Source organism: Agelaius tricolor, unplaced genomic scaffold (assembly GCF_023055355.1).
Source record: "Agelaius tricolor isolate 1412-34295 unplaced genomic scaffold, bAgeTri1.0.p SCAF_6, whole genome shotgun sequence".
Lineage (NCBI taxonomy): Eukaryota > Metazoa > Chordata > Aves > Passeriformes > Icteridae > Agelaius > Agelaius tricolor.
The window spans coordinates 36,649,260-36,937,617 of NW_027269266.1; the positions used below are offsets into that span (position 1 = coordinate 36,649,260).

A 288,358-nucleotide genomic window follows, 5' to 3' on the forward strand; every position below is an offset into this window, starting at 1 on the left:
GTAATAAGGAAAAAAAGAAATAGAAAACTTCAGGAGCTGTTGTGGCATGAAAACATGCTGCTCCTTGGCACTGTTCAAGTAAACAATCTTTTTCTCTTAGCAAAGTTTATGTTTTGGGATCAAACTAGTATTATTGTATATGTGCCAGGCACTGACGAAATCCAACTCATCCGAAAGCAGAAATGCCTGCTGATGGAAACTCACACGTTCCTGGCTGATGTGTGGATGTTTACCAGGATTAGGAGGGCCTCTCCACAGGGACAGAAAGGTGCAGGCATTCGGATCCAACCTGAGGAACCACCAGCATTTCAGGCCTGAGGAAAAAGAGTCATCAGCCTCTACATACCTTTGCTGAGGTGGCCAAAGTGCATCCTGTCCCACCATCCAGCTATCAGCTGCACTTAACATTTAAGTCAGCATTAGTTGGTTGCAACAACATTGTGCCATCTCCCCCCCAGAGGTAGCAGAGATGGGAATCACTCTGCAGCCTCTGGAATTTAAATATGCTGCTTGAGCTGCTCCATGTGTGTGGGCTGGGAGGAAAGAGGGATAAATGTTTGTGCTCCTTCCCAGGGGTGGGAAGGGGTTTGAAGAAGCTGTCTGTCCCACCTTCTGTGCTTTTTCCCTTCTTCTGCCCCTTCATGTTTCAATGCCTCACTTCAGTCTGTTCCCAGAACCACAAGTCTTCTGCAGACAGCAGCAGTAAACAGACGCTGAAGGATTCTAAGGACTGACCAAACACACAAATTCCCAATCACTCCTCCACTGATCATTCAAGTGCCTTCCCAGCCTTCAGGTTGGAGAGATGCCATGCCACTGTGAATGCCAGCAGAACACTGCTTCTCTATAAAGCCAGGATTTGTTTTGCCCTTCATGGAAAGCTGAATCACAGCCCCTTGTGGGGACAGGGAACATCCACTGAGCATCACATCTTTAAGGAAATGTTATTTGCAGCTCAGCAAGTAACACTAAAGCTTTAGCAGCCAAGCTAGAGTCAAAGAGAAGCCCCTCAAGAAGAAGCCCAGGCACCACAACTTGGCCAGCACCCAGAGCCACAAGTTGTTAGCCAGGTGTTTGCTTGTGTGGGTTTGGAAGAGGTAGACAGAAAGAGGCTCTAAGAAAAATTTGACCCTCTTACTACATTGGCAGAGTGGAGTCTTTTTCCAGGTTAGAGGGCAGAATAAAAACCTTGATGCTCTCTAAGACAGTTCTCCAAACATTGAAGTGCCTCTCATGGTCTGCTGTGGCAGTCCACAGCTTTGTGCTGAATAGCAGAATTAGAGCACAGGAGTGGATGGGCCATTCCTGAGACCTCCTGTGGAAATTCCAGGACAGAAATCACACTGTTTGCATCCTGTGGCCACCCACAGCCAGCTCTACCTGCTGGATCTTCTCAGGATACACACCTTTTGGTGCCCTTGATGAGGACAAGGATGTTGTGTGAGGCTGGGTGGTGGGCCCATTATTTGCTTTTTGCCATACTACATCCCTAAGGGAAGTGCTTGGCTCTTGCAAACTGTGGGTGTGTGTAGCCAGCTCAAGGAAGGAACCAGAAAGTATGGAGTATGGGAACACAGAGAGCACTCCTAGGTCTGGATGGGATGTTCTGAGATAGGAGAGGGAAGCAAAATAAATATATTCTTTTATAGAAGATAGATGGGGATTGGCTTCAAGACTGCTAAGTGTGGCACCAGAAGCAAGAGCAGGCTGAAACTGCTATAATGATCCCTGAGAGTCTCAAAAGTAGATAGTAAAAGATACTAGAGGCTGGAATCTCTCTGGGAGTGACAAAATCATGTCCTGGCAGTAAATAGGATGGACTGAGATTGGGAGCAATAATGTGATGGCCTCTCCCTACGAACCTGCGTACATTGCCTTTCCCATTTGTCCCGCCAGGCAGGAGCAGCAGCATTTATCCTTGCCCACAAAGGAAGTGAACAAGCAGTCCTTCCCTTATTGGCCACTCTCAGGAATGGAGTCCATGCACCCATGCACCAAGGAGCCTCCCTTGAGCACCACAAACGGCCTGCAGGCCAGGTGGACCTTTGGTCTGAGTGCCAGAGCCTCCATACTCATCTCTGGGTGCTTCCACCACCACCTGCAAATTGAAACCTTATCCAAAAGCAAGAGTTCTGTAGGGTTTTTTTAGCACACCCTGGGGCTGATGACCCGCCAGTTAATAAACATTACCCAAACATCTCTTTTGTTTGGGTATCCAAAAAATCCAAATACAGCATTAGAAACCCCAGAGACACAGAATACACAGACAGAGAGGACTTGCTCTGCTGTTGTTCCTGATGTCCAAGCTGGTTTTCTAATAGCATTTGATGTATTCACTACCTTCTCCTTTGAGTCCATAGGCCAATTTAATCTGTTGAGAGGTTTGAGATGCCATGGTAGGCTGATATCAAATATATTTTATTTGTGCTCTGCCCACAAGGACCAGCAGCCAGGCAGAGGAGCGAGCCAGAGCCCTGAGCACAGGGAGGGAGGGTGGGCCATCGTGCCCTGCATCTGACCGTGCCCAGGGCAGGCAGCACTGCTTGGCTGCCAGTCATGCAGGCAGGGACTGTACAAGAGCCCAGCATGGCAAGGCTTAGGAAATGTAGTTTAAAATCGGTATGAGGAGGAGAACTGGGAATATGAGGAGCTTTTTCTATAGGAAATTGGGGCTGGGGGATGAAGGGTCTGGAGATAGTGATGGATATTGAGTGTGGACCAAGACGAAAGCTGTATGCCTCCCAACTGCTGACCATGCACAGGAAAATGGGAAAACTCACCCTCTTACCTTATTCGAGAAGCGATGAAGCTCACACAAACTGACCTGTTTACCTCATTTGAGAGGAGAGGAAACTCACCCAAATTAGGAGGCAGTAAACTACATTTAGCTGCATTTAACCTCCACTGGTTAACCTCATTTAACTCCACTGCCTCGCTCTCAGTCTGGAGATCAATATAGTCCATGAAGCCACGCATCTGCCTCTGAACCCCGGGGTCAGGGAAGGCCAGAGCTTCACTTTGGGCTCTGTATTAGTTTAATGGAGAGTCTTCCTCAAGTTTCTGATCCCTTTTTTGTTGTGGTGCATTTTCTTCGTGGGTTTCCTCCGGGAGCGGGAGTATGGGGACCCCGGTGGGGACACCCTCTGCTTTAGGTCCTCTTGGGGCGCATCCCTCCCCCGTTGCGGGGGGTCTGTTCCCAGGGACATCACTGCATGGTATAAGGTATTAGAGGCTGGAATCGCTCTGGGAGTTACTAAATCACATCCTGGCAGAAAACAGGAGAGCCGGAGATTGGGATCAACTCAGTGTGATGGCCTCTCCCTATGGCTGCAGAGGGACAGACTATGGCTGCAGCGGTGTGTGTGCGCTGCCGAGAAGGGTCTTTCCCGGATATTCCCTTTTCCCGGCAGTGAGAAAACACGCGGTTAAAAGGGCACGGAGCGCTGACAGTTGGAATTGGGAGCTGTCAGATGCCCGTGTCGGGATAGGAGAGAGCTCGTCAGCTGCGGCAGTCACAGCGGTGGCATTTCCTGCCGGTGCTCAGCGCCGGAGCAGCTGACACACGCCGCCGCCCCTCACCTTGCCCCGCGGCCGCGGTGGGCGAGCGCCACTCCGGCTGCGGCAGCGGCGGTGACCGCGGCGGGGCTGCCCCGCCGCACCGCCCGGCGAGGGGCGGGGGGAGCCCGCTCCGTGCTGCCCCCGCGGCCGCCGCCGCAGTGCCCCGCGCTGCCGCACGCTCCCGCCGCACGTGAGCGGTGCCGCCGGCGCGGAAAGTGTGTCACTGGGTGAGGGGGGCGGCCGGGGGCGGGGCGGGGCGGCCGCCGGGGCGGGGCGGGGCAGAGGCGGGGCGGGGCGGGCGGCGGTGCCGCACTCGCTCTGCGCGGCTCCCCGAGAGCGCTTTTGTTGTAAAGGGGAGGGCGCCGCGGCGGGGACGCGCACCCGCTGCTCTGACAGGAGACAGCGCGGTCGCCTCCCTCCCTCTCTGCCAGCCAGCCTCCCGCCGGCTGCATGTAGGGCTGCGGCGGGAATACGGAGCTGGGAAGACAACGACCGAGCGGAGCCGCGCCGCGCCGACCGGAGCCGAGCCGGGCCCGGCGGAACCCAGCGCGGCGCCGCCCGTGCCCCTGCGGGAGGAGGTCGCCATGGAAGTCAGCGCGGGTAAGCGAGGCCGGCCCCTGCGGGGGGCGGCTGTGCGGGATGGTCCCGCGGGGCCGGGCGGGCGCGGGGATGCGGGCGGGGGTCGGCCGGGGCGCGGCGGGGCGGGGGGAGCGCGGCGGGCGGCGGCGCTGCCCGGCCCCGGCCCCGCTGGTGGCCGGGACGGCCCCGCGCCGCCTCACATGGACCCGCCGGGCGAGCCATGTGCGCGCTGTGTTTACGTTCCGCGCGGCGCGCCCGCTCATTGGCCGCGCGGGGCGGTGACGCGCGCATTGCATAATAGCGGCGGGGCGGCGGCGCGGGGCGGCGAGCGGCGCGGACACGTGAGGCGCGCGGGCGGCCGCTGTTTTGGTGACCTACATTCGGGGCGGCGGCGGCGGCGGCGGGGGCGCGCCGGGGACACGTGGGGCCGCGCCGCAGCTGCAGCGCCGGGCGGCCCCGCCCCCGCGGCTCCCGCGGCTCCGCCCCCGCCGCGGTGGGGAGCGCGGGGGGGTCCGGGCGGGCCGGCGGCGCGGTGCGGGGGAGTGCGCGGGGTCGCGGGGGGACACGCGGTGCGGCCGTGTGCGGCGGCGGCGGCACGCGGCCCGTCCCGAGGCGCGGGGGTGGTGTTGTGTAACGGGGAGGGGGCGGCCCGGGGGCAGCGCAGGGCGGGCCCGGCTCTTCCAGCCCCGGCGCCGCGTGACCGCGGCAGGGAAAAGCCGCAGCCCCGGTGCGGTGGAATGGGGTGAGGCGGGAGGGCGGCTGCGGGCACGGCGACCGTGCTCCCTTCCCGCTTTGTTAGCCAGGGAGATCGGGGGTGCCCGCCGGGGAGCCCCTGCAGCCGCAGCGTCCCGGGGGCCGGTTGGATCGCCCGGGCAGTTCGCCGCCTGCTTGGCGCCCCTGCGGCGTTACCGCTTGCCAGATCTGTGTTAATGGAACACCAGCAGGTTGCGGTGTCCCCCGCCCCATCCCTAAAGTAAATCCCGCCAGGTAGAGCCCAAAGGGTCCTTGTCACCGAGCCGGCGGTGCCGCCGCAGCAGTAGCGCGGCTCCGCGTAGCCCAAAGGATTCATTTCACCACCCTCCGGCAGGTGGGTTCCCTAGGAAAATCCCGGGCAGTTCACAGCACCGGGGCTGCCTCCCCCACCGAGCAGCCCGGTACCCCTTTCTGCGGAGTGCCGGCATCCCTGTGCACGTGTACGTGCTCCGTGTCTGTGCTCTTTGTTCTGACATGTCACCCTGTGCTCTGCGTGAGAGTCAACTTTTGACTGCTGACCAAACAAAAGCAGGGTTCACAGGGAAGTGTAATTTCTAAAATAACAGAAAGTACGAGGAATTGCGAGAGCTTGCCAAGCTCTCTAGGGTGCCAGAGCAGCCCAGCTCTCTGGAGCTCCTCCATCTCTAAGGAGAAGAGGGGTGAAACTGCCCCACAGGCACGCACTTTCTGTGCTCCTCTGTGACATTGGCCCTACCCTTGAGGGAAAAGAGCATCTCTTTTACGAGCAGGGTTTAAAGATAATGGGGCGCGGTGGCAGCGTGGAGAAACGTGGAGCTCCCTGCAGGGGCTGGCTGTGCTTGCGTGTCCCGATCTGCCCCTGCCGATAAGGATGGCGCCTGCTGGGAAGCCCGGTGCCTCCCTTGGGCCTGGTGAACAGTGAGCTTTGCCCTGGCACCTGGCAGAGACGCGTGCGCCGCTGGGGGATGGCACAGACCTTTGTCAAACAGGTGGTGCCTTAGCCCAGCACGGGTGCCTGATGATGCCTTGCTTCTCATGCCCTGGCTGAACTCATGACCCCCCCCCCCCCCCCCCCCGCCTTGCCAATCCTCCTTTCTCCGAAAACCTGATCCGGAATGCGTGCTATGCTGTGTGCAGGGTTTCTTAAAAAAAAAAAAAAAAAAAAAAAATCTGCGCGGGACCAGCCCGTGTGGCAGGGTGCAGGGACACTGCTGTCTGGGAACGTGAGCAGAGTCTGTCTGTCCTGCACGTGTCACATGGCCCCTTAGTCTGACTTCTGCTCCCAGGCAGCTCTGCCAGGAGCTCCTGGGCTGCGTGCTCTTTAGGGAACCCTCCTGCCAAGGGTTTCCTTGGTAGAAAAAAATGAAATGTTGAAGAGGAAGTGGGCCAGTTTTGCTGCTGCAGAGGCGCTAAGAGGACCGTTATGTCTAATAAAAGTACTGAAAATTTATTTGTAAGTCAGAATTGGTCCCTGCAAGCAGTGGTGTTTCCAGGGTTGTATAATACCACTGCTTTTATCTGTGAGGAGAGTATGGCTGATGTAAGATGCTACAGGCTCTGCCTGCCTTGCCAGTTCAGTTGATCAAGGATTCTACAGACACCAGTGCTTTTCTTGTCCAAAGGAAAGCAGTGCATGGCCCTTTTAAAGTTTTGAATTCTTACTGGTGTGTGGGGTTCCTTGCTGCAGTGTCCTGAGTCATCAGTGAAGAGAGTCTACTGAGCAATAGAGGCATAAAATGTAGAACATACTGAGTGTAATTTATTTAAACAGTTTCATGGCTATGGCTTTTGAAATTCTTGAGTGAAATATCAAATGTTTTTATGTTGACTTTTGAAATGCTGAGTCTTGGAGACAAACTCATATGAAGTGCAAACAATTTCTCTTGCTTACGAGCAAGAAGAAGGAGCCTGTGAAAAGCCAGAACTGCTCCCAGGTCTGCCTGAGGACAAAAAGCTGTTTCATAGGAGGGATTCTCAAGTGTGTCAGATTGCAAGACGCGGCAGGACAGAGGCTGTTTGCAAATAGCAGCCTGGCAGTCGGAGTTCAGCTGCTGCTAGAAAGGCTAGAGGCTTGCAGTTGGACAAATGGCGTTCAGTAGGCTAACCAGACTGCAGTGCTATTTCCTTCCCTTGCCCCCTTCCCTTCTGCATCATGAGCACCTCCCAGCCCTTCCTTTCTGTGCCTCTGGCGTGTAGCCTGCATGAAGTCTCTCTCTGCCCTATTTCTGTCCCTAACCTAGCTTGTTTGCATTCTGGCTCCACAGCGCTGTAAGATCCTGTCTTGGCTCTGGCTCCAGATGAGCTCTGCTCAGAGGGTGGCCAGGGAAACCCTCTCTGGGTCACTCCATGCCCTCTCCCTGCTGCCCCATCCTTCCAGCACCATGGCTTGTTGCTCCATCTTTTGGTTATGCCATTTCATCCTGGCCTGGACCAGAGGAGGCTGATAGGATGGGAGAAGGGGATGAGGCAGACTGGGAGGTCAGCGGTAGAAAACGAATGGAGACAAACAAGCTTGAGGGAGAGAGGGAGGGCAAGGAGTGCTCCCAGGAGCACGTAATGGCTGATCTGGTGGTGCTGGGTCACGGCGTGGCTCACATGGCAGCGGTGCATGTCTGCTGGTTATGTCACTACATGCTGCCTTTTTTTTCTTGCCTTAGGGGGTGTGATAGCTTACATCAGCTCTTCGAGCTCGGCATCTAGCCCAGCCTCATGTCACAGCGAGAGCTCAGACAGCGGTTTCCAGTCGTCCTCTTCGCCTGTTCCATCTCCTCCAAACAGCTCCTCCTCGGAAAGCGGATGCAATGGCCGGAGCAGTGAAGGCTCTGACGGGGCACCCAAGAGCGATCGGCTGGAGGAGACTATTAAAACAAACCAGTCGAGTGTTGCTGGTTTGACAAAAGGCCATAATGGAGTCACAAGTATGTTTGGTGCCAGTTCCTGAAAACACCATTTTCCCCTTCTGTGTTACAGCCCCGTGTGTTACAACCAGGTCTCCCTTTGGCTTGTGGTGTAGGTGCATAGCAAAGCCTCCATGTTTGTCTTTTGGCATTATGTGTGTGGTAATGCATAAGGTATTGCCATACAAATGCTCATACGATGGGGGTCCCATTGCTGCCAACCTCAAACAGCCCATAAATACAGTCCAGCTTTACTTCAAATTGTCACAAGTGAAAACTGATCTTAGGAAAATCAAACAGTCGGTTAAAAAGAAGTGATGAAGTAAAGGTGATCTAATCAGAAATTGCCTTCAGGAGTATTTATGGAGCTGTCTTGGAAATCTAGTTTTTCTGTTCTCTCATACCCTGTCCCCTGCCCCTTCACCTTCCCTCCCCCCACCAGCTGTGAGGAACAAAATAAATTACCCAAGCGTAATACTTTTATAGCTGTGGGTGGAACAGTTATCTTTTTGATTCCAAGTCATAATTCTGTGGATGTGAAAAACAAAATACTCATAAACTGGAGCTAAAGAATGGCCTTTTAAAATGCATACAACAATCCTATCTCTACATATTTACTTCACACTTCTTTTGGTAATCAGAAAAGATCAGTGATAGAGAAGTATATTTGAACAGTTTTGGAAGGGCAGGATTCAAAATAAATATTGGAATGAGTGATTCAGCAAACAGCTATAATTTAGTCTTTTGGAGGCTGAATTCTTTTACTGGCAGAACTGTTTTATTGTTTTGGATTGTTATGAAGCTAGAATAACTGTCTAATAGTTCTACCTCAAATAGGGGTTTTTTTGTTCCATTGTTGTTTGGGGTATTTTTTTAAGTATTCCTACCTTAAGTTCTTAGTAAGAACCTTTACTTAAAAATTCTTAAGTAACTAGATTTTTGGTGTCAGGGCAGAGGTTCCTGGAATGAAACCTGTTGTAAATTGTTCAGATAGATAGATAACTTTTTTAGCTCAGTACTAACTGTGTTAAAAATAAAAAAAAAAGAAAAAGTTGCCGTTTGGCTCTTTTTCTTTTTGAAAACCTTAAAAAAAGGGTTTTAGTTCCACTTTACAAATGAAATCCAAATGTCAAATAAGTTACTCTGCTGGTAGAGTATGTTTCTGTGGGAGTATTTCCAGCTGTCTCTGTTGGATTAAGGTAACTTTGTGGTTACTGAAATCACTGGTAAAATTCCCATTGGCTTCAGTGAAACCCATGTTAGACCAGCACTTAGGACTTGCAAAAAATTTTATTGACAAGCTGAAATAAAATAGCCGGGGAGAAACTTAAAAAACCCAAACCATGAGCATTTTTATGGGATTGAGAAGGTATTTTCAAGTTCAAGTGTGCAAGCCATTCTGGATATGCACTCAAATGAGTGGTCTCTACACATGTAGATATGGCTGTGTTATCCTAAATTGTTACCAGATAGGTACAGTGTATATCCAGTGTTGAATATATTCTAAAGTGTCCTTTAGTATTTCTGGTTTTTAAGAAAAAGTGTTTAATCTCTGTTGGGGAAACTGTAGCCTTTCATAGGCTTTCTTGTCCTGATGGAAAAAACAGATTGAGCCTGAACTTTGGTGGCCTAGTTAACTGAATGGTCCTTTTAAAAGTGCTTAAATGTAAGCAGACTTTCTTTTTCTGCTGCTGAGTGCAGTGCTACTCTGACAGCCCAGTGAATGTGTGCTTTCTCCCTATTTGTTTGAGTGCTTCGTGTTTGTCCTCTTTTCCCCCCTCCCTTGCACTGGTACCTTCTGAACTGTTCAGGGGGTTTGTACATTCATGTTGTCTGTTCTTCTGCTGTATTTTTTCATGCGTTGAACTGACCTGACATATTTCAATTTAAGTCCAGGTTTTAAAAGCTGGAAATGTGTTCCTGCAGTTGTCACTGGTTTCTATATCCTTGACTTTTTTGTTTGATTCTAGAATTTAATGGCATGGTTCTTCTTTGCAAAGTCTGTGGAGATGTCGCTTCAGGATTTCATTATGGTGTTCATGCCTGTGAGGGCTGCAAGGTGAGCTATATTTCTGCTCACCTTTCTGCTGGTGAAATGCTCAAGTTCTCCCCATAGGGGAAAAAGGGGTGATACTGCCAAAACAGATTTTGGTATAGTTCTCCGTTAAATATGAGAAGTTGCAGAAGCTGTAGGGAACAGGCAAACCACTTAGGAGTATACAGCATTTTCCAGACTCTGCAGTACTTTCTGTTCCCACCCCTTGTCCAATCGTGCCTGACTTGGAGCGCACAGCAGAGAGCAAGAACTGGAAGCAGAGGTGGTAAGGACCATGTCACGCAAGACATGTGCATGTTAATGGCATTAAGAGATAGTGGGTGTGAGTTGTCACCTGGGCTGGGACACAGAACAAAACAGCTTTGGAAAAGCAATTCTTTACCACAAGGAAAGCCAGAACTACATATGTATTTTTGTAATCTGTAACATTGCAAACTGCAGAGATGGAAGTCAAAATAAGTTATTTTGACTCCCACCTTTGCACTTGATGTCAAAGTTGTTTGAGAGCATGTCTTAGGAACTGTTGGTACAGCAATAGGGGTAATATTGGAGATACTCTGCTCTTAGGTGCTGACTCTGCAGGGAACAACTTAGCATCTTCTGTAATTAGAAATCATAACTAGTTCACATTACATACAGATCACACACAAAGGGGAAGTAAGTCATGAGGAGTACCAAGTTCTTTAAAATCTCTTGGGGCTGATGGCTCTGAAGCTGCTGATGTGATGCAGTGAGGTTTACCGTGCTCGCAGAGACATGAATCTTGATGGAAGGGTTTGACATGTGCTGTAATGATAGTTGTGGGGTTTTTTGCTTGTTTACAGGGTTTTTTCAGAAGAAGCATTCAGCAAAACATCCAGTATAAGAAGTGCTTGAAGAATAACAACTGTTCTATAATGAGAATGAATAGGAACAGATGCCAGCAGTGTCGTTTCAAAAAATGCCTGTCTGTTGGGATGTCGAGAGATGGTACGTTCCTGTACTGAGCAGGGATCCTCTGAGAGGGAATCTGCTGCCCACCTCAAAAACAATTGCTGAGGGTCTTAATGGCAGATAATGCAGCCAAGCACTAGTGTTAAGGAGAAGTTCCCTGTCTGAGAGCATGTAGTTCAGCTTGCCTTCTTGCTCCATGAGTGTCCTGGGCTGGTGAGGTGGTACTGCAGGCAGCTGCAGAGCTGACCTCTGCCTGTGGAGCTGATGCAGTGGGATGTGCTGCAGTGGCCTGCTAGGGGGGATGGTTGTAACAAGTGTCTCAATTTTGGTTTAATGTTAAGACTTACAGCTGTATCCTACCTGAATCTGAACAAGACTCATATTTTTCTTTTTTTTTGTCTTTGTTTTTTTTTTCTATTTTCTTTTGTTACTATTGCTTTTTCAATGAAAGGGAATTCTGCCCAACCTGATAGCTTTAGAGCAGTCACCATAGAGCCTAAAGAGTTAGCTTTGGGTGCACAGGATGAGCATGTATCTGCTCTTTTTTTTTCTTTCTTTCTTTTCTTAGAGGGAGAGGAAGGGCAAGGAGGAAATGTTGATATTGGTCTGTGTCTCTGACCACCTTGCTTGCTGTCCACTCCTTAAGCCATTTTAATAAATAATGCTGCAAGTGTAGTTCATTTGTCTGCTACAACTTACTGCCACAACCAGAACTCTTCCTTCTGTTTCACTTTTAAATTTTCTCTGGGTGTTTGTTTCACAAGAACTAGGAATCTCGGGCTGTTAATAATTTAGTGGGTGGAGTGCCAGAACTTATTTTAAATAATTGTTCTGAGTTCTTGTCGTGCATAGGAGTTATTTCATCCCCTAGGCGCTTGTTTGCGCACAAGGTTGCACCTGCTTTAATGAAAGAGACTTAGTTACATTAATGATGGACTACTGCATAATTACATCAGTCGAAACTGGTTATAAGCCCATGTGCAGCTGCGGTTGGACAGGGTGGTAGAGGCAGTTGTAGATTCCCTAGGACAGGGTCAAAAGTGCTGCAGCCACAATGATGCCCATCCCTTTGCCAGCAGAAAGTGTCCTTGTCAAGGCAAAGTTACCAAGAAAATTTCCCAAGGTAAGCTTCAAGCATTGATTCTCTTGTTTTGGTAAGTTACGTAATTGGTCTGTGAGGACCTCTCTTGTAGGACTTCTATGCAAAGATGATATGAACTGTGTTTACATTCAGCTAATTATCAGCTCATGAAGGTGTGCTGATTTAATAAAGACACTTCTGCAGTTAACACAACTATGTGTATAATGCATAACTATTGTTTGAGGCAAAGGGGGAAAAGGCATTGCAGACTGTGTTCCTTAGAGCTGCCTTCTCCCTAAACAATGGCATACATTTGTATTCATGCCAGTCCTGTGCCCCAAAAGCTCTTTGATTCACTGGTAATACCCAAGCTGTAGTATTGGTAAGAGCAGTTAAAATCTTGCCTTAAAAGGCAGGATTTTTTGTTGGGGTGTGTTATTTTGCATGTGCATGCTAACACTTTCAGGACTGACTTTTTTCTTTTTGTCTTTCTTTTTTTCCCCCCCTTTCCACCACTATCCGTTTCTCCACCTCGGTAGCTGTTCGATTTGGCCGTATTCCCAAACGTGAAAAACAGAGGATGTTGATTGAAATGCAGAGTGCCATGAAAACCATGATGAACAGTCAGTTCAGTGGTCACTTGCCCAGCGAAGCATTGGCAGAACATCAAGACCAAGCACCTCAAGAAGATCTTTCCTCCAAGCCCAAACAAGAGCGAGAAACCATCAAAAGCCCTTCTCCCCCTCCTAGTGCTGACATGGCAAAGGAGGAGGTGATCGGCATGGTCACCAGGGCTCACAAAGACACTTTCATGTACAACCAAGAACAGTCCCAAAACCCAGCAGAGATGATGCAGCCCCAGAGTGGGGAGAGGGTGTCAAAAAGCACCGAGCAGTACATCCTGAGCAGCGAGCACTGTGTTGGTGGCCTCGGCGGCCCTCAGTACCCTGACAGGGAGCAGCACCTTGGTGGACAGTACAAAGGGAGAAGCACAATGCATTATCCAAGTGCGCACCCTGTGTGCTTCACAAACAGCCACTGCATGAACTTCACCAGTGGTTACACTCAGCGAATGTGTGAGAGGATCCCAGAAGATGGCTTTTCTCCAAACAAGAACGCCACTTACTCTTGCAGCACTGGAGGAAGAATGCATCTGGTATATTGATATCAATTGTTTGATTTGACTTAGCTGTTGGTGGGTGTGATCCAGCTGTGACTCAATAGTCAGTGAAGCGGCACGCAGTTGGCACAACTGCTGAAACTTTAAAGGGTGACACAAGTTTAATAGTGCAAATTGCGATGAAGGACAAAAATGGCTCAAGGTGTGAAGGATTGGAAATCGTACTACTAATGGGGTTTCTTGGCTTGGTTTTTAGCTAACTGAAAGTAAAATAACATCGAAGATTATTGGCTGAAAAAAAGTCATGGGGTTTTTATGTGACTTGTCTTTAAAATGAAAACAGGAGTTTATAAATTCCCCTTTTCACTTGATCCTTTTGGAGACATTACTTTCAAATAATCTATACAGTCAGAGGTATTGTATTTTCTTTAAGGGTTTTAAGAGCAAATTTCTGGGGTCAAACCCCAGGGCGAGGATTTTAAGCCAGTCTACAGGCCTTACTATGGGCTCTAAAATCTCTGTTGCAGGGTAGACTGCTTTTTTGGTGATTTTTTGATTTGTTTTGTTTTAATGAGGCCCACAGGCTGTGCATCCTTTTCACTGTAGAACATGTTCAGATCTGAACAGAGGCAGGAGGAAGATGCACAGTTAAACTCTTAGGGAGTTAGGGTCTTCTCTGTAGTACTTATGCCAGTGAGGCTCTGGACATGCTTCTGGGTACCTTAGATGACTTTGCTAGAGCATTTTCTCACTTAATTCCTTACAAGGATGCTTCCTGGTTTTATGCATATGGGTGTTGGTTTGGTTTGGTTGGGATTTTTTTTTGCCTTTGCTTAACAGGTCCCTCTCATTTGCCTTGCACCTGCTGTTTCTCTGCCATTCAGGCAACCAGTTCTGTAAGCCCCTTAAAATAGATTGTCCTTCTCTTTATCGCTGGAGCCTGGGATGAGAGAACATAACATCCTCGTTCTCATCCTGCGCTCCTGGTGTGAAGCGCGAGCCCCTGACCTTTCTGATGTACTTGAGCTGCCAGTGTTTCTCTGCCTCCTACTTTGTGAAGATCCTTCACGTGTTCTTGAAGACCCCCTAAAGGTCTCCACAGTAAAGGTGTTTATTTTGATGCTGCATTTCTATGGGGGCTTTTTTGGTTTTTTGGTTTTTTCTTAAAAAAAAAAAAAAAAGATCTTTTTGTCTACTGCATATATAGACCATGCCATCCCTAGCAGGGTCTGACCTTAATTGCAGACTCCAGGCACTGCAACATAGCAAATAATAATTCCCAGCCTTTTCTTCCTTGCAGGGAAAGTATGTGGTGTCACTACAGCGGCATTCTTGGCACTCCTGAGAAGCAGAGGTTAAGCCTGTCAGTATGGGCGGGCAGGGAGTGGTGCTGCCTTGCAGAGACTCAACCAGTCAGTTTGACCTGTGCATGGCAGCTGCAGGCAGGAGTTAATCAGTGATGAAGAGACAAAACCATATCCAGCAGAGCACTGCAGCTCCCCCTCCCCGCCCCACATCCCTGATATGAATGAGGGTTCTGCCCAAGAACTCAGTGAGTTCAGAATCTGACCAAAATGAGTCATCAGCAATAAGGGCAAGTAATTAGGCTCTGAACCTGTATGGAGACAGATGTTCAGGGGTTTGGTCATTTTTACTCAATATCCCTGTAACCAGAAAAGCAGAACAGGTCATTCCTGAAGAGGTTCCTCTGAAGAGAACCGGTGACTGTACAAGCTGACCACTGCTTCCATAGAAAGCCTGTCAGAGTTCAGGGAGTGCCTGAATGGCACTCTTAGGCATATGATTTAGTTTTAGGTGGTTCTAAAAGGAGCACGGAGTTGGACTCAATCCTTTTGGGTCTCCTCTAATTTGAAATATTCTGGTTCTTGGGCTGAGGTCTATCAGGAGACCACAGACACAATGCACTGGGTATGGAAGTGGTAGTTTCCCCTTGGGACTGAGTGCCTGTGGGTAAGGGTATGCTGTTGTAGAATGAGAAATTAAGGTGATTTTTGTGTCCATTACAGATCAGGGTACTGAACCAGAGATTCCTTATTTTTGGAAAGTGCTGTATTTATAACAGTACCTATGTGTGAACCATTGCAATATCACAGGCAGAGCAGTGGTTGGCATCTGCTGTCCTTCTGGTTGTGTGCCTAGACTTTTTCTTTTGCCAAAATATTATAGTCTTGTAATCTTAGGACCTCCCACGCAAAGAATTGCTCGGCAATTACCGTATTCAAGATGCCCTGAAAAAACAGCACAGCTCTGAGGAATTGCTAATCTATTTCACTGTTTTCTCTTTGTTTTGCTGACATTATGTAGGATTACATACACCATTTAGTATACTTGTGAGGAATACTTAAAAGGAATTTTTGTCCTTGATGGTGACAGGTGAAATGAATATTAAAAGGTTTAAGCTTCATTAAAAGATGTAAATTTTAGAAGCTAGAACTGAAAATATCGCAGAGCTTCTGGTTGGCTCTTGCAGAGGGAATTTATTGGCAGTCAGCCCTGACTGATATGTCTGATCTCAGTGTAATGGATTCAGACTTTCCTACAAAAAATTGCTGTATATTTGTATAAAAGAAAGAGCATTTTGTCATCTTGTGACTGAGAAATACTGGAATACCAGTTCCTTGGTGTTCTCCTTTCTGCAAGTAAAAGCAAACTTGCAGAAGAGGGTTATCCTTGTAATGAGGGTGTAAACCTGTGACTCAGGAAACCAAGGCTCGCTTTCTTGCTCTGGTGTTGAGCAACCAAGGCATCTTTGTCGCCCTGACTGAAGCACTTCAGTTGCCTGCAGAACAAGAAAGATAGGAGAATGAATGTCGTAGTGACTGTGAGATTGCAACTGATTGATTGTGAAATTGCAATTTACTGTGAAATTACAGGGATAATACAAGTAAAAGGAAATTCAGATGTCAGAGCAGATCAGTTGAGATCAGGGAAGAATAGCTTAACCTTGGTTGTGTCAGGTCTTTTGCAGTACACAATGTTGTAGTTTCCAGAGTTAACAAATTTATAAACAGATTGCTAAAAATTCCATGGATTTTTTTGTTTGTTTTAAAGCAAGGGGAAGAAATACAGTTTCTTTGGGAACTGATTGATGAATACTGATCTCTTTTTTTCCTCCATGTCATTATTGCAGACTTTTGTTGAATAGTCAACATGTTTCTCTTGAGTATTTGTCAGTATTTGGAATGATGATACCTTTAAAAGTTGTTTTCTGTTTGTGTTTTGCAAACATCAGGTCTGCCCAATGAGTAAGACTCCTCATGTGGACCCAAACAAGTCTGGCCATGAAATCTGGGAAGAGTTTTCCATGAGTTTTACTCCTGCAGTAAAGGAAGTGGTGGAATTTGCCAAGCGCATCCCAGGTTTCCGAGACCTCTCCCAGCATGACCAGGTCAATCTTCTGAAGGCTGGGACCTTTGAGGTGAGACCACTGTGTGTGTATTGCAAACCTGACAAGCTGTGCATCAATCTGACCCTGTACAAACAGAACCAAATAGACCTGGGGTGCATCAGGTGAAACCACCTTGTTCATGGATGCTTTGAGGTGATGGTGTCTGAGGGATCTGTTTGGTCAGACTTTGGTGGCCTGTCCTTCTTCCACTGAGCTCAAAACTGCTCAGCCCTTCTACTCTTCCCTCCTTCCTGGACATTAATAAATGCATAATTATGGGTTTCTAGCTACCTTTGCTTACTCTGGGGAGCTGTACTGCATCTGGAAGGGTGGATAGGTTAGAAAGCTGTCTACTGACTTACAAGTTTTGTCAAGGAATGTGTTTACTGCTCTGCATGTCCTTCCTTGTGCCACTCTGCTTCCTGCAAAAGCCAGAGTATCCAATCCTGACCAGTCACCACTTAGGTGGCAACTTGGGAGTGTCTGAAGCACCCATGTCCAATGCAGTAACAATGGTAAATAGGTGTACTGCTGCAGCTATGTAGGTGCTGTGTGCCAGCTGCAGCCTGACTTACTCTAGACTAATCCCACTAGGTCCTCGTGGTTAATTGCATCCACTTGTGGTCATGACGTATATGTGAATTAGTGGTATTAATTTGGAAATGATACCACAGAGCTTGGTGCTGTTTTATAATTAGTGACCTTCACTAGATGACCTTCACATCATGTTTTAGTTGCCCTTCCAGACCCTTGTGTCTGCTGGAGACCGTACACATTTCATAAATATTCAAGTGTGAAATTTGAGTAGAGAGAACACATTTCATAAATATTCAAATGTGAAATTGAATAGAGAGGGTCAGAGGAGCCGAAGTCCCAAGTATTTGGTGTTACTGTGCTTTTCTGGGGAGTGTAACATTGGTGATGCCTTTGCTCTTGTTCACATGATTTACTCTTTCAAAGAGAGATGCTGGATTTTATATTTACCTGAAATGAAGTAATTTCTTGTGTGATGTGTTGGGTCTTCTGTCTGCATTTATACAGCTCAGTTCTAAAATGGATAATTGTTGGGTTGGAAGATACAAGTTATACAGGAAGACTTGTTGCCTGGAGTCTATTAGTTTTCTTGTTTCCTTCATTTTGCTGTCATGTATTTTTTTCTGTTATACTTATTCTTTTAATATTCATCTACAACTCCTGTAGTGAAAGGACTGTATTTTTACTTCTTCGCTACTTTCACCTTTCACAAAAATGTTGGTTCCTTCCTCTGCAAAGGAGGAGGAGAGTGAAAAATTTGGCTTGAACTGTCCCTATAATGTAAAGCCAAACCTTCATGTTTTGCAAGTAAAACATTTTGTCTTGGCCTTGCTTCACCTGAAGCTTTTCTCAGGCCTCACTCCTATGCTTTTTTTGCCGGTTTACAAGCACTGCTGATAAGGAGGTTTCTGTATCCAGGGGAATTAGTAATAATGTATGGCTGCATGCTTGTCACTTTTCACTTATTTATAAGAAACATTAATGATTCCTGTTAGTGAGCTACAACTTGCAGTTAAAGGCCTATGTGGCATCTTAGCAACAGGAAAAAAAAAAGGTAGGGCTGCAGAACAGTGGAAAAAAATCCACCACAGGATTAACTAAACCATTGCGATAGAGGCAGAAGCATCTTGAAAGCCTGGTGCGTCCAAGGTCATTTCTGTCTTCTGGGTAACTGAGCCAGGATATTCCAATGTCTGCATGTTAATAGAAGAACCTGAGTGAAAGTGCTGCCTCCAGGTCTGGTGTGGCTGGCTTGGCACTGTGCTTCTTAGCAGGTCATATTCGAGGAGTGCCTGTTCCTGTGAGGGTAAGAGGACACATGGAGGCAATGTTGGTGCAGAAGCTGCACAGCTATATTTATATTCACACACACGCAAGCTGTAAAGGTCTCTCAGAACTGGGAGTACTGGGGAGCTCAGTGTATCGTGGTGGCATTTGCATGGCTTCCTTTGAGAGCCAGCTCAGAAACAGCACTGAGCCTAAAATAAGGAACTCGACTGGTTTTGAGTGGGCCCTTCTCCACCTCCCCTCCACATGTAGTTGATGGTAGAGCTAACAAGGCCCTAGGATCCCTTTGAGTAGTGACTCAGATTTGACTATAGCTGCTAGGGACATGATCAAGCAACCTCCCAGAGTGGAGATTTTTATGTGCCTGTGTTCCTGTGGTCAGGTGATAGGATTGATCAGGTGTGTCCTCAGCGTGCACCCTGGTTTGAAGTGAAATGGGATGAATCAATCCTGCGCTATGCCATAGTCCAAACTGTTCTTCTTTGTTTAGAATGGTGGCATTGAAGTAGGTGAGGTCTTTACCTTAGAATAAGTCAGCACAACTTTATGGGCTTCAGTTTTGAATATCAGCACTAATCCTGGTTGCTCCTGTTATTTAAAGATGTTTCTAAAGCCCAGTTCTATAGGGAGAATACCGTTTTGAACTGAAAGGTTGCTGGATACCTGGTGGGTCTGTGCTAATGCACAAGTTCAGCTTTGTCTGCCTGCCCTTTGCCTGTTTCTGTTGTATTCTGATGGCTTCTGCATCTGGGTTTCTGCACTCTGTAGTTAATGTCATCAAAGGACAGATAGCTTAGCTGACAAAAGTGAATAGTACGTAGTGCTCCTGTGTCCATCAAGGTTGCTGCATGTTGTTTGGCTCATTAAATTCAGGAGCAGGTCGTGTAATGTGCATGAACAGTGTTTGAATTTTCAAATATTTTTGTTTGTTCTGAACACTCCTTTCTTTAAGCTTGTCAAAGGTACTAGTCTTGGAAAACCTGGTTCTCCTCTCACCTGTAGTAAACATTTGAATTCATGCAGTTAATAGGGCAAATGAGAAGAGACAACTGTCACACCAAGAGATTACAGTGAGTCTGAAGTTTTAACCAGTGCCAGTTAGTTCATTTTCTTCAAATAAGAAAGTTGTTCTGTGCAACTTAAACCTTGAAAATATAAATAAGGTTATTGAACATGAGCAAATGAAACTTTACAAGCCATTCCAGAGGGAAACATTTCACAGTACAACTGAGAAACCACAAGAGAAATTTCAGCCCAAAGGGGTAAGTTTAGCACACTTCAACTGCTCCAGCCCAGGTGCTTGTACTAAAGGGGTATTCCCAGTTGCAGCAGACCAGGTGCCATCTCAAGCTGTGCTTCCCCTGTCTCTTAAAAGCTCTACATGTGGCTCCTTTCTAGCAGAGCTCATTAACTAACATTCCTGTGGGTACAGTGATGTGGCATGGTACTTTTCCAAAGAATGCCTAGAGGGCCCGATCATCAGGTGGTGTAAATCAGCATTGTTTCCATAGAGCTGCTCCACTTTATGCCAAGTGAGAATCTGGTTCAGTACCTTTATTTTGCTCCTCATGAGTGTTGGCAAGAAAACATTTCTTTTAATGCTCTGTGTGCCTTTGGCTGTTGTGTGGCTTAAGCAAGTTGTCCTACTGGCATATTTATGAATGACATGGTCTGTGTGGCTCAGGCTGTCTGAGGCTTAAATTTTAATTTTCCTGCCTTTCATATGCTGTAGCCCCTCCCCTGCATCCACTCCCTAATTTTGTCACTTGTTTGTTTCTCTCCGATTACGGGGCCAGAGCTTGCACTGTGTTTTGCAGCTCAATAGCATGCTGACAGTTTCTGTACAGAATGCTTTTAGAATGGTTAATGAGACACTTTGAATGATGTTAAAAGGTTTAATTTTTTCTTTGGCTTTTCTACAAATGCACCTCCATTTATCTGGTTTTGTTGTTCTTTTTTTTCTTCCTTTTTCTTTCTCCAGGTTTTAATGGTACGATTTGCATCTTTGTTTGATGCAAAGGAACGTACTGTCACCTTCCTGAGTGGCAAGAAGTACAGTGTGGATGACTTGCATTCAATGGGAGCTGGTGATCTGCTCAACTCAATGTTTGAATTTAGTGAGAAACTAAATGCCCTGCAACTTAGTGATGAGGAGATGAGTTTGTTTACAGCGGTTGTCCTGGTATCTGCTGGTAAGGAGAGAAAGTTACCTTGCACCTTTGCCAAAAATTGAGTGTGACTATTAAAAGTTTTCTGTAAAATGTATACCTTGTTATTTCATGTATAAGTGCAGTTGAGTAGGTTTTAAGGTACTAGCAGCCTGTAATGTACTTTCTAAGATACCTAGTGTTTCTAATATTACCTTAAAAAAAAAAAAGGTGACAATGGGCTTATGTTTTCTACTGCTTTCTATATAATGCAAAAAGAAATAGCTGCTCCATGGCCATTTAGATGCTATTTGTCTGGCTTCTCTAAGTTTCACAGGACGGCATCACTGAAATTACTCCTGACTTGCACAGCATAAGTCTTTGGATAAGGTGGTATTTTTGCTTCCAAGTGCTGTCATTTAAGTCTATTGCGTATTTTACTTAAGTCTAAATCCACCAGTTTGATCTCTGCCTATGTCAGCAAGAAAGCCCCATCATCTGCATCGTGACTTCTTTCCACTAAAGGCCTGCCAATCCACTGACATCTTCACCGGCCTCCTATCTTGTTTCAGTCCCTGGATAGACAGAACACCCTGGCCCAGATTCAAAGAAGGATTAAGCACCTACTTCTGTAGTATTATCTCAAGCCTCAAATTAGGCACATTAGCTCTGCATATAATGCCTGGAATGCAAGATGCAGAATCCCTGCTTGCTGGGGAGGAAGCTCTCCTAGGGGTAGGTAGCAGGAATGCTCGCAGTGCCCGCTTAGACAGCGAGGCAGCAGCTGGGGAGCACTGAACTCCTTGAACAAGGGCACCCCTTTCACATGAGCCATTTAGACCCACGTGTTACCAAGGAGGGGCACCCAGGCATGGTGCTGTAGGCACATGAGGCCTCTGTAACAAGGTAGGACAGTTCAGGCTAATAGCTTTGCCCATAGCTGAGCTGAAATGTCACAGCACAGGACAGGGCAGCTGTCGCTTCTTCAGGTTGTGAGCCATGATGATGAACAGAGGGTAGCACAGAATTAGCAAGCTTCAAGAGCCAGAACAAATGGCAGTGTGAAGGAAGCATGGCTCTGTGATCTGAAGGAAGCATGGAATCTGTTAACGAAAATGTTCAGATAACAGAGAGAAACCTGAGGTCTTAGTTGCCTTTCCAGACTCTGGAAATTCTTGACAAGAACTGCAGGCAGCCTTTAAAATAAGGACTGACAACCAGGTCTCTTTTCTTCTTGAGCACTCTAACTAGGCTTACACCAGTTCTTCTTGCTTGCTCAGCTCCTGGGTCCTAGAATATCTCAATCTCTGTGCCACCTGTTTTCAGTCTAAGTGGCTGTATCTGTTCTGTTAAATGTGCTTCCAGCACAGTGCCATCTCCCCAGCCTTTAATGCACTGTGCTGATTGCCAGCTCCCAGCAGGGGTTAGCTGAGGGATGGCATGTAACATGTGCAGCATGTGGTGTCAGCCATGCAGCAGGACAAAGAGAAGGTGTTTGGTATTCAGGCCTCTTGCAGTTGCTGAGGGTTTTTCAGATCATCATCTATCTTAGCTGCCTCATGATCTGATCTGCAGTCTGATCACAGCCTTCCTGGACATCTTCACAAAATTTTGTAGAGTTTTATAAAGTACAGCTTTATTAGCCAATGTTGGGGCTGTATTCCAGACACAAGGCTAACCCTGATAATAAATGTGAGTTCAAAAATTTTCAGAGCAACTTTTCTGTTACATGAGACTGGATTGAAATGCTGCAGTTGTTACTTTGCACAAGTGAGTAAATGAGCAGGCTTTGTGCTCAAGCAGGTAGTGAAGAACAGAAGTGGCCTCAGCAGAGTTCCTGGGGAAGATGCTTACAGTGAGAGGGATTGCCAGGAAGAGAACTTGCCTGTAGAGCTGAAGGATTGTGGGCATGTGTTGATTAAACAGATCTTGAAAGACAGATCCCTGCATCCCACTCTTTGAGGAGTAGTGTAACCAAAAAAGTAATTTCCTATAAGGGGAGGTGGTGCTTCATTGGAGATGAAGAGTTGAAGAACAGGATCAGAGAGAATGACATTGGGATGCAGACAAAGGGAAAAGTGCCATGTAAGAAATGTAAGAAGGACTGGAAGTGGAAGAAAAAGGCCATTATGACTTCTTCATCAGAATGAAGGTTATTCAAGAGAAGACTGAAAGGGAGCTAGGAGTCGGGATTTACATCAGTTCCAAAAGCAGAAGGGAGTGTGACTGTTGAATGCTTAGGTGATCCACAATATAAAGTACCATGCTGCACTAATTAAAGATCTTGTTGATTAAAACTAAGAAAAAACCAAAACCCACCAATGGAAAAAGAAATTAAGTCTCTAAATACTGCTAGTTAGAAGATTGCTTGTGAGAGACATCTCCACTTAACACTGGATGAATAACCACTCTTAGGAGTAGTATTTAGCATGTACAGAAGAAGCAGGGGTAGTAGCAAGGACTTTGTAACTCTGTACATCCTCTCCTTCCCATGTCATATGGCAAAGGAAGAAAAAGCAGGCTCACACTTGGGTGGTGCTGAGGAATTATCTTGGTACTGCTCCAAAATTAAAAGAATGGTTCACCTCTGGCTTCAGTTGGCTGGATGTGTTGTAGATGGAGGAGAGGTAGCAAGGTGGATCATGGCCACTGGAGGAGGAAAAAGCAGGGTGGAAGCAAAGCTGAAGGAATGTGGTTTGTGCAGGTCTAGAGAGCAGATAATCCCTTAACTAAGGGTCTTGCTTTGTGGTAGAAGAATATGAAGTACACACCCTCTATTATTCTCCCTTGCTGGCATAATACTAAAATCTTCTGCTGGCCACTGGGAGCGACTGGAAGTGACTGAGAGGGGGTAGAAAGACTTGGAGTAATTGAAGTGAGGAGGCCACAGTAACTCACCCGGGCCAGCCAGGAAAGGCTGGGCTGCATTCTTCCACCTTCAGAGGCAAGGCAGTGCTATTCTCACTGTCCAGAGCTCTTGTGGAACTCTGTTGGCATGTTCTGTGCAAATGTCACTGTACCTGCTCAGAATAGAGCAAAGCTTTTGCAGAGCAGGGGACAAGCAGGAGAGATCATTTAATAAATGAAGGCAGAGAGATTTCTCCTCACTGATGTTCTCTTGGACAGCAGCTGTCAAACCTATTAGACAGTGTTCACAGAAAAGTGGAATGTGTGCTAATAAAAATTGTTTAATAGTAACCAGAGCTCCTAATTGTTGAAGATTCTGGAACAATCTTCCTAAAGGAACAAAACGCATGTAACTGCTTCAAGATGCATCCTTAATTGGATTATGTAATCATTTTCCCTATAGCAGTAGGGAACTGCACTGAGTAGTCCAGGAGGACTTCCTAGCCTGTTCACCTGAGCAATCTGATGGGATTGGCACTGACAGCAGAAGGAAGGGATTCCCACTCTGTAGGATCTGACTCAGTGTTACTCCAGAAAGCTGTTGTCATTCCACGTCCCAGTTCTGCAAAGTGCTTAAGTACATGTACACATCAAAGCACATTTCTGTTTGTGCCAGTCACTCGGCTGTCTGTGTGCCCTGCTGAATTTACATAGTGTTTAAGAAAAGAAGCTACAGCTTGGGAAAAAAACCAGCTACTGTGCATGATTATGTGGTGAGATGTTTTACTTAAAAATTCATCCTTTCAAGCCGCTTACTGAGGTTCCACCTAATGATACCAGGTGTGTTCAGCTTAAATACAGCTCTCTTGAAAGGAGTGCTTCAGGTGTGGTGGGAGTGCAGTATGTGAGAACATAATATTTGTCTTGATGTTGACATTCTTCTTTTCCTCAGCTGGGAATATTTGGGTGCATCATGTTTCATTTTTTTAAGTGCTTCAGAACACACTTGGAAATAGTGCCCAGTCATATGAAGGGTTGTACTCCCTTTGCCCCTGAGAATTCCATTGTGCAGATAACAACTGTGGCTTGTCCAGAGTGGGATTTCCTCCTCAAACCTTCAGTTTAAGTTTAGGATTCTATCTATATCTAGCTTTAAGAAACGTTTGAAATTTTTACTTTCACGCACCCTGTCTTTTTCCTAGGGTTGAAAGTTGTGATTCAGCAACATATTTAAACATTTGCTTCAATCTGTCATCCTCTGGAAACATGGGTTAGGGATCACAGAAATAGTGATTGAATGCTGCCAGTTTGGCATGAACTTAGTACTTTGAAAAGTTAATGCTAAATAACCTTTGAAAGACCTTTGGGGTGTGATTTAAAACTTCTGGCATAAGTATCTGATTTTTCTTGTGCTTGTTAATTTAGTAAGGGATTCTTGCCCTGGTTTTATGTTGCAGGCTACATCTGTTCAATCAAGTTTTTTTTCCCCCTACCCTCCTGTTTTTTAAATTTCTCTCTCTCCCTCTCACCCTGCCCTTTTGTTTAGATCGCTCTGGAATAGAAAATGTCAATTCTGTGGAGGCACTTCAGGAAACACTAATCCGTGCATTAAGGACCTTAATTATGAAAAATCACCCAAACGAAGCCTCTATTTTCACAAAACTTCTTTTGAAATTACCTGACTTGCGTTCCTTAAACAACATGCACTCTGAAGAACTGCTGGCCTTTAAAGTTCACCCATAGGCCTTTAGGTCTCATTTGTACTTGGACTTGCTTCGTGTTAAACTGTTTTGTGCTAAAGTATGTATTTATACAGTTGTACCACTTGTTGGAGAGAGTTCACAGACTGTGAACAGTTGATAGCTGTCCCATAACCATGCAATAAAGCTTTGGCAGGTGCTTTCAGCTGGCGGCGGCGCAGCCTTTGGAATCCTGCACGGCATCCAGGCCCAGCTGTGCCCACTCCTGCAGGAGAGGCTGCGGTGAGCCCGAGTGAATATGGACTCTTCTTTCATCTAGGAAAAAGAACCACCACTGCCCTCTCACCTAAACTGAATGCAGAGTAGTTGTGTATGTGCTTATGGAGCGTGGAATGGGGTGGGAACAATCCTGTGCTAATAGGAAAATGGAAGAGCTGATTTAATTGGTCTTTCACTTATCTAATAGATGTATGTCTGTGTCTCTTGATAACTCACTCATGGTTTCACTGTTGTTATTCCATTAAACCTGATGGAATGGTTTCAGCCTGCACCAACTCTTCACTGAGCGTGTGTTCATGCCATGTGTATATAATATAAATAGTTAAGTAGTGAGTGTTTATGGCTATATAAAGTACAGAGTTGTGTGTATATATGTGTATGTATATAAATAGTTCTATACATAAAGTATACATATAATTTCTTCACAATATTTTAAACTGTGAAGGAATTTAAACTTAAAACAGAAGGTGATCTATGGAAAGAACCAAATAGATGCACTTTGCATATTGCTGAACTAATTATCTGAGCATTTTTTAGAAAACATCGAATTTGCATTAATATGCTGTGTTTGTTAATTTAAAAAAAAAATAAAAGCAACAACCAAGAGTGGCACTAAAGAGGCAGAGTCAGATTCAACTTCCAGAAGGGTTTTGTAGAGAATCTCAAGCAGAGATGGTTGTTTGTGGCACTAATGAGATGGATTGTCCATTGCCACTGAGGTTCTTGTGTTTTGATAAAGGTTAAATAAGCACCAGATGCTCTTCAAAAACTTCAGCACAGCCAGAAAGAAACTGTCAGATTAATAGCAATGTCTGTCAGAAAAAGAAAAAATGGGAAAAATGTATCCATGGTTGCATTCGGGTGTATGTGTGTTCTGTGACTGTTTATTTCTTGCAATACATCATTTTGCTGCTTCATTGCTAAATGAGAATTGAAAACAGAAATGTGAGATTCCCCATGTCTTTTCCCCGTCTGGGCTTTGTGGTTCCCATGCCTGTTCTTCTGGAGCTCTCCATTGGTGTGTGTGCATGTGAGCGTGTGTGATGTGCAGAGAAGGTGCATTAGATGGTCTGGATTGGTTTTTTTTTTTTTTTTTCCTTAAAAAAACACCACAAAAACCAACCAAATAAATGGGACTTTTTTTTTTGTTGTTTATGCCAGTAGCAAATTACAGGGCCGATCCACAAGGCATAAGATTCTGCTGCTTTTCCATCTAGGAAAGCAGCTCTCTATGGGTTTTTTTCCATTTGTAGCAGGACCTGGCACCAGAAAAGAGAGACTAAAAGAAGTCAAAGCAGTTGTGTTAGTTGCGTTTATGTTTTGCTAATGTGGGAAGAAGATGCTCCATCACCCTAGTTCAGTTAACTTGCCTTAGAGGTAGCCCTCAGGGGTCTGTAGTGTTTGGCTGCTCTTGGGAGAGCGGCTGCTCCTGGCAGTCAGGGCCAGGATGGAGGGAGCCTCCAGCCTGCAGAGCTCCTGCCTGCACCACGGTGGGTTGAGAGGAGCCTTCCTGCCTGTGGTGGAGCTGCAGCAGAAGCAGACCCGTGCCTGCTGCTCAGCATCAGGATCTGGGATGGGAAGAGGGAGGGCTCACACCCTGCCGTGCTCCCCTGGCCCTTGGGCTGGGGATTCCACCTCAGACAGGAGGAAGGGGCTGAGAGTGGCAGGGCAAGTGCTTGGTAAGAGGTGGGGAGAATTCAGCTGTAGCCTTGGCTGAGGAGCAGAAGCGCCCACCCTTTCCCCTGGCAGGGCTGTCCTGCTTCAAGCTGCTTTAACCACTGGGTAATGGCCCTTTCATACATAACAGTTTTGCTACCCAAATGTTCTATCAGGGCATATTGTCCTAATTTCTGTTAACAGTCTGCATCCTACCAGTATTATTTGTTTGAGAGCTTCACTGAATTACGCATCGAACCATTCAGACTTTAGAGAGGACACAGTCACATGGTTTTTGTTGTTTATTTGCTGAAATGACTTCTTTGTAGACCCCATTTCAAACATGGAAAGTACAGTTAGCCCTTGGTTGTTTCGGGAGGGAAGAAGGCTTCTTACAGAGATTGCCACCCTACAGCTGTGTTTTGTTGTGTTTTGTTTTATTTCTTTTTCTTCTTAAAACTGTATTATTAAGCCTTTAGGAATGTATAACCAGGACTGAGTAATTACTGCTTATTAAATTTTTTTAGTTAGATTGACCATGTATGCCTATAGATAGATACTCTAACTTGTGCAATTTCATTTGAAATAATCTTCCTGTACATAATGGAAAAACTCACATAACAGAAAAAAAAAAAAAGCCCCAAACAGATTGACTGAACAAAAAGCTGATTAAAGTATGGTTCAAAAATGACCCATGTATTACAAACCCTAGCTGGACTCTTAGAAGAAAATCTAAACTCATTGTGTTAGCTGTGTATTGTGAGCTCTTCTTTTACTGTGTCACTGGTTATACACTTGTTAAATGCTGAGATAATAGGCTTCATGCCAGGCATTTGAGTACTGTAGATTGGGTCATTGCTGAAAGATTAATGTACTGTATGACTTAAATGAAATTTTTATTCTTGATTTTATTCTTGATTTTGTTCTTGTTTTAAAAGATTAAATATGGGCATTATGTCAGCAAGCTAAACTTGTGTGTCTGTGTTCTTTGTATTTTTCTGTACGAAGTCTGGGGGGAAGGACAGCAAGCTGGGATGAACAAAGCAGAAGAGATTCTCTTCTGGATGAGAACATCAGCTGCTCTAAGGTCACGGGGCTGTGCTGGGGCACAGCAGCAGGGAGAGAGAGCCAGCACCTCCCTCTGTGAGCTACTGCTCTGCCTTCCCAGGTGTTTGGATGGGGTTTTCTGGTGCACTCCATTTGCCACAGTTACAGGATTTTTGGGGGTGTGTCATTAAAATAGTTATTTTAAACACTGCAGTAATGTGAGAAGAAGAAGACTGAGAAGAACTGAGAAGAAGATAAGACGCTAAAGAATGAAGCTGAAAAAAATACTGTTTAGTTAAGACAAGTCTTGCGTTTATAAAGTGTACAAAAAAGCAGAATAGGAGGAGCAAAGATCTGTTATTTTTCCAGCTTCATTTCCTAGTTTACAGTGTGGACTCTTCTAGGAAATAAGCTTCTCCAGAAGATGTATCTACTGGTATTTTTATAAAAAGGTGCACACCAAAAAAAGTTGAACAAAATTATTACTGCCAGCATTGGAAAAAAAATAACAGCACAAAAAAGCCTTTTTTTTTTTTTTGTGATATGTTTTCTTTGGTGCCACGTTTGCACATGGCTTTTCTTGTTGCCGTGAAGTCTGAGCCCCTGTGAATAGTGTGACAAAGCACAGAGGTTCCAGAGCCTGGGAGGTCCTTGGGAAGAGCCCTTCTCAACTCTTCCTGAATTTCTGTGGTTGGGCCCCAAGTAATGCTTCCCTGTTTGGCTGCAAGAGCCTTACCACAGCAAATGGTGGGGGCAGGACAGACATTTCCCAGCAAAAACGTGACTCAGTTCCCCTCACTCTCCCAGCCTCCCAGTGTGGCAAGATGCTCTGGGGCTGGGAGCAGGAAGCATCTGTGCTTGTTCTGGGCAGTTTGCTGGGCTCTGGGTCTGCAGTGCTGCCCACAGCAGCAGCCTGGCCTGTCCTCACTCCACCAGGAAACGGTGACTGTCACAAGGAAAACAGAGGTATGAGCGTTCCTGTGCGAAAGTGTCAAGTGATGAGGGTGTGCCTGCTGTTGTGGCTCATGACCCAGGGGCTGTGCTGGGCGGGAGGGAATCGGCATTTGCAGCTCCACCGCAGAGCGCTGTGATTACAGAAACAGTTCCTACAAGGAAGTAATTGGCACTTCCTCCCCTTTGATGAGTTCAGCCAGCAGCTGCAAGAGCCTTCATCAGTGAATGCCGCCTTTCCCCCCCCCTTTTAATTTACTTTTTTTTATTTAAAGTTGAAGTTTGGAGTGGGGAGGGAGGAAGGTCCAGGTATGAGGAGAGCCTGGAGGCAGCCGCCCCTGGCGGCTGACTGAGCTGCAATGGGCAGCCTGCTGAAAGCACTGCAGAGGCTGTGCTTGCTGGCCAGGAAAGTTGGCCAAGGACACAGATGCATCACCAGCAAGAGAGGAGCTGAGCAGGTGTGTGTGTAAGCTGACAAGCAGCACACTCTGGGTTGTTTGGAAAAAAAATGCCCATTCACACTAAAAAAACCTTCCTCTGTGCAGACACTGCTCTGCCACACCAGGTTCCTTCACAGAGCAGTTTGTACCTGCTGTAAATGCACACCTGCATTGTTGGTGAACGCACAGCTTGCGCTGATACGGGGCTGAGCTGTTCTGTCTCCTGCCTGGCCTGAATTCCCACAGCAGGGTTTGCTCCCCTGCATTGTGCCTCAGGACTGCCTTTGCCTCTGGCTGGAGAGAGGGGATTACTTGTAAAATTACATGCTTAAAACTTGATGGGGGAGTTATCTTCCCAAAGGGCCCTTCTATCTGCCCCCCCCCCCCCCGCCCACTCAGTTTAAGAAGACTGTAACTCAAATTATTCCATGCAGCAGCATCGAGCACTACTTGTAAGATGGTACAAGGCAGAGGAAAGCAGCCAAAAGCCCATCTGAGTCAGAAACTGTAACTCAAAATGAAGCATGGCTAGAGAGGCCTGCTGCTGGATTGCTGCTGTACAACAGCTCTTCTCCATTGTGGGTGATGCTCCATGGGCCTCATGCAGGCAGCCCTGGATTAGATGCAGTGGTAATGCTGTGTAAAATGAGGCTGACACCAATGCCCTCTTGTATTGCCACCTTGGCAGGTTCAGTTGCCAGCACACAGCTGAAGATTGTCTCTGACCTAGGCTGGAGGCTGACTTGGTTCTTGCATAGTCCCAGAATATGGGAGGATCTCGAGGAGAACCTCAAATATCCTTTGGTCCCCTTCCCTCTGCTCATGGAGAAGCCAAGGAAGCAATCCAAACCTGTGGCTTCAGTCACAGGTGACATGTGAATCCAGTCCTGATAGCTGATTTCTCTTCTGCACAACACTTTGGGGTAGAGAAAGCACATGGGTAAATGGTCAGCCTGACGTGCACCTGGCTTCCCAGAGGCCGATGGCAAAAATTATTTAACAATTTAAAAACGTTGCATTTCCACGGTGTCTAAACTAGCACCCCTCAGGGTGGCTTGTGGTGCAGAGCTCAGCCAACGCTGCATGAAGGATTTTTTCTTTTCACCTTCTTATCCTTGCCCAGTAGGAGCCTCTCCAGCCTTGTCTCATGCTGCCTAACACGTGTGTGGCTTGGCAGCCCTGCTTGCTGCTGTGCAGTGTGCCTTTGCCCCCTGTGTGCCCATGCACAGGCTCCCCCTTGTTGGGAGTTTGACACGGGGCCAGACTGAGCCCCTGCACACACACCTGCAGGGGCACATCTGTCCTGGTACTGCCTTTATGAGAGCATGAGCAAAACTGCCAGGTTAATGCATCACAAAATGAATGCTGGTTCTTACACTTCACAAAGAGAATTCAGTCATGTTTTCCATAGTTTGTGGAATTCGTGGAAAGCTGCCAGGTGGAAAATGTTCTGGGAGGGGGGCAGGGGGTGGTTGACAGCCATATGACATGAGCCAGTCTGTGCCCAGCTGGCCAAGAAGACCAATGGCATCCTGGCCTGTATCAGCAGTGGTGTGGCCAGCAGGAGCAGGGCAGGGATTGTCCCCCTGTGCTCAGCACTGGTGTGGGCACACCTCAAATCATGAGTTAAGTTTTGGGCCCCTCACTGCAAGAAAGACACTGAGGGGCTGGAGTGGGTCCAGAGAAGGGCAATAAAGCTGGTGAAGGATGTGGAGCACAAATCTGATGAGGAGCAGCTGAGGGAGCTGGGTTTGTTCAGTCCAGAGAAAAGGAGGCTCCAAAGGGGGACCTTTTGCTCTCTGTAGCTACCTGACAGGAGGGTGTAGCCAGGTGGGGGTTGGTCTCTTCTCCCAAATAACAAACAACAGGACAAGAGGAAATGTTGTGCCTCAAGCTGTGCCAGGGCAGGTTTAGATTGGATATTAGGAAAAATGTCTTCACTGAAAGGGTGTTCAGGCTGCTCAGGGAAGTGGTGGAATCACCATTCCTGGAAGTGTTCAAAAACCACATAGATGTGGCTCCTGGGGACATGATTTAGTGGTGGGCTTGGTGATCTTAGAAATCTTTTCCAACACAAATGATTGTTTGATTCTATGATTCTATCATTATTTACAGTCATCTGCCCTGTGCCTCATAGAAGCTCTGTGCTACAATACCGACATATGAGGAAGCCCAGTACCATCACTAAGTGGCTGCTTGCTTTTAAAACATCTGCATGCAGCAAATGCTGTGATAATCAGGCCCAAAGTGCCATTTTTCATACAAGTGCTTCACCAATGGAGAGGTCTTTCCATTGTTTTCTGGGAAAAGATGGGGTGTCACTTATAACTCCACACATCACTTTTTAACTTCACCTTAAAAAAGCCTTTCTTGGTATCTAAATTCATGTAAGCTCTGCACAGGGTTGTTCTTGCACAGGATCCTCTCTTGAGCATAGGTGGGCTGAATTAAAGCACTGCTTTGAATAGCTAGGGGGATCTCCTGCCAGCAATACCAGGAATTAACTTACACCTGCAGCCAAAATTCCTTGGCATGAACGAACAGGCTGAGCGCTCAGCCTTTGCTCCTTTGTAGATGTCAGCCTCCCCTGGCTGCCCCAGGCTCCACAGCTTCTGATCCACGCTCAGACTGAAAAGGTGGCTCTGAAAAACCTCCTAATGCACTGCAGCCAAGACAAGAGTGTGTCACGTTTGGGGGGTTGGAGGAGATGAGGAGATGACAAACATGGGATGGGCCAGGATAATAAGTCTTGGTGACTACATTCACAGCTAATAATTATTTTCAGATCATGGAGAAGGTCCCTGTGTTTGCTCCTTCCCACCCAACAGGTGTCTGCAGGTCTGTAACCAGGTCAGGATCTTTAAAAATAGTTCTGGGCCTGAAGGGTGAAGTGCTTGCAGACTCTGATGTCCACACTGTGCTCGTCTGTGGTGAGCATTTCCAGTTGTGGCTTGGCCTTCAAACACACTCAGCACAAACCCTGGATAGCTGCTTTGCCTCTTCACCCATCTGAGCCCCTAAAATGGCCAGAAACAGACAGAGCTAAGTTTGCCTTAGTGACACAAGTTTACAATGGCACCACCGTTGTTTAACCCTATCATTTCATTAGAACTAAGAGAAATAAAACTGTAAGACCATCAGAACCAGGGCACAGCTTTGTGTGCCTATTCACAAATGTCTGCAGATGTGCACGTGTACCCTCGCTGTTGTGCAGTTACTGATTACAGAACCATAGAATGGTTTGGGTTGGAAGGGACCCTAAAGGTCAGCTCAATGCATGGGCAGAGACACCTTCCACTAGAACAGGCTACTCAAAGCCCCATCCAATTTGCCCTTGAACACTTCTAGAGATGGAGCATTCACCACTTCCAGGGGTGGAGCATCCTGTTCCAGTGCCTCGCCACCCTCACAGTAAAGAATTTCTTCCTAACATCCAATCCAAACCAGCCTTCTTTCAGTTCAAAACCATTAACCCTTGTCCTATCACAACATACCCTTGTGAAAAATCCCTCTCCAGCTCTTTTGTAGGCCTCCTCTAGGCAGTGGAAGGCTGCTATAAAGTCTCCCCAGAGTCTTCTCTTCCCATCCTCAACCATCTCAGCCTGTATTTATGGGAGATGTACTCCAGCTGCTTTAGCATGTTTGTGGCCTTCCTCTGGACTCACTTCAAGAGGTCCATGTCCTTCTGATGGTGGGGGACCCAGACCTGGGTGCAGTACTCCAGATGGGGTCTCATGAGTGCAGAGTAGAGGGAGAGAACCTTCCCTTGAGCTGTTGGCCACGCTGCTTTTGATGCAGCCCTGAACAGTGACTGCCTCTTGGCTTCAACAGGCCCAGTTTAGGCTCAGTGGCTGGTTCAGCCCAGTGACCCAGCCATAGCACTTTGCTCTGTACAAATCCCCTGATGTCCAGCACCTGCTGAGGTTTCCCCAGAGGAGAGATCAGCTTCAGCCTCATCCTGCTGGGCTGCAGCCGCATTTCTGTGCTCCTGCTCTCCCAGCACAGCACCTGGGCATTCCTGTGTGCTCAGCGGGGCACTCCTGAGGCTGGATCAGGGATGGGAAGGGGCCCTCAGCCAGGAGTGTGCATCCCCCAGCAGTGTGCATCCCCCAGCAGTGTGCATCCCCCAGGAGTGTGCATCCCCCAGCAGTGTGCATCCCTCAGCAGTGTGCATCCCCCAGCAGTGTGCATCCCCCAGCAGTGTGCATCCCTCAGGTGTGTGCATCCCCCAGGAGTGTGCATCCCCCAGCAGTGTGCATCCCTCAGGAGTGTGCATCCCCCAGCAGTGTGCATCCCCCAGCAGTGTGCATCCCCCAGCAGTGTGCATCCCCCAGCAGTGTGCATCCCTCAGGAGTGTGCATCCCTCAGCAGTGTGCATCCCTCAGGAGTGTGCATCCCTCAGGAGTATGCATCCCCCAGCAGTGTGCATCCCTCAGCAGTGTGCATCCCCCAGCAGTGTGCATCCCCCAGCAGTGTGCATCCCTCAGGAGTGTGCATCCCTCAGCAGTGTGCATCCCCCAGCAGTGTGCATCCCCCAGCAGTGTGCATCCCTCAGGAGTGTGCATCCCCCAGCAGTGTGCATCCCTCAGCAGTGTGCATCCCTCAGCAGTGTGCATCCCCAGCTGAGAGAGCAGTGCCAGAGCCTCAGAGCCTGAGGTGCTGCTCTGTCTGTCCAGCCTGGCAGTGGAAGAACCTGAATGAGTGTGAGTGCATGGCTGTGGGTCACGTTCCTGCTGCTGCTGCAGCCATGGCTTGGAAGGACAAAGTGGTGTAGTGAAGGCAAGGCCTAGAGAGGGGCAGCTGGGGTTCAGTGCCTGCTCTGTCCTTACTCACTGCGTGCTCTCGGACACGTTGTGTTCCCTCGTTCTGCCCAAACTTCCCCGGCTGCACAGCACAGAGCTCACCACGTGAGAACAACACAGCTCCCATTCCATGATTGATGTTACTTGGCTGCTGGGACAGCCCTGACAGGAGCCTGTGTCTTTCCCAAAGTGCTGAGGAGCTGCCATGGGCCCTTCCTGCCCTGGAACTTAAACACGCAGCCACCAGGGTAGGTTTTGTCTTTGGAGTGTCTTAAAAGATACAAGAAAGAGCAAGACTCCAGTGGCTTGTTAATACAAGAGGACTTTATTGAAGTCTAAAAGGAGTGCCTTGAAGCACTTGTATTCTTATATTAATAAAGTTTAATAGCAATAAGAAGAGTATTTGAAGAGGATTGCATAATGTTGTTACAGTTACCTTAAACCTGGTGTTAGAGTTTCAAACGAACCATCTGTGCTCATGACTCCTGGAATGAGGTGTGGACACTGTTTCCTTCACATTTCCTCTTGATGCAGGTGTGACTGCAGCCTCGTCTGTGCTGAGAATAGTTTTTACATGAAGGTCTGTCTCAGTCTCTGTGTTCTAGCTTCAAATGGACAAATGTTTTCAACACAAGCACTTCAGAGAGCCCTGTACACACAGAGCTGCTGGGGTGAACTCACAGCTCAAACCACAGTTCAAGCTCTTAGTCATTTTGTTGCTACAGAAAACAAACCATTTGGGAGGACCTTTCTTTAGAGAGTGGTGACAAGGTAAGCATTATTCAGCCCCCAAAAAGGCAGGTCAATAAAGTATCATATTCCTCTGTTCCACTCACCTCTCCACCCAGCAGTATCCACCCCAGCAGTATTCTGTGTCTCCCACAGGAACACTGGGATGCAGTGGCTGGCTGCGCCATCCCACAAAGGCCAACAGCTCCCTCAAAACCCATCTTCATCAGCCTCTTTAAACTGAGCTGCCAGATTTTGCTCCATGGCAGCCAAAGACCAGAGACAAGGCTCCTGAACCCTTCCATTCATGCCACCTTGCTGATCAAAAAAGTGTAAGAATCACAGAATCATAGAAGCATTAAAAGACCTTTAAGGTTATTAGGTTCAGCCATTGACCTAACTCTGCCAGGTCCACCATCAAACCATGCCCCCACGTGCCATATCTACACTTTTGTGAACACACCTGTGTCGGGTCCGGCTGTCTGTCTCTGCCCCGACACGGGTAGAGTGGTTCTTTGGTGGGCGCGATGCAAAGGACGAGTCTGGACTCTTCAGTTTTTCGGTCTTCAGGTTGTTTATTATTTCTTATCTACAAAATTTTCTGTCTGCCCAACAGAGGTCTGATCTGCAGGCAGTCACAGGCACTCTCTGACCACCCACGGGGCGGTCATGTCTTTTTATACTAAAACCTACGTATACAATATTTACCTTTATTTCCCAATGCTTTTCACCCATGTTGGCAAGTGCACCTTCACCATAAACCAATCCCCAAGTGCCAACATCATCACAGGAGATGGAGGACAAGAAGAAGAAAGAAGAAGGACAAGACACGCCCCGATCTCTCCATCTTGTCTCCATAACCCCCCTGTACCAAAAACCTTAAAGTCTATATCTCACCTTCTAAATGTGTCTCTTTTACACCTTGTATTCTAAAGTGATTCTCTTGTCCTCAGACTCTTGTTACTTCTGTGGATGGATCAAAATCAAGCCACCAAGCACTCTTGGCAACATTCCAGGGTTTTCGAGACCCCCAAGGGTTCTCCTGGCATCTCTGGACATCGGGAACGATGTGCTGAGATCCCACACACCTGGGATGCTGATTCCACCACTTCCCTGGGCTTCCTGTTCCAATGCCAGGTCACACTTTCAGTAAAGGAACTTTTCCTAATATCCAATCTAAACCTCCTCATGCACAGACTGAGCATGCAGGAGAAGAACTCTGTCCCCAGCCCACCACCACTGTAGACCCTTCTGTGACAGTGGTCACAGGGGTCTTTGGATGACGGAAGAGACGAGGATTTCACTCCATATTTCAGAAGGCCTGATTTATTATTTTATGATATATATTACATTATAACTATAATAAAAAGAATAGAAGGAAAAGTTTCATCTCAGAAGGCTGGCTAAGCTAAGAATAGAGAGGAATGAAAAGCAAAGCTCTGTGGCTCAGACAGAGAGAGAGAGCCGGCTCTGCTGTGACTGGTCACTAAATCCAAACATCCACACGAGACCAATCACAGATCCACCTGTTGCATTCCACAGCAGCAGGTAACCATTGTTTACATTTTGTTTCTGAGGCCTCAGCTTCTCAGAAGGGAAAAAATCCTAAGAAAGGATTTTCACAAAAAGATGTCTACGACACCCTTCCTCTGAGCTCTTAGCTGGAAGGATCAAAATGCAAGTTTGAAAGAGATAAAAGAAGCACCTAAAGGAGAGAGGGAAGTTTTAGAAATCCAGTAGACAAAGGCCATTCCCTCAGTCTAGGAATGTACTCCATAAACTTCACTTCTTTACACATCATTTGCAGCATCATCCTTTTAGTTAGTCTCATTTAAGTACCTGGATATTAACCTATGGCTAGACCCTGAGCTGCAGAGTCCTGCCTGGCTGTGCTTCTTGCCCTAAAGGGAACTGTGTTATTCCTTAGAATTTCTGGAAGGGGGCACTCTGGCTCCAGGATTGCAGCCCAGCACGCTGCTCTCTGCTGCTGGTTGCTGCTCAGCCCAAAAGGGAAACTCAGGAAAAAATAAACAGTTCATATCCAGCTTTGAGACAGAGACATTAGAAAGAGAGGGATAAACTGCTGCTCTAGGGACAAAGATAATGTAGGAGTGAATTTATTGAAATGTCAGGGCAAATGGGAATGACATAACCAAATAATCAAAAGGGAGAAAGAAAAGAAAGTATCTGAGATGATAAAAAATTAAAATGGCAAACACAGCACGACAAGGAGCAATTACCCTGGGCTGGAAGCAAAGAAAATGCACAGCACAGAGCTGTACAGAGAGTGGTGGTGGAGCACAGCGCGAAATGAAAACAATAAAGCAAAAATATAATTAAGAACAATTCAAGCCACCCAGATGCATTTGTAGTTCAGCTTGGATGCCAAATTCAGTTAATAACTGCTTCCAGCTGCTCAGCAATGCACAGTCATTCCTCACTCACTGCAGCCTCTGCACCGGGGCTGGGCAGAGCATCAGCCCCACAAACAGGCACAGGCCCTGGAACACAGCAAGGCAGCAGGAGAAATTAGGGGATTAGGGGAGGGGAAGAGCCCCAAAACAATGCTGAGCATAACTGGGATGCAATGTGGTCTACTGAGCTTCTCCTGGTCGTGGGCATTTGGTGAGGAAGGGGGGAGGCGTTGCAGCATTAGAGCTGCAGCATCACAGTGACGCCTCTGTGGGGTCCCTGCCTTTGCCCTGGTCCTGCCACTCCTCTCCCCTCTCAGCTGCTGTTTCTTCTGCTGAAAGAAACAGGAGAGAATGAGCCTTAAGAGCAAGCAGCCCTTCACAGAATAGGGCTCAACCCCAGCCTCTGTGCTTCCTCTGGGGCCTGGAAATAGTAATACCAGATACCTTTAACTTTCCTCCTTTTTAGTTATTGCTTGTTTGGGGTTTTTTGCTGGTTTTTTGTTTGTTTGTTTTGTTGTTTTGTGTTGTCGTTTTTGTTTTGTTTTTGTTTTGTATCTGTGTATTAGGATTCACCTTTTCCTGATTTTCTTTTTTTTTTCTTCCCAAACTCAGGAGGGCTCACAAGTTAACTTTCTCCTGTTTAAACAGAGATTCCACCTGGACAGCCACTGAGTGCTCATGCCCACACACAGACACACACAGACACACAAATACAAACACTCATGAGTGCACATGCACACACAAACACGGTTCCAGCACCTGGGGCTTGATGGGGACCACCAGCTGCAGAATGCAGCCAAGGACCTGCAGCATGAGCATCTCCTAACTTTCCCAGGGGATGATGCTTTGTCCTGTAAGACTGTATAAAACAGTCCTCATATAATCAAATAACCTTTAAATCACTTCTGGGAGGCAGGACATGGAGACTGCCAGTAAAACTGAGAACAAAACAAAGACAGAGAAGAGGCACAAGGGGGAGCTGGAAAACATTTTCTTCCTCTCTCCATTCCCTTTTTTAATTACCATCAAGCCTAGTCTGTGATGCTTGAAATGGCCTGTGTTTGTTAATCACAGCTCATTTGGTTGTGTAGGAAGGTATAAATAGAGTTTCATGTGTGACTGATGGGAGCTGTGAGCCAGCCCCCTGGGTTGTTTGCACTGGTCCTATGAATAGCAGCTCTTAATGTGTTTCTATGCCAGGCCCCAACTCCAGAGGATCCTGCTGGAGTTGCACTTCAGTTGAGAGGAAGGAATTCAGCTCTGCTGTGCCTCTCCTCAAGTCCCATCTCCAGCAATACCTCCTGTGCTTGCCAGATGAGGTAACATCGAGGTTTACATCTTGTCTTGTGCAGCTCCCTTTGCTCCTGCTCTGCCCACTTGCTGGTCAAAGAGCAGAGACCCCTGCTCTGACCTTCTGGCACCTCCAGCCATGCAGATCCTCTCTTTTCCTGAGACCTCTCCTCACCTCTGAGTGCAGCCAGCCTCAGACTCGCTCCCACATCCTGCTGTGTCCTGCCTGCCTTTTCTGGCTGCCTTCTTCAGCTCAGATTGTCTGACTCAGGGCTGTTGGAGCTTCCTTGTTCCCACTGACACTTCCCTGCTTGTTGTTGGTCCTCTCCCCCTTCCCTTCCTTGATGAAAATGTTCCCTTGCAGCCTCTCCCATCCCACCACCCTACGACACGGGCAAGAATTGGCCACAAAGGCAACCTGAATTTGCACTGAGAGCCTGATCTGTGCCTGGGAAGCCCAGTAGCAAGCAATAGAATTCTATTAGAGACTGAGTGATTTAGGAGGGGAAAAGAACCAAGGATGATCTGCTGTAAGAGCAGAAGAATGGTTCCCAAGCACTGAGCAGCACATGACTGACACCTCAGTGATGCCACAGATGCAGCTGTGTCAGCCACGGCTTTCAAGCTCTTTAAGCTGTCAACCATTTGAGGTATTTTGGTTTCTCTGCCTATTGACTCAACACCAGGCTACTGTACCAGAGATCTCAAAGATTATCTCTTCAGGTGGGAGGGCAAGAACCCAGCTCTGCTCATTAAACTCCTGCCAAGGCAGCAGCTCTGAACGATGGCAGGCTCTTAGAGCAAGGTTGTGAGTGCATTTTCAGGACCAGTCTTGCACTTAAAATCTTCAGACAACATTGATCTTTAGCTGTGGGGAAACCCAGTTCATTTTCTTCCTTGTTTACATATAACCCTGATTCAGCTTTGAGATGAACAGTAGTGCAGGGGAAAGTCTGTCCTTCAGACACTCTGTGTGTCCCTGCTAAGCCACTTGCACCACTTTGATGCTGGTGGTGAGTGAGCCATGATGATGACATTTTCATCATCTCTCATCTAAAGATGAGGAAGGAACTGAATAAACCCTCATTGTAAATTTCTATTTCTCTTTCACTGTCATATCTGAGCCCACAGGAAAAACATTTGGCTGCTGTGGGAGAGCTGGGGAGCAACCACTGAATGACAGATAGGTTATGAATTGAATGGCACACAAGGCAGCCTTTGCTGAGAACTTTACTAGTTGCACCCTTCCCTTCTGGCATGGGATCTATGGGCTGCACTGCTGTGTCTTGTGACTGAAGAAGCCTTTGTGGTCTCTCTCTCTCACCTTTCTGCTGCTGCGTGGCCTGGGGACAGCATCCCACAGTAAGCAGTGAGAGCTAAAGGTACCTAAGGTAAAGAAGGGGGTTATTAAATTCAGCCTCACTGAACGACTGTAGATGAGTACAAGAAAGCTACCAAGGGTTTGGAGTTTGCAGGTTCTCCATCTGGGCTGTTCTGATTCACAACATCATACCCCAACCCTGTGCCTGACAGAGATTTTACATCAACAGGAAGGATTTTTTCTCCATCATGCCAAAACTATTGTGGACTACCTCAGACATTTCAACGCCCTCAGTGATGAATGTTCAAGTCAAGGAGATGCTCAGATATTTAGCAATATGTGCATGTGGCAATAAAGTTGTACAAGGCTAGGAATTCCTGCCATGTGCTTTTCATCAGTGTAATAGAAAGAATTATGTAGTCAATCAAGCCTAATAGTGATTATGCATCTAATTTTTGTTCAGCCAAAACAACATCAAGGACAAGTTTTTCAAGAGCTCTTGACTATGGCAAAGAAGTGCTAGCTCTTTTTTTTTGGCTGCTACTCTCATTAATTAACAAGATTTGTTCTTCCATTGTGATGAGAAGCACTTCAGAAAGATGCCAAATATAAATATAAAAATTAATAGCAAAGTGAGATCAAACTAGAAGACACAGCTAAGTTTTCCCATACCATCACTTTCTTGTATTTCTTTATTTAGTTGACCCTTCTGTAAGAAATCCTAAATCCCTCAGAGAAGAGTAAGCCTTACTGCAGAGGCTGCTATTGTGCATGAAGATTGCTGAATTATCCCTCAGCCTCCTTCCTTATCTGCAGAATATGTGGAACACTTTGAGGGCCGGGATAAATTATGAAAAAAAGAGAATACACCTGACAGTTTGGTTTTAAGCCTCTTCAAAGGTAATCTGTTTCTCTGAACTTTCTGAAACAACAAAATTGTGCAGGAATAATATTAAGACATGGTTCAAAAGCATCCAAATCCTTCTTCAGACTCCAAAGGCCTCTTCGGACTGCCTCTTGCATGCCACACATCCCTGAAAACCACTACATAGCTGCACAAGATCACATGCCCCTTGGCACACCCTGCAGCTCAGAGTTTGAACCTTTGGAGCTGTAGTTCATCCACAAAGCCTTTTTTTTTCTAAGCCTTCCTGGCAGCCCTTCTGTGTGGCACCCCTGAGTAATGTAAACAACCCTCATTATCCTTATCAAGAAAGAATAAATATTAAGAAATTTAATATGTGGCATAAAGTATTTAAATAGCTTGTTAATCTCCCTCTCCTATTCTCATTCTCTTCCCCCTCAGAAGCTCATATCTTCATCTTTTCAGTCCAGCAGCCTTAGAATAGTTGTATACATTTTTTCAGACTTTATTCATTGCTGCTGAAGAGCAAATTTTGTGTTTGATAATAAGAATATAACATGGGGTGCAAAAAGTGTTGAGCATGTTGATAATAATTAGCTGTGACTCCACGTGATCTTGAAATGATGCACTTCCACAATGTGGGCACTCATCCACTTTCCCCCTTTTTTCTCTCATGGAACCCACATGGAACCCTTTCTGTTGAATAAGCACTGAGCTTGTCTTTTGCCATAGGAAGGGGAACAGAACCTCTCCTTTAACCTGAGGCCCCTTAACCAGCACTCCTGAGATTCATATTTTTGCCTTCCCCCAACTCCATGTGTTATGTGTCACATCAGGCATGAAGATGCCAGTCTCTTAGGGAGACTAATCTTTTCCTGAGGTAAAACCTGTGGCCACAATTTATCCAGGCTCCTGAATGGTTGAATAATAAACTCATTCTTGGACTGAACTGTGGAGTTTAGCCAGCCAGCACTCTCAGACATCGATTACTGCAATGAGAGGTACATCCTGAACCTACAACTCATAAGCATTTCTTCCTCAGTGTTAATCCATATCCATTAATGCAACAGCCAAAGAAATCACAGAGAAGATAGCAGTGGAATTTATGTTACTTGACCTGTGGAAGAAAACATCAAGTGTAGCAGAGCAGGAGCAAGCCTTCTGCTCCACATGGCTCAATTCCATGTCCTACATGCCAGGAGGATACTGAGAAGGCAGAATTGGAGGGGTTCAAGACACTTCTGTCTGCTGCAGACATAAAAAAGTGAATGGAGAATGAGGACCAGGCTATTCTTTGTCTGGAAACCAGCAGGTTTTTTATTCCATTGCTTCTGTTCCTCTGTCAGAACAGCACACCCACTTGCAAAATACCTGTGCTTGCCAGAAGGAAAGGTCTTGCCCTCCCTGGGATTCTTTTCACTCTGTTCAATTAATTTTATTAACACCCTGCAGACTCAGTCCTCAAGACTTCAGGTGAAAATGTTTCATCATTACAAGTGTTTCACAATAAGAGACACGCAAAACCTACCAATGCTCTGTGTGTGTTACTGTTAATTACCCTGTCAGGAAGCCTAGGAAGGCTTGATAAAATAAACTGCATTAAATCCACCATCCAGAGGAATTCTTTCAAACAAGCAAATCTGACTCAGGCAATTGCCAACAGTGTTGTATACAAAGGGTGACACTCCATGTGACACATATGGAAGAGATGAGGCTGTCCTACACTGCTCTAAAAGGTGTAAGTATGACTCTTGTTATTGTGCTATTTCTATATCATCAGTGCTCTAGGAAGGCAGAGTTATGTTATTTCCTTTTTGCAGACATTTCAGCTTGAGACCCATGCCTGAGATCACACAGAGGATCTGGGGCTAAGGTGGGAATGTACTCTGGACCTCCTGAGTTTCAGTTCCATCTTCATCAACCCCTTTCTTGTCTCATTCTCAATGGTGAACAGGGTCTATACCCAAATGGCAGCCACAGTGCACTGCATAACCCAAACCAGAAGTCAAAACAAGAAGAAGGACGAGTGGATAAGAGGTGACACAGGCTTTAGCCTTGAGTGTGCCTCCAGAACTGCAGGCAGAGAAGCTGGAGCTCTGGGAACAGAATTCACTTGGGATCTTGAGTTCCGGGAACTGAATGAGAAGCACATGAAGAAACCCCTATTCAAGGAACCTCCCACTGAACTCCACTCCTGGATTCCCATTTACAAACCATACATCTGAGACAGACCAAATATCCCCATCCTCCCCCTTCAGTGCTCATTCTGTGACGAGCAGGTAAGCAGGGCAATGATCAAGATCAGCTCTGGAAATGCAGTGCTGTGAGAATACCTGATACAGGATGCAGGAATGAACATGCACTAAGCACACGATGTGTTGTAAGACCCAACTGCTCACCTGGTGTTCAATATCTTTGTGGTGTAGGACTCTGAATTTTCGTAACTCTCCACTACTAAAAAGTACTACAGAGACACAAAAAATGGCATGGGAAAATTTTTCTCTACTTAATGTAGCAAATCTTGTGAAATCAGAGGGATAAATATGAAGAAGTAATTTCTGAAACCTGTTCACCATATAGTCTGGCAAGTTCCTTAGCCTGGGGTTTGGAGTAATTCAGATTAGCTTGAGCCTTGAAGATCCAAAAGAAACAACATAAAAACTGTATAAGCTTCTCAGAGCATTTCTGGAGTCCTCAAAGGGACAACTGCAGGCTTCATCCTACAGCCCCTCCCTGGAGACTGTAACTTTTCTCCCTATTACATCTTGGTTGAGGAACAAGAAATTTTCCAAGATGAGTCAGTAAAACACACACAGCATTTTGAAGCAGGGCAATCAATCCGTGTCACGAATGCTGATGTTAGGCTGATAGTATCAGTCCTGGAACAGATACCAGCATGGTGATGATGGGATGCTCAGTTTGTCCATCCTGGGTGTTCTCCTTCTGGCAACTGAATGCCCACTGGGCCTCCTGGCTCTGGGAACAAGTTAGACATGCATGGTATGATCCCAGCACCAGGCTGGGCTAATTGTCCTGCTTCAGGCTGTAGTGACAAAGGGCAGGTATCCATGGACAGCTCTGCTTACGTCATTAGCATCCATTAGGCCTTTTCCCACGTTTCAACCCTCCTTTCTCCACCCTAGTCTCCTCCCAAATAAACAAGAAAACCCTAATTACTTTTTTTCTTTTCAATCATAATCTGGCTGGACCCATATCCAAATTATGTACTTCTGATAATGATATGTTAACCTTGCATGTCTCATCTTGAGTTGTGTGTGCAGTTTTGGGCACTACAACATAAAAAAGATATTAAGCTATTAGAGAACATACGATGTAGGGACACAAAGATGGGGAAGGGCCTGGGGAGGAGGTCTTAGGAGTGGCTGAGGCCACTTGGTTTGTTCAGTCTGGAGAAGAGGAGACTGAGGGGAGACCTCTTTGTGGTTTTCAGCATCCTCAGGAGGGGAAGTGAAGGGGCAGGTACAGATCCCTTCACTCCCTGGTAACCTGGCATGTCTGGCCATTGCTCATGACATGCCAGTGGTTTCTGATGACCTGCTCAGTCCTTCAAAGGCAGGTAAGGGCACTGTCATTTGCCTGCAGATTTAAAAAATACTACATGAATTTCAGTCAGGCCACGATGTCCACACCAGCTGTGAGCTGCAAGAAACATGGACCAGAGTATGAAAAAATCTGGACAGAATTGGACTGATATCAGCCTGGACTTACAAAATTTCTGTCAGGAGACCAGATGTGTTAGGGCTTGTAGCCAGGCTGTTTTTCAAAGCAGGGAGACTTTGGCTGATAAATGGTTCCCTGCATCAAAGTATTGGTATGTCTGTCACAATCTGATTGTTTGTGCTGCATAGGTGCACAAAAACACAGCACAAAGAACCAACCATTTCATGGAGAAGAACATTGTGAATGATGGAGGTGCAAACATTCAGCTGCCATGCTCTGATCAAGCACCCAGCCTTCCAGTCACAAATCACAGCTTTGTGTCGAGGGCAAAGCCGGGCTTCCCGAACATCCACACTTCCATTTCCTTCGCCTTCTTTGTAAAAGCCACAGATAAACTTTACCTAAAAAAGAACACATATTTTTGCAAGTGCAGTACTTTTGTAGTGAGGATGGATCCAGGGAAGTCATCAACCTGTTGGAACAAGTCCAGAGGCAGGCTACCAAGATGATTGTGGGGGTGGAGCACCTCTGCTGTGAGCATCATCTCATTTTCCTTTGAAGCTCACAAAAAGAAAACAAAAAATAAGTATTTTTTACATTATCAGTAAAATCAGGGGAATTGCAGAACTAGTCCTGTAATAGCTCTTTAGCAGTGTAGCACCACAGTTGCTGGCTCATGAAAACAATTCTGAAACCTGGCTTATTAGTCCAGCCTCTACTCCTGGCCTAGACACATACCTTGTCTTGACATTTCCTGTTTAAAGTCCTTATTACTGACTTCTTTCCCATGAGAAAGTAAACATGGGGAATATTGTTAGTATGTTCTAAAGCTGAAAACACTGTCATCATGACCAGTTCAAGAAGAGGCACACTCATGGCAATAATGGAGTGTAGGTGCATTCAACTGTCTGAAGCCAAGGCTAGAGGCAAATCTGATCAGATCAGCACAGCTAGAAATGTGACAAGCTCTCCTTAATATTAGCTGATTGCCCAGTTTCACTGCTGATTTCTTTAACAGAACTTGAAATAAAAATGAAATGAAGAAGAATCCCACACCCCAAGTGGACTCTATGTGTCCTTTCTGCCCTGGGTTCAGACCAGCAGCCAAGGCCAGGTGCTAGAGCTGGAGCTGGAGTGCAGCTCCAACAGCTCCAGGCTCACAGGGCTGTGTGCCTGTCAGCTGCCCAGGGCACGTGGTGATTGCACCATGGATATTCCCAGCCCAGTGTGCTCCCTTGCTTTCAGCACAGGGACTTGAAGCCATCCCTGGCTCCCAAAATGATCTGCCCAGAGGACCTTTGATTTAAAGGGAAATGAGGAAGGCCTGGGGGATGCTAACTACTGCTGGTCAAACCACCAGTGGGTCATTAGCTGCCCACTGTGTCCTTCTTCTGTCTGCCCTTCAAAATGTCCCAAGTCTCACAACACTTGCTGATGTCCCAGTTTGCTCTCAAACCTGATACACACAACCCAAGTGCAGGCTGTAGTTCTTTCCCCACACTGTTGCCATCCCTTTCAAGGACCTTTTTGCTGCACAGTGGCCTGGCAGACTTGCTCTGACACATTCTGGAAGCCCCTGCAGACATCTTATGCTATTTTTAAAAAACACAGACTTCACTCCTACAAATGAAAGAAGCTGAAAATGTCCCAGCCAGAGCTCTGGCATTGTGGGAGCAGAAATATTTTTTCACATCGAGTAAACAAGTTTTTACACACCAGATTAATTCCTTGTCCCAGAGCTGCTCGCTCGGTGCAAACCCAGCAGAGGCTTTGGCAAGGCTTCCCCACGTGGTGCCTGAACTGCAGTGCTTGGAGGGATTCCATTTAAGGCACAGCAGGGATTTCATGCTTGCCCTCTGGCTCCTCACACACAGCTCCTGCCTTTGAAGGCAGCCCCTCTTCCCCAGGCCACAGTGGGAGTAAACCCTCCAGCTGCTGCCACAGCACTGCCCAGGGACACTAAGCCAGGTGTCAGGAATGTGCTCCCAGGGGAGCTCAGCATCCCTTGGAAGGCTCCTGGCACCTCCTGTGGAAGGGGACCAGGAGCAGGAGGTGGCAGGCAGCCAGGGAATGCCTGTGGAAATCACCATGAAACAAGAGCCCAGAAGGGCTTTGCCATGTGGGACAGGCCAAGACACCACTCTGGATCCAGGCAATAGGCCTGGCTTCTTCCTGATGGGAATGAAAGGACTGGAGAATAATTTAAAATTGCAAAGGAGTATGGGAACAGAGATAACATCTGAATGAGGAAACCTTTTCCAATAGGTAGTACACCATGAAACATTTGGCAGTGCAGGAAGTCTTTTTCTACTTGAACTCTTTTGTATTGCCGTTACCCAATCCTTCTGGAAAGGTTCTAATTAAGAATATATTTTTCATATATAAATACCTCTTCTTCCAAGACTGCATTTAAAGATAGCCTGATGCACTTAATTTTCAGCTTAATTTCACTAAGTATCTTTCCTTCAATACTTGCCTCTTGAGAGATGGCAATGCACAATTCACATGCCTTTTGGAGCTGCTGGGACAATTTCTGGGGCAATTATGTGCATTCACCGTGCTGTGACGATGAAGTACTTTTGACAGCACCAGAAAGTGGCTCAGAAGTTTCTGCTATTTAAAAATGTAAGGTATGGATCATTATGCACTGAGGATGATTCAGGCCAACAAGGATGTTAAAAGGCCATGTCTGTGAAGGTGCCAGACAGGAACTCCCAGCTGTATGTCACAGACACAACTTTCAATTCAGAATAAATAAACATTTACACTGACACTCTTGAAATCAGTCAATCTGTCCTTCCAGTTGCTTCATCCTGGATATATCTTGGGAAAATACTGGAATTATATTTCCTACAGTGCACTCCTCTAGCTTTTCAAGTCCAATTGCCCCCCATTTACACAACTCTCCTATTGAATCTGCTGGCTCTTAAAGGCCCAAGCCACCACACACACCAAGTGCATCCTGAGTTCAGTGATCCTTTGAGCAGTGATGCCCAGTGGACATGGTTTTTGGTAATATACTGCAAAATGGCCTCTCTTCACTCAAAAAAAAGTATCTCCCAGCTCTGACACTATTTTGTCCAGACAAGAACCTGCTGCATACCTTTATAAATGAAAACAAGCCAGAAAAAAAAGTTTTGATAATATTTGTTACCTGTAAACAACTAGGGTGTAAGGAGCTTTTTAGAAAGACTTGCATGACCCAGCATATAGTTACCAATTAATCTCTGTTTAAGCCATCCTCCAGAAAGGAACTCATAAATGTACTACTGATTGAGAATTCCTCTAAACTACTGCAGTTTGGGAATTTTAGCTGCAGGCCACATCTGTTTTTCTAAATAGGTTTTCTAAATCTTTTACTTTGTAACAGCTGTTGATTACATAAATACTAATTGCACCACTGAACAATAGTTGTCTCTATCGAACTGCTCAGCAGATAATGAAAATAGACTTCAGACATAAGAAAGCCCATCCTCAAATTCTTCTGTTCTGCTAGGCATCTCCATCCAAAAGCTCTATCCTTTACTGACATTAATGTACCCTTTTTATGATAATTAGCTAAAATTGCTTCACAAATACTTCAAAAGCAGTAATTATGTTGTAGAAACAATGCCTAATTTCTACTTAGATTTGTTTACTTCTGTCTGGAGCCATTTTTGTTATGGAAACAGCATTGTCAGACTGCTGGCAGTCTGAAATAAAATGAGAAGGCTCATTTCTGTTACTATCAACCTTGGATTTCACATCCAAATGTTTCACCATCTTCAGCAGCACACTGTGGAAATTGTCTGAGGAAAAAAGATAGAATTTAATGAAAAACAACATTTTTAGGGCAGCAAACAAATTCTGTTGTAATCAGAAGGATAAGTGTATTCTGTAGAATTTTCAAATATAAATACAGGTTAATGAAAGCTACTTACACAGAACATAGGAACAAAGAATCATAGAATGGATTGGGTTTCAAGGGGCCTTTAAAGATCACTTAGTCCCAGTCTCTGCCATGAGCAGGGACATATTTCAAACTAGAGAAGCCTCTCATGTATTGAGAATGGAAACAGAAATCATTTATATGTACCCAGTCCTTGGAAGGTTCTGTATTTTTTTTTTTTCTTCAGCTCAAAATCACTGGCTTTGTCTGCATAGCTTTTACAATGATGTAAATTCATTTATTTTGTTTAACTTATTCTTCATTTACACCAAAAAGCTGGAATTCACTTTCCTTCTGTCAAGTAAGTTTCTGCGGGAACACATTTCATTAATCCAGTGTAAAGATCCCGCTTTGAAATACATGATAATATCACAAAGAGTGACAATCTCTTAGTCTTCAATATGGAAAATGATGAGCAAATTAGTTAATTAAAGCTTTAGTTCCTAATGTCACAGAAAGCCAAACCAGCATTTCAGTTTCTCTTCTTCTTTCCCCCACTCTCCTTTCTCTCCCCCTGCTCACTCTTCCTACCTCCTCCAAACATCCACCAGCCTCCTCCTAAACATAAAAAGCTCCACAAGCTGGGGGAAAAGAGGGGTTCCACTGGATGTTATGGAACAGGTGCCCAACACAGCAATGGTTTTATGATACTGCACATTACCTTCATCCTAACACCTCCCAAACCCTCCACTGTTTTTTATCCCAAGATTTGGGCATATCCCCCCAAATAGTCAATACTTCTAGCTCAAGCAGCTCTCTACTGTAAGATGATGTTTTTCTCTATGAAGATCATGCTATATTATATCTGTCAATAATATTAGTTTAATATTGGAGGTAAGCGTATTCATATGGCAAAACAGTTGTTACATTGACTCAAGTCCATGGAGGATTCAAAGACAAAACCTCAAGTCAAGTTTGCTCTCACTCTACTAAATCATGTGGATAGAGCTACACCACACAGTTACATTAAACCACAGGAATCAGAGCTGTGCTTCTGGCAGCATTCCAGACACTTCTCCCTGGAGTTTGGAACTTGAGCTACACGCTGCTGTGTGACACGTGGTGTGGAGGCCAACACAGAGCACCTCCGTGACTGTGCGTGGTGCTTTTAAGTCAGAAAGTTTCTTTTCCCAGCTGAGCAACAAGCTGGATCTGAAATGTCCTGCCCAATGTTAATTAGTTGGTTTTTCTGGTTCCATGATCAAATTCTTCAGATTATAACTGGAATGATAACATTTCCGTTGGTCTCTGTAACAGAAATTGGTAGTACAGTCCTTTGTAGAAAAAGATTTTTACTTCTTTCGGTCATTGACCAGTTCACCAGTGTAAATAGGTAAGTAAAAGATGAAGAAACCTTCTCATCTATTTATGGAGGAAATTCAAAATTAGAAAATATATGCAGGGGTTATTACATAGATCAGAAACTGTTGTTTTTTCTACTACAGGCAAAATTTATTATGAATACTTTAGCTACACTGGTCTAAGTTCAGAAAAAAAGCTAGAATGCCACAAATATATCCTCATCACATGGCCCAGTTAATATAAAATATAAAACTAAAAACTAAAAAATAAAAAAATAAAAAACCCCAAAAATATAAAAAATAGAAAATAGAAAATAGAAAATATATGATATATAATATAAAATAGATAATGTTTGATATATGATTAATATATTTTATATTTTATATATATAAACACCATTTAACAACATTGATACTACTAGAAATACAGTAGTAACATGTGTAATGTTATTTTATATATATATATATATATATATTTATATATATATGTGTTTGTGTGTGTATGTTAGTGAAGAGAGAAACACAGACGATGAAATGCATATTTGCACTTCACTTTTTCTGAGCTCCTCCATGGAATGTATATCTTTAAATTATCCATTATGGATGCACACAGAAACCTGGGTGCTGGTGGCACAGTGCGGTGCAAGAAGGCCCAAAAATATCAGTGACAATGCTCTGTGTTCCACACTGGCATCATATGAGTTAAGGAAACCCTGCAGTCCAAAACTGCTGGAGTTAAAGCTCTCCAATGACAATCTGATGCATGGCCAGTTGTGGGACCTAGTGGGAGATTTGGGTTATTTTAGCTGCAGGTGCAGAGCAGCAATCACAACAATTGTCACTTGGTGGAGCCAGATTTCTCTGCAAATGGGAAACGCCTTACGGGTGGAAAAGCTCTCCAAGTCACGATTTTTAAACAACAGATTCTAGAAAGAAAGATGCGAATCAGAGGACTTAAATGTTTTGAGAAATCAAAATTTTTACAGCTTTGCTCTTAGTTACTCTGTCATAGCCTTGCCAGCTGAGGAAACAGTCACTACCATGCATTGAAATGGGACAGAAATGAAGCTGAGATACAGTTGGGAATTTATCTGCAAACATGTAAGATGCAACCAAAAGCTGTCAGTTTTTGGTTTTGCACAGTTTAAACAAGTTCAGAATGTTGATGCTAAACTGTTTCTAAACTGATGAGATCCTGCTACTGATGATAGGTTTTTAAAATATATCTGCCATTTTTTCCCCATTTCTCTCTTAATTTCTCTTAATACAAGTAAGAAAGGACAGAAGTTATTTATAGTATAACAGACAGAACATCCCAAGAGGAAAAAATGAGAGGATGCTAAACTATAAACAGCTTCTCTACACTGCGCTCACATTAGAATGTTTCTTCTCCTGACCACATGCATGGGACATTTTAATTAAAGAAGTGTGATTAAGTAAAAGCTTCTCTGGCTTCTGCTTTTGTGTTACATTTATTATAATTTCTGTAACAGCTCAGGGAACTTGCATTACTCTCTGCCATCTTGCTTTTCAATCATCAGGAGTTATTGCCAAGATCATAAAATCACAGAATGGCCTGGGTTGAATTGGTCCTCAAAACCCAACCCCCTTGCTGCAGGCAGGGACACATTTCACTAGACCAGGTTGCTCAGAGCCCCATCCAGCCTGGCCTTGAACACTTCCAAGGGTGGGGCAGCCACAATTTCACTGGGCAAACTGTTCCAGAGTATATGTCCTCTCTAGCATGTTTTTATGTTCTCATTACATAACTTTTCTCTGCACTGAATTGCTCTGAACCAGTGAGATAAGGATAGATGACAGGTCTACTTTTGTGGACTTGTCCTGACTAGCATACAAACAGTCTTACCTGTTTTTCCATGCCTTTTTCAGACCTGCCAGATCCCACACATTGGGAACAGACTATCAACTGGCTCCAGCTTGCTGTTTTTCTTCAATATACATTGAAAGAATAAGAGAGCTCTTGGTAAGTGACCTTACCTGCCAGAAAAGGCTGGCTCAGTCTGCACTCTGTCCGTGGTGTATCTTACAAGCAGCACAGAGGAGAGAAATGGGAGTCCCCCATCAGAGCACTGGGGACTGAGGTTTAGTGCTGACTTGGGAGGCCATCTGCTTCTGTGACATACTGGAGAAGATGATGGCCATGATTTTCAGATTCTTGAGACATTGGCAAACCTGGCACACGGTCTGGTTGTCGCAGGTGCTATTTTGTCCTACAAAAAGGTGAGAAAGAACAAGAACTGTTTGTGTTACACATTATAAGGTTCAAGTACACAAGCATATTGGACATTATTAAGCCCTACCTTTTGCTTTCCTATGTTAATTTACTCAATTATTTCTGCATAAGTTTCACTCTTTCAAGCTGAACTAGCACATGATCATAAAAGTGAATTATATGCGATAAACTATTTAATTTATTACTATGTGCAGCAATGGGACTTTTGTGAAGAATTAAAAATTAATGTGTTATCTTTGTCCAGGAAAGCAAATAGAACAAGAAAAAGTTAAGCAACCACATTTTATAGAAAAGCAGAATTAAGGCAGAGATGAAAATCAGCAAAGATCAAACAGGAAAAATGGGATTATGTGAAATAAAGGAGTGACTTTTCCATGTACAGAAGGACAGCATTGTCTCTCTGAATGCTGGAAGTCAGAGTAGAGGGAAGATGAAAATGGATCATTGGTTCTGCATACCTGGAATGGCTGGAAAGGTGCCCTGTGATGGTACAAGCTAGGTAGGAATTAGTATTTTCAACCAGCAAGGTGATGGTTTTACTCTCCCATCATGTGTGCCTGGAGCTGACAACAGGGCTGGGATCTGTGGATATGAGGAACAGTCCCAGAGATGGCTGTGAGGCCAGGGAGGCTCACAGAGCTGCTGTTCTGGCTGGTGAGGTCTCCTATCTGAGCAAGGCCTCTTTGGACTCCCCCACAATTTGGGGAATGCATTTGTGCCTCGGTGGCAGTTTCAGAATTAAGTTTGTTGAAGGGGGAATCAAGGAGCAATATTCCTGTGTGGTCCCATGGAGCTGAAGACAGCAGGGTCTGGTGCAGGAACTCCAGACTGTGTCTGTTAGGTGCAGTGATGGTCAGGGCATGCAGCATATTGAGTTTGGGCTTTGGGTGGGCTCATCTGTTGGGCTTGATGATCTTTTCCAACCTCAGGATTCTGTGATTCTATGTCACTCTCTTCTCCCTGCTAACAATCAACAGGACAATAGGAGATGGCTTTGAGTTGCACCAGGGGAGGTTTGGATTGGACATTTGGTAAAATTTCCTCACTGAAGGAGTGGTCAGGCACTGGAATAAGGTTCCCAGGAAAGCAGTACAAACATTATTCTTGTGACCAAAAGACATGTAGAAATGGCATTTTGGGATGTGGTTTAATGGTGGTCTTGGCAGTGCAGAGCTAACAGCTGGACTTGATGGTCTCAGAGGTCTTTTGCAGCCTTAATGATTCTAAGATCAAAGAGCTCAGGACCTAGAAAGGGTTGTGTGTCCCAGCCTTCAACCTGACTTTGGAAGGTTTCTAAAACCCAGGGAACAATGAAGTGTGGCAGTCACTCCTTTCCCACATCTCCTGCTGCTCCTGCTGCTCCTGCCCATTTGGGTTCTCTTGACCAAGCTGGCCAAGTGCAAATGCTCTTGGCCACAGGGAGGGGACGAAGGTGCTGCTCCTAGTCAGAGCAATGCCAGATCCTTGCCTCCAGGCTGTGAAAGAACTTAGTAGGAGCCTTTGTTCCTGGAAACAGAGCCCACATCCAGAACCCACATCCAGCCTCCTGCTCAGCAGCCAGATGGGCACTGCATGGGGCTGGGTGAAGAGCTCAGGGCTGCCCACCACAAACTCCAGCCCTCAGCTTGGCCAGAGGCTGTGACAGGTACTTGAGGTCTGTTCCCATGTCTGGGAGGTCTGTTTAATATTCAGAAGAAAGTAAATGGACATTTTCTGGCCTTTTGGGAACTACTTTACCATTCCTTTTCAAGCTTTAGAGGCCATATTAAACTCAGTATTCAGTGGAGTTTCTTAGCTTGTGAAGCCTTAAACACTTTTCTTTTTGCATAGTTATGTAATTCTAGATTTCCCCTCCCAAAGTGCAAAATAAGATTTTTAGCTGGACTACTTCCCCTCTTTAATTTTCTTTTTCTTTCTTTCTTTCTTTAAATGGATCTCACATCCTCCTTTCTGAACATTCATCATTCTTATTGCCCTCAAGTCAATATTTAGCATTTCCCAATCAGTGAATCCTCTTTAAACTGAACATTCAGGATTCCTGTGGTGTAGAAGCTTCCTGTTTTTCACTTCAGGCTCTCCGGTACTTTTTGCTACTGGTTTGGGCAAAGCTCATCTATTTAATCTACCATCTCCCTAGCAAAACTTGTGAAATCAAATGACTGAGGGGAGGAGGCAGAAGGGTAAATGTAAGTCAGTAATTTCTGTAACCTGTTCATCAGCCTGGCAAGCTCCTTGACTGGAGGTTTGCTGCAGTTTAGATTAGCTGGATTTTTCTTTCTCTGATTTTTGCAGTTTTGGCAAAGTACTTTGGGAAAGAAAATAGTTGAAGGAGAAGCTTTCATTTGCTCTCCTGAAGTTAATCAGAGATGGCAGAGAGGCTTTCTAACAGCACATGGTGTGGATTCTATGCATCCCCATTCTGCAGCAGGGAAGGGGTCTTCAGACTTTGGAGCTCATTACACAGTTTCTGGCACTGTGCACAGAGGCCAGGTGATAAGGAATGAGAGAGGCAGCCTGGCTAGGGAGATAAGCTTCAGAAGACCCTGTGGTTTTATTTCCAAAGCCAGTTTCAGTTTGTTCCAGCTGAAGGTGTTTCTGGGCATTCATGCCCATGCTGCAGACCCAGGATAAACTGCAGTGCTATATCTGAAAAAGAATACCTGAACTGCAGAATCAAGGAAGTTGATGGAAAGAAGAATGTTTTCACCAAACATCTAATTTATTTGGAAAACCATCTTTCTCTCTAAACCAGTTTGAAGTGCAGTCTTCCAAAGAGCCCAGTGTGCATTCCCAAGTGATGATCCAAAGGAAACAGCTACCTGTGCTTTCAATGCACTTCTCTGCCCAGACTCCTCAAAGGGACAAGCTCAGCCTGTCTTCATGGCCCACTTACAAAGAGTGTAACTGATGCTTGTGCTGTGAACAGGACATGATTTGCAGGCAGCAAAAATTCCTCCCTCCCTGACGTGTGTCCTCACCAGCTGTGTGCTGTAAGAACCATGGAGCACTTCAAAGAAGACTGTGCAGAATCACACCAAAACCACCCTGGTGCTTACAAAGGCTCTGACAGCAACCCTGGTCACTCCAGACTGACAGCCAAGGGATATTTCTCAGCAGAGACATTTTAGATGATAAACAGCTCCCTAAATCTATTCATCAGTGTGTCTGTCACACAAGTTATCACTTATTGTCTAGCTGCAAAATCAACATTGACAGCATAATGCACCATCTTTCCATGTGGGAAGAGTCCTGACATCTTAAACAACAGAGGAGCCAACACTCTGCCCTGCTTTACAGCTGACCAGGCACTCAGTGTGCTAGGCTGCTGTCACAAAGTCAGGGCTCAGTAAAAACCACTTTATTTTGTAGCTTCATTTGTGTATGTGCATTGAACCTATGGCTGGAACATGGTGTTTCCAGCTGGGTTAGCTAGAAAGTTGGCTTTCCAACCAAATGAGATATTTTGCAAAGACCAGCTCCTCTGGGGCTTTTCCCCCTTACACAGGCTCTGTGCAGAGTAAAACTGGTGAAAAAGGCCAAAGTTCTCTCACTTTTTGTTAGACAAGTATACCACTTATCTATGCCACTATTTCCACTTAAGGAAAAAAAATAGATGTTTTATTCAGAAAGATTCCTACTCAAATATATTTTGGGGATCACTGACGTACACGCAAGTAAGATTTTTTTCTATATCCACTTGATTTCTGAACAGCTTTAACAGGTTTTAGGCCTGAACCCAAGCACATCATCATAAGTTGGATCAGCTCTTCAAATAAAACAAACCTCAAGCGATCCCTTCTCTCTGCTTACCTTTTGTAGGTCATAGTTGTCATCTGTTTGTTAACCAATTGGCACTTAAAAATCATTAAAATGCTGATGCTCCAATGCAGAAGAAGTAGGGAATATTTCTGTATTAGATAAGGCATTTTACACTGAGATTTGTACAGAGAAGAGAAATGGAGACTTTTTTCAATGTCTGTTTTAAAGAAGTGGAATTTCAAAAGCTGCTTCAAGTCTTGGGTCTTATTATTAGTCATCAGTTACTTTGCACTGGGCAAAAATTATTCCATCCAGTGGGCCTGAAATGACACACTTAAAAAATAAAGGGAACATTCAGTACAGACTAATCGGCACCTGTTTCAGGAGCATGATGGCTGCTTAGAGGGAAGGCAACAGATTTCCTAATACAATGGTATTAGGTCAACTTCTAAAATAAGTGCTGAGTGAATTAAAGCTCAGAATATGTTCTTATGGTCAGTGCTAGACCACTCCAAATCTGGTCCAAGAATAATGCAGCCCTGAGCCATCTCACAACTTTGCAAAAGGAAAGAACAGCTAGGTCCTCACAACTGACCCTTAACTCACACAACAGGAAAAAGCTGCACCCTCTCACAAAGAATATAAGCTTTTGCAGTACTTTTAGAGTGATGTGTTTCCAGTTTGTAGAGAGCACTGGCAGCCACCCAGAACAATTCTCCTTCTTACAAGCCCTTGGCACCTGACCTCTGATCCAAAGGCAGCAGCTGCTTTGACATGCTGGAAAGGAAAATGCCCAGGAGTCAGCGTGTGCATACGGGTGACATGTAGGAACAAAGGTCAAATGGCCAGAGCTACACGTGCTCCCTCTTCTTGATCAACCTCTCTACTTAAAATACACCTTGAATAGGAAGAGAACTTCATCTGCAGCACAGACAAATTTCAACAGCTGAGAGGGGCTCACTTGACTTTGAAGGAGTCAAGTATCTTAGCTCTGAGAAAGGCAAACATCTCCTAAGTTTCTTATGAATCCCAGAAGAAGGGAAAAAAGTTTTACTTCCTTGATGAAAATAAAAATATGACTGGGGTCAATCTCCTGGAGCTATGGATTGATAAAAATGGAGAATTACAATTTATAAAAATGATTTTAAAACCTGGCTTATTAGTCCAGCCTCTTCTCTTGGCCTAGACACCGGTCTTGTCTCCTGGTTAAAATCCTTATAAACACCTTCTTTTCCACCATAAAAAAGGAATGGATATTGAGAGGTTTATTTTGAAATTGAAATACTGTCATCATGCCCATTTCAGGAAAAAAACAGGTGTGGTAATAATGGAGTGTAGGTGCATTCAACTGTCTGAAGCCAAGGCTAGAGGCAAATCTGATCAGATCAGCACAGCTAGAAATGTGACAAGCTCTCCTTAATATTAGCTGATTGCCCAGTTTCACTGCTGATTTCTTTAACAGAACTTGAAATAAAAATGAAATGAAGAAGAATCCCACACCCCAAGTGGACTCTATGTGTCCTTTCTGCCCTGGGTTCAGACCAGCAGCCAAGGCCAGGTGCTAGAGCTGGAGCTGGAGTGCAGCTCCAACAGCTCCAGGCTCACAGGGCTGTGTGCCTGTCAGCTGCCCAGGGCACGTGGTGATTGCACCATGGATATTCCCAGCCCAGTGTGTTCCCTTGCTTTCAGCACAGGGCAGCCTGGGACTTGGAGCCATCCCCAAAATGATCTGCCCAGAGGACCTTTGATTTAAAGGGCAATCAGCACCTCCTTTTCAACATAGGGCTTTAGGGACATAGCCTGGAAATGGCTTGGCCCAGTTTGGTTTTTTAGCCCTGTCTTGAGTGCAAAGCTGTGCACATGCACAGTCTGCAGGGAGCTCAACCCTTTCTCTTTCTGGATGGAGCAGCTTCCTTCCCCCTTAATCTCTCAGCTCTCCCTTGGGCCTTGGCTGCAATACCAGCTTACAAACTCCAGTGACAGGATACTTCTGAGGAGAGCAAACAAGTGAATGTTGGGATTTTAGAACCAAAGATGCCCATTTTATCACTACAGAGTTCTGACAAAGAATACTCTGCTCCTGAGCTTTGTAACAGGTTTTGGAGGCCACAAACCTGTCCCTGTTGTCACCACCCATTTCCCCCAGGCAGACCTTTGTGACCATCACTCCATCTCTGTAGTTCTTGACCTGGTGAGAAGTCTGTTCTGGTGTCCCTCATCCCATCTCTGGTGCCAGCAGGACTTCCAGGGAGGCTCATGCCTCTGGGGTACATTCCTTCTCCACACGAGCTGCTCTGGAATGCTAGATGGATGTCAGGCCCTGCCTTCACAGGCCATTAGTGGGAGATCTGGAAGAGCTCTCTGATCTCCCTGGAACAGTGTCTAGGACTGAGGTGACCAAGGCAGGATAGACAAAGCAGGCAGTGACTGAATGGAAAGGTGCCTTGTTCACTGCCCAGGCAGTCACAAAGATGGGCTTCACCTCCCAGGGACCCAGCTGAGCCAGCACAGAGCATGCTCAGCTGTTCCATTCCAGGGCTGGAGCCAGGACTGCGGGCACAGAGAGCAAGGAGCTCACTTTGGCAGGAGGGAGAAGTCAGCAGCTTTGGTGTGTGCTCTGGCATACAGGAGAAAACTTACCCTGCTTGCCCCACCATTTTTTTGGAAGTCTCTGAAAAGTTTCCCACCATGGTCACAGAGCAGCCAGACAAAGCCACCACACTTGTATCCTAGGTGGAGTGGTGGGGAGCATAGCAGTGGGAGGCCAAGAGGACATCCAGGTTGTCCCACTTGGCCATGGAGGCTTAAAGGCACTGGCAGCTAATGTCTATCAGATCCCTCTGAGTCTTTGAAAAGCCCTGCTTCTGGATTTCCTGCCCAAAAGAAGTAAAGGAACTACTGGCAGCACAATCACATTGGGTTAGGTGTTTCCTACCCTCTCTGGCTCAGTCCTCTGGGATGTTCATGGTTTTGCATCTTGCAGGCTCTCTGCTCCTCACTGGCATGGATCCTGACCCACTGCAAAAAGATGTACTGGTTTTAAAGTGTGGGTTACATTTCTGTGTCTCAGTTGCCAAACACTTTCTTGTGCCTTTTGTGAAAGCAGCTGACAATACCTGTGACCTCTCCTACACTTCATTGGAACAAAGAGCAACTTCACCAAACCACAGCCTGGATCTCACTTTTTGTCATTATCTACAGCTCCAGCTTCAGGGGGCACAGTTCCTTCCTTCTTTCCTTCCTTCCTTCCTTCCTTCCTTCCTTGAGAGAACATGTCTTTGAGATTTCACCTGGGACATGTTTTCAGCCCTAGCCAACTCTTCCTGCAACTTTATATACGCACAAAGACATGCTCCAGCTTTCATTTCCATTTTAAATATTACATCAGGCAGTGAAGCTTTCTGCTTCTATGGTTATCCCAGAAAAGACAACTTCTCCTTTTTGTTCTTATCTCTGAGCTACCAAAGGAGATACCAAAGACCTTGCAGCCACATATAACACTGTTTTTCCTCTTTAAATAGAGCTTTTCTTTGAATTTTGAAAAATTGCTTTTATTTCTTGTAAATAGAACATTTCTGTTCAGAGAAACACTGCTTGAAGTTACCCCCATACCCAGTCAGACAGTCTCCAGCAAATTCAGATTCCAATGAAATTCAGAAAAATGACTCATTCTGGGTTATGCTTTTGATTTGCTGATGTCCTTCTCTACTTTATTACATGCTATTTTCCAAATACAATCCACTAAGGATTGTCTTGTCTTTCCTGCAGGTTCCACCCCAGTTCTGCACAGCAGGATAGAGTTTGAACCACTTTTCCAAGTTTGTAATTTTCCAAGTCACCACAAGGTCAGGATGACCTGCAAGACATTTTATTTCTCCCTTTGGGGCCTCTGACTTAAAGATCCCACAGGCCTTTCAATATTCCTTGACCTTAGAAGTCTCAAAGCTCTCCTAAATGAAACAAAGGAGATTCCTCAGGTTTCTTTTCTGATTTTTCATTGTGTGTACGAAGGCAGCATGTGGCAGTACCTGCAGAATCAGTGCTTCCACCAGGCATAGGCATGAGACAAGAGAGAGAGATGCTCTGTGATTCAGTTCTGGAAAGGAGGGCTGCAATATGATAAACAGAGCTGAGGGACTTTTGTACATACCCTTTACTTATTTCAAAGGTGATGTGCTCACAGTCACTTTTCATATGCAGGTTTTCATTTTGGAACTACTGATGCTATGGGGAATACTACACAGCACACGTGGCCATGAGTGTGACACAGGTTTGTTGTTAGACTTCCAAGTTCACAGAAAAAATCCTTCAGATGTGGCTGAGTTTTCAAGGACAGAAAACCCTCACCCACCTCACCAAGTGGGCAAACAAACGGCACCTGTGTTCATCAACAGCTCAAGGTGCAAGAGGCAGCCCACAGCAGGTCAAGAACACACTCCTGCTTTTATTGCCAGAGCTCCAGAGGAAAAGCTACCATCTCTTTTGTCCTTCTCTGTAGTGATAAATAGACACTGAAGCAAATTCATGTGGCTCTCAGAATCCACAGATACTGCACCACTTTTTGAAAAACAGATTTCACCACTACAAATGAAAACATTGCACCCAGAGCACTGGCATATGTGGAAGCAGAACCATTTTTTCACATCGAGTAAACAAGTTTTTACACACCAGATTAATTCCTTGTCCCAGAGCTGCTCGCTCGGTGCAAACCCAGCAGAGGCTTTGGCAAGGCTTCCCCACGTGGTGCCTGAACTGCAGTGCTTGGAGGGATTCCATTTAAGGCACAGCAGGGATTTCATGCTTGCCCTCTGGCTCCTCACACACAGCTCCTGCCTTTGAAGGCAGCCCCTCTTCCCCAGGCCACAGTGGGAGTAAACCCTCCAGCTGCTGCCACAGCACTGCCCAGGGACACTAAGCCAGGTGTCAGGAATGTGCTCCCAGGGGAGCTCAGCATCCCTTGGAAGGCTCCTGGCACCTCCTGTGGAAGGGGACCAGGAGCAGGAGGTGGCAGGCAGCCAGGGAATGCCTGTGGAAATCACCATGAAACAAGAGCCCAGAAGGGCTTTGCCATGTGGGACAGGCCAAGACACTACTCTGGATCCAGGCAATAGGCCTGGCTTCTTCCTGATGGGAATGAAAGGACTGGAGGAGAAATAAGAACTGCTAAGGAAAATAAGGCTAGAGAAAATATCTGAATGATCTCCAATAGGTAGGGGACCAAGGTATGGAAAGTATGAAAGGATGGGAAGCTTATTGCTCCTGTCACACTATCCCTGTTTAGACTGGGAGTGGAGAAGGAAAGAAAGGGCGTTCCCTTAAAAATGTAATTGAGTGAGACATAAATCAAGAGTCAGTTCACTGGAGTAAATTAAGGTTGGCTGCTGTGAAGAGTGAGGAAGTGAAAACCCTTGGTAGGCTGCCCAAGGGAAGGGAGGAGAGGAGATAAGATATGAGGTAGGTGATGAAAGGGATGCAGAAGCACAAAAATGTGAACAGGTTATAGCTGATAAAAGAGCCTGCAACAAAGAGACAGAGACACCAGGACCACTTTTCAGTTATAAGCTTTTTCTTTTTTAGAATTCAAGCTTACACAGTTATCTATGCCCACTATATTCATAATTACATTTTAATATCTGCATACAAAAGCTATGTAAAAATTATTTTCTTCCCCAAATATACAAATTTTCTCTTTAGATAGTTTAAAACATTTGTGATCACAGATTTTTTTTTAATATATTTTAGGCTGAAAAAATATTACCAATCTAGCATAACTCTTAACACTGTTTGCAAAAAAATACATCATCCAAGGTACTTTGTTTTTTACTGTATGGTGTAATGTTTGCCTTACCCTCAGGGCATGAAACTGATATAAAAAATAAACCAAATAAGTAAAACCCACAAACCTCATAGACAAAGTAGTAAGTCCTCCTAAATGACTTCATAAAAACAAATAAACAACCCAAACCACCCTCCTCTTCAAAAAAATTATGAATGACTAATTTGATGTATTTATGAGCAAACTGAAACTGTAGAGTGCTAAGGAAGTAGGAAAAGAGAAAAAAGAAATTACAGTATGTCAGCTAGTTCATGCCCTGATACTATCTTTACCAACATTAAATGTGTAATTAAATAAAGTGTCTTTTAATGTTTTACATTGTGCTCAGTAATTTACATAAATTTAATCCACACCTGGGTGCTGATGTAGATTTACATTTGATTGTCTTGTGCATAAACAAGGTTAGCTTTTAAAGAAGGTAAACTGTGCAATGGACAGTCACAAACAACTTATTACCTGCACAATATTGCTTTTTGAAGGCGACATCAGTCAATGTGGATACACACAAATAATGCATACTCTTTGCGTTTGCTAACATCTATACTAAAACTTTGTGATAAGGCCAAACCTTTTTTTTTTGTTTTGTTTTTAATTTTAAAGCAAAAATATATCATAGTAAAAAAAAAAAAAAAAAAACAAACCAAAAACGTGCTCACACCGTTTTGAGTCTTTAAGTGGAAAATAAATCTCTATCACACTAGAATAAAATTCTCTCTATAAAATTTAAATACAGATCACTTCATTACTATATCAAAAGGAAACGTCTGGCAATCATTTCCAGATGATCACAATAACAAGACACATTAAGAGGTTCTGTTGCCTCTTCCTTTGTGAAAAGATAAATGTTGAACACTTTCAGTTGCTCTCACAGTGAGAGGAAAACGTTCCTTGGTTGTGGATTTTGATTCTGTCAATGAAAAAGGTTTAGCCTTAGGAATGCTGGCTACATCTCAAAACTGTAAGACTGATTTTTAAAATTTATGATTCATGCAGCAAGAAGTCAATATGACACATACAGATTAGAGTTCCATAGCATAAAAATACATCACTAGCAATGACATGCTCTGCTTGTGATTAACAGCCCTCTCTTGGCAGATTTCTGATATAAATGGTCTTTCTGGACAGTTTTTTCCTCTTTCTGATACCTGCCTCTGAAGAAGCAAGCAGTCTGCTCAAAGATGATTTTGGACCTGGGAGGTCTAACTCTAAGGTCTACAGTTTGGCAGAATGTAAACAAAAATCATTAGCACACACTATATATGTTATAATAAATATCACGACTTAACTGAGATTACACATGAAATGAGTATCTAAATGCACGTGTTACTCAGGGCAATACCATGAATGGTGACAGTCAGGTTTGACAGGAAAAACCTTCTGTGTGAGACCCACATGTAGACCACAAAGCAAACACGAGAGCCACATGGCACCAGCAGAAACAAGACTCTGGACTGCACTGGAAAGCACAAGTTTGCTATTTCACTCGGAAGGCCAGTTACTGCAAAGGGTGCTGACTGTGGCATTGGTGTCTGCCACTGAGGTGGTCAGTCCAGGGCTCAATCCCACAATGGCTTGAGATCACTGCTATTTAGAAGTATGTCTTTGCAGAGCTAAGGTCAGTTAGTTTTGCCCTCATGATCACATAAATCAGATGTCATACTGAGGAAAGTAAAGGAAATGAGACAAAGTAAGACTAGTAGGAGATCAGAGGCCATTAGATGTCAGTTCATCAAATCTGTCCAACTATGAGCTTGGCCTTAGTTTTCAGTTAGGGAATATTACTAACTCAGTCTGTTAATTAGTGCCAGACTCCAACTTAACCTGAAAAGCTAGAAAAACATGTTGATGTATGTCCTTTCTGTTTAGAGCACTGCCAGAACTAAGTTGGTTGCCTGATTTTAGGCACTTCAGTCCATCTGCAGTCACCTAAGGAAGGAGGCCTGATTTTCTGAACCCTGACTAGGCACAGCTCCAAACGGCATTGGTATTTAGGAACATGAAGAGATGTGATGCTTCCTCTCCTGGGTCTCACCTGCAGCACAGTCAAAAGCTTGAATGCCTACTCAAGCTCACATTAAGGAAACAGGTGAAGTACTTGCACTGGCTTCAGGAGGAATTCCATGCTCAGATACATGGCAGAACAGGGCTTCAAAAGACATGCACATTTCTCTTTTCTTTGCAAGCCACTGTGGGCATAAGCACAGATGCCTAAGCTTTTCATATATTTGTCATATATTTGTAGCTTTGTAGATTTCTGATACATGGCTGTAGCTCCAAGTAAAGTACTTTTCCTACCCCTTTGCCCCTATGTTTTAGATCAATAAGATAACCTCTAAAACATATTATGCTTGCTACATTCCTGAAATATTATTTAGTTTTGCTTCTTTAGCCAAGGATGTCTTATTTCCTTTTACCATGTATCCTAGACATAATAAATATGGGACTAGAAACTCAGGAGGGGCTCCAAATGGGCAGAACCAAAAGGGGGGATTACTTAACTAAATGCTCTTCTAATTGGACACTACTGTTAAATATGCTAATTTATTAAACTCATAAAATTGCAGAAGTCCTGGATCACATGTGCATTTTGCCATATTTGCACCTGGAGGTCTCCAATTCTGCTTTTATATTCCTTGCTATATTAATATTGTCTCAAAAGTATGTTGTTTTGTTTCTACATTGTGAAGGCATCAGTGCAAGTAAGGGATTGGCTGCTTTTCTGAGTTCCCTATTACATGCTGTAAGTCCTCCATCAAGCCACCCCAAATCACCTATCCAAAAAGCCACTTTCTGACTCTTTGCCCCCAAGACAGTGCTCTACAAGGAATTTGGATAGAGCTGTTGTTTAGACACACGTTATAAGATGGAGCCAACACAGCCAACAAAAGAGATTTTACACCAAATATTTAAGAATTAATCTCCAATGGTGTGTCTTCACTGCTACCTGCAGAAAAACTCCTACACACCCCAATGTGTTTCACGTTCTGACAAAAAAACCCCTAAGTGATAACATTAGTGCTCACAGCTCATCACAGGTGCATATGGTATCAAACAACAGAGACAACAAGATTCCACATCCCTAAAAACGCGCCCAATAGCACTCCAAATGCTTTATCAATGATGTAGGGAAAGAAGGGTAAAAAGAGTTTAACTCCTGACACACGTATATTGTGTTCCATCTATAGTTTTCCTGAGTATCCTGTTTTTATGAGGGGATAAGCACATAACCTATGGGTTCAGATATGGGCCATGAGCTTTGAAAGTCAACACATCCACTCTAACAATGCCCACAACTTGCTGGGCAAATGGGTCAATAAATAGCAGAGAAAGAAACCGGTACAAATCAATGAATAACATGAAAGAATGTAGGGTATGAGGCAGTGCAAAAAACATGAACAAAGTATCTGGTTCCCAGGAAGAAGAGAAAGATGTTTTAGAAGTGTCATACAAATTCAGAGGATGATTTAATATCAAGTTTATAAAACCCAGGGACAACATCCCTGAATGGAGATGGTGACAGGGAGGAACCTCTACCTACAATGTCCTCATCACTGGCCTCCAGACATTCCAGGACTGTGTGTACTGGCTTGCAGACTTCGGCAGCAGGACATTTTGTCATTGCTCAGTTTGGTTCCTGCTAGTGCAGTTAGTGGAAATAAATTAAAAGAGTCAAGAGAGCATCTAGCCTAATAAAACACATACAGACATACCTGCAGGGAGGGAGAACTCAGCTGATCCACATGCACACAGACACAGGGCAGAGTCAGAGAAAGAGAGAGAGAGAAGATAAAAATATGGAAATATGTTTAAGACATCTGCTGAAGATTTGTAAGTATATATATAAAAAATTATATCTATAGGTGCATATAAACTTTTTATATATATTCATATATATATGTATATATATATATGTGTGTGTGCGTGTATATATATATATATACATATAAAACAAAGGATAACTGCTGAGCAACACTATTTGTATTCCTGGGATAAAGCTCTACAGTCTTGAGTGTTGTTAATAACACAGTTGGTTTCTGTCCTATCTGAAGGTCACCTCATATGTTCCATTCTCCTTGTCATCATTCCGTGAGCTCTCATATCCCTGAATAACTCTGAGACACTGCCTGGTATCCTGACAGAGAGCCTTCTCCCTCAGAGTGATGGATTTTCCACACACCTCAAAAAAATCAGACCCCTCCACTATCAGGAGCACCTCAGAGAATCAAATTTCTGTCCTCACTCCAACAAACCTTCCAGTGAAGTTACCTGGAGTCCAAATTTAGAAACTGAAGATCTTAATATCTTATACACATGGAAAAAAACCAAAAACAACAAGACTCAGTCCCTTCTAACACTGCATTATTTTAAGTACTTGATTTATAGAGCACAGTTAAACTGCATCTTCTGGAAAAAACCTCAGAGAATGATGGGACCATGATGATGATGAAGATTCTAGATCATAGTGGTAATTGTTACAATAGAAACCATGACAAAGACCAGAAATTTCGTACTATGAATTGGTCGGTTGTACCCTGCAAAAGGAGTAATACAAGACAGAATTGTCAAGGTCAAATTAACGATAGCTGTTTCAACTAGAAGGCAAATTTATTTTTCTGCCACTTCAGTCTCTCTCCCCTGTTTTCCAGGCAATGATGGGTGTGAGCTGGTGACCACGCAAATGCTGGTGAATGAGATTGGTCTGTTCGTATTTTCACTGTTAAGCTGTCAAAGCACTCACATCAAAGGACTGAAGAACAAATTGCAAGAGTCACAAGTACCCGCATTAAAGGGATGTTTTCATCCATGTGTATACAACTGCCCCCCAGCAACCCCAAAAGAAAACTCAAACAAAACCCCAGCCCCATCTCAAGAAACAGAGGACCACGAAAGAAGAAGAACAAACAGGTGAGAAGAGCTGGGCAACGGGATGAAATGACAGCCAGTAGTGCGACGGGGGTGTGGAGAACCACTTCAGTCTCTAATCCTCAAACACTTCCAGGAACAACGGAGGGAACAGTTCTGTGGGGCACTCCACCTTCATGTGCAGGAAGCGGCTGGCATGGCAGGCTCCGATCATTCGCAGGTCTGTCACTTTCATCAGCAGTTTTGGCCAAAAGTGTGCAACATGGTGTTTTCTGTAGTTAATGTAGTGTTCGAATGCCAGGAGGAAACCCTCTTGACACTTTTCTATTCTCTCGACGCAAACAAGGCCTGGGCGATCTGTAGATACAAAGCAGCAGAATTAGCATTCTTACATATTTGCTTTAACAAATGCCTGATCATAAATCAGGAAAAATAGGATGATTCTGATGCTAGGAAAGAAAGGAGAGAGACTGGGGGCATTTGTGGCTCTGCTACAAACTTCTTTTACTCCAGCCAACTCACTTGCTAGTACTATGCCTGTTAGAAGAAGAAGATAATCCTTCCTTTCTTCATCCAATGCCTGCTTTGCTCACTTACACACACTTACACAGAGTGAAGCTGTTTGGGAAGTGTTTCCTTACAGTGACTAGAACATCAGATCCCTGATTGCAGCTAAGGATTCCATCTACATTTTTCTGTAAAACAACTAATAAAGAAACAAACAAAAAAATCCTTTTCAGGTATCTAAATTACAGTTCCTTTCTATCTGGTTTTCTACAATCTGACTAATGGTTTGATCATGCTTTCATCCCAGGTGGGCTGTTATGGAGCATCAAGGAACAAAAAAGGCTAAAAATCTGGCTGTCTCAACTGGCGCCCAGATAAGGACTGGGAAAGCCCCTTTCACATCACTTCTCAGGAGACACCTCTGGGAAAGCAGGTCATTTTTGAATTGCCTTTTGAAAACCCTGCTCCCATATCAGTTTGTAGGGACTTTAAAAAGTAATCAAAATGTTTTGATGGGGAAAATGTAGTGCTGTGTTGTGATTACTGTGGAAACCTTTTTATCTCAGATGCAGTTAATGCTTGTAAATCACTGATTGTGTATTGTTATTCAGTGCCCAATCTTCAAAGCCATCTTAAAATAAAATCTTGCCAGATCTGCCACTGCCCAAGAATGGAATTTCCTCTTTGGGCTGGCACAATCACTGGAAGCATATATGAAAACATACTCAAATTGGGAAGGTTAGAAACTCTTTGGAAATCATAGGAAGTTGTCTCTGCTGCTTTTGTATCATAACCAGTTGCAAATGGTCCCAGCGTGGGGAAGCAGCACAGCTTGTAAATGCCCATTAGGAAGCAGTGGTGCTGTTAATTAGGAAAACAAGAGGGCAAGTCAAACTAAACTGAGAGAGACTGGTGAGAAATGTGTATGAATGCCCAGTGCACGACATTACTTGGGGGAACTTATCATAAGGACCACTGTTGCTAAATTATCCATTTTTCATTTAAGGCAAACTGGCTCAGAATCAGAACTTATTTCCTCTTGATGATCATCCCTGGCTCATTCCTAAGTACCAAACTGAGCAAGGTGTGTTACCAAAACCAGTTTTATGTCCAACTCTCTGAACACCCTGCATTTTTTTTCCTATTGTTCATCAAAATAAATCACTGGGGTTTTGAGAGAAAATTTCTTTCACATTACTCTAGTCAGCACTACAAGATGTAACCTATCTTATTTCTTTTACAAAGAGGCTTGCGACAAAGACCAAAGAGTTTCAAAATTGCTTGGATCCCAATATATTTCTGTTCTCACCTGATGACATGAGCAGAACAGCCTGAAGAAGGGCAACCTCGGTGTCATCCAGATTAAATGAAGAAAGAGACATGCCCAGGTCAAAAATGGCATCAGACACTACGCCAAGACCCCCGTTTTTCAGCTGGCCCCTTGTCACTGCCATCTCCCCATTCAGTGTTAAAGTCTCACTCTCGGGGTCATAGCGAACTGCTGCTCGGAGGGACATGATCTCCATACAGCAGCCTTTCAGAAGGATGATCTGGTCTTCACATGGCAGCTGCAGAAATTATAAATGGCAAAGAAAAATTCATGTTTGTCAGACTGAGAGGCTTTTACAGCTACAATAGATCCACGAACATGAAGTTGCAGTTCACAGCCCAGGACACTGCCCTGCATAGTGCAGCTCCCCTCCAAACTTGCTGCTCTGCACAAACCCCCAGGATCTGCATTCCTGCCTTCAGGAACGGCCAGCAGGTTAACATTCCCTGGTTAGCATCCCCACACGCCCTTGGCAAATCTAGCAGTAACACAGCTGTTGGTTCCTTCAGCTTACAACTTATCATAGCAGAATAAACCATAATTGGGGCTGGTGCAGACCTCAGCCATCCCAGTTAAATTCACTACCAGCCATACTTATTTCTTACCTGACCAGAGGAAAGGAAAGACATTTGGGAGGGTCTGTAAGAGTGGACTGTGTTTTAAACAAATATATCTAGAGGATATACCTCAATCAGTGGAGCAGGAATTCTCACGGCCCATTTTAACAACAGAGAATTTATTAATCTAGACTTAATCTAGTAAGGTGGTTCTCCCTGCACTATTGCTGGACAGACAGAAAATCTATGGTATAGCTACAGCTTTTAAGCTGGTGCATAAACTGTGATCTTCAGGGCATGTGACTTTTCCATGCCATTAACAAAGGCAAGCTGTCCCACGGTTCTGTATTTACAGACTATAACCAGGATGCTGACATTTGAGCAGAACGTGTTCTATAAAGAATGTCCTTATGTTTTCATAGGTTATTCAATGATAACAAAACCCACCAAGACAGTTTTGAGACTGTAAGCGAACAGCAAGGGTCCCACAAATGAAAGAGCAACACACTTCTGCTTGGCTTGAAAGGAGGCAAAAAGTCATTTATTTTTGATTTATATAAAATTATTATATTTACCTGTTTTGCAATTCAAAAAAAAAACAACCCCATGAACTATAGGTTTACATGGCAACGGTGTACTTGCAAAGCAAGTGCACTGATTTGGTGGGAAATGATGCAGAGCTGCCTAATGCAAGTGGAAAGCAGTTCCCTGTTAGAGAAGAGTTTTAAGCACAGAGCTAGTCATGGTCAGGAAAATGAGTTGAGTCATGCAGCTACTTTTCCACCAATGCCAGCTTCAGGTGTGAAGTGTTTAATACACAAGAAAATTGACTCATCCTGTTCAGAGCAAATCAGTTTCCCTACAGATGACCCTCAGCTCAGCAGCAGTGTGGGGAAGACTGCACAGGCACAGCAGCAGTCTTGCTACCCAATGACAATTCCACTGTTTGGCAGCAGAGACTGAAGTAGGGAAAGAAACAGAGTTAAAAAAAAATTAAAATGAGAATAGATATGTGAGAGGAACCATGAAGAGATACTGGAAAAAGCAATGGAAGTGAAAAAAAGACCATGAAAGAAAGGCAGAGAGAAGGGACAAGAAAAGAGAATTGAAAAAAACACCAAGCTTCTAAATAGAAAGAATAGTAGAAAAGAAACAGGTAACAGTAGAGAAGATATTTTGTGATGCTTCAGCTGTTTTATTTTGTGAAGCTCAGCTGTCAGCCATGAAATGAATGCGATTCTTTCTACTTGATCCTTCTTAAAACTTCTTTATGGTAGTGGCAGTCTGACTATGCCTGTCTTTCACCTGCTTTTCTAATTCTGAAGGATACATGGGACACCTGTTTCACAGATGCCAGGCCTCAGGTCTTATCTGCCAGTAGCAGGAGTTACTAGAGACATGAGGCTTGAACATCAGTTCTACTACCAGCTGTGCAGATTTTAATGCTACCTACATTCATCACTTGAGTGTTGCTACCAGAGCATCTTCCAGTAGCAGGATCAATAAATGTGACTGAAACTCTGCCATGTTTCCTTTCCTCTCTCTCTGCAGGGAGAAAAGGCACAAGGCAGAACCTGAAGGGCTCACCTCTGCAGGACATGTGCCATGCAGCACCATGGAACTGAGCTGAGCTGAGTGACCTCAAAGAGTATTCACACAGCTTCACCCACTGTGGAACCACTGATGCCTTGACATTTAAAACTCACATTAAACTTATTACTTTCCCCTCAATCTTCATCTTCTAAGCAGAAAGAAAAGCAGGAAGGAAATAACAGGAGAAATGCTGAGAAGAAAATCAAGTTTTCCTTACACTTTGATTAGTCTGGGATTGGATACTTGGTTTGAGGGGGGGGCTAATGGGTGCACACAAGCTAAGCTGGGCACTCAGTGCTTTGCTGGCTTCTACATGTGTCCAGAAATGTGAAAAAGAAGGAAAAGTAGCCATGAAAATATAAGTGGCCACGGATGTTCCCTATCATGTCCCTCTTTCATAGAGATTAACTGCATTCTCAGACAGCTTCTGGAATTATGAAATGAGTTAATGTTTAAATGCTCTGCAGGTCCTATGGAAGAAAGAAGTATTTTTTCCTGCAAAAAATCTACAGCCCACACAGTGTTGCTTCTAAGAAAAAGGTACAGGTTAAAAATCATAATGGAAACAAAGTTAACAGGAGGGTGCCCCTTCAAAAAGAAGCAAACATTTGTAATTTTCTTCATGATACAGGAAGTGCTATATGACAACTCAGAGAGCAGCTGTCCTACTCCTTTGTGTTCATGAGGAGTTGTCCCTCACCCAGCCATCAGATCTTGCTGTACATGGGCAGGTGTCAGAGTTACACAGTGGCTCAACTGTAAACAAAGCCTGGCCAGCTGAGCCACATAACATAGAGACATCATGCTGAATGATGCCTTGACTTCTTCATCCATGCTTCATCCTAGCTCTGACACAAGTGGGTCCATAGTAGCCAGGAGGGGTAGGAGATGTCAGATGTGCACTGGGGTCTGTGTGTGACTGGCAGAGCTCTCTAAATTAAAAAGACTACCTTGGTATGTCACTGCAATTTCCCACCAACAAATGCCAGATCAGAGGAGACTGATTCCCTCAGACACTAAATGCTCATGAGCTATGGACATATTCCTTGTATTTTAAAATCTTCATGCTTGGCTGCATTTCATGCTTCCTTGACTGATGGTGCCAATGCAGAGGCTGGCCAGGATGAGATATTTACACTGTGACTACTATTGATATTTACCTCTTCTTGTTCTGTACTTGCCAGAGAACATATATAGCATTCCCTGACTGACTTTAAAATAAAGCTGCCAGCCACAGTAGAGTAAAATTTGATGGCTGCCTTACCCTTCCTTTCTGGTAGGGTGTTGACCTCAAAGGATGAAATGGAACGTGTTCCTGCTGACGGCAGGGGGGTTGGAACTGGATGATTTTTAAGGTCCCTTCCAACACAAATCTTTCTATGGTTCTATGAAAATTATTTAGATTATTAAGACTGAAATATTATTTCAGGCTGCAGTTCTGATACCATTTATTAAATTGGAGGAAAAAAATATAATCAGCCATTGCATCTGGTCCTACAATAAAAATGATACCTTGGTACAAGTGAGATCAGCATAAGGCCTCTGTATTCCTTATGTGCAACCAAGCCTTTGAGTCTATTTACTGTATATTTACATATGAGTATCTACTTGGAATGACAATCCACTGCTTTCACAGACTCTTTTATGCACAACCTCCCCATTCAGAAAAACCAAGCCTAGGGAACCCAGTAAGGTAAGTGCCACTCCTGTACAGGGGCGCTTTCCTGAATTTCAAGAATTTTTTACTGTCTAGACCTAACTCCACAATACTGTACCTGCCAAGGAACCAGAAGATACATAGGGAACCATGTGCTGGAAGATTTTATTAAATATATCAGCAATGCTTCTAGACAGTATCTTTTTGTTAGTTTACTTTGTTCAAGGCCACCTCTAAAGACATATCTGAGTCCCCAATAAACCACAATGACTTCCAGATTAACAAACTCAGGCTTTCAATAATCACAGGAAAAAGAAAATTCATGAAAATACAGATTATTCTAGTTCCATTGATTTTGAGTGTCTTTAATTTTTTAATTTTAGACACATTGAATTTTTAAGTTCCATGCCAAAGTATTTTGAGTAGTTTTTAACAACAGGCATATAAATGAGGAGTGCAAGAAAGTCTTCTTACCTCACAAAACATAGGCAACTTTTTGGCAAAATCCACCACTCTTGTAATCGCTGGTGTGATAATTTTTGTAAACTGGCTGAAGGCTTCTAAATCCACTTTCCCACCTTCTGGGGCATTAACTATTGGTGCCTGCCCAATATCTTCTGGCTAAGGATATAAACAAAGACATTTAAAGGAGCAGTCTGTCTTAAAGCAACTATTTTATACTCCAAAAAGTCCTACTTGGTATGGAAGAGACTAAAATAAAAAGCAACACTATTTGCTTTTATAAGTGAAGTCAGTTTACGTCACAAAATGTGAATTCGTTTGTAAGGCATTTGTGAAAGAAGTGACTGCACAGAGAAATGGGTGACTGGTATGCTTCTACCCATTCTTTGTGGACAGCTGGGTTGTTGTGCACACAGTTTCTTCCTTGTGTCTGTATCTATGTATTTTATGGGTGCTGCACATGCATCTTTTGCTTAAAAACATAGGCACGTTTTTCCTAACAGGAAAGCTCTCAGCTGAAAGCTCTCAAGTTTCTCTAAAAGCAAAGAGAGTTGAGGAGACATGTTACCTCGAGAAGATGCTGCATGCTTTGCAGAATTAGGCTCTTTACCCACTCAAAGCTTGGAAAGTCTCCCCAGAACAGATTGCCAGGTATCACACAGCCCCCCAGGCAATTGCCAAGGCCAGTTTCCAAAAGGCTAAAACAACTTATGTGCAAAGCTAAAACAACTTATGAGCAAGAAAGAACAGGCTAACCTAAAGGTGGCCTGGATAATGTAAATGGAATTTGAACTCATCTGTGTAAAATTTTGGTTGAAAATTGCCTGTTGCATGATTTCAGCTCAAGGCTTCTCCAAATGAAAAACAAATCATATTTTGAGGATTTCAATGAAATAGTTTCAAGCAGAATCTGTAATGAGTGTTTTTTATTCCAACTGCACTTGAACTTGTTCACTTGGTTTTTATGCAGCTGGTCAATGTCACCATGTATTTTAAAAACAGGCACATCAAAGCTGTTTTTTTTTTTTAAAGTGTGGCTTTGCAATTACAAGAACCTACCAAACACCATGCAGAGGTTTCATTCTGTTCACATTAAGGTCAAAAACTAGATAAAACCCAGAGAAACAGAACTTTAAGACTGATGGGCCCCATGATATTTATATGAGACACGTAAACATGGGAGGTGCTGAAAGTGCTGTCTGTAATAAAAACTTGTGTTCAACCACTTTTTTAAAGAAACCCATCATAAAAGATCCTTCTGTAACTAATCTAAATCCAAATCTAACGTCTTACAAGAAAAAAACTCAGCAATGTGTTAATAAAGCAAGCACCAATTGTAAAGGAACAATGAAGAAGACTGGGCTCAATTATCTGATGGTTTCTACTAAAAAAACTCAAATAAACTCATTTCTAGGCTCTCTCCCTCCCTGAATCTTGGGTAACTAAACCACATTGTCTGTGTGCTCATGATAAACAAACTTCATCCCTTCCAAGCAAAAAAGACCAAATGCTTAAACCCACGCAAACCATTGTTATGGAGAAAAAGGAAGAGCACAGCATTTTCTTGGGAAAGGCAAAGGAAGTCAGGAGAGCCAGCTAAAGCTAACGCACTGGAGGGGAGCCCCTTCCACCTAACTCAACAGGAGAAGAGGTAAAATGGATCCCAATGAAGTCCCTGTCATCAAAGAACCAGCCTCAGCCACATAAGGACAGATCCATAGCTCCTGGGGCAGACTGTCAGCTTCTCCTGCTCTTCAACAGCTCATTCCCAGCCCCAACCCCCAGCTCCCTAGGTTTTATCCCAAATCAGCTGATACCTGAAGAACAGCACTCCTGTTTAAGCAACCAAAAGTACTACTGCAGCTGCTTCTTGGTCTGCTCACACCTTGCTCTGCAACACCCCTGGAAAGTGCTCTCTTGGTTCTTGCCAGTGATGACTGTGGTTTCCTGACTGTAGAGTCTATGAACACAAGCCATTCATATAGAAATTTTGATGGCGTCACTGGCATTAAAAAAACCCTAACATTATAAAAGAGATCAGCTGCTTTGAATACATAATTTCTCTGAGCAATTCAACAGTGAGTTGAAATTCCCATGGTGAATTACGCAGTAGGAGCCTAGGCTTGCAAAAAGATGAGTGTGCTCTATCTGATTTAGTATACCCTGACTGTTAAAGACTCCTGTGTATTTCTGAAATGCAGTCTCTAATCCCTCTTTTGTGTGGTAGAAGCATTTTGCATTCTGCACTTATTTCCCTTAAAAATCGATTTAGAAAAATCAAATAAATCCTTTTTTAAGCTCAAGCATCATAAATCAATGTTTATTTTCTGACCCTTAGTTATAGGATGAAAATCCAAGTTTTTTGTAAGCTGCAACCCCAATGGTATAGTGTATGCATCATCCTGTTCTCACTGAAATTAATTTTCCTTGCCTAATTTATTTTCATTACTGTATCCACCATTAACCAAAAGAGGCAAAACCCCTGAGTTATTAACCAAAAGTACCAGCTTTCATCTAGAACTTTATATTGTTTTAACACTTTCAATATGTTTTATGAAGTCCCTAGTAAAGCCAACTATCCCAAGATAGAATATATTAAAAAAATACAGTATGTATTATAGACCGCTTCTGTTCTCAATCAGGAGAGAAACAACTTTTCTACTTTTTCTTATCACAGCACAATAAAAGTATCCAGGTAAGTAAGCCTTAACATAGCAACACACTGTTTATCTTTTGAAATACATGGTCTGATCAAACACTGAGGGGTTCAGGCACGAAAAATGAAGCAATAACTACGCAAAATCATCCTTTTTTCACAAACATCAGTACACTGGCACTAAAATCTCTTTGGGGTTGCAATGCTGGGAAGGCACTGCAGAAGAAATAACAGAACCTGGCCCTAAGAGCAGCATATAAGGCTACAGCCCTTACCAGAAATTTCCTTTTCTGCTTCCAGTGGCTTCCTTGTGCATTGGTGGCCACATGTGCTTCAGTAACAATTTTGATGAGCTCCCATTCCTCATCTGTTGGCTCTGGTTTGTGCCCAATGGTTTTCTGCAGCTCTTCCCGACGTCTCTTCTCTCGATTTTCTTCTATCAGCTTCCTCTTTGCCAACCTCTTGCTGTCATCCAACACCACTAGCAGGGGAAAAAACAGACAAAAATGACAGGAAGTTCATAAGACTGCCAGAACTTTGGTCTTTTGTGTGCCTGAGGTACCAGTTGCTTACAAACACCTTAACTAATCAGTAAGGAAGTACCTTGGCAAGACCCACAGTTGAGACAGTTCTCTTACTTCTCCCTCCAAACTTCATTTTCTCAGAAGCCTGGATAGCAAAGAGTGACTTACCATCCTGGTAATGCTTTGTATACTGCCATTGCCCTCAAGGGGTTGTTCCACCAATAAAAATAATATGCAAAAGCTTTGTGAGGTGTCCAAGTGCTCCTATAATCGACTTGGACTAATCCATATTGGGAAAGATGCACTTCTGTTTTCTTTGAAGTCATATCAGCATGCTCACACTCACTGCTCTGAAGTGCAGAAAATGTACTTGGATGCCAGCAGAGGGTAACATGGATCAAAGAAAGTGGGAGCACTTATTCACAGAAGGCTCATCTGCCTGAAGCACGACACAAATAGGTCAACATGCCTTTGGCTCTTTCCCTGATCCCCACAAGTGGTGTTCCTGTAGAGCCCCATTACTTCCAGTGACTCCAGATACACAGGTCCCAGGGCTCTCTGCTCACCACTTCACTGGCATCCAGCCCCTTTCCTGAAGGTCCTACCTGGCCACAATGAAATTGTCCCCTTTATTCTATTTCCCTCTAGACAGAGGGCAGTGTTATACATTACATTAACAATGAAAATACTAAGTTAGACTATTCTTCTGTTGTTTACTGGGCCTGTTTTCCTGTCAGTTCTTCTGCAAAGGATTATACTGGCAACAACCATGAAGGCACAAGGGGATTTATATGACTTCTGGGGGGCTTTACGTGACTTCTTCCCGTTTGTAGTAATTGAAGTTATTGGTGTAAATCCCTGTGCAATGGCAGGAAAAGAAGACCCCTAAGGATTAATCTTACAGCCATATTTTCTAGTTCTTTAGAAAAGACTCAAAATCTTTGCAGCAGATAACTTCTTCAGGGCTAAAAATAAAACAAACAACTGCAGCATGACTCATACAATGACATTCAATTTCACATCCTCCAGAATTTTCTAAACAAGATGTTTTTATCTCAAGCTAAGTGTCCATCCAGATGCATTTCTCCCTCCTCTCCTCCAAATAGTGAACATTCCTATTGTTACTCAGCTTGGCAAGGCCAGGAGAAGGTGCAGCATGATGAAGGATAAACAAAAAATTACAGCCCTGTGAAAGTGGCTTAATGCAATGAGTGTGATTCCCTGGTATTATTAAATCCAGAAAAGGGCTGGCACTTCTACTTTACTTTAACAAGCCTCATCAATCAACATACTTTAGGCAAACACAGACACTGAAAAAAAAATAAAGAAAAACCAGGAAAATATACTTACAATCTGTTGCCATGCCAACAAAGATACATTTTTTGAAGCGACATTCCTGGCACTGATTTCTTGTTACTTTGTCTATCACACATTTTCCTTCATATTTACAGGAATAGGTTGGATGGAGGTTCTTCTGAATGGTTCTTCTAAAAAAACCCTAGGTGCAAGAAATAAGTACATAGGAAAGCATTAGCACTGAGCAAATTTTAAAAATTGGGAGCTGCTTGATTTGTTAGGCATGTACCTAGCTATGCAAGATAACAAACTTCATTCCCAAAAGTTCTCAAAGCTCTCAAACCAGTTTATAGTGTATGGCATTTCTCTTGATTTTCCTTAACAATTAGACTTATAGACATCTTAGATAAGTAAAGGTGCAAGTAGTGCTGTCTTGAGACACAAATACTGTGTACGTCTTCTTGTAGTCATATTTTTTTACTGTTAATTTTTTTCTTGTATATGAAGTATTTTTGAGCCCCTTTTCAAACTCTGTAATCATTTTGAAGGATATTGAAAGGCATACACATAGTTTTAGTTAAAAAGCAGCTTCTGCAAATAGTAAGAATGGTGGTGTGTTTGTGCTATTAAAGGATTGAGGACAGACAGTTCCACTCCTTTATTTCCATAAAAGCCAAATAACCAACCAAATCTGTGCAAGAAAAAGATTTTGCAAATACAGTCTCCACAGTCTTTGAGTTTGGTTCTAAACTCAAAGGATCCTGAATTTATAAATTATTTGTATTTCTGAGAAGTAGATTTAATTTGTATTTACCACAGAATTTCAAAAGCCCCAAAAGCCCCATGACCACCAAAGATTCGTCTGTCTATCTATCTGTCTATCTATCTGTCTATCTATCTATCTATCTATCTATCTATCTATCTATCTTATCATAATACAGATATATCTTGCAAATTTAAACAGATCCCAAGACCATATGAACTAATGCAATCCCACTGAATTCACTCATTCAAACGCCCCATAAAATATCGCTGTAGGTGATGAAATCAGATAAAAGTTATCTCTAAACATTATGGACAAAATCCTGGTATTAATTTCAACATGACTTTTCTCACTGACTTTTGCAAGGGCTGGATAAACTCTCCAAGACTGCAAGATATGAACAAGATAGGCTGTAAAGCAGAAAATTTAGGCTTCACTTTAATTTCAAGTTTCACCATTATTTGAGACTGCCTAGATTCAGCAATGCAGCTCAGGATTACCTTGACACAGAGAGCACACTTACACTCTGGTCCTGTTTGACTGAGGCTGTTCAGAATGGCTTTGGTTTTAGTCAAAACAACTGCAAAATTCAAGTGAGATTTTACCTTGTGAATAGTCTCTTCAGCTGGGATTTTGTCTAATGAATAGTCTCTTCACTTCAGTAGGCGAAAGGTCTGTTTTTAAATCACGTTAAATAATACCCAGTAAAATCTTACAGCAGTGCGCAATTTCTTTTAACACAAAGTGTTGAATTAACATGTACAGATAAGTCTGTATTTCAGCTTGTACTCCTAACTCCTGTGAAAACAATGAAGAGCCTTGTCCTCGTTAGAGTTTTATCTTACGAGGTTCAGCTTGAGCTAAGAGTACAACTCTTTCTTCCTTAATTACGGTAAGACCTGAAATATTAATTAAACTGAGTGGCATAAAGCTTGTGTGGGAGCCTTTGCAAGACTGGGACCAGTTGTGTTAAGATAAAATCCAGGAAATCACAGGCAAGATATCCTTATGTGGGGTTTGGAATAAGTCTCAAACTCTCATCTACTGAACACCCAGTTCTGTTCTCAACCCTGTGATGAATTCCTAGAGACAGGATCTGCTCCACCCCTTCCTGAAGACCTAGGATGGCTGTGGACAACCAGGGTCACAGGGTTATCAATAGTTATGAAGCAAGAGATAGAAAAATCTCTAATGAATCTTAGCGAGTGAACTTCTGCTTTCTAAACCTTGCACAGGACTTAATGTAGCTGTAGCTTTATGTTGGCAAGGGTCTCCATCACCTCTGCTGAGACAGCCCATTTCACCTTCTCATTTCTTTGCATTTCTCAGAAAAAAAAATTGCAAAAAATCCTTCTTTGTTCATCTCCAGATAGATGTAAAGGAAGCTGCTCTCTATATCTGTCCAAACACCTCACCACAGAAGTGTTATTCTCATCAATAAAAGAAAGCACATTGTATAGTAGGGAGCAACTCTTTCTAAACTCCTTTGCTACACACCTATATAGCAGTAGATGCAATGGGTAAAGTCAGGAAAAATATTTCAGTGATGTCAGAACTCACTGCTCATTTATTTGTGTTTAAATTCCTCACAATTTACTCTTCAGAAATCATGTGTGAGGATGAAGTTCATGAAAGCACTTGCCAAAGCAAATCTTTGGTTGTCAGCCTTGATTATGCTTGTTACAAAACTAAAGCGACTTTGAGTGGAAGCAACTAGTAAACATCAAATTAATTGAAAATTTATTATATATATTGTGTATTGATAAAACATGTAACTTTCTTGATATATCATACAGCTTGAAATGTGTATGCAGCTCCTTCAAGAAAATAATTACTTTTTGCAAATTGTTATCTCAGGTCCTTGTGTGCATAAGCATTATTTTAAATTGTACATCAGACAGAAGAACTGTATGTGAAGATAAAAGTAAATTTGTATGATATGTCTCTAAAATAGCTGGAAGGCATAAAAAGAACTGCTTGACTTGAACTAATGAAAGTCTGAGCAGGAAAACTTGCAACAGATACAGCTGTTCAGCTGGGAGCTAAGTATACTTCATAATGCCCCAGTGCTGCTTACTTCCCATTATATCTGAATTAAGTTGCATCCATACATGTTATGTATTGTTATCATCTGGTATTCAGGATGCAAATGTGTAAAAGAACCACTTGTGCAGCTCCATAGTTCTTTTTAAAGATGTAAGTACTTTTTTATACTTTGTATGTAAGTGTATGTATAAAGCCATTATGAGTATTACCATGAATCTGCTATACATAGGATATTTAGGTCTCTGTTCATTTCATAAATGTAACTTAGGGAAATGATGTACAACCACAAGAACTACTTCAACACAAGAGTTACTGCAATGAGGAGCTCTAAAGCCAATCCAAACCCAAAATATCAGATCCAAATGTTCCAGACTTTGTGGGTGAACAAAATGAGACTTTCATGGCTTAGTCTCATGACACCAGCCCAAGACATGTGTGGTCCCATTTGTTTAGAAAAACAATTTTTTTTTTTTTACTTTCTGCAGGAAAGAATAGCTTTCTTACAGAATCTCAAGCTATTCAGGCAAATTCATGGAAGTGAAATCATGTAAGATGTGTCTGATTGTGTTACTCCATTTTTTTATTTACTTGCCCAAAGCAATCTCTTTTTAAATTTAATTTTGCACAAAGTCTTGGAGATGCATTTTAGGGCTGAAAGCACATTTCAATATGCTTAAGTTAAAGAAGTCAAAATCTTTTTGGAACTATTTTAATTGGGTGTCAATGCTTCCCAAATTGATGGATGTTACTGTAATATGAGCATGTGGAAAGGATTTTGATTTTTGCTTCTTCACAGGGATGGTGAGAGGCACTGGAACACTGTTAATCTCATGGCCATAAGCAGAACCTTAGCTATTGCATAAACAGCTTCAGTGGAGTAGCTGGGAACATGCTGTTGTACCCTGGCTGAGAACATGGCTAAAGAAACATTAAAAAATGGAAATTCAAAAGCTAACTGGCAAACAGCAGCAACACCAGTCTAAATTTCTTGTTTTCTTTTCAAAAGCAAACACGGCAAAAACTAACTATATTCCTTATGCATATGAAGAGCAGCAGCATGATCAGATGCGGCTTATCATCAGTACTGGATGTTCTTATTAGCTTCTAATCTGTCTTTATTTGATTTGACAGCACAGTTCAGGAAGTCTGTATAATGGAGGAGCTGGAGAGCTATTTCTGATTCCCACTTTCCCACCATGCCCTTTACCTTGCAACCTTCGCAAGTGATGCAGCGATAATGGTATCCGGTGGCTTTGTCCCCGCATACTACACATAGCTCATCCTTGTCTAAGTAACTGGGTATGTACCCTGCAAAGAAAAAGAGGATGTGGCATGTAAACTCCATACAAAATTATATGATACATTTGATATAAAAAGATTGCATTAAAATCCACCACAGATCTTGTCTACCGGCGCCATACTTCTGAACTCACCGAATTTCCTGAATAAAAGTTTGTACTCTTACAGACTTAAACACAGCCTATAAGATTTTCTATTCCTCAGACTGATTCAGTGTCTACTGGTCAAGAGGGAAAAGTTGGAACATGATTTCTCTCTCCTGAGTGAAATCCTACATCAGAAAATATTCATTACTTCAAAAGATTTGATGTGAAATAATAAAATAGCAGTGAAGGCATACAGTATGTTTCTGTTCTATATATCAGAAAAAACCTCAATATACTTGTATACTGTAGATGAGACTGCAGGTTTCAGTGTGACTGGGGGACTTGGTAGTAAGAAATATTTACTAACAGATGGTTTGTTTCAAAGCAGAAAGGTACAAGCAAGATATAGCCCAAGTTTTATTGATCATGCCTGACCTGGATGTGTTCCACAAGAACACTCAACGTAGCCTGAATTTAAAGCAAAATACGTGGACATTCAAATATGTGTGTATGTGTGAGTGTGTACATGTATGTGTTAGAATGACATTTTCTCTTCAGAAGTGGTTTACCAGATCCAGCCAGTGAAAATATTCCTGCTGTGAAAAAAATTGGCAATGCTTGGTTCTTTTCCGACAATGACATTTGTTTTGAAAACACAAACATATTTTCAATTTGAGCAAAAAACCAAAACAATACTGATGGCAAGCAAAAAGTAATTGTAACCACAGACAACTTTTTAACAGGGTAAAATACAAACCTTTCAAAATCAATGTTTCCATGACTCATAACTAATGGAGTTACAGTTTGTAACTTTACCTTCTGAAAAATCTCACTGTGAAGATGTAACATAGACATCTCAGACTCCCTTTGAGGGGAGAGAGGAAAGTGCACCTATATGTATAACTATGTAAGATTAGTGGAGTAATAAACATTTCACAGGGTCCCACAATGGCTGAAGTTGGAAGCCACTTCTGGAGGTCAACTACTCCAACACCCCTGCTCAACACAGGGCCAGCTGTCCAGGCCCATGCCCAGACAGCTTTTGAGTATCTCCAGGGATGGAGACTCCACAACCTTTCTGGGCAATCTGTGCAAGTGTTCTGCTCTGTCACCTTCATACTGAAAAGAAAATACTATTTTATTATTCTCAGAAGGAATTTCCTGTACTTCTATTTGTGCTCATTTTCTCTAGTTCTGTCACTGGGGACTGAGAGGAGTCTGGCCCTGTCTTCTACAGTGTGGGGGATCAGATATTCACACACACTGATATGCCCCTTTGAGCCTTCTCTGCTCCAAGATGAAGAGTCCCAGTTTTCTCAGTTATTCCTCATAGAAGAGATGCTCCAGTTCATCATCTCTGTGGCCTTTTGCCAGGCTTACTCCAGGATGTTTGTCTTTCTTCTATTGGGGAGCCCAGAACTGGACCAAACACTGCAGATGTGTTTCACTAGAGCTCAACAGAAGGGAAGGATCACATCCCTCAAGCTGCTGGTGATGATTTTCCAAAAGGAGATCAGATGCCATTTACCTGCCTTGCTTCAAGAACACACTGCTGGCCTATATGCAACTTGCTGCCCACCAGGAACCCCCAAGCACTCCAGTGCAGAGCAGTTTCCTGCCAGTTGGGCCTGCACTGCTGTGTTTATTACTCCTCTCCTCATGCAGAATTTGGCCTTTGCCTTTGATGAACTCCAAGAGATTCCTCTCATCCCATTTTTCTAGGCTGCCTAGGTTGCTTTGAATGGGGAGCACATCCATCTGGTGTTCCAGCCACTCCTCCCAGTTTTGCATCAACTGCAAGCTGAGTGGAATTTTTCAGTGCAGTGAAGAAGAGCCCTTTGGATGCAGCTGCCTGTAACACAATCCCTTACCACTAGCTTGCTGAATCCATCTGTAGCACCACACATAAGGCTAGACATGAAGGTTAATGTCTTTATGAATCCCTCACAGCAGTATGGGCCGGTACAGCTTGGGGACTTGGGACACCAGTCACTTGGAGGGCAACCAGCAAGACTCAGGGCAGCAGAAGGCTGTTAAGGGATGCTGCAAGAGGGGTGGCCATCATCTTCCTGCAATTAACATGACTGAGGGTCAGCTCAGTAACACTTTAAATTCAAATGCCTTCCTAAGGCTATGCTTCCAGAGGCTCTCTAGAAAGTCCAAATTAGACAAAACACTTAAAGTTAACTGAGCTTAAAATGCTTAAACTTTATGGAGTCTGGTGAGTAAATCAGGAGAAAGTAAAGAAGGCAAAAAGTATTTGTATGGCCTAATTTGAGAATAATTATGAGAACCTCAAATTATAGAGGAGTACATATCCTCTTCTCTAAAACAAGGAAGCAGTAGTACTTGGAAGCCATTCCTGGATACAGGCATCTCAGGTCTGCCAATATTCCAGAAGGGGAGTGGGGGAATGAGCTAAGATCTCAGTGTTGTATCAAACCAGTCTACAAGACAGCAAAAGAGCAGATTTATATTCAGGCTATATTTCTCCATGATGAACAAGTTATGCTTGGATAGACTGGTGGCCATGTGACATTGAGAGATGAGAGACAGCAGGGTTTCAACTCTAATTACATCACTGACTCCTAATAGACACTATGCCAGTGGGGGATTAGCAGTGGCTATTATCTCCATCCTGCCCCCACTCTGCTCACACCTGCCTCTGCACATGCAACACATACACTACACAGAGCTGACAGAGTGGGCAGAAGATGCAGCAAAGGGATGAAGAATTTTCCCCTAAATGTATCATGAAGATCAATGGCTTCTTGTTATTGCTGGTTACTGCTATTCACAAAATACAGTCTTTGCATAGCATAAACTACATCCTCAAAAATTCAGTATCCCTGGTTAGCTTCCTCAAGAGTTGTTTTCGAATTAAATGCCTTGATATTTCATTAATTATACAAGCTGGTTAGTGCTGCTCATGCAATGGCAACTTGTTCTACTGGAGGAGCAGGAAACCACTTGTCTAAACTGCTTCCTTAAATATGTACAGTAGGTCATGCATGTGATCACTGCTGTCCATCTCCTTCCTGGATTTTCGTGACTTTATCCAATATAAAGTTTCCAATCTGGCAGAACACACAATCTCTTAGGGGCACTCCTAATCAGATATTAAAAATGGCATCCTTACATGCAACCACACTGCCAATTTCTTGCATCAGAAGCATTAAGTGACACCTACTTAAGCTACCTAAATATTATATTCAGTACTGCCACAGATTGACTCCAAGGGAGTCAAGGGAAGTACACACCTGGAGCTCTTCTTGTGATTGAACAGGAAACATGAATAGAAAATTCTTATTCCAAGAAATCACTGGCAACAAAAGTGTGCAATACATATATTTTGTCTTTCTATTACAGTTTTCCATATTTTTAACACTTCTTCTAACAGCTAATGGGGTTAGAAACAGTTAGACTGGGAAGATTGGACCTAGTATTTTCAAAAGATACAATTCAGATGGACATCACTGCAAAAGGAGTAAGTGGATTTACATTCAGTTCTCACAAACACTAATGTCCATTCTGAGTAATTTCTAGTGGTGGCAAATATCCTGTAAGACCTCTGTATAAATTCAATACAATTTCATTTGAAAGACATGCAGATAAACAGACAGTACATTTTTTCTGCTTCTCAGAGCTAGAAACAGCATTAGCAGGAAGAAATTCAACATTGTTTTTCTAAACATGGTACCGGCATGGAAGAAATGAATAGCACAGTGGAGATTCTTGGGGAAGTCACGGATGGTAGCAGAATTGTCTGTTAGATGTTTTGAGAAAGGAGAAGAGCAACAGACTTGTCTCACTCTTGGCACCACTATTAGTAACTTGTCTCTCATATCAACAAGTACTTTTGCTTCATGTCTGTGTAATAACACTGAAGCAAAAATAAAAATGCTTATGTGGAAAAGCAGATGCTGTCTGGACAGTGTAATCCTCGTGCTCTCTTACTAATAAATTTCTTGCTGATAAATTTCTTACTAATAAATTTACTTACTGATAAATTTCATGGAAACATCAGGTATGTTCCTATTTCAGGTGGTCAGAATTTATTTTTTATTTCTTGGTCAAAACCTTTTAAGTAAATATCTAAGAGAAACTGTTCAAGAGCAACAACAACCTCACTGAATTGTACAAAAACAACCAATATTGTTCCTTGTTGTTTCAAGTCTCTGTCTGCTGTATTCAGCATCCTCATGGACTGTCACTTGTTGCATCCCGTATGATCTTCTAAATTAATTATCTGTCAAGTATGACCTGACATTGTTTATCCCAATGCCCACCTTGGATCTTTGTTTTGAGAGAAGAATAACAGTGAATGACCTTGATCTGCCATGTCTGTGTTTCCCCTGTAGCCTAAAGTAACACCTTTGGTTCCCAGACTCCCACCTGCCAGTCTGCCTAATCTGACTGTCTTGGCAAGGCTAAGCACACAGCAGGACCACTTGCCCCTCTCTAGAAGAATATGTCATATAATCCATTATAGCCAATCTTGAGAGCGATCTAAATCACAACTGTAGCTTTGTAGAGGCATGGCAGGAAACAATTCCCTTCAGCAGGAAAATGCACAATGAGTCTGCCCCAAGCAGCCATAAGGACAGAAAGAAATCTGCTACCCCATGCAGTCATCTGAGGTACTCCTCCATTAATACTGTATGCATGCACTCTTAAATTACCATTTGCAGGAATGATGCCTTACAGCACCATATATGACCCTGCACAGTGTAATGGGCTGGAGAGACACAAGCAAGACACTCAGTGCCTATTCCTCCATTCAACAAAGCAAAGCAAACTATTTCTATTATAAAAAACTCTGAAAAATTATAGTGCTTCTTCTTCCTCTGTATCTGGTACATGTTAACATCATCAACAACAAAAAGCATCTTTTGAGAAAAGTAAAGAACCAATTTCAGTTTTGTTGAAGTATCATTGCACATTCTTTATATCTCCAGATCTATACAAATAATGTGATATTCACCTAGGGAATTAATCCTCACCTTAAAAAAATTGTAGAACCAAATGGTATTTGACTACCAAACAGGAATATGAGTAACACTGATGCAAACAAACTATGCCTGTCTGCCAGATGTTCATTATTAGCTTGTTCCTAATCCACCATAGATTTATACCTTGAAGGCAGAAAATGCCATTTTTTGCTATTGTAGAAGGACAGTTATGCTTCAAGACCATTATTCAGTACTTTAATTTTCAGTGTACACTGGCAGAGTCATGTATTAAATATACTCCCTGAAATCTTTCTTTCTCCCATCTGGTAAGATTTGCATGACTAGAGATCACTTACTAAAATGAGGAGTTAGGACTTACCAGTAAGCTGGTATTCACTTACTAGACACTACAGTAGAAAAATGAAAAAGATGAAATTAATTACTACCTTGAGAATCCTCAACTGTATTAAAACTGATATGTAAATTTGTACGGCTGTTCTACTGCTTTCATAGTCACCTTGAACTCTTTACAAATTATAAAAAATTACAAGGACCAGCCATGCATCGTCCTGGACATACTTGAGCAGAAAAAGCTTAAATGGAGTGTTGGTGGAAGCATAGACCCAACAGAGAAAAAGCATACTCCATTCTTATTTGTGCTATTATCAACATTGATCTGAAATGCTGGGCAGATACACTGATCCTTGTTTCCCACTTTCTTTAAATTACTCCCACTGAGAAAAATGGCTTATTTCTCCTTTGAGCTTGGAAGCACCGAGAATGTTGCTGAGCACACTTTTCACACTGATTCACACTTTTCTTGTTAGCTATCTGGCTTGCATGTCCTCAATTTTGATCTCTGTTGACATTTTTTGATTTATGAAATTACTAAAATTTGACAAAAGATTCTGCAATGACTGAATCTGAAACATTTTATAGTCCCTTTTCTCTCCATGACTTTTCAGTGCATTAGCTCTGCTCCTTAGGCTGAGTCAGAAACCTTATCAACAACAGTGCTTTTGCAGAGAATGTGCTGAAAACATTTTAGCCCAAACTGTGTTGTCACTTAAACTTCTGCAATCAGTACTGTACCTGCAGCCATTAGCAATTATAGGTACAAAATACATCATTTTAAGGGTCAGATCATGCAGTTTCCCCACCCCTCAAATAATTTAAATGCTTTTAGAGACAGTATCTTAGTGCCTGCAAGAAAGTTATTTGTTGAGAAATCTAAGCCTCACTGAACAAAGCAAAGTATAACTTACTTCACTTTTTCATCCTTCATTTGGTTGTGGAAAGGTTACAGTGAAGGAGATGAAAACACATTTTTCCATTGACTTTTGTTATGAAAGAAACATAAGTGCAAATGCATAATGATTTATGCAATGGATTATGCAATTTTTTTCTTAGTGCTATTTTCTTAGATAGGTGGTCAAGAGCAAAATTAATATTTTTAAGCTTGAATAATCATTAACATACTGGGAACTGTTCTACTGCAAAGGCCAGGATGACAAATTCTCAGTGCTTCTGTAAATTGATTATATCCACATACACTCCCTGCATTGATGAGATGACATTTTGGCATAAGCTTCATGTTACTTTTTCTTAGCTATTTAGAAAGCACCCTAATGTTCTCACACTGCTGAGAACTCAGTTTGGGCTAATTCTGTTGCATATTCTAGCACTCGCACACTACATATTCTCAGCTGCACCTTAATTGCCTGAGAAAAAATAGAGAGAAATAATTATGGCAAATACAATTATAAAAATAACAACAATTACAACAACTTTCAAAGTCCTGTTCTCCCACCATACCAAGAGCCCTTCCAAACATGGCATTAACCTCACTGGTATCTCACTAGTATCTGGGAAGAAAGGTGAGCTGCAGGGATGAGAAGCCAGCTCTGCTACAGCCTAATCTCAAGAATTTGCCCCCCAGCCTAATCTCAAGAATTCCCCCCAAAACCCTTGGTTTGGGGGGCAGCCTCTGCTTACTGCTCTCTACCCCACAGAATCTGAAGTTAAAGCCTAACCTCACAGACACCTGTGGACATCTTTCATTAACACTGTCTGAGAAATTACCGTGCAAAGGAAAGTGAAAAGCCAACTCTCATCCCAGTTTTAACTTTGCAGACATTTCTCCCATGTTGTCCAAATGTCCAAAACACTATGGAGACACCGAGTGTGGGGAGACTGATGTTTCTGGACTCCTGTACGTATTTCTTTTGTACCTTCCTAACTGCATTATCTCCTCCTGTCACTGCGTACTCCTCCTCACAGCATAGGTGGTGTGAGGAGATCCAGGGACATTTTTGTCTGTCTGCACAGCCTCTGCACAGGGGCAGGGGGGGCATAGGCTCCCCATGAGCATCACCCATCCAGCAGGCAATGCTGCAAGCTCACCATGGCTGGCAGCACTGTGTGAGGGGAAAAATATTCCAGTTTAAGCTCTCTGGGACAAAACTGAGAATAGCACCTTGTTCTCACAACGATGAGCCCTGTTCTGCTTATCAGATTTCACAGCATTACACAGAAAACAAAGTGTATGTGGCTGTCTGTTTCCTAGGGCAGGATCAGGTCCAAAAGGGCGTCCTTAATAAAACAGTAAGCTCTTGCACAAACGTTGTGCTGTCACCTTTTAAAAGTGTACACAAGAGCACAAAAGGTAATGGAGAAACAAGTAGATGCAAAGCTAAACCCACATCTCCACTTCTGACAGATAGTCAGGAAATAATAGTTTTTAATGTACTGTAATAACTGAAGCAGCTTTCTGATATTTAGAACAACTGGGCTTTATAAATGTTTCTCTCCCCCCCCCCCCCGACAGTGACACATTGCTGGGGTCTTTGGTTGTTGTTTTTCAAGTTATTTTCTGAATTCCTTCAAAGTGACATAAAAATAGAGAAGTAATTAAATAGCGTTTCACAAATTACAAGCTTTTCGACATAAAAAATGTTGATTTTTTTTCTTCCCAGAGGGAAAACAAGACTTTAACCATTTGGTAACTAGCAAAAGCTCTGATAGGAAACAAGTAACAAGTCCATGTGCTACTGTAAAGTACAATCTGATTTGAACAGCATATTACTGAGATTATAACAAATTTCAGGGGACTAACAAAAATACCAACTGCAACAATCAAGACTCCTCATGAACACCTGTTTAGGGAATTAATTTTGCTTTAATGGGCTATTACCAAGGCTTCTCTAACAAACTCACTTGCTCCCCCAATCAATTCCAGATCAATACAGACACACATGCCCTGTGAAAAGCCTTCTGTTCTTAGGACAGGATTAAAAGATTTGTTAGTTTTACGATAGCTTGCTTAAAAGATGGAAATTAAAAAAAAAAAAAAAGAAGAAAAGAGAAGATGCACATGTTCCACGCAGTTTAGATCTCTTCTGCTTAACAACCTCAACATTTGCAAAGGTTTGACAGAAGGGAGGCCACTTTTTATTGATTATCACAGTAATAAGGCTCAAAGAATCCCAAAACACATTGCTCAGTCTCTGTGAATGATCAATTAAAAGCCTGCTAGAGAGCTGGCTTCCTCGGAAATTCACCGCCATTTCTCAGTGAAACTGAGGTGGTAGAAAATAAGGGCATACAAGCCATTTTTAAAAACAACTCTGTATTCTTTCAAACCAAACAAGTTCAAAAACTTGACACAGGGCAGATGTTGGGTGCCTAAGCACTGAAATAACTTAAAGCTTTGATCTAGGTGTACTAAGTATTATTTATAACCTTTAATATCATGAAAAATGTACTCCTTCAGTGACTTTGCAACAGCAAGTCTTTATTTTTTCTAAGTTAATCCTGAGATAAACTTTTCCCTTAACCAAAAACAAGAAATAGAAGAATTCTCCAAAGGCTATGAAGTCATCAATTAAAACCCAACAACAGATAAAAAAGCCTTAAAAAGCATTTAAAATGTTGCACAACACAAAAACATGTATTATCCACAACTACATTTAGCCTACAATTTGATCATGTCGTTACAGCTTCCAAAAAGGATTTTTAAAATAATTATCTTTATTAGGAAATATGATGCTGTTCAATGTATAAAATTAAGACATCTTTCTATCAATCATAGAGATCTATTGCATCAAGAGTTAATGAGTATTTTTTGTCCAGAGGAAAATACTTCAGTTTTCCATGTAGTTAATAAAAATAAACAGTCTGCTCTTCATTACAAAGATACTTCAAAAGTAGTAAATGGTGTTTTCTTTATCTCTCTAGTTACATCAGATTCATCTGGATTTTGGAAAACTGCATACAGAAAATCTGGTCTGATCAGAAAAGGATATTATTTTGGTATAACATACAGGTTTTTTTCTTTCTTTAATAATGTGATTTTAAAGAAACACAGAGAATGTATACTTCATATGCGTAAGTTGGGTTACCGAGTTCAAAACAAACAGCACTGAAAACATTTCCAAGTGTTTGTTAGTATTTTGGGCTCCTTTTAAATCTCACTTGCTTACTTGAAATCAAAAGAATAAATTCTAAAAACTGGCAATGATTTAACCCCTAGGGAGCAGACATTGCACTTGTCTCACAAATGTATTGGTTAGATCAGCCTTTTGGATGCAAAGTCATCTTTCTTGCATAGATATATTCTTGAATTTTCAGTCTTTTTTGCTCTGCATAATCAGAAACTCGTGGTTTTCACTCAGAAAACAGTAACTCAAACACATTTTCCCATACATATTTACAGTCCTTTTTTTCAGAATCTTTTTCCTGAGTTGCTGAGCAAACAGAGTTCACATTTACTGAAAACACGGACTTACACAGTTTGTATGTAAACAGAAACACAGCTTTAAGATGCAGCATATATAATGATGACATTTCAGGAGAGAAACTTTCTTATCAAGCTCACTGGTGAATAGCAAAGGAACTTAATAGCCCGGGAAAGCAGAAAAAAAAGCAATATACTTGCAAATGTCTCTTATATATTAAGAAAAAGTGCTTGGAAATCCTCATCGCTCTCCGAAAACCTTACAATCACCTAGCAACCTATGTTACTGCTGCTTTCAATTTTGAACAGGCAGCCTTCACATTCAAAGATGCATCTGAGCCAACTGATGCAACTGTAAGTTTAAAGCAAAACAAAAACAAAAACAGAGATTATTTTTTTTTTGTTATTTAAATAAAATGCCCCTACCTTTCTTCTGAGAGTACGATGGCGACTGCACTTGAGAAAAAGTAGGTTTTTCTTCTGTGAAAAATTCAGGTTGGTTGTACTGATTCAGGGCCATGTCCATGTCAGAGTACTCGCTTTTAAACACGTTTCCAGGGTAACTACAGGTATAAGGCTGATTCACCGCCCAGGCCTGTTCCATATATATGTTGTTACTGTGCAGGACCTGAGCATCACAACTGCTGTAACCCTGATTATCTTCAATATATGTGCAATAATCAGTGGACTGCATGTAGCAATTGCTACCAGCAGCTGGGTGCACTTCATATATTTCTTGCATACAGTAGTTCATTTTGTTAGCCTATCTCAGCTTCTACTTTACGTACACACACACATGCATACACACGCAGGCATGCATACACATGGGTCGGGAAAGGAGCAATGAATATACACCAACAAAGTCGACTGCAAAACAGCCCGTTTTACTTCGGAGCAGCACCTGATGTGCTAAAATCCTATTTATATTGGGACGGCTTGTGAACTCCCCTGCCAGTCAAACATATTGGGAAGCAGATTTATGACAGTCAAAGGTCTTAATCTGTGACTGTAAGTTAATTCCAAGGGAAGATGGCAGTCAGGTAGCAATGACCACCAGACAAAGAAGTGACATCCTGACAACCCTTCTGTTCCCCCATTTGTCTGGAATAATCATTTTATAAACCATTTCCAGCCTTTTCCAATATGATTAGAAAACGACTACTAAGGCAAGGACACAGTTATGTCACTGTAGTTGTCAACTTAAGTGTGAAGAATTATAAAGACTGCTTAAGAACTCCCAGAGGGGATACGCTGAAAATCCTAAAATCAATAATCCTGTTTTTCAGCATTAAACCATAGAAAATCCAATAGTGCTGTGCTGATGACCCAAACAGTAGTCTAGTGTTACAAAATTTAGCAACTTAATCTGTCATCAGCTTTATTGATTTTGTTTTACAGAATTACATGCATGAATCTCCCCAGCCTTCCACACATTCACAATCCTCCCCACTGCCTTATAATGAATTTACGGGAAAGCGGCTTTTCTAAACTTCAGTGATTTCAAGAAGTAATTTCTATTGAGTTCAACAGGTGGGAAACTTCAAAAAAATATAATCAGCAAAAAGAACACTGCTTAAATATTATCAATAAGCTAATTGCTTTGCTAGTCTGCTTTGTTAGCTTTTCTGTTTCAGTAATGAAGTGCTTTTAGAAGAGCTTTTTTTCTAATAAGAGAGCGAGGAATGGAAGGAATGTTTTTTGCCCATTTTGACTCACCTATGAACTATGAACATGACAATGCCACAACAAAATCTGTATGATATTCTAATTGCTTAACATACTTCAAGCTTCAGTATGGTTATTATATCTTCTTTAACCAGCCATTGTTTTATTTAAAAATAAAAACTATTTTATTTTTAACTTATATTAACTGTTATTTGGTTTTTTTATGAGGAAAAATGTGTTTTTTCTTTATAGCACAGCTAAGATACAGTAAAACTTGTGAAGTCAGTAATAAACCGGTATCCCTTTCTAACATCTATTCTTATTATTAAGGAGTTTAGTTATTACTGATTTGATAATGAGAGCTTTCTTACTTCATTCATTTTAAACTAGAGGATTGCTAAAATGACTGTGTAACTTGGCCATTTTTCTTCTAGGATCTTAAACATACATCCAGCAATCTTGATGAACATACTCTTAAATAGTCCTCAAAAGTTCAGTGCAATAGGTAAGAACTGGTCATGACATATAAAAATTTTTCCCTATCTGATCTTGCTAAATATTTCAGACTAATAAAAACAGCCAACAGAGAGACATTTTCCTTCCAACACACAACTGTAACTAACCTATCTAAGTAAGCAGCATTTCCAGTTAATGTCTAATTAAGTACCAAATCCAGAAGTCCTTCCAATGATCGGAGAAGTTACAATTCATACTTGGAGTTCTTCTTCCCTCTCTAACTATAAAAGAAGCATCTTTAACATGCATTTCTTATTAACTTGCTCATAAAATAATAATACATTTGGTAAATCAAACTGAATATTGAGATCAGTGCTACTGAAATCAATGAAGTTGCCTCTAAAATGAACTTGTTCTCCTAAAATCTAAAATTTAAACATTTTATTTCATGAAGACCACAAACAGTTACTGAAATCCAACAAGTAAAACCCTAATGAACCCTCACTCATTTACCATTGTCTAACTCAAAAATACCACTGTAAAATACAGTGTGAAAAGCACACAATAAAAGTTAATTTTAATTTTAGTTCAGGCCCATCATCTAGATTTTAAAAACAGTGAGTTTGCCTGTGATAAAAAGCATGTCTCATGCAAGATCTGATTTTTCAATAATGGGTGTTCAGCACTTCATAAAAACGCCTGTTTCATTCAAGAAATTCTGCAATAGTTGTTTATACCGAAACCCCCAAACCATTCCCGCTGAGGGGATGGGTTGGTAATGCTGTAGTGTATGAAATATATACAGCTTGCTGAATTTACTTCTCCATGCTCCCAATAAAACATTCCCAAGTACCGTACCTAGGTTGTTAATTTACCACAAAAAGATCCCCTGTACCACCAACAGGAACTTATGTAGAGCTCCCACAGAGGTGAGGCTGTGTTTTACAGGTTAGCAGAACACAATACCTAGATACTTTGACACCACCCAGAAAAGCTGGGCTTTAAATTCTTAGTGAGAATTTTTCCCATGTGTATTTGCTCTGCCAGCAAAGTCAAAATTCTCACGAATCTTTCATTTTCTTGTTTTTTCCCCCTCTGACTGGTTTTAGGTTTGTTACTGAAAAACTAAACAGAATTGAAGCCTTCTGTAGACAGAGCTGTTCCAGCCAGGACGGCACCTGAGGAAATGGTATTTCAACATGGCACAGCCTGTGAGTTACTTTCTGTTTCAAAATAAATCCCTGAAACATTTCTTATTTTCTAAGCTACATCAATGATGCTCAGAAATGTGTTACATGTACTATTTTTGTCAAGAGTTCCTTTAATACCTTAAGGAAATTAAATTACATGAAACTGTGAAGGATAAGGAAAAATGAAAAATTACTTTTCCAACAAACAAAAAAAAATTATGAACACTACCAGGGAATGTGGGTTTCTTACCTGTGATATGTTACTATTAAAGAGATTTATAGCTCTGCAGATTGTTGTTCCCTTGGAAACAAATCACTTCAAAGAACACTGCAAAGATTTTAAAAACTGAAATATTCCTAGAATATTTTCATGCTAATCTTTTAGGGTCCAATCCTGTAGGTTCATTTCATGTATGCCTTTGAATTAAATTCTCTGATACAAGACAGTCAGACAGTGTCTTCTTTATCAAAAGTCTGAAAGTGGAGTAGAATAATATTTTTTCTTTGTTTTGTATTCCTATTTGAATATTTATGTCTTTACATCATGTCATGTTGAGCTTTTGTTGCCTCCAGCAATGTAATATCACACTTGGAATTTTATGAGTTCACACGTGTCTGATTATGTGAACACACGGAAGTTAATCACCATCAGAATAAACCCTTCAATTCAAGCAAACAGGCCAGGAATAAAACAGAAATTTTGACACTGTAATGGCAGAGGATCCAAAGCTCAAACCTCTCACAGTCTAAGGTGTTAGTCCATTGTTCTAAAAAAGACAGGAATTACTTGTTGAACTTTGGAATGCCCCAAAGGTTTTTATATACTCACCCTGGTGTAAATCAGAAGTAAGTCTAACGCAGTCAGTGATATTAACTGGGTGGGCAAAAATAAGGCTGTGAATGCCTGAAAGGGGGAATCTGCAGAAGAGACCGCCTTACACTACACCATTCAGCCCTTCATTAACTCCTGTTTTACAAATTATGACTAAGATTTTTAATTACAAACAATGAAATACCCCCATTAAGATGCACTTCTCTTGTGACTTATCTTGGTTAGAAAACCCACCAAAACGAACCCACAGAAATGTTAAGGAAAGACAAAAATCCTGTCGCGTCCCTCTGAACACTACAGCCCAACCAACAGAGGTCCCTGACACAGAAAAAAGAAGTATCATGAAGTGCAATTTAATCTGCTGTGGAATATTACCTGCAAGAGTCCTATTCTCCTGACTTTTTCCAAACTGTGCACCCCTGGTCTAGAGTCCTGGGTATCGCAATGCTGCAGATAGGGCCCCTGCACGCCATTCTAAAAGATTCAGCAGTGTCAGTATGTGGGAGGTATTGCAGAGCATTCAAATCAGAAATCAGTCAGGGCAGAGTGCTACTGCTGAAGGACCAAATGGAAGGATCTTATCTTGGTTGCTGTTCAGACTTCATGCATAAAGATGAATAAAAATCCAGGATTTACTAAAAAACTTTACACATTTAAACACGTAGTTGCAAAGATTAAACATACCGTTCTGAACTCTTCACAGTTTTGTATGCCTGTATTATCAGTTCCTAGCTTTGTAAAATGAATTTTTACACATTACAAAATAACTGTTATATTTCCTATTTATGGATTTTATTGTTGCCTGAATTGTCTCAGCCAACTCTGATGGTTTTGGGAAAAAAAAAAGAAAATAGATCATGGCTTTTCTAAGCAAACACAAATCAGCACTTTCATAACATGGGCTACATTCCAGACAGATCTTCTCATATCATAAGGAACATATACTGAAAACTGCAACAGCTTTTGAGCAAAACTACTAATGTCATTTTTGCAACACCCGTAAGTTGTCAAATACAACTCTCTCTGGGCCCACACAATGAGTTACCATCTCTCTTTAATATATGTATTTGCACCACCTTATTCATTCACTTTATGCACTATTATCAAAGACTCAAAATGGTCCCTCAGAAGTATGACTATGCAAACTTAGAGATTAACTTAAGAAAACCTCAAACATCAGAATCCAAAATAACAACAAGCATTTACAAGAACAGAAAATTAATTCTTCATGGTTTTTATTTTATTTTGAAAACTCTACTTGTGACTAAATCATAAGGTAGGTAGGATTATGGAATTCTGGTGCTGAAAAGTCACAACAGCACTGGACGAGTATGCCTCAGTGGAAGATAAGACATTAAAAAAAATCTTTTTGTCTATGATACTTCTCCGATACTTCTCCTTCGACTATTTATAATAGTTGAAGGAGAAAAAGCTAAATCTTTCGGACATAAAATGATTTTCTTTGGTTTGCAACAGATGCAGGAAGATTCAAACTAGCTGCCCTGTGGTACAAACTAGATGAAAATCTTACTTAGACAACAGCACACCTCTTTTCTCCACGTGTACCAACTTAGTTATTTCTCTAAAACTGCTCCTCTCACAAAACCCACTGTACCTTGGTTATGACATGACACTAAATTTGTCTGTGACTCATAAAATGCCAGTGTGATGTGCCTTTTATTGAAATACTTCAGACTCATTAGTCTGCTTGAATAACAAAGAATGTCATCGTTTATATTTAAACGTTCAGATACACTACAATTCCAGCTATCCCTCAAAATATTTTTGACACCTTGAATAAATTTGGTAAAAAGAGAATGGAGCTTGCTCTTTTCTGATGAGGACTCCTCCAGGGTTTGTGCTTGCTTTTTTTTGCACTATTCATGACATGGATAGGTAGCACACGGTCTTGTCAGAAAGCATTTACTCCTTGAGATGTCAGCCAACAAATGAGCAAACAAAATTCTTCAATAGTTTGGATGACTTTTAAGATGGTCCCCAAACAAATATTACTAAGAGTAATTATAGACCTGTGACCCAGACAACCCACTTTGTTAAGCCTCCCCATATATCATAATTGGAAGACCCTGTTAGCAGACATCAGTTAATTACAGAGCTTATCTCTTGAGAAAGTAATGGCCAACACTTAAAACATGTACCTTTTTTGAGTCATTCCCTGCCTCAACTTCACATGAAAACATCAAGGTAAGAAGTTTCATTTGTTCAAAAATAAAACCAAGCAGAAAACAGGCTAATTTAGCTTGACATAACATAATTAACAGGCTCCTGGATGGGACTGTCTGGGTTTGGTAGCCTCCTGACAGCCCTTAGTAAGACGTTAAAGCGATCAACACCTGACATCTGTTAGCAAAGAGGCATTCTGAGGTAAAGCACAACTAAATCTAAAGAAATCAGGTACTTAGACCAGTTTAACTTTTTCATGAGGTGATATCCTGCCTGACACTGTAATCTTTCTTCCTGGAGTGACGCAAGTCTTAAGTAAAAGAAAACAACTTGTAATCCCCCCTCACAATATACAGCAATTATTTTTTAGGTGAAGAGCAATGAAGAACCATTTATCTAAGTTTAAAGAGGAATAAGAATAACTTAAGCACTACATTTGTGCTAATACCCTAGCAACTGCGATTCTTAAAAGAAGTTCCTTCAATGCTGTGCTGATGTGAAAACAACCTACCTCAGAGAAAATGGTCTATTCTCCTGACTAGTGAGGCAGAGAATATTCCTAACAAGAAGTCCCACTTGAGCTCTGTACATGTACCCACTGAGGCTTTGGGTATGGTTAATATTAAGAAAGAAGGCAAACAACAGAGTCACTGCTGAGAGCTGAACACCCTGAAAGTAGAAAAGAAGGCTTTCTTTTGTCTTTGCATTTTGAATGTATCAAAGATATGCTTTAAAAAAAAGGCCAAGTTCAGAAAAGATTTTTGATCAGCTTATAAAGATCATAAGGAGAGAGACAAATACTTTTTAAAAGCTCTAAAAGAAGAGATGTTATTCTGTATAGGTATCACACAGAAAACCCCAGTAAGTACTAACCACATTGTCGTAAGGGCTCTTCACAAAGCTATTAAATTAAATAGAAGAGAAAACTAAAAACCGCAATTACCACTGATAAAAACCAAATAAATTAAAAAAAGGTTGGTAGCTAGAAAACATCCCCACATAATAATGCTTTTACCAATGGCCAAACCCCTGACAGTAAACAAAGACATAAGCTGGTTTTGCTTTTTGTTTTTTCTAGATACAGCATTTGCTGTGCTCTGCATGATAATGTCAGTTACCTTTACACTTTTTTTCTTCTTTTTGGTATTCCTGGGCACTTGACATGATTTGAAAGTTTGCTTTTGTATAGCCTGGCTGTAAAATTGTACTAGTCCAAGTTGAAGCATGTCGGCATTGCGAAAGCTGCTGTCCATTCCTCTGGATATCATAATTTTTGAAGTGTCTTTTCCTACAGAAATGATTTTCTGTTATGCCCACTACATTCCATTTCTGATTTCTGTCAGGAAGGTGAATCAGTCTGTCCCACAACGGAAGGCCACGTCCTGGATGTTTGGCAAATACTGCAGGGCTACAAACCGTTGGCTTTGCCAAAATCTTGCTCAGGTGTGGAGTTTTGGAAAGCAAGTGGTTCCCCAGCTCTCCTGATGCTGTGGTATTCCCGTGCATCTCCACTGGACTGCACTGATACGATGCAGAACCCTTCAGCCATGCCCATTCAGCCACCATAGTTCCCCTTCAGTAAAAGTGAATATAAAATTTTCCTGTCTGAGAATCCTGAAAAAGCAGGCAGATCTACGTGGACAGGCTAACACTAGATGCAACTTTCACAACATCACAACTACAACATGGGCCCCAGGGCAAGTTAACACCGATTTATTGCCTTGCTCATATGATCATTTGAGGTCTTGTAGGTCGAGGCTGGTCGTGAACAATTTTCAGATACTTAAAACACAAAACATCAAGGATTCAGCCTTGTTTGACTTTGCTCTTATCGTAGGCTGACCTGAGGGACACTCAGTTACCTAAGTGTGACATTCTTATGTGGGCATGCTTAGCAGTTCCGCTTTTGCTACCTACTGCCTTTCTCCGCCTGTGGTCACAGTGGAGTATCAGAGATGCTAATTTTATCTCAGGAGCAAGGACACTTGGCTCCAGTGTGGATAATGGACAATACCAAACCTGCATGATTTTATCTAACTGGTCATTGCTTGTTCTTTGGTATAGAAGAAGCTGATATACCACTAGCTGACACATTTGGAAAACTAAATACAGCCCAATTTCTATTTCTGGGCAGCGAACTAAAATCAGTAGAAATGACCCATCAAAGATCACATTTGGTATTTAAGAAATTATTTTATTTTATATTATATGTAACAAAATTAAAATACAAAATAGCTGTTTAACTTGCATAAAGAAAATAGCAAATTCCAGACATCTGATGACTGATACCACAGTGGTTTTAATCATAGTAAGATTCTGCTGTTCTAATCAACCTAAGAGTCAATTTTACATGCATTTCACTCAGTAAAGCAACATATTGGTAAGGGCATGCCAAGTCAGTAATTTCCAGAAAAAAATGATTCAAAGTAAATTGGGATTACCAGTTCTATCATAATATTGCTGTTTCTGAATCCTTTGTCTTAGGACTTCTCTTAAGTGGAATATTGTTAGTACAGGACAAATTCAGAAAACTTAATCATGGTTAGTTTTAAATACTGTTATCCTACTTTAATTCCTGTATGTACATACAGCTTTCCTGAGTATGTTATTTAATTTTAGATGTAAACACCTTTTTGCTGCTAAGAATACAAGCTCACCTGACATTTGCAGATACAAATCTGTTTCTTCTACTGACTGTATCTCAGATGGACATCAGTAACACAAATTTGAGAAAGTACCTGGCATCATGGACTTCAATGCAAAGGGCAGGTAAGTTACCTACATAATTTGCTCTTACCTACTTACTTCTAGCTTTATAGATCTGCTCTTAGTTCAGACTTCATTTTCTAAGTAAAATTAAAAACTAATTCTAAATGCAGGTAATATGGCAAGAGAATATCACTTGTAGGAGGATAATCAGTTTAAAATAGAATAGTGAAAGTAACCCAGAAATACTAGGCAATTTAAGAAAATATAAAAAGAATAGAATATAAAACTTTTTTTCATAATTTGAACACTTTTATATTCTCTTGACTTCATAAATTTAAGCACAGAGAAAGAGATAGGGTTTCTCTGATAAGGTCCTCTGGGAACTGAGGATTTCATTTTCTGTGGCAAAAAGAAGAGCTGTGCACTACAAGCCACCCTTCCTCTAGACTTTGCATAACCTTGAACAGTGTACTTGGTTCAGTAAAAGGCTACTCTCCCTTGAGTTCCTTCACACTCTAACTATCTCCCTGCATGGATAACGTTCTCAAAATGTGAGAGTCAGGCATGTGCAATATATATATTAAAAATACTGGCATTTCTATTATGCATTCATAAATAGATCCATGCTTTGTCAGCTCCTTGAGCAGGCCAGTGATGCAACACAATTCTTGACCTTGTTTAGAAAAGTCAGTTGTACCCTCAGGTACTCAGGTCTTGGTATTAGTCCTCAAGATCAGTGATTCATAATTCAGGCTGTTCAATCTCATTAGGCAAAAATTTCTATATATTTTCCTCAAATTTATCTTTGATATTAAAGGCCATCTTTGCTGTCTTTTAGCCTATGGGGATTTGTGTTACCTTTGATTTTAATTAAAACCCATATATTCATGACTATGGTAAAAATTCTGTTCCCCAAGGATTCAGAGAGGGTGTCACATGAGGCTTATAGATTTTTACCTTTAGCAAGGAACTCCAAAACCCTTCATAACTTAAAAAATAAAATCAAAACATATCTTCCAATTTCTTCGTTAGCAAAGCATCCACGGGACTTTGAAATATGATTATAGACACATTTAAATTATGAGGAGAAATTGATTCTATTACAGTTTCCATCATTTGGAATTTACACAGGCAGAGTTTAACAAAGCTAGCCAAACATCAAGAAGCTATATGCTCTCTTCTCCTTTTATCTCTCTCTGAAATTTGTCTCACTATTTTGCCTGCCATGTTAGTTACAGTTCATTTAATTTTACAAGTTCCCACTTTATTTCACAAATTCTCCTCAGTCACCAGGGACATTACACATTCAAGTTTTGCTAGTCAAAGATTAAGTTGCAAGGAACTACCACTGAAGGCTCTTATATTTTGTCTTCTATTCTTTTACCTCCTATACTGAGGCACAGTGGATGTTTATTTCTTAAATTACTATTCTTCTTATTATAATGTTAAATTATTTTCATGAGAAGACTACATTATTTGTTCTACTCCATTGGTTCTAACATATACTGCCTGAATTTCTCAAAGCCTTTTTTTTCCTTTTTATAAAAAAAAAAAAAAAACCAAAACCAAAAAAACAAACAGTTGAAATTCCTGCATCTGCTCTTGGTCTTGTCAACCCAAAATCTTTGATAAAGGATGATAATGTAATTTTGTCTCCACTTCTTACCTGTAAGAGAAGCAACTCTCTCTCCCTCTAGCTACTGTTAAAACAGGTATAATCAAGGCAGGAAGCAGTACAGCCTACTGGGATGAACCATGACTAAAAACTACAGGCCCTGTTTCAGAGTAAAGAGGACTAACAAGCAGGGCCAGAGCTCTTCTCATCAAAGAATCACCAAGCAATTTCAAAATGCACACTGTAGCAATAACTGGCATCTCAGCAGTCAGCAGGTCAAAAGACTTCCTCAAATTCCCATCAGAAGGTTTTTTTAAAGGCAAGTTTGTTTTTACAGAAGAAGAAAAGTTTTAGCAGATGAACTGCCCATTAAGCTTACCTAAAAGAATAGGCAAGGGGAATCCCTAAGAATTCTTTTATTACAAACCAAAGCAAATACTCCTTAATGGGTAATTGTAAAGGTTGGCCTATTCTCAGGCATGCAGTGTTATCTGAATGTCAATATATAAAGGACTACAGAAAAAATATGGAACAATTTGTTTTCATCTCAGTTATGTGGCCTTTTTTCCCAATTTCCTACTAGTATCTGCCAACAGTGGTCAAAGAAGCAATATACAAAAAGCTCTACCATTTTTAATACAACCCAAGTGAAGAGAGGCATTAAGTTGTATCTCCAGAAAGATGGAAGGTGGTAGCCAGCCAGCCAGGAAGACAGTGTTTCCTGCTGGAATGAGCTGTATACCAACCCTGAACTTTGATCCAGACAAAAACTCAGAGTGCACAAAATAGGACCAAAAACCACACTGGAGGAGTGCCTGTTCCCCATGCTCACAACAACCCCAGAGGCACTGCATTTAATTCCCCCTGCTGTGCCCTGAGAGCTACACTAATTTTCCTTGCTTAGGATCTGCCCTGTTGCAATCAAGGCTGGATCTGCATTACCATTATTACTGTTATTGCTTTATACCACAGGAGCTCCAGTTAACAGCTAGATCCACTGGTGATGAAAGCTGCTGTGAACACAAAGGCAATCAGTGCCTGCTCCTCAGAGACTGACTACATTGCTCACACTTTTTGGGGGAGTGCAAACATTTATTTTTCACCCTCAGCAACAGGCTGTCACTTAGACAAAAGGTAAATTAACAGTTCTGGGATGTCCGAGGATTGCTGTTTTCCCAGTTACAAAGACACTTCCTCTAACAACAAAAAGTTATTTTACATTCCAAAACTGCTCACAGCAGAATCTCCACTGAAAATTCTCTCTATACAGTACTTCAATTTGCAGCTGACCAAAACAGGGGCAATTAGGAAACCAGCTTGGAGATCTCTGAATTGTCATTAGCTTACTTGATTGCAAATGTACATAATAAAGCTTTTCCTTCTTTGATATTTGAGGTTTACTGAAAAAAGAGCAGCAGAGACAACAGCACCTCACTGTTTTTTTTTTGGTTTTTTTTTGTTTTACCATTGAAGTGCAAGCATATAAGGACACTGAAGTGGGTTGGCTTCAGAGAGATCAACTAAGGCAAATGTAATTAGGATTAGGACTGAGGGGTGCACAGTAGGTTGATGAAGCAGCCTAGCTTTGTATGGACCCAGTCCAATAAAACTAGAGGATTTTTACTTGATGACTTGAGAGAAAGAAAGGAAAAAGCAACCAAGCTACAATTAAAGGACATGTCCCAGTAAAGTTAACACCTGATTCATACTTTGTTCCAGCATTTTAAACCCCACAAACTATAAGTAAAAACATGTGAAGCTTTCATGTGTGTTTGTGCTGGAAAAGACAAAACCATCTATGTCACCAAGGCTAAGGTTCCATTTCTTCTCATTAATCTTGCTGTCAGTTCACACCATTTTATTTTCTCTCATTTATTTTGCTTCTTCTCTCCTCTTCGTCTTTTATCTCCTACCCTTCCATTTTCTCCCAAGAAAAAAGAATAGCATTTTCTCCTTATGCTTCCTTATAAAAGAGAGAAACACTTCACAATTGAGTTTCACTACTTTTAAACTAGGGTCATATGATCATTGAATAAGCAGAAGGATGGAGCCCAGCTCACACAGACTAGCCAGACTCTTCTTCTTAAATATGCAAATTTTGCCTCTGTAAATGTGCTAAATAAAACCTTTGAGAACATGTGATTTCTTTCCTGAATTTCTAAAATATAAAAATTACAATGCCTATAAGAAAAGAATTGTAGAGTGAAAGGAACTGTAGCAGGTAGAATGAGCAATGTCCATTAGGTGATTTTCAATATTTCAGAAACATGTGCATATGTGTATCCTTGTAGAAGTAAACAGCCAGGGTTATTTAATCCAGGGTTGTTGTTCTGCCACTTGCTTTAGCAGTGGCAATATTATAAATAAAATATTTAAACATTACATTTTAGAATATGGATTTAAAGATTAAATTTCAATATTTCCAATCTTTTGGACAAGTATTAAATCACCAGAAAAGAAGAGTGCACAGATAATTACAATAAACTTTGTAAACAGTTTCTAATGTGTAAGAAAAGGCAATATTAGGAAACTTGCAATAAAGAGTGTAATAGCTTTATCCTTGTTCTTGATACATCTTAATGAGCTCCTCTGTGAATCAGTGCAATCACTTTTTAAAAACAAGCTAAATTTCCATTAACTTTTAAAGCAATATTACACATACACTTATCTCATCAAGAGCTGGGGTTGACATTATGCTCAAATTTCTAAACATGAGAAAAAATTAATCAGAGAAAAAGAATACCCAGAAGAACCTGGCAGTTCATCTGCAAGTTCACCAGAGGCAGGTTCTGAGCACAGAGAAGCAAATTGTTCAGGGTTTTTGGTACGTAAAGAGCTCTCTGAAATCCTGTCCTTTGAGAAATGAACAGGAATTGTATAGACCAAAACAGAATCTTGTAGCAGCTACAGATAAAACAAACTTACCAAAAGAAATGAATGACCAAAGCTATATGGGGAAAAGCAGTAAAATGCCAGGACACACCATGGAACTAGAATGGTGGAGCTAACCAATACAGCCACATAGATGCCATAAATGCATTCTTCCCTCTCACAGCTCTGCCCAACACATGGGAGGGAGTTTTTCTGAGAAGAAGCTATAGCTGAACCACAGGGCTCACCTGGCTGCTGTTCTCCAACAGGAGTCATAAATGGATACCCAGGGAAGAGTAAGAACAAAGCAAGCACATATGAGAGCTCCCACCAAGAGTCTCTCAATCCCCAGCTACTCCTCAGCCCAAGGGACTGACTGAGCCCTTGTGGCCTTTCTAAAATGCAGCAATACCCACTGGATCTCTTTTTGAACTACAGCCCAGTCTACTCTTGAGTACATTTTTTGTGTTCACAGTCCCCTCTAGCAAGGAATCCCAGTGTCTGTCTTCATGTGCAGAACCACCTCCCTATGTTTTAAAACAACACTGATTTAGTTCCCCACAGACAGCAATCCACCTCTCCAGGGCTCATTTTACAGACTACTGTTTGTGTGAATATGGGAATGTTAATGGATGTTTACTCTTTTCATGTTGTGTTAGATAATTCTTGTAATGCCTGGGAACTACTAAAATAAAAGTGAGAAGACAAAACACCATTTTCAGAATATGGCTCAAAATACATAAAACACATCTTTAAAAACAATTAAGTTACAGTGAAACCATTTAGTAAATCACTCAAATCACTTCTACAAATCACTTTAGATCACTGCCACCTTTTTCTAAAATCCTGATTCTGAATATTACTTTCCTCATGAGCTTTCAAATCAATTCACATGGTCTTTCCCTAACCTCTCACTAGACCTTCCATTTCCTCCCACCGGGTAGTGGACAGTACATTTGGCTACTGCTTGCTAACAAAATCCTGGGGATACAAGCGCATAATTGAAGGTTTTTCTTTTATCAAGGTGGTGAAACAGTTCAAGTTATTTCAGTTCTAAAACTGCTTAAAGAGATATCTTGAAATAACACCTCCCATTGAAGGACTGAGGTTTAAGTAAGGGCCAGGTAAAACAAACAAAGGTACTAAAACTAGCAGTCTTGACAAATACATAATTTGTAATAGACAAAAAAGGTAAATAAACAAATAAGGTTTGCCCAAACAATGCAGTCAAAGCTTCTTCAGTAAGAAAGACAAATTTGGATGTGAGGAGAGAATTCTTTTAACTTCAAATAAACTCAAGCTTGGAACAGATCTAAACCATTTGCAGAAACACAACAAAACAATAGTGAAAGGCCTTTGTGTATGACAACATTTACACATTTCCTTAAACATTTATCTTTTTTTTATGATAGCACTGCAGCAAATCTGATGCTTTTAAAGAACATAATGAGAAGGGAATTTAGAGAATGCAAAAGGTATTTTTATATGGAAATAACTGGAAAATGCCCAGGTGGACTGATCCCACAGTTTACCAACAGCTTTTCAACTGGCACAAAAAAAATTAAAGTCCTCTCTATGTACAGGGATCAATACCAAGGACAAAAGTTGTAAGTTGATTGCTCTGGCATACAGTTATCAGAAGAACTGAACAGCAGCTGTGGTTAGGCTTTTGAAGATCATAAAATGGCAGGCTGTAACTCCTGTGGCAAGCACAGCAAAGTGCTTTATTTTATAGGCTATTGGAGAAGACTTAGAAAAAACAGAAGGACATTTTACTCCTTTTAAATGACTATTCTAAAATCTTCTTGCCTGCAAAATAAAGAAGTACATTTTACACTGACACTTTGCAGTCCTCCTTTACCTGATATCAGTAGTGAAAAACAACTACACAGTCTAAGAATTACACTCAAAATTTAAAATACAACAGTCTGCTCCCAACAGAAATAAATTTCAGAAAAATGAGTTATCAAAAGAAACAGCTCTGGCTTAAAAAAAACTACTATATAAAGGGACTAAATATACTGATAGATCATTAAAAAGAAAACGGAAAAAACATATCAGCATTAACATAATGAAATATACCTAAAATGACTAGCAAATGCTACAAAACTAAAAAAAGTACTGCTACTACAAAAAAAAGTTTGTTCTCTCTGTTCTTTGTGAAATCTAATCGGATTCCCCTCCCCCTCTTTTTTTTTTTTTTTTTAAAATGTGTGATCTTTTGAGGAAAAAAACCAGCAGGTATTCATAAGTTAGAAAGAAAATACAACATATTAAAGAATTACACAAAATTTGAAACGTTAAACGTTACAAAATGTTTCGCAGACTACTTGGCTTTTGTATTTATACAGCACTTTTACAAAGCACTTTTAAAAATATTAAATTTTTGAACCCAAAAATTAACGCAGAGTGTCTGTAACCTAGAACTTAGCAAGTGTGATATTTTTAACTGCATATTCAGAAATGCGCTTCTAAGTAATAAGAGCCATCATGGAGTGATTCATAGCTTCATGCAAAAACATCCCACAATATAAATCTTGTTAACCTTTTGAAAATCCCCAAAAGCTCATTACAAAGCTGCTGAATCCTGGCATAACAAAATCTTATATTAAAGTATTTACTGTCCTCCTAAAAAGTCCATTACTTAAAAGAAATAATACACTTGAGTTAGTCAGATTTTATCATGGTCTGGCAGGCAAAGAAGTGTCAGACAGTGATGTATGTCAAATTAAATTATCCTAGGAAAATCATTATAGAAATTCGGGAGAAATAATTTCTCAGCTGATGTTAAACAATAAACTGTTCTCTGCCTGAATTAATGCCAAGTTTACAGGGTAATGAGCATTACAGTGAAAAGACTCATGAAGAAAATGTGGTACCTTTCCTATTCTATTACTTTTCCCAGTTCTTGGAAACTACGTGCAACACCCTTGGAGACACTGGTTTTCAAATGGATTTGTTGCACGAAAGCTGATTAATTTCTTCTCCAAATGAGGGACCTGTTTCAAGAAACGTTGCATATTAAATTCTACTTACTGAAAATATGCATTTATGACATTTAAATTATATTCCCCAATGTAAGCACTTAATTTTATTATAATTCCTATCTTGATCTAACTTTATAGTCATTACCAAATAGAACAGTGTGGATATTTGAGTAGAAGCACAATGACAATGACTGGGTTGATTTTGAAGCTCCCAAGTAAAAGCAGAGTAAAACCCCAGCCTCACTGAAATCAGTGAAAGAAGCTTTTACTGGAACCACTATTATACTCTTTACATTCTCTCTTCATTTGCATGAAAGTAAAAATTATGAGATTTACTGTATTCTACAAATACTATTTTCTGGGTTTTAGAACCCTTTCTTGAATTTCTTCTTCAGTTTTCACTGTATAAAATAAAGTAAGATGAAAATACGTCTCAAGGTTTGTCCTGCATTTTGGGAGAAAATGTACAGAAGGGAGCCTTCAGTGACAGCTGTGGCCGGTGAATAGTGATGTTAAACCAGAAGTTTCATAACAGTACTAAAATAGAAAGAACTTTAAAAATTATTTTACATACTTGCTTATTTATTTTATTTTCTCAATGAGAAAATAATACTTTCCAACTTTTTTACTATTCTATCATGCAAATGTATGCACACGAAAGAACTTGCTCTTATTGCTAAGATAGTACTAATTTTATTATGCTGATAATTTTTTTTTTCTTAGACATTACTTTGTGGGCAGTAATTGTTGGTGTCAACTGTAAAACTGCTGATGAACACTGCTGTTTCAGACCAGAAAACCAATCACACCACAGGCTGCATCCAAAGCAGTGTGGCCACCAGAGCAAGGAAGGAGATTCTGCCCCTCTATTCCCCTCTCACGAGACCCCACCTGGAGCACTGCATCCAGCTCTGGGGTCCTCAGAACAGGAAGGACATAGACTTGTAAGTCCAGAAGAGGGACACCAAGATGATCACAAGAATCAAACACCTCTCCTATAATGAAAGCTTGAAAAAGTTGAAACTGTTTAGCCTTGAAGAGGGAAAGCTCTGGGGAGAGTTGATTGTGGCTTTTTAGTACCTGAAGGGGGCCTGTAAGAAAGATGGGGACAAATTTTTTAGTCTGCAAATGCACTAAAGACTGGTTTTACTGTCAAAGTCAAATTCTACAATCTCCTGTCAGAAAAACTTCTCTAGATTGCACAAGAACCTGAAGGCTTTCAGGCAGTGCCTACAAGTGGAAAATACATACTGCAGTAGAAACATAACATATGGGGAGGAAAAATTATCTATCAAAACCACAGAATAATACAGCCTGTTATTTTAGCCAGCTGGTTTGGTTTCATATTAGATTCTGCTCCCATATTCCAGTGACTCAGTAACAGAATCTAAACTTCCATTATCATTCATTAGAAAATGACTCTTGTCTGGCTCTGGATCACGGTATTTATGAAGTTTTTATACAGTTTGAAAGTATTTCATTTCATCCATGTTTCTCTGCACATTTACACTCGTGTAGGGAACGTCATTCCTATAATCAGAAACAGAAAATATGAACTGCTCATAATGAAAAGTGATGGACATCTACAGCTGTACAAACAGTCATCTCCATCTCAACTTTTTTTTTTTTTTGCTTGATGATAATGTCCTTTGCACATATTTGCTCTGCTGACTTCTGTCAAAAGAAATGCAGAAAATATAGGTCCTTCCAATTAGGCTTTGTGTTTCTCTGAGCTTAGCAGAACTGCCCTGCCAGGGGCAAGTCCAGGGAGTCAGGACTGATTAGAGTGCTAGTGGAAAATCTCCACAAACCCACCCTCCACAGGAAGCCACAGACCCAACAGAGAAGGTGAGGATAAAGTGGGTACACTGTGTTTCCTTCCTCATCTCTTGCCATCACACAGCAGAAGCTAATAACTGCTCCCTCCAAAACCACAGCAATGTCAAGCCCTGTAGTAAAATGCCATAAAACACAGTTTAGCGTGAGACAGGGGAGACCACAGCATAGAGTTGGAAGAGACCAAATTACATGCCAGTGCTTTAAATTCTTCCAAAACAGGCAAATGCTAAATGAAATTGCCATGCCCAGAATGCCTGCAGGACAATGCAAAACCACTCTAGCAGGGCCTGCCAATGCAGCCTAAGGACACTAACTCGTTCCCAGTCCTCACGTGGCAGTGATGCCAAGTCAGAGCCTGACACACCAGCAAAGGGTCAGTATTTGACTTCATTCCACAGAATGCCTCAGTGCTCTCTGCTTCCTTCTTACTTTTGTCTCTGCTTCAATGGGCAGCAAAGTAACCATAAAAAGACACACCTTTTCATACTATCAGATAATAGGGTTTACTATGAAAGCATATATTTACAGAATACTCTGTTTCTTCCCCCCTCTACCTCTTAGCTAGAAACCTAAAACCAGAAGACCATCTTTGTTGATGAATGCGGCTGTTACCCCTTGCTGGCCAGTACAAATGGATGGGAGCCTTCTAGGGAAAAGGAAAAGGAAGTTGATCTGCATAGTCAAGTAAAAATAAACTGTCCTTTGGGCAGAACACCAGGAATGCAGTCTAGTTAGTGGTGACTTTTCCTATGTAGCACATGCAGTATTTTGCAGGTTTTTAAAAGGTCCCATTTATGCATTTGGCTCTTGAAATACACATTGACAAATGCTATCAGTAGAATACTTTCTTTGGCAAATTGATGAATACTAAAACAAATTCTGAAATTCTCTGGCCTTCTATACGATCTCCACATAATAAGCATGTCTTTTTAGACACTGTTCAGGGATTAGATACATGGGGGTTCTGACACAGCTAATTTATGTGTAACCTTCAGATGCTCTGCAACTGGCAGGGATAAGATGGCTAAGCAGGCTTAAAATGGTTAATGGTCATGTCAACTCTGGATCTTCAGCACACCTGCAGACCTAGTCAATAATTCTCTGAAGTGTACTTGGCAACCTATGTAAAATAAGTTTGACTGTGTCACGTTGAAGATCAGGGGATATGTCCATGTTATGAAATAACTTAGGCCAGGAAACTCAGCAGAAACTTTTCCTATGCTGGCAGCTTCTGCAGGATAGCTGAAGTTGGAATGTGCATTCAGAACAAAACACAACTAGGTTCCAGAAGGCAAACCAAGGACTATGAAAGTTTCAAAAATGCTGGGGAAGATTACTGTGTCCCACATGTCTATGCTCTGGATGGAGGAAAGAGTTCCATTCCCAGAACTAATGGGGAATGAATGCAGAATTTCAACAAATTTCAATTTCAGTGAATTCAGAAATTGTTAAAGAAGCATTTTTCAATAAACATTTAGCAAGAATTGTCCAGAAAGGCAAGAAACATTGCACAGATGTTCTTATTAAATATGATTACCTGACATACTGCTGGGAGTTATGGATATGTAATCATTCTTGTCCTTCTTCCGTCACCAATGTCACCTGCCAAAAAAAAAGGAAAAACACCCCATGTAATATGTTCATAAATGCTCATCTGCAGAACACCATTAACATTTAACCAAGATGGAACCTTCTGGATCTTGAATAGCATGGTCAATGTCTGATGGCTTAACACATTAAATTCAAAGCACTTTGCTTAGCTGCATAAGGTAACAAAATGTAAATCAGGTCCAAACATGGTGGACTGGAGGACCTATGGTTAACAGGGATTTGGAAGCAGCGTCCAAAAGCCTATGCCTACTGATGCTAAAAAAATTTTAAAAAAAAGCTTTTATGCATTTCATGGAATACTTTCCATTATTTTTTCTGCAGAAGTTCCTCTAAGTCTCTTATGTGACCTCAGGAGCTAACTGGTTTCTACTTTACAGTTTCTAATGATACGCATATACCATTACTCTTGGGTTCAGCAAAAACAGAAGATTCAAAGGAATTAGAAATTCTCTGTCACAGTTACACCAATTCTTACCCAGTCATTCAAAACCCAAAAGTCTACTGACTTTTACAAAGTTCTGAGATGTAAATTATAATTTTGTTCATATGGTAGAAAACTAATCTACATGTACTTAACACTTTTGAACAATGATATCCTCTATTTTATTAACAAGACATCTGCATCTGTGAAGAACCGAATCTGGCATTTTAAAGTCTCGTTTTTGATATTTAGATTGTGTCCCCCTTTCATACATCCATACACATACACACAAACACACACACACACACACACACACATACATATACACACAGACATACTAACTATACTCTTTTTCTGCTTGGTAGCAAAGATTGAAGCCCTGCAAGCTAATTTAGTGCCAGGAGAGAAAGTCATGGATACCAGTGATGAGAACATCCTTCAGCTGTGTCGGTATTTATACCACCCCTCACGTTTTTCCCACGGAGGCATCACAGGCAGCTTGCCCTTGTTCAGCCATCCCTGCCCAAACACACAGTGCCCAGCTAGATGATCCCAGCTTGCTCCCTAGTCTAAGCTCCAACAATCCAACCCAAGCAGAGACAATCCTAAAGGCATTATTCCAGAATAGAGACAAGATCTCATTAGAATTTTTAAGTAAGAAATCCCGGGCCTACAAGTGACCCCAATACTGCCTGAGGAAAACTAGCCTGAGAACAGAGTCGCTCTCAGCACTGGTGAGGCCACACCTCAAATACTGTGTTCAGGTTTGGGTTTTACTTCACTCTAAAAAGATCATTGAGGTGCTGCAGCATGTCCAGAGAAGGGCAACAAGGCTCATGAAGAAAAACATGTCCTATGGGGAAGAGCTGAGGGAGCTGGTATTGTTCAGCCTGGAGGAGGCTCGGGGGAAACCTCATCCCTCTCTACAACTACCCAAAAGGAGAATGTAGTGAGGTGTGACTGCACTGAGAGGGCCAGAGAAAACAGCCTTCAGCCAAGACAGGGGAGACTCAGATTAGATATTACATAAAGTTTATCACCTATTGGAAATAGGTTCACCTATTGGAATAGGTTGTCTTAGAGAGATTGTGGAGTCACCATCCCCAGAGGGGTTTAAGAAGCATCTGGATCTCGTGCTGGATGTGGATGTGGCTTAGTGGTTATGGTGGTAGTTCTGGGTTGATGTTTGGACTGGATGATCTAAAAGGCTTCTTACAACCTCGCTGATTCTGTGATTCTCTGAACAGAAAATACCTCTCTTTTAACATTAGTGTGGAAGTGACATTTTAGAGAGGAAGTAGAACCTCTCTTAAATTGTCCTGATCACCATTTCATGATACGAAACTGGTCTTTACTAACAAAACTGTGGATTTTATTTCTCTCCATCCATTCAGTGCCACAGCCCTGTCCCTGTTTCCTCACACAGGGAGCCTTTCCCTTGAAATACATATCCTTCCCTAGCAGGGGGCTGAACACCGGGCACATCTGCTGTGTTAGGCAGGGGTCAGAACGAGAGAGCAGGTGAGCGGCAGCACCGGTGAATTAATGCATCCGGGACGCGGCCCCGCCGCTCCACCTCAGCCCCTCAGCGGCCTGCAGGCCGCTCCCACACCCGGGGCTCCGCTCAGCTACACGCGGTGTGGCCGGGACGGCCCCAGCTATCGAGACGGGCTGTGAGGCAGGGCCGTGCCCCGCGCCCACCGAGGGCCGGGAGGAACAGGGCAGGCAGCGCGGCAGGGAAGGGGAGGGGCTCCGGCAGGGAAGGGGCACCGGGAAGCGCGGCAAGGCAGGGAAGGGGCTCCGGCCGGAGCCGCGGCCTCCCCGCCCTCCCGCAGGCAGAGCCCGCCCGCGGCGCGGCGCGGCAGCGGCCCCTGGCGGCCGCGCGGGAGCGGCCCGCGGCGCAGCCCGGAGCGCCATTCCCGGGCTTCTCCGTCACCCCGCTCCTCCTTGACTAAACTGGGCACGTCTGCGTGTAGCTTTAAATTAATTAATTACTACTCCAAAGGTCGGAATTGTTCATGATTAAAAAAAAAACCTTTCATTTGAGGTATCCAATGCAATCATGAGGACTACTACAACAAAACAACAAAACCAACCAAGCAAAAACAAACAATAAAGAACCAACAAAAACCCAGCAAACAACAACACACAAAGCACCCCCACAAGACACAAACACACATACAGCCCCTCTCCCTAATAAAAAAGTAGGAAAAAACCCAAACAAACCCATAATCATAGAATATCCGGAGCTGGAAGGGATCCACAAGGATCATCAAAGTCCAGCTCCTGGCCCTGCCCCGGACAACTCCAGGAATGTGATCCTGATGAGTCCCTTCAAACTCAGCAGATTCTGTGATTCTGTGATTCTGTGGATGGCTCCACGTGCCTTACAGCATTGCCTCGGGCTCCTGGACCTCTGGCAGGCTTGGAACCGTGACCACTTCCCTGGGGAGACAATTTATTTTGTCTTTTCTAGTTTCCTAGTAATCTGAAATGATTTCTCCCTGTAATACTGAATGAAAATTACTGATTTCAGGATAAAATGTTCATTCTATTTGCAAGGCAAAACCAATGTAAAACCTACTAAAGTTTTACAGAAGAAACTTTACATGAGGGATGCAGAGCACTGGAATGTGCTACCCTGGGAAGTCACGGAGTCTCCCTCTCTGGAGACATTTAAAACACACCTGGACACGTTCCTGGGTCACCTGTAACCTGCTCTAGATGACCCTGCCTCAGCAAGGGGGTTGGACTGGATGATCTCCAGAAGTCCCTTCCAACCCTAACAAGTCTGTGAACTGGTAAAATATCTTCCAGTATATGTGTGACAATGTGTTTTTACCTCATCTTTTCTCCCAAGCAAGCCACCCAAGACTTCATCTGGGCTCCTGGACAGATGACTTCATCTGGGCTCCTGGCTCTCTTTAATCTTATAAGGGAAGATCAAATATTCTGCTTGATATTTCCATGTACAAACCACACAACCAGAGGTCATTCTTTTTGCTGCTGACATCTTGTGGAACTTCAAAATCCTTAACAGTTTGTCAATCCAGATTTGAGAGGATACAAATTTAGAACAGGCCTCCAATTAAAATCAGACTCTGACCCATCCCACGACGTCATGGGACGTTGTGAACCTCAACAATAAGCCATTTCCCAGAATTTAATTGTGGTTTAGTGACTCAGTGACACACAAGCATATTTGAAGCAAACAATTGAGTCTTTTAAACAAAAATTCTGCCTCTCCTGTAAATAATTACTTACTAAACCTAAAATTATTGGTTTTGCACCAATCTATTAAAAAGGATGGTAAAAAAAGGATAAATACAATGTTCTTCAATGAATTCTGCACAAAGAGAAAAATTCTAGTTATCCTGGGAGTTTTGCCATTTTCCCTGATGAGACTAGGACTTGGCATAAAAGCAGCTGTCACTTGTGTAAAAAAATTAATTACAAAATAACTGTAAGAAAAGCTGGTCTTTTGTTTTGAAGGATTACACTAACATATCTGGCTTTGGCAGTCTTTTTGAGTGCTGTGGTTTAAAATGGACAGTGTGAATCCTCTTTTTCTCCTCACACCTGCCTAGAGATAAAGTTTCTTGGAGCAGGTCTTGATGTTGCTGTCGATGTGCAGCATCTCACCCATCTCAATTTAACAACAACCAAAAGATACATAGTAACTGAGCCCATTTGTAATGCCTGCTTTAATCATCATTATGATTATTTAAACCATTAGTTTAAACCATAATAAATAATAATTAAAATCATAGTGATAATTAAAATAGTTTATGATTTTAATAATCTTCCCAAATGTCTTGGGATCTTTTCTAAGGGATGCTTTTACACTGCATTTTAGATGCCAGAAGTAATTTCCCTATTTTTCTTTCCAAGGAATGTGGCCCATAGATGGAAACATTGTGGAAATACAGAACTCATTATCCATTCTGGCACATACATAGCACAGCCTTCTGAAGGCACAACACAGCTTCTACTTCACATGAGCAAGAATATTAAGTGGTGTCTACATTAATTGTAGCCAGTTCCTCTAGAAGGCATAGTTGTGTAAGATGATGGAGGAAATCAGGTTGTTTTTAAGTGTCTACAGCTAAAAAGTACATGAGCAGGCACAAATGGGAAGGATGGGGATGAGTCACAGACGAGTCTCCACTACGTCAGGCCAGAAATGTCTGGGGGTCTTTACGGACACTGCAGAGTAAGTCCCTTTCTTGCCAGAAGTGACACAATTTCTATGGCTAAGCTTTGCTAACGTCACAGGGAGCAGGGAGCAGGCTTTGTTAGATTATCTTTTGTGTGTTGAGCACTTACTTGCCCACAAAAGAGCTACCCAAGGTCTCATGGCTCTGAGTCACAGAGTGACTGCAGCATCAATTCAGAGGCTGCTATCTCACATCCCGCATGACCTCCCTGCTAGAGAGTTTCAGCAGCAGACTGAGCACTGTGCTCCTTCTCCATCACTGGCATTATACCCTGCTTTTTCTTCTTTTTTTTTTTTTATAAACAAGGTAGTCCTCATGATTGCATTGGATACCTCAAATGAAAGCAGCAAAATGCATACTGCATCTTGATATGGAGTATTGTTTCAGATCTACAGCCCTGCTCCAGGAAAATAATATTCTTTTACTGTCCCTAAATAAATTTTTAAAAAGAGACATCTTTGGAATCTTGAGATCCTCTGGCCTGAATAGGTGATATTTCAAATTAATTCTCAGGCTCTGGTCTCCAATACAGAAGCACTGTCTAGCCATATTGCCAGTTACTGCACATCCTTATTTTTTCCATAATGAAAGGCGATTAACCAATTAGCATTAATCAGTGTAGTTAGGTGTTTTCCCACTTTCACCAAGTGCCTCCTCCTTCACAGGAATGCATCAGATTAACCAATGACTATCTAACAGGAGTGTGCTGCCCAGGGGATGAGGGTGTTTTTGACCATATTCTGATGCTTCGGCTTTAAATGGTGGCTGCCTCTAGGCCAGGGCCAGGGTAATTTTGTGGTTTGAATCCTGGTTCCTGTCCATACCATGAACCACACACCTTCTGGAAGGCCTCAGGCTTCCCCTCCTACTCATCAAGAAGCTAAGAAGCTGCACAGGGTGGACAGGCACTGCTGCCTCCCGTCTCTTCTCAAGGCAGGAACAGGTGGGAAAAAGGATTTTGCACCTTTCAGAAGCAGTGACAAGCTGCCCAGCTCCTTGCTGGACTGCTCTTTGACATCCCCTTTTAAAAGCCATAGGAAAGGCCATGGGGCAACCTGGCTCATTGGCACATGTGCCTCCTGTAACCCTACCTGCAGCTCCCGATGGCTCTGCCCTACCCGGCACTCTTACACAACGCTCTTACACAACCCTTGCCAGGCACTGGGCTGCCTCCAGGGAGGCTGAGAAGAGGGGCAGGCTGCTGGCAGACCCAGAACAGGGTGGGGGAAGCCTGCTCAGGTCCTGGGAGCAGATGAGGGCATGAGGGGAGAGCAGAACATGTAGGTTTTGGAACCAGGCACAGGGAGGAAGCTCCATCACAGCCAGAGCAAGAGCCACAGCCCCAGCACCACACCAGCCCCTCTTGCCCTGCCATTCCACAAGTTATGGCACTTCTTTTTTTTTCTTGGGGGCTATCTTGGCTTGGGGAAGATGAATTATGGGATGTATCATCTGAATATTTTCTTCTGTAAACTCCCTCTGTGAAAGTTGCTCTCACTTTTAAGTTCGTCTTTAGTGAAAAATCCAGACTAGCTACTCTGCATCAGGAAAAATTACAAAGTAGCCCATAGGCTGTATTGATGTCTAACTGAATTTTTTAATTAGTTTCAATATTTAATATTGCAATATTTAACAACAAAGCAAAATTAGTATTTTGAAGCAAGTTATACAGAGGATTTTGCAAGCTCTACATACTCTGTATAAAATGTACCAGACCATGGCTTATGGTACATGATAAATTTATCATGAGGCAGCAGCATTTCCTCCCTTGCAAAACATAATGAACAACTGTGCATTGCATGAGAAATAAAAATCTATCTAGTTTTCCAAATATGTTTAATGAAAAGCACCCATAAGAACTAGCTTGTAGGCACAAGCTCAGAAGTGGGCTTTGACTCATGCTTTTTATTGCTAGTATAGCTCAGCTCACGAGGACACAAAAACATGCAATAAAGCATAAAATCAAAACCACAGTGCATTATCTGTATAAACATTTGCATCTATCCCAGAACATAAGAACAAAAAAGCAAAGAGCTATTGAGCTTTTTAATAGGAATGTCCAGTAATTCTGTGTAATATCCCCTTCACACAGACTTAACCCATGCTCAGCTCTGTGCAGGCATCAGCAGATTGTTTTACAGCACAAAAGCCAGAAAATTATTACATGCAGACATTAAGTCTCAAAAAAGATAAGGGTAAATTCACTGTTCAACAGGTTTTTGAAAGCTCTTGTGTTTCAATAAGCAGATCTGCAGGACAAACACTACTGAATTAGACAGAAAAACTAATTCTTCCTATAGTCTCATTGTAGTAAGGCTTTGAATCTGGCATATGGTTTGCAGGACAGCCTGAATCATAAAGCTGTTGATTTGAATATAGCTACCAAAAAAAAAAATGAAGTAATGCAAGACAGAAGCAAGATAAAAGTTGTTTTTATGATTTCATCAAAACTTAATGTCTTACTGCACTGGCGTAAATAGATCTTTTTATAAGTGGAAAATATAATAATGAATTATTATGCATGGAAAATATAATAATAATGCATTTCTTCACAGGCAAAAAGAAACAGAATTTTAGCATGTCTGTTGGTCTCCCAGCAGCCTGAACAGATTAGAAAGGCAGTTTCATAAGTATCATTGAAAAAACACAGATGGAGACTGTAATATTACCTTTAAACCACCTGGGCATCAAGCAGAAAATGGAGTATGTAATTCTCCTCTTGCCCTGTACTTACAGAAATGAGTAATGTTATCTCATTTCCAGAGTATCTCAAATCACTTATTATTATGATCTGAAGCTGCTGACTGCCCCTAAGATGTAACGGCTCTAAGAAATCTACTTACATTCAGCTTAACACTAGGTTAGCATAATGGGCTGCAGCCTTCTCTTCGCTTTACTTCATCCCCGAGCAGAAATGTCAGCTCTCCAGCACTTTGCTTTGACCTACTACATGTGTACACAGGAGGGCATGAGAGGAGCACAGAACTGCAGACAGCCCTGTTCAGCCACTATTCTGATAACCAGGCTTCTATTGCCCTAAGTGATTTTCTTACCTTGAAGCGTTACTGTGTGAGCTAGCCAGCTTTGCCAAAGAGTTGCTGATCTGTAACTGTGAATTAAGTGATGTTTCTATCATTAAAGATTTAAGCCTTAATTCACAAAGACCTCTACCAACTGGAATAAATATCCGGTTGAGCAAGGATCCTGGAGGGCCAAGAATGATAGAAAAGCAAAGGGGGAGAGGGGGGAAGGTTTATAAAAAAGATCTCTGATTCCAGTGATAATTTTGTGGTTTTTTGAGATACTTCATGGCTTTTATGTTCTTTCTCCAGTACACAGGTGTTCCATTCAGACAACAGCTTTGCCATTAAACTTTCCTTGTTTGTCTGTTTTGTTCTGTTGACTCAGGAAACATTAGCTCTCCCTGAAATTTCAACAGGGGACAGTTTATCTTCGAAGCTAATTTCTCTTATTACTCACTTAGAAGTGTATATTAGATGAAGGCTGTCTTGAATTACCTACCTACTCTGCATCTGAGTGATGTTAGTTAATCCCCAGGAAAATAAAATTCAAAGACTTTCCTTGAAACTGGTGAATTTCCCCCCTTACGGTGGAATAGATAAAGAAAAAGAATATTTTCTAAATGTCAAGAGGGGAGGTACCTGGGTGAATCTTGTTAACATGAATGCATTTTGTCAATGCATCTTATATATGCTGTGCCTAAAAAATCAGTGAAGCAGAAATGAGTATGTTCTAATCTACAAATGTCACTCTGAATAGGGATAAGTATTACCCTAAAGATTGGTACTGGCATTTGTTTGAGCCATTTTCAGGGATTCAGATATGAACAGCAGAATTAATTCAGCTTTAGGCTTTCTGCTTTTCTTAACCAGAGCTTCAGAAAGTCACCACTTAGTTGAAAATAATAAATTCTAAAATGAAAAGAAAAATCTAAATGAAAAATTGTTATCTGTATTGCAAGCTTTGTATTAGAGTGTGCAAATATATAGAAGTTTAAAGAAAACCTTGGATAACAAAATGAGAGATGCTTTGACAGCTATGGATTTAGCGTCATGGGTTTTGTCTATTGTGTAACTTGATGAGTTTCCAAATTTGATTCTATTTTTCCTAAAAACTGATATCTGAATTGCCAAACCACCGAATTCTGAAATGTTTGACACAGATTCCAGACATGAAATATATGGCTTAAACTCAATTATAATTGGAAAAGAATTTTGAAAGAGTTGATTTTCAACAAAATCAAAGTAACTGACCAGAAAAAGTAGTTGTTTTCTAAAATCTGTATCCCTAGCCAGCAAGAACCGTGGTGGGTGAATAAAGTCTAGCTAGAATCTGTGCAAGATCCTTTCCACAAGTCAAACTGGCAGACCTGGAGCCTTTGCCTGCCATTCCAGAAGTGGCTCAAGGGTAAAGGGCACCAGAGGGTTGATGACAGTGTGACACACACCAAAAGAGGACAAGGCATCTCTGGATGTGTAGGTTCAGGCTTTATATCAAGCAGTAAAGCAGAAAACATCCCTGAAGGCACACCAGAGACACAAAAAAGTATGACTAATAGAAAGGGAGGGAAAAAACATGTAAAGTTAAATGATTATGAGGATGGACTGACAGATATCTGTTGAGAGTTAACTATGGCTTGGTGAAGTGATGAGGCAGTGAACACAGGGATAGCCACTTTCAAAAGAGAGCAAGGAACGATGGAAGAATGTGACTGCTATGTGAAATTTGGTCAAATTATGCTAATGGTTACTGGTGGACATATAATTAGGTTACCAGGCAGCTATATTTAAAAAGAAAAAATCATGCCTGGTTTTAATTGATATTTTGAAATGGAAAACTTTATATTGCTATTTCTGAGGTTCACCCAAAAGCTTATTTTTCAAAAGAAAAAATTCAATGACTTCAGTAAAAATTAGACTCACACTGGAGAAGGCTTTCTGCAAACATTCTCCCTGAAATTTCAAAATACAAACCACATGTTTCATAGATACATCAATACATTTATAATTATTATAAATAAATAAAAAGTTTCAAGTTTCCTGGCAATAAGCTAGTGGTCATAAAATATGACTGTATTAAAACTATCTAAATGCCCATTTGCTTCTGGTTTTGGGCAGACAAAAGTCATGGAGAGAAGGAATAATACTTGTGAAAATGAAGTAGAAGCTCTTATTTCGCTTTTTTCTTTAAACAGAAAATTGCTTGTACCCTCTGTAATGGCTTTGTCTGTATAATCAGCACTGCATGTAGTCAACTGGATTTCAGCTGAGGATTTCCACAGCTCAGAAGTTACTGTATTCAAAGTCTATTCCTTTTTATTTTTTTTTTTGAGAGCAAACACATTACAGCATATTCCCAACTAAGTAATTCACTGATTTAATCTTTAAGGCAGGCAGAGTTTCCTAAGTGTGTTCTAATCTCTATCACGTCTTATACCCTTTTTCATGACCTCACTGGGGGCCCAGTGCAGAGAGGAGAGGACAACTACTTCTTCTCAGAAGATGTATACATACTGATATTAAGTACTAACATCATAGATGTGTGCCTGCTTTTCTGTGCAGACTGGAAATAAATCACATAGCCTAAGTGTTAACAATGGCCTTTCAGTATGTCTGATAAAACAGTGATTTCTTCTTATTTTTTTAGCCCTCTCTTCTTGTTTGCTGCCTCATTTACAGCAAACAATAATAGAATTAAGCCCAGAAATTAAAAGAAAAAGTTTAATCACTGATGATTTTGCTATCTCTCCCAAGCAAACAACAAAAGTCCACAACCTTTTAACCTTTTCCATCCTATTTGCTAATTACTTATTTTCTAATTAACCCATTATGCATCTGTCAGTGTGTTTTAAATTAAATCACTTTAATTGCTAGTAAGTAGGGTTTATTTAGTTCCTGGTATGGCTGTACAGGGTCATGAGTGGGGAGCTGTTCAACCACTCTGAGTTACAGGTGGCTCTGCAAAACTGCTGAAGTTGCTGAAGATAAAGAGGAGTTAAGCTGCTTTCCTTAGGTGATTTGATTTTAATGTCTAGTGGCATATTTCTAATGGATAAAAGTTAACTGCAAATACAGGAGGGCATTTTTTATTCCTAGTATGTAGATCACATTGGGCATTAATTTGTTGCTTGAAATAATTTTTAGTAAAGGAATAATTATGCTAATAGTTCTAGAAAATGCCAATACCACAATGCTTACTTTGCTGTATAGCAAAACTCTTTGAAATGCAACACAGCTATATATTAACAGCCAAATCTCAATAAAGAGAATAAAGAAGGCCTAACACATGGGACACAGGGAGTTTTAAATATGAGGCTAACACTCAACCCATTAAAAATCTTCATGCAAAACACTATAAAAACTGGTGATAGCTTTAAGGATAGGCATAATGTTTAATGAGGACAGACATAAAAGATTTTGTTTTCTGTAGCACAGCCCCCTTCTACCCCTTGCATGACCTGACTCGCTTCACTGACTCTGCAGAAAATATCCACTTTTTGCTGGGTAAGTTTTGTGCTGGGTTGGTGAGCTGAATTATCCCTGTGAAGTGGCTGGTGACCACCACATCTGGCACCAGGAGACCACAGCTGCTTGAAGGCAAGGGGAGGGAGATGAGGTTCACCCTGTCTCATAAAACGGCACACCAGAGGAACACAGCATGGGTTGATGTCTTTTGTAATAAACTAGGGTATTTATGACTCTGTGCATTGAAATTACTTTTTAATTGTTAATTATTTCTGAAGCTTTCCGAAACACCTTTGAAGATTGTAAGTCTTGCACTTGCACTGTGGAAAAAAAAACCAACCCTAAAGACAATGTAATTCATTATAACTCTTTTTGTGCTTAGATCCTTATACACTGAAGAAAGGCACTAAAAAGTGCTAGTTATATATTCTGGAGAATGACAGTATGAATTGGTAAAGTCAGTCTTCCCTTTAGCACTAAGTAAAGCCATGAATCTAGTACTAATGAGAATACATTTCCAGCAAGAACCCAAGTCCACGCTAAGTTACCTAAACTTAACAGTAGGCCAAATAAATAATAAAGACCACACGCAGGAAAGACTTAGCTGACAGAGTTAGCTAGCTGAACTTGACACACAAACTTAGTTCTGAAAATTTGTTAACAACACTAAAATCCAAGACCAGCCTAGACATTAAATCTTTTCTTCTCTGTTTCTATCAGGAAAAAGCAAGTGTATGAAATCAGGAGTAAAATGAATAAAATAACAGAATAAATAAAGTAGCTTATGGAGCACACCTGAATAAGACCTACAGTAACCCATCCAAAGGACAATCTTTCTGAACAGTGAGGAAGCTGCAATTGACCTCTTCAGTTTACTATGTCATCTATGTATTTTACCTTCACCTACAGGCTACCAAGACATGGCTGGAAGATTCTGGTGCAGCATTTTGAATGCTACTGCTTTCACCTTGACACCCTCCTTGCTGATCTCAGTAGCTCCACACCTCCACAGGCAGCATGCCTGGCAAGGTCACCTCGCCACCCGCCAGTCTTTGTGCCACTCCTGGGCAGAACACCCCATCCTTGCATTTGCTGTGATGGCACTCCCACTCTGAGACAGCTCACAGGTACAGAGGAGGAACATGAGGGGCTGCAGAATGATGTGAATGAGAACAGGAGAATTAATTTTTTAACAAGGAGCTTTTGGATGGCCTTCAGGGACAGCAAAGCCTGTCAGAGAGAAGCCATGAAAAGCTCCACAAATAGATGTACCTTCTGTACAGAGAGTGAGAATGCATTCAGAAAGCTTGCATTTGCTTATCAAAGGTAAAGAATCAAAGATGCAGCAACAGAAGTGCAGTAAGACTCAGAGAGGTATTTCTAACAGCTGATTCTGAACATGCTTTAATATGACCCATCATAAATAGATCTATATTGAACCTATCCTGAGATGATGAGGCTTTTGTTCTAGAAGCTTAGAATGATAGAGAAAGCCAAACCACTGAAAGAAATGACAGCTTTAAGGGTAGCCTGCTTGAAGGTGCACAGAGGCATAGGTCCATGCTGGAGACAACCCAGAAGGAATCCAAGCCTCTGGAAGGAAAGAATGGAAAAAATCAAGCAGGAGAAATTCAATTGTAAGGCCTGTTCAGCCTGCTTCCCCTGAGTTGTGAGTTGCACATCTGAAGCTGTTTTGCTTTCCCTGGTTTGTCAGTAGTTGGCTCAGATCTTAACAGTTTCACTGTTGTCTGCATTCAACCCCTATTTATGACTTAGAGCATGTATTTATCAAAGCAGTGAAATTCAGGGTCTTAAAAGGGCAGAGAGAGGTCAGTATGGAAGCAGCATCCTCCCAGTGTCCAAAGCAAAACCCTTGTATGAGCAGGTACACTTTTCCCAGAAAGCACACCAAAAATCACATGCAGAAATCTTATCCACCCCTTTTATTAAGTTCATTAAACTCTCATTACTAGAGTGTTTCATGATGGCTATGTGACTGAGGTAACATCAAGGTATCAATCTGAGTTTCTTTGCTCTCCTGAGTCAGTGGGATGAGCCAGGATTTTCTTTAATACATAATTCTCTCCTGTCTCCTCCTTTCCAATTTTCTAATTAATCTTAATCTCAATCTCTCCTTCTGTTCTAATTTCACATCTTCTTTGTGTAGCTGTGCAACAGCAAAACTGGATGTTGCATTTCATTCCTGAGGGGCTCCCCTACCAAATGCCAAAGCCATGGCCCTGATGACTCCATCTCTGTGTGCTGCTCCTGTGCACTCCTGTGCATCTGCTGCCTGACAAGCAAACAGATCCTTGAAGAACATAGCTGCAAGCAGAGGCAATCACCATTCAAGGAAAACTTTGTTTTAAGACACCCAGCAGAGATAGCTTCAAAGGTTAGCAGGAAGATGCTGAATCCCACCTGGTATGGAGTGCCAGGGGCAAGACAGTGATAAAGCAGGGAGTGCTCCCAGAAGTGCCACAACAGAGCAGTTCCAAGGAACTGAAGAGGTTCCTGGTTAAAGCTCTACATTAACACACTGCAGTGGTAAGGGATGGAAGATACAAATGTGAGGATTACCCAAGTCAAATTACCAGATGAATTTTTGCTGCTTATCTCAGGAAAGATTGCTCTGAAAATAAAGACAACAAAGAAGCCAAAGAGAGTCAAGGGAGAAGCCACAAGCAAAATGAGTCCCAAACACAAGACAAGATAGAAATCGCTACTTTTTCAGTAGATATCAGTCCTTCATTTAGCACCATTTCTATTTAACTAATATGCAGTTTGATTTTAGCCAGACACTCAGAGACAGTTTTTACGCCCTCAATCAATTAGGAGAAGCAGAATGGGAAATCATCCTTGTATTGCTGATACTGAGGCTTCCCATGATTTATCTCAGCAGCATCACATGGATATTAAAAAGAACAGTGGAAATACATGATCTTAGAAATGATATTCCACATGCTTCCCACCAGGCTTATCTGGAATCATGCTAAAATAAGCATCAGAGACATTCTTTTCCTGTTGCCTTTTAGTGTCTCAAGCAGAAAAATATTAAGTGTGAAAAGCAACACCAGTGTAAATTAAGGATGTGGGCATTTTCCCATCCAGTGATGGGAAGGAGCTAATCTATCACAGAAATTTTAGAATTAATAAGTTTCCTAAGTATTTATAGATGGATCTAATCTACATTCAGTGTTATCCAAATTACCTTGTGCTGAAAGAACAAGTTCTGTATAATGAAGAGAAACAATAGAAGCTCACAGAAAAATAATTAAAGTTAGGGAGTTGCAACGGGAACTGGAATCAGCACTGCCTCATGTTCTGTGTTGAAAATTTATTCTTACGGTTACCCAGCTTCCTCATCCATAAGGTGGAGATGATAATACTCACTTCAGTTCCAACAGTATGCCAGTAAGATCTACAGATAAGCCATCAGAACTGCTATTATTAATATCATATGTGCTTGGCATGCATTTTTTACTTCAAAACAGTTTTACAGAATCCACTTCTAGTGTACTCTCAGTGTTTACTATTTTAGACTTCAGGAAAGTTATTCTCAATTTATTAACAACACTTGGGCATATTCTTTGCCTTTGACTTTAATTCTGTTTTACAGCTTATTAGTTTTATGGGATTTTGTTCTCTGTACGATGTGAGAACACAGGAGCAGAATGATTCAACATCAGTTGTACCAACCAGCCAGATTTAACAGGCTATTTCTTGTTGTATCCTATAAACACAGTGAGCAGCCAATCTGATAGTTAATGGTGCAAACCAGAAGCAGAGGTAGTCTTTTGTGCCAAGATACAACATGTGGAGATTGCAATAGCTCATAGTGAAATTTCTGTGGAAAAAAAATACAGCATGGAGGATTCTGTTATTTTGTGCAATTCAAAATGGAATATCTCTACTATGAAAAACATACAGATTAATTAGAAAAACCCCAAAGATATTGACAGAATGAGAGAACACCTCATATTGTTTGTGGAAGGTATCTGCAACCCGCTGCAGGAAAACTTTATCAGAACAGGATCCCCAGATTTATTTCAGGATCCTCAGATTTATTTTAATGGTCTGCCATCCACTAAGATACTTTGGTCTAAATGACAAAGCAGTTTGCTTATATGGGAAGCACAAAATGTACCAGCTTCTAGAAAGGGCTTATTTTTTAGTATCTGTGAAGTTGTTGGAGAATCTTACATAAGAAGTTATTTATAATGACTTAAAAATAGAATTTTCTTTGAGGTATCCTATCCAAATTATAAAAAAAGAAGACTTAAGAAACAGGATGAGATGTGTTTTTAAACCAGGCTTTTTTTTTTTTTTAAACCATCTTTGTAGGTCTCTCAAAAAGGAGACTGGTATACTATCAGCATTTTCTGAAGTGGCACAGAAGCTACAGGGGACAGTGGACTATAAATGCTGTCCTTTACTACATACAGACAATAAAATGAAAAAAAAATTCTTAAAAATTCAGCATGAAATAGCAAAGTTGGCAGTAATGGCCTGATTCACAGTTCCTGAGTACTGGAATTTGACAGCACTGGATCATTAGAAATGCCTTAATAACACAGACATCTCTCCTGAACAAACTAACATCAATTTGCTGGAATTTCATAACCCCACTAGGCTTTATTTCTCAGGTATTGTGGTCAACAGCTATAGCTAAAATATGTGTATCTCTTCCAGTTATCTTTTTTTCAATGATATATCCTTTTGCTATGTTTTACAAGTATTTCTTAATTTTGGTTTTATTCATCCTTGCACTTTTTTGTAGAATAACAGGCTATAATTCATGAAAAATCTGCTCAGCTGTAGAAATAAGTATTCTGCTCGATCCTTTATGACAGATTTAAGATGTCATTGTCAGCTTTAGGATATCTGTCTGTACTAGTCATCCTGCCAGCATTAAGATAGTAAGAGAAAAGATAAGGTTCTGCTGGAAGGCCTACAAAGCCAAGGGAGTCTTTCTACTGACGTCAGCTATTTTGTACCATGTTCCTCTAGCAAGGGATTAGGACACAAAGAAGAGCTTCTCATGCCAAATTCTGTACTTCTTCATTTGCACTCATTTCCATTGAGCTGGCTCTATAAAGTCTACTGGGACTGTCACTCCTGAAGTCTTTATGCAGGTTTCAATGATTTCACTGATGGGAGCTTGGCAAGAGATGGCCGAGTGCCACAGACAGGGAAGCGGGAGGGCAGAGGACCTGCTGAGGTGTACAGCCACTCAGGGCCATCAGGACCAATCCTGTCATCTGGGGCCAGGTTTACAAGGGTGAGATGGATGTGGAAAAAATGGGATTAAGGTGGGAAAAAAGCAATTAAGGGTGGGTTGTTTATTGGGGAGGAGACTGGAGTGGAGAAAAGAGGTACAAGGGCAGCAAAAAGGAGGATCAAAAAATGGCAGAAGTAGTAACAGCAGACACAGATGATGTTAACCAGGGCCATTTGGGGGTAACGATGAGGTGGGGGTGCACTTGAGTACTGCAACCTGTTGTCCCAAATTGGAACAGCCAATCAAGCCTGTTGTTCTGAGCACATCGTGTGTGCTGACCTGCGGGCTCACTCGGCAGGACTGAGTGGGATGGGCACAGCGGAACATCCAAGGCGGACGGATCAAGCATTCCGTGTTGTTGTGGTGGTGCATGTACCAAGCCTGACAGCATCAGCCTCTTCCTGACCTTCTCCTCACATGCACACCAGCAGAAGGAAACCCTCTCCCACCAACACTGCGTCATCTCCCCGAAATGGCATCAGCTAAATTGATAAAGGCGGCAGCACTTTTCCATTGGCATAGCTTCGTATGTATTAGGGGCTTTGCCAGGATAATTTCACCAGCTAGGAGGGGATGATTATTTTTAGATGTCTCTACACAACATATGCATGCTGGAAAAAATCATCTGAAGTCATTTCACTGCTTGCCTAGTCCAAAAGAAGGAGTTAATGTCTTCAAATTCAGTAAGTGGTAGAGCAGGTAATGAAACTGAATTGCCCATTTCTTTGCAAAAATGCTATATGAAATTATTGCATTCTAACATTGAAAGCATTATTTTGGGGACAATACGGACTTAGCTAGAAAACTAGGCAAAATATCTTCCTTCCAAATTGTTTTTTTCCCTGGTGCTTTTCTAAAATAACCCTTAGATCTCTTTTCAGTTTATTTCATACAGACAAAATTTTCCTATAAGTATTAGTGCCTTTAGATACTGCACAAATTATCCTTAAAAGGAGTATATAGTGTATTATCCTCACAGATATCAAATCCAAGTACCCCCACTAAGAATGTAAACTACTGATGTCAAAATAACTAAGGCTTAGTTTTCCAGCAGACAGATGTTCTGTCTTTTGGGTGCTAGCTGTGCTTCTGAAGTTTAGTTCAAATTCTGAAGTGAGATGCCACAGAACAAAAAGAAATCATATATGAGAGTCATTATCCTTAAAAACAAAAGGGGGTTCTACAACACTCAAAGAGAGCTAGACAACAAGAAAAAAAAAGAGGCTTGTTCATTAAGGAGAAGACTTAATAAAATCCAGAGACCAGCCTGCAGAAAGAAATCTGATTGCTTCCACACCAAGACAACTACAGTAGATATAAACCCAGAAACATCACTAAATATATTAACTCATATTAATTACAAGTTTTTTTTATTAAAACCTGTTCAAATTTTCAGACACAGTGTCTGAATGTCTCTGAATAACCACTGAAAAATGTCCACTTGCATTCACAGCACATTTACAACTGAGCAAAAGCACTATTCAATCCTACAAAATGCAAACAATTGCACAAAGAGCGGCATAATACCAGAGAATCCAGGCACTCCTGGGAAGAATCTGAGATTTGGGATGTTAGTCATTGCCAGCATATTTCTTGCTTGGTTTAGCTACTAGAATATTTCACAGTACCATACATTCTTTATTAATGCTCTCTACAGAAGACCGGTATTTTATACAGTGTGTTTGTTAATAGGAAGAAGATTTTAAGCTGCTAAACAAAAAGTTCTGTTTGTTAGGATTTGTTCAGCACTGAAATAGCCAAGTCTGGAAGTAGATCAACCTACCTGCAGTGCCAAAAATCACATTTACAAGGTAAGTAACAAAATAACCTGTATGCCTTTTTTGTTGTTATTGCTCAGGGGGAAAACTTCTGACATGCAAGTAAAACTATTTTTTTTCTTAATTACGAGCTATTGAAATTCCCAACAAATTTTAAAATAATTAAATCAGACAGAAAGAACTTGCACTAATTTTATTTTTAAAAAATCATGATGAATATATATATGGGCAGATGACTTTCCTAATTCTTAGGCAGTGGTAATCACAGTTCTCTTGGTCTTTGCTGTAACACTCAGATTTTATTTGAGGCCCACATATAATATTTTGCAGCTGTACACAAGAATGATCTCAAGTGAAACCCTCTTTACAATGATCATCAGTTCCCTGTTTCAGGTGGTTGAATGAAGATGACATTCACCTGAAATACTTTGACTTTGCAAAACCAAAAAAAAAACCAAACCAACAAGCAGTCTGATCCTGATCCTGTTCCCATTTCACTTGAGAGAATTTTTCTCTACCCACTGCTTATATTCTTTCATGGAAAAGCAGAGATAGCTCAAGGCAGCAGGCAAGGTAGGCAGCAGCCTGGAGCAGAAAGCTGCCTACACCACCCAGGAGAAGAGGAGCGCGGTGCTCATTTGCAATTCCACAGCCCTCACTGGTGCACCGTCTCACAACTGAGATGCACTGCCTGAGATCAAGGCTTTCTGATGAAATTTCACCAGTGTTTATAACCCATTGTTTATAAGTATCAGCTGCTCTGGAGCTGGACAGCCAATTTCTGAAATATTCTTCTGTCTTACAAAATTAGTACTACCATGTAAATCATCAGAAGAAATCTACATTTTTACATACTCACTGAATGAACCCTCACTTGATGCTGGGCAATGCTTGCTTCTCTCAGTACTTTTTCACAGCTGGTGGATATTTTGTTTTGTCTTGTTTTGTTTTCTAAATCCATGTAAGACATCTCCAAACTGAATTTAGTTCCATACTGCACAGATTTCTCCCAGAAAAGACTGATAATTTTTTTTCTGTGTTTTCAAGGAATATTTAAATATTTTGTGAATAAAGGGAAACAGCTTCATCAGGGCTGCTGGGAGACCCACACTGGCTAATTCTACCTACCTACCTACATACCTACCTACTAAGGAGAGTCACAGTCAGAGATCAAATCAAACAAGATGAGAGACAGAAATAAGAAAGCCTCAGTGCTGCCAGTTTGCTCTGTTGTGTATCAGGCATTTCCTCCTGGTTTTGGGAGACATGGAGGGATACAACTTGCCTGGCTCCAGAACTGAGCACTGTCAGCCCTAACTCAGCAGCTCAGGGGTAAGACTTTGATTGCATTCCTCTCCAAGGCATGTCTCATTATGGGCAGCTGGAAGGGGTTTGTGTGTAAAAGCAATAAAGAACACCAAGAATTAAGCCAGAAATAACCTTCAGTCTGAGAAATAGGGGTCACAAAACAATCCCTTCATGTATTTACCTACACAGGAGTCCTGTACAGCACTTAGCTTTTTGATCTCAAATGAAGTCTCTGGTCTCTCCCATGTGCAGTTGCTCCTCTCCTTGAAGGAAGGTAAGGTAAAGCACATACTCAATTTGTTAGGCTTCTTTCATCCCACTTCATACAGCCTCCTAACAATTCATCTTTCTGCTCTTCCTTAAGAGTCAGGAAATATAAGAAATCAGTGGGTGTTTTTAAGCTCTTTAGATGCCAAATTATGAGTTGAATGGTTATAATATATGATTCAATTCAAGTAAGTGTCTCTGTGTCCTCACAATCTCAAGATTGCCCAAAAGATTACACTTCCTTAGAAGTGTCTGTATCACAAAATCAGAACCTTCAGAAGAAAATCAGGTGTTTGCAAAGTCTTAGTCAGAAAGCATTGCAAGTGTCATTAGCTTTCCAAACTAAGGCATGTAAAAAAAAATTTCATTACAGAGGAAAACTTAGCAGGAATCTATTGATTAGAAAACATCAGAATTAGTATTATTTAATTCAGGGTGCTTATGTGATAATGTTTTCTTGTTGAAATGGAGCACGTTGTTAAAGATGTCAGAAAATTATTAACAGGGACTTCAACAAAGAAAAAACACCCTTTCATGCTGCCAAGAGAACTGGGAACAGTTTTGGAGGGGAGCGTATTCTGATCTGTTTTCCTGTATGGGAATATTTTCCCAAAACAAGGTCAATGGCAGATTCCCACTTCAGGGCTTCAGTCTGATAACAATCATCAGTCCCCAACCACTTGCACAAATCCTCCTTTGCAAATAGAAACCTGAAGATTTGTTCACATCTATTCCTGCAGCTGGTTGCACAGGATTTTCCCATCAGTACAAAAGTACATTGCAGACTAAGTGCTAATGCTCTCTGGCTCCTTCTCTATGCTGCTATGACAAGGCAGTGTGCTGGTCAGGAAATCGGGGCTCGTTAATCCTGCCAATACTCTGCACCGTGTCATGCGCTGCTCATTAGGAGCTACGGGCACCCAGACTGTCTCAGCCCATCAGTTACAGAAGTTACAGGAGCCTTTCCCATCTTGCTGTCAATAAAGACATGAAGTCTGCCACTATCACAATTGTCTTCAGAAGAAGAAAAGCAGCAAGTGCTAATTAAAGGAGGTGCCACAGTAGGCTGTACATTGAACGTCATTCAGAATGAACACTGGAGTGTGAAGGATGGAAAGTTTGCTTCCTTTTTTCAAGACATGTAGCTGAAAGTTAAACACAGAATGACCTCTCTGAAACAGTACAATCTGCATCTATTTTCCCAATTTCTGTGTAGAAATGAAACATCCTAAAGCCATGCATTAAGAAATTAACTGCAGCATTCAACAGGCTTTTAGCATTTCAACGGTTAAAAGTTTGTTCTTTCAATGCAGGATCAGCTTCAGTCCAGCAGTGGATTTACTCCTTCTGTTCATACAGACTCACTGCTGTAATTTGTGAGCAGGATTGGCATAAGTGCAGGGTGAAGTAGTGAAGGACAGCAATGATCAAAAGGAGCTTCATCTTCTAGGGGTTTATATAAATTCTGGTATACTAGAGGCTACCTATTAGGACTGCTATAGCATGTCTCACCTGAGACAAAGTGAGCACCTCACCAGATGTGACAAAGAGAGATCTGTCAGTTGGTGCGTCTCTCCTGCACACCCAGTCCCATTTATGCCAGCTTCAAACACCACACCTACCCTAGGCAACGTCTTGTATTATTGCTCATCTCTTCCTTTCTTTTGAGTGTTTTTCCCAGCACAGGGTTCTCTTACTGTAGACACAAGTGTCAGTGTCCTGCTAGATCCACAACCAATGCTGGCTTTTCTTCACAGCTAACTTATATCCATTTCATGAGAACTGTTATCGTGGTCTTCCCAATCACCTTTTCACAAAACTAAGCAGCTGTGCTTTGCTAAAACCTTACTTAGAACTCAAGCTTCCCATGCCTTTGGTATTTCTTGATATTCCTGTCTAGACAGTCTCCTGTTGCTCACTTTCTCTCCTACAGTACTAAACTGGAACAGGTGCTGCACCTGGGACCTCAGCAGGTCGAAGTAATTATGCACATATTTTGTAGTCATTACTTAGGGCAATCTACACATTAACTATTCCAGATTATTCTCCCTGAAGTAAGTCTGCTTTCAGTTTATATTAAATTGTGCAGTGATCCCACTGGAAGAGAAATAAAAGCATCCATTTACGTAGCTCACCTGGAGTAGCTGCTCTGGCTAAAGTTTTGAGGTGACATTTTTCCGAACTATTATCATCAGCATATGCACACATGCAAAGGTACACATTCCCCCAATTCAGACCTGATGTCTACATCCATCCTGCATAAGACTGTTAAACTTTCAACAGTTCTGCATTTTACTGAGAGCTACCAAAGACAGAAAATGTCAGTGAGCATTTCTGAAAACAAAGCTTAGCTTTGTAAGATCATCTTTTTCAGCTATCTGGAAGTAATCTAGATTTATTTTATTATTGTAATGGACATTTTTATTATTATAATAGAGTAGATGTCATTATTGTTCATCAAACAATATAGTTAAATGAAATCTTAAACATTATTTTACAGGACTCATCAACACATCACAGCATCATTTTCATTCACAGTGCAGAAAAGGTCAGTATGCAAATTGCAATATGCTAAAAATGGATCTGCTCTGAGTAATGCCCAATCAAGTTAGTGAAACTACATCCTGAAGACAAAGTTTGGCTTTTTGTTTTACCTCTGATATTTTGAATCTGTTCTACAGACTAATGCAGGATTCAAAATGCCAGGGAGAAATATGAGAAATTAAGCAATGTAGAAGTAACATTTTCTGTCATTATGCAGACTCTATTTATATAGTAGAAATCTTTGCATTACTTCTTCTGTGAAGAAACACATTTGATTAGCCATCGGGTTTTCTGCTTTTAATTTTAATCTTTTTCTATTTAAACTTGTGTAAACTGTAAAATTACTTATTACTTCTAAGTACATATTAGATGAACCCTAGAACAACATTAGCATAATTTTTTTTCTTCTTTTTTTTTTTTAAATCAGGGAAGCAACAATAATAATCTTTTAAGCTGTTTGAATACACCTATATAATTCTGAAGAGCAGCCTGGTCAGTGTAATCTCAAGCCTTTTGCAGGTGAAAAAGAATTTTGTAATTTTTTTTTTTTGTCAGAAATTGTGAAATGTCAACATTATATAAAACCATAAGTAAAATGATCCAAAGACCAATGACTTTCTTGAATGCATGATTAGAATATTTTTCTTCTCTTTAATCTCTGAGATCTTCAGATGGATGGGGAGGGAAAAGTAGAAATCATTACATGCAGTATGCATCCCATACTTCATGTGCAAGTTTGTAACCAAGAGAACAATTGAAATATATACAAAATATGTAGCAGTTATTGTACCTGGAAAGTACCTGGCAAAGTGGTTAATTTTGCATATTTATGGCCACAATACTGGTGCTTAGTACCTAACAGGTATAAGTTTTGCTGGGTAAAATTGCTCTGGAATAAATAGAGGATTTGATGGGTACAGCAGCTATATGTACATACATCTGAATCCACACAATCAAAAAGTCCTTTGGCACTAACCCATTCCAGACTAAAACATTATGGAAGACAGGCTTGTTACAGCAAAGTCCCCAGATGAACTATCTTTATTTATTAAGGAGGGCTTCTGTTCACCATAAAGCTGTTTACATTTGTAGTTTTTCCCAGCTTAAAATTTCATACAGCCTTCACTCCTTTTATTTTTCAGATATGCTCTCAGTGTTTTCCTTTCTTAATTACTAGTAAGAAACTGCAAGATGCTTCTATCAAAGTGCTACAACATTGGTAGGCATTAGTCTATCTTCACTTGTTCTTCATATTATAGGGTTTTTAGATCATGTCAGAAAAAGATGCATCTGAGAATGGAAAATACTGTGCTGTTATACATGTTTTAACACTACAGACATGAAAATCTAACAGGTCAGAACAAAGACCACGTTACTTGGATGCAGTCCTATGTAGAGTGAAACATGGAGAATATGACATTTTTCTCTGTCCCCTTCCTAAAAATTTGCAATGTTTGCTTTTGACTTATGATGCACATTCAGCTGTTACCTTTATAAAAAATCTGTTAGACACCAGCACCTTTTCCCTAAGTGGTCATAAGTCCATTGTGATTGCAATTCTTCTCCTTTTAAAAATATTAACATTTATTGTGACTGAATTCCCTCTGCCAACATATTACTCAGTCACACCCAATACTGTCAAATCCTTGTACAATTCTTCCCAGCTGACTAAAGCACCACCATCAGGCTTTATTACTTCAATATTAACCCTTTTTCCTTATGTTGGATTGATGCCTTACAGGATTCCCCCACTGTAAAACTTGATGATTTACTCCCTATTGCTTCCTAACTTTTAACCTGCTATTAATTCATTACAAGAGTTTCCCTTTCAGTGCACAGGAGCTTTAATTCTTTATAAGCCTTCAGGAAAGAACCCTATTAATAACTTCTGGAAATTCAAGTAGATTATAACTGGATCATAGTTTTTACCCAAATCATTGCCTCCCCTGAAGAATTGAGTAGACCTGTGAATTTTGACCTCTTCAAGTTAAGCCAGGCTGTTTAGCCTGCATGAGGAACAGCACAATCCTAAATTATAATTGACTCCCTGTTCTCATTCATTTCATGCTGAAGCACTGAACTGTAGCTGTGGTTTGAGAACGCTCATCCTGATCAGCTCTCTACACGCATGTGACAGTCCGGCTGTCAGAAAATTAAAAGTTCTGAATTATGGAAATTGTTTTTACAAGACTGTTATCAGCCATATCCAACTTTTATCTTCTTCTATTTGTTCAATGCAACAAAAATTAATGGAGCTGTGGGAGAGAGGAGGAAGCTCTTGAAAAGGAGAATGTAGCTTTCCTACAGTTCATTGCTAAGGAAACCAGCAAGCCTAATACCAATGGAGTAGCCCAAATTGGGGGCTTCCTAGCTCAGAAGAGACCTTAAAGTTTCAGGGCAGAGAGGAGAAATACATCTCCAATGGAAGTCCCTAAGGAAACAGGTGATTTTACTCGGTGCTCCAGCATAATAATAAAGTAATATTGTCACAGTGTACCTGACACTGGAGCAGCAGATATGGGCTGATGATTTAATATTGAGCTTTTACTGCCATGTCTAAAGAATTTTGGCTGTCTGGTAAAGTGGATAGCAAACACAGGCCAAAGTACAGTTATTCACACCCAGTTTTATGGTTTGTTTTCTCTCGTGTTATGACATGAGACACAAAAAACACAGCACAAAGGTTTCTGTCTGCTTGAACTGACAAATGTAGGATTCCTTACATAGAAGAAAAATCCATGGTGATATTACCATAAGTATTACCATGCCTATCTTTTGATATAACTATTCAAATATATTTATAGATACGGGTATATGTACACACAGAAAAAAAAAAAAACCAGAAAAAGATTATGGTTCACTCTAGATAGCAATTACAACAAAGTGAAAATTGCTCACTTGCAACATCCTCTATGAAACTATGATATCCTTTTAAGTGATTACTTTGTTACAGATTCATATTCATACAAATGAATTATAAACAAAATATGCTAGTGCTGCTAGAAGGGGTATTTTTTTCCTGGTTTTCTAACTATCATTTTACAATATAATTCTTATGGCTCAGTCTTGGTAAAAACACTTGAAGGCAGGAATATAAAAGCCACAGCCACCTTTCCTAAAGATGTTTTCCAAGCAAAATCCAGGTTCCTGTTCTCTGGATTCTAATGTTGGCAGGCAGTTACTTTTCCTGTAACAGGCTCAGCAAGATGCCAAATCTGAAAAAATACCAAGCTCTAAGAATATTCAGGTCTAGAAATGCATGTTCCACGAGAACTTTGAACTAACCTTCAATTGTATATACATTTTTAAAGAAAGTAGAAGCAAGGTTTGTACAAATCAAGTACAAAGCTGGAAGCAGAGGGGGGAAGGGAAAAGCTTCCACAAATTAAACTGTTATGCACTTACAGAATTTTGCACAGATGCTGCAAATAGGTAGGTGAGAAAACAAAAGAACATGAAAGAATTGAAAAGTGAAACAATATAGGTTTAAAGAGCCAAGATTAATCATGTCTCTTTCCTTTGAAAAAGAGCATTCCAAAAAGGCATCACCAAAATGCAAGGAAGATGCCACAATAAAAAGAATTATTATGTACCAACAAATACGTAGTGTTTGAAGAGACATCACAAAAACTGCATCACAGCCTTGAAATAGATATTTAATTCCACAGACAATCTTTAGTTTAAATGGATACAAAGAAAAGTGGTTTAGATGTCATTTTCTCTGTTTAGCTCACAAAAATAGGCATTTGCTTTACATTTCTTTTTCTGTGGTAACAAATCCAAAAGAAATAGGGTTATGCTTTTTTTGTACATCAATGCATACCTTTGTTACATTAACCTGAAAGAATTTTTTATCCTAGATCTTTGAGCTGCATACACAAATATCAGAGAGGCAAATATCATAGATAAAAACAAACCTGGTTTAGAAACAGAATTTCTGCCATGACGTATCACAAGGAGAGTTAACTTTTTACTTTCCAAATAAAAAAAAAAATTAAATACTGAAACATTCTTTGAAATGTTAATATTTAATTCTTTAATAGTATCCTCAGAGACTTTCCAACTCTCACCTAATTTGAGGGTAATAGGTTACAGCAATTTTTATTGCTGCACTGGACATAATTCTTTTTTTGTGTGCTTTTATGTTATGCCAAAATTGCCTGAGTGCATATGAGTAAGTTTAGGTAGAGGGAGGGGGGTAGTTTGTTGGTTTGCTATTTTTTTTTAAGAATGCATACACATTTGATGGAATGCTTTTGCTTTCTGCTTTGGTTTTTAACAAGCAACATTTCTGACCATGCACCATCTCACTATTGTTTCTCTCTGTACCCGCTGCATCTGCTCAGCAGAACATACGGATTTGATTTTTTTTCCTGTAAATCACATTGTATTTTGTATGCAAACCTTACACAGAACTAAAAAGAATTTAATGAAATGTCCTCCACAGCCCATCACAGAGCTCAGATCTGCATGTGAGAAGGCAGCAGTGATCTGACCCTGGCTGGGCTCTGAATTTGCCTCTCCCTGCCCCGTTCTGGCAGAGGAGAGTCCAGCAGAAAACTGCTGGCTTCTTTCAAAAAACCCTCTAAGTGCCACATCTTGAAAAGCATAAAAAGGAGACTTGTGCATTTAGAAACCCATTTACCAGCTGTAGCAAAGCCTGAAAAGCAGCAACAGAGAAAAAGCAAAGAGAGGACTCACCAAGATACATCCTGATGTAGGGGGAAGAGTTTTGGTAGCAACCGTCAATAGTTTCTGCTTCTCTCCTCTTTTCCTTTCTCAGTCCCCCCACTCCTAATTTCCCCATTTAAGGGAGAAAATAACAAGGCAGAAGAAGCCAAGAGACTTTCATGACATAAACAATAAGGCCTTCCTGTGCCAATATTTCCTTTAAAAACACTTGCCAATAAAGCTCCTGGAGGCCAGCAAGAGAAAGAAACGCCGAAACAGCCATGACATGAACTTGGCATATTTTCTGACTCACTCACTTCCCTTGAGACAATTCCTCCAAGAGAATGTTGAAGGATAATGGGAAAAGAAAATTTCTTCCAGCGAAAAGGACTTCAGCTGCCCGTGCATACAAGAAAAGTGCCAATTAACTTTATTTCTGTTTACCTACAGCCTTGCTCACACAGCCACCTCCACTGACATGATTCCTGACTCACACACTCATGTTTGTACATTCATCTTGTAAGCCTGATGTCTGAGACAGACAATGAGATTTAAAAAAAAAAAAAAATCTGAGAATCCTTGACTCCAAATAATTTCTGAACAGCAGAGAGAATGATCAATAAATGATAAAGGGTAGCCAAATACTTCGCTGCTTCATATATTAAATCCCTTTCTTTCTTAAATATTTCCCTTTTCTTTATCCCTGCTATTTATATTTTTTTATAATTTCTCAGAGCCAGACACACTAGTCTATAAAGCATTAAGAAAGCTCATATTCCTTCAGATATCTATAATGAAAGATTGTCAAGATTATTGTGGCTCATCAACCTATCTCATTTTGAGTAATACCGTGTTTTCAAAAATAAATGGCATGTTAAGAACCAGAAATTAAAATCTCCTTGGAAATCAGCATCTTACACGCACACACATGCATTCACTCCCTCACTCACTCATTCCGGGGTGCAGGTGGCCCCCACCTGTGTCTCATGGGCAGGCACGCAGGGCTTTGGCTGGCTCCTCTCACTCACACCTTCTATCTTCACCTCCAGTGCAGGGGACTCTTCTCATGAGGCTGGAGCTGAGTGGAAGCACAGGCAGGAGACAGACCAGCACTGTACTGATGGCAGGGGCAATATGGATTCTCCTCCACCATGGGGTCAGAGTGACTCCCACTCTTCCAAGGGCAGGGGCAGGCTGGCAAAACGAGTGTCTGGCCAGACTCTGCTCCAGGGCTGCCACTCCACTGCACTCCCCTCTAATGCCAGACTGGGCAGAAAACCCCCACCTCAAGCCAGACCAAGCAGAAATTGTTGTTGCTTTGGGGAGCTGTTTGATTACCAGTCCCAGTATTGTAGTGTGGGGACACCACCTCTTCCTTCCACATGTACCTGAGTCAGGGCACCACGCAGGGACCCACTGTCCACACCTCTCCAGGAACCTTGCATCCTGTCACTGCATGAGCTCGTGCTCACTCTCTGTTTCTAGGAAGGCAGAGGAACTGCCAAGAGCTCCTTGCTCAGCTAAGGGCTCTCATTGTTGCTGGGGTTTCTTTGGTTTCGCATTCAACTCCTTAGATTAGCATCAGAGTATCACATATCAAAATAACCACTAGTGAGGATTTGCTGGCCTGCTCAGAAGAGGGTTCACCATACCTGCAGCTGCATAATTTTACTGCAATGTAGTCTGATATCATACACCCCTGTTTTCTACTCTCTACTAACCTGCTTGCTGCTTTAGCACTTGGGCTTATGCCGCACTTGCCAAGTCCCCAGACTCTCCTCAAAGACTCCTCCTATCCCTGAAGACACTCAGCAATACAGTCAGCAATCACAGCTAAACCAGTGCCACCATAATGGTCATATCTGGGGTTTTTTTCAATTTTAGTAAAATTTGGGGCATTCCTAGCTAGTATGCCTCTGCTGGTAAAATGTATAAATGGTATAGGACGCTATAGTGGATACAATCTACATTAGGAATTACCTACTGGCTCACCTTTACTCCAGCATGACTGCTGAGCACCCTGGCAAGTCCCACACACACACCACATAAGCGCCTTTTTTCTTAAGCATCTTTTTCTGCCCCCTTCCAAAGCTAACACTGGTTTGTTTTTAGGTTTGTTTTCAGCAAAACCAGAGAACGTATGTATTTTTTTGTAACACCACTGGGGCAAGCCATCTGCGGTTGGCTGGCAAAGTCTGAAATTCAGGGCTGGGGCAGAAATATTTAGGAGTCAAAAAAAGCTGACTTGCTCAAGAAATTAAAGCCCTTCTGACAATCTTCCAGAGAGCCCCTGAGGAAAAGGGAGGGAACCAGAGAGAGACTCAAGGAAAATGGATGGGAGCCCAGCGTTGAGATTTACGCCAGAATGGTTCCTGGCCAAGAAGGAAGGCTGGCAAGTAGACAAATACAGGCTTTCATAGGCAGCATTGTAAACAAGACATTAAAAATATTAATCCATTTAGATTTCAAGCACTGAGATGAGATTTACTTAAGAAGCAGAATTATGCTGGTAATGGCTCCTCAAACATTTCAGCTGAATGTCAAAATTTTTGCTCAACTGTATCAAGTGAAAATACAAGGAGCTGTTGACACTACAATATTCAAACATTCAGTCGTATGGCCGGGCTGGAAAAACACAGAGAAAAGCAAAGGAATGCAGAAACTCAAGCCCTCTCAAGGAAATTGCATTCACAAATTATTTTTACCTTCGTTTCTACACCAAAATAATAAATTGAAGGGGTGAAATAATTTTCTAAAACCAAACTTCTTTTCAGAAATTGTTTCAAATCAAACATAAATTACTTCTACCAAAATACTTTATTTCCAGGTAGACACAATCATGTAGAACAGAATGCCTTTTGTGTGAAAGAAAGTTTAAGTAAACTTTGGACACCTAGACTTGAAAAAAAGTTTCTTCTCTCCGGAAGGAATCAGCATGTCTCCCCTTTTCCCTTTAGAAAAGGGAAATGGGGAGACATGCTGATTCTAAATTATCAACTATTTTAATTTTCTTTTTAAATTTACTGGATAAGTAATTTCTCACCAAAGCCAACAGGTGCTCAGGAAAACTGAAGTACAGAAATACACGTGCTTTTTTGGTGCACGTGGGAAGTGTCATGTCACCTTAAGCCTGTCACCATGAGGAGATTCACAAATCTTCTACTACAGACTGGTGAGCAGGGCCAAGCATGTCAGGGGAGGCCCAAAGGGAAGATCAAGTGCCTTAAACAATGAGAAAAATATAAGCTGCAATTATGGGATGCAATTATGGGATTCAGTAACCCAGTCAGGAATCAGAAGATTCCCATTTTGGGTTAAAGAAAAGACAGATACTTGTTGAATTAATGAGGTTGATCCTGCACACAAGTCCATGTGCACAGTCTGCTCAAGAGAAGTCTTTTTCCCCCCTCTCAGTAGGACCAACAATAATTGTAAAATGCCAGGCACGGAGGAACTGAGGTATCTCCATTCAAAGCACTAAGAGCATTCCAAGGAAAAGGTTCATATTCACCATTACCTTTGGTCACTTAAAAAACCACCCACATTAACCTAGTGGAAAGGATAGGACAGAAAGCATTCCATCTCTTGCAACCTAGGATACCATACATTTATCAGAATTATATTTCTTATAAGGGTCTTTAAAAAAAGAAAAAATAAAAAGGTTAAAAAAACCAAACAAACAAATCAAACCAAACAAAAAACCCCAAAAAAAAAAAACAAAACAAAACAAAGACAAAACAAAGCAAAACAAAAGACAACAACAAAAACCCCACTAAGCTCTTTCTTGCTTATATGTGTAGCCACTCATACAATTATCTTAAGATCTCCACAGTATCTGAAATGGAAGATCAGAGCAAAAGAAAACCTCAAAACAGAGTTAAACAAGGAACAGCTTCATTCTGCTTAAGAGTGTAAAAACCAGATTAAAGTTTAAAGAATCTTCAATTTTATAACAGTTTAAACATTTAAATGCAAATTAAAGTAGCAACACATGAATTATAGAAATTCTGTAGCACTCCTATATTATGAATCATACTACGAAATTTGCTTTCTGCACTCTCAGTGGAAACAGAATGAAATACTGGCATCTCAGGGATTTTGAAATTATATACAAGCAGCACATTTAATAGCCTCAATTTTAATAAGTTAGCATTCTATCTCAGATGCATATTCTAAAATGTTCTAGCTGAAGGTATTCTTATGTAAGCTATTTGCCTATTACATACCACAACTGGTGTAACTTCACCGTCCAGGGAGGCATTTCCATCCCATGGAAGGAGAAGCCATTAGGGAAACGCTGCTTGGCAAACAGTGGCTGGCACACTGGAGCTGCAACATTATCCCGGCTTTCCTACATATTAGGCACAGGACTATGTTCAAAGTAAACATGCGGTCATAATTAAATAATAATTATGACTAACATTTGTGTAACACCATTCATCCAAATAGTTCAAAGCATTAGGTAAATCTGTAAACAAAAGGTCTAATCCTGCACCCTTTACTCACATAATGCCGTGCATCAAACGGGCTGTGTAGATCTTGTCTATGCACAGACCTAATTGCTCTCAATTAACTCCATGTGTCAACACTTATTCCAGTGCATCGTGTTCCTGTTTAGCTTAATTCTCTCACTGCTTACTGCAGGTGAATGTACTGTTTCTACACTCTCACTGACTTAATACCACTTCTACGGACACTTTCCTACATGGATCCCACAGGGCTTTTAAAATATTAATGCAGCCTCACTTCTCCAATGCACTTCTAATAGGACAAATATTCTTTTATTAGATGAAGAAGTTCACTTTTTGCTACTACACTTCAGGGACTGACCGTCACATCTGACTTGCAACTGTAAACCCAAGACCTACAGTTGCTATTCTCATAACTTAATCACACAAATAGCCTTCTTCATCCATCATGCTCCAGAGTAAAACCACAGGAAATGGTAAGAACAGGGGAAAATTCTGCAGTATCTAAAAATAAAATATATCCACAAGCAGACATGCTCAAACCACTTTCATGTGTCTGTAGTACAAACATTGTCTGTTGCAGAGAACCAATGTTTCTAATGGCTAAAATAAAATCAGGAACAACCTGCAGACAATTTTGTGTCAGTCTGCCTTGACAGTCAAGCAGCTGGAGAACAAGGAGAGAAATCAGGAATACCTGAGTCAGATTTCATTTTGGCTCTGCTATGGACGATTATTTAAGTTCTTTGCTTCAGCAGCAGTATCTGCAAGTCAAGCCAAATAATCTCTTTCACTTATGGATCTTTTGAAATTCATGAAAATCCCTATGGCTCTTTGAACACAAATACTGTTTACTAGCATCAGCTGTTACTTAGCTTTTAGCATTTTTCATCTTTTATCTTAAATTTTGCATAGAAGAAAATCACTGCCACAACCCACTCACACCACAATTTAATGTATTTTCCTTCCAATTTTAATTCTAGTTTGCAAGACATATACTCAATTTTAGCTCCTATATGTATTACATGTGAATTAGGCATAAAACAGAAAATATTTTTTTAGCACCAAACAAAAGCACTGTAAAACATCATCGACTGCTGACCTGTCAGTAGAGCTCACACTATCATGGCAGTAAAATAGGGTGTATTTTTCCTCTTCTAATTTTCAGATGAGTTTAGGCACTTCTCCGATATGTTAATTAAAAAAAATCCAACAAAACAATTAATTGTCTCATCTAAGCACAATGCAGTTGAACCTGAAAAGAATCTCGTGTCACAACAGCAATCCCTACTAGAAAAAACAACACTGAATCGTAGAAGGATTTCTCATTAATTCAGAAAATGCTGCACAGTAGTTATCCAGTACAGACAGTTCTCCTACAGCTACGCACTCTTAATTCCATATACAGATAGCATTTGTGGACCCCATAGGAGTGAAAATGTGAATATTAATGGTTTAATCCACAAAATGTTAACATATAGCTTTGTTTTAATAAGCAGTGAAAAGGACACGATTATATTAAACTGCATGGTCTTCATGTGCCAGACTGGGGATGGAAAGGTTGGCTTCCCCCCCAGTTGTACAAGCAGCATCTGTCAGCAGCACAGATGAGCAGCAGGCTGGTGAGTTCTCTCAACCTGTCCAGCCAAGAAAGCAGTAGAGGTGCTATGCTGTCTCCTGCCAGGACAGCCAGAGCAGTGCCTCTGCCCAACAGCCCTTCCTCATGTATTTCTGCAGTGCCTAGGACAGGACTGCAGCAGTGTGAGCCAAGCAGCTTCCCTCCCTTCCCATGGATCACGTCTTGACAGCTGTGCAGAGACCATGGCTAAACATCGAGCCAAGGCAGAGAAACCAAGAGCAGCTCCATGCAAAACTGGGCTGTAGCCTCCTCTATTCCTTATCTGTTGCCTTTCTTCTGGAGTCAAGCCAAAATGAGCCCATAACCCTGCTGGCAAGAGCACCTCGGGCACTGCTCCACATCTTCACTTCCAACAGGGGCAGACAGCACAGAGTCCAGACAGGGAAAGGATCCTGAGGGAAAATGAGTGTCATGCTGCTGGGCACCACAGGGCTGCCTATAAATACAGACTCCCAACACTACCTCTTAGCAAATCCTGGAGAATTTGGTCACAGCTGAAAATCATGCCACACAGGATACAATTCACTGATGCAGCACTAAGCACAGCACTGGAACAATATGAGCAAGGCTTTCAAAGGGGCTTCATGTGGCACTGAATTTTGGCCAGGAGGGCTAAGAAACTATCTGAAGTGAAAATGAGTAGTACATTAAAGGAAAGCACACACAGGACAAACAGGCTTGGTAGTTTGGATTTCTAGAGCTGCTTATGTGTGAAAACCAATTATCAGATTTGACACAATGGCAGGCTAGCCCATGCTTTCAATTCCCCTGCAGTGGTGACTACCATTTGCTTGGAAGGCTCTTATGTTTAATGCTAGAAATGCAAAATCAACTCTGCTTGAGATACAAGGTATGATAGTCAAAACAGACAGAAGAAGTTGTAGTTAGCATTATGGTAGGTTATAAACTGCAGTATCTCAGACTGTTCCTGTTAGGAAAAGCAGCAGCTCCAGAGGATAATAACCATCTCAGGCATCTTAGCTGAATGCCCATGAGTCACTATTGGCTATAAGTGCATCTAGAGAAGATAAAAAAAGTTCAGATAAAAAAGTTCAAAAAGCAAGTAAAAACCTTTTCTGCATCTAATTAGGACAAATGAAAGTACAAACTTTTATTTCCTCTTAGTTTTTAAAACAGTCACTTCTTGTTGCTGTAACTGACTCTCACTATCACTTCCATCATGTATTTATCACATGACTCACAAACACACGCTGGTACTATCCAGGTTTATCATACCACTGATTTTAAAATTTCATACACTGCTATTTTAGGGCTCTTGCATCCCAGAAGATGTAATACTCCAAATCCCTGCAAGCACAACATGAACATCCCCATGGTAGATCTTTCTGAGATGGAAATAAATACAACACACAGTAAATATGCAACTAACACCAAAACAGTTCTTCAGACCTGACCAAAGCACTGCTTGCATTCAACACCAAACAGGTAGGAGCCGTTCTTTAAAGAGAGATGACATTTCTGAGTGTAAAACACAGAGCAGCTACCGTGGAGATCCTTTTGTTAGTCTAATTTCACTGGCTCTGATAGATTCTCTCTGGCGTGAATGGAAAATGATTACAGTGATTTCTTCAGGTCTTACATCTAAGCATAGCATGTTCTATACTCTTCTCAAAGTAAATTTGGAAGAAGAATTTTATTCTGGGGTGCAGCAAGAAATCAAGAAAAAAAAATCCACCAGCATCCACAGGAAATTCCTACATCATTAGGGTGCAGCAGAGGCCATTGTCCGTAAAGGAGTGGCAATTCTTGGCTATTTGTCTTTGAAATGCTGCATACCATGACACCTCAAACCCCCACACTGAAAACTCTCATGAAGAACAATCTGATCAGCCTTTTTCATTGGATGAGCATACTTCAATCTGAAGCTAATTAAAAAGCTTACCTTCCATTGAGATATCTCTTTCTTTACAAAAAAATATGTAATCTAAAAAGGAAGGCTGAAAATTAGCCCAATTTTTAAAATAAAATATAAAATGTGATTTCCTACCTTATACCTTCATCACCTTCTAATAAATGCCATGCAGCTGTGGGAGGGCATTTTCAGAAGGGAAGAAAGTCCTAGGAAACAAAATGCTTTTAGTAGAATTCTGAATGGTTTCATTGAGTATTTTTAGCCTGGCCTCTTCAGAAGCTCTGCAAACATTTGCAAAACTCTAAAACAGTGCCAGGGTTATGTCACTATCTTTGGTACAAATAATTTGTTAGGAACTATTTTGTTCTGGCACAAGGATATATCAAGAGAGGATGCGTGAACTGGCTTGTTTTCTTTTGGATTAATGTTGTTTGTCAACTGAAGGCTGTCTTTATGTGGAAAGAGCAAGGTGCCAAGAAGCACATTTCGCCATGCCAAAATTAAAGGGAGGAGCTCAGAAACAGTCTTTTATTACCTAATTAGTTTTATCAAATGACACAGATCAACTGACAGGAGATAACTAATAGGAAAAAGGGGTCTAATGAGAAAGTAAGTTATCAGCTGGATGCTCTCCAGAAAACAATCATCTCCCTAGATAAACAAGAACTACTGTTGGGAGGTCAGGCACAAAACACAAGGAATGGAGGTCTCCTCAGGATAACAGCCCTTGGTGGAGTTGAAATGGGTGAAAAAAGTAGTGGGATAAACTACTCTGAGAAAAAGGGATGACTTGTTATTAAAGAAGTGAGTATCTCCAGATTCCTATCTGGCCTACACATATCCCACCAGTTTTTTTTTATGAAACACAAATCAAGTACAGCCTGCTAGATTAATATCCTTATTCAAAATGAAAATTAGGAATACAATAGGAACAGCCATGTTCACCTACTCATGAACAAATTACCAGAATAAGTTTTTTATAGCTTACAGGGAAAATGGCAGTTCACAGATCTTATTTTATCTTGATTGCCCCCTAAGACTAGAAAGGATTATCACAAAAAGAAATACGCAATTTTAGATGATATTCTGCTTTATCCACGGTAACCAAATGTACCACACATACTTACATTTCCTTTCCATTATTTTCCCAATTGCATGAACTAAACTGGCCAAACAATTCAAACTCATGTGGCTCCCATTCAGATTACATCAACTTTTAATTCCTAATGTAAACCACACTTTCATGTTTCCCATTATTATTTGCTTATGTAGTATATACCTAAAATATGCAAAACTTACCCAATAGTTTAGCTAGAAAAGTAACACCAGACACACATAACAGCACAAAGACATTTAAGGAGCCTTGCTAAAAAAAAAAATCTAAAAATGAGAATTTAATTGATTAAAGACTTGTGCCCCTCAGCAGCTTGAAGAGAAGCAACATTGATTTTTATGAACATTCCTTAAGAATTTTAAGTGATGAAACGGGGGAGTTTTATTATGCTATTCTTTCTCTTCCTGTTCCCCCTCATCAATCACCAGTTAATTTGAAAACAGACAGGGCAAAGAATTTATGGGAAAATGCTCTGTCTCTTGGGATCTCCAGTTCTACCTTTACTGCAGAGCTGTGGAGACCACAGGAGGGTTTAATATATACTTATTGTATGCTTTGGAATACTTATTGTATGCACATGGAATGGGTATCACCATTCCTCTGGGTCTCAGTGGACTCAGTAGGGTTTTGGATTTGGGGACTCTACAGTAAGATAGCCCAAAAAAATAAAAGAAAAGAGAAAGAGCACATCACAGAAATGCAAATCAGTGAGCTCATGCAGGTACAAATAGAAAGCAGATTTAGTTGAGGAATAAAATAACCAGCAAATGAACTTATTTCATCTGCCATGCACCTTTAAAGCCCTGAAAGAAAAGCCTCTAAGATTCATAGCCTTCACAAGATTCCAAGTGAGTCCGCAAAGAGTGGGGATTCTCTGCCAAAACCAGCCAGTCTTCACTTTCCTCCAGAGTCAGTCCTTGGCTGGCAAACCCCAACCACTGTGACATCCAGGCCTGCATATGGATGAGGTCACTGACCATGATCAGCACATGAGCATGTGTGTGGCAGATCTCCACACACATGAGAGCCAGATTTTCCCCTAACATGTTCATTCCCACAGAACAGAGCAGTACCACTATGCTCTCTTTTTTTCTCTCCCTGCCCCACTACTGCCACCTTCTTATTACTTTTTCCATTATTTCCATTTACTCTGGAACTGACTGCAAGGCATGGTGCCATTTTAAAATCCTTGGCTCTGCTCACCTTGAAAAGACTGACAGAGAAGGTAAAACTGGCCAAGCCATGTCAGTGAGCATGATGCCTTAGGTTTTAGCTTTTATATTTTTCAGATTCTGTGCTGCTTTAGTGTGCAGTTCTGAGCTTCATATTAAGGGATGGTAAGCTCCCTTCACAGAGTAGCTAGACAAAACAATTCCTCTTCTAACTTGGGACCAATGACAACTGATCCAAATTCAGCCCCAAGAGCATAAACAATGTGGACTGAAGAGAGAAAAACAAGAAGGATGAGACTTCATAACCTAAAGCTATAATTGGACAATTAACTCCAATATGCTGATGGACCAGAACTTATAAAAGTGAGAGACCTCATGACCAGTCATTCATTTTGTGACCATTTTGGGGTCATCTTGGGTGTAGCCCTGGCTGGGCTCTTGTGCTGCCCAAGGTGCATCCATTGAGGCCTTTTAATAAATCCCTATTCTTTAACTCCATCTAGCCTCTGTTCTAGGTCAGCCTTCGCAAGGCATCAGTTCTGGTAGAACCAGAAAAGTAACCACTGCCACTCTCACCATTAGCACCTGGAGAGTCAGTCAGCCACCTTCTTCCAGAAGAACTTGCCTGAGCAACAAATTACTATTTTAACTGCGCCTTCTCTCTCTCACAAAAGGTTTCCAGCAGACTTTGATCATATGTCCTGTGTAAAGATACTGGATTTCCAAAATCTTTGCTTACTTTTTTTCTTCTAACCCTTTCCCTCCTGTGTACCTTAAGCAGCAAGTATCTATCTATCAGAAAACTAAGTAGCAGAGATCCCTGGACTCGAATTCCTAACTCCAACTTTTTAACGCTGGGCAATGATTTTCTGGGTTCAGTTAGGCCACTTAAATTTACACAGTTCTACCTACAAGGTAGAGATTGTGAGAAGACTCCTCCCACAAATGGGTGTAAATCCCAGGGTACAGCCAGTGCAGCCTCCTGAGATCTTCATTCCTCCACGCCTACAGCATTCCTGCAGACAGCGTCTCTGAAAATTATAAGCTTTAAGGCAATGTTCTCTGCACACCACCTTCCTTCTCCATGTCTCCCTGGTAAGCTTCAGCCTTCCTGCCCCAGCATCCCTTACATCAGACTTGTTCTGGTGGCACAGTGTGAGCCCATCAAAACAAACAAGCTGAAGGAAAGGTGTTCATGCTTGCTGCTGTTTTTCCACAGCACACTGGCATTTTCCATCTGGTCCTAGGAGTACTCAGCCTAGATGCACTGCATCGCCAGCCTACAGTCACAGTAAACAGTGAGACTTCTCCACACAGGCAGAGTTGGTTTGGGAAGCATACTTGAATATAGGGGAAAAAAATAATTATAAGGAATGTGGGCAGGACAGGCCATCCAAACAAAAAAGCCTCACTTGACCAGATCACTGACCTTGCCCAGGAATGCAGGTACTGCACACAGGAAGAAAGTTTTCTGTGCTACTCAAGCTGCAGTTAACACCCAGATTTGTAAGCTGTTTTCCACAAGGAGAAGCTGTGGTAAGGTCAGAAGGCAATAAATCATGCTGCATTATGGATCAGCTTGTTGTTTAGGACACACACATGCAGAAATATCAAAGGCTTTTTGAAATTAACAGTGAGTAATTATGTGAGGCAAATGTAATGAAAACACAACAGAGTCTCTTTGCTAGGGGTAGAGAATATTCAGCCAAAGGCTTCCTCTGACTCCCACTGTGAAAAACACTATGAAATATGTATGGAAATAAACAAAATGATATATTAGGAGAATGAAGACTCAAGGCTTTGCACTAACTTATTGTTTTCCTGAACCATTAATTGCTAGACAGCTTTCTGTGTCACAATAGCATTTCAATTACTGAGCTTTCATATTATAAATTTACTGTATGTTTTTGAGGATGGACAAAAATTTTATAATTATTAAAAGATGTCTAACAGGAACAATTAAAAAGGATAACTGAGCATTTGGTTCTCCATTTGCTGTTATAAAACACAATCTATGCAAACAGATGATAAGCAATTAACAGGTTTAACAACACATGCCATTAGCTGCAGTCATATTTAGAGTGATTCTTATGCACATTAAGTGGATTATTTATTTAAGAGATATGCATTTCAGCAGAATATACTGGATGAGACTGTGTGCAAGTTGCATGCATGTTGACAAGAAAGTGGTCTTGTGAATTCAATACACACAGGTGGGAGCTGTGACACAGACCATTACTAAGGATTATCCAATGCTTCCTATAAATCTGATTTTTACTTGCTTATAATTTTGCCAGATTAATTGTTTGGGCTGAAACTTTCTACATTGAATGCATGGTTCAGGCTATTTTTTTCTTACATTAACCAAAATAGTTCGATTATTTACAAGATAGAAGCCAGGAAAAAAAAAGACACTGTTTTGCCAGGAGAAAATACTATATTCAAGAATTCAAATATGCCTTTTGTTTTAAATAGTAGAGGATTCATTTTAGTCAGGGAAGTGGCTCTTGCCAGGCCAGTAAAAATCAGTTCAAATGTGATGACACTCCAAATGTCTGCTAGATACTGGGTTTAACGTTGGGTTCCACTGACAAGCATTATCCTCATGCAAAGAGAGGAAGCTGAGATGCCTTTGCTGCCGTTGCTGCTGCCTGTGCCACAGCCCAGGATGGAGGTCAGGCAGCACAGAGAGTGGGACCAGGCTGACCCACACTCCAGCAGGGCAAAACTGCTGGAAAGAGGAGGAGAGCTAAGCTATATCTGGCCCATACAGGCCAGTTATGCAGAAGAAGAGAGTGGGATCCCCTGAAGAGATTAAAAAGAAGAGGATTTAGCTGACTGATAATGAGTTTATGATGAAAGGAAACAGACAGGGTCATGGATGGGGTACAGCACTTGATTTTGCAAATTCTGTTTGTTGTGTGTGTGCACTTTATTCACTTAAGCAAGAATAAAATGAATAATAACCTTTTAAGTCAGAAATATACAACTCAAAGCTAATGTTCTCAGACACTGACTAAAACATGCTGCTCCTAAATATTTAGGCCCCTCCACGCAGGTCTCCTGTCACTGAGACTCGAAACATCCCCAAAACTTCAGTCAGAAATAAACCTCTCTTTATTGGGAAAAGATCCCTCTTTTTAACATGTACTTAAAAATGTTTCCATGGTTAGAAATGTACATATAAAAAATGAGAAACACAGCCTGAGGTACTTCTTACAGCAGTCAGGTAGATAGTTTCACAGAGTTTTTTAAGGAAATATGCCTTTGTAAATCTTCCCTTACAAATCCAGCTATGTACAACTTCATTTTATCAGTGTTGCAGAGAGGACGCAGGAGCTACTCATCATGACTGAGAACAAAACATCAAACAAAAGCCCTCCTGAAGGTCAATCCGTGTGTTTATTTTGTAGCTACTTGTAGCCTGGCACACACCACCTTTTCCCCAGCCCTAGCAGCAGCAGACAATCCGTGTGGGCAGAAACCCCCTGCCTCTGCCTTGGCTGCAGCCTCAGATGGGACCCTGCCCTGGAGAGTTTGCTCCACCACAGCTGCACCGTGCCAGCACACCCAGGGTCAGAAGGCAGTGGCAAGGACAGGGCAGCCGTGAACTGCTGTCCTCTGTGGGCAAAGAGTGCCATGGGGAATCTGCCTCAGCACGGGAGAATTTGTGATGGTTTTCACTGATTTCTGCTGTGATTTTTGATCAGTAGCCAAGTGTTGGTTAATTATTGGCCTCTATGGTGCTGATTGCTCAACAGAGAGAGGGCGTTGCATGTGCAACTACACCACAGTCCAGAGCTGAAATGGAACAAAGTAAGGCAGAAAACTTCCTGTGACTGGGGGTTCAAGGTTGTACCCAGTGATTAGTCTTTGAAAGATACACAGATTTTTTTTCTTTCAATTTTTGGCTCACTTTCTAGCTTATTTACCTGTTCTCCTTTCAACAATGAATTCCACTTCACCCAACTAGCTGGTTAGGTGATGAATTAGTCCTAAAGGCAGGAGACGGAGAGGAGCAATGGCTGTGCAGTTGCACCCTGCTTATCTTCCTATCACCTACAGTATTATTTATTCCCACAGATAGAAACTTCAATATCCATTTTTATATCAACACTATTTTCATGTATAATATGCTTATCAATGCCCTTTCCTTCAGCAAGGAAAATCACCTTTTCCCAGGAGAGATTATTTGCAATTTCATACCAAGTGTGGCATCTCTCTTAGTTCTAATTTTAACAGGAGAAAGTACATCTTGTTTTACAAGGACGAGGGAACCATTACACAGTACACCACTACAACCTTTTCAGAATGCAAGCATTTCCTTAGAAGACAAACAGATCTCATTCTCTGTGAATTATTATTTTCTTATTATTTAAGATCCAAGACATACTGGGACTTGGCATACCATGCATTTCAGAAGACAACTTCATAAAAGCAAGAGATTATGAAAAGTTAGAACCTTTAATTACTTCCTTCTATCATTTTAATATAAACTATTAGATAACATTTGAAGAATTTTAATGGTAAAAAGGAGCACAACTGAAAATTCACAAGAGAGGTATTTGTCAAAAACAGATCATCTACTCTCCAGTCCTGTTTGTCCATTGCATAACGCTATTTCCTTTAGTGCTGGTTGATGTGGCATATACTCCCAATAACACAGCAGAAAAATGGCCTTGGTGGGCACACAGCTTCTCCTCCCCTCCAGTTCTGGATGTGTTTAGTCTTAATACTTGTCTCTGTGATTATTCCTTCCCTACAAAATTAACTCTAGACATGGTAGAGGAATTATAAAATAATTATATAATTATATAATATAACTTATGATACAAAATATATATAATATAATATAATAATATAAATATAATAATATATAATATATAATATATATAATTATATAATATAACTTATTATATAAAATAATTATATAATTATATAATATAACTTATACAGCAACTTCTTAATTTATATTTGATCTAATTGCTAAACAGCCTACTAGGGACTTGCTAGATCTGGTCCCAAAATTACAATCAACAAACTATGACAAAATGTGTGTTGGTGCACATAAAGAGAAAAGAATTGCCTCAGAAAAGCAACACAAAGCACCAAGTGAATTGGAAAGAGTCTATGAAAGGCAGAGGGCAGGCACTGTAGCTCTTTCATGCTCTGGTTGGCTTTTGTGAGCTTGATTTATGTATAATTAACCATTTTTTCCCCTGCAAACAATTTCATTCGAAGCTGTGCTATCATTTTTACCCCCCATTCTCCTACCACAGCCACATAAAACAGTCCAGTTTAACATGATGACAACTGAAACATGCTGCCACAGCAAGAGCCCAAACTTCTATGTTTGCATAAACCCCACTCTCGCCTCCCCCCTGCTCATCCTATCATCACAAGAATGAAAGAAATTCATAAACTGTAACTCTCATCTCTAATAGAGCCTTGGCCAAAATTCAAGTCTGATAATTAATTACATTCTGTCTCTCCAAATTCCCACACTAGGCTGACTAAGAGAAATAACTCTTCTCTTCCCCGCCTAGACAACAATGTTTTATATGGCTAATGGACAGAGCATTTCACCTCTGAGAGAGCTGGGAAATGAACTGGAGAAAAACAAGAGATATCTAACACTTGGATAAGACAACAGTAGCAGATGAAAGCATACTGTAATAAGTTTTAAGTGTATGTCAAACCAAAAGTTAAATCATTGTTCTCTAATTACACTTTCTGTCAGAGAATAAAAGCACAGATGATTATACAGGACAGGCAGCTGTGAGGAAGGTGTCTGAGTGACTACAACACAAGCTGAATGATTTGGGATAGGAGGGTATTTGAGACAATTCAGATAGGGTTATGAAAAGCTGATAAATCAGTAAGGTAAAATACATTCATGTATAGCACTAGACCTCAATAAAATAGAGAAGGCATCCAAATAATTTCAGTCTGAAGACTATGAAGCATTAACTGTACACCATGATCTTAGACAGCCATAAAAAAAATCACTACCTCATGCCACTATTCAGTAAATTACCAATATATCAAGAGAAGAAAATTATTATGACACCTGTACTGCATGCATAACATAAACCACTCATTGTATGGGAATTGTAATTGGACTTTTCTTCTGAGCTTGACATATGAACACTATAACCATAAGTAGCACTCTTAAAAGATTTTATTTATTGCGTATTTCACATGTATCTGTAAAGGACTTAATTAACTTCTTTCCCTGCAGACTTCTTTCTCTTCTGGTACAAAAGGGTATGCATCATCAATGAAAAAAATCACAAGGCAAGGCTGGCATGAATGGGCTTGCTAGTACTGTATGTACTTCACACTGACAAAAAACCAGTGCAATTCTGGAGGTATCATCAATAAAACCTGCATTGTCCTTCCTTAGTCTGGTCTGTCTCATATTTCCTGTCCATCTCCATTCACTGTTTTAAAGATAATATGCAACTTTGAGGCTGTACCCATGCAAGAACAAGACACTAATATATGGTATAAACTACTTTTGCATCGATCATATTACGATGGAGAATGTGTGCAGTGGCTGAGCCAAAAGCATGGGACTGTTCTCGATTTACCAGATGATAAATCAAGTCCCCATTTCTGTTTAGTTGAGGTTTCTAAAAACTTTTCTAGCTCTAAACCAGAAGCAGAGTGATCTCAATCCAGTTACACTTGAAAGCTGGTACTGGAATCCCATCCAACATGGGATCCAACAACAATTCTTCATTCATTCCACTCATATTCAATCTGTAGGGCATAAACCCTCCAATATTCTAATACAGATAAGGTCCAAGACACTCCAAGCATAACACCCATAATATATACTCATGTTCTGATGCACCCTGTGCATGCTCTTGAGATGAAGAGGCTCATGAAGGGAAGAGGAGGGGCAGGCACTGATCTCTTCTCTCTGGTGACCAGTGTCAGGACCCAAAAGAATGGCCTGAAGCTGACTCAGGGGAGGTTTAGGTTGGATACTAGGAAAAGGCTCCTCGCCCAGAGGGTGATTGGGCACTGGAACTACCCCAGGGAAGTGGTGACAGCACCAAACCTGACAAAGTCCAAGAAGCATTTGGACAATGCTCTCTGGCACATGGATGACTCCTGCACAGGACCATCCCCAAGAGTTGGACCTTGTGGATCTCTTCCAACTCAGAATATTCTGTGATTTTTGTGAGATTTACTGCAAGAAATTCAGGCACTTAAGCCTGGGAATCCTACTTCCACATCACCCCCAATGTACTGGGCAGAGACATAAGAAAACAGCTCAGGTAGAATAATTAGTATCATCAATTTTGCACAACAAAACAATCTTGTTCAGCAGCAGAAATGCTGGGTTATTGCATATTGGCTGAGAGAGGCAATAAATACTCAAATCTTTCTGAGCACAGAAATGGTAAGCAGAATGTTTGTGTGAGTGTTTCATTTATTTTTATGTGTTGACTTGGCAGCAAGTATAGAGTTTAACATTAATTCTTAAAAAAAAATATTCAATAGTTTTATATCTTGGAACTTTAGATTTCAAACCCACACACACACACCACCCCCAAAAAAACCCCAAAACCAACGAACCAACCAACCAATCAAACAAACAAAAAAACCCCAAAAACAAAACAAAACAACAACAACAAAAAACCCAAACCCCAATGAACCAACAAAACCCAAATCAAGAACATATACACAACTTGTACATCACTATTCAATTTAGAATGGATTATCACACAACACTGTTATAAGCATGGTGGTCAATATTATGGTTTTCTTGCTCTCTCCATATTACTTTCATCTAGGGGAGATTTGCAGCACACAATACAAGAGCTCCAAAACTGCTTTTGTGTTAAAACTAATGGAAAGCTTCACAAATCTCAACACTGTAAATTACACTTCCTTCCTCCTCTTGGTCACAAAACATAATTACAGCTGAATCTAAGCACAACACACAAATTGTTCTCACAGTGTTTTCCATGGACATCAAGGCTTTCATCTACAGATCCTAACTCTCCTTAGATATTTGAATTTAGGTTTGAAGACCCCCCACAATACTCAGCTAAGAGAACTAGATTAACTGACTATCATTGCATCAGGGGACATAAAAGAAGTTCTTTACTTGAAATTATATTCCCAGTTTGAAGAGGATTTATATACCTGCTTTTTCAGACAATATACTGAACAGCTCCTTCACTCATACCTGTCAGTGCAGAGAGATCCTAAAGGGAATTTGTGCTCCTAAACTCATGATGATGAAAACAGCCTCAAAATAAAGTGCAAAAGCTGTCAATTCACCAAGCTGCCCTTAGCTCTAGCTGGATATCCTGAGCAGGAGGAAGGGAGGCAACAGGAGCAATATATGCACTTCCCTGAACAAAGGCACTTAGGATCAGTCTCCTCAGGATCAGACCTATTCTCAGAGCTTGTGCAAGGAAAAAAACACCTTAAAGAGGAGAAAAGAATCTGTTACAATCCCATTTATCAGCTCTCATCCAGGTGGCCTCTTAAGAATAGTGGACTTTTACAGAGTATTTAAAGGAATAAGGGATTGGACTATCATTTGATGAGCTATGGAGGCCACATCAACTCAGAGATCCTGAATGTACAGATACAATATAGATATACTTTATGGGTACAGTTACACCACATAGTTACTCATCTACTGGTCCTGACTGACTGATCCTCAGCTTCAGCACACACCCCAAATCACTGCAGAATCCAGGTCTTTCTTTAACAGTTCTTCCTGCATCTCTGAAATCTTTGGTCACAGGTCCTAGCCCTTCCCAGAGCTGTAGGCAACCCTTGAAATCTGTTACACACTTGAGGAACAAAGACCAAACTACAGCACATCCTTTGGGTCTTAGAAGAACTTTTGCTAACCAGTAAGTGCAATAAAACTGTCTCCTTGCAATGCTTCCTTTGTTTAATTCAGTAGCAGTAATCATGGAGGTTATCACATTTGAGCTTAATTTTTTTTTCAGCTGTTAATGAGCTTTACAAAACATTGAAGATCCTCTACCTTTCTCTGAAGGTCATGGGACTACACATGAATATGGTGATAATAAGGTTAAGGCATTAATCTGAAATAAGGATTGAGACTTCAAAACTTTGGACGGAAATGTATAAAAAGAGCCCAAAACATCACAATGCTAATGATGAAATTCATTACAGTAAAATGGCCAGTATGCTTTTCTAAGATTTCCAGGCCATCTGAGATATTGCTGAATCTTAGCAACTTAACTAGCAACAGTCTGATGTAAGTGATATGAGCAGGATTAAAAAGCTTTTTTGGTTTCAAAGAATAGACTGGAACATCACCTGGAAAAGTAACTCTTTGGTAATACAAGCCTACTGATGATTTTCATTTACTACATATATTTTTAATGTGTGTGATTCAGTTCTCCACTTCCTCATTAGTCTTACATCCTTTGTCAGGGACTGGTTGGTACCACTGTAAAGCAAGAAGAGAATCAGTTTTGCAGATCTTAACTGAAAGGCAGCTAGTAATAAAATAAAATATATTCACATCTGAATCAAGAACATCTTGAACAGGAATTTAAAAATGGCTCACACAATAGAGCCATTAAATTACAGAATTACTGAACATTACACGCATTACAGAAGTTTGCTTATATTTTGCTTTACTGACATGGTAAATTACCAGCTTTGTTCACTGTAAAACACACTTTTCAATTATCTGTTCAGATTTATCAGCATAACCGGATTTATTACATACATGTAGACACCTGTTTTATAAAACCAACCAACTGTGCCAAAACGACCATGCTGGAATCCTCTGGATCTCATCCAAGAGGAAACGCTTTGAAGGCGTCACTGAACTGCCCTAAGAACCCTTCAGTTTCATAATGAGGATATCAGCAGCCAAAGCAGAAAATAATTTATGAATTACTAATCTCCACATCAAAAAGACTAATGAAAAAATGCTATATTTTTATCATTTGGCCATTATTCCACATCATGAAGACCAAGACTAACAATTCTTTCCTTGTGAGAAGTGGCTGGTATCTTTGCTGTCAATCTAGTCCTCTTCTACAGCAACATTTAAGTTTTATTTACAATGGAGGAAGAAGCGAAAGGCAAAAGGATGAAAATGGAAAACATCCCAAATTCTCATACGAATTTAAATAACACAATGCTCTCCTGACAGAAGGGCTTTTTTTCAACTGTCTATTTCCAAGTACCACCTCAATATTATGGGGCATCTCTCACAGAGACACCCTTCCTTCTAGGGCCACGGCTGGAGGCCAAGGGGACACCCTCTGTGACATCTCAAGTATCACCGTGCATCAGCGTGTTGGCAGCTGAACCCAGGCATTAATTACACTCCCAAACAAGAGGCTGCAATCAATCAAAGGCACGCTTCATGATTCACATTTGGTGTTGAAAAACCTTCTGTCAGGAGTCTCATGGGAGTAGTTAATGACAGTAACCCCTGGGGGATTCCACACATGCCACACCACCAGATTAAAGGATGCTTCCAAAAGGTTTCTGGGAATCTGCCTACTAAGACATTTGTCTTGATCATTGCCCACTTTGGTACTGTTGTAAATGGGCTGCCCAGGATCCTTCCAAGTGCAACAATCCAATAAAATTAATCAAAGTTCAAAAATTGCATTCCATTTACTTTTATTTGTTCTGAAACCCTTCCGACAGGAAAAGTTTTGATCTAGATAATCTCTGTGGTCTACAGATGACAATCCACCAGATAAATTTCAGGTCTTCTCCAGCTCTGAAGTTCAGTTACTCTACAGCCAAGCTCTCACACTAACCCAGAAATTCCTTAAGAAGTTTTCAGCAATTAAGAAGGGTGTGTACATGCAGATGAGTTAATAGCATTGTCTCCTGGACAAACTAGTTAAAACAGCCCTTCTTCACATTTGTGACTTTAAATATTTCACTCATATGGTAACATCACCTGTTCCAAGTCAGAACTGTTCAGATAGAGGAAAACAGAGAAATACAGCCTTATTGTGGTGTGGTGCATTGGCCTTTACCACATATTCCAAATTCTTCTGGTAATGTCAAAAAAGGATGCTAAGCATGCAGAAATTGTGTCAACGGTGTTGTTACACTGAAGACTGAGCAAATGGATTTCTCTGTAGAAGTTCATGAGCATGGAAATACATTTCCATTCCTAATAAATATGAAGATTCTTTGTTTACTTAGTGCTGAACTGAACAATGGACCAATTCAGTCTCAGGGAAAGACTGATTTCCAGAGGTCTTGAGAAAAAACACTTCCGTGGACCAGTATTTTGAGGTCTCTGTGTATGGGTGGAATAACCCCAAGCCCAGGAGAAGTTTGGAAGGAAGTGAAGATACCCTTGGGGTATAGTTATTGCAGACTGAGAAAAAATGAGAGAAGTGGAAAAGATGTTTTTAGATAAAGTATTGTTGAAAGCATGTGTAAAAAATATCCTCTAAATAGTCCTAAAATACATTTAGTGGTAGTGCTTTTCTTTTAATCCCACCACATTAAGAAAATAAATCTCTCCTCCCACTCTTTCCTCAACATTTGTGAAGATCTTAAAGAGCAAAATTTGATACAAATAAACTGACCACTATAAAGAATGATTGTTACATATTAACCACTGAATAACCCACAGATAGTGGTGACATGTATCTAATAACGATATGCTTCAACCTTAGGCAAATAATTCCAGATTTCCTTTTTTTTTTTTTACAGTGTTCACAGAGGAAATCATTACTGATCTAGACAAATATTTCAAAGTTCAGTTCAGTTAAGAGCTTCATTTCAATTTTAGACTTCAATTTGCTTTTAGGCCAATTGATCTTATTTCCCTCCATTCTCTTCCCCAGCAAGGCTGTATATTAAAATTTCCTACAATATGAAATTTTATACAATACTTTATACAATAATTAACTAAAAATGGAAAAGAAAAAAAGAAAAAGAAAAAGAAAAAGAAAAAGAAAAAGAGGAAAAGAAAAAGAGAAAAAGAAGAGAAAAGGTTAAAAAGAAAAAAAGGAAACCGCTATGGTGGTAAAAGAGAAAACATGAGCAGGCTGCCTTTCACTACAGAGATTGCTTTGGAAAGCAATTGTATAAGAGTGAAAGAGTACCATTATTAATAAATTTAGCAATGAATAATCACAGGTCTAAGATTATCATTATCTGGTTGTGCTTGAGCTAACAAGTAGGAGTACAAACCATCTCATTTTTGAACAGCACTGTCAAACAATTTAAAGAAAATATTTTCACATGACTCTTCCATTTAAGAGTTTTGAGGAAACTGGAAATGGGAGGATTTTCTTGTCAAGATTTTTCCTCTGTTGTGTACGCGTAGTAACTACACTTCAGCAGTTCTGCTGAAGAGTTTCAAACCTGGTATTTGCTATAAAATTTCAACTGCAAATCTGAGAACTTCTCAAAACATAAAAAGAAATAAGAAAACTGAAATCACATACTTAGTAACTCCAAGGAGACCTTTTCCTATCCCAACAACTGCTCTTTATATGTCATCCTAGTCACAATGTAATTACTGCTCATTTTGCACTTTTACACATGGGGGACTATGTCAGAAGCCAATATCCCTCACTCCCAACCTGTTTTCTGACATTCATAATCCTTATAACCAATATAAGATCTAGGGCTTCCTCAAGCATGGCATAGCAAAAATTACATTAATACCTAATTAACTAGGTAACTAAGTTCTGGTCACAACAAAGGTTTTATACAATTTCATAGCAATTTATATATTTTCAGAGAAAACAACATTTTTTAATAAAACTGTCAAAAGTTCACTGACAACAGATTTCTACAGTTTATTTTTTTCCTTTCATTAAGAGAAATAAGCTTTTGCAGTAAATAACAAGTTAACACTGTATTAATCTGCATTACTCAGTTAATTTACTAAGGGCTATTCAGCTATTTGTTGTGAGATCAATCTGTATCTTCATGGCTATCCAAGAGTCATGCACAGTCTTTGACACCTAGGAATGGTGAATCCACTCTCCAAGAAAGTGGAAAAAACAGCAAGATGTGCCACATTTCCAACACCATCAGGGAAAGTTAATGTCATCACAGCAAGGTCAAATACGCTCATGGTTCAAGCCGAAATCAAACCTGGAATTTAAACAGCCCTGATCTAGATGTGTGGAAAAGGTAATAAATAAACACTGCTCCCTTTGACAGCTTAGGGCAAAAAGTATTATTACATTCCCATTTAATCTCATTTGTAAATAAATCAAGTCTCAAAAAAATTATCTCCGTTTCAGCAAACTCAATTTGATTATCTTCACAATAACAGTGAAAGTGTTTTTGTCAGCTGCAACTGAAATGGCTAAAATCCAAGTACTAAAAGCTTCATTAAAAAATTCAGGTTTTAAATTCAATTACCTGGCAAGTATCTCAAGAGGAATAGTAGTCTATTTCTTGCTATAGGATGCAGAAAATGTAGATCTACATAATACTATACAAAATCACATGTGTATAATTATTACTATATCTATCACAAAGTGCCTTTCATTTCACTGTGAATTTTTAATGAAGTAATGAAATTGCTTGTAGAAGTACCAACAGATGATATAATGCAACATTACCCTACTGATTTATAATTTGAATGCTGTGCAACCAAAGAAGTCTGTGATAACAACCCCACACTATACAGAATACTCAAATGCTTTATTCTTCCTGTCAAACAATTAACTCCTTCTTTTTTATTTTTGAATGTGAGCATATAAATATTATGTGAACTTGCAACAAAATGACCTGGAATTCAAATTTAAACTGGAGTTCAAAATTAATTGCTAACATCCATAACAATTCAAACAATCTTCTGCTGTAGACTGTAATAATTAATTGGGGGTAAAAAAATTAAAAATCACATGCCCAAATAGAGGACAGAGTCTCTGTAATGCTTGCACTGGATTTATTTTAGTCTTGTTTGCCTTGCATGAAACAGCAGAGTTTCAAAAGAAAACACCAGGAAACCTCTGAGCTTCAAGGACAAAAGCTGGAATCAAAAGTAAAAACAAAATCAGTATTTTAGTTTCAGATGTGCTTTTCAAGAACCGAGTTTGCCCTGTTTTCCTTACAAGCTGCTGGCCATGGGAAACACAGTTATTTTCAACTCTACTACTGTAGCAAACAGCTTTGGTGATTCCCTCTGAGGTGCTGCTGCCACACTGGGATGGTCTCTCTGTTTTCCCAAAAGTCATCCCCAGCTCACCATCATCATCTTCCCAGTGGTGGCAGAGGTTGTCTCCTCTCAGCATAGCCACCAGAGCTGCTTGTGAGCTTTGTGGGACTCCTCAAGATGGAAGAGCAGGAGGATTCCAGAATCCTCTGCTCCCCAGCCTGCCTCACCAGGGATGAACTTCCCAGCTGCTCTGTGCACCAGGCACAGGAATATCACACAAGGATGCTCCATTTGGGAGAAGGATCTGGAGCACAATGTGCCGTGGTTTCAGTCTGACCACCCAGGGGCACAGGAGACAAATCCAAGCCATATTATAGCACCTAAGTCTAAAACACCCTGGTCATGGTTCCACCATAAAGTGTAATCACCTCCTAACACAGGGACTTCATGAAAGTTATATAATGGAGACAAGAATAATTTAATAAAAAGTTAAGAATATGGGCAAACTAAAAATAAACTTCACTCTGAACATGAAAGAAATGCTGTGGTTTTGTTCTTTCTTTCCTTAAACAAAATGGCTGTGCACATAAAGGACCGTCACTAACAAGACAAAACACCTCTTACATGATCATGAGCAACAAAACTCTCTTGGTAGTATTTAACCAGTTCTAATCAGAAGACAGTGTGTGAAAAAACCCACAAAACCAAGAGACGACTCACTAAAAATCAAATAAGAACTTACCTTGGGACCAACAGGAAGGAGTATCATCCCACTGAAGTTCATGTTTACGGGTTTTAACTGAACTATGAACTTTCCCAATTATTTCCAGCACGGAGTAACATCCTGAACTTAGCAGCACTGATCTTCACTTCTGGTTCCCTGCTGCAACGCTGTTTTCTAGCAGAGAAGGAATCTTCAAATCGGAAGTATAGCACATACACAATGCAGACTTCAAACAAAGGACCATTGTCACAATGAGGAGCCTGCCATGAATAATCTCGTTATTGCAGTCATGAATGATCTGACTCATGAAGTGTCTGCAGCGATGTTTCAGGCTACAATCACTTGCTTTTACACAAAGCACACCTGGCTATTTCACACTCCTCCAGCAAACAGATGCTATTTAGTTTTATAAAAAGCCTCGAGATAGTACAGGCAGAGTTAAGAGGAAATAATTCTTCTATCATTATGTGTTTCTTCCCCTTCTTTGGGAAGGGGGGAGACATACCTGCTCCTCCCTCGCATATTTTGCTTTACACATTAGGATAAACACTTCAAATACTTCAGGATACAACCAGTGCAAGCTCACACAGCCCTGAATACCCGATACTCAGCTCCTCCTGAGGAAGGCAGACTGGGTGGGCAGCACACCCAGGTCAGCTCCAGCACCCTGGCAGCACCTGCCATTGCCATCCCTGTGACAGCACAGGCACTGAAACTCCCACCTGTCTGAGCAGGGCACCAGGACACAGCCACCCACACTGGGGGAGGCTGCACCATGCCAAGGAATCTCATAGACCTTCAGATCAATCCTGCTCAAAAAAAATGCTGGTGATGCAGCACTGCACAGGTACGAAGCTGGATGAACCCTGCTGGGGTAACATCAGTTTTCAGGGTCCTACCAGCTTTAGAGGGAAAGCCATCCTTCTCAAGCCACTAAGGATTAATACTAGAAAATAAACATTCAGTTACAGAAATATTCACAGAAGGGAAAAAAAAAAAAAGGTGCAAGGAAGACAGGCTACATCCTTTATAAACAAGAAACCAACTCAATTTAACTGCAGAACTCAACTTACCAAACCTTTGCCAGCCCCAGGCAGCCTGGGGAGGCAGGAGTCCAAAATGTGATAAAATTATTATTTAAAAAAACATAAAATTGAAACTTATAAGAATACACAAGTGTTTCTTAATAAGGCAAATTAAGTTTCTTTATGCGGATATTCCCAAGCTGAACACACATTTTAACTTGAAATAGAGGGAATGTTTTGTTAAAGCATTATGTAGATGTGAAGCTGCTTTCATGTAACTCAATTTATCAGAGAAACATGTTGTATCATGTTGTTAAAATATTATAGAGATAAAAGGATAATAATTGAAATATTTGCATATGATGTAGTACAAAGAAATAATGTATGTGAACAGACTATTTGTTGTCTCATTAGCCTCAAGCAAACAAGGAAATAAGGGTTGATTTATTACTGTATGTCTGGGGCTGTGGGATGGTAAAATTTTACTGACTGTAGTTTAAATAAAGGTCTAGAAAAGTAATGGAAAAAATCCTATCAATAATTCAGGACAAATTAATGGTACAACATGCGGTCTTTAAGTTTATTGAAATAATTAATGAATTTACCTTGTTTATTCATAGTATTTAAAGGACTGACTTCTAACTGGAATTTCTTACATCTGCACTTTAAAGAACTGTTGCCATGTTAGGGTTGCATACCGTACCCTTCATAAATAACAAACCAATTGAATCTGTTGCTCTGCTGAACTTGGCAGCACCTCTGCCTCAGCAGCCTGGGCGCCCAGCCCGGGGTCCTGCTGCAGCACCCAGTCCTGGTGCTTTCCAGCCTGGCTTTTGATCCCACTGTATCACTGTGACCTTTCCAGAATCTAATAGCTCTGATCATTACCTCCCAACCTCTACACTTCAGGGAACTGAAGATGAGTTTGTAGAGTCTCCCATTGCAAAGCTGGCCTTTGTCAGCTAAAGCAATTTTCTTCCCTGTTTTGTGTCTCGCTGCAGCAGGCAAGGTGAGCAAAGTGGAGAGGAGGGGAAAGGGGAAAATAAACTTCAGCATGCACATACACACATATGTTTACACACACATGCATGCTTGGGTATATAAGCATATACTTAAGTATATTCAGTATACCTAAAATAAGGTTTACAAATATGGGATGCATATATAACTAGAAAATAAAGGTGGAGTCCTGAGTCCACAGTCTCATCACTGCTTTGGCTAATGACCCCAGGTTTTGCTCCCTTTTTATTGAAGCTCAGTGGTAAATCAAATCCAACAGCAGTGCTGTGACTCAGGAGGTTTGTTGCACCCAAAAGAAAGTCTTGTGACAATTCTCTCTGTAAGACCCGACGCCCACCAAGGGCAGCAGGAAGGGGTGTGCCCACACCACTGCTGGGGTCAGTGCCAGGCAGCAAATGAAACAATACAGAAAAAAATCATCATATACCCTTAGGCATATGCATAGTAGGATCACGTTTGAGAGCACTTGAGAGATTTAAGAAATCACTTTTTAAATAGTTTCAGCTTTTTTTTTTTTTTCAGAGATGGCAAGTAGATTAAAAGAGTGTTTATTTCAAGTGGTATAGCTAAGGCTCTACAATTCCATGTATAGATATCCCCTAGGGAAAGAATTCCCTTCCGTAGTTGAAGCCAATCCACTGTAAACAGATCAGATTAAACCAAAATGACACATTCTCAATGCAGTATTAGACTGTCAGCATATTCCTTCATAATTCCACAGGTATTTTGGAATGGTACAGACCAGCCACAGATAAAAAAAAGAAAAAGCAATTCTCAACTATTCATTTGCTAACTATTTTCTCATTCCCTCCCAATAATAAAGTAATCATAAATGCCATGAAATTACAGCATGTTAGACTTCTTAAAAATAACAGGAATGTTTCTGGGAAATAATAGTAATTGTGGAAGCATTAGCAGGCTGTTTCTCCATTCATGTTTAACTTGAAAATGAAATATTTCAAATTTTAAAACTTGTAAAAGCTTTGGTATGAAGATTCTTAATGTCATGCTAAAAAGAAAAAACCTGTACCCCCAAATAAAATTGCCAGCATAGTCTTAAATCCCAAAAATCAGTGAAAAATCCTGAACCTTAATTAAATAATAAACTTTCTAAAAATATAATTATGATATTTCCTAACCTAAGTTATTATTTGTGCTAAAATTTGCAGTGTATTACGGCTATTAAGCAGAACACAATTGTATTTGAGTGTAAAAGTTTGAGACTTTCCTCATATGACCTTGCTGGCATACTGCCAAGGCTCAGCTCTTGATGACATTTAATCTGACCATAATCCCTGAAATCTCTGCGCCATTACTGGTGGTTGCATGGGAATGATTCCCTGACAACATATATGGAATTGTGCTGTAAATTTTATTTTCAGCTCATGGCTGCTCCCCTTCCTTACCAGCTGCTGCAAATTATTTGCTTGAATAAAACGAAATAATCTGTACCTTTTATTTGCTATAGAACCACATAATACCTAAAATAGAAAACAAGTCCAACACTTATTGTTTCAGTTGGTTTTCTACTGATGGCTACCATATTTTTAAGGGAGTAAACTCCAGAAAACAAATGAAGTTCAGCAGCTGATGAAAAGCCTGGGTAATGAGCTGCAGTGGTGCAAACAACCCTGTTGACTCTAAACAGGAGCAAGACCACACTGCACAGAGGATTCCAGCTAAGGGTACTCACACTTCACTGTGGGCTGCATGAGCAACTGCCTTTACAAAGGAAGAACACACTTAAAAGAGCTTTTTTCATATTCAAAGATGCCTCTGATCTCTGAAGCCAACTGTCTTTTTGTCATGGAAGCTGTGAAAAATCACAGTGCCCAAGATTTCCACATCTGTGATTTTTGGCACTTGTACAAGGGTAGGAACTGAATAACTGATGTCTGTACACCACCAATGAAAATGAAGCAACACAGCAATTTGTCCCACAGGAAAGTGCAGAAAAGCCTCAAAAATCACTGCAACAAGTTAAGTGTGGACCTCTTTCTTTTCTGTGTGCTCAGGACTTCACAAGTATTGTTTCCCTGCATTCCCTGCAGGAAGGAGCTAGGTAGGCAAAGCAGCACTGACTTTAATCTTACTAATGCAGGTCCTAAAAGCAGTGAATCATACAGCAGTAAGAGCTCCAGTATGGGATGCAGACACCTACCCATTGACCTGCATACTTAGTTCAGCAACAATCTAAGTGTCATTAGAGTTCATGGGAGCTAACACCAGCCTGCCTACATTTGCTGTGGTCCAATTGCTGCCTGAAGCAAACATTGGCTCTTATTGAGACTTCTTGTTTACTGAGTGATCCCAACAGTTTCCCTTTCCTATGAAAAGTAAGTAAATAAGATGAACAGGAAAGATTAATTATTCCCTGAAAAAAAAGCATAACATTATAACAGATAAAGCAGCATTGTGGTTTTTTTAAACTCTTCATTTTCAGCAGAGAGCTTGCTTTGTTCAGTGGGCTTTTCTCCCTGTACATTGACCCCTTCTCAGAAAGACTTTTCCTTCACTGAGTTGACCAAGTTACCAAGGACCATAATTCTGTGGGAAAAGAGAAAGTCCTCTAAAGCATGCATAAAGTAACTTCCAAGTAAGTTACTTTTAATGCTAATCTCTTTATACATGTAAACAAATATCCTATTTCAAAAGTATTCCTTCAAGTTGGGGTGCAGAGGACCTCTCAGTTCTCCCCTTTAAGAAAGCCAAACTCCAAGGAAAAATAGGAACTACTCCTCCAGTCCTTTGTTTCCCACAACAGAGTAGGCCTGGTCCAATCAAGAGCCACTTTAATCAATGGGGAGCTATTAATGTTTGGTTTAGGTCATGTAAGAGTGAGAAATTGAGAAACATGTTTTCACCTGGCCTTCAGCCAGGCACAATGCCACCAGTAATGAATGGCTGCTATAATGAGACCTTTTGAAAGGGTCATATGTGAGATGAATTAATGAACACAATGCAAATCTCACATCCATCTCAAAGAGGGGCAAAAAAAAATCACTGCAGTTTATCATAAATATGTTTAGGTGTTCTGATGCCAGCCTACTGCCAAAGGAATCCACTGACAGGGAAGGGCAAGGTCTGTTTGCAATGCAGTCCTCCCCAGGGAGATGCATTTCAGGGCTTCCAGCCAAAGCCTCCAAAACACCTCCAGGGTAGCAGTTGGGCTGGAGCTGCCCCATCACGCCCTCCACTGCAGCCAGATTTGCCTATTTTTGCAGCTGGCACCACCAAAGGCTACAGAAACTTGTAGTCAGCAAATCTCTTCCAGATTGACTTTTCAGTCTCTTCAGCTAATGAATACTGAGAGGAGTGCATAGACTGGCAACAACTGTAAACAGAGTTTACACAGGCGACCCTGCACCCCTCACAGCTTTTCTTTTTTCCTAACAATTTCTGTGTGACTGTTACTGTCATGGCTCTCATGGCTCTCACTAGCCTCAAACCTGCCCACTACACCAGTTTGTAAAAGCACCCTTTCATCTAGCACTAGCACAACAAAATCCCTTTTGCTGCTCAGTGCTCCTAATCCCCTTGATAACAGTGCTGTACATAGATTGTCACGATGAAGAAACCTACACTGGTTAGTCCAATGACTCAGCAGTGGTTTCTTCCTTTGCTGCTCCAGTGGCACCAAGAACAGGCTCAAGAGCTTAAATCTTCATGATAGATACAGGCTCACTGTGCAGCTAATCCTATCACTTTCAAGACAAAACCCCAAGTCTGTGCAGCCTGTAGCTACTGTTGACGCACATCCTACAAACATCACACCATGTTCTACCTAAATGAAAAAATATTTGCAACAGTGAGTGAGGAAGACTAGAGTTTTAATAATATTTCCATTTGCAACTAAAAGCTCAGACACTAAAAAATGAAGTCAGAAAGAGAGCAATCAAGGTTTATAAAGAATATTTCACATAGAGAATATTTTACCTTATACAAACAATTTTTGGAAAAACACATTCAGCCAAAGCATGAGCAATGCTCTGGAATTCAGTGATCCCTTACACAACAGAGAACTGCAGAGGGCTTCATAAACTAGAAATCCCAGAGGGAAAAGTAAACATTCCTTATTTTCATTTAAAGTGCCACAAACAAACCCTGAAGAGTGAATTATAGGTGTGAAATTAAAAAAAAAACCATGTGTGCAAGCAAATGAACAATCTGTATGTGCAATCATCATGACCCTGTGTGATAAGCAAATACACACATACCAGAACAGCAATTACTTATCTAACTTGGTGTTGTGGGCCTGTGACAACACTGGCTTTGTGAGCCACTGCTGTACCTCTGGGTGCAGATATGCTGCATGATGGAAGACCACTTTCTGGAAAGCTCACTCAGTTTCAGAGGGATTGGTTTTGTCGTGAACTAGCTTGACATAAAACTTGAGTTGTGCCCCTAACCTGACTCTTACTCAAAGATAAAATCTTATCACTATGGAAGTGTTGCTGTAAGCCTGAGCAGATGGCTCACAGGGAGAAGGAGGAGGTGGCTGGATGTTTTTGTGGATAACAGCACCTAGCAATGCAATGAGGAAGCAAAAGTTTGTATTTCAGTATCTTTCACAAATGCTAAGAATGGGAGAGACTGGTCCTAGTGAATAAAATACATCAGAGTCCAGAGGCTTGGGGAGAAAGGCAAAGCCAGTTCCAATCCACATCTTTACACTGTTTTCCCCTGCAAAACATGGTTACCTCTTCAATAATGCCTGTTGAGAACAGTCTCTCTCCCACGCCATCCTGCCACAGCTGTCATCTGGGAGTGTGCTAGTTGGCACGGACCAAAATCATGTCATGGAATGTGCTAGAAATTAAACAATATGGACAATCATAAGATACAAGTCCTGGCCCTGCTTAATGTACCCATGCAGACAAAGCAGCAGTGAAGCAAAGTGGAAGTGGAGTATTTTAAGCCCGTTAGCCATTGCTGCAGTTGAAATACAAACATCAGAAACAGGGTGGCACAGCAGGACCATAGATTAAGGCTCCAAAGTTTAGCCCCGTAGCCACAACATGATCGTGTTAGTGCCATAAGAAAGTGGGAAGCACAAATAACTTCTAAACACAAAGTCAAACTTTTCTCTGAAAATAAAGAGGCCAGAAGATGAGTGCTACAATAGATATCAGGGTGCTGGCAAAGGCAAAGTGTGAAATGGATCCTTTCCAGTATTCAGTTTAGGAAGACAAACATTGTTTCACAAATTCACTGTAGCCCTGCTTATTTTCCAAGCTCCTTAACTCATGCCAAAGGGCCTGGACTTTCTGAACATCCTGTTCTGTTTCTTCCACTCCTAGTCTTAGTCCTCAATAATAAATGTCTTTATTTCAGAGCCCCCTTAGATATAATTTTATTCCATACTCCTCCCTCTGTAGCTTTTGTATTTTACCTCTGGGTAAGAGTAAAGACAAGCAGATTAATGAGAAGTCTGAACAGCTCATTAAGTTACACCTATTTTAAGAGCCCTTCTCAGTAGGCATCCCAAGACGCCGCATAAAAATAAAACTACATCAATCACATTTAAACTAAGAAGCTTGCAGATGCTGGCATGCCTCAAAGCATGAAGATTGATGGATAAATGAGTCCATGGTTCCTCAGAGTCTCAGAGCCCCATGAACACAGACCACTTCATCTGTCATTGGCTGGGTGCAACAGCAATCTGCTTGGATGTGCAGTTAAGGAATCTTCATGATGGCCTACTGGCAGGAGAAAAAATTCCTGCCTGATAAGGACAGGAAAACAGTTTCAGTCCATGACCCTACTAGTAGTAGCTGGGAACTTCCTATCTGACAAGCAGCAATGTCTCCTCCACCTCTCAAAGATGACAGAACACATTTCTGCTCCTCTCTTTGCTCCTTCAGATCTGCAAGAAGTCCAAGGTACGAGTGGTCTCATGGCAATGACTGCAGTAGAACAGGCTTGGGCAGAGACAGGAACATTACCTCTCACTCCATCTCATCACATCAGCTCTCACATCTGCTGCCCTTGGGACCCCACTAACACCACAAGAAATGGTGCCAAGCACCTTGACATGTCTGAGGTGCACCCTGGGCCCAGCTCATCTGCCCATACAGACATAGCTCCTGCAAAGTGACACAGGAGAAGGCATTTCTCTTGGTACAAGAGGGAACCACTGCTGCCTCAGAAGTCCCAGGAAATCTTTCGGTGCTGGTGATGTGGGACAAAACTTGTCCACTTGTCCTACTTATTTCCTACTTCTTTCCCATAAGACCTCCAATCTTGCTTCCTTCCTCTTCCTTCCCACAGCAGCGTTTCAGGCTGAGACCAAAGCATGCAGAGTCAGAGTTACAAGGAACCAACCATGATCTTATTTGCCTTAAATAACTGCATTTCTACACTTTGTCTGCCATTTTGAGCAGTGTACAGATAATCAGCCAGCCCTTACAGACACTTACTTCCCTCTTTTGAGACAGTTCAGGAGAAAAGAACCATGTGGTGCCCTTGCAGCCTCTTCAATCACATGGTGTTGGAAGACAACTCTGGTCTGCAAACCCTAACAAACAGTAATGTGGCTTACACTACATTCAACCCTACTTTAAATTATGTATCTATGAACACAGACACAAAGGAGGAAAGGGATGTAATAGTGCACAGGAAGCTGCAGTTTCAACAGTGAAGTCAAAGCTAAGGCCTGAGGGCCATCAAAACTTAAAGCTATTCCTATTACTTTGTGTGCAACTGAGGTGACCACCAACACATCAATATTGTAAAACTAATTAAATTAGAATTTTAAAAATTGTTATGGCTGCCAACATAGTGACTTTTGTGAAGAGTATGGACTTTAGTTAGTTAGCAAAACCAAAGCTATCATCTTATGAGGGGGACATAGAATAACATCAGTGTAAGAAGAATAGGAGGTCCTGAACAATGCTGGAATCACATTTTGAAACCAGCTGAGGAATATGTATATGAAATTAACTGGACAGACAAAGCTGATGCCATCAGTGAAGAAGGTCTGAACAGACAAGACTTCAGGCTCACACTGCTCAAATAAAGAACACTTTCCTTACCATCTGGCTTAGAAATCACTTGGATTCCACAGTGGCCATATAATGGCCAACAGGGAAGCAGGGAAACTATTTTAAGTAAGCATCACTAAAAATAAAATGGGTGATGCAATGAAAGGGGGAAAAAGTGGTTAGTGATAAATATAGTAAAAATATTTTCTATTAATAGTTTTAAAGCTATTTATATTTGGAAGTTTCATTTAGAGACATGGAGGGCTTCCACATTCATCAGTCTGGTACTCATTCAACTACACAGTATTTATAGAAATACATACATGCCAACAAAAATAATAAGAAAGACATTAAAATCATCTTCTCTCACAATTTGGGGTTATCAATTTACATTCACATTCAGTCACATATGAACAAAATATTTCCCAATATTACACTGACATGCATTTTGAATGCTCTCCATGAAATCCTGCTCCAGCAACAGGGCAAACCGAGAAAAACAATAGCGCAACAGTTTGACACAGTCTGACACAACTTAACACTCCCTGGAGACAAGCTCCTTCAGGTGAACTTGCTGTGTGGGCTTGATTTCCCATACAGCTGAACCAGGAAAGCAGCACAGCACCTGTGATGGCAGGACCATGGAGAAGATACTACATCAACCCTCAATGCAGCAAATCTAAAGGGCAGAACAAGAGAAGGCTCTGGGAACACCGTAGGGCACTTTCTAGCCCTTAGAGGGGCCTACAAGAGATCTGGAGAGGGACTTCTTGCAATGACATGCAGTGTAAGGACAAGTGATGGCTTTAAACTGAAAGAAGGTAGGTTTAGTTTAGGAAGAAATTCTTTACTGTGAGGGTGCTGAGACACTGGAACAGGTTGCCCAGAGAAGCTATGGATGCCCCATCCCTGGAACTGTTCAGGGACAGGTTGGATGAGGTTTTGAGCAACCCTGTCTAGTGAATGACCCAACTCAAACCATTCTATGATTCTATAATTCTGTAACTGAAGAGGAAAGGATCCATGAGTGTAGGATGACTGCTGAAAGACTGATGATATGCTGGAGGAGAACTGCCAAATACCCTGCACAGTCCTTTCCAAAAATGTTGCATTTGGCTCTTCAGCCTAAGGCATTTGAAAGTGCAAATCCTCCTGCTCATCTCTGAAGCTCCTCACAAAACCGACACTGTGCCTGGTTAAGAACAGGTCACACTCATGAACTCATTTAGCAAATGCGAGCTGAGGTGCATGCTGCTTCTAGTAACATGGACAATCTAACTTCAGTTTCAGAGTCAACTGCTTTCTGCTAAAATTGGCATGTGCTATTAACTTTGTTCACGTGTCAACACTGTTTTGCTTTATTAACCAGCTTTCCTCAGCCCCTTCCTTGTTGTATTTATCAAGGAACTTATCATGCTCCGGGTTTCACTTTGCTAGCCTGTTCTGCTAAGATAAAGGCTCTCAGTGACACTTTTCTTGCTGTTCCTGTTTTAGTTTGAATCATTCCTGAATTCAAAATCCAGAACAACACACGAAATTTTGTTTTACACATTTTTCTACACTGACTGCAAAGTTTCCATGCTTCCATCACATTCCCATTACACCTATTCCATCCTAGATCCATATTTATCTTATCTGCTTAGGTCTGGAGATTTGCCTTGTTTTTATAGAAGTTTCAAGAACTTTTAAAAATGTTTTCTCTACTTTTACTTTTTAGTCCAGTCAACTGAATTACCTACCAACCTCATGACCTTGTTTCTTTAATTTCACAGCCTGTCCTTCTGTGAGATGGAGTGTTACTTATGACCTATGTTTGCTTATTATACTTGTATAACATTTAAATGGAAATAAGTAAATACACGCTTCATACAAACTTACTTTGTATAACCAACTCTTCTACAATGTCACCGTGCTCCATGAAAACAAAATCTGAGACCACATCAACATCTCATTTCAGCAACATTTTAAAGAAGAAATCATATTCACTACCTGTCACAGTTTGCATCAAAGACTGCGATGTCCTAAGTTTCTAAGGGATTGCATCTACTGAGCCATTTGCAGCTCTATTTCAACAAGCAAAATAAACATATCCAAGAATGTTGAGGCCAACTGGCACAGAAAGGTGCCATGCTAATAAAGTCTATCACCCTTCAAAACAGGGAGGTTGCTTTTAACTGCCTACCGGGAAGAATCCCAAGATAACTCTCAAACCTTACCTGGGAATAGTTCAGGTGAGTTCCCGTAAGTGTACACCAAAACTAGGCCAGGGACAGTCGACAGTAGATACATTTAATTTCCAGGGCCAGGGACTGCTTTAGACTCAATTTCATTTACTAGTACAGACATGCCCATTGCATGAAGACCTCTTCAAGCCTGCATGACCCTGAGGTCTTCATGCCTCTTGGTACATCTTCATTAGTTTGTCATTCACCCACCTTCCTACTCAGAGACCAAGGCAATTCTACTAAAACCACACCACCCACAGATTTCAGGACAGTTTTCTCTGTCTAGATATACTAATCTTCGTTTTGTTCCGAAAGGGATTCTGAGATCTTTGTCTCAAATTTCTTCTCCGGGACTGTTTTTTAGTTTTATCTTCCCATAGTGTTTGTTTAGTCTTGGAAAACAAAACACTGCTCTTTCCCCAGATAAACTCTGCTGACAGATGTGCCTTTCCACCTAAAGAAAATGTCTTCAGATTCATACACTTGTGTCTTTCTCATGCCACAAGGAAACCCAGATTTTCATGGGGTTTGGGGTTTTTTTTCCTTTTTTTCCCTGATGCTGCCCAACTACCTTATATTTGCTGTCCTCAGTTCTCTAATCACATCCTTCTTCCTCCTCAGCCTCAAATCTCTATTTATTTCCATCTTATTCTCCTTTTCTCCTGGTGCCACTCTTCTTTCAGTCATCTGTTTCTCACTTTTTCTCCTGAGTTCTCCATCATAACACATCAGTCTTTCACTTGATTTCTCCACAACCAGTGAGTGCCAGCTTCTATCCTGTGATTATAGCCACATGCAGTACGTGGTCAGCTCCCACTAAGACCTCTTCCTTCCAACTACTATTTTTATGTACAGCTGTGCACTCAGATCACCTCAACTGCCTTTTCTATTCCCTCATGGCTTTAGCTCCCTGCCTCCAGCTGCATCTAAACTACTTGGATATTCTCTCTCCTGACTTCTGTCAGGTGACATTTCTACATAAAAATAGATTCTATCAGGTAACACTGAAGAAAGTAAATCTCCTTCTGTTCCTGCATCAAGTCTTGGTGTCTCCTCTGCTATCCTTCATTCAGTGCTGCATCACTGCACATCCTTCCTCATCTCTGCCTTCAAGGAAAAATAAATAGCCCAGATGAAATTCATCCAGACTCTAAATTTTCATTAAATGCTGGCTTCCTCTGGCCACTGACTGAAAGGCAGTTATCTGCCTGAACAAAGCTTTCTTAGGTGGAAAGTTCTAGTTGTGATCAAAGGCAGAAAAACTCTCCCATCTTCTTCAGCTACAAGTTTAATCCACTGAAAACTACATATTGGTCTTGCAAACACCAGGGAAATAAAAAGAAAAAAAAAGAGAAAGAGTAGTCACAATGTAGGGCAGGGATTCTTGTACACAACGCTCATCTAGAACTTCAAGAAAAATGGATGCCTCCCTAGGTGGAAGAAAATGAAAGAAGTAGTGGGAAGAATTTAATGCCATAGATCACAAATGCAGATTGAGTAATCTTAATTTTCTGAGACAAGGCTAGGTACTAACAAATGATTCCTCATGCTTGGGAAATAGGAAAAATAAGTTTATGTGAACTTCATACAGAACACAGTATTTTGAACATAATATTCTGCAAAACTGGAAATGATTCCAGAAACACGTGGCTAAAAAGAAAATACAGTTCAAGGATTTAACAAGGATATCTTTCTGCCAATCAAAGTACAGACTCCAACCCTTGATTATTCTCATCAAAGTTTGAAATAACATTAAGGGATCACACATTCTAAAATGCACTTTATTGGTTTTTTCCCCTTTAAAAAATGCATTTTATAGGACAAATATTAAGGACAGAGTTCAAAGAACACGTGAATGTGTAGGAACAGAATACCAAGCAAAGTGTTGTCTCAAGTCTTTTACTATATAATATAAATAGGACTTTGTTTTGAGAATTGGAAGCTTATCAATCTCACTTTAAGTGCAAGTCTTTCCTTTAGGCATGCAAGAAAGGACAAGCAATGAACAGCAGGTAAGTCTTATGCCTTAATGCCCTTAATGCTTTGGTTTATCTCCAGAACTTAAAATCCAACAATGCTACTAAATTAATAAGGCACACTGAGGCACAAACAGAAAGAGTATGCCAATTGCTTTCATGTACACAAGTAACAAGGCATCAAATTTAATTGTCAATAAGTGGGAGGATTTTCAAAGACACAAATGGACAGTAAATGCAGAGTTCAAAAGGTATTCAGGGTTGGCCTAAATGATCTAATTGCTACTGTAAATCTACAGTTCCTGGAAACAATGAAGTCTCCTGCACTGTTGCTGAAGATTTTGGAACATGTATCCACTATAAACACTATACTAATTACAATTAATTACGTTAATTTTCACCCATAATTTACACAGAGATTCTTCTAAAATGAAGCAGGCCAAGAACACATCCAAAGAGGTATTTCCTCTGCTAGGGCACAAAAGCATGCAGTGGTACCTGGTCTCCTGATCCTGGATCTTGCAGAAAACCTATTAAACCTTTCTGGCAGATCAGAGTTATCTGTGGTCTCTGTTACAAAGTACAGTGGAGAGTCTGATCACTAGACCCAGGGAAAATAAAAAACAAACAAACAAAAAACCACCTCAAACAAAACAAACAAGCAAACAAACCACCACTCCTGAAATATTTTAGCTGGCTTTAAATTAGGGTAATTTTTACATTAATGATGCAGGCAAAGGTGCAGACTCTGACCAGTGCTACCATAAATATTTGTCAGAAATATATATTAGAGTAAAACAAACAGGATGTATCAGAGTAAAAGTCTACAACATTAATTCCATACTTGACACAAAATGTATGGAGCTAAAACAAAGCACAAGCCTTTCACAGATCTTTCTAAAACTTCAGGAATCTTCCTCCAAACTCCCAGTGTTACTTTGACTTGCTTTGAAGAATAATTCTTTGCCAGAGGTGCTGTATAATTGTTTATGTCTCATCTAACCTGAAGTGGAAGCTGAAATTCAACAAATAAATATGCAAACATCTCCTAGTGATTTGTACTTGCTAAATATAATCCAAATGTTTATTGAGATCCTATTTAACAATTTCCCAATGGATGCATTTCTTGCAACAGATTAAATGACAATAGGATCAGAAAGCAAACCATACAGGGCCAGGAAACAAAGATAAATAAATCTGTTATGAAAAATATTGGAAATAGGATGCTTAGCAGGGAAATGTGACTAACTGGCTCAGCATTCAACTACTTGCCACACATTTACATCAAGTAAAAGCATTTTTCTCACCAGTGGAAGAATTTAATTACATGGAGTACAGGGAAAAGAAAAGAAAATCCATTGTGAAAGTCCTCTTTCACTGCTTTAGTCAAAGTGGTTATCTTGGAATATGTCAGCTGGACAAACCAAAAATATGAAAATAAGATTAAAGATAGTGTATCTTCACCTAGCAATCGGTAACTATGTGTTCCAGCCAGAGAAAACACTGGGAAAGCTACTGGAGGAGTTTTCCTTTGGCTCAGGGAACAGATGAGCAAGAGTTCTCCTAAGGCATTCCTTACAAAGCCAAAAGCTGTTAAATTCAGCGGCGGCTAAAGCAAGTTACAACACAGTCTGCTCCAGACTGTGTGGACAGAGCCAAGCTGCAGTATAATAACATTTAGGGAGAAAAGGGAGCAAGCAGAGAAAACATACCTTATGGTTTTATCCCAAGCCTGAATCAGATTCATGGAGCTCTCTCAAGCAAGTCAGAATATGGATTTAGGAAAGGTTTCTGCTTCAAGAGTGCTCACCTGCAGAAGCACAGGTTCTACACTGGTATTTCCTAGTCTTTATTCAAACAATTTTTCAGTTCCCAAATAAGACAGACACTTTCTTTCAGAGACGATGCCACTTGCTGTTGTTGAGGAAGACTTTTTCAGTCCAATAAATCACATCTTTCCTGTCATGCATTCTTTCTCAATTAATAAAACTTTTTCTCTATGTCACTTTACCATCCCAAACATTTTGATCAAACCATTCTTACAGAACTGCTTTCTCTACGCCCAATTCCTGTGTGAAATCTCTCACTTCATCTGTCCTTCCACATTTCTCCATGTCCATGGTTAATTTTCCTTTATTTTCTCAGAATTTCAGTTAAACCACATAAAATGGTGCATAAAGACTAGAGGGAAATTTACAAAGCCACTGAAGTGAAAAACAGGCTGGAATTCTGAATTAAGAACTGTTTTTTGGTCAGCTGTGCAATTCTAGCTCATTACATAAGAATGAGTGTAAAATCATTCCGCAGCTTCAAATAACTCCTATTTGTGTAATTTCCACTCCATTTAAGAATTAGTTGGAGCAACTGTACTGGCAATTTAAGGAAGGCAGAAGAAGTTAAGAGAATCTAAAAGGTTTTGATACAATGACTGCAGTATTATCAGAACCAGGACTGAGGAACCTGGTTAGGATTCTTTTCTGTGAGGGTGGTGGGGCACTGGAAGAGGTTGCCCAGAGAAGCTGTGGGTGTCCAAACCCTGGAAGTGTTCAGAGCCAGCTTGGATGGGGCCTTGAGCCACCCAGTCAAGTGGGAGGTGTCCATATCTTAGGCAGAGGGGTTGGAACTAGATAACCTCTAAGGTGCCTTCCAACCCAAGCCATTCTAGGATTTTATGAGTCTATAAGAACAAGAAATTACTTTTTTCTCTTCTGCTATTATTTCACGTTTCTTTAATGATTTTATTTCACAGACAAAAGGAATAATAAAATTCGAACATAATTATGAATGCTAGTACATTTTTACAGCAGTCTCGTGTTTAACTCTGTCGCTTTCCATATGTGAAAGCTGCAACTACAACCAAGTTTTGGAAACAAAGTACATCAAATCCTCCCACGCAGAGCTGGAACACACCAGGGTCAGCCTGCCATTTTCCTACTGAAGACAGAACTTGCAGAAAGAAGTGAGCGCTCCCTGGCATTTTCACTTAGCTTTTGCTGCCAGCAAAGCAGGAGCTCCTCCTATAAATCCAAGTATTTTCCAATCAATTTGTTTTCAGAAATGGAATTTCAGGCCAGAAAAAGCACAACATCCTGTACCTCAAGAAAATCAAGGTGGTGAACACCTGCACTGTGGCTACTTAACTGGAAGTCTTGATGGGTTAGTACTGTCACTGTATTTTAAAGCTCTACACTGAAAATTTTACTATCCTGTACATCTTATCATTTTACAAACCCAATCTGTATCTGAAAACTTAAGGCTGTCTGAATCAGCCCCAGTCAGGGGGTGAGATTAATAGTGTCTATGGTTAGCATCTTAATGTAAAGGAAATCAGAAATGTCAAAACTTGTCATAACTGCTCAATAGTATTCTCTCTCTGTATTATGTATCTACTACAACTAAAGGACTGTGTCAAATTTTAACCTGACATCCTCAGAGTCAGCAAAAATTCAGTACTATTTTTCCTTGGTGACAGTCAGACATGGCAGGGGATACTTTCCCTAATTTCTGGGTGAACATTAGAGAAACCTGCTGCCTTTCTGTGAGATGCACATGCATTAAAGTTTCAGTTCAGAACACACAATTTCCCTCCTGAAATTGTATTATTTTACCTTTACTTCTGCTTGTTCTTTTTGGTGATTATTAAATCAAAGAAGGGATGATTGGTTTTTAAATTAATTTGTGAAAGGACAATGAAAGATGCTGATGGCTAGAAGGATGGGAATGAGTTTTTAACAGATCAAAAGATAGAGAGCACTAATGAGCAGATGTGTCCTGAAAGATTTTCTTAAATGCAAGCATGATGACTGTCTCAAGACTGATGCACTACAAATAAAGATCTGCCCATCATGGTACCAGGGAAGAGCTGTTACTGACTCTTGAGCAGAAAGGGAAAACAGCAGAAGGAGCCTCACTCAGTGGCTCACATTTTGAAGAAAAAATCCATTTAGTCCTTGCCCCCTCTGCAGAGCCCCCTGTGCTCCCACATGAGGAGCACAAAATTCAAGTGCTTGTTTCCCATCCTCCTGTCTGGTGAGGATCATGGGAGCTAGAGCTTTCTCAGGAAGCCCACAGAGGGCTCATGTCCTCCAAAAGCCAAACTCTGCTACTGTGCTTGACAGAGCAGCTGTCAAGGTAAGAAATATTCACTGCACACATATTCTGCATATTCTACAAATATTCTTTTGTACTACAAAGTGAAGCCCCTGAATAAAGAGCCCAGTAGATGACATAAGATGGAGGAATTAGAAACTAACCAGTAAGCGCAATTCTACAGAGTCACTAGACTGTTCCCTTCAGTCATGGAGTTGGGCTGGCATGGTTGAGGCAGCTTTGTGACTGTAAACAAAGCATTTCAGGCTGCCTTTCTTTTTTTTTTTTTCTTTTTTCAATGTAATTGTAACTGATCTAGTTCACCATACAACTCAAACCAATCAAACACAGATTCTTCTTGGGTTCCTTTCCATTTTTGGGGATAGGGGCTTTTTAACTTTGAGATAAAATGTTCTCTGTCAGGAACAAAATCAGCCATCAATCCTGGCAGGCTGGACCTAAAATCCATTAAAAAAATCTCTAGGATATACATGCATTTTACTTTGAACTTCCTGCTAGATTCCATTTGCACTCACTTGAGTAAAAAGTTAGAACTTCTCTGCCTGCCTGAGGGAACCAAAAATATTAGTGCCGATTAAATATTTATTTTGTAGCAACATGAAATCTATCATGCTATAAAAAATTGTTTTGAATGATACCTCTTGAGCAAGACTGCGACTTACAGCTTTCCCTTTTACTAAGCTAAACATTCCAAAAAAAAAAATACAGCTGGTCCAAGAAAACTCTGTTTTGCTTTGGCAAAGCATCAGACAGCACCTTCTGGTTTGCCAACACAGGCAGAATCTTATCTAACTGTGGGATGTGCTTGGATTTGCTACCTATTAGCAAAACTCTTAAGAAACACTGAAAGGTTCCAGCCCCTTTTACGTATTCTCAGTCAAATCTCATTAACTTCATGCTCTCAGTTTGCACACAAAATTATGGCAGTCTTTTCCCACCTCTTAGGGAAAAATTAATAGGAGAGTGTTAGATCTCCTGTTACAAGGACTTCATTACTTTTACAAGCCATGCTAAATAATTAAATGCACTTGTCAAATAACAGATTAGAGAAGATTTTGTGCCTTAGTGTATGTTGTTACTGTCCTTTTATCTCAGTTGACAAAATAAAATCATTCACAGGGTCTCCTGCACAGCAACTGAAACCTTAAACTTGGAGAAGAGAAGAGCTGCGGGACAATTTAACATAGGATGTGATTAAAGAAAGAGAACTGGATTAAAGCCACAGATGGGGAAACTGAAACAATAGAACCAAAGCTTGCTCTGATGGTGCTGAATGAGAATGACCTAGAAGCAAATCTAGCTAACACCATCTAGATCTCTAGCACCTTCTTGATAGGCTTTTGACCCTTAAAGTGAGCAAAAAGGCAGAGAATACATATTGCTTAGAGAGATTAGGACTAATATTATTCAGCCAACATTGACTTTTCCAGTCTTTTTTTTCTTATCCATGTTTTCACAGTAGTATATTGGGGCGGGTGGGGAGGCTTTGACTAGTGCTATCAGCAGGGTGCAGCCATCTGAAATATTCTGTAGTTAACCCATCTGTTCTGTAGATGTAGGATCCCTCAGGTCTGAAACAGAGGGGCTATGTGCAAATGGGCAAAGGTCAAACAATTAAATAAGCAATCTACCCCTCCACCACATCCATAAGGCAAGGCCATTTCTGTCAAAGATGAAGAGAATTTCTGACACAGTGCATGTTGTCCTACCTGCCTCTCTTCTCCACAGGCAGGTCTCTGGAGCCCATTCCATCCAGTAAGATGATCTACACAGTCAAATGAAGCAGATGTAGTCAAATGAACAGCTGTCTCTCCTGCTGATGGGAATTAATCTGTTTGGCCACCCTGGCCATTTTTCAGATGCACTTTTCTAAAGGTTACTCAAAACCAAAAATTGTACAGCTGCAAATCCCTCTGGTAGCAGCCAGACATATGCTGTACCAGCCTGCTGCTACCAGAGCCTCCTCCAGTCTCCCAGGGCTGCAGCACACAGCAGGATCTGCTGCCCTGAACATCACTGTGATGTTCAAGTTGGACTCTGTCAGTGAGCACAAACACGCAATCTGCTATTTTTTAAATGCACTGGTGACCAAAAGCCACATTTCCATTAAGTGGGAGAGAACATTCCTGATGGTCCCGTTCTCTCACGGCAGCAGAATTTCCCTGAATTGACACTTTTGGAGAGTTCTGTAACAGTGAGCACAGCATGCTTGTATCTCATCTGAGCAGACATTTCAACCACAGGGTTAAGCACCAGGTACTTCTTTACACTGACTTGTGCTCCAACCTAGCATGTGGATTTAAAAAATTTAAAACCAGTATATTTCTCTCTTGGAAGAGAGCAGCAAGTTACCCAGGCAAAATTGTGGATTCTTTATAGGGGTTATTAAGTAAATGAAGTGCAGGAAACAAGACTGAATAGCTTTCAAATGCAGTAAAACTGAGCTTTTAAAGCAAGTGCAGTTCTTAGATACAAACAATGAATTTGGGACTAGCAGTGCACTGGAGATGCGCCAAAGGAACTCCCCAGACCTCAACACAACTGCTCTTTTCTGTCATCTGGAATGCTTTTACAGCATTAATTCCCTGAACAGTAAGAAACGCCAAGGAAACCCTCAGTGATAACCAAAGTCAATTTTGCAGGCCTGTGTGCCACTGTCCAGTAGAGGCACTTCTTCTGTGGTAGAAAAGACTGTTTTGCTTTACATTAAATGACTTTGCCATGAGTTTTCACATGGAAGGAAATTGCAGCAATATGATGTCTCAAATACCTTACTAATGGAGAGGGCAATTTTCTTCCATGGCACTGCCTTCTCCACTCCTTTTCAGAACTGAAGTATCCATTAAAAGTGACTCACTGGTTGAAAAAACATGTGAAAAAGAGACATCCTGAAGTTTGTTTTTAAACACTCTCCATAGTCAGTATTATGGCTATCAGGAATTTGTAAAAACCATAGGCATGTAATATACTTTCAAGAGACGTGGTACAGAAGAAACCCTCATGCTAAAAAATCACAACTATTATTGCATGGCAACCAAGCAACCATGTTTGATTCCTGACTAACCAAACTCTTCTCTCCTTTCACCACAGCCATGAATCCCTAACCTACTAGCAAGGGTTATTAACCTTTTTTTATCTTTTTCCAGCATCTTGTCCTCTTTCCTGGATATCCATGAAAGCAGGTGGTGCCTCCACATGGAGGAACACAAACTTATTAACCTCAACCACCTTACTTTGGTTTATCAAACACAATGGTATCTCTCTTCTCTACTTTAGTTCTACTATTGTTTTAGTCCAATATTTTTTCCAATTCAGGTCTAGGCTGCCATGTGTAAACCATAAGTACACAGTCCAGGGAGGGAGAGCAATAGTGATGGTCAGGTACCAAGTGCAAACTACCTGCTGTCAGGATGGGTATCAGGTATTCTGGAAAAAAAAATCTTCTAATATTCCTGGGCTCACTCTTGAATTTACCCTAGCTAATTTTACAGAAAAGCTTTTTCACAGATCTTTCTACAGAGCCAGAATTACATGAAAACTTTCCTGAGTAAGTTTTTATCCCCCCATATGGCCAGGACAACTCTTAGCTGTTCTTCCTGTCATGCTGCTGTGTAATTACACTAAACATTCCTGTAACAAAAGCTATGCAACCTAAGTACAGTAGGGTGACATAATTCTGAGCTCAAGTTGATGGATTTTTCCATTTGTAAGATTTTGCACAGTAATTCCTGATTAATTCTGAATGTTGAAATTAATGAGCTTATCAAAGTAAGCTATTCTTGTAAGGGCTATTCTTGTTCACCACTGTGTTTTGTATTTCTTCTGGTATAAAATTACTTTTTGATATATTTTAATCTCTTTTTTATTAAAAGGATCTGCTGCCTCTTACCCAGTAAGACAAGAATACACTTTCCTGTAGCTGAAGAGAATTAAAAGATGAGTGTCCTCTACTCTCACTATTCCATGCATATCCCAGAGCAAGCATACAAATTATTGCTTTTTCAGTTTTGGGGAAAGCAGATTCTTTTACCCTAGGAATTCTACATTATCTGCTAAAAATGTCCCCTGCCCGTTCTACTCATAGGGATATTAAGAGTGGCTATGGAAGATCCTGTGTTAATGACAATGGAATTATGCTCACTGAGTAGCTGAAGAAAATTCTGAACTCTTTCAGGACTTTACTTGTATCACAGAAGGGATTCAATAAGCTTTATAGAATAATTATTATATTCACTGAATGCAATAAAAAATGCAAACCACTAAATAAATCAGGTAAAATATTAGAAGATTATGCAGAAAAGTGAATTTATGGGCTGATCAGACAGAGCAGGAACTGGCCCAGTATTGGTGCCCAGGGCTGAAGCACACAATGTACAAGCTCAGCAGCACTGAGTACCCACCACAGCGTCTCTGCAAGGATCTGCTCAAAGACTTTTCAACCTTTCACCACTGAAACAAGAGTGACCTGCTCCACCTCAGATTTTGGAAATTCTGTGGCAGCCTGTACCACATAAGAGCCTTTGTTGGTCGAGATGTGGATTTAAAAGGCCTGGAGGAACTCTTATGGTAATCTGGTCTGACTTCCTGCCTGGCACAGCCTGTAATACCTTATGCAGCAATTTCTTTACAAAGCACAAGAACTTGTAACTCTACTAGAAGATATTTCAGAAGTAGATCTAATCTTGATTTAATTACTCCAAGTGATCTACCACATTCCTTTCTAAGCGTTTCCAGTGGTTAATTACACCCACGGTATCGTAATTCCAACGTGAACTCCTCTTCCTTATCTTGCCATGTTTTTGTCTGTTGGATCCCTATCCCATCTCCCTATACTGATATTTTTAGATACTAACCACATCACACCTCAAAATTCTCTTATCTGAGATAAATAGTTTGCCTGCTTGGCAAAACAAAACAGGGATTCCTGAGCCAATTGTGCAGCATCTGCTCTGGTGTATTAGAGATAGCTTTTGACTAAAGAGACTAAAAGAGAAAACTCAATTCAAATGCAAGGGGAAGGCACCAAACATCTTTAACAAGCTTTTCCAGCTTCTGCAGCACCCATTTGTATGACCTGGAAATTTGGGATGAACAGCACTGTGGCCTGCATAGCTTCATTTTCAGCTTAACTGAAAATTTCTAGCTCAAACTGGATCAGTAGTTACTAAACACTACAGTTAACTTAGAAAGAAAAAGATGGGTGATGGCAGGTGGTTTTCTACTGCCCATATGTCAAATCACATAAAAATGACCTGGTACTTCTGCAGGCACTGCCAAGGCAGAAATCCAGGAGTGAGCAATGTACACCTTAAAATACTTCCAGCTGTGACTTGGGTAAACAAAATAAGTAAATTTCCACTACTGCTGTCATGCTATATTACTTAGGCTTATTACTTAGGGATTTGTGTTACTGTGGCCTTCAGAGGCTCCACATAAGGCTCCCTTGTGTTAGGTGATCACCTACAGACACAGCAAGTTTAATTTGTTTCTGTAACATTTGCCCAGTGCTTGTATGGCTGAATCCTGGTAAAGAGACAGAAGGAGGACTTGTGTTCTTCCTGCATCACGGATGCTGATGAGATCAGTGTACAAAGGCTGCTCAGAACGAGAATTTCTTCTGGCATTTACTAAATCCCTGCACTACCCATGTGGTTCTCAACACATTATAAAGTTCCTTAGCTTCATTAGCCCTGTTCCAGAAGGGTGTTCAGTCCTTTTCACTGATTGGGTGAAAACTAGCAGCATCTTGCTGTCTCAAAGATGTATTACATAAGCACACACCTTTGTAGCTGCTAATAGATGCACATACTCTCCATGTACCAATGCAAAGTAAGAATGGCAAAGATAGTCTGCTATTAACACCACCATTTGTTATGACACCTCATTACTTTTTCACAACATTACTGTTTTTTCCATTAATACTTCACATTTCTACTCACTTGTGGTTTCCAGCAGTTTATATTTTGCATAGCTTAAATGCCTTTTTTTGAGCCTCCCTCTTCCCTATTCCAAGAATGCCCCTCTGCAAACCAGGAACACAGTTTATGCAGACATATCAACTTTTATGGATGTTAACAGCTTTTAAAAAAATTTCTTATGAACACAATTCCATTTGGAAGTCATTTGACTTGAAATAGGTGTACAAAATCCAGCTAACAACTCTGCAAAATTTTACTTTAACCACTGATGCAAAAAACCAAACCAGGCAAATACAGGAGGAAAAAACACCAATAACCAACAACACCTCCCTTCCTTGGAATCCTGAGAATGACTATTATAATTGAAATATTAATTGTGACAGAAAAGTAATTATATATTTTTTTAATGCTCTGAACAGGTTCATACTTCAGCTGCCTGTCAGAACAACTTGCTATTGTACACCTGGCTTTGTTATTCGACAGCGATGCTTCATTTTCTAGGTGACACACCACATGAATGTCAGCATCCTCACTAGCAATGGAAGAAATGGAAAGATAAAACCACTTCTTAAGCATCCATTGCAGTTGGTAGTGTATTGAAAGACCTTCTGCCTTTTGCCCATCTAGCAGATGACAGAGAGTCCATTTACAGAATGCAGCTGAACTATGTTAGATATAAGGGGAAATATTCACTCCTAGAAGAGTTCACCCCTCCTTTATTTATTGAACTATGTAATTCATAAACTCCCCCACCACATCTCAAAAACCAAGAATCTGTGACCAAGCTACTTATTTTATCAGCACATTCTCTAATGTTTCATTTTCAAACTAGAAGAAAACAAAGATTTTCATTGACTGCATAGTGAAAACTATATCATCTGCTGACAAATAATTACCTGTAAATTCCTTACACGCAAAAAAAAGTTTCCAAATCTACGAAGGCATCTTATTTTGATTAAAGACCAAATAGTGCTTCAATAACAACAACAACAAAAAAGTTAAATATTGTTAGACTCATTCTCTTTCTTTTTTGTGCTTTGACATACTGACGCAAACTAGTGATCTACTAGTGAAATGTGAAACCTACTGGTCCAGGACCTAGCCTAAAATGCTGAGTATATCCATTAAAGTTATCTCAAATTAACTTGAACATCTTACTAAAGTGGAATTTAAAAAATTCTTACCTTATTAGAGCTTCATTTTCTGTTCTTTCACTGAAAAGAGTAAAGAAATCTGTATTAAAGATCCATTTGGTAAAAAGAACCTTCTGAAGTAACTATTTTAGTTTCACTTCAATTAACACCAAAACTAAAAGGTTCTTTTACATAACTGCAGTAAGTCTCTGTTATTTTGCAGGGTTAATCATTCTCAACACTCTGGAGTTGGCCTTTATTTATTTGCCATCTTAATTAGCTGTTCTGAACAAACATTTCAAATGCTTTGGAAATATCAATACAAACAACTGGTCTCATCAATTCACCACCTAAATTACAGGCTGATTAGACACATTCAGTAGGTTTATTTTCACTTCAAGCTCTATCTCATGAACAGTATTTTTGTTTGTGTTGCCATTATTTTTATTGGACATTTGGTATTTTCTATTATAGGATGGGTTTCATTGCAGTATGCCCATTTAAAGAGTTCCTCAGCCTGGAAGGAAGGTTTTTTAAAAGTAGCTATTTTCTGCTCAAACCCCAAACAGGTAGGGTCAGTGGCAGTTTAGAAGAATGAAAGCATCAAGCCATTTCAATAAACGCCTACTTCAACTCAGCTGCTCTGTAGGAGACATTTGTCAACAATCTACCAACACACATCACAAAATCAAAAACCAAAAAAGCTTTAAGAGTATTCTGGGAAAGTTCAGGCATAACTCAGAACAATCAATGAATGGTGAGGCATGCAAAAATATTCATTAACCTTTTGTTTCTTCATGATTTTTTTTCAGTCCTTTACAACCAGGGAGAACTATCTGCAAGCATCTATCTGCATTATAACTGGGAACTGGATTCTGGTAACTCTGAAGTAAATGGGGATTTTTGGTCACCAATGCATGCAAGAATAAAATCACGCTTTTTCTTATTTCATTTTCTAAATCAGCATAATGTACAGCATGAAAAAGAAAACAAAAAAGCCAAGTCTAATAAAATCTGACAATTATTAGCAGTATTTGTTGAAAAGCAGAGAAAATCATGCTGAGTCACAGGCAAAGCATCTCAACCTCTAGCACTTTCTGTACACTTCATTAGCCATCAGTCAGTATGGTTAGAGATTTACAGATGAAGAGAAAACAAGGAGAGACCTTGTTCATCTTTGCCAAGGACAAATTCGAAGCTTGGCCTCAAAGCATGCAATCAATGCAATGGTTGAAGAGATGAATTCTCTTCACTGCTCTGCAGTGAAAATACTGTGATTTGGGCGACAGCAGGGTTCAAACAGAGCCTTCTAGGAATGAATCTGTCAATCTGAGGGAAACAAAGCTTAAGAGATTATTAGAAGTGCCTCTTCCCTTCATTTACAGTATGGTCACCTGATATTTTTGAGAGACCTATAAAATGAGACTATTTTACACATGGAACAGGTAAACTGAACCATCCGTTCTGAGAAAAGCCATGAGATCCCATTTTTATGAGTCAGCTCATGAGAGCTGACATTTACAAAGTCTGATTTCCCACAACAGAGTACCTGCACATGTTACCTTTACAGGAACAAGAATAACTATAAGGTCACTTAATTATTTAGTCAAACACAAAATCCTCATAGGTTTAGTTTTTCTACAGCTCCCCCAATAATCAGCTATTAAAAAAATGCATCAGTACCAGATTAGTTCACATTTACCTCTGGCTACAGGTGTGGGTCACCCACAAAAGGTAATTTAAGAAAGATCTTGCATGCAGAAATCAAGGGACAGAACCAGTAAGTATTTTATCACTGGATGCTATGCAGGGTTTCAATAGGATTGAGTGGGATTTATTACAGCATGAGCCAAATCCTTCTTACTTTTCTCATGCAAAACACCCATTGAAGCTAGCCAGAGTGCAACTGAGGACATATTGCATCCCTGATTCTCTATTACTCACCTGTCACAATACAACAGCGTTCCACAGCACCAAGTTTCTGGGAACAGAATGTTTCTTTCTGGGAAGGGATAGGAGTACCTTACAGGCTAGCCTGTTTTAAATATAAAGCAGGTACAGAAGCAAGTCTGAAGAAGACTAAAAGTCATCTTGGACTTGTGACAAGATCCACAGTTTTAAAGAAAAGTATTTCTATGCTAGAAACACTCACAGTGCAAGCTGCTTTGAAGCATATTTAACGCATCCTACATACTTTTAAAAGAAGAATGAAAGCTTACTTTGGCAGAGTTTATGACTCCCAGAAAAAAAAAAATCTAAAAACCAAAAAACCACCCTAGCATGCTTAAAAAAACAATTTGCATAAGTTTTCCTTATCTGATCTAGCTGTTGATAACAGGACAAGCTATAATGAGGGCCATGAGCACCTCCTACCTCAGGTTCTCACAGGCCCTGCTGCCTGTCTAGCCCAATGGTCTCAGTAGACATTTGTTCAAGAGGACCAATTACTATCTCCGTCAGGTAGCAGGAAGCTTCTAGCCTCAGAAGATCTGGCTTTTATCCAAGTGGAGATAACCTCCCCTCCAGTGTGCCCAAACAACACTGGATAAGTGAGGTTCAAGCATTCAGTGGTCCCTGCAGAAGACTTACTGAGTTTCCTGCCTTATCTGCCTTGGACACCTTGGCAAAGAATTTAAAATTAAAATATATCTCCTGTTAACTGCTTGCACTGCCTTCAAGTTTAATGCCTACTGCTTAGATGGAGGGGGAGAGCGCTACAGGGGAAAAAAAAAAGTAAAAAAGTGAGGACATTTACATTGCAATATTCAGATGTGTCATCTTGCTAAGCATATGCCTCTTTGCAGTAAAAACTATACTTGTTGCCAGTCACCAAATGTGTTAATTTTGGACAGACTCTAGGAGGATTCTACCAGACTGCCTCAAAGGCACATCAGTACCATTAAGTTAAACTAAGTAGACAACTGTCCACACTCAGTGACAAGAGGCTCTGTAAATTCATCAGGGTATTTACAATTATCCTCTCAATCCCGGTACCAAAAAAAAAAAAAAAAAAAAAAAAAAAAGAAAAGAATTGTAAACATTTTTTCAAGTTCCATCTTTTTCAGAACAACTTATGAACCTTCTCAGTTTTATAAATACTATAATTAACACTAAAAAAACCTACTGATAGAGATTGTTAAAACAACGTACTTTGCTACTGAAGCTGTTCATGATTTTTCTTATGGAAGATTCACCACTGACTTGTTGAACCACAGGAAACCAATACTGCTAAAATGACCAGACAGCAGAATAGACGTAGATGAAAATTTCCTACTTTAACATACAGAAAATTCCTGACTGCATGAAGTTGTCCAAGTAAAAATGTTCCTTTTTGTTTCAGTCATTATTTCACCTTTTTTGTTGTATGCTGTTTAGCAGAAACTGAAAAACTGAAGATAACTTGTCATTAACTAAACTATGGGTTTGATCCTAAAAAGGAATACACACAATGAGCTAAAACAACTTATTTTCATATGATTCAACACTTATCCAGTACACAGTAGGGGAAAAGACATCCAAGTGCTCTTCAGAAAATTTAGATATAAAGTGAATATTCTGCCTAAGTCTTTGAACAGATATCAGATTAGGGATGAGAGCAGTACTTTTCTTCTTATACTTTTCTTCTTATCCATCAAATCCTATTCATCCTATTAAAACTTACTTTCAAGCTCCTCACACTCATCACAGACATCTTCATTTAGAAAAAAAATCAAAGTTACCAAAAGATAGCATCTATTCAGTCCTCCACACAGAATCACCCCAGAATTTATTTCAGTTTACTTTTTTAGTCCCTGCAGGATGCTCTGGTGTTCAGAAGTCCACAAAGAGGCTGATTGAACAAACTAACTACAATTTCCTTTTTCACAAAAGATCCAAGAAAGCCACCCAGGCCTGGAAAAGCCAGAGAGTTCTCATTCCATCAGAGCCAAGGAAGGAAAAAGAGAGGAGTGGGGGATGAGCACTCCTGACCAGGAGATAAATTTGTTCTTAAAGCTGCTCCAGTAAGTCTGGCTTTCAGTTCTTCTGTTTAGCAGCTCCCAGTCAGAATTAAAAGCATGACAGTGGATGTGGAATAAAAAAGAACAAAAACATAGGGGAAAGAAAAGGACAGCAGGGAAAAATCTCACTGACCTCCCTTGACAAAGCTCTTCCTCAAAATGCAAAGAACTCTGCTGGCACAGAAAGTTAATTTAATTCTTCCTGCCCCACCAGTCTTGACTCAAGGCCATTTGATTTCACAGTTCCAGTATCTGCAGTAGTTAACAAGTCATGCCATGCACTCTGCAGAGTGAAAAGCCATGACTGAAGCATGCCAAAGTCTAATCTGTGACAGGCATTCCCAGTTCTGGAACTCCACACAGCGTGCCTTGGATTGCTCGGCGCTGCGAGGCACCAAATGTGCTCAGCCTGAACTCTGGGACCTAGGGATGCATCCTGAGAATGTTTACCAGCAGTGCAATGCTAATCACCAGCAGGCAGGTATAGGCTCTCTGCAGGATAAAAGGGCAGGAGAAAGCCTGTGTTTAGGTTGGACAGCAAGAAACAAGATCATAGCTGGGAGGCAGAAAACCCATAAAATCGCTCCACTTAAAGCATACATACAGATTAAAAATTAAGCACTCTTGCCAAAAAACTGATCGTAACCCCACCCACAGCTGTACCTGCCTATGCAGGGACTGCCAAACACAAGTGGAATATGTGCTCTGCTACCCACCAGCATGACCAGCCAAGAGCCCCCATCTCACATCTGTCCTACTCCCCAAAAGAGTGCCCAAGAAAGAGTCACCATTTATTAATGCTCTTGATGACTGGCTGTCATAGCAATCAAGGACTTCAGGGATTTTTTTGGAAGCTAGTCATCCTCCTCAATATAAGAAGACTTAAACATCAGCTGGGTAGCTTGACCCAACTGTTTAGAGATGGAATAATGTGGAAACACAAATAACCATTGCTACTGCTGCATGTTTGTTCAGACCTTACTAAAGAGCTCAAAGCTGCCTTACAGAAAATCCTACAAAAATGCTGTCCAGAAGCCATTATCCCCTCCAGTAAATGATGAGTCCACAGACAGTAATGTCTGCAGTCCTGTTTTGCCAACATTTCCATTACAATTCTCTGTTTTAATGAAGAAGCAACAAGAACTCTTTGGCCACTAGACCTTCAAGTTCTCTTACAGTACATTGTATTTACATTAGAATGTTAATGTCACAATTCTTCTTGACTTTGAAAAGTACAATGATAAATTAATTTACCTTTAAAATAAAAACTGTACCAAAAATAATTGTTTAAAATCTTCAAACTTATTCTACTGCTCTTTATAGAAAAAGTACATTGCTTATGCCATTAAAAAGAAAAGCGATTGAATTTTTGTAAGGTAAGAATTAACTGAATTTAAGAGAACTAAGCAGATCCCAGAAAAGGGCAGCTATTTTCTCTGTACATAACATAATCATATGCCCTAAATCCAGTTATTTTCTTCCTCTGAAAGGTATTTAAAGATGTCATCTCCATAGGGCCAGGCCCAGTGCCACAGAAAGCACAACACACTATAGCTGATGAGAAACCCTGCATTCCCCTTAGGCCTGAAAACCTTGTGTAGGACAAAAGACTAAAGTGTAAAAAGCATCAGGATGTTGAAAAGAACCCTTCACACATATTTTTTAATTATTAAATTTAAAAACTTAAAAAAGCCCAACCAGCTAATAGTCAAATCTAAGGGGAACCTTCAAGAATTATATGCAATGTATGATGATGGTGATATGGGAAGTTTTGGGAACTCAGGGCTATTCATCCCATGTGTGTTTAACCACATACTGCAACTATTGGTGGAGGTCACCACTTCTGAGATTGATGGTACCAACAGCACCCTGGAATCTTCTCCCCTCCTCTGCCAACTTACTGAAGAGGAACCCAGGTAGCAGATAAGCTGAGACAGCCAAAACAAGGTTTCTTCAGCCGTTCAATCATCCTCAGAGTGCTTTGCACCAGATGCCTGATTTTAATCATTGTCCATATGTCTGAGTAAGCATAAAAAATGCACTGCAGAGACAAGACTTGGACCTTCATGCTTTTTCTCAGAAAGCCTATACTTTTCTGCTTGTAATCACCTCACTGACAAGTGAATGATTATGATTTTCTTAATTGTTCCAGGTTTATCTCCTGTGAGATGGCCAAACTAAATAAGCTAGTATCTTGAAGGACAAACGTACAGTAAGTACTGATGCATTATATCCCCAGCCAGTAAAGTTCATTATTGAGTCCTAGAATAAAATATGACAGACTTTGTTATGTTATCTTTCCCAAGGTGTCACTACCAACCCAACACATCTTAGAACTTAATAAAGCCTGGCAGCCTCCAACTCATCCAGAACATGTAATTTTTTTCCCTGCACTGCTTTTTCTAATAACTGGTGCTGTTCTGCTTTCTTGGGATGGTGGATGACAACCATCACACCTGCACACTGGAATGCAGCTGCCAGGGTATTTTTCCATCCAAAATTGAGGCAAGTTCCATGAAAGCAAATGTTTAATACACACATTTAATGGCAGAAAAATATGGGGAACTGATCTGTAGCACACTAACTGCTTTGAGTTTAGGATCTTTTTTTTTTTTTTCAACATTTCTTTCTTCTGCTTTTTCCTACCTGTATGGCCTGTGCCATGTATAGCATGTGTCCCAGTAAATTGTCCCAGTGCAGTACAGAACTGTGGCACAGTCTGCATGATTTGAGCAAGAAATGGCCTTAAGCTCTGCATCCTGCATATTGAGAGATATGAACAGTACCCAAAGAATAAATAACATGGAAACCTGACATTTGAAAGTCAGTGAAAGCAAGGTTAAAGAGAAGAGTTATTTCTTCTTATCTATGGAACTCCATAAAGGTTTGAAGGTGTATTGTACAACAACACTGTATAATGATCAGGCCCACAATCCTGCTGGGAAGTGTTTTTCAAATGGCAGTTTTGGTTGCCAATATAAGAAATACACAACGAAACAGAAACATGTATTTCTAAAAAAGGGCTTTGGAAAATGTCTCCCTGTGCCCAGTATACAGAGCAAAGATCAATCTTCACTTAAACTGAGTTATATTTCATTAGTGTCTGCAGCTGCCCAACTTCTCTTCATCTTCTGTCAAGAGGCAGTGGACACCATTGTTAGTGACAATGACATCATTTGCCAGTGTTAACCAACTATGAATAAATTCAAAATCTTGTTGAATCAAGGTGTTCTGGCTAAGCTAACAGGATAAAAGACTTAAGAAATGATATTTGCTTTATTTTTTGGAGCTAAAGTCAAGTATGCTGAAGCTTCAGGGGTTTTTTTTGAAAGGTGAAATAGGGCTAAACTCCAACTAAGAGACAAACCGAAAGAGTAAAATATTTGTTTAGGAGCTATGTAGTAATGTACCAAACCCAATCCACTGGAACTGCCTTTTGTGTTTATTTCTATCAAAGGAAAACAGAACAAAAAAAAATCTATCAAGGTATTCAAATTCAAAACTGGATTCATGCACACTGAAAACTTCTGAATGCACAACTAGCAGGCAAGGGGAAAGTGGTATTTCCCTCACTTTGGATGCTCTGTAAAAAAGGCTTCATTTACACTTCTGTATTTTTAGAAAGATGGTGGTATTTGCTTGTTTCTTCCAGTATATCACAAGATAATACTCAGCTGCTGGGTTTATGAGGTACTTGCAATTGTAACTCAACAGACAAATCCTTTGTTATAAAGAGAGAACAAATAATGGGGATTTACAAAGCTGTAATTATACTGAGAGGGCTTATGCACAAGGATGTATTAAAAGAAATACTATACACAAAATAACTTTTTTAAAAAGAAATCCTCTGAGCGTTACCACTGCTTATAATAAGGACTCTTTTACCATAAAAGGGATTTTAAATGCATGCCATGCTAAAGGATGCCCGCAGACTCTGCCAAGCTCCCCTACGTAGGCTGGAGTTGGTAGAATATACCTGTTTTTATGGCTAGCTAATGATGATGAGCAAGCAGAGCAAACCCTGAGCCCGAAACAAGCCACTCTACAGGCAGATGATGCACTCCAGCAAGCAGGCGCAGCGCGTCGGCTGCTGCAAGCCTTGGCAGCGAGTGGGGGCAGAGCCCAGAGGGGCAGCGGGCCGTGCCCGGCGACCGCGCCGGTGGGTGCCCGACAGGCATGGGCAGAACCACGGAGCCAGGAGCCCACCCTGGCTGCAGAATTCCAGGCTCCTGCAGGGAGGGACACCAGCACGAGCGACAACACACCCACCAAGTAACACACCACCAAGGACAAAAACCATATTCTTGCCTTTGCACTGGTCCACCTGGCCATGACAGGCACTTGGACACACGGCAGCAGGATGGTCTAAACCATGGGGGACACAGCCATTATTTTGGGTGTCCTGTTTCACCAGCAGCTTCCCGAGGACAGGTGTTCCCAGTGCACCAGAGACCTGTGGCTCATTGCACAGCATTCCCTAGGGGACCCACTCCAGCTACAGCCTGTGCCCTGAGGATGCTTTGAAGCTGGCTGCCAGCCAGCTTGTCCCAACAGTAAGAAAACACAAAAGCAAAGATGACTTCAAGCATCCGACTGTCTGAATTAAAGATGATGTTAGGTTTCACTTCACTATATTCCATGAGCAGAATGTAGCTGAGAAGTTATTTTACTATATGATGTACATTTTTTAATTTAGTAATGGTCACCACAGTTCCTACTCTTGTTGAGTCACAATGATTTCTACATCTCCTCACATGGAGCTGGGAATCACAAAATCAAAATATTTTGTATAAATTTATTCTGAGATAATTTTGACCTTACTAGCTTATTGGTAAACGAAAATGGGAGAATCTGACAATTATCCAAGAAAATACAGTAAATAAAATTGTAATTACTTTCCCAAACCTCTTCCCGAAGATCAGTGATTCATTTTCCTAGTTTAGATTTTTTAAATAACTGGTTATTGGTATCAGTAACATGCAGTTCTGATTTTTTATGGCTACACCTGAACACATTGGAACAGTTACTAGCGCAATGTATGACCAAAAAAAATCCACTTTCTTATTAATTGCTTTTATGGAGACAGGCATTAATTAGATGGTCAAGGGAATTCCAGATCCATGCAAAAGATGCCAGTTGCACTGGTAATATGCTTCCCAATTATAACCTTTTTTTAAAAATATACTAATTACAATGTTTTGACTTCTGTCATGGATCCCTGAACCACTCAGGGCTGCAGGAAGGCAGTGGGACAGGAATGCACAGGGAGAAATAAAGTGGTAGGAGGCACTTGGAACAAACCCAAGGCACAAGGGGGCTGAATGGTCCCAATTTGACTGGAGGGAGGAACGGGCAGCATCACCTCTACTATCCTTCCACAGCAGCATAGAGCTTGTGGTGACAGGAGGATCACCTGCTGCAGAGGAGAGGGACAGGCAAATAGGGGACAGAGGCAGAGGTTCATAGTCTTCCAGCCTGATCCTGCTGATGCATGATTCCATGTCCACAGGCAATAGTAAGACACTAAACATTATACTTTCTCTCTTTTCCATTTCATTCAGACAATGTTTTTATAATTGTTTACTTTCTTGTTCAAAAGGAAGGCATTCAAGAAGTGTTTGAACAATGCTTTCAGGCACATGGTGTGATTCTTGGAGCTGTCCTGTACAGGGCAAGGAGTTGGACTCCATGATCCTTGTCCAATTCCATGGTCCCTTCCAGTCAGGATACTCTGTGATCCTATGACAAAGCAAGTAAATTTAACAGCTTAGCTACAATGGATTAGAAAGCCACATTTTCAATTTTACAAACCAGAAGAGCTTTTGCTACATATAATATCTCAACGTTGGTGTTTGACCCTGAAATTAAAACAAAAAACAATCTGCGATTTTTGTATTTGGGATCAGTCATATGGACTACGCAATGGAAAAGCTCTATAATTTATCTGAATCATGATTTTATTTTGTTCTCTCATGGTTGCAATTGTTCATTGTTAATTAGATCCAGCCACAACAACTCATTGTGCAAAAGGCATACGCTGTTTTAATCAAAATCTTGGACGGCATTTTGGATGGCATCTTTAAAAACTTGGATAGAACACCCCGTGGTTTCCTCACCGATAAAGAATCAAAATTATTAACTATGAAGACATCTTCCACTGGATGCTGACACTTACTATCAGATTATTTGATGAGCAGCTTCTTGTTTCATGGAACTGTTTTAGATTTCCTTCTGTTTTGTACCTGCTTTCTTCATTCAGAACAGTAATGAACTGAAAACCTGACCCATACAACACATCCATGGTGAACTCTTAAATAATTTTTTTATTTCCATCTTATGCTATTTCCATCTTATGCTGTGATGAAAATGATGCTGTAAACACCAAATATGACTGTGACAGTCTCATCTATCTGAAATCATATCTTCTTATCTATAATGTTGAAATTATTTTCCCAATTGTTTTAGCAATTAAGAGAATTGGCCAGTGTTTGGGAATGAAACACACCAACAAGCTCATGCTTATTGACTGTCTTCACAGATGTATTTTGAAGACAATGTACTGGTTGAGATTATTCTCACAGGTAGTTACTGGTGACAAAAATCTGAACAATGTTTCCTTGGCAGAAATAAACACAGCACGCCACTTTTATCTATCAATGTATAAATTGTCATTCAATGAAACTTTTGATTTTGATCTTAAAGCTACTGCTTTAAGAGCCTTTGCTAGGTCTTACATTTTGCTCTGTAAGATTTAGTTTTTTCTTTTATGTCAGGCTGCTTAGCAACTTCCTGTTAGAGTGAGTCCAGAGGAGGCCGAGAAGATAATAAGAGGGCTGGAAAACCTCTCTGATGAAGAGAGGCTGAGAGAGTTAAGGTTGTTCAGGCTGAAGAAGAGAAGGCTCTGGGGTGACCTTGGAGCACCTTCCAGCACCCAAAGGGAGCCTACAAGAGATCTGAAGAGGGACTTGTTACAAGGACAGGATAAGGCAGAATGGCTTTAAACTAAAATAGAGTAGGCTTAGATAAGATATTAAGAGCAAATTCTTTACTGTGAGGATGGGGAGGCACTGGAACAGGTTTTCCAGAGAAGTTCTGGATGCTCTATGTGCCCTGGACATATTCAACACAAGGCTGGATAAGGCTTTGAGCAGCCTGATCAAGTGGAAGGCATCTCTGCCCATGGCAGGCTCCTTCCAACCCAAACCATTCTATGATTCTGTGATTCCATGAAATAGCTACAAAATCAGTGTTGTAAGTGCTGTAAACAGAAAATTACAGGGGATTCTATGTTGCAGTATACAAAACAGTGGAACCTAACACACTGTCTAGCCATCAGTTATGCCTGCTTTCCTTGCATTAGTACAGGCAATAATAGCACAACTGTTTTATAATAAATGACATTATATCATAAACTACACTATTATCACACTGTATTATGTAATTACAGATAGATGTAAAAATCTGATTGATTTTAATCTTCTAACTTTTTCAAACCATTTAAAGCTTTCAAATCTAATTTCTTATTAAATCTAATAAGCTCAGTTTGCACTTACAAGTGGTGATTTTGGATGCCTGGGTACTTCTCTGACCAACTGAAATGTCTTTAATGGAATCTTGTTTCCAGTAAGAACTGAATACCATCTTTCAGATGTTTTAGGTTACGCACTCTAAAATGGCCTTATTCCAAATCATGAGTCACTTTTGAAAATTTAAGATCCTGTGTCTAATCCACCAAAAAATAAATTCCTTAACTATTATCAGAGTAGCACCATAATTTGGAGAAAATGAAAGATCACTTTGGCTAGTTTCTTTCCTAAAGCAAAAAAAACCACAACAATCAAGTTTTTAAACTGGCCAGTTAAAAGCAAACAAATGAACACAAAAATAAGCCTCTTTCTTGAATGAAGGAAAAAATATTTTAGATTGCTCCCAAATTAAACAGCTTCTGCCTGTTTCAGAAAAAAAATCATAATAGCAACAACAAAAGTTTGTCTCCTTTTTTGACATGGCATGTAATGCTACATCAGCCAATTTCAAGTACTGTGCCTCTGAAAGTTTAAACTAAACATATCATATTTTTGTGTATAAACATATCATATTTTGAATATAAATGCTAAGGATCAAAATTCCCCAAAATTTACCTAGTAAAATTAGCATAAGTAGCAGTTTGCCTGCACAACACTTGAAGAATTGACATTCCAAAGCTCTTAAAACTCTGCTTTGCCCTGAGAAAAGGCACTGAAAAGGAGAGACTGATGAAACAGCAGCCTGCTTCCTTGTCACACAACTTTTATATCTGTAATTCCAAGCAAGTTCTGCAAAGTGACTGACAGACATAGTGTTTCAGGGAAAAAAAAAAATCAACATAGCTGAAATTGTGTTGGTTGAATGCTGCAGCACAGCAGACAGCAGCTCTATACACCAGCACAGCAGGAAAAAAAACTCAATTGCTTTTAATAGACAGGCATTTAGTGCAACTAGTATAATCTGGAGTGACATTTTCCCCTGTCTATTATGTAAGCTGAAAGCTAAACTTGTGCTTTCATACAGTGTATTGCCTATCTCCAACACACTGCCTTATCAGCTTTCTCTCAATTTTTAAGGTATTTTAGTAGCAAGGAAGGGGGGGTCTTATCACATCTTTGAGACTCCTTCTTAATATCCTCTTTTCTTCCATTCTGTGTTCATGTTGCCACACAGACAGGCTTCAATAGGAACTGATCTTTGTTCAGTTAGCACAGTTCATACTCTATGTCTAGAAACCTCTCTGAGAATTTTAACTCTCCAAAGAAAATAATTATAAAGGCAAAGAAAAATCCAGGAAATTCAAAGAAAAGAAGAAATCAAAAGACAAAACAAAGAAAATATGGAAAGAAAAAGTCAAGAGCAGTCAATCCATTTTACCAGCATCATTTTCTAGCACCTCTTTTTCAAAATTTCAGGAAAAGAGGAGAAAAAGCAAGAAAATGGGTAGTCAGAGACATCACCATTTTTATATCCCAGGCATCTTCCAGAATGTGTGAACATCTACCTTCGCAACAGCAATTATCCCTGACAAGATTTCCAAAATGGCACTCAGCAGCACCCTGAGAGAGACCAGAGCTTCCTGCACAAAGAGCAAAACAGATAATGACAGACTTGCTCTGCTAAAACAGGAGTTTATGAGTCCAAGATACTTAAATTAATAATTCTTTTCCAATCTTTCTGTCCATCTATCTACTGTTACTCACCTCTGTGCTGCCCCTGGAAAAAGCTGATAGCTTAACCAGTAACCCTTTCAAGATAAGCAGCTCTGATAGACTGACTTGCCTTTAATATATTTTGATAGACAAATAAAGCTGTTTAAGTGCCAAGGAGTCTGCACATTTAAGATTCAGTTCTCAAAGAAGCAAGTGATTAAAATCTAGTGATTTTGCAAGACAAGTTCATAAGGGCTATAAATACAACACATAGCATCAAAAGGCCTCACCAGCCAGACAGCTGAATACCAGGAGACACAAGGCATAAAAGAAATCAAACCTTCAAAAACAGTGTACTAAATTGATTAGGCAACACTGGAAGAATGAGTCTTACAGGAGACACTTTATTGTGTGTATGTGCCAAACATGTTTATGATTTCCCTCAAAAGACCTATCTTGCATTATATCCTGGTAGCACTTCAGGAGTTTGTGTCCCACCTGTGTATCACAATAAACCAAACTGCCTCCATTAGAAGAGTGTCCCTCCCAGGTACAAATCACCTCCTGAAAAGGCACTAAAAATGTCCTACCCCAATGCTTTCAGAGCTGCACCATGAGCAGGAATCTCTGGCTTTCCCAACCTGAAGCAGAAGCATTCAGCCTGTATGCACAGACAACGCTGCAGAGCTTGTTGGACCACCTATGGGTGCAAGGGAGGTGCTGGCCACTCACCCAGCTCTACAGCCCATGATGCAGTCTGTAAATGTCCCCCTCTCACTCAGAACTACACGTCTGCTGAGCCATGCCACTGATGCTACCCCGTGCATGTGACAGAAAGCCCCCTCCATTGAAGCCTTCTGCTGGGAGCACCGAGGGGGATGTAAGGCAGCAGCTGGCACTGCACTAGCTCATGGAGCACCCATGGTGCCATGCCCAGGAGGTAGCAATGCACAGCCCTCCCCTGACACAAAACCCTCCCACACACAGAGCAGAGCTCATGAGGGCCCCTGTGCGCCATCCTGACACAGGATCAGAAAAAAAGTTTGAAAAAGCCGTACAAGAGGACAGAAATCTTTGAAACTGCTAACAGATTCAGTCAGAAACCTCAAGATGCTCCTCCACTGCTCATGCAGGGAGCAATGACTGGAATTTCAAATATGAAATATACCATCTACCCTATACCAGACAATGCTCTTCGTTTTGTGTTGAAATTTAGTACAGGGGCTGAGACTTCCTATGCCCACTAGCTGGAGAGGGCTGTGAAACCAGCCCATGCTCTGCCCATGCTCTGCCCTTTTTCAGAAAATACATGCTGAATAAGACAAGCAATGGGAAAAAACATTCCTGAAGCTCAGCACAAAGGGATTTTTTTTTCATTACAGCACAAAAACCACATGGCAGAGGCATTTTTTCATTTAGCTTTCTTTGTGCTGGTTCTTCTTTTATATTAGGTGTTGAGCTGGTGAGGCTGACAGTCATCTTCCTTTACCTGGCAGACCCCAGCTGCAGGTAAGGTCTTTACATCATGACAGTGCTGCTAACATTTTCCCTCTAATTATTTTTGCTCAGTATTCTGTTCTCCAGGTCCAAAAGTAAGGAAGAGCTTCAAATACTTGGAAGAGGTGCCCCATCCTAAAGAGAATTATCCAGAAAAACTGCAATTCAGAATTAATAAAGCCTCACATCTTTTCTACAGAGGTTTTTTGAGTCCTATATGCAAAGGAGAGTTTTTCATTTATCAGGCAGCAGAAAGGGAAGGGCTTTCTACCAGGTGATTTTGAAATTCTTGGTCAAAGGTTAACTTGGTTTTTAACTTCAAAGTACAGAAAAACAGGGTGGTTGAAAGAATACAGTAAAACTTCAGAGGGATATTTCCAACATGAAACCAGGCTATGAAGGCAAGTAAAGCTGCCTTCTGTGCTACACCTTTCCTTGCTCTTGGTTTCACAGGCAGAACGTAAGAAGGGAAAAGGCAAAGTCCGTTTGGGAAAGTTTAAAATATAATCAGATTTTTCTGGCTCAGAGCACCAAAGGTGGAAAGGCAGTTTCACTAATTAAGATCTGAACTTCTGCTTCGACTTCAGTTTTTCATAATGTTACTAGATATTTTAAAATATGGTACTCATTCATTGCAGGGTGCAGCACCCGCAGGGCAGTGAGTAATGGTTTTACTCTTGCTTCAGTACTGGCAGCAGCATGTTGGACTGGAAAATGAACCTCTATTTCCTATCTATTTTTATAATCAGTTTATCTACCATCTCCTTAATTCTTACCCCCACATGCACACGAGAAACAACATTTAAATCTCAGTACTAGGCTGAAACGCGTTCACAGCACTGCCATCGACAGCTCACCGGCGACACTGACTTGTGACTGAGGACAGCACTTGGCCCCAGCCAGTACATCTGTGGTCTGTTTGAAAAATTCATGAGCTAAATCTTTTCACTTCTTTTATAAAAAGGAGACAAAACGAGAGAGTCATCACTTAGTCAGCCAAGGAATGATTCAAAATCTAAACCTAGGATATCATGTTAAGGAAAGTATCTGGTAATAGATACAAAGTATATTTTCTTCCCACAGCAGGAAAAAGGACAAGATTAAGATTTTCTAATTTTTGCCATTTTTTTGTTGCTTCCATTAATTGAAAATGTATACAATACTCACTAAATATAGCAGTAAGATACCAGACACAAAATAGAAATCCGGAGTATTATATGCCCCGATATATTTTGCTGCAGCCTTGAAGTCATAGATGTTACTGAGTTCTGGTTTATTTGCAAGCTTTCCTGTTTCCTGAAACACAAACATTTACTTCTGTATTTTGTGACTAGCTCGATATTATGAGGTGATATTAGCTGAGGAGGTGGCAGCTGGCAGGAACTTTTGATTCGAAGGGTCTCTTTCTAACTGATACACACAGAGCTCTGTATTAGCTCTCACAAGATGCACTGTTTACTAAAGATGATTACCCACGAGTAAATAATGAGTCATGATATCCTCAAAAAAGCAAACACACAGAGTTAAAGAATAATTTTTAACATGGGTAACCAGACAGCACTGAAAATTGAATCACTTAGGTGCATTTGTTCTAATTAAGTGCTAAAAACCAGAAAAGCTTTAGAAAATAGACATAATTATATAAAAATATGTTGGAAGATCTTGAAAAGACTGTATCTCTTTTCATATGACTGTAAAGCACCATTTACAAATGGGTAACGTAGAAATAGGTACATTCAGTCTTAAATATATGCAGGTACAAACAGAAAAGAGATTTTTATTTGGACAACACAACACAAACAGACCATGGTAATTTTGTCATTCTTGATGGATTACTACTCTATCCTTACAAACAATTCAGACCAAACATATTGGAATTCAGGCAAGAAAGCAGCACAAATTTAACACCATAATTATAATAGGGATGCAAACTGCTCATTTTTATTATATATTATCAGATGACCTCCTAGCACTTTGGGAATTTAACGTCAGGAAATTCACTTCCAGACAACCATCAACAGTGGTGAAATAGTCTCTCCTTCGTTATTGCTACTTCCATATGCATCTTATTTCTAATGCTACCTTATACATTTCTAAAACCATCACTAGGCTCCAGAAGTTCCTCAGGGGAGTATGATGACAGAATGAAGATTATGAAAAATAAGCTTACATCCACTATTCACCTGTAAGGATTTTGCCTGAAACAGTTCACTCCCAGCTATTCTGCAGAACCACCCGGACACCTGTGAAGCTCATCAGCAGTTTTAGAAGACAAATTAAATTGTATCTAGTGATCCTTTGTGACTTTGCAGCAAGAACTGTGACTTTTCATTTATTCTTCTGAAATGTTTCCTTGTAAGGACTATACGAGAACAAGCTGGATTCTTAAAAAAATAATATTAAGAACAATAAGGAATTATGTGAATATAGAAAACACCAAGCACCTAACTTGCTTTCTTTGTGAACACTGCTGTGTTAGAAAAAGATCCAGTTGAAATGGGTGTTTTCCAAATGTTAGGACTGATGCTCTTCATTTGACATGCCACATTCTGAAATTAAGGATGTCAGGATATATTTGAAAAATTCATGAGGATGAAAGAGTCCCATTGGATTTCTTTGCACTGAAAAGCACTGGAGTTCTACCACGACACCTCTGTTCAAACCCAGGTATGACCACCCCATTTTGGGGAGTGCTGCCCAGCTGGAATACCAAGCAACTAGAGGGGAAAAAAGCTGGTAATTCTGACATGGAGACAGGGTAGCTTTTCCCCCCTTTCTTCCCTGTCTACTTCTCCTAGCACTGGTCTTGAAATGTGATCTCTCATGCTTTGACCAACTTACAATATTCATATACTTAGAGTTCGGATTATTTGATTTAAATTAAATTTAACTTGAGTTAAATTGAATTTAACTTGTGATTTTAAATGAATTTAACTTGTGATTTTAAATCACAAGTTTCAGGAAAGCTGTTGTAACATTTTAAACAGTGTTTCTTTTGAGAAGAACCAAACAGCCAGTGAGATGGCCAACCACAGCATGGATCCCACAACCTGCCCCATAACTTTTCTAAATTACAGACACACTTCTGAATTAGGGTCGCAGATAACCTGCAATTCTGCAAGGTCCTCCTCCTTTTCTGGCTGAGTGGTGATTGTTAAGATCACTGAAAAGGCACTGAGTAGCTTTAGCTGCCAATGTTCCTAATAAGAGAGATAGTACTTCTTCCCTGACAAACCACAAACCTTCAAATACTACCAAAAAGAGTACTAAAAGGAAAAGGAAAAGGAAGAAAAGATCAGTGCAATCAGAGCACTTCAGCTAGAATAAAGACTCCTTTAGGGCACTTTAACTTCCAGTCTGAAGCTTAAAGGGAAAATTAAATAAAATCTAAAATGTCACACAGTGCTTATAAGATTGCATATGCTTACTTTAGGCAAATACCACTGAATCCTATTTTTGCTGTATCTTGCTTTATATTATTGCATACGTTTAACTAAGGAAAAATATTACACTTAAATAAGGAAATACTTCAATGTATTTTCCTTCCTCCTTTCCATGATGGAAATGCCTCATATTCCCAATGTTGTTACACTAGAGTTAAATTAGGGCAAATGCATTTAGTGTTCAAAACCAGGACATATCACTAATACCAAAAATGCTCATGGAAGAGGGGATTTCAGTAGCTGCCTACCCCTCATTCTACCAAAGTTTTATCATTCTATAATGCGCAGCTGCAGGTGCTTTACACAGCTTAATTCCTATCGACCACTCCCAGGGTGGTAATTCCATCACACACAGACCAAAGTCTAGGAAGTAAATCACTTTGTTAAAACTTTAAAAACCCTCATGTTTTGCAGTAACCTTTCAACAATTCTTTCAGTAAATACAAGATCACTAACAGATGTATATAGACTCTGTGTGTGTGTATATATATATATATATATATATGTATATTTGCAGTCTTTTCTAGCTTAATTCTTGTTTCATACTCAATTATTTTTCAAAATCCTGCCTGAATTCTCTGCCGCCTAATCTCTTCTCGTTAAGAAAAAAAGACTAAATAAGGAGCAGTACACAAAAGGGAATGCAGTGTTCTATGACTGGGCTTGTGTGAGCTACAGGAAAATGGTACAAAACTGAGAAGAGCTGGGATAGCTGTAGCATGACATCATGAGCTCTGTTTACAGCCACAAATTACATCAGCAAAGTGACAGTGTTCTGAGTGACCCTGCATTGCTTAATTTTCATTATTATGCCTGTCTTCACTTTACTGATTCTAGTAATTTCCTCCAATTTGATAACAGTCTAACAAACACATACTTCTACATGTCCAAGCAGAAGACCCAATTTTACTGTCAACACGGCCAGATCAAAGCAGCTAACCTGTTGTGGAAACAGCATAGCCAACACCCTAATAATGCCCCAATTTCTTCTGTTAACCAAAGAGATAAAATTATTCTTAATTAACAATGTGTAATTCAGCAGAAACATAAGTTGAACATAAGTGCTGAAAGAAAGTGAAATTCATTAACTCAAAAATACGTGTTTACTCCCAGAAATTCAGCTGCTGATCTACAAAATGTTCAGAAGATACAAAAATATGTGCTATGCTGCACGTCCAGAGATAATAGGATAGAACAGTATCTTAATTCAGTAGGTTTTGCTCTATTTGTTGAATTACATAATGTTGATTAGAGGACATTAGCTTGGATTACAAAGAGAAGAGCATTAATTGCATTCAGTATCAATACCACTGGCTAACTGACATATAGGAGTATAAGGAGCCTTGAGTTTTCACAAACTTTCACCAAGTTTTTCATAAAGATATCAGTAAATATGAAATGCAACAATATTCAACAATGAGATTCCACATTATAACAGAAAAAGAAAAAAGAGAACAAAACCAAAACCTGAGGTAAGGGTCTGAAGAAAAATACATAAGAGCATGGTATAAATTTAATCCCCAAATCAAGATATTAGACTTGCCATATACACAGATGCAGATGGCTGGGTATACTGATTCCAAATTTAGCACTGTAGATAAAATTACTTCCATCTTACAAACACCCTGTAAGCAGATAATTTTGCTCACAAAACTGCTGAGCTTTGGAAAACAGCAAGCTTGTATCACCTACCTTTATTTTTGCCTTTTTAGATTCTCCAGCCATAATAGCCACTGAAGACAATGTCATTAAGTTTCATTTTGGAGTCCTGACCCCGATTTCAAACATTGCAGGAAGACATGCATCTATTTAACACATGTAATGCTGACCCAATTTCAAAAATCATTGCAGGGATCATTGCTTTTGCTTTCCAACCTTTCACTTCTGGGCACTACTTAAGGTCATAATCTGCCTGTAATATTCACTCAGACTTTTTCACATGGAAGTGAGGCAGTAATTCCACCCCTTTGATATTATTAAAAAGGTAGCTTGTTCACCACTGGGAACATCATTGCAGAAAACACAATTCCAAGTAAACTAACAGTACAGTACCACAAAGACTGCTGGCATCTGCTGGCTATAACTTAGTAGCTCAGATTTGCTATGCTGAGACAGAATATAAAAGGTGTGACACCCGACATCATTTTTTCTGACTCAAAATGTATCCACCAAAAAAATGCAAAAAGCATGCAGCAAACACAAATCCCTGAAGATTATCCTCAATACAGATAAGCTCAACAAAAGTTAAGCGATTAAACTCTAACTTCTGATCTGTCCATCTGCTTTCCCCACTTTGTCCTGCTCTCCATATGGGAAAACAGGTGAGGTCTTGAATTACTCATATGTAGCTCTGTAGTTTTGCCCACACCCTTCTTCCTGTTACACCATCACCCAAGTGTTGTGAAATCTGGAGCTCCTAACAGAGATTGCAGATTTTAACTTCACACAGCAATAGGTAAAAGCTCAGTCCTATTCTACCACATGCCTTGCAACATCTGCCAGGTTGAATCTCTCAAATTCTTCCTGCCTAATGCTCTTTCTGGGTTTAAATATTTATTCTCTTAAATAAGAGAAAACCCGACACTGAGGTTTCCACAGTCCCAATTTGCAAATTGTTTCAAGCTCTTTTAGATTAGATTACCCTCCAAAGCAAACAGAGTAATGCCACACTACTCTCATGTCCCAAACACAGACCATCCTAAGACTGTGCAGGGCTCACAATGCCTTTGCTTCTTTCAGCTGCCCATGTTCACACAAACAGCTTTCACTGACTCCAGGAGATCTTTGAAAAAATATGGGATGTTCCACCCATCCAAAGCTATTAAAAGGAGCAAGACCTAAAGAAATATTCACAAGATTAGGCATGATGTATAAGGAAACACTTAGCAAGAAAACATTAGAAAAGAAAATCAGTCTGTAGATTGGATCTTGTAGATCTGGGCTTCAGTGGTAAAAGTCTCCCTTTACATATCTTTCTAGTACCATCAAATAATTAATTCAGCTGCAGACTTGTGATCATCAAAACTGACTACAGCTATATTTATATAGACACGTTTTGAAGAGGCTGAGGTCAAGTTAATTTGGCTTGGAGTTGAACTTCACAAAGAGGCATCCAAGCTTTTTGTCTTATTGCACACTATGTTTGCACGGCCAGCAAGCAATACCCTGTCAGCAATCCAATTCCCCTTTCCCTTCTATCTCCACCATAAATTGATGATAAACCTTCCTGCTAGTTCTAAGCTGAGGGAATAAACTGGTAAAAATATTGAGAAATTATTTTTTTCAGGAAAAAGGCAGCCTACACTGTTATTGTAAAACACAGGTCAAACTAATGTGAACTTCTATTATAGGCATGAATTTCTAGCTGCCATTTGTGGATAAGCTCTATCTATGAGCAAAGGTAAAGAGATGTCTGGTACATGCCTGGCTGCCAGCCAGTGTCCACACTGGTCCCCACAGGGCTGCCTCGTGAGCAGGTGTAGCAGGAATGGGAGAGGGAAGATTGCTTGAGCTCAGGGGTTTTTTTGCAGCTCAGGCTGCAATTCTGCCACTTTCTTGCTTTCAGAACTTGGGTTTCTTGCTAGAGAGGCAAGTAACCCTAGAAAGAGACTTCTGAAAATGCACTGGGAGCCAAACTGGACAGCAAAGTTTGAGGGAGAGAGGAGGGCAAAGGTTCACAGAATAGTCTGCTTATGTAAATTTAGCTCTTTACATTTACATTCGTATGAGCAAAGTATAATCAGAAAATTACTACTAAACAGCAGGCAAGTTCTGGCTCCTTCTTAATCCTATGATTCTTCCTATGGGATCAAAGGCAATGATCCTGAGAATTGGCCTCTTATGTGAAAGGTGAGAGCATGAATTCTCTTTCTAAGTTTTAAGTAAGCTCATAACTCTGATCTGTGCATGGAAAATACATTTAGAGCACCTTTTAAAGTTACAGAGGCACTTCAGTTGTTTGTGTAGACAGAAGCAATATGATTTGCTCTGTTAATTTGGTATAAATTGATAATTTTTTTTTTTTTACTCTCCTGAACTTATTATGGGCAAGCCTGGCAGACCAGCTTAATTTGAAAGTGTGCTCTACACTTTCCATTGAATGAATCTACCTTAAATTATTTTGTATTTCACTCAGCTCTATCAAAGAGAACGGCAATTCTCTTTCAAAACGTTTTCAGAAAGTTTCAGTCAGGGAATGCCTGAGACTGCAGACTGTCCATTCCACCACCCTGCTCAATCAAGCAGGGCCCCCTGCAGCAGATTGCCCTGGACCATGTTCACCTGTTTTTTTAGTATCCCCAAGGATGGAGATGTCACAATGCCTCTAGGCAACCTGTACAAAGAGTCATGCTATTTCTGCAGAAGTAGCAAAGGAAATGTTTGGGATTGGGCTTTTTTCTATATGCAAAATGTTATATTCTTTTTCTTTCAACTACTTGAATTCTATTTCTTGGAGGAGAACCTGTAACTTGGCAAGAAAGGACCTTATGACAAGGATGAATTCTGCTGTCCCAGTGAAAATAAAAGTCTAGTCAAAAAGGGAAAGTGGGGGAGAGAGGCTTGCCTCAGTTTATTTGTGCTTCACAAACATTTGCCATAGTATTTAGGAAAAAAAATGTTTCATCCAGATTCTGGAATTTACAAGCTATCAGGTATTTGAGAAGATGTTAAGACATCTGAAAACAGAAGGGAGCACACTCTATATATGTATGGTTTTCCATGTACATGGTTCCATGCAAGGAAAGTGGCACTGAAGAGAAGCCACTGCAGAGCCAAAGCAGGGAGACTTACCCATGTCACTGCAAGTAGGATGAAGAGATGAGGATGGCTAGCTCAGGGAACTGCTCTATAGAGACAGTTCGACCAGAGCGCTTCCTCCCTTGGGAATTATAGAATCCAGCACTTTCCTTTCCCCAGGTCATGCTATTCCCATTCATGCCTAACCTCCAAGCACAGAAAGCACTTCCCAAATCTAAGAGTGCTTTGATATGAGGTCTGTTGAAGAGATAACAGTAGAAGATCCTTCTGCCTTGCAAAACACACTCCCACCATCCACCCACTGGAAAGTCACGGCCAGAATGGCTGCGAGCGCATTCCCCGCATCCTACCGTGAGAGTGGCAGCGGGTGAGATTCATCTTCCCTGGGCAGAGGATGAAAGCACACAGGCTTCCTAGGAGGCCTGACTATCACAGCAGTCTCTGGGTTCTCCCAGAGTTCAATGCAAATGAAGACAGCTGGCATCAAGATGGTATCTTGTGCAACAACCTACTCGGCAAGAAAGAAGGCTTCATGCATTTTTGAAGGCTACGGAGGCTATCAGCATTTTTGTCCAAGTCTCACAGCACGGGGCAGTGCTCACACACACAGCCAGCAGAACTGCCCAGTAGGGCTGCCAGGGAGGGAGGTGCCAAATGGCAGTGGGACTGAAGAAAAAAAAAACCCCAAATAACTCAATACTCGGTAATGCAAAAAGTCAAGAAGGCAAAAGCACAGGTTCTGGCCAACAAAACGGCGAGTGGGACAAGAACTGGACCAACTGACAGGATATTCTAAGAGGAAAGAAGGTCAAGGATGCTATCTCCATGCATAAGACTCTTCAAAAAAATGAAATGTCTTTAGCATCCCTCTCCCATTTCTGGCAAAGGAGAAAAGTGCAAAGTGTCTGAGGCATGGGACTTGGGGCAGGGGAAACAGGAGAAGCAAGAGAAATAAAGAGAGCTAAACAGTTTGCAACAATTAAATACAAAGTTGGGTAGTCAGGTTAGATACCTTCATGGTGCAGAGGTGATTTTCAACTAAAATTCACAACCAGTGAAAAATTACTGTTACACATGGGTAACGCACAGGCAAGGACCACATGCCCACAATACTCTACATAACCAACTGCATTCCCTTTGATCTGATCCTAAGTTTCCTGGTTTCAAATAAATTTAAGAGGAGGTTTCAAGGATGGCAATTATTACATAGGGCTAGACACCCTGAAAAGAGAAGTAATACCATCCATGGACTCTAAAGCTTAGTTTACTTGCATATATTCAAAGATGCCTGAATTAAAGCTGCATATCAAACCCTAATTATGGTATTTCTTCTCCTTTCTTTAACCTTAATAATCAGCAACTTCTGCAGTTAAATAGTTGGTCCTCTGGCCCAAGCTGTTTTATTCTGGTCACATAGAAAATTTCAATAAAATAAATCACTTCAGTAAGTCACATCAGTGAATTGGGCACAACACAAAATACATGCAGTTCAGCACTGCACAGGAAGCACTCTCTGTTCCAGACACAATTTTCTCTGTATTTTTAGAAATAAAATTATACTTTAATATTTAATTGAGTAATTATTTTGCTTTAATAATTAAATTTGTCACAAATACTCTGCAGGGGAATATTCTTTCAGTGCATATGTGCGTGCTCATGTATATTCTGGAATTACACAGATACAACCCTGTACAGACTCTTTCCCTGTTTATCTAACTGGATAATGCATTTCACTTTATCTTCTTTTAATGAGAAAAAATGCAGTGTGGAAAGCAAGACACCTAACTTATAAAAGAAGGCTCAAGATAAACCCTTCAATTTCCTGAAAGGAGGAACACAGTTATTTTAAGAATTATACATAAATGCTACAGCTCATAATTATACTTTGAAGCACCTTGCACACAAACATACCACATCTTTTTTATTTTTAATATTTCATACATCTTTAAAACAGAGCCAGGGACAAGTTAATAAATCATGGGAATAAAACTATTTTAATGTAAAGCTAGAAAACAGAACAAAGTCACATGAAAGCAATCCTACCTGTCAAAAGTTGCAAGAAGGTAGGCAAATGAACCAGGAATGATTTTGTGCTAAAGGTCAGTGGAAAAAAGCAATGCTAAAGAAGAAATAGCTTCAATTTATTAGTGCTCATTCTTTCCACTGGTAGGAAACCAAGCAGCAGCAGCACTCCACACCTGCCAAAGTACAGCTGGGCTGGAGCATATGGCAAGGAGCTGGCATAGCAGAATCAAGAGAAACAATGCAAAGTCATGAGTGGGAGGTGTGGAGATAACAGGATACTAAAGGGGGCCAAGGTGCAAAACCAAGTCAGGGGAAGAAAGATGTGAAGGTCTACAAATGAAAATGTAAGAAAGGAAAAGGCCCACAGTTCAAGAACCTTGTACAGATGTAGATAATCACAGCAAACATGACACACAACTCAAGGAAGCCAACTTGCAATGGTGATGAAAAAAGCTCTTCTTACCCACAGAAGTATATTTTTTCTTGTGAATGTTTTGAAAATGGTTCATGCATATGCATGTCACTAAGATATCAGTTAGTGAGCAATTGTTCAAGGATCCAACTACTTACGTAGTTGACAGATACTTCTAATTTTCTTCAAAGAGCTCCTTTATTTTCCTACACCACAGCTCTTGCAAAGCACATCTTACTGTCAAGCAACATTGGTGCTGTACCTGTGGCATGCAGTTCATGCCAACCAACTCTCATGAAGTATCCAAGACAGTCGAACATCAAAAATGAAAAAAAAAAAATTAGCAGGTGAGCAGAATGAACTTCTGCCCGAGATAAAACAGTAATCATTGTGTATGCAAACATACAAGTGATTTTTAGTTCTACATGTACCAACTTCACTCCACCCAGAAGAAGAAAGACTTATGCTTGGTTTGGCTTTAAATACACTTGATGAGACATTGATCTTCTTGCTCTGTTTTCTACCTTACTGTTAGGCAGCTTGATAATCAGTCCTTTTATTTCTTCCAATGGAAAAACAGAACCCTAACTTATTGGGTTAGGTTCACCAGAGGACACAGAACAGTTCTGTAGTTTTGAATGATCACACCACTTTCATGCCTACAATCTAATTATAACATAAGAGTATTTTAGTGCATCAGTAAAAATTATTACAGCTTCTCTATATTTAAGACATGTGAGGATATAAAGTATTTTTTAAACTGTGGTTTAATCCTTTATTCTTTCATTAGTTCACTAGTTTCACAGGATATTTAATTTCTAATAAGCTAAAATGGGTTAGAGTAAAATAAGAATTTTTATTACCAAAGGCATTCAAAATTGAATTCTCAGGTTAACTTTTGTATGTCAAAAAACCCCATTTTATTTGCTTTCAATTTACTCCTCTCTAGTTGCAGGCTTACATGTACTTTGGCAGTGTGACCATACACTGAAAAGGTTAACAACAGACACAACTTTTCCAACCAGTCTTTTTACTTGCATTGTCCCCCTACCACGACCATATTTAAATTAAGTAGTGATGAATAGTGGAAACAATCTCATTCACTTGTTGTGAATTAAATGAGAGAAACAACTTATGCAAGACACAATTACTTTATTCAGAATGTCCTCTTGGACCACATACAACTGATGGAATAACACAGAATTAAAGGAATACAATTGTTTAATCTTTACACAGAAATTTATAGTCTGCCCTTGATTTTAATGACGAAGGTTCTCATAACACATGCATTGTTTGTTTAGTTATCCCTGTACAATACATAAAATCCTAGCTCATCCCTAAGAAGGGAGATTATTTCTCCACTGCACCATTAATGAAAAGTTTAAAAAACGCCAGCAGCAGTACTGCCACATTAGTGGCCATGTGAATTATTCTGCTAACTTTTTTGATGGGCTAAATTAAGCCAAGGAGTTCCCTGGACTATGATTTCCTCACCCACCCAGAGGCATTCCTTCAGTTAAGCAGATAGAAGGAAAGCACCTCGGTGACTTGGCAGAATTCTGCTGTCATATACCTGAAGAGTTACCAAACAGCTTTTATTTATTTACTTAAATGGGGCCATGCAGGAGAGAATCTAGTATTACATTTCTGATATTTGGAAAGAAGGGAATGAAGATGAACTGTGGAAATATTAGGAAAATCCTTCCTGATTGATCCTCTGACCCGTTCCGACAGAGAATTCACACATTTAGATCCTGGCCATAATCTCTGCAAACCCAAGGCATGGATGTGCTGCCTCAGTCCCTGAAGGTAGGTGGAGAATGCCCCAGCACTATCTCCACCCTTCCTCCAGAGGCCAGATTCTCATGGGTTTTGGAAATCCCACAGGAAAAAGGACAAGATGGAGAAAAGATGGAGCTCTGCACTGCTACCCTGCACCTTGCAGTACAGCTCTGCTTTCTGCCACAACAGCCATCTCTCATTTAAGAGCAAATTAGTTTGGCTGGGAAAATTAGCACTTTCCAAGTCCTAGAAGGAAATCCAAGGCATGAGGGCTCACAGTAATTGTGTTTCACCTGCCTTCCCTCATCTCAGCCTATTTACCTGAGCTTCTTTCACATGCATGTCTCTTTTGCCTTCTTCAACTTTAAGTAACAAGCAAACCCCAAATCAGTAAACCAGAATATGATGGTGGAAAGATAATGAGCTCCATAATTTCCTTTTCCAAGGAGCCAAAATTCCTGGTCTCACCCTTCCGGTGGCAAATGAGATTCTTGCTGGAGGACGTCCTGCCTCAAATCAGGTGGGTTTTTTTGAGGTTTCATCCCTTGACTTCCTTCCAAATGGAATCAAATTTCAAGACAGGCTACACTAGACAACAAACTCTGACAAATTTCCATGATTTAAGTTTAGCAGTCCTTCTCCTCCCTACTTTCTCTTGGCTGGGGTTTTACATATAGCCAAGAGGAAAAATCCTGCTCATCATCAACAACAGGGAAGCCAGGAGAGGATATATGCCTACCACAGGTATGTGTTATTCTGCAAGCTTCTTCACAGAACACCAGTATCTGTTATCACTAACAACTTTCTCCCCTTCACATTTGTAAGGAAAAAACCCAAAAGCACAAAAGACAGCAAACAATCATATATACTGGACAAGGGAAGTACAACATGGACATCAGAGAAAGCATGTCTTATGACATAAGATGTCCCGCTGCTGCAAGGTCATTGAAAAACACTTGAAGAAACCTGTCTTCAGTGTAAGCAGCCTTCAGTAAAAGCACTTTCAATTTTTCCAAAATTGCCCACGTCATACTCACATAATAGGAAATGATCAGATAATAAAATTAATGCTGCAGTATGTAAGAGAGCAAATAAAAACACCACCACTTTCTACTAAGCAAAAGAACATTCTCACAAAGAAAGAGACAGCACACAAAAAAATGACTTTACATAATGACTTGGATATGCAAAGAATTTCAAAAGGACTGAACAATTTGAAGTAGCCATGATGAGCTCAACACCAGCTCATACAAGACTTTATCCAAAACCAGTAAAAATCAATGGCAGATTTTCCATCAACTCTAACAGATTTCGGTTTGAGCCCTTTAAGTTCTGGAAATCAGAGTCCACAGAGTTAAAAGCAGATGAAAACCACAGCTAAATCCTGCCTTTTCCACCATGGAGCCATAAGACATTTGAATTTCCATCCAGCAGCAGCGCCCTCGGTTTCACAACTGGTACGTCAGGACTAGATTATTCCATCATTAGCAAGTAACAATGGAACACACCAGCTCATCCAAAGGTCACCAATTCAAATAAACTGGAAGAAGGCTGAGACTAATTTAAGGGTCCTGGGACTAATATGAAGGGTGATTTCGTGCCAGTTGGCAGAAAAGAAAAAAAGCCTTGTCAGGAAGGAAGTAGGCAAACGCAGTTTCACAAAACTTTTGTTGTTATTGCACTTTAAACAGCTGTTCTATGAGAAAGTGAAGGGCTATACTTTCCAGTGATTTCCTCCAGGTTCTTCACTTTAAAATGGCTATACAGTCAGATAGCTGGGATATTTAGAGTTCAAATAAGAGACAGAACTCAAGCCTCTCTGTGAGGCAACGCAACTAATCAATGCAACTGCATTGATTATGGTAAAATCTCCTGAAAATTACCTTGTTATTACAGAAATTTCTTGTAAAAGAGCAAACCCTTTGCTCTGTTGTTTTGTTTTTTCTTCTCATATGTTTATTCAGAAGGGAAAACAGGAACCAGAAAATCTAGAAAATTGTCTCAACACACAAGTAGAACTGAACTGTAAAAGGAAAACAAACCATTTTTCACAAAAATATCCAGTCTATCAATTATGCAAGCATATATTTACGACAGACTAAGTTTTGTAAATAAACGCTAAATATGTTACTATAACTAGCAGATGGCTCAGTTCGAATGCACGAATTCTGTGTTAAAATACTAAAGGGAACACAGCTTATATTGTAGAAAAAAATGTCCCGTTTGCCTTCCTGGTCGGACCTGGTATTTTTACAGCATTTTTAACCTGTGTTTCGCCTTCCTCCATCCGCATCACAGGAGGGTAAACAAGGTTTCGGGGGACCACGGGGCAATGGGGCTCCTACCACTCACCGGAACAGGTGCGATCCCTCCTTCCTACCGGCACCTCGCCGACAATTTTGCCTTTTCTTTTTTACTCGGACGCTGCCTGATCAATCCACCCACTACAAGCCTTCCTCCTCTATATCCAGCTAACAATTAACACATTTGGCTTTTTAACTTCGCGGATTTCTGCCGTTCTTGTCGCCGCCGCTTTAGAAAGTCAAATACAAAACTTCAATGGATAAACTCTTAACGGGGAAATACCACCTATGCTGCAAACATAAATAAATCAGGAAGCGCCGGCAGCCGCGCACGCCGCCGCTCCCCCCGCGGTGATGAATACCGGCGGTGCCGCGGCTCCCTCCCTGCCTCCCTCCCTGCCCTCCCCGCCGGGCCGCGCCGCCGTTCGCCCCCCGCCACCCCCGGATGCTGCTGCTGCTGCTGCTGCTGCTGCGGGCGGGCGGGCGGCGCCCCGACGGGCCGGCGGAGCTCCGTCCCCGGCAGCGTTTGCGCGCCGCTGCCGCCGCTCTCCCCGCCGGTGACGGCTAAATATAGTGAGTGGCCGGGGAGCGCGGCTCGGCTCCCCCGCGCTCGCCCCGCAGCTGCCCGGGGGCGCTCCGGGACGCCAACCTGCGGAGCCGGCACCCCCCGCTCGCCCACGCCCGCGGTCGGGCGCGCTGCCCGCCGAGCGGCAGCCCGGGGACTGACTCGCGGCACTTACCGGCGGAGCGCCTGCCCCGCGCCTGCCCCTCCCGGGCGCGGTGCGGTGCGGTGCCTCTCGCCGCGTCCCTCCCGCCAGCCGCCGTCTGGATGCGGACGTGACCTGGATTCCCCCCGCCTGCGCCGCCGCCTCCCGCGGGGCCGCGCACACGCCGCGCCGCGCTGCGCCCCCCCGGCCCGGCCCGGCCCGGCCCCGCCCGCCCCGCCGCCACCGCTCACCTCCGGCCGCGGCCAGCCGACCCGCCTCGCCGCGCCTCCCGCCGCCCCGAGCGACGCGCGGCGGAGCGGAGCCCAGCGCCGCGTTACGCAACGCGCCCCGCGGCCCCTCCGCGCCGCGGAGAGGGTCGCCGGTAGGCGGGCGCGGGGCGGAGGGAAACCGCGGCGGAGCCGGAGCCGAAACCGCCCCCGGCGGCCACTTGTAGCGCCGCTGGAGCCGGGATCCCCCCGGCTGCGCCGCGGCCCCGCGGGCGGTGCCCGGCAGGGCGGGCCCCGGGGCGCCGCCGGTCACCGCTTCGCCCCGGGGACTCGGGCGGAGAGGTGCGGGCGCGGCGAGCGGCTGCGGGCCCCGGGGGAGCCGCTGCGCGGGGACCGCGGCGCTTTTCTTCTTCGAGTAGTAAAATCCCGCGACCGCGGGTCGTCCTGTCAGAGGGACACGGGCGCGGGAAAGGAGGAGGATTCCCCGAGCTCTGAGGCCGAAGGCAGCGCCCCCGCTAACAACTGTGCCGCGCCTCAGCCTCTGGAGTGGGCAGCCAGGGCAGTCGCGGCGCTGCGCAAACACGAAGTTAAAGGGCTTGTTGATGGCACGTCCCGCATCCGGCTGGATTGTCCCGCTGTTGACTCGCATGCTTTTCCCATGGGCTTTGACCAGGCACACCCTGCTGCGAGGCTCTAACCCAAGGGTGCGGGCAGCATCGGTGGCTGCCGGCGGCTGGCAGTCCCCTCTCTGCAGGAATGCCCAGTGAGGGCGCTCCCCTTGCCCCCACATCTCTGAGCTTGGAGAACCAAGGGTCAGGGTGTGAGGGCAGCTGACAGCTGATCCATGCAGGAGTCAGGAATGAGGTGGCTGTAACCAGCACACCAGCTCTGACAGGAAAATGAAGACTGATGGGCCTCTGGGCTACAAAACCGGGGTAAATTGGGTCTCAGAAACATGATCACCCCACCTCAGGCCAGCACAAATGCTGCTCCTTGCTCTTAGCAAGGCAAGCAGGTCTGGGAGGCTGTAGGTTTCCTGGCCTTCAGTGACGCTCAGAAGAATGTTCTCAGAAAAAGATGACAGTACATCCCCACCACCCATCTCTAATTCATGAGGCAGGGAAAGCAAGGAAGAAGTACCCAGAGTCTCATTAGCAGCTATCAGCTTGAGCGAGTAAGATGGCGTCTGAAGTAACAGGCGTGAAAGCAATAGCTACTTGAAAGAATAAGATCAGTTTGTTTTTCCTTAAGGAATTACAGGAATATTAAAGTCTTCTTGCAGTTATAAATCATTTAATGCAAATCATTTAATCCAAACAGAATTTTTACAGGCTCATGAGGCTCACTCATTTTGCCAAGAGTGAGTCATGTACAAATAAAATGAAACCAACAAAGAAAAGAGCTCTCATACCATGTGTATGTGGGTGATCCTTTGAAAAACTTGTAATTATTTTTTTAACTCTACCACAGCCAGGAAGACAGGTTTGTAAAGCAAGAGCAAACCTTGATAGCTGTAGCACATCCACATGTACTTCTTCCTTCACCCAGAAAGTAACACAACAGGTCCCTTGTCAACCTAACAACAGCAGTGTATCAGCAGTCCCTCAAATGCTGTGATTTCAAATCCAGTTGTGTGTTGACATACTAAGGCAGCAAAAGACTTTTCAAAAAAATGAAAATAATGTTAAGTGATTAATACTTAGTAGAAGATTGCAGTAGGCAGTTAATCCCCTCCCTAACTTACGGGTTAGTTAAGGACTTGAGTTAGACTTCATTCTTCACTCCCCATGTCATAAATATGTGCTGCTAAACACAGAGCGCAGCATGAGCCAGTGGGGTGGTGATGCACTGCTCTGAAATGACTAAAATGCAGGGACGTGAAGCCATGTGATGGTGAGAATGGGAGCCTTAAAATGTGTCATCATCCCCATCAAATGAAACTGACACAGAACACCCTTCACTGATGGCAAGAGCAAATATTTGTGTATACCGTAGAGGTACGGCTTCCTCCTATAATCTGATTCCAATTCCCTGTATCTTTTGGAATAGATATGTCAAAGTATTTTGAAATGTTCCTCTAGGCACCTACTTTGCATGAGGACAGATGCTCCTGGGTCCTCACATGACCACAGTTTCTCTTCTATCTGCTTAGGCAGAAGATGATACTTGCATATGAACTGTAAGTCCCCAGATTTGGAAAATCCAGGACCCTAAGCCCTCTGCAACTTTCATTATCAATGCCCCCCCCCCCCCCCCCCTCAAGTGCCTGAAACACCATTCCTGTCTGGCAGAAGGAAAGGTCCTGTTGTTCTCCTTGAGTTTCAGGGATGAGCTGTGACTACCATGCATTCACATAAATGGTTTTCTTATGCCTGGAATAAGGGTTCAGTACAAGTGCAGGACATGTCAAAGAGCCTCTGAAACCCTGCAGTGTCTGTGCTGCCTGACCTGGAGCGGGCACTAAAGAGGGAGGGAGCAGCAGAGGGAGGCAGTGCATAGTTTGTACCAGGACAGTAATGGCAGCATTTTCCTCCTCTCTGAGAAGCAAAGTTCAGGTCATGTACAGGGACAATTTCCCACTGCATCAGTTATGCACAGCCTGTGACTGTGCTCACAAACGCAGGAGCCAGAAACCTCTCTTCAATCAAAAAGTGACCTAGCACTGACCTCATCAAATGCCTGATAGCTGGTCCAGGCATGCCTAGGATGTGTCCAGCTCTGAGATGAGCTGGAAGGGAATCTCTACACCTTTCAGGGCATAAGGCTCTTGTCAATGAAACCATATTCCTTCTTTTGCATTTTAACACAACAACTTAGCTTGGTAACTTGGTGGATTTCAGCTTTTTATCCTTTATTGCTCTCAATTTACTTTTCCCCCTAAGTCATTTTTGTCTGGCTTTCACACCTCAGGGCTGGGCAGGCATGGGAGAGCTTTAGTTTCTTTGGGCTTTCTAAGAGTAATGGACATTGTGCATCTGACATGAGCTACCAGATTTCCTTATTACTGGTTGGTTTGTTTTGCTCTACAGATCTTTGATTTTAGAGTGGTTGTTTGGCACATCAGTTCTGATGCAAATGACTTTGTGTTTTTCTCAGAAGTACTACACACCTCACCTGTTCCATTTTTAATTCATTTGTACACAAGCAGGCAGAGAGCACAGGCAATGAAACATGAGCTAAGCTGAATCACTTGACCACCTAGCACACATTATCTGGCGGGCAGGGGACCCTCTAATGAAGGAGGGTCTTACAAGCCATACAGGGTTTATTTGCAATTTCCCAGGCCTCTTACTTCCTGAGTACTACAGTGCATGAAGACACGGTGATTAAAGATGAAAACAATCACAGTAAAGCAGTTTCAAAATTACTCCAGTCTGATGATTAAATGAAAACTTCACCTTTTGGCAGACAAAGAGAATCCAAAACATTTTGTTTTAAAAGTGTTAAAAGGAATGTGAAAATCAGGAAGCATACATGCCCCTTTTCATTTTTTAGACTACCAGGAGTGAGTCAGCACAGCAGGAAAGCATCCTGTGTGAGTCCCTCTTTAAATGATGGATAAGCAGTGCTTAAACACACAACAAAACTGATGGACAGTACGTGACTGCAATGACTTTAGATTAATTTCATTTATTATTAATGCTAACTGAGGCCAATCTTCTCTAAATTCACTTCAAAACATTTTGGTGTTAACTGAAGGTATTTGGCCAACATCCTCTAGTCTTTGTCTGGGGCAAATATCCATTTCCTGGAAAAAAAATAGAAAATAAACCAGTAGTACTATATACTCTTTCTTTTCCTCTTCATTTTCCCTTTTCCAATAGAGTGTAATATATGTCTGTTTCAAGATTTCTGGAGAATATAAAAATAACCTAATGTAATAATACTTTGCTTTTGTACATAGATCCAATTCCATCCTACCACCAGAATTCAAGGGGAACCAGAGCGGATGTATGAGAACAGAAGAGAAATGAATGAAAATTGAGACAAATAGGAAAGAAAAATAAATAACAAGAAGGAAAACAAAAGAGAGAGAAACAAATCTGGAGGCACACTCTAACCTCCAACACACAGTTCATTTCCATTTTCGATCTGTCATGAAAAAACACAGCAGGGAATTTTTTTCAAGTTTGCAGGGTTGCACATGACACAGGAAATTAGTGCTCAGTCCACAAAACCGAATGAACACAGGCAAAAAAATCTGAACTGAAAGAAAACCGTAAGATTAAATTATTTTCAAAAAATTATTTTTAAGATCTGTGTTTCTAAATTGCAGCAAGAAAGTATTGGGAAAAATAGGTCTCAGCTCTCCTAGACAGAAGGCAGCTTCCAGACTAAACAGGAATTTGTGTATGTTCTCCTTTTTATTGCAAAAGCTATTTTACTAAAAAAGGCTCTTTGGACTGTTATCAAAGGATGATGTGGAGGTTCAAGAAAGTTCAAAATGGATCAGACAATTTATGGTCGACAAGTCCATCAATGGCCAATAAACATGATGATGCAATCCAGTGAAATTTCTGGTTTAGGAAATTCCCATATCCTCTGACTGCCAGAAGTTAGGAAATCCTACACTTTTTCTATTTCTTCCAGTCTTTTTGCAAGCATCATCTACTCATCAGCCAAGGGCAACTGGGCTAGATGGGCTACTGGAGTAAACAAAACCAGTAATTCATTCTTATTCTCTAAATAGATAATCAAGACCATTCTTGTCCTAGTGCCATCTGTGATAATTTTTTAAATGAGTCATGGCTCCAAATTTCATGATAGTGGACCTAGTTTGGATTTTCCAAAAATACATATCAGAAGCAACTTCACATTAATAAATTAATATTAATGGAAAAAAGTAGATGGATGACAAATGATAGGTTTCAGTAGCTCAGATCTGTAGCTTTTCCATCATGCCAAATGGGATAGTCAAGGAGCACACTAGTAAGGACAGCCCACCAGGCAAGAAGAAATAGCATTTAACTGGCCTCTAGTTTGAAGTGGTTGTGGCAGCACCAAAGGCTTTCCACACAGCTCCCTTTCAGCAGTGGACAAGGGGCATCTCTTTTGAGAAGAATCAAATGAAGAGTGAGCACAGCTGGGAGAGAAGGTGGAGTGGGAAGATGTGTGGAGGTCCTATTGAAACCAGATCCCTTGTCCCAAACTTCAGTGGTTTCAGTTAAAAGATTAGGGCTTGGAAAGGCTCCTTCAGTTGGAATAATTATAACTGGGTTACTCTGAGGCAAAGCTAAAACACACTGAGGAGAGTCTTGATTTTGGAGGCCTGACAGAAGCAAGAGCTTTGCAAGTTCTCTCATTCCTAATCCAAGACCATATGGAGCTCAACTACCAGGTGGGTGGGTGCATTAATTGAGGGATGGTGCAGCTCATCCTATTCTAAACCAACTTGTTCTTCATAAGCAATCATTACTATGGAAAAGAGAGCAAGAAACATAGACATGCTGGGAAACAACCTCCACCTCAGAGTAAAAATAACAAAATCTAGGAATTGAGATTCTACACTTCTACTAAGTTCAGAGAGCAGAAGCAGCAGAAGTTCAGAGATTCTACCTGTTCTACTAAGAACAGAGAGCAGAAGCCTGCTGTCTCTACTCTGGAGAAGATTAGGTCATCTATTCATTTCAGTAAGTAAAAACATGTAAAATAATGCTCTTTAATCTTCCCATTCATCCTCCATTCTTGCTTTAGCAGTATTTTGCTAAGCTTTATTTTAGCAGGCCCAACACATGCAACAAATAAGATCACTTTACCATCTTCATCCTGAATGCATTCATAGTTGAATTTCTGGAAGATTTTGGAAATATGCACAGTGTTTTCATGGAAGTATTTTGGTTCCTAAATTCTTTTGAGAGAACAGGGACAGAAATATTACCCTGGTGCTAGCAGAAATGCTATAAACTATAATTCTATTAGTTTAGAATGGGTTGCCATTTTTTTGCCTCAAGTGTAGCACATAGTGTAGTATATATACCTGCTCAGTGAAATATGCAATGCTGGTAGATTTTCAACAGTCATATTTCAGTAGATGTAAATTTGCCTGACATACAAGAGGAAAGAGTCCTCTGAGTGTGATTATGGGCTTCATGTTGTGATATCTATGCTAATAGTGTCTGCAAAAGAAGCAGTTCCTTCCCCTAGAAAACCTGATCTGTCAGGAATCCCAGAAGGTACTTTGGAGGCCAGCTTGAAAAATCTCTCTGTAGGAAGGAAGAAGGAAGGAAGAGTCCCACTTTAGTCAAAACTCTGGCTTTTCAAGTGACCTTCAAGCACTGCAGCAGAGCGGCAGTGTTACCTGGCGTGCATAAAGCTTTGCAGAGGGAAGTGCCTTAGTAAAAGCTCTTGCTTGACTTCTAAAGAGTAAATATAGCAACTCATGGCATAGCTATGCATAGCACAGCATAGCAGTGCTACACTTTTATTTAGATACCCGGTCAGCTGAAACCCAATAACATGAAGATTAAAAACTTACTTATGACCCAAATACAATAAGAAGTAGTATGGAAACACCTACACACCTACAGGTCCTTCCTGATGTGCTCAGACCCACGGCTATGAACTCCTGGAACAAATTAGAAACTGGCACTACTGTAATAGCTGGGTATCTCATATCTTTAGGATACATCTGAATGAGCAAAACATGAACAAACAAGCAATGGATGAGACAGATAAGTTGCTAATTCCAACATGCAGGAACCTCCTGCTTGTTAACTTATCCACCCTAGTCAGTCCTCTGACTGTAGAAAAAACAATCCACCAAATCTATGCTTGTGTACCAGGGAAACAAACAAATTATAAATGCACAGAGACAGGATGAACCACTTGCATGTTGCTTTTAAACTATCTTTATGAAAACGAGAACTTGGGGAGGAGCTGGGATGATTAGAAACTGATGATTGCATACACTAGAAGCTTTTCCTTCCTCCAAACATATCACTTCATGTCTTTAAATTCACTAGGTCTTCAGACACACCAAGAGCAGTTACTTATTCTTTCCAAAAACTTTTAGAAAGCTGCTACTTAAACTTCAAGCACTGTGAAAAGGAAATAAACATTTCAGGAAATCTTACCTGTTTAAACCACTCTTTAATAGTCTAATGATTTTTTAAAAACAACAATTTGAATTTTGCCAAAAGTATCACTACAAACCAGAATTAAAGTGCTTCCCCACCCTGATTATAGAATTACTGAAATAACATAATAATAACCTGAAGGGAGGAAATTATCTCTAAAACAATGTGCCTTCAGTGTTCACTGTAGCACCATTTTTCATCATTCAACATTGAAAATGTCCACTAATAAAACAGAATTCATAGGTTTTATAACAATCCTGGTGCAAAATCTTCTTTTTGAACCTCTAATTGATCCTCCAAATGAGCTTTATTAATCATTGATAGAAAACTGGCAAAATCCTACCCTGTACTTTGGCAACTTTTCAAAATGTCCAATTAGGTCAAATCAAGAAAGTCCCAGAAACCAATTACAGCAGCACTTCTAAGCCAAAAAATCTCATTGTACTCTGAAACAACTGCAACATTATAGAAAAAATAAACCAGAACAAAATCCAAAACCCCTCAGTGTCGCTCTGGTTATGCACCTGAATTACCACCTCCATAGAAACGTGCCAAACAGCCACCCCTTGAACTACATCAATTAATGATATTTGCTCACAAATTTTATTTATCAGTGCCATAAATGTCACCAAGCAGTTCACCACAAGGAACGGTGCCAGCCAGCTCCTTAATCTGTCAAGCGAACACTTGCTCCCCCTCAGCATTTTTATGTACATCTCATCCCCAGTGCTCTGATTGCACGTGCATACAGCGTCTCCGCCTTTTTTATGAGTTTCATGTGTTCTGTATCTCACCTGCATGTTTGCACATTAACAACTATGTTGACAATGTGATAAAAATAATCTTGGCGGCAAGAACAATAGGCACCTTTATCTTACTTCTCAAGAATGTGATCTTTGCTTCGGCAGAGCTTCTGCACGTACAGCCCTATGGTGCTGGTGGGCTGTTTGAGGTGTGTTTTGCTGCCAATCCTAATCCCACCACCCACAGTTAAGAATTAATTAGGACTTGAAGATGCCAGAGGGAGGCAAAACAAACAAAAATAGCATTTTAATTAACTGCAAACAATAATTAAGATTGTGCATTATGTTTAGCATCTGTATATTTCTGGACTTACTGCATGACTTTGAACCTAATGAGATCATCCATCTAAATCCCAGAGGACTGGACAGATCTCAGATCCTAAGAACATCCATAATATCTCAAAACAGTAAAAAACTCATTCATCCTTACTGTGAAGACCATTAATTAAAATTTTTTAAAAACATCATTATAAATTAACTTAAATCCATATATCCTGGCCAGAGTAAAGGACAACAAAATGTGCACACATATAGTAAGTAGAGTCTGAGTTTCCAGTTCCAGATGTATACCTGTTCTGCCATTTCATAACACTTTACCATACTTAGTTATTTAGTTGGTTATTTATTTATTTACTTACTTACTTATTTACAGTCCCCTTCTACTTTTTTATTAACCTCTCATTATCCCAACAAAATTAGGAAGGTGGTGTTATATGACGTATTTTTGCCAAAGTCATAGAAGTTATTGACAACATTTTCCACTCCAATGCCCTTTAATTGCAATGTTGAGACTCAGAACCCTCTAAAAGTCCTCCTATGTATTTTAGCTACTCAGTTTTCTTTGTCATTCGATCTTCCACTGGCTAATTTACAAACAGGATCTCTGCAGTTTATCTCAACACCAAGTATTACATTCACTTGACTCGTGCCTGATGCAGTTACCTGTTATTCAGAAATCAAACCTCTTAACAAAAATCTCCTTACCTTCACTAGGAAGACAGGTAAAGTTCCTGTAGATTTACTTTACCATGTTTTTGATCGAGGTTAACCACCAGGACTTAGTCATACAGAAGAGAGTCAAGGGCTTCTCTTGCCTATGACTCTAGAAACCTAAAGGAAAACACCTCTCTGAAATAACCATGTAGCTTTTGTGTTCTGTTGTTTTCCAAAAACAGCTAGACCAAACCTAACATATATTAATTATGGCTAAAACCTTAATTCACCTAGGAAGAGGACAGAACTCATAGTACCATTTATAGAATGCAGCCCCAATATCTCATTTGAATTATAGCCGCTACATGTCAGACAAGTGCAACATTTTAGCTAATATGTTGAAAGTTTTGTGCTTTTCTTCCTCCCATTATTGGTTTATTAGTCCATTATTATAAAAACCAGGAAATGTTTGGAACATCCTGCATATCTCTATCTGTCTTTCAGCTTAAGTTCCATAGGTTCCTTGGGTTTCATAGGTTCCATGTGCTCTCCCTTTCATTTTGCTAAACTTGTATGGACAGAACTGATAGGGAATGATATTATTGTTTTCCCCTCCATAGCACATGTTTTGAAATGCAAATGGAATAATTGTAATGGAAGTGTTAAGAATGTCTTAAAAGCAGTAAAAACAAACTGGTCCATATTCAGAAAGCCAAGGTCAGACCTAAGTGTAAAGTTTGTGTGAGAATGTATCCTAATGTAAGATATCTTTTACTAGAATGACTGCCATAATTTATGTCTGATTGCAAATGGGGCTGAATTGCTTTGTTGACCTGGAAAGGTCAGGAATTTTACTCTGTTTTTTCTCTAATTTTATTTACATAATGCCTTTTCTTTAGTTGTCTATATTCTCATAACTGCACCACATTGTTACATTTGTCCTTCTGCAAAAGCTTTCCTTCCTTTTTATTCATGGTTTGGTTTGGTTTTTTTTCTGTTATGGTGCCAAACACCCCATTAAAAATGCCACATTTCCTTTGGGTAGATGAAGAAATTAGTTGCCTCCTTTTTTTACATGAAATGCAGGTCTGTCATGGCCTAGAAAGCCCAGCTTGGTACAGGATAGCTGTTAGGCTGTTCCTGGTCTGCAGGACATCCTGTAACACAACATACCTCACAGCTGTGTACGTGCTGCTGTACAAGAGTGGCTGAACCTCAGCCCTTATCACAGTTGCCCCTTCTAGTTGGTAATACTTTCCAGGAAATCACCTCACAATCTTTTGTCTTTCCTTCAGGTGTATATAAAATCTGTATTTTCTGTAAGTAGCTTTGGTTTTCCATGCCCCATAAGGGAGTTTCAGGTCTCCCTCCTTAGCTTTCTTGGCCTTGCTTCTGACATGCCCCTGCCATGGCAGATACATCATCTTATATCAGCTGTTTCCCTGCTTAGTCCTTTTTCTGGAAGTGGAGCCCGTAGTACATTTAAGAATGCCTCAGGTTTCTCTGGAGTATCTTCATGTGCCAAGAAGATAAAATGGTAAAGTCTCAGGGTCTGGAGTTCTAGCTTTATCTGCATTCCACATAGCAAAATGAGCTCACAATTCCATAGGACAGCAGTGTGGCATCCTTCCCTCCCATTTAAAAGTCTCCAGAAATGCCTGTAGCATTTCAGCTATCTACTTATGCTCTGGTTCCCACTCTGTTCCTAATCCTTTTCCACAATTTTTCTGCAAGCTACCTCTCTTTTTGTGTCTTACTCGAGTTGATCTCCAGATTGTGAAAATTTGTGTGATGAAAATTAATGTAATTTATCTCCTGCATTTCAGCTTCCTTCTGAGTAATACTACCCCATGTCCTTTTTGTTTGTTTCTCTTAAGCTAGTCAACTTACTCCAATATTACTTTCTAAAATGTTTATGTTACCTGGAGAGCTTCAATTTCTTTTTTATAGCATGTTTCCATCAGTATCAAAGACATTTATTTTAACTTTTTTTCCTGGCCTTTTTTTTCTCAAAACATTTTCACTGCTGCTTTTTCCATGAAAACAAAGTATTGTTGCATTAGCAGGTTCCCTTTCTTTCTTTCTGCTAGGCCTCATTTTTTTAAGAGATTTCCTTTTTAAATCTGAGACAATATGTCTTTCTTCATTTCCCTAATAAATCCTGATACCATTTCCCAAGCCTTTTTTCCTAACAATGCCTTCTCATTTATTCTGTTCAAGTTTTATCTCAACTGCTCAGTATAAATTTATATTAAATCTGTCTATTTTCAGTTTATGTTTATTGATTCAATGAGAAAGGCCAAGACCTTAAGCTTTTGTAGCCAAGCATGCTGTTGTGCTTTAAATTCTCAAGCACGCCTTACCCCTTTTGGCAACTTTGCCCGCATAGATTGACTCTGTGAACTTTTTTTAACGATACACAGTATCTCTCTGTTTTCCTTTGCCACTGGTTTAGTGCCTGAGTATCCTGAAGTATTTTGTTTCAGGTGTACTTTCTGGGGGAAAAGAAAAATCTTTAACGTGGGAAAGAACTGTGATTTGATTATCGGATATGTTCTGCAAGTGCTTGCTTTTTGTTGAGGCTCTTTCCGCTTTTCACCGCCTCCTGACTGCCCCAGGGCACAAGTGCTCCATGCTGCAGGACCCAGCAGAGCGAACTCCTGCGACGGCAGCGCTCTCTTCGCCGCGTGTTTTGCCATTGTTTTGGTGAGACAAAGCCCTATCCCTAATGGACGAAGATTGTGCTATGACAGACATGCAAGGCAGAGAGACAGGACATACACTCTCTTCTTCTCCTCAGCTCTGCCACCTGTTGCTGCAGGACTTAAGTTACTCCATATTCCTTTTTCCACATAATATTCTCTGCTAGTTTGTTTACATCACTCCCGCAGAAGCATCCCACAGAGCACCCTATGCAACTCTGGTTTTTTGCATGAGGGGCATTGACTTCACTCGGGTAGGAGGCCGGTAGCACCCATTAAAAAAACGATCCTTTGCAGTCACAAGTACGATTAGCAAACAGCCTTACTACATTCGCAGAGAGGTTCTTACAGCTTGTTTCAATTTGTCAGCTGGTCACAGAGTGCAGTCTGGAATGATAACACACGGCCGCTGCCATCTGTGACCCGAACTCCCCAGGGTTTCCCAGCCATCTCCCATGCTGCCATCCCAGCTGAGCTCAGCGCTCCCACACGCGACGCGCAGGGAAAGCGCCCGAATTCCCTACGGAGCAGCCCGGCCCCTCCTGCGAGGTCTGAGCAGTTCCCAGGGGTGGAATGAACTCTGCAGAAGCAGCAAACACGACGTAGCCCTTCCTGGAGCCTATTTTCCTCCCGTGTAGCCAGTAAATACGTCTGGCAAAACGCGGGGCCGAGGGACACTCAGCAGCTGAGTGAAGCTCTAGCCCGGTCCTCGCTGAGGCGGGGAGCCCGGGGCCGGCAGGGGAGCCCCGGCAGGTCTGGGAAGGGAGGGAGCGGCGTTCCCCGGGCGGCGGCACACCGGGTTCTCCCCGCCGGGGCGGCAGGCCGGGCCGGGCTGCGGGGGCGGCCGGCGGCGCCGCTCCCGCCCGGCGCCGCTCCATCCCCCGCCGTGCGCGGCCGCCCCGGCCCAGCGCCGGCAGCGGAGCGCGGCCCGGACCCCTGCCCGGCCCGCCTGCGGAACCCCCGCTCGGGCTTCCCGCCCCACACGCCGGCCCGGGGGAGCTCCCCCCGGCCCCGTCCCTTCGGCCGGCGGGGAGAGCGTGCGGGGCGGCCCTCGGGGGAGCGGGGAGGGACGCGGCGAGTCTCACCTGCCACAGGCGAGCGCCGAGCGGGAGGCGCCGGGGCGGCTGCGGCGCTTCCTGCGGCGGGAGGCGGGCGCTGTCCCCGGGTGACCCCGCGGGGGGGCGGCTGCGGGACGCGGGGCCGGGGGGGCCGGGCAGGCGGGCGGGCGGCTCTCCCTGCGGAGGGAGGCGGCCGGGAGAGGAGTGGAGCGGGGCGGGCAGCGCCGGGAACGAGCGGCGCGGCGGGCGGGGAGCGCTGCGGGGCTGCGCGCCGGGATGGCGCGGAGCGCCGGCCACAGCGCGGGGTCCCGGAGCTCCTCACGCCTCTCCTGAGCGCTTCTGCCGGCTCGGCCGGGGACGGGACCTGCAGCGTCCCTGTGGCTCGGCGATGGGAGGCCCCAGCGCCCCGCGCCGCGGCAGCTCTCCGCGGGAATGCGCCCTTTCTACACGGCCAGAACGGCCGGCGAACGAATTGTGTTAATTCCGGCGGGCTGGAGCGGTGCGGGCGGTGCCGTGGTTAGCAGCGGAGAGCCGCGGCGGCGCTCGGGGCTGCCGCCGCTCGGCGCCGAGCCGCGCTCCGCAGAGCCGCCCAGCAGGGCAGCAGCGGGTTGCGTAAGAGCGGCCGCTGCGCCCGGGCCCACTGGAGGTGGTTTTGCAAACATGTCGTGGACTTCTTTACAGATTGCAAAGAATTTTATTTCTTGTAGGTTTTTGTTTTATTTTATTTTTAAGTTTTTTTCCTTCTCACCACTGTTCACCAGTGGCCAGGTGTGGAGGCCGACCTACGGAGCCGCTAAAATAGACATCCATTTCTCTTACACGTTTTCAATGTCTCGCTTCTTTCTGGTTTTCACGTCTCTACAGACAATTTTACATGTGATAAAGTATAAAAGCAAATAAAAAGACACAAGGACGTAGTTTAGGTGTCACAGTGCTGCCTGCACTATAAATGTAGAAATAAGAAAAGCACCTACATGGCTCCTACTAATAATTTGACTAGACAGCCTCATAATATCACAACTGAGACAGGAGAGTGGTTCAAAGGCAGTAAAAGGATTAAAGCTCCATCCCATTTAGTATTTAAGCTTCTAGAACACAGTTACTCTATAATGTGATTTTGCTCTGAAAATGGGATAGCACGTGCTGATTGTGTATCAGTGCTTTCTGCATCATGTTTCTGCTCAGTTTATATGTAGAAGATGTTGCCAGTGAATTACAATCCTACAACGCCAGTTGGGATTTTCTTTTCAAGTAATAAAATAACTATTCAAGTTCAGCGTATTGAAATACATTAAAATATAACTTCTATACACAGTTCAGTATTTTCAAGTCTTCACTAAAGGAGAAGTGTACTTTTTTCTCAAAAAAAAAAAGTATAAGTCCTTATAATCCAGGTGAAATGTGCTATGTATTTAAACAAACATGAATTTGGTCCTGAGTCCTGGCAGCCCACTGCTACAGGGTCTACCTGTATCATGTTTGTGGATCTATCAAATTCAGAACCTGCCGTAATGATCAGCTGTCTAGAAAAGTTTGAATGATTCTAGAGACCTGAAGAAGGACCATTCTTACTCTAGAGAGAAAAAAAGAATGTACTTTAAAATATCTAGGGCTGATGAACTGAATTACCTTTATTCATTTTTATACAAACGTAGAGATTTTCAGCTAGCAAGGATACATAAGGCGTCCTGCAAGTCCAGCTGCTCTGTATAGAAGGGTGTCTATAGGCTAGGACTATAATAAGCCAACAAAAGATGACGTTCCATGCTTTGTTAAATGAGAGAAGGTGAGGGGAGTGATGACAATAAAATCAAAAAATCAATGACAAAGCAGCATGGTGAAGGAAACTAAGGATAAATTTCACTTTAACATAGTAGGTCAAGGGAAACAAGCTGGATGTTTAAAAGGGGTGCTGTAGACAGGAGCACAAGGAGGGACAGTGACCATCAGGAAAGAAAAATGTCTTCAAGACCTTCCCTGAGGTACATTTTAAGTTCCTGGGTTTTTTATGGAATCTCTAGAGTTCCATCCAGCAGCAAAAGAATGGATCTGAACTCTACAGGATTTTACTATTGATGGGGTTTTATATTTCTCTTTGCTGAAGGACCAGATAGGAACACGCAACTGGCTGGAGCTAGGAAGAACTGGGAAGCATGTTAGAGTAGACAAGGCCCAGTGTAATGAAAAATAGTGTCTGGAGAAGGGTCTACAATTTTGCTATTCATGCTTCCTACTAGACTGTCACACTATTTTCCATAATGATGATTTTTTAATTTAAAGTATACAAATAAAAATTACTAGAATTGTCTTTCTGTACTTGCTTACGAAAAAGGAATATCTTCTCCTGCAGATTTTGCCCTTAAAATTTTGAGTAGGGTGAATCTACTGGAAAAACCCCCAAGCAGAGAATGCAACCAGATGAAGCAGCTGCTTGATGCATGCGGGCATTGTTTATTTGAGCCATTGCAGTGCTTTTACCCTTCCATCCAGCACACAGGAGCACCTGCTTTGCTGCGTCGTACAAACTCAAAGGAGCTCACAAACACCCTCAGTTTTTATGGCTTGGATTTCATAGAAGCCCATGTGAAAGGCAGACACTCACTTTCTGAGATGGTGGTTGTTGCTCAGCTTGGAAGCAGCCACCCAGGGCTTCCTGCTGCTCTGGGAGCCCTTGCTGTGGAAGGGGAGCAAGGGGAGATTGGCCAGAGCTCTCCTTGGTGGGGAGCACCAGGAGCCTCCTGGCAGCAGCCAGGTGGGCTCCATACAGAGCACCTTTTATGATGTTCATGGTGGGGAGTCCTTCAGAGTGTTCAGCAGAAGGTGTCCTTTTAGCTCTCCCTTTTTCTTACACTTCTGATGTACTTTTACCCTGGCATTCTCCATGTTTGTTACCAACACATGTCACAGATACAGCTATCTTTTTGTTGTTGTTGCTGTTGTTAATATCTGATAATACATACTGTTAAATTTTGGAAAATTTATTAGAAAGCCACCTATTTTAAAAATTACTATTTTTCTAAATTTATGTTCTCTGAGTGTTTTATCAGACTTCTTAGATGACTGCCTATACTTCTGGTAGATTTCCAGCTTTCCCATCCATCTGTTCAGTTGAAAATAACATCAATTGAATATTCAACTTGTTCTTTAAGTTGTAGATTTTCAAGGACTGAATCTTCTTTAAGCAGATAAATGCAGCTGCTGCCTTGCCAATTTGTGACATGATTTCATTCTGGATATCCCCACTGGCTTGCATATTATTGCCAAGGTATTGAGACTGACTCATCTCTAGCACTCTTTTGCATTCTAAAGCAATGCTTGAATTTTATGTTTCTTGTTGGAATTATTTTTTGCATATTATTTTTGTTAACCCTATGTTTACTGTCATGCTCAGTAGCTTTTAAGCTCACTTTTCCAGATGGTTTTACATGTCTGAGTGGATACTGAAGGTCTAAGTCTCTAGTTGAACAAAATTTCAACGTATTGCTCTTGAGCCATTTAATATCTAGTAGTCTGTCTGCCTAAACCTTTCTGATAGTGAATCAGTAGCAACCCCAGAACATTTAATACTTTGCACTGTCATTTTTTGTTGATGTGCATTCATATAAAAAAACTCTGCCGTCTCTTTGTTCATTACAATCTTGTTCAATGTTAATCATCAAGCAGAATATTTTATCTCCTTTCACTTATGTTTTATCTGTGCACGATGCACCTGGATATAAAGCTGTGTTGATATTAATTTCTGTCCTTGATATAAAAGATTTCATCAAGATAAAACAAAATATATCAGAACAGAGAATATAAAATGCTTCTGTGAAATGTGTGTGGTTTATATTCGTATTTTTTTGCTATTTAGTTTTCCTCTGATGATTGTGTTTAGAATGTGTTGATACACACTCTGGAAAGTTAAAGTAACAAAAAATAATAGAAAAATTATGCATGACAGAAAAAATTATGCATGAACAAGGCCAAGTGCCCTTTTCTACACTGGCAAAAAAATTAAGCGAGTGTTGATATACAAAACTATGCACTCGAGCCTGCTAAGGTCATGTGCTGACCAGTCCCAGGTGAGATCACCACACAGTGTATGCTGGAGCTAGGAGTAAACTAGTTATCTCTAAGCCATCAGTGGTCCTGTGAGGGAAATATCTAATAAAGTTCACCTGGACCAAAGTTTCTGCCATGAGCTTTGCCTCAGCCAGCTCACCATATGAAAAGATTTATCCACAAAGAAGAAATAAAGGAGCGGCAAATTTCATGCAGGTCACTTAATGGACTTTTCTGGTATTGTTACTGAAAGAACATAGGCTTGAGAGTTGAAAAATTTTGGAAAGGGAAAAGCCCTCAGCTGTGCAGTGGCTCTCATCCAGTAAACGTGGGCTGCCTGGACAGCTCCTGTCCTCACACAGCTCTGCCTTTGCCATTGCTTCTGTCTTCAGCCTAATAAGCCTCCCTCTCACCCTTCCAGTTACCTCTTTCTCTTCATGAGATCACCAGTGAAATCTGCAAGAGGTGATATTAAGGGACTCACTAAACCCCTAAGTGATCTGGTTTTTTGCACCTGCAGGAAAGCACAGCTGTTCACGTGTCAAAATATGGACTTCAGATAGTAAGGAAATGTGGGTTTGTGATGTTTCCAGTAGGAACATATAAAGCAATTTCATTACTTCTTTCTGATCCAAAGCACATTGAAAATTTCCATTGCTATAGTTCTGTTAGGGGGCCTCATTGGTTTAAAATCAATATTAGTCATGTGGTGGTTGAAATGGCAATTTTATTTAAGAATTCTTCTGTAGTAATATGCTGTCATACATGTTCTGAGTGCCCACATGGCAGAAGTCCATATGGCATCCCCTTTTAAGCAAATTATATATAGGTATATTTCTTCTTATAAAACCCTGCAGGAACAGTAAGGAGGAAAGACTTTCAGCAGAAACTAATTCTAAGCTCCACTGTTTTCCTAGTGGGTAAGGAATCTGTTCCCCTTAAGAGAAGACATTGTTTGCTCATTCACACTGGGACCCAGTAGGGAACAGAGTCCTCTGGAATGGGAAGACAGAGGCAAAGCACAGCCACTTCTTGTGTTTGATTCTATTTTCTGCCCATGTTAAATGACCCATGAAATGAGTAAAGAATTGTTTAAATTGAGTAGTACACAGCAGGTTAGGTCAATAACAACTGATAGCTGGCAATCTGAATTGATGATGAACAAAATTGGTGCTGTCATTCATAACTTTTTTTTAAACCATTGCAGCCACAAAAGTACTTCCTAGAACAGATAATTCCTTTGCTACCTGATGATTAACACTTTAAAGATCCAGAGAGCATTAGTGTGTTTTTTTAAGAGCCCAGATGCCTCTTGTGTTGGCCAATGGAGAACTAATGGCAAATACAAGATTTTAGCACTAGCACTTCAAGATTATTAAAAAAAAAAAACAGAAACAAAGATCAACTACCTACTACTGAGGCTCCTGGAGATATACTTTTGACCAACCTAGTTATACATGAGTGTATTCTTTTGTCCTGCCTCTCTTCCTTACTGCACTGATTTGCTGTGAGCTTTTAAATTACCTTGCAAATTCCACAGGTTGAGAGCTATGACTGGGTTTGCATCACATTTCACCCAGACCTGGAAAATGGCATTTTTACAGAGTGGAAAAGAATTATATTTTTAAAAAAGTGAGAAATGTGACCTGTCAAATCTTTCAAACTATGATACAGAGTGGATGGCTGTCCTGCCCTCTGATTGCAGTCACAGTCCAGCAGCCCCTGTATTTTGAAAGATGTAAACAGACATCAAGGGACATGGTGGCACTATTATTCAATGGGAATGTGGTCTCTTTAGGTGGGACACCAAGGTGGTCTGTGTGCAAGAGAGGATTAAGAGAAGAAAAGGCCTTGTTATACCACACCATGTCTTTCTGGCTTTTCAGAATCTTCTGGTTCAGGTCACATCTCACAAAGTGACAAATCTTACCTTTTTTTCTTACTATTTTACAGGCTCCATGGACAATTAGTAAATGTTTCCATGGCAATCATCGACAGCTTCTCATGGATGAAGATAGATTTTAGCATTCATAGACAAAGACTCCATTCTTCCTTCCTGGTTTTAAAGTATTTTTAAGGCTAACCAAAGAGGATCATGTAGGAGTGTGCTCTGTTACAGTAACAATACCACTGTGAGGATATTTAGGGAGGTCCAAGTTAAAAGTAGTCTATTAATATCTTAAGCAGCCATGCTAAAACCACATTCAGATGAGATCAGAGTCTATGCAAATCACTGGGTTTTCTGCTGTAGAGAGGGAAATGTCTTATGTTCTTCTTTCCTCAATTGAAGCTGCAACCAGAATAAAGTCAAGGCTCCCCTGCCTTTGCAGAGCACCCATTTCTCACTGGCTCCTGATGTCTCCTGGAACCAAATAAAAATCTATGACAAAGTAACCTAATAAGGGGGCAAAAGTGCCCAAGCAAATTATCTTAGGGTCAGAGACACTGTGAAACTATAAATTTAATTAGCTCAGTTGTCCCAGAAAAAATCCTTGAACTTTTCATATTCTAGGATAGGAAGGCTGACACTGGTCCAACAAGAAAAGTCAACACTTCACAGGTAGAACTTTTTGTCTGTGCCAAAACCAGTGCTCTACCAGGATAGACATCTGGAATGTGGAAAAAACTCCACCTCTGCCCTCCAAAATAGGGTTAAATTTTGGAGCCTTTAAGAAGGCTAACAATGTGAACCCTGGTATGGTTATAGATGGACTCAATTAGTGTAAGAGTCAGACATTTCATTCATTTCATTTCATTTCAGACAGCATGCCGTGAGTGAGACACTGTGCAGATATACTTAGTTCTCACTTTTGAAGTGCACTTGAACAATCCACAGGATATGTCTTGGAAATGAAAGCCACAGAAACAAACAAACAAAGGAAAAACATGTCAGGTTACTTAACAAGTGTCAAAAACTAAAAGCCTGGTCATCCCTCTTCCACAGGAAAGTCACTCGGTAAGAGCATCCCTTTGTGAGGAGGAGAAAAGGACAAATTGCTGACACTCACTGCACAGTGAAATTCTGACTCCCTAACTATAATAAGCCATCCCAAACTCAGAATTTTGACTGAAATGTCAATCATATTCATAAATTATTTGACTATTTTTGTCTAAAAATATAAAGTTTCTTTATCAACTTACCTTTCTAACCAACTTATTAACTTAGCTTTTTTTCATTTCGTGTAAATAAGAAATAGCTTTTTGCAACTACTGTGTATTATAAATAGTCCTCCTTGACTGGCCTGCCAATATTCAGCATATAATCAGAAGGGAAACATAAATTATTTCTGAACTCGTGGTATGGCGTGTTTTCCAGACTGCCTGCATTTTTTACGATTCAGCAGGCTCTGCAAACATGCAGGAGAGTTATTTTGTCTCCCATGTCATGGGTGAGTTAAACCTTTATGTAAAATCAGTTCATACTGGTTCCACAGGCCCCAGTGTTTGCTGTTCAGGGAAGCTGAAGCACAGCAGTTTGCTGTATCTTACCAGCAGTGGAGTGGTAGAGACTGGTGCTCTAAAAGCACAAATTTTGCTTATTCTTATAAGTAACTTAAACACAGATGAATCATGGCATGCTTTTTTAAAATAGCTTTTTTTTTTCTCTGTGATAGAATGACTTTTTTATTAAGGTTGCAAAACTGGTGAAACCACTTCTTCTTATAGGAACTGCTACAGTGCACAGACTGCTGTGTAATCACAAGCACCCACCTGAAGCTTTCCAATAAAAAAACCGAAGAGTCTTAAATTTGGTTGCACGGGCTGTTTGGCTTCTTAGACCAGTTTGTTTCCTTACTCAGAGCTGAGTATTAGAACTAAGTCTTTAAATACATGTATATATATTTATACTCTTTTGAAAAAGCACGTGAAACTCTCTAAAATATACTAAATATATACCCGTACACATCTATATATATGTTTTTCATGAAAAGTGAATGTGTTCCATCTTCTTCCCAGAGCAGTTTACATGGTTTACAGGTGGACCTCTGTATTGAGAGGGACTTAATGTTCTAGAAATAGAAATTAATGGAAGTTGTAGGAAATTCTGGGGAGCAGAATATTAGCCCTCTACCAGCAGGTTAAAGCAAAGCTGTGTATCTACTGTTCAGTATCCTCCCATGTGTGTACTGGAGGGTTTGCCTTGAAGGATAAGTCTTCAAACCTGCATCACTCCCTGCCCAGTGTACAGTAGGAGGTACCTCTAGTTCTCTTGAGTTCCCAAATGGCACCACAGTGAAGGGCAGTGGCATGAGACTCAGCACCAAGGGACTGCAGTGATATTACTAGGACTGCCTGTGTCCTTCCACAGGCTTTTCATTCACTCTGTTTCTTGTTTTCCCTGAGAAAGAAAGGGAAACCATGTAAAAACAACATAGAAAACCCAATAAATACTGCCAATTTAATAAATTTATGTGCATTTTCAGTTTGGTGCCAGAATCTAATATGCAGATAAATCAGTGAATTAAAAGAGCAACCAAATGCACCACATTATTTGCACAACAAAGACAGTTGAAAAAATTTGAATTTTTGGAAGTTAACCCTACTTATAAATACTACATAATGGTGAGGAACCAAGGTAAAGTCAGCTCTGGCATCTATTACCTTCCTAGACAATAAACAAACAAAGCCTTGTAAACAATCTTATAAACACTTTAAAACAAAATACACAGAAACAGTCCTAGAACATCTGAACAGGGTGGAAACAAAAGAATTACATAATAATTTCAACACATAATTCTCAAATTAGATCTGCATGACATGCTACTGTGGCTTTTTCACAGTAATAAACAAAGGTTAATACTGACAACAAATACTTTTCTTCCATACTCAAATTAGTACTACAATAAACTGTTGCTGCATTTCCAAGTCATTAAGATTATTACTGAGAAGATTGCTACAGAAAAAGAGAAAAAGACCAAAGGAATAATATTATATCTCTATGCTATGCCCTTTTGGAGGCAGCTTTTATAATTGTGACTAAGGATATGAACAATTTACATTCAATTCCCTCAACTGATGTTTATTCTAAATAAATAATTCTTTGGTGTCTGTGTGTGTTTTCTTCTCAAGTGTGGGCTAAACAGAGGCGTAGTGAAAAAAATAGCTCCCACATTGACTGCAACAGGCTTGAATTTCACCCGAGTGATCTTAACCCAAGTGTGCATCTCTCTGTCTGTAAAAGTGCTGCTGAAATTCCAGTTCCTTCATTTAATATTACAAGCAGAAATGCAGATAGCGGGTTAAATTCCAACCCCACTGAAGTTAGCAGCAAGCCTCCTGCTAGCTTCACTTACATGTACAAAACACAAACATATGGCTGAAGTAGGAAAAGAGGAAAATAGGGAGGAACAGAGGAAATGCTGTCACTGACTGAAAGCAGAGTGGGTGGACAGCACCCAACCTTGTCCACACAGGTTTCCATTGTAATTTTCTGATGGACTGGAAGAGCTATTCCTTCTTCCACCAAAAGCAATGGTTTGTGTCTAACAGAGCTAGCAATTACTAGCTGCCAACAGGTCAAGAGAATGAGGACTTGGAACAGCTGAAGGATGCTCTGGCATGTACTGAAGGCTGTGAGAGACCATAAGAAGGTGAGGTGGAGAAAACCAGTGAGGTTCCTGCCTGGAATGAGACAAACTCAGAATGACAAAGCTCAGCTGATTTCCATGTTGCTGTATCCACCCACTGCAGCAATGGCATTATCCCTAAACCTGCCCACAGCTTTGACAGTTATGAGAGGAGCAGCCTCTTCTTCTTCTGCAGGCTTGTGAGACACACAAATATGCTGTAAGAAGTCCAGTTAGAGAAATTAGTGGATAGATTTTTAATATTGCTGGTTTTAGATTATATAAGAGCTAGGGTTTCTTGGGACTCTGCTATTTTAAACGAATGGTAGATTGCTTCTTTCTCTTGCATGCATAAAGCTGTGTCATGACGGAAAAATAAACACACGGTTGAGAGATTTCTTGAACGGTATGGTGGTTAATTTTTCAACAGTTCTTTTAATGGCTTTGAGAGCATAATACAGCAGAATCCACAAAGAGTCAGCTCTCACTGTCAGTTCTTCGTCACACTGTTGAAGAAAATCCTATCTATCTTCCAATGTTTTGATTTTTAGCTATGTTATTTCCCCATCTCTCTCTGGTCAGCTTTTGATGAACTGCAAATTCTGAATCTGTTTTTTGAAACCATCTACAAAAGTGTGGCTTTTTTAACCATGTTTGCATAACTCTCCATCTGACTAACCTGCTAAACTCCTTGTCCCAAAAGACATACAGAAATGACCCATTTTCAGTGGTGTGCCAGCTGTACACTTAAGGACTGCATAAATTTGCCTGACAAACTACAAACAATCCCTGAACTGCCTCTTGATAACCTCTGGATTTTTTTACTGTGTTGAAGTTTTTTTTCCCTTTCTCTCCCAGAGCAATGGAAAGGGAAAAAAAAAGTAATTGAAGTAGATTGGAAGGCTTGATGTCTTAGGATTTAAAATCCAAAACCAGCTCAGTTACATGTGGCGAATCATTTTTGGTTTATGATGGGCTATGGATAACAATAAAGTTTTCATACTGTTCCCAGTGGCCAACTATTCATATCCCAGACCCACCAGTGTATCTGAATTACTAGCATGCTTTTTGGCAACCAGGGAAGAAAGACTGCAGGCTGAAAGGGTGCCAAGATGGATGTATAATTTGGGCCAGTTCTCCAGGAAAAGTCTGCTCCAACCTCGCTGAGTGGACCAGACATTGAGCAGTGCAATTTGAGGAGCTGCAAGGGGGTGAGAGGGAGACTGCCTGTGCCTTAGGCAGAGCTCCCCATTGCTTTCAAAGGCAGGGCAGCTTCCTATAGGATCCTGCAAAATTTGGCCATTGTTGCTGCAGCCTCCATGTGTGTTCATGTTATTTGTTTGCCTGGAGGCTTGGCAGTTTGTTTTGACTCCTGCTAGCTCTGCACAGACCAGAGGAAGTGAAATGGTTTCTGTTATTTGTCTTGTACAGTGTCAGAATCCATTGTATGTGTGCAAAGCTACTGAAGACAATCTGATTGCCAAGTGTTTCTGGTGGTGGAACTGGCCTGCTCGTTGCAACACACTGGAAAAACAAGAGAAAGAATCCAAAATGACATTCAGCTTCTTAGCAAGTTGATAGAGCCAAGTATTGGCAAGTTAATACATTAGGACTGAAAAGGGAGATAGCTTTCCTTTCCACTTGTAAATTTGATATGTTTTGTCTGGAACAAATTAGAACAATATAAAAATATAACTTGGTTGTATCATTTTTCTAGCATCACTTTTTGGAAAATAGATTTGTAATTTAAGGTGCTTTGTAGTGTCTGGGAGCACCAGGAGCTTGCCAGTTCACCATAGTTCACCATCGGGTTGCTTCACCACAACCAAAAGCTGAGGAATACAAAGTCTTGTTGATCGGGTTACCTTTTGAAGCTTTAGTTATTAATCTCATTATGCAGACTTGTGAGAACATGGTGGGAGAAGATTTAGATAGGGAAGAAGCTTTTATCTGTGTAGTAAATACAAATAAGAAGATAACATTAAGCCTCTCAGTGGGTCCTGCTGGATGCTGCACCACCCCTCAATAACAGCGCAGGCTATGGTTGTTCTTGTGAATAGAAGCTTTGTGTTCAAAGAAAAACTGTATTTAAAACCAACTAGTCAGACCCAAACAAATTATTTTACTAAACAGAGTTGTTTTGTCCTTTGTATTCTGAGACAAATGTGATCCACAGTGACTGGTTTTCATAAAACTGTTTCTCAATGAAAATAAAATGTGTAATTCCAAAAATGTTATGATTTCATCATCTTCCCTGCTAGAGTGCTCTTCCTGACACTGGTTACTTCAGTCTGCCAGCAGATCAGTGAGCTGGACAAACTACTGGACAATGACCCAAAGGAGAAATTTAACTGAGTTAATAAAGACAGTGACTGAGAAGTTCTGGCAATAATTTATCTGGCAAGAATAAATTAATGGAAATACAAACTACACCATCAAGGTCTCCTGACACTAGTTTTCCAATGAGAAGATATCAGAATGATATCAGAGAGAAGACAAACAAAAAGTAAATTAAAACTTCAAAACTTTAAATTTCTTTGAAACCAGTATTTCCTACAGAGATTAAGTCTCTCGGGTTTAATGAACTTAACAGTGGAGAAAGATGGCCATTCTTTTTAATGAATTTTAAAACATAGCAGACTCAGGAACAGACCATGTAAGGCTACTTATGACAATAGGAAACATTAGAGGACATTTTGTAGCAGAAAGAAATTTACTGGTCGGAGTCAAGCTCAAAAAAAACCCCACAAAATCCAAATTAGTTTCTGTTCCATAATGGGAATACGAGTAAGAAATTAAATCCTACAATTTATTGCATGTTCTTCTTCAAAGCTGTTGCACATCCAGTACTTGGAAAAAATACTTCAGTTGCCTGTTAAATGTCTTAGGAGGGTTTTTCATTGTTTTACTTCTTCATTTGTAGGGGGTTTTGAGGTTTCTTTCTTTTGCTTTAAAAGCTTTGAAAATTTTGGGGCTGGACTGGAACTTTCCCTACTGGAGCAAACTGATGGCTGCTCACAATGGCCATAACCTGTACTGATTTCAGTAGGCTGATAGCCAAGACAACCACTAAATTCCGTTCCTGTGTGTATCAGACAGCATGGGGAAGGGAGGCATGAAAGATTCCCTGGTATCTTGATGTCATCTCCTTAGCAGATTAACTGGCATGGTGCCATTGCTTCAGGAGTGTGGGCAGCTCCGTGCTTATCCTTGGAACACAGACCTGTCTGGTCTGCACAGAGACAGTGCAGGGCACACAGCTGCCAGCAGGGATGTGCATAAGAGCGTTGGCTCCAGAGAGATGGCTCTGAAATAATGTACCACTTAAACTTAGCAAAAGTAGCAGATGAGGGGCTTCTGTCCCTTGCCTCAATAATTTAGGGCAGGTTTGGCCAGCATATTCTGTCTGACATGTACTGTAAGAAATGAGAGCTGTCACAGGCTTGAATTGCAATGTGGCTGTAGAATTGGACACTAGGTACCACCAAAGGGCTGAACATTTCCAGAGCTCCCCAATTATTTGCTGGAGAAGGCGTCAAAATTGGGTTAGAGTCAGGCTGTGTCCCTCACTTCCATCTGAGGCTTTGCTGTACAAGGGATCCTTGCAATGGGCTTTCTCTCCTAAAAAGTAGTACAAATAGGATTTGCCTCTGTCTTTTTCAGAGCAAGTACTAAATTTGCAAATTAAGATAAATACAATGGTAATTGCTGACAATCCTTTTAATTTGGTTACACTGTTTATATTTGCTCAGTCATATATTTGTTTATGTTTTACACATCAGAGAAGATGAAAAGAAAACCCATGAATAAACCAACAATCAAAAGAACTGCAAGAAAGTATTTCAATACATGCTTTTTCTCCTTTGTGAATTTTACAAAATGGACCTGTCCTAAGCTTAGGCATCTGAAGTGCTTTGAAATTGCTTTTTGCATTATTTTATCCTTCCTGCTTCTGAAGCAAGAAATTTTTGTGACACTCTGCAGTCAGTCTATGCCTAGGGACACAGCGAATGACTTGGAAACTATCCAAAACAGAACCTCGTTCCACAAGAGACGGGTCACTATTAATTATAAATTTCATTTCTCATACAATGACTTGGCAAGGGCTATGATAGCTATGATCTGTGTCATGCTACATTTGTGTTATTCCTACATCTTGTAACAGGACAGGTTGCAGAAATCATGTGCTGAAATTCATTAAACAGCGAGCTTTTATTCTGATATTTTTCTGCATTTACAGCTATGAGTGCTTAAATCCTAAGACCATTTGATTCCCCAGAAGCATGATTCATTTGACAGGGCTAATAACCAAAAAGTGTACGATTTCACCAGACCTTGTAATTTTGTTTGTGGGACTTGGCAGGAAAGCTTCATGCTCTGAATTTGGAGTGTATTGGTTATTCCACTTTAATAATTAAATCCTAATATGACAGAGGAGAAATAAAAAAGTTTTAAGGAAAAAACACAAGTCAAGGCATTAACTAAGGAAGACTATGGCAGATTTTTCAGGGGGTTAATAGCCTTCTTTATACTGCCCCACACAAAAATCCATCTTTAAATACATGTATATATATTTATACTCCTTTGAAAAAGCATGTGAAACTCTCTAAAACATACTAAATATATACTGAACTGGATTGTTGATAAATATGAACTGGGCTGTTCACAGTGGGACCAGCCTCCACAGCTTCCCCATGCCATCTCAGAGGCAGCAGCTTGGGCCTCTCCACACCCTTCCTACTGCCCTGAGGGATAATCCCAGGACACTAAGGTATGAGGAGCTGAGGAAAAATGCTTACTGCTTTTCTCTAATAGAAAAAAAAATCAGGGCTTTGTTTGATTGTGGCTTATCTTGACACCCATATTCATGGGAGCTTTGCCTAAATGAAGTTTAAATATTGGCAAGTACTTCAGTCTTACAGAAGGATAGGAAAACATACTTTGCTAGGGAAAAAAAGTAAAACAAACTTTCCTCAGTATCATCATGAGCTCATCTCTGTCCGAGGGGAATTAAAAGTTATTCTGTTGATTTAAACAGAAGCAGGGTCAGGTCCTTTTTATCAGGGACTGATTCACAGCCTAGGGAAAAAAAAAAAACAACTAGAGAAACTCATGAATATTTTAAGATTTCTGCTGAAATGTGTACCTATGAGTAAAATGAGATGTTTCAGTGTAGAAGGAACTCATTACCTAAATTAAAAAGAGATGGATCATTTATAAATGCAAGAGTAAATATAAGGCAATCAAATTATTACATAAGAAAATCCTGCAAGGAATACTTGAGCACCAAAGAACATATTTCATACAACGTGACTTGGCAGCAGCATGAGAATTTAAAGAAGCTGGGGAAATGAGAGAGATGCATTTCTCACACAACACTGTGCCTGAAACCCAGAGTTCAGGTTCTTCAGTCACTCAAGTCAGAGGTGGGACTCAGGAGCACAGTAGCACTTTTCCATTTGGTGAACCTCCATTCTTTTTCCACAGAAACCTGGGCCCTGAGGCCAGGAGCCATGTGGCTGCACAATGACAGCTTTTCTGAAAACTGGTCATGGATGTATCCACTTGACCCCAGGAGACTGAAAACTTTCAACCAGTACATAGCCGAAGAGGATCCTAAAATTCTTTTTTATTCACTGACTACTGTGAATCATCCTCCACAGATGCCTGATTAATCTCTTCTCATAATGGAAAAAGTAAAATGATACTCCAGAAAAACAGACAAATTCAGACTTGATTTCCACTTTTGGACTCATATGGACCTGATCTTAAGGGTCCTCTTTAACCTCAGTGATTCTATAATTCTATGATTCTGTCCTAAGGGATTTCCCCAATAACATAGTCTTAGATTGCTTTCTAAAAACTAGCATCAAACCACCATCAGCATGAAATTTGTGAGATTTCCTATTCAGATGTTCCTATGGAGGCAAGTGCAAAGTTTCTTTCTTGTGAGAAAATACCAGTTTGGTTCAGGGATTTTAAATACACAGACACATGGGTTAGTAGATGGTTCAATCACACAGACAGCAACCTAACTTCAGTATTTACAAACTCTTCTTGCAAAGCTGAAAAAGACGATATTTAAAATACTTCCCACATAAATAGTCGAGGAAGATATTATTTCTTTTTGATTATAGGTAATATCTAGTCGCCATAGGAATTGGTGGAAATTACTCCACAGAACTACACTTGCAGGTACATGTTTAAAGGTGAGGATGAACAGTAACTGCTGAGAAAATTTGAGAGCTGGCAGTGATTCAGTGCTCCACAAAGTCTGGCTTTGTGCTCAGCAAAGGGAATTCTCTCTGCATTACTTCTTCACATGTGATGTGGTGGAAGGAGCTGCAATTTCTGAGTCTGCTTCAAACTCCTTCCAGCACAACTCTTCCAAACATATGAAACTACCTAAATGATTTTATGAAACAAAGCCTCTTTTATTCCAGCTGTCCAAAGCATTTACTACAACCAACTGAAATGATGAAATTCTAAATTATAATGAGAAACCCTGAGAAAAGACTAAGCTAGGTGTAATAGTATTAGAAAGTTCTTCTCAGGAATTGGCACAAAGTGTATAAATTTGACAGTCTGGAATGGGAACTGTTAGAATCCAGTAAGCTTCGTGTAGGACAATGTCATTGTGGATTGTTTAAGTCAACTTCAAAAGCAGTTAAAGCCTTAATGATTCTGAAAATGACATTTTTGGTTCTGAAGGTTTAATCCTATTACATGCCACATAATGAACCCATAGATATTGTTTCTGGCTTCCACCTTCATAAGTTTTAATTTAAAAAAGGGAAATAGCCATAAATGAGCTTGAAATTATACACTGTTTAAACACATGAAATTTCACTAGAAGAGTGGTAAGGAAAGCAATCTTTCTATATCCCTTACCAATCCTTCAGAAATACCATGCACTTATTCAATCATGGGCTATCACATAACACAGTCTGGAACTGTAACTAGTGGGTAGCAAATCTTACTACATCTTCCCTGGGCCACATTTGCAAATGATAAATTCAAGACTGAATTCAGCAAATCTTACTGATGAAAGTAATTCTTATTTTTGCATGCCTTCTCACTGATTTCACACCCTTATTTATAGAAATCTTTCAATTGCTTCAATTAGTAGTGCTAACTGGGAGAGTAAGAGTTTCCAGTAACAATTTTAAAATTATTTGGGGTGATTTTTCAGGAACAGATGTCATAAATTCTACTGACTAAATTAGCAGTAATAGATAGTTTAAAGGGTATGTGTAAAATGATTTTTTGTTGGCACCAGAATTATTTCTTATTGTTCTTTTGGGGGGGGGGGAGGGGGAAAGGAGGGAGAAACTGGGAAAAGAGGGACTTCTCCATGTCCCTTCTCTGAAGAGCTTGAAATTTATGTGTAGGAGGAAAAACAACTGAACCCAGAACGTATGTCTACAATAAATAAATAAGACTATGTATAGTTACCACAGACAAGATAGACAAAGAAACAATGGGACTGTTTCAATCAAGACAGGAAAACCAATGTGGATGCCAGAAGTGGGATTAACTCACCTAACTTCAGCTGTATAAAAGTAAAGCATTTGGTCTTAGACACCTGGGCTGTTGCCATAGTCCATGGAGAGTGACAGATCCATGAAATGGGCCATTCATCCAACATATTTTAGGATGTGATGAATCACTTTCTGCATGTGGTTGTGTCCATTGACTGCAGAAGGCACCTAGGTAACTGGTCTATATTTAGTGCTTAAATGCCTTTTAGATGACTAAATTAGGTAAGAGAACCCAGCCCAGCTGCCTTGCAAAGGTCAGGGTATACATCAGGGCGGAGGTGAGTTTTGAGGAAGGATTTACGGACATTAAATTCTCTTAGATCATCAGCACAAGAAACAAGTCATGAAATGGGCATGTTCTATCTTGGGTCAATAGATCAGAGATTAAATATATCAAGTATGTATTCCCACACTCCCTGCTTCCCCTTCCAGTCCTGCCATTTCAAACATATATTTAGGTTCTTTAAAGTGTTTTGCTTAGCCTTTCTGCTGTGTACAAGGGAACAGAAACTGGGCTTTATACTGAGACAGTGAAACCAGTGAGAGGGTGCTGCCAAATTATCAGAGCAGAGAGCTGCAAAATGTTTATTTTCTCTTTAGGCACAGTTTTATTGAAGACAATGCACAACAACAGTAGGAAGATAGTGTCCAAAAATATTTCAAGTGGAAGTGAAAATCAGATAGTGGGAAAACAGTAAAAAGCAGAAAATACCAGAACTGTGCTAGACAAACATTATCTCTGACAGGCAACAACTCTCTGAAATGGCTATTGATTTCACAGTCTCCACACAGCTAACAAAATAATCACTGGATGTTTGTGAAATTTTTGATCAAAAATAATTCTTGTCTGAGGTCTGCAAGCCCTTGCAGTCAAAAGTTTTATGAAGAAAAGTCTAGATAAACACAGGAAAGGTATGTTTAATCTGTTTTATATTTACAGGAAAAGAAAATAATACCGTACCTTATATGTTGTTTTGTCAGCTGACATCTATTTGTATTTTCATTATTTTGTTTTGTTTTTCTGTTGCCTGTGCAGTTAAGAGATCTCTAGAAAAGGTAATCTAAAGGTAGCTAAAAGGAAATAATTATTAATAACTACTGCTATAATTTTATTATATAAAATACATTTTAATAATAAAATAATATTTTGTGAAAATGTTATGTAAATAGTTCTCCCATAGTTCTCCCACTAGTTTACAGCAAATGAAATCCATAATGCTATGATAATAAGCAGGGAGCCAGTCTTAGAGACTGTGGACTCAGCAAGAGAGGAGATAAATCAAAGCAAAGAGGACTGCCAAACTTGTACATGACATTGAAATGAGCCTGGATACCCTTTGGGTCTTAAATCTATTTTTGTGTTTGCAGAAGCGTCTTGATATTAGAATAGTTCCAATAAATCTCTCTTTCTACGTCAGCCCATTAATATTGCTAAACGATAATAAACCTTATGTCAATCCATAAAATGTGACAGACACAGGCCTCATCATTTTTTCCACTTTGGCTTTTCCCGTAGTGCTAATAAAAACAGCTATCACCCAAGCACTAAAGCCCTGATCTCCAGTAACAAACTTTAGGCAAAAGTGGATGAGGAAAAAGCTTTGGTAGTCTGTACTTTCTTGATCTTGTGTCACATTCAATTCAGTTTCTAGATATGGCTTCAAATTAGACATAACAACTGAATATAATCTTCATAGCATTTATTTAGTCTCTGAAATTGCATGGACTAGTATTACAGTCAAGTTTGCCTAAGTTACTTGTAGAGTACTTTGTCATGAAATCCTCTGGTAGTTTCAGAACAGTGCTGGCACAGCTTAGAAAAAATTACTATAATGGCCCTTGAAAACCAGCCCATTTTCTTGAAGTTTCATTCCAGTCCATGTGTTGTGGCATGAATGGGGAATCTGAACGCCTTCTCCATACCAGCAGTGTTGCAAAATTAAAGAAGAGCTCAGACTTTAGAGAAAGGATGTCTTGCTCTGTTATGTATACTGTCACCCATGAAACAATGGGAACAAGGCAAAATCTATCCTTTATACCCACAAATTCATCGGTCCTGGGAAAAATAATCTTGTTGTTCTTGTTCAGATTAAAAATACTTGGAAAGAACAACTTTTATGAGCAGCACTTTGATTTTAACTCACCCTGTAGTAGCCTTGGACAGAGCCACCTCAAGGAATGGGCTGGAAAACACCCTGCCCCAAGCCCAGTTCTGCTGAATGCTGTGATTTGTAATGATCTGTCCTGTAGACTGAAGAGTTCAGTTTAGATACTCGTGGTAGTTTTAGACAAAATAGATCAGCTATCAGATATAGTCTGATATATATATATTTGAGGCAGAGCTAGTCAGCAGAGGCTGATTTCATGTAGCATCAGCAGCCTTCTCCATGCCTTGATTTGCTCTTCAGCTGGCAGATAAAGACTGCAATGGCTTTAAAAAATGCTCAGTTTGGACTCATGTTTGATAGTACTTGGTTTTGACTGTGCTGTGTATTGCTATGTAAATAGATGAGAAAAAGTGAAGAGAAATAAAACTGCATGCGAAGTTTTTAGCATTATCCACATCTTGTAACTACATAAAACCAATGGGAAATAAAGTGATACAGGTACATTATCATTTCTTTCCCCTAATGGTGACAGTATATTTCCTCAAGATTATCTTTCTGCATGATGCAGAGATGTGAGATGGAAGCCATGCAACACATTTCCTTTTCCTTACCTGAGTTCATCCTCAGAGCTGAGCAGTAGAATTTCTTGGTGCTACCCAGAAGTATGTCCACTAAGGCAGCAATTCTCATCCATGTCCCAGATCTCTCAGTTCCAGTTAGCATTTCAGCAAGATTGCTAACCTCCTCTTTCATCCCTTTCCTTTCATCCCAGACCTTTGGTATAAAGTCTCTACAGATGTCTACCACCAAAGCACAGACAGCTGATGGACCAGTGCCAGATGGGGTAGCCATAGTCTTCCTGGCTGGAACAAAAGCTGTTCCTTTTTGTGTTTCACTCAGTTTTAGGTTCCTTGGTGACCCTGAAGAAAGGGGCTGAAACTCAGTAGGGCCTCACAAACTCCTCCTGTGTTACAAGGAAGAGTAGAATGAGTCTAACTGATTGGGACCCCAGGTTCAGGTAAGCCCAGGGAGATTTTCTTTATGCCTACCCAGCCTCAACAGGACGTGGGTTCTGTACCACAGAGATTATCTCCAAAGCAAACCTTGGTACCCAGTGTGCTGGTGGCATCACCAAATGTCAAAGAAACTTCACAGCCATGACAGCAGCCAAAGCAGTAGTGCCAAACCCGGGGTTCTGTTCACACCATAGAGTTTGCATTAGGATAAAAAAAAAAAGAATAATAAAATACCTTCCTCTTTAGGAGGTTCAGGGCTTGCTAACTCATGCACAAGTAATTACAAAGCCATACTTTATTGAGATTCGTGAGAAGAAATGGAATACAAGTCATAACATATGCCAAACATACTAGTTTCTGCCTACATACAGATAATGAATAAAGTATAGTTACCTTTATTCAATTCCTTTTTAGCTGCCTCCTAGAGATTTCCTACAATATTTTCTATACACCAAATCAGATTTGTCATAAACAGGAATACGGGACTGAGTCATCTAGTCCAGTTCTGTGTTATCGTAGGCAACTACACTTGGCAGGGCAGTCAGTCTTCATTGTTCAATGTAGTTTGAAGTTTTTGCCTCTTTTCCTCCTAGGAAAAACACCCTTCGTAGATATATATACATATGATAGCAAAGTTTTGATTTCCCTGCATAAGCAAAGTTCTATTTTCTGTGTGTGGGCTTGTTGCCACAATATCTGATTGCTCTGGAATACTGTGGGTTAGGTACAAGTGTTCAGAGAAAACATGAGGAAAAACCATATGTACTCATTAGTGAAAAAGATCATACTGACAGATTGGTCTCCATATGTGGAACTTCTGTATTGTAACCTTGCTATTTACATGACACATGAAAAATGTGTCACTTTCTAATGAAAATTTCACTTTATATAATATCTCACTAGTCATAAGACACGAAGAAGTTTATTTCATTTATATCTATTTCATAGGAAGGGACCTGCTATAAATTTAATGTTTTAGCTTTAGTGTATTTATCGATATAATTGCAAAACATGGATATTGCAATACAGGGGGAACCAACAGAAATTAAATAGGTGAGAATAATTAGCCTATAATTGATGTCATGAAGCTCAGACAATTCTCCATACTTCAAAAGTTTACCTCCAGTAGTTTTCTAATCCACTGTATGTGAGAAAAGGAAAGTATTTATTAGTCAAAGAAGTCAATTAAATCTTGCAATGCAAATGCCAGAATTTACTTATACTTAATTAAACTTTCCTGAGTATTAAATTAATAATTTGCAAAATATCAGCAATATTGAAATATTAGTCAAATAATTCCATCCATTTTCTTCCTTGAAATTTGAATATTTTTAGATGCTAAATATTTATGAAGAAAAGTGTAATTTAGAATAAAATAAGAAGATAGAGAAGAAGAGATTGCCATCCAGTAAGCAGATTACTCTTTCTTTAGCTCCATTTTTTTTTCAGTTTCATTTAGGTACTCAGTTGTCCAGCAAAAAAAAAAAAAAAAAAACCAGTTAAATGGAAATCTCTTAAAATAGGCATTTTCTTAAATTCTCAGAATAGAATCATATTCCTGTAATCTTTCCTTAGGCAGAACCTTAACCAGCTCGAACACAATCTGTTCCAAAACTCATGTAATCAGTGGAAACATTTCCACTTACTTCAGTGAATTTTGGAAAAGGGAATATCACAAAAAGTAGTAGGCTGCTATTTCATGTTTTCAGACAGTAAGTACATGACATTTTGAAACTATGTCTGAACTATTTTAAACTCCAGCAGAGACTAATGCACAGGATATTCAGAGACCTAAACTTTTTTTTTGAGAAAAAACTGAGACAGACTTAAAAATCAAGATTTTTCTTTTTCAAGTACTTTTTTATGAGAAAAGTGAAGTTTCATTACTTTGCAGAACTGCCATGTAGAACTGCTTATCTTCTGGTTGTGATTTTCCTTCGTGGGGAACTCAAATATACCATAGGGACTTGGAGAAATACATCTGTTTTCACACTGAAACTATTGACAATGATAAATTATTAAGTATTTTTTGGGAAAACCACAGAATATAATGGACATATTTCAGTATTTTTCCATAATGACAAAATCAGAAATTTAACTGGCTTGTATATTTGATTATCAGTTCAAGTCTTTTAAAGTCTAGACCTAGCTTTCTTTTAAATGGACAGCAATTTTGCAAGGTTTGTGCATTTTTAGTTCTCTTTTCTTTGCATATAATGTCCTCAGTTAATAAAAATTATATTAAAAACAACTGCACTGAAAGGTGATTTCATGTAACTTTCATTAGGGATCTCAGATAAATATCTAGAGAGTATTAAGGATAATTTTGCCACATTACTTCATCCAACACAGTGTGCATCCAATGCAAGATTTTTTTTCTGATCGAATGCATATATCTGTGGTAATAAATCATTTTCTGATATTAATGAATAAGATTTTATGGTGCCATTAATTATATAGTTCAGCGGGAGGCACTTTTGCATGCATTCTAGAGAGACCTGTGGCAACAGTGAGTAACTCTATTAATCATATGCAGATATTGTTTGTAAGGAGCATGCTAGCAATTCTGAATTCTATAAGTAATGCTTCAAAAGAACCTGACTTGTAGTTTTACTGGCAGCCTCTAACATCTTTAAAAATTAACATTCCCTGAAAATACCAAGAGTTCACTGCATGAAACAAAGCCAAGGGAACTCTGTTTGGGCATTACTGCATCCCATTTATCACATCTGTCAATGTACCTTAACTGGTATTCACTGATTTAGAAATAAGGTGGGTTCTTAGTAAAAAATTGTCATTGAGCACAGTGATGGGAACTACAGCAGCAGAAAGCAGAAGTGATATCATAGTTCACTTCCAGAAGTCACAAAACACTTCATCAAATTGGAAGACTCAGGTCTTGGTTTTTTGTCTGTTTGTTTTTAAATTTTACTTCTGAGCTGTTAATACTTTAGGCCACGAAGACTCCCTCTCTTTCTTAGTGGATGCTATTGACATCTTATCATTTGCTAACAACAAATTCCCAACTAAACATATTCAAAAGGCTTCTGACCTTATTAGTTATGAAATAACATTTAAGTTCTTTATACAGCATCATGACAATTTATTGGGGTTTTATTTGAATATGGATATTGATTTCTCTGATCGAGAAAAAAATAGGTTGGGGTATCACATGGAATTTTGTGTGTTTTGGCCAAAGAACTGCACTTATTTTAATAGAACAGCACTGAAACCACACCCAGGCTTTTTGCACAGAAATCAGAAGGAAAAAAAAAACCAAACCGAAAAACCCCCCAGAAATAAAATAATTATTGTAGAAATAATTCTTGCAGATTAATTCTTTTCTATGCATATCAAAGAAAGGCAAAGAATTAAGTGTGAGAGAGTCCAGTCAGAGTTTCGACTCCAGCTGCTATTTGAAGGAGGAAATGGACACTTGGCTGAGTGGTGACCAAAAGAGTGGTTCTGCCCAGAGGGGTCACCATTGCTCATCACTGCCACTCATATTGCTCCATAACAGGGGTAGCCTGGGTGATATTACCCTGGGAAAGCAGGCAGGCAGGGAGGGTAAGAGTATTTCACACAAGCTGGCTGCTTTTGCATGTCTTTTATCTTGCCCATGATCAGCTCTCAAGTGTCTGACATGTATGTGTGGGTTTTTTAACATCCTCTTTTGTAGCTAGTACTAATTCTGTCTTAGTAATGTTTTGTTTGGCTCTAATTCTCTTTGAACAAAGACTTTCAGGAAACCCCTCCAAACAGCTGCTGTGTTCTAAGACCGTCTGCTAACAGACTCAAAATCCCAGACAAAGTCCTTTTATTTAATTATTTTACAATAGTTATGAAAACTGTATCTAACAAAGTTGTATATATTGTGGTCTTGAGATAAGAACATGACTCAGTGTGTCTGATGACATTCAACAGTTTAATTTTTACTGAGAAGTTCATTTCTTGGGTAATCCTAAGGCTATAAAAGACAAGGATTCTGTCTGTCATCTCTTCTACTTGGTACCACTGAAGTTGAGAGAAAAAGATTGTGACCTTACTTGGCTCTACACACTGCAATGAAGACTCATGGGATACTTGGTTTCTCACCCATTTCTGTGCTTTTGGATGATCCAGGGCTCAAAGTTTCTATTCTGACTCTGAGTTACTGGGTCTTACCTATTCAGTCCAGATCCCTAAGAGTACTAGGACTTTCTGAAGGAACCCATTATTTTAAAGAATTTTATCCACTTATATTAATCTAAACAAATGTAAATACTGTTAGCACATAACACAGGAAGTACAGTGGGTGTCTCTTGGTGATAAAATTCAATATAGACAATATTTCTTACACAGACACCCAGACAAAGGAAAGAGTCTGTGTAACAGTGTCAAGTTTATATGAACCAGAGGAAATACATGGGTTTAGATCCGTACTAAGAACAATCACAAAAGATCCATTTTAAGAGCCACAAAGTATACATTACAAAAAGCAAGATGTTGGCATATAGACATTAGAAATGTCCAAGAACGCAATTTTCTGGAGAATGGTGTCTTGCAGCTTGTACAGTTACCACAGTAACATTTTAGTTTTGCTCAGAGAGTCTCAGCATAGTAAAGAAAGGGCAAAAAAAAATTTATTTTTGCCTATGCTGAATTTTTTTTCATGAAAGAGAGACCTTTCAGACAGTAACCATATTTCTCAGAATTCACTTGAATTATTTTTGGAAAACCAGCAGGATTTTTTCATTGCTTTCAGAGAAGGGGCAAACAAGAAATTGTATTTTCTTGTTATTATTATCTATTTTATCTATCTGTAAGGAAGATTTTATATTCTTTTTGAAAACATGAGACATTGAACAAAACCTATGTATTGCCAGCAGTCAATCATATTGATTGCTACCAATTACACTTACAATTGAATTAATTTACCATCTCAGTGTGACCATTATGGAGAAGCACTTATGGAGTATGTTATTACTCCAGACTAGATTGAAGAAACTTTTCATTATTGGCTTGAATTTGAAATTCCCCCCTATATCCCTCCCCCTAATTTTTAATTTTTGGCTGCTTAGTTTTATTGAAGGAATAGGGCTAGAATTTGAGGGCAAAAGTAATAGATGTCTGGCTGGAAAAATTCAGACAAGGACCAGATCTTCATCTGGTGTTAATGAATCTAGAGGTTTCAGTTTCATAGGGAAAAAAGTTATATTAACCAGATGAGGATTTGGCTCATGGAGTTTTGTACATTACTTGTCATCCATTTTCTGAAACTTCCCCAAATGTCTCTGTCAATCCATGAGACCTCCACAATTGGCTTCTTCTAGCCTATTTAAATTTGCTTGCTCCTTTAGCTTTACTTGAGAGAAGGATCTGTAATAAGCTAGGGACATTACTCCTAGAACAATAGCATCATGAACTTAGGGATCATGCAAAGCATCAACAGACAACTTTGTGGAAGAGTACCCTCCACTCTTAACAACCCAAACTTAACGCTTATCCAGAAGGGAAGGGAGAAAATAGATGTGCAGCAACTTTGTTCCTTTTCTTTTTCCTCTAACCCTGTTGAAGGCTCTCTCCCCAAAGCCAGAACTGTTACAGACTTCCAAAGTGTTTTGACTGCAGCAATTCCCAGCAGATCTCTGATGCAGCCAAGGCATATCTAGAGCCCAGTAATGCTCCAACCTGATCTGTTCGCCCAATGTTCCAAAGCGGGGAGGTAGAAGAGATGCCACAAACCCATTAAACTGCTCTCTTCCTCTATGGATCTCTCTGAAAACCAGTGAAGTCCCCACTATCATTGTGTTATAAGCTCTCTACTTCTGAAGTCATGTAACTCCTGGACCACAGAAGATCCAGCTCACAAAAGCTACAGTGGTGACAAATGGTAAATGTCAACAAAGAATCATGACCCCAACCATCAATTCACAAGTTATGAAAAAACTTCTTCTTAGTGACTTCATCACTGACTTACAAGCTCAACATCAAAGTTTTCAAGCTAGCAGCACAGGACTGGATGACAATGATGAATTCAAGAAATTTATCATGGTGAGATTATGTGTAGTTTAGTGCAACACTTATAAAGATAATTTTAAAAATAGATGGAACCTTAAAATAATTGTAGAAATCAAAACCAGGAAGTGTATCTTTTTAGATTCAAAAATGCAGATTAGTCAGAATTTACAAGGTACTTATTGATTTTCTGTATTATGTATTTTAATCTTTATTAACTATCTTCAAAACCATATGTTTCTGGAGGAATATGCTGGGTCTGCATAGTTTCTGTGCAAAGCACATCATGAGGTACTGACATTAATAATGCTATAAACAATTTCCAATTCATGCCAAAGCATAACATCACTTAAAGAAAGGTGCAGAATAGTCTAGATTTCTTCTTTCCAAGATACTGATAATAATTTTTAATCTCCCACAAAGAGAGTTTACAGAAAAAATTACGCCAGCAGTTACTTTTTGGCAGGAAAAAGGAAAAGTACTGAAGAATTAGGTGAGAGAAAGAAAAATGCAAATGTCTGGAAAAAAAGGGGGGGGAAAAGCCGTCCATCTTTCTCTTGGAAAATGGAATAGCCACAGACAAGAAGTGTCTGAGACGAAGGAGGCGTTTTCCTTTAAATGGCAAATCAGCTTGTTGAATAAAACAAACTGGCAAGATGTTGTGTTCATTCCTTCTCCTGAAGCCCCTTTTCCAGGGACCATTTGTGTGAGTACAAACAGATTTCCACAGCACGCATTGACAAATCTGGTGATCTACTGCTTCGTTACATCGGCTACAGCAGCGGACAGCAGCTTCTACATGAGGGTGGTGATCTGGACCACAGCCAGCTCCTGTGAGGTTCCTCTGCCATCTGCCAGGGAGGACTCTGTGCTCATCCCAGCAGCAGTGGGCATTGCAGCCTCACAGGCATCACTGCCCAGCCTGCAGGGCTGCCAAACAGATACCTCAGACACTGTGTGGCTGTCCGCATACCTACCCATGGCCTGAGTGGCTTAATAAAACAAACAACTGGGGTAACAAAGAGGTTGCAAGCAAAACAAGCACAAATGCCTTTCTGTTATACTCAACAGCATTATTTTAACCATGGGGGCTTTTGGTGTCTCCCACCTACAGTTCTTTTAAGTGTCCTGCATATACAAGTAGAGCCCCAGATCCCACACCAAAATCAGATGCTCTCCACCCATGCTGTGCTTTGGGTTACTTTCATTTATATTCCCTTGGGCACGGCCTTTGAGACACCAGTGTAGATTGTTCTCTCTGGACAGCATCTTGAGTGCATTAGTGCTATTCCTCTTCTCTGCACCCAAACCACCAGTGGCTGTGTGAACCATCTATGTGGGGATCTAATTGCCATTGCCTGCTTTTGCTGGGGCTAAGTCCTTGCATCGTGTGAAAGCAGCTCCCTCTCTTCCTCTCAGACCAGCTAACTGCTGGGTGGCTACCCCCTCATTTTTTACCACTGAGGATCAGTCAGGGCTGCTGGAACATTGAGAAGATTGCATAAAGCAACTGTTATAAAACATATTTTCTTTGGAATGCTTTCTGGTGTCTCTTTCAGCAGAAAACATGGCACTAAGGCAAAGGACAGACTTGGGCAGAAGGGCCAGTTCAAGCCCAAAAACTCCAGTATCTCTCCAGTCACTGCTTATCTGGGGACCAAAGGCAGCTACAGCCCCAACACACCCATGGTGCCTGAGCACCTGCAGCTAGGCTGGATGACTTCAGGCCTCTCTGCTCAGCCTACACATGTCCACAACAGCAACTTCATCTCCAGCTTTTACCAGTGTTTCTGTTGGACCACAGAGATCTCAAAACACATGACAGAAGTTTTTATAGTAGGAACACAATTTCAGAGAGAAAACTGGAGCAAATCAAGGACTATTAAAGCATGTGAAGGGTCCCTCTCCCAGTCCTATGTCCTACACCAGTGTCCTGCCCTCTTTGCACCACTCAAAAAGCACATGGAGCCCCAAAGGAGGTGACCCTCCCTCTCCCACAGGGTTATCCCAAGTGGAGAACACATGCATTAGAATCTGTGGGGGGCTTTCATACTCCCTTGGGAAAAACACACCTTCTCTTTGCCTTGTGCACAGATGTCACAAAAATGGGATCCCAACCTATCTGATGAAGAAAATGCTTCATCATCCAGGCTGTCCCTTGTGCAGAGGGACAGAGGAGGGCAAAGGCACTTTTGGTCTGTTAGGTGACAGGTTGGTTTAGTTCTGGCAACAGCAGATATTACAGTCTGTGCCTTATTCTGACCACTAAACATCATTACTTTTGGCCAAGTGCTTAAAGCAGCCAGAATCCTTAACCAAATCTCTTATTTCTTCCCAAAGTTTCCATGAAAGGGGTTTACACATCCTTAGCTCCTTTCAGAGCAGGGTGGAGTAAATTCCTCACTGCAGTCAGCAATCCTGCTAGCACAGACTGGTGCCATTTGCAAACTGTATTGCCAACAGCAAGCCCTGAGAGTGGGCCAAAGAGCCCAAACATCACAAGAATGCCTAAACATTTTTAAAATAACAATAAAATTTAAAATAACACTTTAAAATAACAAAAGGAAGCTCTTTTCATTGCAGTTCAGAGGATGTAAATTTAGACTCATTTCTTTTCCACTCCTTTTCCACTGTCTTACAGCCTGGAAATATTTTGTAGACATGCAAGCTGAGATTTACACACTCCTTAGTGCCAGTACATTGCAGTTTCTACCAAATTTCATGATAAGACCCTGGGAGCTGGTAACATCATGCAAATTTCACTCAAAAAATTACTTGGAGTTGGCAAATAAAGCTAGGGTAATTAACTCAGCAGAGCATTTCTTACTATTTTTAAATAATTTAAGTATTTGACATACATAATAGACCATGTTTTAAGTGATGCAAGGCTTAACATGATTGCTACAGTGTCTGAAAGTGAAAACATGGTTGATTTGATCCTGAATCTCTTGCTCTGTGTGCGTTATCAAGTGGCTAATACATATCCAGATCCTGTTTTCATGTGAAAAATAAACTGTATGCCGGTAAAAATGCAGTAGCAAATAATGAGATTGTTTCAGAAAATGAGGTTGGTTTCCTCAGTGTTGTAAAACAACTGAACCTTTTTCACTTCTTAGCCAATATATCCACATTTGTAAACAGCATTACTTACAGAAAAGTATTCTTTTTCTGTATAATTCTATATCTGAAAACTGCTCTTCCTATTAGCAGCAGTACTTCTTTGTGCCTAAATTTGATTATGTGTTTTTTGTCTTCTCCTTGTTCACACTTTCCACAAACACAGATTTCCCATCACTGCTTCAGATTTGCTTTATTTTGCACCACGTAAAAAAACCACAACAAAATGCTCAATTTTTTCAACCCTGTTCTGGAAAAGTCCCAGAAAAAAGATCTTGTAATCACCTTCTTAATTTTAAACAATCTGTTCCAGGGTTGATCCAAACCAAACAAGTTTCCATTGAGTGGCACCAGCTTCTATTAAAATGCCATTAGCAGCACTGAGTCTTCATGCCCGTTCCACCGGACGACTTGTCAGTTTTAAAAAATCCGTCTGAATTACAAGTTTCCAGTTTTAATGGCTTCATCGTGGCTCTCGCTTGAATCTTTGTCACCCTCTAGTGTCATGACAATGGAAGCCAGAAGCAAAAAAAAGCGAGTTACAGCGCAGAGAGCACCCGAGAGCTCAGCACACCGAGCGAGGCTCGCACAGACAGCCGGGCGCAGACAATGGGAGCAGCGGGTGCAGTCATGCGATTCACGGTGCTCAGCACAGAGCCCAGGGTCAGCTGCGGGTGCGGATTAGCAGGGGACAATCATCCGTGCCCAGCGGGGCCGCGGGGACGTTGCCGGCAGCTTTTGGGCAGCTGTGTCACAGCGCGGGTGCGGGACGCTCCGCAAGGTGCCTGCCGCAGCCCGCGCTCCTCAGCGGCTCTCAGCCACAGGTTTGAAAAGCAAATGGTTTTTATTTCAAAGGCAGTGGCATCACGTCCACATTCTGAGGTGGGATACAACACAAGATCTGCTGGATGCCGCAGACTGCAACTTTTGTCCAAGGCTGAACATTCCCCTCCCAGAACAGGATAATGCTGCTTAGTTTATTTTTGGTGATAGCAAACAAAAAATTACTCCTACAGCCCTTTCCTCGCGGTTTTCTACAGTTACAAGAATGAAACAACCTTCCTGATGTGCATTAGCACATTTGTTTCCTTCCCTCCATTCCCTACTTTCAACTGCCCTCATCAAAATCACCTGAACACTCAGTCTTTGATACCAGCACTATCTTCTCTCAGGTCCTGAAGCTCCATCTCTCCCCTTCTCATGCTGACTAGACCCATGTTCTCTGTTTAGGTTTGTTTTTGTTTTTTTTTTCCCTCTGTTCTTTTTCACAGTTCTTCCTGCCTTCTTTAGTGTTGCAGTGGGATTAATGGGATTACTCCTATGCCCCTCTTGTGTCCAGAATACATTTTCTGATACTGCTCTCAGAGAGGACTCCCAGGAGACATATCTGGAACCTGTTCTTGTGAAATGCTATCAGAAAAAGGGCTAAGTCTTGCTTGGTGGGCAGGAAGGAGAGAATAGGTGGGCATGACACAGATAGGCCACCATCCTTAGGGGGTCATGGCAGTGAAGAAGAGGGTAAGGGAGTGTAGGAGGTGGGGGACTAGCAGCAGCTGGATGGACAGAGAAAGAAAGAGTGGCAGACATGGTCAGGAAAGGCTAAACAGAGCAGGGTGCTCCTCACTGGGGGCCCTGTGGTTGTTGCAGGGCTGCAGGATGAGTGTTGGGAAGCAAGAAGGAATGGGAGGCTTTCCAGCGGAAAATAGAGTTGAGTGTCAAAACATCAGGATGAAAGGAGAAGAGGGTTTTGTTTTATTTGCAGGCTTTGGCAGTGGGACCCAGAAGGAATGGGAAGCTCAGGAGTCTTGGTCAGGAATCAAAGAGATTGGCACCAGCACTGTCTCCTGGGAGCTCACCTACACAGGCTCTCAGTTCAGAAGCAGAGATATGCACATGCAGCAAAACTGCCTGGTGCCACCAGAAATGTGATAGAGCTGCTGCACTGCTGTGGTAGGAGCCATTCCAGTGTCTTGTCCATAGCACACTCTTTGCTCCCTGAAATCCTTTCTCAAAGCAGATGACAGCCCCAGATGAGTGACAGCCCCATAAGGGGACAGACTCTGTCTTCATCACAGTTAGATCCATTTGATTTTGAGAGCCTGCATGGAAATGAATGTATTTCAATTTGTATTTTGTAAAGCTCCATTCAACCAATAATAATTATTAAACAGAGGGAATAATAATTCTGTTTTCTTCAGGGTGATTATGCACGTTGCAAAACTACCCAGAACTGAGCTCGCCTAGCAGCCTCTGCCATAAATAAAGTCAGGAGCAAGGAGCACAAGCAGATCTTGTAGGGAACCTGGACTCCCCAGTGCAAACCTGTCCTTTTTGTAATAAAACTTAATTCTTCAGTTAAAATATTAGAATGGTATGAGGTGAGTCAAAGATTCACATCCAGGGAGATAACCATCCCAATAGTTTCAATCTAATCCTGAGTCGGAGTGTGGGGAATTTTTGTCCATTTTTCAGTCTCTCTTTAAATGGCACACAGATTTCCTGTTTGTCACTATTTGCCATGTTTCCCCACAGAAATGTTCTACTGCTCAATGCTATAGTTTGTCTAGCACTTTGCGATACTGCAGATGAAAGAAAAAAAAGAAAGAAAAACCTTATGCCATTTAAAATAAGCACCTTGGGAAATCTGAAAAATATGGATTATCTCACACAGACTGATTTACCATATAAAAACCATGTTTCTGTGGTCTGGGAAATGGTTGATTAAAATATCCCATAGTTAAATCATTTAATGGTTGATTAAATAGATATTTAATGAATAAGCACAAGTACACCTTTGGATTTTGATTTCTAGGAACACAAGCACCATTTAGTTAATTCACATCTGCTATGCTGCATGTTTTGATCAGAGTCATGCCAAAGTTTTAAGTGATCAACAGAAACGGTGTCTGCAAGCTGACTATACGAGAGTATAAATTATAATGGCAAAAGACAGGAGTTTTAAGAGACCAAACACAGCATCCACATGAAATTGGCATATTGAAGTTTAGTGTTCCAGGAGCTGAGTATCTGATCCAGAATGTTTTGACAGATTTTGAGGCATCATATAAGGCAATTGATATTTTGCAGACTCAGGGCTACAGAGAAAGAAGTGCCAATTATTTTAAAGATGTAGTTGAAACTCCTGCCTTTAAAAGTCTGATGAAATCTTGGCATATGAATGGGTTAGAATTTCCCACAGCATTATATTAATCTCTCAGTTGTTTGCACAGCACTTATTTTAAAATGGCAAACTGATATGTAAATCACAAGGATCAACAGCAGAATTTTTTTGGCCATAAGTGTGCAAGAAAAATATCACCCTCCAATGTGTTTCAGAAACATAAAATCTAACTATGACAGAAAAAGCATGAGTTTACTATGTGTGAATTGCAGTAAGAGGTTGTGCTGATAGCATCAGCTATGAGAAAGTTTGTCTGGCACTTTCTGGGATAATACCCTATATTGTCTTGCTATAACTTCACAGTGCTTTAACACTTTGCTCTTCTACCATTATGGTGGGTTCGTGTCTGATCACAACCTTTTCTCTGAACAGCTGAAGCACTTCACATCTTGGAAAATGTGAAATTTGTAAGGGGACAATTTCTGTGCAATGAATATGTCCATTCCTGTGTTCAGTAAAAAGCACACCAAGTTTGACCAGGGTCCTGGTCTTTGGAAAAATCTCTTCATCAGTGCTCAGAAGGGACTCACTTCACTTTTCACCTGAAAATCCAAAGGGTGCAATGATATTCTCAGCTTTTCCTAACTACAGTTGATGCTTTGGGATTTTACCTATCAGGACCAAGAGATTGTTTTTCCTGGGGTTTTATCTTCGCTTTTTTATTTTCATTTTTTTCTTTTATAGAGGACAAAGCTTGCCTGACAAAGTACAAGGTACAAATGGGTGTGAAGCTAAAGCATAAGGTAAATTATGAGAAAACCTGGTAAAAAAAGAAACTGCAAGCTTGTGGAAAAAGAGAAAAACTGGGTCAATAATTTATAATGGGCAGACTGTAGGATTTCGAGATCAGGGAGGAGAGAGGGAAGACGGAATGACCAGACAAGGAACTTAGTGGGGATATCAGGACTGGAGCCAGGGATTGTGATGGGATATGCCATGGAAATCACTGAACAAATTATAAATATCTGAAAAGCAATTATTTGTAAGTGCATTGCAGTACTTGTTGGCCACTTCCTAATTTTTCAGAATGTATCAGTACTCATCACATTCTCCCACATTCCTCTGCATCTCTGAAGTCATCTCTCTCCTAGGTCATGTATTCAACTCTGAAATTCAAGTAACCATGGACACATTTAAACCTTTTATGTCTGTTTTACACTCAAATTTACCCTTTGGCCAAAGGAAAAGTACACTGGGTCAGTGTCCAGGAACTGTTCTAGCTTCATATGTGACTAATGCATGACTTTTTACACTTCACTGTCTTGGTTACTGTGTCTTTGCATCAGCAACTCAGCCATGGTAGAGCTAATATTGTTTTGTATATTTATCATGTGCAAACACACCCTGCAGAGATGTGTCACAGGATCTATGTTACTGCAGCATATATCACCACTCAAAAAAGGCAATATCAAAAAAGACAATGCATCTTATTGAAACCAGATTCAGAAGTAACTACTTTTAAAACCTTTACTTTGAAGAGATAATGCTTTTATCCTAGAAAAAATGACATCACAAAGTGTCTACCTCTAGCTTGCGAGAGGAGCATTTTGAATGGTGTTTGTAGTCCAAATGTTTGGCTAAAGCAGGTGAATGTGGAAAGGCTATAAAACAATATCCTGAATAGACAAGAGCCTGAGTGAGAAGACATTTAGTACCTGGCATGACTGTGCTCTCAGTATGTAACTTGGACAACACTGGAAATCAAGGCATTCTGGTTCCCATCCCTCTGCTATAATAACTAATTACATCACATTGCCCTCTCTATTTTTTTTACAATGCATCCCCTCAAGAGTTTTGGCTATTTTCTGGTTTATGTTAGCAGAGGTGCCAGCTTCACTTGGCTTTCTACCACCTTTGCACCACAGCCAAGTATTTTCCCCCATCACCGAGCATCACAGGACTGCATGAGGCAGACATGGTGTGTCTGTGCTGCTTGGTCTTCCAGCTTTCTCCCCTCCAGTCAGGAAATTACTGTGTTTAAACTAGAACATGTTTAAAATCCCACTAGCATTGTCTGAATCCTTTTTTTTTTTTTTTTTTTTTTGGTAGCAGACTAAGTTTAGAATAAGACAAGTAAATTAATTTTTACTAGTTAAATTAAAAATAGTGGCTCTGCTGTGACAACAGCAGCAGGGGAAATCCCAGTTGGTCCTCTGGAACATTTCAGGCTTCCTGCTTCACTGTGTCTGCTGCAGTATCCCCCCTTACATAACCCAGCAGGCAGCACTAACACACTCATCTAAGCAGGCACATTGCCAAAAATATTTGGTCTATTGAACACTCGTGGTACACAGACTGAAGACTTTTGTGACTCTCCTCCACATGAACTTCAGCTTTAAATGGCAAAGGAGTGGCTGCACTCTTCTCCCTTGAGAAACCCAAATTTACTTTTATGAGGCCATCAATATTAATGTTCATGCAGCATTCCAAAAAGCTATTTTCCCCTTCCTCTTCCACTGCCAAACATGAACAATGAAGCAACTTTGTAATCAATGTCATATTTAAACTATTTATTGTTTCTTTCTCCTCCTTGCCCCTTCTCTTTTCCTATGTTTTTGAGGGGTGCACTTTTACTTTTTTTCTGGCTGCTGAACCCTTTCTTTACTTTTCTTTCTAATATTTCCCCTGTTTATGTAGCCTTCTCTGCTTTGGGCCTTCATCAAGTTCCTCTGTAGCATGCAATCACTCAGTTAGACAATGTTCCCATAATGCCGAAATTGTTACATACACGCCAGATAAATAAAATGCGTTGGGTTTTGAGAAGAGGGACTGGGGAGGAGCTGAGCAGACTGAAGTGCATGCACTCAGGAACTGGGGATTTGGGAAGATGCACATCCCCTGTAATGCCAAACACACAATACTTATGGAGTGTGTCACAGCCACTCACCAGAGCAGAGCTCCTGCTGGATGGTCCTTCTCCTCTGAAATAAAGGTGCTCCTCAGACAAAGATGTGCTTTTCAGGGAAGACTTCCTAAATTTTATTCAAGCACAGTTTATGTTTTACGGGAGGATGACTGATCTGTCGGGCTAATGACAAGAACTTCTGCCCCTTTCACGTCTTCAGTTTTAACTGCAATTATTTTCCAGACAATCCTTATTTTAAGGCAGTAAGCAAGCAGAGAGAGCTGTTTACTTTCACACAGCACTTTTTAAGGAGCCTACAAAATTCAGAAACTAAGCTATGTGTTCTTGAGTGCTCATTTAATGCCCATCTAATGACTTTCCTGTAAATTTAGATATTGAACTCATCATGCTGCAACTGCCTCACATCAGCTGGGAAGTAAGAGCAGTTGACAGCCAGTTTGTGTCAGCAAGCTGGGGAAGGGCCTTGGTCCAAGCTGTATTATGAAGGCATGTCTCTGGAGTCAGGTGGAGACAGTTGTGGAATAGCTTAGATCATTTTCTAAGGTGCAAAATGGAAGATACATTCAATCCAAAAGCTGTTTGGACACGCTGTTGTGGAACCGTGCCCAAGCTAATAAGTTCTGCTCAGAGGCAGGTTATTCTTTTACATAAGTTGGCTGGTCCCTTATTTGGTGAGGTATATATGCTAAAGCTTGAAATAACACAGTTCAGCCTTTAATATGAATGTTGGTTTCTAGACAAAGGCTGCTTAGAAAGACAGCCTTTCTTTTCCTTTTTCATGTCCATCCTTCTGAAGTTCCCAGGAAACTAGTACAGAATATATTATGCTTGCATGACAGAAGTAAAGGAGAAGTTGAGAAGCTAAACCTCTTACTGGTTTGTTTCTCTTTCATATTCATAACATCTTTCACTCTGCAGGAACAAGAGAAAAGATACTGAACTATTACCATTCCATTAATCAAAAAATGCCCCTTTTTCTCTTGTAGCTATTTAATGTATACATTAATTTTAATTTATAGTGGTAATATATGCCACAATACATTTGGGGTATATAATTTTTAAAGTTAAATATAACAGTTAAATAATTTTTCCATTGAAAGTCTCATTATAGCTATCAAATGTATTATTAGAAGATGTTAACCTTAAATTAAAATCCTTGGTGTCAGCATATCATGACCTTATAAAAGTCTTTTCAGAGATTTTGATGATATTGCACTTCTATTTCCCATTCCACACACACTAGAGTTTAACAGGTTCATATGTAATAAAGTTTATGGCCTTACTGTGTCATTAACAAAACCAGGTGACCTCTCTGTGTCAGAGGTAAGCCATTTCATATACCATCCTACTCTTACTCTGCTATCATAACTAAGTACTTAATTAGCTAGAAGTCTCAGCAATAACTTACTAATCCTTACAAATTGCTGAAAATCTGTAAAAATGTAAGTAACCCCCAGGACTTAGCTTGGACATAGTTCTGAACTACTGTAAAAAGATTTCTGGATTGCATGAAACTTCACGGTCACCTGCACTGATTGTGCACACATTTATTTTAATTTCATTTAGTCATTGCAACCTGTACCTCACAGTGCCTAGCATTTTCTTTGGCCACAGTAGAGGTTTGCTCTGCAGAAGAGGAAATGCTATGCAGAAATACACATTGGGAGAACACTGATACTTAGGTTGTGGGAGCTGTTTTCCCTGAAGAGTTAAACTGTAATCTACATTACCTCCTTTCATGCTGTCTTGAACAAAAGCCCCTGCACAAAAACTGCACAGAGTATCCCTTTAACTCGAGTTAGCTCTGTAGCAAAGACAACAGGACTGCAGTGCTGATAAGACCTGAATGCTCCCTGTCTCTCCTGAGACTCCCACTGGAAGTTGATAAGTCACACATCTGGCTTGTAGTTTAGGATAGGAGAAATCCTGTGGCAGGGCCTATTTGTGCCTCTTGCATGTAGCAGGCATGCTGTTCTGTCTATTGGGTGTTGAAGATACCTCAGGCCACATCCACTGACTTAAAAATCACAAACGTGGAACGTATCGCACTCAGAAGTAACAGTCAAGATTTTAGTGAAAACATTCTCCAGGCTTTCTTAGGATAATCATAACTTTTGGCTGAGATTGGACTACTGTAAATGAGAGGGGTACAACTGAACAGGACAAGCAATAGACTCCTTTCTTAGATGAACCCAGCACACCATTTCCTCAAGCCTACAGATTTCAGTTCCCTCTCACAGCAGAGAGGGAGTGAGTGTCTGACACTCCCTGAGCTAGTGTCTGTCTCTCATAAACACTTGGCAACCACATTTGTTTATACTTGACTGAGGTACAGTTTAGCTCTTTATCTAAGGTTTTTTTGTCTCTGTGGGGTTTTTCAAATCTCTGTAGAGCAGGAGTTGCTGCTGAGACAGTGGCTATTGTTCCATGGCAACTAAAAATAAAAAACTACTCCCTTCTTTTGATTTCAAACCTACTATCTGCGAGAGGCACTTCAGGGAGTCCAGTTCTTACACTGTGACAGAAAGAGGAGATTTTCCTATTCTCCCTATTCATTTTTTTCCATGCCACTAATTATTTCATAATCTCTGTTACTTCATATCCCAAGTAGATGTTTCTCATCCAAGTTAAAGTATGCCCTCTCTATTAAGTTCCATCTTTTGTGGCAGCCACACCTTATCTTTGACCACACTTATTGCTATCATTACTATATATTTTAGTTCCACAATATTTTTAAAATAAGTCCAACTAGAACAACATATGGTCTTCAAAATATGGGTCAGATTTATAACTCTGGATCTGCAAATCGTATCATGCTTATAATTGCATCCTGATTTCTATTTTATTCATCATTTCCTTCTGCTAATACTTTGGGGTTTTGTTTGTTTGCTATTGCTGAATATTAATCTGACATTTGCATACAGTATCTCCCAAAGAACTCAAACACCTCCTTCTGTAGTTGTTATTACCTATTTAAAGCTGCACTTGCATAAGCATAAGGATGCTTTTCTTCTCCCCATGGGTATTTTCCAGTATTTAACATTGAATTTCTTCCACCATTTATAGCCAAATTGCTCTGAGAGAACACCCTGCATCCCATCCCAACAAGTGGCTCTTGGTTTGCATCATCTGCTGATCTTATGACCTCTCTATTTACTTCTTTTCTAAAACATTCAAAATATAAAGTAGCCTGGGAGTGAGCATCAAATCTTGGAGAAAATCTATGAGTAAACCCCTGCACTGTGAAAATGGAATGCTACCCATTCATTCCATATCCTGATTCCTGAAGATTTTGTTTCAATTATGCATGGACACCTGAGAAAACCTACTTTATCTCACGCTTGCTTTCTTCAGCATGCTTTAATGAAGGATCTTTGGTTAAAGGTTTAGGAAATCCATCTATGATGTATCCTTCATAATGTATCATCCAAATCATTCTCATTCTCTTGCATGCTGAATTTTTCAATAAATTCCACTCATTTGTTCCTTATACCCTTCTTTTAAAAAAGCTTTATCCACTTGATACAGGAGGTCAAGCTCATTGGGCTGTAATTCTTGAGGTCCCACTGAATTTAAGAACAAAATGAACATCACATTTGCCACATTCCATTCCCTTGGAAAAGAGGCCAATCTACATGTCGAGTTACATCGCATTAATAATTTGTCACATATATCAGACTTCTTTAGAAGTGTTTTGAAAACCTGATATAATCTACTTGATTTGTTACCATTTGGTTCTGTCTAATCTAAAATTTCTTCTCTGACACTTTAAATTGAGATAATTTCTTTGACTGGGACCCAAAAAAATGTTCTGCTATTGAAACCTGCCTAAGCTTGTCCGTGGAGAACATTATTGTGAAAAATTCATTTAGCATTTCAGCTCTGGGCTTATCTCTTTAAATACTTCTTTTATAGCCCAAACGTTATAGAATGCCTATAAACTATCTGGCACAATTCATCCTTCTGATGTGTTTAGAGCAAGTTTTATTATTCACTCTTATGCTTATCACAAGTTATTCGTCAAAATATTTTTGGCCAGCTTTATAAAGGTTTTATATTAAACGTATAAGAGTTTATGTTCTTTTCTGTCTTCCTCATTTCGACACAATTTCCACTTTTTGAAGACTGCCTCTTACTTCTGACAACTACTTTCACATTTCTGTTTTGTCATGCCAGCTTTCTGTGTGCGTGTGGTCCTTTTAAAGTCTTTTTTTGATAAGCAGTAAATGTTTGCTGTTAGTCTCTGGTGCAGCATCTTGAAACAATCGGCATACCACCTGCAAACTTTCCACTCCTTTGGCTGCTTCTTTGAATTTCTCCTTAATAGCCATGATTTGCATATTTCAATAATACATAATAGTCTAATAATATACAGCAGAGACATATGCTTTGATACTGCCTTTTGGTTCCTAGGCAAATCCTCATAACATAGGAATTTCTTTTTAATTACAATTCCTAATAACATCTGCACATTGTTAGTTTCTGCCAGAGTCCTGCTATGTTTCTTGGGGAATTTAACCAACTTGTCAATGAAATGAGAATCAACCAGGCCTCAGGTAAGACAGCACAGAGTGAGTGAATCCCTCTCCAGCAGGTCTGAATGCTGCTGAGTAGGTCAGCAGTGCTAGGACTGATGGGCTCCCCTCCTGGATTTTAGCTGCAAACTATTTGGTGAATATGTGCAAAAATTGTAGGAGAATCAGCTGTGCTGACAGCTGTGTTTTGGAGAGGTTTCTTTTGAAAACAAACAAATTAAAAGAATGTGAAATCAGAACTGACCACAGAGGTTTAACTGCAACAGAATTACATAGTGAAGTCTTGGGGGTTTTCTAAGCAAAATGAAATAATTTTGGTCCATCAACTCTTGCACTGCCCTTCGGTTGAGTCACACAGAGATTTTACGACATTATTTTCTCTCCTCAATAACTTTCAAGGGCAGTAAAATTAATAACTCACGATACAGAAATTTAATACAAGAAGGCTGCGTGTGTGCTAGGAAGGGAAACACTATTTCAGCTAGGCACGAGTGCGGAATCACGACAATTGGCGTGTCTCGTCCTTGGCCAAGGCAGGGACAACATTTCCTTTTTCTCTCCTGCAGCGGCACCCGGTGGCACGATTTGGGAAGAGCCGGGGCCGCCGCGGGCGCTGGGAGCCGCTCGCACGTCAGAAAGGATTATAACATTTTTGTGCCTCTCACAAGCTCACCGTGGCCACGATTCCCGAGCAATTTGGTTGCTGTTGCTATAGACATAGACTTTTTTCATTTTAGTGCACTTATGTTCATTTTTCCCATGGCTTAGTCTTTCTTTAGACGTGCAATTATAACATTAAATTGTTATAGGAGAGTATGTGAAACCTTTTTTTTTTCCCATGGTAGTAACTAAATTTTTTTTTAAATTCAACTAAAGGAAGCTGCATATTTTACTTTATAGGAGGAAATTCCAGTCATGCTGGAACTCCTGGAAAAAATAATTTGGTTTTTGGGGGCAAGAGCATGGCCTAAAGTTTTTTTTATCCTTCTGGTGGAAACAGGAAAGGAAGTGTTTGTCTTGCATGCTGTGGAGGAAAATGTATTACATCTCCAAGAGCAACTTACACCTGCCATCTTGTCTCTGCATGACTCTTACTCCAGATGTACAGCAGCAAACAAGAAGAGAGCCTGAAGAAGTCTCACGAGACCTATAAAGTCAGTAAAATGGCTTATGACCTCTTTTTTGTTCAATATTTCATGAAGTATAAAAAACCCAAAGCGCTGAGGTTTTCCATTTGATTTTCCATTTAAAAGACAGATCTTTTAAGAGTGTAAGGTTTATCACATCAGGGAAATGGGAAAAGTGTAATTCAGTTGAGATGTTTTTTCAGCTCAGGCTGTTTTCAGCTGTTTGGTTTGTTACTTTTATTTTTGAAACTCCAATTCCCATACCTGGCAAGGAAAGCTTGATATCTCTATCTCTCTCAAACATAAGAATAGAGAATACTCTCACCTCAGATTTCTGAGTAATCCTGATGTGAAAATAAAGCAAAACAAGCCTTGAAAATTTCTGGTATTCAATGTAAATAATTAGATAGGTGAGAGCATACAAATACAATGATCCCACTTCAATCAAAGCTTTTGTTGTTCTGGTTAAAAATCTGAGTGATCAGACTAATCACATTATCTCCAAGCATTCTCACATTTAGAGACCCTGTTTTATTATCAGTCAAAATGCTGCAGGGAAGGAAATCAGCTTAAATCAACTTCTCTTTTAGATTAAGAGGTGAGCTGCTTCATCCTTTTTTAGTTTAATTCCTTTAATTTCCATTCCATTCAACATATATTTTGAACAGGATGTTCTGCTTTTGCCTCTTGTATTTGTAATGCTTTTGTACTCCTAATCCTTTTGTGGGAACTGCTCTGTGTGTTCTCTTCAGCCTAATTTAACCATAGTTTATATGGCTATAAGATAAAGATATTTTATACCTCACTAGTCAAGTGTAAACTATTACAGTAAATCGTGTTATTTTCACAAGTTTGGTAACAAGTGCTAGCTGGCATTATAAGTGTGGAAGTAACACTTTTATTTCCACATTCCTGCTTTCATCATTCACATTTATTTCTTCAGGGGAAGAAAGATACTTCATGTCACATTGAGGAGTGTCTCTCTGCACTATATTTAATTCCTGGGCTGGGAAAAGATATTGCCTAAATACAAAAGGTCACAATTAAACTCTGGGGTATAAAAGTACCACTCCAGATTTCTGTTTTCTTAAACCTTAACAGCATCTGACCAGAACAGAATGGTGTCCTGAGGCCACAGGGAACATTTTCTCAAGTGCTGCTTAACTCTGTTTTTCTTTGTTTATCCTCAGTTCATTTCTCAGCTGCTACAGCAACCAGGAGAGGAGCTGTTGTGCCTGTACTTAGCTCTCGCTTGCATTGAGGCAATGTCCTAGTTCCACACTGATTTAGGTGGAAGCTGAACAATTTCTACCCACATTTATACCTAACTGTGTTTTCAGGCCAGAGAGGCATCTTCAAGTATGCAAAAAACAGACTGCAGATTTTAATTAGGAAAAGAAACAGAAGAGACTCTGTGCAAGGAAAAGGAATGCTTTTCAATCAGTTTTCTTCCTCATTCATGATAAAATCTCTTCAGCAAAAATTGGTAACACAAAAGGGACGAATGATATTTGTTGTCCAAAATGTGCTTCCCCAAACACCAATGAGCTTTTTCCTCTCTGTTTGCTAGGTTCCTTTTCTTTTCCTACGAGAAACCAAGAGCTGACCACTCTTCAAGTGGAATATTTGCTCACTTTTGGGATCTTCCAGTATTGCTCATCACAAAACTTATGCCTATATTATTGGGAATATCTGAAAATTAAAAACAGTGCCAATGGGATTTGCTTCAGTGGAATATGGAGTACACAGGCTGTAGTCAGAGCGGAGGATAAATAGGATACAGACTGTTGTGTCACAACATTGTTTTTGTTCTTAAAACACTCTTTCAAGGATCAGACATTGCTGTATAAATATCGCTCAGAAAAGCATCTTCTTAAATACATTTTGGGAAAACCACTCATTAGATTAATATCCTTCTATTACTAAATTTCAAACAGCATGCTCCATCTTTTCAAAGGCTCTACAGCTCTGTTGTTCTCCAAACACAAAGAGAATGCAGTGACTAAAAAGCTATCAGACCGAAGCACAGACAGTGAATGCAGCATATTTGTAGGGTGCTTGGAGACAAATGAGATTTTGGCGTAGTGGTGACTCATTTAATTGCACAGCTATCACAAGATAATGTGATAGTATTAACATAAGTAACTATGTGCTGCAATTATTCCTCTCAGAGTGTTATATGCTAGCATTTATAACAGTGCTCACTGCTTCTAGCTCATAAAAAAAAATCCTGAAAGTATTCTCATTGAGATTACTGTGCAAGCATTCTGAATAAGATATTAGGTTATGTGTGCCTGTGGCACTGTTAGTGCCTCTGCCCAGCACAAGTGGCACTGGATGGCACAATTACTCTCAAAGGCAGGAGTGGCAGCTCAGGGCTTGGAGCTGCAGGGCTGTCACTGAAGACAGTGCCAGGAGAGAGGGGGAAGCCTTTAACCAGGCGTTCCCAAACTAGGGCACACCCCACGACTGATGCACGAGCGCTGCCAGAAGGGCAAAATGCCTCCCCCCTGCACACACAGCCCCGAAAAGCCAGAAGAGACCACTGAAAAATAAATAAAGGATCACTCTTCATAGACCCATTAACTGAAGACAAGTGGCCAAACTGAACTGAGCAGAACTATTTGATTCTGGAAAGAAAATGGGTATGAGAAATGCATGCCTATAGTGACATTTGTTAAATTCGCATTCTCTGCTGATGTATGTTACTTCTGACCACAAAATTGCCCATGGTCCATAAAAATAGGCACAGTAAAGAACACCCAGGCAAATAATTTCTAAGCCCATGTGGTAGGAAAAGGGCCCTGGAAACTAATTTATTTTAAAAGTGATTGCAGTGGGAGTCAGCCTTATTTTGGCAATGTATACATTCAAATAATGTTTATTAAACTATGTTCATTTACTCCTTGAATTATGGTTGCCCTAAATGAGGTCTTCACCTTTCCAAAATTCCATCTGAATGGTGATATTACAAATTTAAACAATCAGTCATATGTAAATCAGAGTTAATAGAGCATCCCCTTTGGTAGTTGGACATGCATTATTCAGCTCTGGGTATCTTTTTTCCCCACAGGCTGAAGCCATGATTAAAATGTTACTTTAAAATAAATGTCTCCACAGAGACAAAGACAGATTTAAAACATAATGGATTCTCTCTCACCATGCTATTAAGGAAGAAAGTTACCTCAGCATAAAGATTTCATTACACCTCACCAAAGACTTCAGATACTCCACTGCGATCTTAAAGATTTCACAAGGCCAAGATGGGTTAAAGCACAGACATCTTTAAAGAATATTGTTGTTCTTTCTTTCTTTTTTTTTTTTTTTTTTGAATACAGAGATGTGATATTTCCTGTGAAGATGGCTGTCAATGTACTTGCATGCCAATACTTTTTTTAAAACCACAGTCTATTATTTTTATAAAAGTGGCCTGGCATGGTGTAAAGCCTTCAAGTCCAGTATGCATGGTACAGTTCAACATCAAGTTCTCTACTGCATCATATATTTAGGAGGTCATTGTTGTTCACTGGGCACAGGGCCAGTTTCCCTTTAGGAGAAACAGATGATTCAGAGCTCTGTGGTCACCACCACACAGTAGGTAGAGTTGGAAGAGGTAGGATTTGGACCAGATCTCTTTGGATCAAGACCTGTATTTCAGTACGTTCTGCACAAACAATAATGTATGTTCCAGCAGTGCTCCCCACGGACACTGCCTAGAGAGATGGTCCAAATAGACCATGATACAATTAACTAAGATCCAAGCAGTGGGAGTCTGAGGTTAAGCAGAAATGGCATCTCCATATGAACAGAGCCTGTCAGGTTTATGCACAGCTATTTTCCTTATCTAACCAAAGGAAAAGTAAGTCCATGGCCATATTCCTTCCATCTTTCACAGAACTTAGCTGCTCTATGCTACTTATATGCTACTAGACAACCACAAATAGATGACCCTGCCAGCCCTAGGAATTGCCTGTCCCAAATGGCAGACACTCCTTGGCTCTTTCCTCTCTGAAGAAGCTCATGCCTGCCCTATCACTTGAGTTTGCACTTCACTGACACTGATTTTTCTTCAGTATCAGAAGACAAGGCCTTTCTCTCCAGATATCATCACTTCAAACAAGCCTAGATTAGAGCAAGAAAATGTGAGTATGACACTCTGCTGAAATTTAATTCCTTGAAATCCAGGCTGCTGCCTAAGTCTTCTGGTAGTTCTTGCTGCAGTGAAATCATAGCAAATTCACCATGTCTGCAGTTTTGACATGAAATTATAACATAGCTGATTATTTAAGAATACTTTTTTATTTTTTGTGCAATGGTCACACAGAAATTCTCTAGGACTGATCTTTAAAAACCCTAGTCTGTGACAGGATTGCTTTAGTCTGTAGAGCTCATATGTAACTTACCAAAATTACACAAAACCAAAGCAGCGTTAAAATAACTCACTTGCATTTGTCTTCACATCTCATAACCTGAAAACTCTGAAGAACAATCTTGAATTATTATTGGAGAAGTCCTTATTTTGTCCTCATAGCATATGGGATCAAATGATTCTATTGTGGTTTTTTTGAGCAGAAAGCTATGTGAAGAAAATTATCAGCCTCCAAAATAGCAAAGTTTAATAATAAAAGGCTTAGAATATTTGCAACTGTAAATAATTTGGTCAAATAAAGAACGTAGAATACAGCTGTGTTTGGTTTTGTTTTTCATTCTTTATTAAATATGAGATTTTCCATCTTATATTTGAAGTTAAAAGGCTATGAATGGAGCCAAGCTAATACCTGTGATGATTTTTTAACTACTGAATATGCTTTTATCTGGGTTTGCTTTCTACTGGTTTCTGCCAGTGCCCTGATGAACAAAGGTACTGGCAAAGCATGGAACATTCTTACCTCAGAATGTAGAATTTGCACTTAGGTCTCACTTCCACTTAGAAGAGACAATACAAAACCACATGAATGGTGCAGCCAGTCAAAATAAGCAAATCTCACTTCAAATATGTAAAACTTGCAGTGATCTGCAGATGAGGAGGCAATGAGAGCACCAGTGCGTGGCTTTGCTTTACAACCATTTATTTATATGCAGCAAATGTGTATGGGTATGAAGACAAGAGCAGTGTTCAGCACTGTATAGTTGTAGAAATAGATCTGCAAAGAAAATGCATTAGCCAGAAAGTTAAGCTTCTGATGAAACACAGCTCAGTCCTCTACCCACAGCTACATTGCCAGGGATGTTGCAGAGGCCGGTGAGCAGGGCAGAAGTGGCCCCCCCACCACCCCAAATGAGTGAGAGACCCAGATTAGTTAGCCACGATGCAATTAGCAAACAGCATGCATGACATGACTGAAAGATGAGCAACGCGTGAGAGCAGAACAAATGGTCTGTGGGACAATATGGGGCAGCTGGGGAAGCAAGCCAGGACTTGGGGGCTGAGGCAGGTTGTGGCATCCCTCCTTCTGGGAGGGAAAAATGGATGGGACATAAAGGAAAGAGTGATAGGGGAACTGTAGTGAATGCACACAGATATCTGAATGTGAATACATTCTTTATTCATTTTGGTTAGCTGTAAAAGAAGAGTATGTCTAAAGATAAATGAGTATTGCTGTTATAAATTTTTTCTGACACACATTCTCTACCACGGCCGGAGAGAAAATGGATCAATAACCCTAAGTACTAATTTCCGGAGCTCCAACAAGACAGTCCTTTCAGGGCACTAAAAACTGCAACCAAGATTCTTTAACACTACCTAGAAATAATTTGCACTAATCTGATGCCTCCTAAAAATGACAAAGTTCTGTTTCCACTTACAAAACAGGAATTCTGCATGTTTGAGGTAACACGATTGACCAGCAACACCCTAATTCTCATCACATTTTGTTTTGCTGTAAATGTTGCTAAAAAAAAAATAGTCAAGCAGTCTTCATCTGAAATTACATTAAAACCAAAATCTTCCATGTGTCAAAATTACTGACAGCACCAGCAGCCCAGCTGGATTCCTTCTGCTCCCAGAGGAAGATCAGAATTAGGATGAATTAGATCCCTTCCATACCATTATACCACTTTGCTTGTCTCAAAATGTGGGAGGAAAACTGTTAACGCTGAGGCCAATTTGTTGTTTATGTCATCTATTTGCATACTTAATTAATGTAAATTACCAGCCGCTACAGAAGTTTCAGACAATGACAACAGTTACGCTCCAGTTTTTCAAGTTAAAACCTCCAGGAGGAAAACATGGCTGGTTTATATTCTCCCTACATCAATGACAGCAATTTTCAGGTTTTATTATTTGATTCTACTTTTGGAATTAAGAGCCAGGGAATAATTACTTAAGCAGGGAAAAAGAGATTATAATGAGGCTCGGGACTGGGCAGATGAGAATTACCAAAGGGAAACAGTCTTTTTTTCCCATAGAGCAAAATAAGTAGTAGTAGCTCTGGGCAGGACCTGGAAAACAGTACTGTACTGTGCTGTGCAAAGAAGCTGTTTCTGTGGTGTCGGCTTTTTCTGATTTTTTTTTTTCCCCCACTCCTTTTCTGAAAACGGTATGATGTGAAAGAATTTCATAGTACTAAAACGATAATGGAAGTAGTGAGAGGGCTTTGCAAAACAAGCTCAGTGTGAGTGCTGCTAAAATGAAGCCTACAATGATTAGACTTCTGAATAATCAGGCAAACAGCCCATATTGTAACAAGCACTGTTTATGGGGCTGAAGCAAACACAGACAAGTTTGATTCACATGCCTCAGTGAGCGCAAAAACACTTGTAACAAGGAGCCTTGCAAAGCCAGCAATTAGGGCTATGGAAACAGTCTCTGCCCTAGCAAGATCACGAGCTCAGTGAGAGGTGGGAAGCGCTCAGCTCAGCTGGGATGCTCCAGAGAGACGGGCTCTCAGCTCCCAGATAGGCAACAATGGCAAAACCAGCCCCTGACTGGGACTCTGTTCCCTATACAGCTGCATCAGCAAAACATTGCCAAAAAATGTCTGAGCAGAATGATAGAAAAATCAAGCAAAAAAAAGCCCTGTAAAAAAAAAAAAAAAAAAAAAAAAAAAAAGCACTATAAATTTTTGAGAATTTCTAAAACCACTGGAAAAGATATGATTTTGGTAAGCAGCTCTTTGTTGGCTTTATTACTAAAATGTAGTATAAGCAATTCCAGCTGCAGCAGCTGAGATAGTTTTCTGCTTGTCATAAACATGAATGCACAGGATTGCCTGGGTCTGAAAGTCCCTCACAGATATATTTACTCTACATAAATATGATATTCCAAATGGATGGGTCTGCTCCAAAGACCCCAAGCCTTTTCATGCCATTATTTGGGCCAGTTGTGATCTTTACTATGATTCTCCAAGGGAGAAACTCACCCTGCTTCAAGTATGGATTACCAGGGTTTTGTGCTGCCCTGTAAGAAACCTCATCTAGGGGTAGGAGTGTCCAGCTGTCAGAGTTTTTTATTTTCCCATCAGTTTTCCTATCCAGAAAGACACCATACTCCTGGATTCAATTAAAGGAGGTAGCCCTTTAACCACTATTGCTTCAGTGTTTGACTGCAACTTCCATGTCTGACAACAATGAGCAAAATGCTCATTTTCTCAGCCATGGAATTCATTGGCTGCAAATGATGTAGGATACTCTTTGAGCATCAGCATCTTTTTTATCACCTACTTTCTTATCCTTAACAGAAGAAACAATGGCAATGTCTGTAGCTTTTAGTTTTCTCCTTGTCTAAAGTGTAGTAATGTTGATCTGGTACTCAATGTCAGGTTTTTTTCTACCAATTCCTTTTTTCCCTGAAGCCCCAGTGGCCCTGACATCTTAAGACCACTTTGCAGCCTATTTCTGAGCTCCTTACTGTTCCCAATTTGGTGTCTTGTGTGAATCTGTCTGTATCAGAAATCACAAAACACAGGATGGTACAAACAGAGGTAGGGCAAAGAGACACCTACTCCTAGTTCCTTACTTTAACATCACTAAGTCCAAAAGGACTCAGAAATACAAAATGAATACAGATTACAGTTAGCTGGAAGATTCACCACTATTGTTTTTGCTTCAGCTTTGTCAAAGCAGCAGGGCCACAGACCCCATGGAGATGCTCTGCTGAGCGCCAGGCAATCTGTTGGTGTAATAAAGCTGATCACTGCATGTCAGAAGCTCATTTCCATGAGCTTGTTGTGTGGCCTTATCATACTTGTTTGCCACTTAGGGATGCTTCTGAAATTCAATAATTATTCATGAAATGCAATAAAATATTCTAAATACGTCCAAGTCAAATCAGACTGGTTTGCATTTTACTCACTTGAACTCTGGGGTTTTTTTCCATGTAACTGTACTAGATTTCTCTGCTAGTCAAGACATGTGTCTCTTTAAAATCATTACACTTTGATTCCTATTCCTTCTGTATATAATTAGACAAGAATTTGAAGATAAGCTTACAAACCCCCTCTTGAATCCTAAAGCTTGTTCTCTTTCCAACTGTATCAGGTAGTTAAAGAAAAAAATAACCCCTACCTAACTTTGTCATTTTAAGAATTCTAAATTTTTTTAAATACGTATTTAAATGTATGTGTTTAAACTTTTATAGAGTTCTTTGCTACAAAACCATCAGGAACTGTCAAGTGAAAATCAGAATGTTTAACTAATGTCCCTGAACTTTTACTGCTTTCTATGAAACTCCAAGGACATAACAGTTTGCTTTCACATTAAGCATATTTCAAAAATAGTCAAAAATCAGTTCCTGCATGTAAGCTGTGTAAGATTAGGACTACTTTCCGAAAACGATATTGCCAGGAGATGGCATCTGCTATACATATTTGATGCTGCCAAAACAACAAAAATGTACAGGCTGCTGCAGAAGAAAGCAGATGCATAATTGATTTCACCCACTCTCTGTTCCAGGGTCTAGAGATTGGGGGATAGGTCCCTTATATAATGACACTCAGTTACTCCAATGAAAGCAGAATGTAGCCTTAATCTTAAGTACAATCACAAGGAAAAAACCACTTTTTGTTGCACAGTAAGTGTGTATTACAGAACTATCATTTCTTCTTACTCATGATTATTCACAATTGACGCAGTTCCACTTAGAATTTTATGTTTGCATCCTCTTTCCCACAAATTGAAATGATGTGTTTGTTCTCAACACCAAAAACTTCAACAGGAATATGTTGCCTTCTTCAGTAAAGCAGGTGATTTATTTAAAACTGAAACTTTGAATTATTAAATATTAGGATTTTGCCTTTTCCTCTTTTTTTCCCTTTCTGCCCATTCTCTAGGTCAGAAAATCTTTAGTTTTCCCTTTTCTGTAGCATTTTGAAACATTTATTGCTTCATAGCAATCATAGTGACAAAAAGGAGATGGAAATTAAAAAAAAATTTCAGAAACCTAGGCACTATTTGTCTTGTCTCTTAGTCACACAAAAGAACTGGGGAATTCTCTAGAATGGATCTTTCTATGTCCATAGACTCAATTATCCCCATGGGCTGGTGGTGATTATGGATCTTCATAAAAACATTCCCACCTTAGCACTCTTTTTTTACAAATGTTCAGGATATCCTTAAATTTTGTGACAGAAGTTTTTATTGTAAAGTAGGACAAATTTCCTGTGTCTGGAGAAGTCTGAGTCAGTAGGGGGGCAGAAATTCCAGGACATCAGCATCTGTGAAACCTGAAGTGAAGCTACAGTAATTAATGATGTCCCTGTTCACTTGCATATGTCCTGCATACTGGCAAGAGTTTTCAGTAAAACAGAGGACCATGGGCAGGTCAGAAGGCTTTGGAAAATATGATTTGTGCTAAGTGCTATCAGGAGAACAGGAACCATAAGTAAGTCCTTTGGGAATACCTTAAGACCTGTGAGGTTTTTCTTGCAGAGATTCAAATGCTTGAATGCTTAACTTTGTGCCTTTCTGGGAAGTAGAAAGGTATTGTCCACTTCTAAAATTTTTTAACCTATTATTTTCTCAACATAAGTGTTTCATACAGAATTATTTTCAGAGAAGGATAACAAATCCTGGTGGGGAGAAAGAAAGACTTTCAGGGAGCACTTTGGACAGTTATTATTTAGACAGACAATTATGTGCCAAGAAGTGCAAGGCCTGGAAGGGCCGGTTAAACCAAAGGCTCCAGAATAGAGGCAAGGTAAGATCTCTTTGCCAGATGAGACTTTTTTTAAAATGAGAGGAACCTACAAAAAATGCTTGTTTGCAGCTTCCTGTGGTTGCTCTCCAAAATCAGCAACTCCATCTCCCCACTTCCAAACTATTGCTCTCCCAACTCCAGATGCTAGATTTTGCCCTCTAAATTACTGCTCTCTCCAGGAATCTGCAATCTCTACATGTATTCTTGGTTTCTCTATAGTCTAAGATTTTATGTGACTCCTTAGATTTACTGGGTTTTAGCACTACTGTTTAGAAAAGTTTTGTAAAATCAGAATTCGTATCCTGTTGTATTTTCATTCAAATATTAATTCATTCCTTTTAAGTCACAACTTCTAGATGCTGGCATTTTCTCACCATATTAGGAAAATTACTTCAATGAAAAAAACCTCAGGCTCTTTTTAATGCAAGGAAAATCTGTGAACTAACAGTCAAAAGAGTTTTCATTAAAATCCATGTAGATTAAAAGGCTAAAACATTCAAATTAGTAGACAAGGCAATCTTCCTAGGGGGAAAACAACAAGGCAAACATTGATGCTCTGAACAGCACACAAAAATGAGAAAACATTGGAGGTTTAATTCTGACAATGTACCGAAAATAAACTAGCTCAAAATGTCAAATAGTGAACAAACTTCCCTTTCAAGCACTTCACTAAAACACGCCATAGGCCTAGATACAGGATGAGAAGAGTACAGAGCACTGAGGTGTGCAGTTCAACACCCTGTAAAGAAGGTCTCATATGCAATTCCTACCTGACACTACCCAAGATCAACAGCCAATTAGCAATAAGGCCAGAGAAATAGTTTAGCTACTTTGGTTTCCTATCCCCCAAGCTCTTTGTTCAATCACAGTTACGTCTCAGCCCAGTGGTATTTTGTGTTTATCTCTTCCCATTTCATGCCTTCAAGCATTTTTTACAGCATCTATAGGTAGTACCTGTCTGTTATTTCCACTTTGCCCATGGAGAAATTGAAGATATTTGTCTCAAACAACAGAACTGCTCATGAACAGCTCAAAAAGTAACACTAAATTCCCATTTACAGTTGACTAACAGGTGCGGATTAAATGATCATTGATACAGGTAGGAATCTCAACACAGACCTGCTATTTTTTATTGTGGCAACAAGTGCAAATATCAGAGCAAATTCTTTTACCTTTTTTTTAAAGTATAAATCTGCATCCAGGTACTCCTCTTTGGGTCTGAGGACCAATCTCCTTAAGAAAACCTGTTCCCGAAGCTCCCATATAAGGGAATTTTTAATCAGAAACTTAATCTCAAGCACTAATCAGGATACTTATTTGATAATTGATTATTAAAACTATAACTACATCTTTATTGTCATTATAATTGAGGGTTTAATTCTATAGCAAACAGACATACAATTTGCATGTGCATAAAACTCAGTGGGTGCTCTTTTAAAAGTCAACTAAATTTAATATACTTAACAAAAACTAGGTTATTAAATACAAATTAAAGCTGGAGACACACAAACTGTAATGTCACCCTGTTTTATACTCTTGGGTTACTGCAACAAGGATCATTTTTCAAAACAAGTTCACAAGACTTTTAAACAACCATCCCAGCATGTGATAGGGAAATAAGAACACCAGAGTGATAATCACTGTGCAACTTATTAGTAAAGCTCCGTGGAGTAGCTCACTTATAGCTGTAATAAACCAAATTTGCTTCTTGGAGACACTGGTGCAGCTAGCTCCATGCTTCAGGACCTCCCTATAGAATAACAGATTTTTAAATAAAGAAAATCTATATATATTTGGAGTACTAGAGTTTATTACTTGGTAAGAGGGAAGATCCTGTCATGGATTAATGTCAAATTAAATATTAATATCTAAAAAATATCAGGAATAAATTACAGATGCCCAATAGAGGAAGGCTACATATGAGATCTGTATTATACATAAATTATTTGCAAACCATTGTAAATCTGGAATGAATAAAAATGCAGATGATTCTGCTTTATTTGAAGTAGCTAATCCTAAATGTGAGCATGAAAGTTATAGAAAAGATTTTGCAGTCCTGAGTGACTGGAGAACAACACTGCCAAAGAATAATTTCTGTTTCTGGTAAGATCAGAACAAGCGGGCATGGAATGAAATTATCAGGCAACCAACAGAACACAAAGTGAAGTGCTTTTTCATAAAGGATGAAAGAAAAATGTGGAATCCCATGCTACAGTAAAATCCAGACAGCAAAAATACAAAAGGTGTTGAAGAGGAGTTTTTGAAATTATGGAAGGTAAGCATTTTAATAAATAATAGATGTGATAGTCCAACACAATCCTGAATTGATTATGCTAGTAGGAAGTAGCAGGATTTTTATGAAATACTAGATTATGAAATAAACTGAGTAAACTTCAGATACAGACTCAAGGCACCCATCTCTACTTTGCTGAAAGTGAACCTGACACCATACCAGCCCTGGGACTGGGCCAAATTTCCCCCAAAATTACACAATGGACATGCTTTTTGCTTAAAATGCAAAGCAAATCAGCAGTTCCCCTATTCATTATTGGGTTTGAGTGTAAAAAGGCCAAACACTTTACATTTGTTTGTTAATAAAGCATCTCATACACCCCAAAATGCCCATATTCCTCTTCCACCCCACAGATGAAGTAAAGGTAGATGCTCCAGATCACCACCCTGCACTGCAGAGGCTGCAGCAATGGATCCTATTTAACAACCTAAGTTAGAGACCAAGCTGCACAGGAGCTAAAGCAGATTAACTAACATCAGACTCCTAAATCCCAGGAGCCTAAAAATAGCATTCTGTATGTTTGCTTTTCACAGTCACATAAAATACGCATTGGTTTTCATTTACTTGAACTTGGGTAGGATTTTATGCTAAGAGGCTGCTTGCTTCCTGAAACAGCCTCTGGTTTGAATCACAGGGGCCTTTTTTCCTCTCAGCTGATGTTTTTGGGGCCTTCATTATTGTTTCCATTCCAGTCTCAGATGTGCTGCAGAGAGGTAAGTTGCTGCAGTCTCTCCTTTGTGCAGGGGGCTGTGTGCAGCAGCCTCTGCAGTAGAGGTGTCCCATGAGCTCACCCCCTGAGAGGAGCTTCTTGCCTGTCCTGGGGTCTCTCCTGGGGTCTCTCCTGGGGTCTCTCCCTGTCACACAGCTGCACGTGTGCCGTGCTGTCCTCTGAGCCATCACACTGGCCTGTGGGGCAGCTTTTAAAGTGAGAGCATTGTGCAAACCTGGCATGTGACACACTCAGAAAGCTATAATTTTCATATTGTATCTTCTTACCAATTGTAAATCAGTCATTTTAAGGATGCTTTCCATTCTTGCTTCCCTTCAGGCATCTCTTATTTCTCTCTGGAAAAAGAAAAGATGTAGTTTATGGTTAACTGCAGGACTGAAATGACATATATAATAGCAACAGCAGGCAACAAATGTGTCCCTAAAGTGCCAATATGGTGCCTTTTGTTTTGTTTTAAGACTTTGGAGTGATAGACAATTTGTCTTTTCAAGCTGCTATTTGAATAGTTACAGGGAATTTAGAAGACAGTGTTATGCATGTTCAGTAATAAGGACTGCATAGTCTGACTTAGGCCCTTTGAAAACTGAATTATAGGAAAAAACAATCAGGAGGACAAAATACTGATTATTATGCATAGGGTTATTAGCAATAAAGCTTAATAGTAGTGTTCAGGTTTGGTTTTGGTTTTGGTTTTTTTTTTTTAATTTCCATGCAGTCTTTTGTTTTCAGTTAAAAAAGACGAAACAAAAACTTTCTGATCACCAGATATTTTTACACAAAATTGAACTCTGGCCCCTTTGTGGGAATAAACAAAGCCTGCATGGAACATGTTTGCTATAAGAAAAAGCGTTTTTTATTTAAATATAATGGTTTACATATATGAGAAACTCAAACTCCCCTGTGTAACTATTTAAAGGAGTGATATTGCCACTCTATCCACATGAGTAATCCAGCTTGCATCTCTCTGAAGGGATGCCAAGGACAGAATATGTCCCTGACCATGTCTAGGTGCCCAGACAGGTACAGCACAATCTCCTTGTCACACACAGGACAAACACCATTCCAGGTGCAGGAATGCAGCAGGACAGGAGATATGGAAGCTACGGTGTGTCTGGAGCTTTTCAGTTCTCTTTCACTCAGACTGAACTCTCAGAGCACCTTGCAGGGGCAGGTGCATGGAAAAGGAAAAGGATAGGGATGAGACAGCTGAGCACCTGCAGCAGTCACTGGCTTCAGCTGCAGTTCTATGAGCTCACATTTCTAAAACCACTGTGCCAGGAAAACTGATGCCACAATGCAGATGTTGGTGTTGAGTGATCTGAAGAAGGAATCTCTGTCTGAATACCTGCTGGTTAAGAATTTAAGGGTGAGAAACAACAGGCACCCAACAGAGATCCCCTGGCATGGGGATGGGGCAAGAGGTGCTCTGAGCATCATCAGTAGCTGCCAGCTGAGAGCCACCCACCCATGTCTTTGTGGGTCTAGCTCATTACTCACTTGGCAGCTCCTCTGCTTCTTTCTTCCCTTCTGCCAATGACTTCAATTTCACTTTTCTCGCTGTATCATTTACTTTCTCTCTCTCTCTCTTTCCCTCTCCCTTTTTTAAAACTTCTGTGATGTCTCCTTATACTTCCCTTTGCTTATTGAAAGGAAAACCTGGGATGATCATGCCAGTATATTATTTGATCTTTTGAAACATTTACCAAAATTTCAGCACCGTCGTGGGTGACATTTTATCAAAATTATTTAGTAAGATGATTTGTTTCTCTTTCTAAATGTGTTCTTAAGGGGACAAATCTCATTTAACAAAACAGAAAAATTAAAATTAAAGCAATAAAATCTATATTAAAACCTCATTGAAATTAATCCCTGAATACAACATTTTCTAGGTAAGATCATTCCAACTTTTGTCATTATTCCAGGCTCTCTATGTTTTCCTAAACTAAAATACACTAAGGTGTGATTGATGTTAAGAATATAGATCAGTATTATTAGATGAAAATTATTTAGGTAGATTATATGTTATCCTTGTGCTGGGGGTGCTATAATGAGAGAAATTAAGGTTAAGGATTACAATGACACATTTTAAGGATGAAAAGGCCTGTCCTCCCTTGCTTTCACAATGCCATTCAACGTCTACCTTAAAAATACTCCTGTATGCAGTCCTAAATTAGACTAAACTGTCATTTCAAAGCAGATTACGTTCTAATTATTTATGATTATTTTTTCAATATAAAAGCTGTGTTTATTTTCTGAATTTTCCTATTCTCACATTGCTAGTGGGGGGAGCTGAAAACCCACCAGAGATCAGTTTGTCTCTCCCGGATCTCTGCTCTTTTCAGATAGGTGGGGTGAGTGTCTGGCTGCCACAGGGCCACAGGCGACAAGGCAGCAGGGGACCAAGTGTCTCCAGCTGAGGGCAAAGAGCAGGAGCTCCTCTCGTGGTTGCCATGGCAGCCAGAGCCATCCCCACGCCAGGCTCCGGTGGGGGGCACACCGTGATTCCACACCCTGCCTTCCACTTGCCTCTCATCCAGTGGTGCACTGCTTGCTTGAGGTGCAACTGACAGAAATCAGCCTCCCCTTAAAGCTGCCGTGGGTCTTGTGCTTCCATTCAAATTCCACAGTGTGTACCATGGTGTGCAATGTATTCTGTGTTTACTACTGGAATGAGGTTCAAGCATTTCCAGTACCCACGTTCAGTACAAACTGTGTTGCCAGTGGTTTTACAAGGCTTGGCTATGATCCTGAGCAAACTCTTTTTCCTTAAAACTACTTCACTAGATTCCCTCGTGATCCCTTATTTTGCTCGAGCTTTCTCACAGGCTCAGGGAGTTGATAATGACATTCTGGCATAAATACATTGCTAATGTGCTAATCCTTTGCTGGAGTTTCACACAAGAGTGTAAACTGTTTTTACTGACCTTTCTGAGATAAATAAGTGACTGCAAAATATGGTAGCATCAGAATTCCTGGAATTGTTCTGTTTTCTGTATAAATGTACCAGTAGTCACTTGCTTAGTTTGTAGGCTGTGCACTGCCTCGTGCATAAGAAATCACCGAAATATTAATGTAAAACTGCTGCTGTCTCTCTTAGTGCATTATCATCACATTATGAAGCTTTCAATTGATGATCTTTCTCATGTTCTTAGACAACCTTGACCTTCAGTTTTTAGTGAGGTGAATAATATTACATCACATCTAAAGAGAACAGTGTAATCATCTTTTCTATTTGCAGCCAAAGACAGTCAACACTATTTGATACAATCAGCATGTGTCTTGATACTGAAGGCACATGGTGACAAGTCTAACTGAATGTAGTTATTTGGCTGTCATGAAATGCACCTTATGGTGATAAACTTCAGCCATAAAATTGGAAGACTATCACATAAACATGTTTCATGAAGAAATACACTAACAGAATTCACTGCTGGTTTATAGTTGGAAAACCGTGCTCTATTTATTATGCTGCAATTTTTACAGTAAGCCAGGTTCCAAAGCTCATTACATTTTACAATGAAGTAATTACAGGGTGTTGATTCTTCTCCTTCAACCAACAGGTCTATCTAATTAGTGTACAATAAACTGAAATACCCCAATTAAGGATGTGTGAAAGGATACTAAGACTGGATGCAGCTTCAGTGTACTTTAGAGACAAGGGGAACTGCCCAGCTAGACCCCCACCATGTGCCTGGGTCAGGCACCTCACAGGGCAATGCTCATGGGGAAACCTCCTCTGCCTATTGCCCCTCTCCTCTGCAAACGTGTCCTAGTGCAGACACTACAATAACCATATCAAGGCAGTTCAGATTTGTATGCATTAAATCTTGAACTTGATACAAAACCTGCATTTTCTTTTCATTACTTATCAGGCATTTTATCTTTTAGATAAATTTCTTCTCCCTGTAATCTTAAAGGATATGGTGTTCATAACACTTACTGAAGGTTAAGCTATAAAACCACCCAAAACAATAGCTTCAATAAACTCAGAAACATTGTCTT

The 288,358-nt window shown here is 40.7% G+C and overlaps 2 protein-coding genes across 13 annotated transcripts; one reads left to right on the forward strand and one right to left on the reverse strand.

The window, feature by feature from the left end:
• The first annotated feature begins 3,850 nt into the window (after positions 1-3,850).
• Positions 3,851-27,785, forward strand: NR1D2 (nuclear receptor subfamily 1 group D member 2). The gene is made up of 8 exons (XM_071429365.1): positions 3,851-4,158; positions 7,527-7,787; positions 9,737-9,825; positions 10,647-10,791; positions 12,376-12,992; positions 16,210-16,395; positions 20,168-20,378; positions 24,727-27,785. Exons 1-8 carry the CDS (start codon positions 4,143-4,145, stop codon positions 24,921-24,923), a joined length of 1,722 nt encoding a protein of 573 aa, XP_071285466.1. The 5' UTR covers positions 3,851-4,142; the 3' UTR covers positions 24,924-27,785.
• Positions 27,786-61,142: 33,357 nt separating this feature from the next.
• Positions 61,143-230,579, reverse strand: THRB (thyroid hormone receptor beta). Of its 12 annotated transcripts, none has more exons than XM_071429359.1 (10): positions 230,127-230,579; positions 187,248-187,277; positions 145,807-145,877; positions 110,645-110,709; positions 80,895-80,995; positions 76,933-77,080; positions 75,334-75,539; positions 72,415-72,561; positions 68,113-68,371; positions 61,143-66,653 (listed from the first exon to the last, which is right to left on the reverse strand). In XM_071429359.1, exons 4-10 carry the CDS (start codon positions 110,649-110,651, stop codon positions 66,412-66,414), a joined length of 1,110 nt encoding a protein of 369 aa, XP_071285460.1. In that variant the 5' UTR covers positions 110,652-110,709; positions 145,807-145,877; positions 187,248-187,277; positions 230,127-230,579; the 3' UTR covers positions 61,143-66,411. The 12 variants fall into 12 exon arrangements, with proteins under 12 accessions (XP_071285460.1, XP_071285456.1, XP_071285457.1 ...); XM_071429355.1 differs by lacking the exon at positions 230,127-230,579 and adding an exon at positions 217,552-217,788; XM_071429356.1 differs by lacking the exon at positions 230,127-230,579 and adding an exon at positions 217,334-217,476.
• Positions 230,580-288,358: the final 57,779 nt, after the last annotated feature.

Coding starts and splice junctions, on each gene's coding strand:
- NR1D2 (XM_071429365.1), top strand. Junction 10,792..12,375: donor TGTTGGGATGTCGAGAGATG/GTACGTTCCTGT, acceptor CCACCTCGGTAG/CTGTTCGATTTGGCCGTATT. Junction 12,993..16,209: donor CTGGAGGAAGAATGCATCTG/GTATATTGATAT, acceptor TGCAAACATCAG/GTCTGCCCAATGAGTAAGAC.
- THRB (XM_071429352.1), bottom strand. CDS start 91,513: ATGAACTACTGTATGCAAGAAATATATGAAGTGCACCCAGCTGCTGGT. Junction 77,081..80,894: donor TCACTTGCGAAGGTTGCAAG/GTAAAGGGCATG, acceptor TCTTGCACCTAG/GGTTTTTTTAGAAGAACCAT. Junction 68,372..72,414: donor AGTTGCCTATGTTTTGTGAG/GTAAGAAGACTT, acceptor TAATTTCTGCAG/CTGCCATGTGAAGACCAGAT.